Here is a 288,358-nt window from a genome sequence, read left to right on the forward strand (position 1 = left end):
GTAGTGCTCTAGGTGATAGATATCAGAGGTATCCTAGGTGATAGATACAAGTGGTATCACCCTAAGTGACAGATATCATTGGTTCCCAGTAGCTTGTGCTGATAGGCACAATGGAGGCTTGGGTGTGGAAGAACCTTGCCAAGAATCAGTATTTCTCCAGGAGCAGGTGGGAGCCTAGAATTAGAATGACAGTGAACTCACCTATGCTGCCAGCAAGCACAGACGGCAAGTCTGGGAACATCTGCACTTAAGACAAACTACAAGGGAGCACAGGGAGTAGCCACTAGGAGGCAAGACAAGGGAGGTTGGCCTAGAGGAGGGGGGTAGTTAGCACCATTGTAAAAGGGCAAGGGTGAGCAGTGGTGTGTGATTGGTGAGAGGTAATCCCCAGTAGGCAGCTGGAGAGAGTGGAGCTTGAAGCTGAGACCAGAGGAGGTAAAGGTGAAAATATGGCTGATGACTAAGGTCAAGGCAAAGCAGATGATGGCTACATCAACCACCAAACCCCTACTATGTGCTGATTGGCACCGTGAGAGGTACTTTCTTTAGTCTACTTATGATGCAGGCCTTATCTCCATCTTAGGCCTTTCTTACCCAGTTGTCAACAACTGTATACACAGAGACAACTGTGAAGAGGATGAAGATGCAGTCCTTTTCCTGGAGGGTCTCAGAATACTGTGGGAGGAAGTCCCCAGGCAAGTCATTTATTCCAGATAGAAGCTTAGACAAGAGGACACAGAAACACAAGGTACCATGAGACCACAACGAGGTTCCCCAAAGACACAGAATCAATAAGCGTTGGGGCCAGGATTCAAATGTGGCCAGGAGGCTCAGTCACAGTCATAGTTCTGGGGAAGGGCAGTGGCCCTAGCTGCTGGCAGGTGCTGTTTAAGAAAAAGGAAAGAACACTGTGACTTGGGATATAGTATGGCAACTTAGTACCACAAAGCTAGAGAAGATGAATGCTGGTATTCTCAAGCTCAATGGGCCATGAAGACCCAGCCCTGGAACAGAACTGATCCTATAGCCCAGAGGTGCCAGCAAGTGGTTTGAGCTACGGCATGTGTGGAAAAACCACTGGAGGTAGGAAAAACCAAGTTGCTCTTTAGGGATGGAAACAGAAACTCAAATATCACATTGGGACTGAGAGAGGAGAGGTCATGTTGAAAATGGCAGTGGTATGTCATAATGAAATCACATGACGGGCTGGAGAGATGACTCAGCAGGTTAAGAGCACTGATTGCCCTTCCAGAGGTCCTGAGTTCAATTCCCAGCAACCACAGGGTGGCTCACAACCATCTGTAATGGGATCTGATGCCCTCTTTTACTCACATAAAATAAATAAAATATATTAAAAAAGAAATCACATGATCCTTTGTGCTGATATCAGAACTTTCCTACTTTCTAGTCTATCATCCTGAGTGTGTATGTCTGTGATTATGTGTTTGGGCAGATATATGTTTGTGGATATGAAGGCGAGGAGTCAGCACTGGGTGTCTTCCTCAACTGCATCTCCACAATATTTGTTTGAGACAGGGACTCTCACTGAACCTCAGCATTTGACTGGATTTGCTGACCAGAAAACCCCAGGAATAATCCAGCCTTTTTGGCTCTAGGATTACAGTATACTGCCAACCTCAACTATTTAAGTGGGTGCTAGCAATTGGGACATAAGTCCTCATGTTTACACGGAGAACATTTTATTGATGGAGCCATCTCTCCAGCTCTGTCATCTTCTTTTTATTTCAGTTTAGTCTAGTAGATATTGGCAGGGCAGGGTTTCTTTTAGAAAGTGTCCCTTTTGCTTCAAACTTTGCCCCTTTTTTCCCTCCCACAGAGTGCCAGATCTGAAAGGTATTTGGGACCCTAATCTCTTTTGGGGGTTTTCTGCTTCTGATTAGCTCAGGCATAGGATAGGTGGGAAAGGGCTGTGTTCATCATGATTTTTCCTAGGTCAGTGGAGAGAAAGGGGAAATCAGAGGAGTCACAAAGAGGAGGCTAGGGCAAAGAGAACATTGAGAATGGGGCAGCTCAGAGAACAGCCTGCCTGGGCTAGTGGCTCCATTCGCTTTCCCATTTAAAGGGGGAGGCTTAGATAGGCAAGAAGAAAAAGGCTAATAAGAAAAATATTAAACTGCAGTGTGTGTATCCCCAGGGACTTCCTGTTGCCATGACTGACCTCCTGGAGAGCGCCATTCGTCCCCAAGCATGGCAGCTTTATAGGCACTTGTAGGCCTGCAAAGAACACCAATTTGCTGCTACAGTTTGTTTTGATAACGGAAACTTTCAATAAATCTATATTAAAATCAAAGAGAAAATTAACTGGGCCCCGGTGAGGGGTCCAGAGATAAGGGAGCACATTACCACCCTGGCCTCCACTGCCTCACATCCATCTCTTAGTTCAGATTCGGGTCACCAGGGAGATGAATGGTGCAGGCTTATGGTGAACAAGCATGGGGAGAGCAGGGAGAAGACAGAATGGCCAGGTTCAGGCCCCGCTGATGATCCTGTAGAAGACAGCCCGTGGGAAAGAGGAAGAGGTAGGGGGTTGTAGTCATAGTGGGAAGAGGAGTTGGAGAATGTGGTGGAGGAGACAAGAAAAGTAACAACAGCCTCCATTTACTGAACTCTTCAATACCACGTATCAGGCATCTTGGATTTAATTCTAAAAGCATGCATTCGTGCTAGGTCCACCCTGAGATGCAAATACATAAACCTGGAGAGTTGTTTGATTCGTCTAAGGTCATGGTCATAGCCATAGCCGGGGCTCAAACCCCGGCTTTCAAGGAACCCACGGTCCTTATAACTGTACCATGCCATCCTGCGCAGATTACAGGGACTAGATGGTGGCAGCAGTTATTCCAGCCTCTGGATAAAGGAATTTCAGATCTACCCTTGGTTCTCCAAGCTATGAAGACTCAGGAGCTGCTATGTACCACCATTAGGGTCAGCACTCTCTGCCCTTTTAATGCTTGGCTAAAGTCACTTTTCCTGGAGAGTCTATTTCTGTTCACCCTAGATACAGAGGGTAATGACACACCAAAAAAAAAAAAAAAAAAAAAAAAAAAAAAGGAAAGAAAAATTTCCATCCAAGGCTTGCTTGATGCACCAGTGAGCTCATTGGGTTATTATACACAAGAGCATGAATGAGGAGTTAACTTGGAATAATATGGAAGGCTTAGGCAGCTGCCTCACCCACCACCCCATCCCAGCTTGGGTAACTACTTAGGAAAGCTGAGTCACTCTAGTACCCTTTGGACAACTTAGGGAGTGTTATATAACCAGACAGGACTCAATTCAGCAATTGCTTACCCCTCTCCCATATCCCTAGGGAGGAGCAGGCCCTGGAGAGCCCTCCTTCATCTCTCCAAATGGGAATGCTTCTAACGAGCCCAATCTCATGAGTGCCTTGGGTAGGTCATGCCAGAAACTCTGACTCAAAAAGAGACTAATCATAGCCCCCTAGAGGCTGCCACACAAGGTCCCAGCATTGATGGTCACTTTGCTGTCTTTTCCTTGGTGACTGCCTTGTTCTTTCTTGGGATCTTGCTTTCATTGGTCTTAGTCTATTAGCCCAGAAGCCAGGAGACTGTTCAGGACATACCTGATTCAGTTCATCTGCCATCCCATCTAAACCTCAACCCAGGGCCACTAGTTAGTCAACAGTCCACATGCCATTTTTATCCCCCTATCTGGCTATTCTGTCTTCCTTTGGGAGTGAGGGTTAGGTTTCAATTGTGCTCTCTGTGTTGGGGTTTCATTGAGCCCAAGTTATCAAACCAGAACCTTTAACACAGTTTTTAGTCTCAGATGGGCTGCTGCTCTCCATGGTGTGCGATCTGGTACCCCATTAGCACTGGAATAATGAGGACTACCTTTTTTCTTTTCCCTCTGTCTGTCTGTTCATCCATCTTCTCTATCTATCTATCTATCTATCTATCTATCTATCTATCTATCTATCTATCTATCTACCTACCTACCTACCTACCTACCTACCTATCTATCTATCTATCTATCATCTATCTATCTATCTATCTATCTATCTATCTATCTATCTATCTATCTATCTATCTCTCCTTCCTCCTCCTCTTCTTCCTTAGCCTCCTCTTCTTCTTTTTGTTTTTTTGAGACAGGGTTTCTCTGTGTAGTGCTGGCTGTCATGGAACTTGCCATATAGACCAGGCTGGCCTGGAATTTAGAGATTGTTCTGTCTCTGCCTCCCAGGTGCTGGGATTAAAGACATTCACCACCACACTCAGCCTTTTCTCTCTGTTTCTAATATGATCATTCTATATCTCCTATCCGGAATAGGCTATGCTAAGAGAAACTGTTTTCTTTGCTACCCTAGCCAACTTAGTAACACATTGCCTTGTATATAGACTCCTTCCTTTCCAGCCTCACTTCTTTCTTCCCTGGGCTTAGGCTTCCCAGTCAAGTCTAAGTATATAAGCTTAGTCACTGGACCTGCTCTATTTTCTAGGGCTCAGTTGCCACCTCCTCCTTCTCTTCCTCCTCTTCTTCCTCTCCTTGTTCTAAATGTAGGTGGGTGTTTTGTCTGCATGAATGTCTGTGCACTACTTGTATGCAGTGCCTGAGGAAGACTAAAGAGTGAATTAAATCTCCTAAAACCAGTTATAGATGATTATGAGCTGCCATGTGGGTGCTGGGAATTAAACCCAGGTCCTCTAGGGATAGTCCTAGAATCCAGATTCTTAAACTGTGAGTTATGAGTCCAAATGGGGGTAATATAATAGATCTCTGTGAATGGGGGATACACACACAAAATGCCACAGTAAAAAAGTTGGTACTAAACTGCAGCCTTGGCCTTAAACATACAATGTACAACTTTGCACTGTGCTTGTTGACATGGCCTCCTCTTCAGTTCCTGCCTCCAGGTTCCTGCCTTGAGTCTGTGCCCTGAGTTCTCTTCATGATAGACTACGGTTGAGATGTGTAAACCAAATAAATCCTTTCCTCCCTAAGCTCTTTTTGGTATTGGTCTTTTATCACAGAAATAGAAAGCTAACTAGAACAACATATGTTTGCTACCACCGAACACCAACAAATGCTGTATGAAACACCTCAGCTCACATTCAAGACTACTGTGTGCTATGAGCTGTAGTGTTCTTATCACATATATAAAGTATGATGCTTTAATTATGGGAAACAATCAGAGAGGCAGTGGTGGCACACACTTTTAATCTCGGCACTGGGGAGGCAGAGGCAGGAGGATCTCTGTGAGTTTGAGGCCAGCCTGGTCTACAGAGTGAGTTTCAGTACAGCCAGGGCCACACAGGAAAACGTTGTCTCAAAAAACTTTTTCTGGTACTATTTTCCTACCATTCTCCCCTAGCATGTAAATGTCAAAACAGTGTATCTTTGAATTGTATTGTGTTAGATTGTTTGATTTAAAAAATGGTTACTTGAGTGGCTGACTTGAGTTTTATATGTATATTTAAAAACAGAATTACTAAATAAGTTTTCAGTGATCTCTGAAATGGTGCTAGACCTATGTCCTGGTTGTTTTTTCTGTCCATCTGAAACAAACCAGCATCATCCTCAGTTTAGGAACAGCACGGGAGAAGCTTCCTGCATGAGGTGGCCTGTGGGAAAATCTCCTGGCGGTTTCTTAGTTGAAGATTGGCATGAGCAGTGCCGCCCTGGGCAGGTGGTCCTAGGGTAAGAAGGTGGTGAGCAGGCCACCGGAAGCAGGTCATTAAGCAGCACTCCCTTCATGGTCTCTGTTTTAGTTCCTGCCTCCAGGGCTTTGAGTGTCTGCCTTCACTGCCTTCAGTGAGGGACTGTGATAATTAGTAGAAGCTAAATAAACTGTTTCCAAGTTGCTGTTCAGTTATGTTGTTTTATCATAGCAATTGAAATGTGAAAGGCACCATCTTATGGCTTCTCGGTTGCCTCACTTCTTACACTATTTTTTCATTGTCCATCCCTCCTATCTCCTTTCCAATAGAAAAGCTCTGCGAGGATGCAGGTTTTATATGTCTTACCATGTAACCATCAGCAACAGACAGTGCCCAGTTCTGAATTATAAACACATATTGACGAATGGGCCAACCTAGGTTAATGTTTATGTCATGATCAGAGGAAGAAGCCCCAGTTTTATTCCTAAGAATTGGGAGTAGGCAATCACACCTCTCCTTTTCTCAGCTAGGGATGAGGGACAGCTTTCTCAGCTGCGGTCTATTCCTTCATTTGTCAGAAACACTTTATTGAAGAGATGCTCTATGCCTGACACCATACTGGGTATAAGCCATGCAGCAGGGACAATGTGGAAATAATGCCTATCTTAAACGAGTTTCAGTTCCTGGGAGAGAGAAGGCAAGGAGACAGGGCAATCGCAAAGCACTATGATCAGTTTCGTAGGTTTACAGTAGAACCATCTAACCCATTATGTGCATGAGATTAAAGAAGGTATTTTCTGATACGGGGATTACAGGCATTTCCAGCTCAGGCAAGAACCATTATATTAAGATCTCAGAGGTGGCAGGGGCCAGAACTGATATTAGCTGTCTTAAGGGAAAATAGCAGGTGTTAGACAGAGGAGCTTGGTAACTGAAGATGGCTCCTAAGATGGATCTGACTGAGAGGCTGTCAAAATCACCAGTGGCTTAAGACTGATGCGTCCCATTTCATAATGTGGTATCCATGGATTCCCAGAGAAGCACAGCTAAGATGGAGACACTCACCCATTGTTTTAGGTGAAGTTCTCCTCAGCTGCCTGGAGAGACTGTGAAAAGCCCCACTACAGCTGTGGCCAGAAACCTTGTTAACCCTGACAGTTCCTCTGAGGGCCTCAACAAGCCAGAAGCTTCTTCCTTAGAGAGGCCTTTCAGAAATCTAAGCATTTTTAGCCGAATTCGCCTTTCTTCTTCCCAGATTTCCCTCAGGCCCGCATCAGAAAGTAGATAACGATTACTTGTTGACAATGAATCACAGAAAGTGTCGCCTAAAGACACTTTACTCACCGAGTGCCTACAGTAAAGGTGGGGAAAATAAGTAGAGCATCTGGGTCATTCTAGGCCTGGCAAAGATTTCGGATTATTTTATTATTATCATTTATTTATTTATTTTTAAGAAAACCCCTTTCACTGTTTAGTAGTGACCCTCCCCTTCTCTTTTGAATACGTGGCTCCTCCAAACTACAAGTCCCACAAGGCCCAGAGCCAACGGTCACCATCTTGACACACCTTAACGCGCATGTCGGCGGGAGAGAGAGCGTTTGGAGACAAGAAGCCCCGCCTTATTTCAGCTCATTGGCCAAAGGCGCTAGTAGCTGGCTCAGCGGTTGGCTACTACGCCCGCCCGTCCACCGCGTCGGTCGGGGTCAGAGTGCGCGGAGGTGAGTCGGTGTGTTGTGGACTCGTGGTGCTGGCTGCCGCTGTTGAGGCGGCCTGGAACGGGCTGTGGGGAGCGGGCGGAACTGGCCCTGCTTCTGTCTGGCCAGCGCCGCAGGCGGCGCGGGCCGTGCCCGTTGCCGTCAACTTCCCGGAGCGCCTGCTGAGGCCGAGGGAGACGCCGGGGCCTGCACCTGGAGAGAGCCTGCCGTGCTGGCCCAGAGGAGGGGGCGTTGCCATGGCGACAGCCTCTCCGGCAGCTGACGGGGGGCGGGGGCGGCCCTGGGAAGGAGGGCTGGTCTCCTGGCCCCCTGCCCCTCCCCTTACGCTCCCCTGGACCTGGATGGGCCCGAGCTGGGGGCAACACCCTGGGGTGGGTGAGATTGAGAGGGCCCCCAGCTTGGGCCTTGGTTAATGCATGCGGGGTGTGGGTCGTGGCGCGCACACTTAAGCAGCCTGGGATACTGGCCTGGTGCTCACCCAGGATGCACGTTATAACTCTTGGCGAAGGGGTAGTAGGGTAGTAGAGGGTGGTGGGGGAGCTCCGCTTTGCAAGAGAGATTGGGTGAGTTGATGTAAGGGCCTGGCTTGAGATTACTGGAGAAGAGAGGTTTGGCCAGATAAAGTAGAAGCAGATTAAGGAATTATCTATAGACTGCCCCCTCTGCATCCTGGCACAGGCACACGTTAGCACTTTATTTCCTTGTAAGTCACAAGTTCTGGATAATAATGGTGGACAGAGTGAAGAAAGCCTTTATTGCAAAAGGCCCAGCAACAGGTGTTTTCTTAAAACAAAGAAGGCATGACTTGGGTTGAGTTCTTGCAAAATGTCAGCTGTTTGATGTTGACCTGGAAGATGCTGGGTATGGGGCCCCTCATCTGGAGATACTGAATTTTTCCCCCAGGCTGGATTTTGTAGTGACTGGGGCCAGCAATCGTCTCTGACGATTTCGGTGGCATTCATTTGCTAGTGTATTTCATCGATTTCCCAACATAAGGGCAGCAAAACGTGAACCCCATTGGCCAAAGACTAATCTCTTTAACTGTAGTAGGTCATGATTGGCAGAATGATTTTTGACTGTAGAGTTTGTACCAGAAAACTGGCTTCATCAAATTCAGCTTTATTCTGACTTTATCATACACAGTATACCTTGTTTTAGTGGGCTCGGTCTTGGACCTTAAGTATATTATACTTGAATCCCCCACCATTTAAAAGCCAATTTATAAACAGTGACTTGGAGTGTGACTACACTAATGTGTGCCTGTGATCTTGGTCAGAAACCCACTTGGCTGCCTGTCGGTGGGTGCTGAGTGGGGGAAGGGAGCTGCCGAGAAGTGATTGATAAGGTTTCCTTTATGGATTCTGTGGTGCTTCACTGGAGCTCAGAGCACTTTGGCAACTTAAGCACTCCAAATTAAAAGCTCATTAACAATTCCTGTCCAAAGATCCTGTAAATAATCAGCTAGTTAGGTCCCAGAGCTTAGCTATAGCTCTCCCTTCAACTTGAGATTTCCAAATAAAGGTGTTTCTATTCTATTTCATTTTGAAAGTGTACTCCATGGTGGGATGGGATAAACTGGGGAGTTCCCTGTTCCCAGGGGATCAGGATAGAGTCTTAAGTGTGTGGAATGGTAGACAGGATTATATTGGTTCCATTTGTAGATGCTTGTGCAGAGGGTTTCACTAGCTTACAAGATCATGTCTATGATTCCTTATCCTTTAGGATATCTGAATTAGGTGATGAATATGATAGCCGTTTGATGCTTTAAAATTTTTTTTTTTTTAAAATTTTTAGATGGCCTTGGTGTGTAACCCTGGCTGGCCTCTCCTGCATGCGCTGCCTGTGATTGGCTCCCATGATGCCTTGATTTGGGGTTTGATTAGCTTGACTTTTTTAGAATTTGAGGCATACTTGGAAGCATTCTGAAAGTGCTTCCCCATGTGTATTTCCATTCTAGTCACTGCCTATAGGTTTCCAGCAATAAACCCTTCTCTTCAGTCCTGGCTCAGCCCCAGTTCCTGAGTTCTGAATATTGCAAGCCTTGTGCCCTTTTCTGATAGGATTCTGAAATTATCCAGTGAACCTCATGACCATCATTCTTAGTTGAGGCTCACATGTTATGAATATTCGGTATTTCTAGAAGATAAATTTCCTTAAGGAGAACACTATACTAGAGAACATGAAATCCAAAAATTCATATGCAGGCTTGTGCACATACACACACATATGCACAAATGCATGTCTGTAATATTAGTTAATAGCATCTAAAATGTCTGTGGGACCATTGTCTTTCCACAGAAATAGCTAAATCCCAAAGTTTGAATTTATGAGTTTAAGAATGACCACTAATGAGGATTTAAACCTTTGAGTTGAAATATCCCTGTTGCAGAGATATGTGTTTGTCCACAGCATTGGGGCTTTCCAGCTCTCACAGACCCATCAGCATCTCCAGCTGCCAGTCTTGGCATCTTCGAAGTAAGGAGAGGTGAGAATCCTGTTGCATGATCACGTTTGGTGTCTGACTGATTGGGTTTGGTGGGTATGGGATAGGGGCTGGTGCAGAGTGTATTTTTCTGTAGCTTCTGGTATGGTAGGTAGCATATGTTCAAACTTAGTGAAATGAGTTTACAAGAATCTTTAGAGTTGGAGAGGATGAGTGATCTAGACTCTCCAGTTCTGTCATGATTTGCTTTTTTCCCCCTCCTCAGCACTGGGGAACTTGAACCTAGGACCTTGTAACACATTAGGCAAGTATGCCAGCACTGAACAATATTCTTGTCTTTTTTTTTTTTTTTTTTTTCTTCTCACTTCTGTTTGATCTTAACTAAATTGACCAGACTGGCCTAAGACTTGCAGCCCTTCTGCTTCAAGTTCTACCTAGTGACTGGGATGATAAGCATGGACTACCATGCCTAGCCGTGATTTTTTTAATGGACACCTCATGAGTGAGTACCTTGCCTTTAGGGTTATTGAGTAGGGCTGGGATAGCCCTATATTCTAAGAAATACTCATCTTAATTCAACAGTAACACCACCTCTCATGTGACTCCTGTGATATATTTGGCCAAAACCTTTCTGATTTGGTTTGAGTTATGTGTTACACTTGAGTGAATGATTGGTTCCTACCTACTCCCACCTGGACTGACTAAAAAGCTGGGCTTTTGATGATTGATATCCAGGGATTTGGAAGTTGTTTGTTCAGTAACTGAGGCCCAGACCCTTTGCTAGTTGCTGGGATTATAGTGGAAAAGCAGACTGCCTGTGCTACCCACAGCTTTATGATGCAGGGGAGAGACATGCAGTGCAGCAATGATGGTGCACCTACTAGTGCTGTAGCAAGGGACCAAGTTCTCTGGCATGGCACAAGTGTCCTTACTGCAAACTTGTGGACTCTGAGGTGGTTTCTCAGAGGAATTCACCCCTTTACCCAGAAGTTAATAAACAAGGGGAATGAAGTATCAGCTTTGTTAAGTGTGAGGAAGTTCGGTGTGATCAAAAGGCAGATGGGAAATGAAGCAGGAAAGGTGAGCAGAGACTAGGGCCTTAGAAACTAGTCAGATGGTGGGGTGAGAACAGGTAGGTGGAGGGGTAAAGACTATAGGCTAGCAAGCGCATCTAGGACAGGCTAGAGTAAATACTTGGGGTTTGTGACTTTTTCTGTCTGTACAGCTTGTAATAAACATTTCAATTTCAGCAACTTTGGATGCTGGGAAAGTGAACATGATTGTGTTCTAGTAAAAAATGTATTTATAAAAGCAGGTGGCATCTGGATTTGGTTCATGGGCCATAGTTTGCCTATCTGGATCAGAACAGTAGGAAGACATTTATCCTAGTCAGGGTTTCTATTCTTGCACAAAACATCATGACCAAGAAGCAAGTTGAGGAGGAAAGGGTTTATTCAGCTTACACTTCCATATCGATGTTCATCACTAAAGGAAGTCAGGCCTGGAACTCAAGCAGGTCAGGAAGCGGGAGCTGATGCAGAGGCCATGGAGAGATGTTACTTACTGGCTTGCTTCCCCTGGCTTGCTCAGCCTGCTTTCTTATAGAATCCAGCGATGTCTACCAGCCCAGGGATGGCACCACCCACAATGGGCTGGACCCCCACCCTTGATCACTAGTTGAGAAAATGCCTTACAGCTGGATCTCATGGAGGCTTTTCCTCAAGAGAGGCTCCTTTCTCTGATAATTCCAGCTTGTGTCAAGTTGACATAAAACCAGCCAGTACAACATTAAAGGACTGTAAGCAGCTTAAGGTGGTGGTATACTTCTGTAATTGCAAAGCTAAAGCAGGAGAGTTGCTAATTCAAGTCCAGCCTGTGCTACATAACAAAGCTGAGATAGAAAGGAAAAATAAAAGATTATAATTAGGAAGTTTGTGTTGTCCAAGCTTGTGATATCAGTGTGAAGAGTGGATTAAAAGGACAGAAAGATACGGGGAGAGACAGTGAACATACAGTGAATTAAAATATTTTGGAAACTATTTTCTGTTGAAGGAAGTATGGACTGAATGGAGCCCTTGAGGGAATCTTCATTTTAAGGTTCTTAGCTTATAGCTAGGAACTGGCTGTTTACATAGCAGCTGGCCCATGTTTCTAAGCCGTCAAGGCAGTGGTCTTCATTCTATTGTAGCATACTGATAATTCATGCCTAATTTTGTAAAAGTCTGCCAGATAGGGGCTAGAGAGATGGCTCAGTGGTTAAGAGCACTGACTGCTCTTCCAGAGGTCCTGAGTTCAATTCCCAGCAACCATATGGTGGCTCACAACCATCTGTAATGGGATCTGATGCCCTCTTCTGGTGTGTCTGACGACAGCTATAGTGTACTTATATATAATAAATAAATAAACCTTCAAAAAAAAAAAAAAAAAAAAAGCCTGCTAGATCAGTGTGATGGTGTGTCTCAAGCAGAGGGTCCAATAAAGTTTCGGTTGAGTGTGAAAAGTTTAGAGCTCAGAATCCCACTCTATCCTTTCCCTCTTTCTCTTATAAACCCTAATGTATTTGCAGTGATGGAGCGAAGCCTACAGATTTCTGATAGTGATGTTTCTGTGATCTCAGACAAGTGTCTTACCTCTCTGAGCTTCCCTTTGCTGTCTAAAATGGAGATAGTGGGATTTAAAAGCATTGTTTGAAGGCTTTTAAAACTTCAACAGTGATAAAGCTCTTAGCAGTGTATTGATAACCATTTTGTTGTTGAGGTGCTGGTGGTGGTTGTTTTAATTTTTAGACAGGCTGTCACTATGGCTGGTCTGGACCATGTGGACCTGGCTAACCTTGAACTCAGAGATCTGCCTTTGTGTTGGTATTAAAGGCAGGCTCTACTACTAATATTCTGCGCAACAGCAGGAAGTGGTTGGGTCATATGTGTTTTGTCTTCATAAACTCTGAGATGAAGTTTTCATTGTGTCCCATATGGTGAAAGCTTAGCTGACTTCCAGAACACAATTATAATTTAAACAAGACACATTTAAAAAAAAATTTTTTTAAAAGATTTTATTTTATACATGGATGCTCTATTTGCCTGTACATCTGTGTGCCAGAAGAGGGCATCAGATCCCAGTATAGATGGTTGTGAGCCACCATGTGGTTGCTGGAAATTAAACTCAGGACCTCTGGAAATCAGGCCTTGCTCTTAACCTCCGAGCCATCTTTCCAGCCCTAAGACACATCTTTTACTGTGGAAAATGTGCACATAGTGTGTAGGCCCCACACCATCAGAAGTGTGAGTTGAGTAAGTAGCTTCCCAATACACATGCACCCTTTCTGCTAGCCTGACTCCCAGGGGTCATTTATCAGTGTTGTCACATAACTGCCCTACATTCCTGTAAAGCTCCTCTACTCGTGGGGAAGTGGGACTGCTACCAAGTGAGGAAAACTGGGGCCACAGAAGGTTGAGTTGAGTTGCCCAGGGTCACAGTATCAGTAAAGTTCTGTTAAAGCTAGTGCAGACCTGCCTGCAGATGGAATTGTGCTAGTTGATTGTTGTGATTCTCTTAAACCTTTGAGTGAGAGATACATGCCCCATCCATGTCTGCTTGGTTGAATCCTGCTTTATCTATTTGGTTCTGTTGGGTTTTATTAGATGACTTTGAGGACCAAACCTTTTGGGAAGCAGATTCCCTTTGGGTTGTTGTTTTTAGTCTCTTCCTCCTTTGGGGGACATTCCTTGGGGAAGCTTGGGTTAGGAGGGATTGCTTTGATATGTTTAAAATTGTGCCTTGTGCCCCACAGCTACAGGTAAAATCAAAAGGCAGATAATTTATGGGAGTGTCAAAGCTGGCCGCTGGCACCTCAGGAGGCCATTAGTATGCCTGTTCAGACCCTCTGTGTCCTTGCGATTGATTCCTTTCTGCATGAGCCTGATTTGGGAAGCTGTAGATCTGTGTGCAGTGATTGGATGTGACAGTCCAAACACTGGTCCCTAAATTAATCCTTTTAATAGTATTCCCGAACCAAAGCAATATTCATTCTTCCTCTTTCCCTCCTGCCCCTCCCTCTCCCTCTCTCCCCTCCCTCTCCCTCCACTGTCTCTATCTCTCTTCTCCCCCTCCTTCTTCTCCTTCCCCTCCCCTCCCCCTCTTCTGAGAAGGATAGAAAGGGAAAGAAGGGATGAAAGGAAGCTAGCTAGCTTTGTGTGCTTTGGTTTCTCTGTTCTAGCACATTCTACTTCTAGAGTAGTTGGCATCATGGCTTTGTGCATATTCATTTGTTTAGCAAGTCTTTACTTTCTATGCTGGTTCTATGCTGGGAATAAAGAAATGAACAAAATAGAGTTGTTGGTTTTAAGAAATCAACTGTGTTTCTCAGATTTTCAAAATTTATGTGCCATTTAGGTTAAAACTCTATGCTCTTCTTTCAAGCAGTGTGAAGTTTTAAAATGCAAAAAAACATTTTGACAAGAAAATAGTTTGAAAATTTGCTTCTTATGCACACATGGATGCCTTCTTTTGGTGCACAGGTACACCTCTGTGGCTGCTCTCCATCCTTTCTCTTTGAAAATTGTTAGTAGCAAAGGAGACAGATAGTTAATGTGTCACTGAATAGTGGAATAGTGAGAAGATAAGTCATGAAGTTAGAATAAATTGTGCTACTGGGTCACATGAATGCCATTAACCTTATTATGGAATATCAGAAATTTACGAAAAGGTGGGATTTAACTGGGTTTTAAAGAAAGTGTTAATTTGCTGGTGAAAAATGGCAGTGCTTTTCAACATAGAGGGAGCAGCATTTGCCAAGGCCCAGCTTTATAGAAGGAAATACCACATCTAGGGACCTGAGCAATAGCTGCCTGTTTCTCCCTATTTAGAGCTTTTTACTCTGTAAGAGGAAAGAGTCATGTCTCTGCCAGTGTATATGGGAAGAAGCTTTGAGATCTGTGTATTACACTGCAGTGACTCAAATCCATGGTGCTCACCATTGCTGCTTTGTGCTCAAGTTCAAAGTGTATTTTTTAAAAATAGGATAAGTCTATCTGTCTGTCTGTCTATCTATCTATCTATCTATCTACATATATAGTTATATAATTTATATATCTATATACAGAAATCTGGATGGTTTAGAGTTCATTATTGCTTAAGTTTATTTTTGCTTAAAAATTATACCTTACCTCGAAGAATTGAAGTTAATATGAATTATTAGTCCTGGAAAATAGTGAAATCAGTCAAGTAGAGAAATAAGACCTATTGGACACAGATGAGGAAAGTAGAGTCTACAAAATATTGAATGGCATGAGCCTCAGTTTTTCATGTGTAAGACAGAAATATGGTTACTGTTTTGCTTGATTGTTAGAGGATTAAATGAGGTAAAATATGTAACTTATCAGCATAGTGCCTGGCCTGTAATAGGTTTTCAGAAAGACATTTTCCTTTCCTCTTTTTCATGTGTTGACAATAGTAACTCCCTTTGATTGAGCATGTACTAGTATGCAAAACACTATATACACTGGGTGGTTGACATGAGCAAGAAAAGATACAGGTATTATTAACAAGAATGTGTAGTAGAGTTAGGGCTCAAATGTAGGTTTGTCTAATACCAGGATTTTAGTAATTATATTGCCTTGACCCTGTTTCAGCTAGTTTACTATCTAGAATGAAAGGATTTGAACAGCTTTTGATACCACTGTTGCGTATCTGCATCTGCAAAGGGGGTGGGGGGAGGAGTATTTACAGGTTAGCTGTGTTTTCTTATCTCTAGCTTTGTCTATGTTGATTAGGAAGGAAGGTTTGTCATGGAGAGGTATCTGGTCTACAGGACTTTGTGAAGAACTCAGCTTTGGCTTCTAGAAGGAGTTTGTAAGTGGGAATGGCTGGTGGTTTAGCAAATAGCAAGCAGATCCTCAAGAACTGCCTTTTGGGTTGCCTTGAGCTGCTGAGATGGCCTGGTTGATGTATGTCATCAGAATTTGTGTTCCTGATAGCTTTTGGTGACTTCAGCACTGCTGGTGGTTTGAGAGGTCTTTCTGATGTCAGAGAGCTCTGTTAACCTTGTTGGGAAGCAGTAGGCCAGGGCAGAGGTGGGGTACGGAGAAGGGAGTGTTCTACTGAAATGAGGACCCTGTTAGAGTTCCTGCTGCTTCTTTCCCACTCTGGATCAATCAAAAACTGTTAAAGTTACCAGGAATTTTGGGCTTGTATGTAACATGTAGCCTTTAGCAAACCAGCCAGAGCACTTGGGTTCTTGTCTCTTGTGGTAGTGGAAAGAAGCTTGGAGGTGAGTGAGTGTGAGGCCCGCTTCTTGCATTGGAGTGAACAATACTGTTGGAGCTGGAACCTTGGGTTCTGTTATTTCTCTTCCTCTTTCCTCCCTTTCTCCGTTCTTTTCTTTGAGACAGGGTCTCACCATGTATCTCAGGCTGACCTCCAGCTCACAGATCTGCCTCTCCCTCCTGCAGGCTGAGATGAAGGGTGTGTACCATCATGCCTGCCTATTTTTCTTTCTTGTCTGCTGAGTGTAGGGTACTCTTTCCTCTTCCTGGGCTTCTCCCTGGCCAACTGGTCTGTGTCTGCCTATTAAGTTTTCTTCCTTTTTCACTGTGATTTTCATAAAAGTACTCTGGTAGTAAAGACTATTCATTTGGTTGGATAGTATGGCTTTTGAAGGCATGCAGTTTATGTACATGTTTCCCAGGCTAAGTTTAGCTGCCTAAGTCAAAACCTTGGACCAAATAGGTTCCAGACAGGTATCCTTGTTGTTTCTGTGACTTAGGTAATTGAGTGTAATTGCTAAGATCATCCTAGGACAAGGGTCTTTCCCCAGGACCGGGAAGCTAAAGCATGGTGGTTTAGGTTCTTGAGTCAGTTGACCTCAGTACCTGCCTCTAGTACCTTGGAATTTCTTTGGAATGTAGTTCTGTCTCCCAATCTGGTTTTAGTGGTGTGCATTGGATCTGGAGATGGAATGACCTATATGTTCCCAGAGGTTTCAAGTGTATGTGGCTGGGGAAGTGGAGTGGTAGGAGACCACATGTTTCCTGATGGGCTTCTCAGCTTGTCCTATCTCTGAAGCTACCCCAGCTAGTGTGTGGATGTTGAAGGATGACCTCCTCCCTCCCTCCTTTCCCTTTCCAGTAATGGAGGCTATAAAATGTCTATTTACCCAAGACACCAGAACGACTCCTCTGTGGTTCCACTAATCTGGTGATTTGGTGCTTCTTTGGTCTCTCAGGTAAATACAGATTGAGTCTTTTTATAAAGGCATATTATTTCCCTCATTAAATGTGTGTCTTGGCACATGTGTTATTTACCTGATAGACAGTAATGGCTGCAGAGGAACCATTGGTGTCTATTGTGTAAATACTCTGCACAGAGACCATCCTCCAGGGACTGTGGTGTAGGCCTGTTTCTCCAAATCAGGCTGGCCTCAGGGCAGTCCCTGTTTACCCCTCCCTGTCCCCATTGTGGGAGCTGATCCCTTCATTTTGAGATGAAAGCCATTCTTTTTTTTTTTTTTTTTTTTTTTTTTGTTGTTGTGATAGCCTGCTTACCACTTTTTAATTTGCTATACAGAAAAAAAATGTTTGAGACTAAATATATTAATAAATCTTGGTCTCTGACTAAAACATCAGAGAGTCATAAATTCTTTTGAGTTTTTCCCCTTGACCAAAATCCTAGTTGATGCTGGAGCTATATAGCCTTAGATTCTGCCCACTTGTAACTAAAGTATAAAGACATCAATGGAAAAGAAGTCCTCAAGTTGCTAGCAGACCCAAGAACAGGCTGGATACAGTTGCAGGAGTTAGGGGGTGTTTCTGAGAGTCTGAGTGGGCTGTGGGTTATGCAAGGGCACTGAGCAGTGGCTTTTCCAGTGGGGACTCGGTGGCATTGCAGCTGTGATGTGATGCTGGGAGAGCAGTCTTTTTTTTTTTTTTTGAACATGTCTCATATTCTGTTTTGTTTTTAAAGCTACATTGCACATAGATTTTATTTATTTAATTCACTGTGCTAGGGATTGAACCCAGGGCCTTCTGCATGGTAGGTAAGTACCCCACCACAGAGCTACACGCTTAGCCTTACACCTGGATTTTTAAAAGTATTTTTTTAAGTTGAAAACTACTCAAATTTGCATAAAAATTGGAAGTGCAATACAGTGCTTTCTTTTCTGAGCCATTTGAAGATTAAATTCCTGGGCTAATGTCCCATTATTAAGGATACTTGATGTGAATTTTCTATAAGCTGGACCTTTCTTACCTAACTACAATACAACTATCAAAATCAGACAATTAACATGTATGTGTTAACCTCTATATAGTTCACAAATTCCACTCAAGTTTTGCTAATTGTCCCAGGAATGTTGTTTGTAGCAAAAGGGGATTGTTGATAATTGTGGGTTGCATTTAGTTATCAAATCTGTAGTCTCTTTTAGACTTTCCTTAGTAAATTTTCCTTGACCTTCATGACGTGGGTACTTTTGAAGACTATGAACTGGTCATTGTGTGGATTGCTCCTCTGTTAGGGTCTGTCTGGTACTTACAGTTAGGCTCATGCTATCCCTCCTCAGCAGGAATATCAGAAATGATTCTTTGTTCTTATTGCATCCTGTCAAGTGGCATGAATTTTGATTTTCCCATTATTGACATTTTTTTTGGGGATGGGGGACAAGAGTCTTATGTAGCTCTGATTGGCCTGGAGCTCACTGTGTAGAGCAGATTGGACTTGTGTTCCTGTCTCAGCCTCCTGAGTGCTGGTATTAAAGGTGTGTGCCACCACATCTAGCAGTAATGCTTATTTTTGACCAGTTGTGTAAGATGATGTCTATTCATCTTTTCCATTTTAAATTTACTTCTTGAAGTAAAGTAAGGGTTCTATGGAGAAATGCATTGAAATAATTTTTTATCCCTCCATAGATTTTAGTTGTATTTATTAAATCTTTATAGACTCATGGTTTCCAAGTTTATTTGTTGCACTATCATTAACCACCATCTTTTTCTGACCAGCAGGAGTCCCCTTAAGGTGGCTTTTGAATTCCTTTGATTTGTTTCTATTATTCTTTGAGAATTCTCTTTCTTTCTTGTAGGATATCTTGGGTTCATCTTGTACTTACAGTTTCCTCAAAGGAGAATGGTTCTTTTGGTGGACAGTGGTATTTGGAAGGCACTAGTGTGTTAGGCGTGCTCATTGCTATGCTCATCCTTAGTAGTGTACATCTGTGCCTATGTGTGTATAATCATATTTCTATTTATATCCACATTGATATCCATATCCACCTTGTCTGTACCAGAGATTATGATTCTAACTGTCTAGTCTAAAACAATACCACAGGTTTTGTGTGTGTGTGTGTGAAAAATCTGGTTTCCATTATTCTTTTTGTATGTTTATCACTTTTGTATGTAACTAGTTCATTGTTATTGGTCCTTTACCCTTCCCTAAGGAGTGCCTTTTTTTGTCTTGCCCATGAATCTTATTAAATTCCTTTTGGCATGTGCTGCTCTAGGCTCTGCCATGGAATATACAGTGCACCCTGCCACCTCTACATGGATGCCCTTCTCACCTGTCTGGGTTCTTTCTCTTCATCCAAGATCCGTCTGCTTCTCCCAACTCCAAATGATGTAGATATTTGTCTTTATTTACTCTAGTTAAAGTTTTAGAATTAAAGTTTTTACAAAGAGAAGAGAAAGCATTACCTACTGTCTTCTGACTTAATGTCAACTTGGCTGTTAGGAGGACAGTATAGAACCCAGTTAGTATTGGTATGTAGAGGCCTGACCTCTTGATGTCTGTTATTCTATATTTTTACATATATGGGTGTTTTGCTTGCCTACATGTATGTCTATGCACCTTGTGCATGCAGTGTCTACAGAGGCCAGATGATATCCAGTCCTCTGGGATTAGAGCTATAGATGGTTGTGAGCTACCATGTGGATGCTGGGAACCAAACTCAGGTCCTTTGGAAGAGCAGCCCGTGCTCCAATGCCGAAACATCTCCAGGTCCTAATTTATATTTTAAAGACTTCTTCCAAGTGGTCCTTCTGGATGTGTGTGAAATAAGATGAGAAAACCAAGCCTGTAATGTAAGCAAGGAGGCCCTCTAGCTATCAGTGTATTATCCAGGGAGGACATAGTAGGATATGTGTATTTTGTCCTTTGGGAAGTCTAGAGAATTAGAGGAATGTAGAAGACAACTTTGTAAGCCTTGTTCACTGAAGGAAGAGCCAGTTTCACAGTTGTAATGATAATAAGCTAGTAATTTTCTGAGTCATTATGCACTAGACACTGCCCTTGATATTTACCTCTGTTTTCATTCCATTCTCCTTTAGAAGGAGATACTATTATTACTATCAGTATATAGGCAGGGAATTGAAGAATAGAGCATGCCCATGGTGCCATGGCTAGTAAGTGCTGAAGTCAGAACACAAACGGGAAGTCCTTGTTAGTCAAGACAATTGCTTGTAGTATATGGCAGGCAGAGTCTAGTTGAGTTATATACTGTGTATACTATAGTCGCATTAAGAGTTTCAAAAGTCTTTCTACCTGGCTCAATTGGCTAGAAGAGATCTAAGGTCCAGGATAACGGAGCCATTATCATCTTGTCACTGAAGTTTTCCTGGTACTGTTGATGAGTGAGTGATAGAATGGGTTTATTTTGGGACTCTGGTTTTCAAAGGGACATTGTTCCTTTTGCCTTTTCGAGAGATTACATGGTGAACTCAAGCTTGCCTTTGTCTCCTTGGACTGTTGAGTTTTGGGGTAGGCTGTAAAGCAGTGGTAAAATCAAATGTTGTGCTTATGTAGGATCCATGAAGAATCCTATGACATTTCATGTTTCAATACAGAACACACAGGAGTCACACTAGTGTGTATCCTAATAGATACTCAGGCAAGTAGTGATCATAGTTTTTCCAGTGAGTCAAGAGAGAGCTTGGAAGAGAAGTCGTCCTTGGCATTATACTCTTTTGTTCAGGTGACAGTGACCTCATTGTACCAGAGTGTGCTCTGTTTTACAGGGTGCTGTCCTCCTACCCTATGTAGGAAGACAGTGTCAGCTAGTATAGCTAGTCAGAGGTAAGCCTTTGGCTCTGTTGGAATGTGACATTAGGAAGCATAAACTGATGACAGTTTGTATGAACTGGTTGATTTCTTTCTTTTTTTAATTTTTCAATTTATCTATTTAATGTATGTGAGTACACTGTCACTGTCTTCAGACACACCAGAAGAGGGCATCAGATCCCATTACAGATGGTTGTGAGCCACTATGTGGCTGCTGGGAATTGAACTCAGGACCTCTGGAAGAACAGTCTGTGCTCTTAACCACTGAGCCATCTCTCCAGCTCAAGATTTCTTGTTTGAGAATTAAAGTTGAGGGAAATTTTCATATTGAGTTTAATGTGGGGAAGGACATGTTCCTACATCTCTGCCTTGTCTCCCTCTTACAGATTGAGTTATTTGTGAGTAAAACATAGGCTTTGATTTTTCTATTTAGTTAGTCCTCAGAGGAGGCCAAATACTGTGTGAACTTAAAGGGAAAATGTAAAGGAAAAATGATTTAAGGTTTTTTTTTTTTTTTTTTTTTTTTTTTTTTTTTTTTTTGTTACATGTTTCCTCAGAAAACTTTACTAGACTTTTAGAAATACTCCCATTACTGCCACATCTGGATTCTCTCTTTCCCCTATTTAAAAGACCTCATAGTCATCCAGGGCCTCTAGGAGAGAGTGAGGCCCAAGGCTGCAAACGAGGATGCCTGAGGCTGTTGCCAGCTGTGCTCCACAGTTCCCTTAGGGAGCTACTTACCAGGGAGGATTGGAAATCATCAGAACACCAGCAACAGTCCCCTGGGATTCATTTCATTGCCTTTCATCCTCTCTTGCTGGGAGAAGGTAGAGGGCATGTAGAGATATCAAGTCACAGGCAGATCAGCTAGGGGCAAATGATGTATAGAGAGCTGGAGAGTTCAGGAAAGTGAGTTTACTTCTAGGACTGATAGTGTAGTTGGTCAACTCAAAACTGCTTTGGAACCCTTTGGGTTAAAGTTAACTATTGCCACCTGAGAAGTGACTGAGGCCGTCCTCTCGGCTCTCTTTTGAACTAGTGCTCCATTTACAGAGGAAGCTAATTTTGTGTGTTGCTTTGAGAAGGATCTGGAGACAGTTGTAGTAATAACACTGCAGGTGTTGGTATTAGGGTCTTAAACTTTGGTAACAAAAACTGTGATTTAGAAAGAGGCCTGGAAATAGTGGGGAGCAGCTTAGGTTGCATGGAAATTGCTGAAGACTGGATGAAACAGGGCAGTAGTGGGAGGGAAGTAACCCAGGCTCTCTGTTTTTGTTTTTTGTTTTGTTTTCTTTTTCTTTTAACTTTCCTTCCCTAAGTTTTAGATGCCTCTGGATGTTCAATGCTAGCGCCATTACAGACTGGAGCAGCTCGGTTTTCTTCATATTTACTTTCAAGAGCAAGAAAAGTGCTGGGCTCCCACTTATTTTCTCCCTGTGGTGTTCCGGAGTTCTGTTCCATATCTACCAGAAAGCTGGCGGCCCACGGCTTTGGCGCGTCAATGGCGGCAATGGTGCCCTTCCCTCCCCAGAGGTATCACTACTTTTTAGTGCTGGACTTTGAGGCCACATGCGACAAGCCACAGATTCATCCTCAGGTAACTGTTGTATCATTGCTTCAGAAAAGATTGGGTGGGCAAGAGGGAGGGAGGAGAGTCTTGCTCCTTGGGACCCAGAGTTTTCTCTTATCTTCTGGCTTTGGTTCCTGTGTGCTAGGGCAAGGCAGAACTGTGAAGTTTCTGTGGAGAACCGAATACATTGTTTTTCTCTAACCTCAGCTTTTGGGACTCAAAATGCTGTACTCCCAGCCTTCCTCTATCCTTTAGATTCTGTTGTCCTTTCTCCTGCCATTGCTGTCTGTCTTTTTAAGGAGTACGGTGGTAGTCAGCTCCTGAGGTGACCTTACCTCCTGGTGTTAACACTTTTACCCTGACTCATAGAGGACCCTATCTCATGGATAGAATGACAGTATATGATGTAGAAGTGACAGTATATGATGAAGGTCACGTGCTAGGTTAGAAGAGACACTAGTGATCCATTTTTTGGGGGAAGTGGAATTAACATTAAAATACAAACAGCTTCAGGACAAAAAAAAAAAAAAGAAGAGACACTAGTTTGCTTTGCTCCTTTGGATCATTTGCTCTGGCAGAGCCAGCTCACACACTGTGAGGACACTCAAACAGTACTGTGGACAGACTCACATGTATAGAAACTGAGGCTGTAATCCAACAGCCAACACTACTTTACAAGTCCTGTTAGTGACTGTGGCAGTGAATTTGAATTTGACAGCCTCAGCCAGGCCTTCTGATGACCATAGCCCTAGTAGATATCTGATTTCAGCCCCAGGAGAGACCCTCAGCCAGCCAAGCACAGGAACTGTGACAGTTGGTTCTTAATGCTTTAAGCCACACATTTGGATATTTGTTTGTTTTTCCTTTATAAAGTATCTCACAGAATTGACCAGGGTATCCTGGAACCCACTCTGTAGCCCAGGCTGGCTTTGAACTTGCCATCCTACCAAGTGGTAGGATTATAGGTGTATGCTCCTATACTTGGTTTAGTGTAATTTTGTTATGTAGTGTTAGAGAATCTGAACAGGTGCCATTGCTAGTCTGTTGGAAAGGAAAATGTTTTTGCTTTTCTTCTTCACATACAAAGACCTTCCTTGTATTCAAAGACCTTTTATCTTTTAAGGTCCATCTTTGGGGAGCTTGGATTAGTAGCAGGTGTCTGTGCTGGGTATGTGAAGGGATGGTTGAATGCCAGTGTGGCAGTTCATTGTAGTGTGGAGACTCAGGTGTGCGTGGCTCTAGGATGGCAGCTCCTGCAATGCTTGGGTTATAGTGTGTGATTTAGGAATATGCAGATCTATTGCTTTGTTAAGAGTAGCTTTCATTAGGAGGCCAGAGGGAAAGACCTCACAATTGGAACTTGGGAGGCAGGGACTACTAGGGACCACAAGAAGATGAAGTCTTCATTTCTTATGTTTAGTTAGCTTTTTCTCCCAGGATTTCTGTAGAATGTAGGTGGCTTTACCTGTCCAGATACTATACCCTCTTTTCTCTTTGTTGTTAAATAGAGGCTTGCCTCTGGGGCATTGGAATCAGGCTTGCTAGACAAGAACAGTGCCCTAAGGGAAGGAATTTTGGATTGAATTAGATTAAAGGGAATGGTGTTTGGGAGCTGTCCAAACTACACTTAACTTTCTGTCTTTTGCTCTTGCCAGTGTGGAGGAGCTGAGGGTTAGATGGGAATTCTGGTTGTAGAACTTTTGAGTTGCAAATCCAGGACCCACATTTTAATGTCCCATATTATTTCCCTTATAAATTAAGTTTCAGTCCTGAGTAAGCCATATGGGACCTGACTATAAATCTAACACACCTCTGTTGTATGTGCTTCATCTTTATCTTCTCTGGATCTCTATAATTGCTTGCTTGGCACTTCATGGCAGTTTCTGCTTCCTGGAACATGCTTTTGTATATGTGCTTCTTAGCTTTCGACTTGGATTGTAAGATCACCAGTTCCATAGCTCTGTGTGCCTGTCCTGTGGAAGGCCTTGCCAGTGTTTTTGAAGGTGGAACCTGATTTATGTCTCTCAGTTTGCTTGGTCAGTGTCATCATTTGTCTCTTTCAAGGGCACATCTGTCTGTGTGTGCATTGTCACACTGAAGACATTACAGTAGGATTTAAATCGTCTGCTACGGACTTGTTTCCCAGACCTAGGCACCAAGGGCTTTCATGGCCCACACTGCGTAAGGAGCTTGATGCTTGTTTATGAGGGTCTGCATCTAAGTAAAGACTACTCCAGCATCAGGAACCCTGAGTATGTTATTCCAAGGGCACTTAAGGTGCATCATTAGCTAAGCACTAGCTGTTGCTTTAGAGAACTTGGAGAGAGATGTTTGCTGTCTTGCTTACCTTGAAGAGGGGAATACGAATGATCTTGGAAATTATAGACCTGTTAGTTTACTGTGATACCAGAGAAGATAGTTGACCTGATCGTCAGGTAATCAATCAGCAAACAGCTAGAAGAATGTGGGGTACTGAGTAATAACTTACATGGGTTTCTGAAGAAGAGCAAATCCTGTCAGATCAATCTAACTTCTTGGTGTGACAAAGTGATGGATTCGAGTGGGTCTAGGGAAAGTGATAAATGCAATGCATCTCAACTTCATTAAGGCTCTGCAAGGCTGCCTTCAGCAGGTAGGCAGGCGAGCTCCAGCCACACATGTATGTTCTCTGGACTATCTCTAGGCCACCCTCAAGAAAGGGATGGGGAGACCAAGATCTGTTATTAATTGCAACTTAAAGCCCCACTCCGAGGGAAGGAGAGTCTTAAAGGTTCCTAGGTCATGATTCTGATAGAATTCAGAGGAAACTTGCAAGATGGGTGAGAGGAGTTTTCAGTCCCAGGTATGATAGTACTTGTAGTGAGGTGGCTTTAGGGCAGGTTCTCATCAGAGCCCCTCCTGCCTAGGTGAATGGTCAGCAAGGGAAGGGAGGAACCTGGAAAAGCTCACAGTAGAGGGACAAAAGTGACTATAGGCAAACAAAACAAAGTATCACTTAATAAGAGAGCAAATAAGTGGAAGATAGTGTATCCACTAAATTCTTGTTCTTAGTAATGCAATAATACCTTGCTCTGTATTTTAACAAAGGCCACAAAAACTCCACCCAGATTTAAATGGTAGGAGAAAAAACTGAGATTGTGGTAGGAAGAAACTTCCAAAAGAAACAGTAAAATCAATCACTAGACTATAATGGGTCTTCATTCAGAGTCTGAGATAACTGTTCTGTGACATGCTTTTTATGGAAAAACCCTGCATGTGTTCTGGGGCTAGAACTCAAACTCTCCTGATTGGCTCTTTTGCTTTCAATACTCCCAAGATCTCTGAACAGCTCACTTCTGGATCTTTTTGACCCTAAAATTTAGAGCGTGACATACTTTCCAGGTATGTGAGGCAGAAACAAGTTTTGGCCTAGGAAAGACCTGTTGTTTAGAGGCTTGGTGTGGAGTTCATTTCTCCTGTTGTTTTTAAAAGTCTTTGAGTCAGCTTATTGAGACTGTCTTGAAGGAATACCTCTATGAGAAACTAATAGTTGTGTGTTCTGTTGTGCTTGGGTGTGTAGCAATATTGGTTATAAATACAGTAAAACATCTGGTATTTTCAATTTGTCATCTTTTTTTTTGCTGGTTATTTTTGTACTTTGTTCAAGTAAGTGAAACTGGACTTGCTTGGTCCACTCTCTTTTGGGGATTGTTTTGCTAGTAATAGGTTTTCATGTTGTGATTTTTGTGCTTATTTTATGTTTTATGTGTTTCTATTTAGATTAACATGGTAAGTATTATTTGATATGAGACTTTTTCATTGGAAAACATTTTTTCTCTCAAATGTTAATTTAGATGATTTAAAGTATTAGAGGCTCTAAATTTCAGAAATGTGGGGTTTTTTTTCTTGTCTTAGGAATTGCTTTTTGATACAGAAGTAAATTTTTATTTGATTTAAGGGAACAGTGGCTCCTTTGTCCTTACTAGCAGGAGTTTGCCTTGCTCATTTGGTGTGGATGTGTATGATGTGATGGTTGTTATGACCCTGGGGCCCGGAGAGCAGCCTGAAAGCTTTGGTGGCTCTTTAATTGTGCATCTTTAACCTCAGGGCAAGTTCTCTCACCACCTCAGTGTTCAGAGGAGACCAAAGCAAATGTAAGTGAGGAAAATGAGGTATAGGCCACAGCTTGTGGGGAAGATGAAGTAACCTCAGCTGCCTGCATGGCTTGGGAGGGAGGGGTGGTTTACAGCTCTCTGTTTGTGGGAAGTTAAGTCCTGGCTGCTGCCTAGCCTACATCAGTCCCTTGGTCTTCTGGGTAGTCTTTCTCTTTGCTTCAAAGCAGCCCTGTCTACTGTTTCCCTTCTCATCTGTACTTAAGTGCCCATAATGTTAGAATGATGACCTTTGGTGTTGAGGTTTTCTAGTATTTGGTCTTTACCCATTGCTCCCGACCCTCACCTCCCTTCAGAAACCTTGGAGAGATATTATCTGCATTTGAGTTAGAATTATGACCAGATGAGTTTCTCTTGTATAGAAAATTGTACAGATTTTGGATTTATTTTGGAGGGTAGGATGGGAGGGACAGGGTTGGTGGTGACCAAGGTCTAGAACTAATACAGAAAAAAAGATTTGAAGTATTTCAGTAGGACCTAGAACTGGCACCATTATAGGTCTTTTGTGAAAGAGACATTGTAGAAAAGTTTACAAGAAATTGCCTAAGATCACTATAAGTCAAACTATGTTGATTCCCTTTCTCCTCCCTTCAAGACTGAAAGACAGCCCCCGCTGCCCAAGAATTGCTCTTTGCTCCATAATTGCCTTCTTGTCTTCTGTTTCTGGTTCTTATAGTCTCTAAGTGGTCAAAAGGAAAGTACCCTATAGGAAAAAAATCCTTCTCTCCTTTCCTGTTAGTTGGCTGTGTTTGCAGCTTCTCCACATGGGAGGACTAGGCCCACTTTTCTAGCAGGGCTCAGAATTTGTTCCCTGTCTTCAGCCTCAGCCAGCCTGCATTTTTTTTCTGTACAAACAGGCGAAAGACGCTGATGCTATTCTAAACTGGGAAATGAAATGCAAAACCGACGTTAATGTAACATTATGGCTGAGATTAAATGCACCAAAATCAGGAAATTCAAAGTTATGCTTCCCCCAGCAACTATAACTCAGCCTCATCTGGCGTGTGTAGTATTTTGTGTTAGTGTGGATGGTGTTAGATGTTAAGACATTAAAGTTAACACCATAAGCAGAGCACAGAATGCTTGAGGGGCTGAGTTATGACGGCTCTGTGAGCTGTAAGTGTTCTTGCACAGGCTCCCGACTCCTTGAATAATATTTTTCTCTGCCCATCAGAACAATTATTGCCTTTCTTTTTAGTTATATTTCTGCTTTAGCACATCTTTTCCAGGATCACTATAAATGAATTTCACTATTGCTGGCCGGTAGTTGTAGGGAGAATGGGGTGGCCCACTAGACCCTTTTGTCCTTTTGTCACTGCTTCCATAAAAGTGGTGCCCCCTGCCTTCCAATCAACTGGTTGTTTCCTTGTGATCCCTATAGGGATGGGCCCCATCCTGACTCCCTGTGGCTCCTCACTAGTGCTCCCTGAATGGGAACAAGTTTCACTGTGTCTTGGCTGTGTTGTAATTCCTTGTGAAAGCCAAGGGGCCCCTTTTTATGTAGAGCAGACATAGCGATGTGGAAGTAAAGTATAATTTCAGGCATGAAGCACTGATGGGTACATGGTGGACTGCCTTGTTGGTTGGCATAGCAGAGATAAGATCCACATGGGTTTATTGTTCTATTCAGATTGCTTTTCTGTCTTCCCCAGGGTTTATACCTTTAAGCTGCCATGATGTATAGTTCGTCTGGGGAAGTTGCCTTGGGGTGGAGCCAGGAATTTTCCTTGGGGAGCATTGGGTCATTGGTAACGAAATCACCACGTAATTTAGTACAAATCAGGAAACATTTCCCCTAGCCTCTTATTATCCTGGTGGTCTCTCCAGGGCTCAGGCAGCTGTTGGATTGCAGATTTGTTAGGCACTGGGCTAAGTTTGTTGGAAGGGAAGAGCTCCAAAGAATAGGAGCATTGATATGTGGCGAATGACATCAGGGACTGCTAAGTAACAGTGACACTGAGCTGCCTTTTAGGTTTTTGTTGGCTGTGACAAAACCAACTCAGTCAGCAAAGGAATGGGAGGAGCTCATTTTAACCACCTTGGAGGCAATGAAAAGCCTCATTTGCTCTTTGGGTAACAACTGCAGGAATAAAAGCTAAATAGGACCTAGTTCCTACCCTCAGGGAGCTGGGTCAAGGAGAGTAGGGCCTGTACCCACCAACAGGCAGTGCACTGTCATTACAGGAAAGCATGTCTAGTGCTGGACAGCCAGTGGCAGCCACCTACAAACTCCAGTTTGCAGGAGGGGCAACAGGCTTCATATGTGAGAAATTTAGGAGACCCAAAAGGCCCCACAACTGTTACAGCAGGGATTACCTTCCTCCACCCAAACAAAAACAAAACAAAACCCCAAAGCAGAGGGTTTTAACAGGAAAATACGTTGAATTGGCTTAGTTCTGGGATCAGGGAAAGTCTGGATTTTAGACTAATTTGTCAAAATGTTGAAAATGAGTAAGAAAAGGTGATGAATGAATCCAAGGCCATGGAATAGTTCACAGTTGAGTTAGTTGGATTGTTTGTATTAGTCACATACTCTTTCTCACATTCAGGTTAGAAGCTTCCATTGGGATGCTTGTAGGTGAGAGTGCTAAGTCCGGAAGAGGCTTATTGAATCAGGAAAGCCTGGATGTAAAGGGTGAGGGTCAAAGTGAAAAAAATTTAAGAGTTTTTGTTGGATGTGACAAAATCAACTAAGTCAACAAAGGAATGGTGCTTCTGGGGGTGGATGGAGCTCAAGAACTGAGGCGCTGAGGAATTCTTAGGGAGGCCATGCTGGATGTCAGCTGTCATTGAAGGTAGCAGTTGGGTGGAATACTAGATCTTGAGGGAAAGGCAATTTCTGGAGAATGATAGGACATCTTCTCACATAAAGTACCGGGAATTTGCAGTTGGATTTGCTAGAACACAGCTTAAACAGACCTGGGAGGTTTAGACCTCTCAAATAGAAAAATGCTGTGTGGTTAACATTGAGAAGGAGTGTTAAAAAAGGTTAACAAAGAGGAGCCGAGGTAACTGGAACTTTGAGAAGCCAAGGAGAAAAGGTAGAGTGGGGAGTGTCAGCCAGGGGTGTTTGACTCCTGCTATTAATTGCATTTCTTCTACAGACTCATCTCAGTTGTTTGACATGAGGAAACTGCTATTAGGAGATGCTTTCTCCACTGTGTCTTGTTGGGAAAAAGGATTCTGCATCATTTTGATTAAGATGCTATTGGGATGATTATTTTTTATCCTCTTATCCTTGATGTTCCTGATGCTAAAAAGCTCCTACAGTGTTACATTTATGTGATGAGTTCTGAGCTCTAACTGTAAAAATTTAGCCATAGCCTAAAAAACGTGTTTCTATATTGACATTAATGCTTCTCTTCCCCCAAGGCTAGCAGCCTACAGCAAAATGGCAAGCAGGCAATGAGAGAATCAGAAAGGAGTCTCTGGAGAGGACTTCACTCCTTGGTAGTAAAGTAGAGGTACCTTGGAATAGTCTGCTGTTTGGGTCCTGGTCCCAGATGATTTAGTTAGTTGGTCAGTGGGAGGTATGCTGATTTTGGGTTAGTACAACAGTGCTGTTATATGGTTGGCTCTGCTTTTCTTCTGGAGGCTGTGCTCAGTGTTTAGTTTTGGGGAGCCATTCCAGCCAAGAGCTCATCCAAGGGCTACATTGTGGCAGGAACTCTTATTTGGAAATCCCCATATAGCTACAGGTAAAGAGTCCATAGTGAAAGCTGAGCATAGTGTCACTCACCTCTAATCCCAGCACTTGGGAGGGAGACAGAGGCAGGCAGAGCTCTGTGAGTTTGAGGCCAGCCTGGTCTACTTAGTGATCCAGGACAGCTAGAGCCACACTGAGAGGTTACCTCAGAAAAAGAATCAAACCAAAACAAAAAGAGTGTGCATCGGGGAGGTTAAAAGCAGTGTTAGTAAACCAGAGATGGAATTTTCAGTGTGCTGAGTGAAAGGAGAAAACAGAACCAGCACCTACAGTTTCTGGGAATGAAAGAAAGGTGTTCCAAGGATGTAAAAGTGGACATGGAAAAAAACCCTGTTAAGCACAGTATTTAAGAGATATGTTAGTTAGTAGGCTGGGTTATGGTGGTGGTGGTAGAAATGGAGGGAGGTTATGTGTTAAAGCCCTTAATTATGCTGGGTAAGAACAAGCTTGAGAGCAGTGCTCATCATAGTTCTAAACTCCATTGGAGTCTGGCTCCCTGGGGGTCGTGGTGCTGAGTGATTGGTAAGAAACAGTATACAATCTATGGGTGTCATCATAGGTACTCTGAGTTAAAGAGTCACATCAAGGGCATACAGGGACAACAGCTACAGGTAAGCTCCTTTGAGGTAAGGTAGTTGGCTGTCCCTTTGAGATATCTTTGAGGTACTTTTTGGCATTGACCTAGAAGGGGTAGCTACTAATGATAACTAGTAAGAAAGTTGGTAATCCTACTCTCCCTAATTGTTACAAGGCTTAAGGCTCTGACCTGATCTCATCCCTTCTTAGTTCAGGACCAAATTTCATTTGTTCCCATGTACTTCTTCAGACACCAACAGCATTGAGAAGCCAACTGGTCAGCTGAAAGGGATTGATAAGCTAGAGCAGGGAAGGGTCTCTCGGTCACACATGCCATTTGGGCAAGGTCTTTTTCTGGGAAAGTTGCCTGACACTAGTGATCTAAGAACTAACCCTCAGTGTCTACACTATCTGCCAGCTTGTTATAAATGGAGTGTCAGGCCACACAGAGCTAAATGGGTTTGGTTTGACAATACCTTCAGACAGTTCAGAGGTTCTCAAAGTGTAGTGACTATCAGAATCAGCTGGGTGACTGCTTAAAGCCAGGATCACTGGCCTCAACACCAGGGCTTTAGGCTCACAGAATTTGTGGTAAAAGCTAGAAATTTACTTTGTTCCTATAAATCAGCAGTTCTCAACTTGTGGGTCATGACCCTTTTAGGGGTTGAAAGACTCTTTTAAAGGGTTGCAGTATTAGGAAGGTTGAGAACCACTGATCTAAATGAATTTGTTTCCCTTGAAGAAATAATAGGGAAAACCCCCCACAATTCTAACAAAGCAAGATGGGGAAAAGCATTCCATTAATGGGAAGGACACTGATTCTTTACAAGGTACAGTTATGTGCTCTTTTGGTGATTTTGTTTGTTTTTATTGCTGGGGTTTGAATGCAGGGCCTCAGGTACATGAGTACTTCACTACTGAGCTGCATTGCTAGTGCAGGAACGTACATTTTAAACAAATTCTCATTGGGATGCTGTCTGTGTTACTAGCTATTTCATCCATGAGATAGGGAGTGATTGTTGCCAGTTTAGGGAGATATAACATCACCTCAGCCATGCAGGGAGGACTGGTGGGCCTAGTTGTCCACTCTCCTGCTAGCACAGCTGTCAGCTGTCATGGACAGAGAATAGGGAACCCATGAGCTGCTTCTTTGGGATGAGGCTTCTAGGCATACATAAGTGGTATCTGGGGCTGTGATGGGATTACTGAGCGCAGTCTCCTGAGGCCTAGCCCAGCCAGCCTCTCTGGGCTCCTACCCAATTACCTGAGTGGGCCTGCGTCTGCCTCATTTCTTCACCCTGCTATCCTTCATTCCTTACCCCAGCTAGTATGTCTTCAGGGCAGTCCATAATTGATTGGAAAAAATGAGTCTTTGTGTAACCAAACTCTGATATATCTTGTAATTCTGAGTAAATTATATGACTTTTCTCCAGTTTAGCACAAGACTAACTGAACAGGATTTGGCTGCATGTGTCCAAGCCCCAAAGTGAGGACTCTGGGTCCCCAGAGTAAAGAGAGCTGAGACAGAGACCATTTTGTCCAGGACAAGATAGCACAGTGCCTAAGAGCATAGGCTTCAGACCTGGGCTGTTTAGAGCTGCGTTTTGTTCCTACTAAGTATGAACAGTGTGACTCTGGCTAAAGTAGTTTACACCCCTGTACTTCAATCATCATATTGGCAAAATGCAGTTAGTAATGGTTCTGACTCTATAGGAGGATACAGTGAACTAAAAATACATATTTGTGCTTTGGACAGTGCCTAGCATGTAGCTGTATAGGTCAGCACTTAGTAGAATTAGCACCTCTGACCCATGGTTGTATAGGAGACTGTTGGGAGTATAGCAGCCGACTGGGAGGCCAGCCTTACTTCTGGTTTTGTGCAGACTTTTCAGATAGATGTAGGGTGCTACATAGATTTGTTAGCCCCACTTGCACTCCTGGCGGTACTGGGATAGATGGTAAGTCAAGATTTCTACCGTTTTATTACCATGACAATCTCAAAACTAACACCAAGGAGCTCCTCCTCTGCATAACCAGAGATTTGTTTTTATTAATTACATGAGTACAATATAGACTTATGTGTGTAAATTTATAACTACAAAGAAGCGATTGAGTTGTTTGCTGCCTTAAAGGTTAGCTTCGAAAAGCCCTGATAGTTGACATTATGCAGAACATGTAAAAATATTCAAATTGAGTCATGTGTACTTGTAGAGAGACAGGTGTATGTATGCCAGGGTAAGAATACACTTTTGATCTTCACTTACTGATACATAGGCTCTTTTTTTTTTAAATTTCAGATTTTAATAAAGGTAAATTATAACTCAGACTGTACTCCCACTTCTTAAAGAATAGCACTTTCTTCCTTCAGCCTTGTTTTTACATTTTAATGGCTTTGTGGGGGTATGAAGATGGGTGAAGGGGAGCATATAGGTGAAAAATCAGCCTCTTAACGCTCTGGCTCCCCCCCCCCCCCCTTGCTTGTCCCGAAACTTTGAGCATCAGCTTTCATCTGTCAAAGTGTAAATCAGCAATTAAAACCCAAACAGCCAAATGCCAAAGATGACCTGAAGCACAAAGCAACTGACAAACAAGTCCGGACAAATCGACGGGTAATTTATAAGCTTTGCCCTAAAATCTAATTATTTGGCAATTCGAATTTGCAGCCAGCCAGGGCTCGGCAATAAATTTAACCCGCCATAAATTATTTAGGAGCAAGCTGTGGTGTAAATCAAAACCACGAGTGTTTGTTTAAGAAATAAGCTCCTTGTGCATAAAATGCCCTCCCACCCCAAGAAACTGTTAGGCAAATCATGCCCAGTGCATCCTCACTCTTCCCGAAGATCAAGAGGCTCCCTCACTCACCCCAGAAAGGTTATTACCTCTATATCAGACTATGTGCAGATCTAATAGGCATTGGGTTACTACATGTTTACTGTTTGTGGTCAGGTTGCGTCTAGATTTTTACCAAATCCTATAGTACAGGGGTAGAAGGAAGGGATAGATTACTTGTTACTATCTCTAAATTGAAGAAATGTCTGTTTGCTCCTCTTAGATTCATTTGGGCAAGGTATGAAAAAGTTCTTCTCAGTCCCATGTTTCAGATGGGATCGCAGAAACATCAGCTCAGCTTGAGAAGAATTTGTGCTTTGGAAAAATGGAATAGACTACTGTTGTAGTAACCCTTGCTGCCAGTTCCACTGGTCAGCTGAGCCTTTTCTGCTGACTGACTTTTGTTGTTGTCTTACTGTCTTCGAATATAACCTAATCTCTACAGATAATTTAGTTGAAGGAAGTTTTCATACCCTACAAACAAAATCTACAGATTATTTCCTGTAATCTTCAACAGTTGGGTGTGAACTTTCACTTAAAGTACCATTGCAGTCTTATCCTGTTCACTAAGGGATCCACTGGGGCTCTTAGTTGATCAGTTTTAAATCAAATGGTTTTAAAACCCAAATTCTAGCTCACTTATTTATGAAGGAAAAAGCAAATGAATATTTGCTTGCTGCTTCCTTTATTTCCTCTTCCTTCTGGGAGAACATTTACTAAGTGAGACAGTGAATAAAATGCAGCAGGGTGAGAACCTTGGATACTTGGAAAATTCTACATTTGGAGGTTTTTTTCCCCATAGTTGACAATCATGGTCAGTTCCCAGTCACCATCCCCAGACTCTGCCCTTGGACAACTGAACAGTGTAGGATAACTTGTACCTGTTCCAGCTTTGGCACTGATGGTGGTGTGTTCTAGAGATCTCTGGTCCCAGGCAAACTAGACAGTTTGGCTAAATCTGGGATCATGTGGTTGGTATCAGTTGAAGAAGGAAACTGTGGATGATCAAGAATGGATGATCCCAGTAGACATTGCTGTGTGATGCTCTGAATCTGGCCTTGAACCTGGTGCCACCATTTACCTTGTCGTCTTAGGCAGATCACCTCCCAGATCCTGTGGAAAATTCTAGAAAGCAAGAGTGTTTTCTGGTTGACAGATAATAGCTCTGTCTCCTATTTGTCAGTTCTTTCCTGTTTGCATACAACAAGAGTTGAAAAAGGGAGGACCAAGAGGCAGGTGCCAGAGATGCAGACCAAAGGCTCAGGTTTCTCTCTTCCTGAACTCAGCCTGGTGGCACCTATCAGACTACAGCATGGAGGAGACTCTTAGGAACATTCCTTTAGGACTTCCGCCTAGGTCATCCACACATGCTGGGGTGTTGAGTGTGCTGAGTCCCCTACAGAACTATTAGCCAGTCCTACTTGTCTCTTTTTCCTCCCTTTTTGGAGTCCCAGCCCTGTCCTTGACTAGCAGCATGGTTGATAAGGGACCATAACATCTTTGAGCCTTAATTTATTGTAAAATGTCAACAGTAATGATTTCCACCTAATAAGTTGTTTAGAGGATTAAGGTAATTTCTGTTAGCACTTAGCAGAGTGTCTACCACAGAGGAAGCAAGAAGCAGAGGGAACAGCATGATTCAATTCTCCACCTGCCAGATAGTGTTGGAAACTATCTTCTTTTGTTCCTTTCCCCAAACTCTTGAGCATGTTGAGAGGAGTCGCAGGCCTCACTCCTGTGCCTGTGCTTGGGCTGTCTGCTAAATAGTAGGTGCTAAAATAAAATGAATGGGAAAGAACAAAAGCCTAACACTTGGAATGTCCCTCCACTGTCCATTGTTTGCTCAGTTGACATTTCTACTTACTAATTCAAGCATTTCTCCAATGCAAAAGTTACTCATGTCTTAAGCGCTACTCTGTCTAACATAGTAAGTAGCCCTCTAGTAGTTTAATTGAATGTGAGTGGTATAGGAATATAAAGGAATTATGGGGGTTGCTTTCTTTCTTTTTCTTCTTTTCCCCCATAGGAGTTGAGACAGGTCTTAGTAAGGTGTCACTGAATTTGGTTACTAGCTCTCTGTCCCTATGAGTGAAGGAACCATTAGTAGGAGAATCTGAATGCTGGGCTTCAGTGTGGGAGACCCAAGCCTGAGTTTTCAGAGCCTGCTGAGAAAGCTGATACAGTTCTGGTCAGAGCAAGAGCTGAAGCACGTTCTGTTTTATAATACTAATGAAATTCCAGATTTGTAATAGCATTTCACATATCTAAAACAAACCGTGTGCTTGTAAAAAAGTAGAAAGAGATCAACTTTAAGCCATACATTCTTGGTAATAGAGGTTTTTCCCCCTATTTATGTTTGATAGATATTTTTGTTTCCAGAGGAATGTCAACTCCTAATTTCATAATGTATCACAGGCTTAAGAAAATTGAATTTAATAAAAGCCAAAGATGAATGGCATCCTTAAAGGTCCCAACACTTGTCTTTATTAGCAGGACAAACTGCAGGTCTCCAAACACTGTTTCTTTCCAAATGAAAGTTTAAATGAAAAGTACAGTTGTGTCACAGGTTAAATCTCATTTCTGGCCAAGCTAACATTGTTAGTGAGAAGCTGCTGTATTTGTTTCCTTGGACACCACAGGCTGTGGAGCTCTTCCTGGGGGGGGGGGGGGGGGGATAGGTAGGATTTCTCCTATTTAGTAGGAGAAAAGGGATTTATTACAGATTCAGGGGTTATAGTGTGGGGTCTGATTCTTGAGCCACAGATCTTGGGAATTGTGGATATGTGAATTTTTAGGAACAGTGTGTGTGGTATATGTGTGAATGCTCAACTTGGTTTTCCATAGTAAAACTCCTCTTTGCCTGGCCTGCTTTATAGTACTTTATGGGAACAAAGGCTTTCCAGTTAGAGAATGAGTCCTTCATTCCACTGGGAGAAGAGGTGTCTATCAGCTAGTCTGAGGAGCAGTCTGGGTCTTCTTGTCCTTACCTTGCAGCCATTTTGTCTGTCCTGTGTCTGGTAATAAGTTCTCCTCAGCTTCTTCATCTCTGGGGATCAGCCCAGGGTGACTAGGTAAGCTCCCATCAGCTAATGAGTTTGGTCAAATGACCCTTTCACAGGGGTCACATATCAGTATCTTGCTTATTGGATATTTACATTACAATCCATACAATAGCAAAATTACAGTTACTAAATAGCAACAAAAATAATTTTATAGTTGGGTCACTATACCATGAGGAACTGTATTAAAGGGTCACAACATTAGGAAGGTTGAAAACCACTGGCCTAGGGGTACCAGGCAGCTAAAACCTTTAAACTTCTCTAATATGAAATCTAACTGCATTAATTTGTTTTTCACCCTTACTGTTAATGCTTTGGATTGAAATAAATACTTAAAAAAATAAGTCCATGTTATTAGTTGATGTATTTGCAAGGATGGTGGTTGTCTTCCCTGGGACATAAAGGCAATCACAACTTTGTGTTTTCCTGCACTGATTCCCTGAGTGTGGCTACACATCTCAGCAGTGGTGGTTTCTATATTGCTCTTCCAGGCTGTCTCTGTCTTGGCTTTGATGATTCTAGGAGAATCTTCTCTAGACTTCTGGGGTTTTGGGGTAGGCACGCTTCTGGAGCTGATTGTTGGGACCCTGTGTGGGCAGAACTCCCTTTTGTCTCTGCAGTGTAGGCTTTTTTCACATGCTAATTTTACTTGGAAGATTTTGCTTTTATTTATTTTTTTATTATTTCCTATTTGTCTCTTCCAGATGTTTTCAGGGCAGTTTTTTTTGTGTGTGTGTGTGTGTGTGTGGGGGGGGGGGTGTTGTAAACTAATTCCATTCATGTTTTAAAAATTTATGAAAGCGCTAATAAAAATGTCAGAGTGGTAAAAATGTTAGCTTTTCCTCTGCTTTGATTAAATTTTGCAAACTGTTTTTGAATATTAAAAAGCAATATATTTTTTTATTCTCTCCCCTTGGTTTCCCTCTTCTCTCTGGTGCGCGTGCTCTCTCCTGCCCTCTCCCCCCTCTAGTGTATCTCTCCCTTTCCAGGAACGATGTATGAGGCGTGCTGCACAGCCAGCGTTCTGCAAGCCTGTTTGCACACCAGGACCTTGGTGCTGTGCATCTCTATTAAATAACGGAGACAAATTAATCTTAGAGACACCAAACAAATTGTCACTCCTCCTCCTTCTCTTCCATTACCTTCCAGCGGACTGGGAAGGGCTTGCTAAGCGATTGGGCGGGTGGGGCAGGCGAAGAGGAGTGTGCAGTGCTTGAAGGGAAAGGTGGGAGGAGGCACTGGCCTTCATTAACTTGTGTTCCATGTTCTTCTCTCTGACATCCCCCTTGGCTTAATTTGGGAGTTTGTTTATTTGTTTGTTACTTTTTTTTTCTCCTCACAAACCCACCCCACCATCCCACCCCACCACTAACAGTGTTTTAAGCTTTGTATATGGAAGTCTGTGTGCTGAGTGATGGCTGCTTGCTAACCTGGAGATCCAGACATTTTAGGACAGCAGCCTGGGCAAGAGATGGTAGGCCTTTCTTTGTCTTAGAGGATCATCCAAATGGACCTCTGTAAGGAAAACAGACAGAGTATACCACTGTTTTTCTTCCCTAAAATGATGGGAAGGCTTTAGCAGTATAAGCAATGGGATCATGAATGTTGACATCACCTCTTTTAGCTTTGGGTTTGAGCTGGCAGAAGGAATGAGCCACAAACACTCATTCTTTCTTGGCTTTGCATAGTTATTTGAAATGGTTGATCAAAATAACTTACCTTCTCCTCTTTCTCTTTGGCATTCTAGGAAATCATTGAGTTCCCCATCCTGAAGTTAAATGGCCGGACCATGGAAATTGAGTCTACCTTTCACATGTATGTCCAGCCTGTAGTCCACCCACAGCTTACCCCCTTCTGTACAGAGGTAAGGGCTGCTGGGAGAGGAGCCTTGGGGTTGTTGGTTCATTCAGGCCACTTAGGGAAAGCTAGGTCCAATCAGCAGTTAAGGCAAGAGCCTGGCAATGGCTTTCCACTTGACTTTAGTCTGTGACTGCTTGAGTACCTGTCCCCAGGGACCCAGGGACAGCAGGGATACAGTTTGCCCCAGAATCCTCAACATTTCCCTCTCCTTCTCATTCTCAGTGTGCCTGGTAACTGGACACTTGGAGTCAATCTAGGAGTAGTGTGGGGCTTCTGGGACTCAGGTTCTTTCCAGTTCCATTTTCAATAGGGCCTGTTTTGTAGCAGTGAGGATTTCAGCTGCTTGGAAGGAATTGTTATATTCAGGTTTTCTTAGCTTCCTGAGATGTTAATGATGCTCTGTCCTGCAAGGTAAAGGATGGCTTTTCCACTAAGGACAGAGAAGATAAGTTGCAATGGGTGTTTCAATGGGCCCTGAGGCTAACTAACCCAGATAGGAGGTCTCCAGAGCTGCTCCTGAATTCAGAGCCAATGTTTGCCATCTGACCCAGGTGGGCTGTTGATGGCAGGTCCCATCTGCCCAGATGTGCATTCTCCTAAGCCTTTCTCTCCAGCTCATGATGCTGAAGCTTTCCATCACTTCTCCCTCTCCCTTGGAAACTGCCTCTCCTACCAGAGTGAGTGGCTACTTTGCCCTTTGCCCTCTTTTGAAAAGTCACTTGTCATACTTGCCACCAGTTAAGACCCCCATCAGCCTGGAACCTGCCATGTCCTCTTTTCATCTAGGAACTATCCAGACCACCCTGGTTACCTTAGCTTTGATCTGGGGACATTTAGACTGGTGTGGTTCTGTGAGGCCACACTGCTTGGTGTGAACCAGAGACCCAGAGTAGTTGCTGCCTATTCAGGAATGGGAAGTGCTGCTGGGGCTGGCCTTAGACAAGAGTTGGTGCTCTGGAATGGGGAACATCCTCTAGAGTGGACGCCTAGAAAGCGTCCTTTTTTTCTTGACAGTTGTACTCGAGAACATCCATAATTGGAGGGCAGTAGGGGTGGGGTCCGATGTTGGGATCCTGGCTGCACAACTGTTCTGAGACAAATATCTGCTTGTGAGGCATTGAGTTGAGATCTCCAAGCTCCTGCTCTGTCCCCATGTACTGCAGTGTGCTCTATGCTTTCTTGTGTTCCAGGCCTGCTTAGATTTGCAGCCTTCCTTGGTACATGGCCTGGATCATGCTTACCCCAAGTCACATTGATCCAATAGCTTATACTCTGATTATTTATCTGTTTTGCTACTCTACAATGAGTGTTTGGAGTGCTTAACTAGACTTGATCTGTTTTTGCCTCTACTTCTTTGAGGGTCTAGTTCCATGTGTACTCTATAAGCAGGAACTATTGCCAAGGAGGCAAGCTACTATACTGTTTACTTGGCCTTTTGTTTTTTAGGAAAAAACAAACAAGCAAACAAACAAACAAAACCACAAAAAAACCCACACAAAAATAAAAACCAAAAACAAGCAAAAAAATTTCTCTGTGTCTGGGAGGTAACGCACATGTCTGCAGTGCATGTTGGACAGAGGCAGCTTATGAGATTTGGTTCTCCTTTTGCTGTACCTTTCATGGTTTGAATTCAGGTTCTCAGGCTTGATGGTAAGTGTCTTATTGGATGAGCCATCTTGGTGGCTCTGACTTGTCGTTTTGAGTGAGTCAATCTCTTTGGTAAACCTTATATTCCTCAGTGTTGCCCTGACTCCATACTAGCTGTAACTGCTAGGTCTCGGAAAGAATACAGATATAGGGGAGGCCTCACCTGCCCTGGCAGTAGCCAGTTTTAAGATAGCAGTGGGGTTAACCTACCCAGAAATTTATTAATTGCTCATTAACAAATGTGTGAGCAGTGGTCTCAAACCTCTAGCTTGGATCTAAATGACTTCCTCTAGCAGAGTCTGTTTCTTAAGTGCACAAAGATTCTTAAGAATCCTAGTATGGTTAGGTGCAGTGCATGTGCCTATAATCTCTACCAAACAGGAGGGTAAAGGAGTTCAGTGTCAACCTGGACTACATGAGGCTGTCTCAGCTCAGACAAACAAATAGCTCAGCATGATGACCCTTGCCTGTAATCTGTACCTAAGAGGCTGAGACAGGAGGCTGGGAGTTGGAGGCCATCCTAGATTAACCCGGTGTGTTCAAGGCTGTAATACCAAGGCCTGGGGTTATATAATAACTCTGTCTCAAAAAGACAAATAAATCAAAACTAAAAACCAAAACCCCATACAAAACCTCTAATGTATAGATGTGCATATATATGGGAGTATGTTTGTGTAGTGCTGGAACACAGAGAGGCGGCTTTGGCCTAAATAAGTCTGTAGTCCTACACAAATGCTCATGCTGCTTTATGAGAAGGGTCTCAGCCTAAGGCATTGCTTTAATTCATTGACACTCATCCTGAGCAAAGTTCTAGTAGAGACAGGGGCATGGAAGTTCCTGCCCTGTGACTTCTAGAGTCTGCCCAGCCTGTGAGCTTGTACTTCAACAGCTAGCTTGCTGCGGTCCTTAGCCATGTATAGTCTTTTGTTGTTGTCGTGGGGGTGGGGGGACAGGGAAGTACCCATTTTGCTAAATGCCAGTAAAGGGCTTTGTCTTGCACCTGTACTTATAAAGGGTGAGATTTATTGGCCTCTTTGTATGAGGAGAAAGAGTGGGCCTGATTATCAGATTGCACAGCAGAGACAAGTGCTTATGTAATCAACAAACTGTCTTGGTGTCAGAATACGATTGTGTTGGAGATAAACTGTGAAAAGAGACCGCCTGCCTGGTCGCTGACATGCTGTTGGCACGGAGTTTCCTGGCTGCTCTCTGGAGTTGCTACTGTGTCCAATGAAGCTAGCTCATCCCTGGACAAAGCATAGTGGTGGCATTGGGAGCCAGCAGTGTCATCAGTCAGGTCAAAAATCCCTTCCTGTGGTTTCTGATTCTGGAAAAGTGGGAGTTAATCTGTAATTCCTCAGTGAAAGGAATCAGAGAACACACATTAATTCTTTCCCCCACCTCTCCTACCTTAAGTGGTTAAGGCTTCTGAGCTATGTTGAGCCTGTGAACCCTGGTTCTCAGCTTAACAAATACTTGGCTTTGCTCTAGTACCTTTCATTGTGAGGGCATGAAAGCCTTTTGCAAACATATATTAATCTAAGTGGGATGGGCTTAAAACTGTACCATGGAGGATTTAAGTTAGGGCTAAAATAGGACTTCCCAGTTAATTTTATACAGTAGTCTCTCCCTCACCATTTATAGCTTGGCTGCGTATCAAGTACAGGGACTAACTTTCTCAGTTTTAGCCCCCTTCAGCCAGTGCACACGAGCAGAGCTGGTAAGAGGTGGCTCATTCTTTAGTCTATTCCCTCAAGAACTCCCTCAGTCCTTTAAGGGCTAGAAGGCTTCCCTGAGAAGGTCATGGTTTAGTTGAACTACTATTTAAGCCTTTGTCTCTGAGGCTGACTTCACTTCTCCTGGAACTCAGTGATGAGCCACACTGGCTGGCCATGCTGGAAATGCTTGCCATCTAGGAAGCATGGAGAGCACAGTTGACCTCTCTGCCAGCTAGGCCTGTGATACCTGGTTGCTGAGCTGGAACCCCAGTCTTAGCCCTAGTGGGGGAGAGGTGGGCCTGACCCACAGTGAGGAGTACTACAGCTTTCCAGCAGGATATTTGGGGTGGCCCTTGGTTTTCTTTTAGGTGATGTGATTTTTAAAAGTCAATTATTTTTGTGGTGCTAAAGTTTGGAGGGCCTTGATTGTACTAAGCAAGTGCTATGCTACTAAACTAGGTGTAATGTGTTTCTTACCCACTTCTGATTTTTCCCAGGACCTAAGGGTACATGGGTGCTGACTTGAGTCCTGGTTTGAGGAGGGAAAGTTCTTGCCCTGTGCCTTTTTCTACACATGCAAAACTTTCAGAAGCTCCTCAGTGTAGGCTTTACTCAGTTACCCCGGGTGGGAGCCAGAGAAGTAGACCTAGGCCTTGCCCTAGGACTAATGCTAGATGCAGATTGATGCTTGGACCCTGGAGCTTTTCAAGAAGTGAGAGTGACTGTGGGCCTTTCCCATGGCAGCCCTGATTCTTATCATTCCTCCATCCTGGAAGACTTCAGCAGGAAGGAATGAGACTGGAATGTCAGCTGTAGTCTGGCTCTCAGTCTGTCAGTCTAACTTCTGGAAGGTGGACCTGGAGTTGAGAAGGAGAGTCTATGTCTCATTAATGGTCCCTATGCTCCTGACAGAAAATCTAGGGCACCTGCCTGACTGCTCTGGGTGTTGCTCTGGGTGCTAGTCAGGCTAGGCATAGAGCACTGTGGTGAGGAGGGCAGTTCCACAAGCAGGGCTTTAATGTGCCTGTACAGGCTCCTGCTTTTTTGGCACATAGTAGGTACTAGGAATGAGTATGTGGAGTGCTCTGTTCTCAAATTAAAACCTCCCTCCGATGCAGGGCGCCTCATCCTCCCTCTACATTGTGTGGAGCGAAGACCAGTCTTTTCTTCTCTTTGACTCAGGTCCTCCCTCTGCTGGGCAGTTCTTTGGTCTCCCAAGCAAGGAAAGGGTGTGGAAGTGCCAGCCGGGTGGGCATGCTGTGGGTTAAAGCCTTGCGAAAGAACAGTGTAGTTAATCTTTCTAATTTATTTTCCTTTTAGACCATGGGAAGTCTGTAGGCAGCAGCTGTTACCCAATTAAAATACAGATTAATATAAAAACAGTTTCTGGAATATAAAATAGAGTGGCTGTGTCCTTACACTTCCTTAAAATACCACCTAATAATGACTTGATGAACTACAGAAACCCACCTAGAGGAACTCAGCATTCTTAAAATGAAAATTTCTTCCCTAAAAGGTGTGTATTACCATTCCATGTAAGTCACTATGAGAAAATAACCTTCCTTTTTAGAGCTGGAACTTTCTGTGAGTTAGGTATTTGGTATTCATTAAATGTAATTATAGTTTAATTGGAGTTTTAAACCCCTTCCCCCACTTGAACAAAAAGTTGTTTCCAGGCTAGCTGGTATACTCTTAGTGAGAAGAACAGGGCACGGTAGCACTGGGATTGCATCTAACCAGTGTTGGAGATTTGACAAGCATTGTGGTTTCTGGCTAGTGTCCAGGACAGGGCCTCAAAATCCAGACTGATAGGAACTCTGTGCCTACTCTGTGCTTGAGGGATACGTTTACTTCAGAACCTGGTCAGAACCTATGTCCTCCAGGCCAGTGTCTGTACATTAGGCCTTTCCTCCCCACTGCTCACAGGTGGCCTTCTAGCTCTGCTGTGCAGTGAGGAGGGCAGGTATCCAGATTTCTGAGTCTTGTCTTCTGTTACCCAGTTAATATAAAAACAGTTTCTGGAATATAAAATAAGTGGCTGTGTCCTTACACCTTCTTCAAAGTGTAAAGTGGGACATCCTGGACGGGCAGAGGCTCAGAGAAAGGGAAGGACTCAGAACCAAGTATGCCTAGCTGGAGCACGTACTCACCAGGCTCCATGGAAGTGTCTGTGATTCTGGAGTCTAATGTGCCTAAGAATAATTTGTGGGGTCTTATTGGACCTGTTGAATACAAAGGCATGTAAAATAAAAGGAAAAAATCTCCCAAGTAAAAGTTTAAACTTGCACTCAGCCTGCCTTTTTAGCATGTGTGTGGGCCTATTTTAGAGTAGGCTGCTGCTGGGGATATTCTCACAGCATTCTAGGACATGATTCCCAAGCTCCTGGGCAGCCTCTGGCCTTGAAGCATTGAGGCCCCAGCCCTCACATTGGAGGAGAAATTGAGGGGACAGAATGGACCATCCTTCTCTTGTGCTTTGGTTTTCTACCCAAAGGCTGTTTTTTCTTTTTCTTACAGCTTACCGGGATCATTCAAGCCATGGTGGATGGCCAGCCAAGCCTGCAGCAAGTGCTGGAGGTAGGTCGAATGACCTTTAATTCCTGACCTCTGACCTCTTCCTGCTGCCTTTCTTTCCCTCTCCTCCTGAGAACGTTGCCGTATAATTTGACTATGATTATGGCTTGATTAGAATAACATTTGCTGTCACATCAGTGACATGCTGTTGAGAGTATTGAACCATTGATCTGTCATCTCCAGCTGTTCCTGTCAGGGTTACAGACAAGACGTCCAAGTGCTGCCAGGAGTCAGGCAGAGCCCCTTCACCCCTCCTCACCTGGCCTGTGGCCTTGTGTTGGCCGCAGCTGAGGCCTGTGCCGGGTGGGTTAGGCCAGAGGAGCTGCTTTGCAGCCTTACAGGATTAGCCCCTGGGACTAGAGGTGTTTTTGTTTAGCTTTGGTGTTGGCTTCTTGTGGCATGTGAGCACTTCATTAACTCACCCAGAACTCCCCATCGATGGCTTTTGTTTGCTGTCAGCTCCTCCAGGAGCTGCAGTCAACGCTTGCCCCACTGCTGCTTGCCGCTGGATGTGATGTGCCTGTCGGGTGCAGAGGCTGCACTGGGTAACGATTCCTAATCAGAATAATTACAACAATTGCCTATGTGAAGGAAATCAAATTAAAGACTTTAGAACTCTTGGCAGAGACCACACTTCTTGGATATTCTCCTCAGGGAACTGGGAAAGGTTAAGGCGCTGCTTTCTGTGCTCCAGCTAGAGGGAATAAGGAAGAGGCTCTGCTTGGTCTCAGCCTCAGCCTGCACCCCCCCCCCCGCCCCTAGCCTCAGGGCTTTCTAAGAAGGGTTCTTTGACAGCACTGCTTTGTGGAAGACAAGAACAAGCCTGTGGATTTCATTAGGTGCTTTATTTCTTTTTAAGCCTTATAAATCCAAAACTTTGACCATATCAGTGTTCAAGAGGAATATTAAGGGCACAATTGCATGGCAAGTAGTCAGCAAAGATGTGGAGGTGTGGCATCAAAAGGGAGACACCTCCTCTTAGCTATGAATCCTGTCCCCAGGGAGAGAGTCATGGCCTGAACATTCTGAACCCATCTCCATGGAGAAGGTCTGAGAGGCAGGCTTAGCTACCTTGGTGACAGTGGATACTCTCAGTCTCTGGAGTGTAGAGTTCTAGGCATGTCAGCTCAGTTTTGGACATGGTGAGGGTGCTTAACAGTAGATGGCAGAAGGTAAGGTAAATAAGGTAGCTTCTATTTGCTTCCCTGACCTACTGCCATTTGAGAGGTAGTCCATTGCTAGGACTCAGGGACTTCTTCAGTATGGTTGCTCCTTGCCAGCAGCAGCCCCAAACAGCCTTGCTTTAGAGGAGGATAGAGGACTGACAACATTTCTCAGGAATGTCTGTTGCTAGGTCCTGGCAGCTCCAAACCAGGGACATTAAAATAATGGTCAGAGTTGAGGGGAGATGTGGCACAAGACAACCTTTCTGACAAGCCCAGGCCAGCCCTAGAGTGGGGTGCTTCGAATGTTGAATGTTACCCACTTCTGTAGGTGAAGGGAAGATTTCCAGTATCAATCTTTGTAGTTTATGGAGGACAAGCACACCACACCCATCCTGTTAGTCTGATACACAACTAAAATCCTGTCCCAACCAAGGCAGCTAGCAAGATGCTTGCCTGATTTATTTATTCTGAGTAGAGCTCAGGCTGTTATTGATGGGAAGGACTACAGATAGATTGGAGTTACCTTGTGGTTCCTATTGACCTTTTTCATTTAAGTAGAACCGGGGAGGTCAGGCCTATGTGTCCGGGCAGGCTCACGGTGAAAGATGCTCACTTAGTTTCTGCCACATGGTGGAGGGTTAGGTACCTGTTGGAGCAAAGCCATCGTCATGCTGGTTGAGTCATTCTGACAGTCCTGTTCTGTTCTGCTCTCTTTTCCCACTGTGAGTTGGGGTGTTGGGCTGCTACCGTGTGGGACACTTACTTGAGTATATAGAGCCAGCCAGGTTTTATGGATTTAGGAAGCTTTGGGTTGATCTTATCTTTTCTCATCAATGAAGTCTAACTTTTCTTTTAGGTGACCTTGAGTTAAAGATGTAATAGTGTGTGACTGTACATGTGTGCACATGTGCATAAGGGATTAAGCTAGAGAGCTCAGAGAGGCAGATCATTCAGCAGTGGAATACCCAGCCTCCCTGCTTAGGAGGTTCCTTGGCTGGGGATGATTCTTAGGCATAGATACAGACTGTGAAAGAAGGCTCAGAGACTGTACGGCCTACCAGTGTGTGCCACGGAGCAGCACTTACATTCTGGTTACTGGCCTGCCATGGAATTAGAGGGGGTTCTTGGTCTTATTTCTGGATGCCTCCTATCTCAGAAGTGCCAGGGAGCTAGCTATACCTGCTAGATGGGCATTCTTCCTTAGGCCCTACATGTGCTCCCCATTACTACACAGCCCCTCTGCAGTCTGGTCTAACTAAAACTCCATTGCAGGTTTCTGCCACGTAGGCTTTGCTCTCACTAAACTTGAATCTGTTAATGTTTTCAGTCATCAAATATTGTTTTGAATAAGGATCTGCTATATAGCTTAGGCTAGTCTTGAACTGTCTATGTAGTTCAGACTGGCCTCAAACTTGTGATCCTCAATTTCCCAGCTTCCTGACTGCTAGAATTGCAGGTGTGTGCCAGCATGCCTGGTAACATGTTTGTTCTGAATAAAACATGGAACAGGACAGTGAATGAAGCAGAACTCCTGCTCTCTTACAGTCTGCTAGGGAGGACAGATTTTAACTGTCACTTTAACACAGTGTCACTTTAACACAGTTGCCACCATATCGTTGCTGCCATCAGGGGTATTGTTTCCTCTTCCTACCTGCAGTCCAGGCACTTCCTCACCACCCTTTCTCTCCTCTCAGCTTCTGTCTATTTTTAGGGGAGGCATTTGATACATTATCACATTTAATTCTCATAACAACTCAGTAAGGATTGTCACCTACCCAGTTGTATAGATGAAAGAAACTGAGGTTCAGTGATGTTTAATGACTTTTAAATGACTTCCAGTCTACAACGTAGCCAGGATAAGGAAGAGCCAAGGATTGGAACTGAATGTGTCTTACTTTTAATTCCTTGTTTCTAACTACTGTATGATAGAGACTTAAAAAATAATCCTCCTATGCAAGTGGAAGCCATGGTCTGATTGGCTGCCCTCCTTCCCTGTGCCTGGGATCTTCTGAAAAATAGGCAGTGCTTCATGAATTCTTTATGATAATTCTCTTGTTATATACCAATGTCCGTGTTTGTACTCCACTGTAAGTGCAAACATAAAACCCATCTGGAGGCAAGGAGAGAAGGACTTAGGTATTTAGGAATGGCTTCTTTCCCTGTGTAGCACTTGAGCTCAGTCCTCAGAATGCTCTGCTGAATTTGAATCCTTGAGCTGGTTTGTAGCTGGTTTGTAAAGCTTTGAGCAACTAGATCAAGCAGGGATGCCTCTCTGCTAGGAGGGTCTCTAGCCCATCTGTGCGAGCTCCTTTGAAGGGAAATGAGTTTAGTCTTTACTTGATGAAGAACTAGGTTCATAAACACAGTAAGCAAACACTTCCTGTAAGTGTGAAGAGGCACAGGTGTGAACAAGGCAGCAGGTAAGCTTCTGTTCTCAGCTTCCTTCTGCCCTGTTCTTAGGGCTCAGGACCGCCTGTGTCTGCCTTGGGCTCTGCCCTTGTGTGACAGCCAAAGAAAGAGACAGTTAGGTCACAGAAGGGTGTTGGGATTGCCGGTTTGGATCACGGTCAGGGCTGTCACACAGAGACAGGTAGAGGAGCTTTTTCTCTCATCACACACAGACTATGGTATCTCTCCAGAGAGATCATCCCCAAAGGGATCATTCTTCAAGAACCTCTGTAGTCCCCAGCCAAGGCTGAGAGTACAGTGCGAAGCAGAGCATGCCTGGGAGAGATTACCATTCCTCATGCTCTGCTTACAAGCTGCCTAGCTGTGTGTCACCGTTGTGCTGTTCTTGGGCTCAGGGAAAAGGACGATCTCACTTGTTCTTGTGTACTTTCCAGAGGGTCGATGAGTGGATGGCGAAGGAAGGCCTCTTAGATCCAAACGTCAAGTCAATCTTTGTTACCTGTGGAGACTGGGACTTGAAAGTCATGTGAGTATGCAGAGGGATTCTTTGCTTCAGGGCTTGGCATCTAAGGGACCAGGCATTGCCTTTTAGGGCTTAAGCATTCACGACTGTTGGGCAGCAGGGGTCCTTGGGTCTTTGAGACCACCAGAGGTAGAGGAAAGCTGGGAGCTGTGGCTTCTAGGCATCTCTGGAACAGGGCGGGGACAAGTTAGGGGCCCTGCTAGGACTGCTGTTGTTAACCCTTCCTGCCTTTGACAAGTCTTGCTGCTCACAGCAGCTCTTCATATTGCTGGCTGGCATGTTACTGACCCAGGAGGAAGCCATTAGAAGAAAGTCTTAAAGGAAAAAAAAAACTCTTTTAAACGGAGTACATAGTGTATATTCAGAGTTCTCTAAGAATTTCACTAATCCTGTGAAGTAAGTACTGTTCTTATTTCTATTTTATAACTAATGAAATTAAGGCACAGAGAAGTTAAATAAATTTCCCAGGGCCACACAGCCAGGATTCAGACTCAGCAGTTGGCTCCAGGGTCCTTTCTCTTAGTTGTTACTATGTTGCCCTATTATCTGGCATGTGAGACCCTGGTTATCAGCTGAGAGCCTGGTGGCTGATGACAGAGGGCTGCTTCTGGGAAGTTGCCCAAGTCACCCTCCTCCTCTCTTACCCTTTGTCCCCATTGCTTCTTCTCCTTTGTCTACTGGTCCTGTTTGGTTGTGGAAGGCGGAACAGGTTTCTTTGCTGGGTTGACACTTGTGCTTCTTGTCTGTCCTCATGGATACCTGGCTTCAGACAGCCCCCAGGGACTAAAGGAGGTGGGGGCACTGTTTGCTGAGGAGTGATGGAATCAATACCACTGTGTTCTTTGTGACTGAAGCAGTAGCAAGCATCCCCCCCCCCTGCGGTGTGTGTGTGCACACGAGCTTGCACAGAAGGTGAGTGTTGGTGAGGACGAGGTATATACTATGGTGACTGTTGCTCTCAAGTCAGGTGTTATCTTCTCACCAGGTTCCCTTGTCCCTTGTATGTTTTTAGACCCTGGTCATCGAGGTGAGCTTAGACTTCCATTTGGGTGTCAGGCCAGTGTTGGACTTCAGCTCTGTGGGAGATTCAGGAAGAATGATCTGTAGAACACATGAGCACACAGCATTCACATGCCCCATATACTGTGCACACAGACTAGCTGCATATCAATAAGCTTGCTCCAGAGGGGTCTCTGTGCTCCCACCTGACAGGGCAGCTCTATGGGTTGGGTCTGGAAGTTTGGAAGCAGGTGCGAATTAGAAGTATCAATGGTGAAGGTGAGAGGGCAAGGGTATTCCTTTCTGTGAGACAGGGCCTGAGATATTACTAACCCAGGCTGGCCTTGAACTCACTATGTATGATGACTTCTGATCTTCTTCCTGCCTCTACTTTTCAATCGCTGGGATTGTAGGAGTGTTCCACCACACCTGGTATATGTGGTGCTGGTGATTGAATCCAGGACTTTGTGCATGGTACTCAAGCACTTTACCAACTGAGCTACATCTCTAATCTAGGAAGGCTGTTCTCATTGTGTTTCCTAAGTAAGCTTTGAAGCCTAGAGAGCCTTATATGGGGGCTTTTCAGCCCAGGAGAAACTGTTCCCAAATAGAAGATGCTTTGACCTGGTCCAGGTCCCAGCTCCTCCAGGTAGCCTTTCCCAGACTCCTGCCCTTCCAGTGCGTTTCTCACTGGTGTCTTGGTTCTCCCAGTGCTGATGCTTCTGAGCCTTCGGCTGTCACTTGTGAATTGTGTGTACATGCATGTATCAGAGAACTTGATGTGCATGGGACTAGCCACTGTGCTGCTGGGCTTCCTTTATTTGGAGCTGTCTATGAGATGGAAGGGCAGTTTTAAGGAGCACTGTACTCTGTTCAAGCGTCTTCTGGCCTGTGCTGCACTGCCATTCTGTGTCTTCATGAGAAACAGTGTTTAGATTGGGTTGCAGAATTCAAGTGTGTACTAACCACTGTCTCTGGTAGGAGGCGATGTCTCTCTTTTCTAAACACCAAACAAAACAAAGGAGACTACTTTGGGACTCACAGAGATAAAGATTCAACTAAACAGAAAGGAATTCTAACACTGCGATGATTTGAGTTTGGTGAAGAAGTAAGGGCTCTGGAGAAAGGTGTACCAGAGGCAGCTGCTGCTAGGTAACAGGGTGGGGGAGGAGGGCCTTTCACTGCCTTTAGGAAGCATACTGCACATAACTGCTGGGAAAGCTCTTAATTAAATGTGTAACAAAATAAAAGCAGCCAGAGAGAGGAGGGAAGTAGTGTGGCGTGACCGTGCACTGCTTACTGGTGTTCTGGAACCTTGGTAGCGGCTGTCAGTGGCTCTCAGCTGTACTGTGCGCCTGGCAAAAGCTGCTGCTGTGGCTGACAAGGGTGTGTTAAATTGACACTCATAACTTGTTAGTATGTGGCTGACTTTGTATTCTGACATGCATTTCCAGAGTTAACTAAGTCTAAGGAATTCAGCAAATGCTCTCATTTCGGGAGTCCCGCTCCTTCTCCTTGCTGTTCTTCCTCCAGCCCCCAAGCTGTTCACATCACGGTTGTTGGAAAAACCCTGATTAGTGCAGCACTGAGAAATGGGAACTGAAGTGGCAGGAGAAACCCCACTGCAGCAAAGAAATATGCTCTTGTCATGACAAAATTGTTTTGTGTCCATCTTTCTTCAGAGGTGGATGAGTTGATACTCCAGATTTGTAGGGCTTGCTTGAGGCTGTAGTCTCAGGTACTATTAATGTTAGTTTTAGTTTAGTGGCCATTTAATTTTCTTCTCTTCCTCTTCCTTCTGTTGTTGTTGTTTTGAGACACAGTTTCTCTGTGTTGCCTTGGCTGTCCTGGAACTCACTCTGTAGACCAGGCTGGCTTCAAACTAAGAGATCCGCCTGCTTCTGCTTCTGCTTCCCGAGTTCTGGAATTAAAGGTGTATGCCACCACCACCACTACCACCACTCGGCTTTAATATTCTTCTATACTTTTTATAGAAAAGATACTTAATAGGGTTTAGCTCCCTGTTTCTCCTTGATTGTCCTTTCCTCATCTTTACCTGTTGTTCCTTGACATTCCCTAAGGGAATTCTTGTTCCTCTGCTTGGCCAGTTGGGGTGTGTGCATCCTTGGGGTGGAGGGCAGGTAGATGGTGAGACCTGAGGCCTGTACAGGTGGCCATTTGAAGAACTTGAGTTCTAGCCTGTGATCTGTAGCTCCAAGCTTTCCCACTGAACAGCGTGTGCCTGAGAGGTACACTAGATGCTTTCCAGGTGGGCTTTTGCTCTAGAAGATGGGACAAAGGACAGAAGCAAGACTGGGGCGGGGGCAAGGCTAACTGGAGGGAGGCATAGGCCCTCAGTACAATTTGCAAAAAGGCCCTTTTTGGATAATTGAGCACTCACTGTCTTGAGTAAAAGAGAGGCTATGGCCTGCTCAGTTGGTTCAGGGGACCCTCATGCTACAGGTGAGGGCAGGGCTGGCACTGGTCTTTAGTTGGCTACATGATTTCTGGGGTGTGCATGCCATACCCTTTGCTTGCATGCTGCAGGCTGGGCCTAGAACTGGAAGGTTAAGAAAGTCTGAAGATTGGAATGGCTTTGCTCACTGTGCTCTTGCTCAGTGCTGGGTATGGAGTGTGCACTGGGCTGAAGTCAGGTTGAAGAGTAAGGCTGTTAGCTTTGAGGTGAAGCGATGCGAGGCCTGCATGAGAGCACTGAGCTAGAGGTGCTGGCTGTGGCTCAGCCTGGGTCTTCCATGCTCATTCAGTAAAGCCAATCAAGTCAAACTGTCTTCTGATTCTTTGACTCCTCCCCCTTAGTCACTTTTGCAGCTCATTCTTTCCTTAGTTTTTCCTAAGTCTTGGTGATTTAAAAAAAACAAAAACAAAAAACCCACCAATTTTATACATCAACAGTTTCATTTTATCAGTGAGCCACTCCCAGATTTAAATCCCTAAGCAGGTGGCTCAGAAGCTGCAATAGACCAAAAATAAACAAAAAACAAGTAAAATACTCATGATTAAGATCAAATACAATGATCTAGGTCACAAGGAAAAAAGCTAGCAATGTTAGAGTTAATCTTAGGGAAAATGGTTGTTCTGGCGGTATATCTAAGTCTGTAATCATGCCTTGGGAAAAGGAGGCAAGAAGTCAGTGTCATACTGTGCTCCATACTGAGTTGATAGCTAGCCTGAAGTATACCATCTTTGAGGGGAGGCTGTTAGAAGAACTGGAACCACAGGCTTCAGCCAGAGATGAACCTCTGTGGGGTGTGGCCCTGCGGGTTCTAGTGGAGGCCCAGTTGGAGACTCAGCATCTGTTATACTGTTTCTGTCCAATGCCATCTGTTCTGGCACCCGGGTATTCAAATATGGATCCTGAGGTTTCTTGCATGCATCCACCAATTTGGTGAGTTTGGTACAGTCAGGAGTCTGAAAGGGAAGGGAGTTGGGGGAAGCAGTTTGTGTGCTACATGTTGGAGTGGCTTCATGGGGAAGAAGGATCAGCAACTGTGCTTACAGTTGGTTGAGGACTCAGGGGGATTGGTGGGAATGAGCCTGCACTTCCAGCTTGGTGTCTGGCAGCAGAGGGCTTTGTGGGAAGAAGAGGTATCATCCTGGGCAGTCTGCTGCAGCCTGGCCAAGAGAGGGTGCATCTCCTGCTCCAGGAATCGCTGAATGAACCAAGTCTCAACTTGTTACTCCTTTAGTTTGAGTCTGGTGGCCATGACCTTTTGAGCCTTGAAGTCCGGGTATGGTTCCATCTTGAAGTGTTGTTCCAGCTCCCAAAGCTGATCCCAATCGTACCTCTGGTCAAGGGGACCCAGGGTGTAGGAGGTCAGAGAACAATGGAAATGCCTCCATTTTGTCTGTAGCTCACTTCAGGTGTGATTCTGATATTTGTTTTTGATACAGTTGTATATGTGTAAGTATATATATATATATATATATATATATGTACATGCATGTATATATACATGTGTATGTGTATATGAATATGTATCTGGCTATTCTAGAGCTTGCTACGCAGACTAAGCTAATCTTGAACTCAAAGAGATCTCTGCCTCTGGAGTGCTGGGATTTGAAGAATGCTCCATAGTGCTTGTGTTTCTAAAATATTGGTGTTGCTTTTATCCCTGTCCTATCTTTCATTTTCCTTCATCCTAGTCTTTTTTTCCCAAGAGAGATCACAGCTAACATGATCCTCCAGAGACAAGTTCTCCATCACCTGCTCAAAAGCCAAGCTTTGTACCCAGGTGCTTCCTGTATCTCCTCTGCCCTTGTCTTCATTTCCACACACCCTCCTGTAATGCCTGGTACCATCACTCAGCTACCTTGTCAGAAATCTGAGAACCACTCTTTGTCACAACCAGTTAATCTCCAAATCCTGTTGACCACTCTGACCAGAGGTTTCCCCAGGTGATCTGTTCTCCTAGGCGCTGACTCTAGCCAAGTCAACTCCTGCCTCATCCTGTCAAGGCAGCCTTGTTCTCAAGGTCTAGTCTATACTTTTGGGCCATGGAGGCTCTTGTGTCCTTCCCTCAGTACTGCACACCCTCCCATTCCATGTTCCTGGGGCCTGCTTACTCATTCCTTCATGGGAATTTATTGCAGCTTGTCTGTGATAAAAGAAACTCGAAGCTCATCTGTTCCTTTTCTATAGATTGTGAACACTATTGTAATCCTCAGACAAAGCTTGATGTGTAGTAGTTGCTTAGTAAATTTTAGAATTTTTGGGATGGTGATAGTGCTGGGGACCGTTCTAAGACCTCATGTTTGCTAAATACATTGTTGGTCACTAAACTATGCCAACAGGCCACATAGGCCAGTAGTTTGTTAAACAAAGGGCAGCTGGGTGGCCATGGAAAATTTCTGCCCTGAAAGATGGAGTGTTGAGTCAGTCTGGATCTGGAACAAGGAGCTTGTTCCTAGGCACATGAGAAGTACTGTATCTGAGAGGTTTGCTCCTCTGGGACTGGAGGCTTGGCCTCCTGAAAGGCTTAAAAGCAGAGAGTAAACAGCCATTGCTTATAGAGCACTCCCCAGCAAGCTTTTGTGCTGCTTACACAGAGTCATTTAGGTCTCAGGATAGTCCGATCAGTTATTTTTAAAAGTTATTATTTATATTAAGTTATTTTTAAAAAGTATGTTTATGTTCTGCCATGGAACAAGAAAGTCAGAGGACGACACTGGGAATTGAACTCAGTAAGGAATTGAAACAAGAGCCTTTACTTGCTCAGCCATCTTACTATCCTGAAATCTTTTTTTTTTTTTTTTTTTGTAACACTTTTTCAAAAGTTTTAAAAATGAGTTGAGAAACTAAGGCTCAAAGAGATAAGTAATCTGTCAAGGACATACAACCTGTTTGTTGACAGAGCAGGGATTTGAAGGTAGGCCTCTGGTCCTAGAACCATACATTGGATGATAGCTGTTGACCATCTGTTTTAGCCCTTGTTTTATGATCAGTAGGAACACCCATCTTCCTTGTCTATTGTTTGCCTGAGGGTCAGAGCCTGAGCTATTATTATCTTGTCTGGTCTTAGAGCTGTAGACTTTCATGTCCATTTTGGAATGAAGGTATGGTTGTCCAGGATGTGGAGGACATGATTTGGCACTGCTGGAGAGCTTTCTTGCAAGGCCACAAATAAGTGAATCCTCTGTGATTTTCATGAATGATCGGTGTTTTGTTGTGTTGCTTTTAGTTTAAGATAGAGTCTCAGTGTTGTAGCTGAAGCTGGTCTTGTGATCCCGGAATTCCAGGTGTGCCACTCTACCTGGCTCCTCGGATCAGTTATAAGGAGCCTATAGCCAGTACCACTTTGGACACCTGAGTCTCATGTTTATGTTTGGAAGCACAAAGGGCATCTCATCATGCCCCTGAGCTTATGAGCCTTACCCGTTGGCCAAGAGAGTGCCAGCTAATGCCCAGCTCTGAGCTGCATCTCCTTTGATTAGCAGCCTGCTGGGGGAACAGGCCTGAGTAAGAGCTCCCTGCCAGTCCTGACTTGTCTCATTCCCTGTTACTTTTATCTGTCACTGCAAGCACTTGGGTTCCCCTCCTGAACTAATTAAGTTTGCATGTATTTAGACACATTGCCAAATAGTGCTTAGCAAAGCGGAACTGTTACATCTCTTTCTGAGTAGGGAAGCAAGGGTATATGAATACTCACTTCGTGGACCAGAGAGAAACATGGCTGATAGGCACTGAGTATGTGTACAGATGATGGATACCTGTCCTGGCTCTCCTAGGGTTACAGCAGGCCTGCAAAGCAGCCTTTGGATTCGCTCACAAGTTCATGTGAAGGTCCTCCTTCCAGCACACCTAGTGAATTGGCATTCTAAGGGCATATAGTGGAAAGGACATGAGTTTTGAAGTATGTTGTTTTTCTGTGTACAAGTAGAACTGAAAGTCGAGTTTACTGGGATTTTTGTAAGCAGCGGACAGGACTGTGTGTTGTGCAGCTGCCGTCACCTAGATTCTAGATCCTACCAGGTACAAGCAAGCAGAGTACAGTTAAAAGTGTAACAGTTCTGTGAACAGAAACAGCTCAAAGCCCAAATGCTTCCCTTTTGCCTAGAGGGCACAGTTCTCCCACTCAGTCTTCTGTGACCCTGTAAGATGGTACAAGATGGGAGAAGTGGAAGGAAGGAAAGAATAGAGTTGCTGGACCAGTAAGCTGACTCAGCACGCAAAGATAGATGCTTGCTAAGAACAGAGTTGTCCAAAATCTTTCCACACTGGAAATGGGACTCAGCCCAGTAGATCACCATAGTGAAGTGACAACTGTCCACATATTTTGTGACAAATTCATGCCTGCTTTTTTCTAGTGACAGCTTGTCTGATGTCTGAGATGCACTGTTGTACAATATCCCTGGGTCCACTTCAGACAATAGTTAAGAGGCAAGCCATGTTACAGCCTCTTTTTCTTGATGTAAGGATCTTTGCTTACTATAAAAGTCAGAAGAGTCAACTGAAATCAGTAGGGTAGAGCCTCCATCCTTTTCATAGGGTGCTAGTGCTTCCCAGTCATGACAGAGCTTTTGATGGGAAAGATTGTTTCCAGTCAGTGTGGGCTCCCAAGAACATGCAATGTGTGGGGGCAGGGGAGAGGGTGTCCCAGAGGTTGCATAGGAATTCTGGACCTTCAAGTTAGAGTCTAAGTTCAGAGAGTGTCAGAGAGAATGGCAGCCAGACCTCCTGCCCTCCCTTCAGTTTCCCAAGAGCACTCTTGTCTTCAGAGGGTACATTGGGTTAGCCCCAAGAAGGCAGCTTGAGTTGATGGGGTCATGTTTCAGCTGCAGCTAATCCAAGTCACTCGATATAAATCTCCCTGCTGCCTCTTTCTCCCTCCCATCGCCAACCACAGACAGGGAAATGAATCCTGGCCCTCACCCTGAATACATCATGGCAGGCCTGCCTCTAATGAGAGAGGGCCATTCATTGTGGGGTGAAGCTCCCTGCAGTGCCTGGGATGCCATTAATTAAAGAAGAGCCACCTGAAGCCAGTCGTGCGGTGCAGCCTGCCACGCTCAGATGGAGTGGTGGTGAGGTAGCCTCGTTAGCCTGACAGCTTCTTGGGCTGAGAGTTCTTGGGCTTGGAGGAGTAAGAGGTACTCCCCCCCCCCGACTCCTGTGAGCACAGACACCCCTGAAGCTGGCCTACTAAGAAACATCTGAAGGCTGAAGGCCCCTCCTGTGGGTTCTTGGGCCTAGAACCAGCATTAAAGGGATTATCTGAAATGCAGCCAGCACAGCTCCTGGTTCCCAGTCTTTGCTCCTTTTGCATTCTTCATGAGGTTCTAGAGCTGCAGGTTAATAGGCCTCTTACAATGCCACCTTCCCTTGGAACCTTTCACTGGGGCAGTAGTCTGCCTTGGAAAGACTTCATGGGTGGAGGGACCCTGGAAGACAAGCTCTGTTGTCTGTCAGCTTTTCCTGCTCCTTTCTGGGTACTTTGGCTTGGGTGACAGTGAAACTCCATTGACAATCTCATTGTCTCACCCCTGGGAAGGTGCGGAGGGTTTACCTCACTGTATTGATTACAGAACCCTTGTATGGAAGTTTTGCCCAGCTAAAATGGATTAAAGATAAAGATATTGAAAGTAGTAGTCGCCTCATTGACCTGATGCAGAATTGGTGATTGGATGGTTCTTTACTTTTTAAAAAATGGTCTAGAAGCAAATGTTGCTGCCTAGATTCTGCCCCTAGGGCTTGATATGTAGAGCTCTCCTAGGACCATCTGTGAGCATCCTTAGTACTTCCTCTTGGGGGCAGCAGACCTGGAACCTCTGAGACCTTCCTTTTAGCCCAGACTTGGGATAGTCCAGCTAGTCTCTGTGTCTGGATTGTCAGAAAGGCAGTTGGGTCCTTTGTCTGTGGCTCTAGAGCAGATTCTGGAAATCTGGCTTATTTTTATGGTAGAGTGTGACAGACAGGGTGCTTTAGAGGGCCTAAGAACTATCTGGGGCATGGCTGGGCCATTTGGTCTGTCTGTCCTCTTTGAGTTCACCTGACATGGATTGCAACCTCTCTTTCAGCTACCACCCCTAGGGTGAGGTATGGGCCCACTCCTCTGTGTGTGGAACATTTTAAATCTTGAGTCTTAATATATTTGAAAGTCTGTATGTTCTCTGTTAGAGTGAAGACTGGAGGAGCCTGTCTCTTGAGTAAAAGGAACTACCAGTGCGCTTGGAAAATATTAATACTTTCTTTCGTGTGTGGTATTTTAAAGCCTTGCCTATTATTTTTGTGACTCTTGAATACCAATTTTTGGGTTTGTTTTTGATCCCAAACAAACAAACAAACAAACAAACAAACATGATAGGACCCCACAGACTTTGTAGCCCAGGCCTAAAGTCCCATCAGATTAGGAGGTTAAAGTCAGAAAGTTGCAAGGTCAAGGCTTACCTGGGTGGGCTACAGAACAGTTCAAGACCAACCCCGGCAACCTCATGTTAAAACTTCATGTCACTTGAAACCTCATGTTGAAGAGTAAATAGAGGACTGGGTATGTAGTTCACTTGCTTAGCATGCCGGAAAACCTAGGTTCAATCCCTGGTATCCCCTCACCGCATATCAAGGCATATAGGTATAATGAAGTATGTAAATATGAATACCATTTTAACATGATACATTTGTATACAAGTATACACCTGTGTCACCATCATCCCAAATAAAATTTCTGTTGTCTCAGAATGTCCCTCTGTGCCTCTTCCCCAGTTAGTAATACCTACCCCTACCAGTTAACCATTGTTTTGACTTAGATTATTTAGGATATTATTCTCGACCCTCATAGAAATTAAGTCATGAAAAATGTACTCTTCTGGTTTGTTTGTTGTTTGCTTTTTTGTTTTTCCAAAACAGGGTTTCTCTGTGTAGCTCTGATTATCTTGGAACTTGCTTGTAGAGTGGGTTGGCCTTGAACTCTGAGATCCACCTTGCCTCTGGTTCCTGAGTGTTGGGATAAAGGGTGGGTGCCGCCACTACCACTTGGCGAAGTCAAAATATACTCTTCTATGTTTGATTTATTTTGCATACTATAAGAACAGATAATTCATGTAGTTATAGATGAGTTTGGCCTTTCTGTTTTCACTGTTTTGCTGTAGTACACTGTTATTTTTTCCTCTTTAGAGCATCTGCCTCCTTTAGGTATTTAGCATGTGTTTGCTGAATGAGTATATGAGTGTTTATTTTGATATAGAAATACCCCTATGCCTATCGACTTCTTTCAATCCTGTCATTCTTTAAAACCCATTTTCAGTGTGTCAGCCTTGCAGCCTTACATCTCTGTTCTGGTGTCCACACTGGTCTTCCTTCTTTCTAGGGACACAACTGACCCTGGGCCCATGGAAGAAGCCCTTGAGGCATTCTGGTTCACTTGTTTCTTCTTTCAGTAGATAGTTAAGTACCCACTCTTTGCCCTGTACTGTTTTAGGAATTGAGGACATAGTAGTAAAGAGAAAACCAAGGCCTTCTCAAACAACCTACCTTCATTGAGTATGTATTCTGTGGTATGTAACTGGCCTTCTGTCTGCAATTTAAACTCTCATGCCAAACAAATCTTGGTCCTGTCCTGGTTCTTCTGTCTAGTGAGGGTCTGCAGGAGCTGGGTGGCAGTGGCTTTTTGACAGGGCTTCTGACGATCTTAGAGCCCTTTTCCTTTTCTGTTCATGATGCCACCTCTGCTACTACTATGTGGCATTGAATTTCTCAGTATTGGTGTTTCCCTTCCACTATCCTGAAGCCTGATTCCTTCTGTGAGGAGGGAAATCTTCAGATTTCTGTGCTTGCAAAGGTGTGTGACCTCTGTTTTGTCAGTGCTTTCCAATCTGTTCCTCTAATTCCCAGTCATGGTCATGGTAACATTATTTTGTACTAAAAGCAAACCACCAGTTCTCCCTGGAAGATGCTGAACAGATCCAGGCCCTAGGAAAGAAAAGCAGGTCAACTTGCAGTCTTTTCTCTCAGAGGCTCTGGCTTCTGGGGGCTAGAAGGGCGTGGCTCCTGAGCAGCCTTGCTTTTGAATGCAATTGCTGGATTTGTAAAGGGAAGATTCTCAGTAATCCTGTTCTTCCATACCCTACCCTACCCATGCTGAAAGGTGGCTGCATCAGTTGGTCTAAATGAGGTTTCTTTTGTCAGGCTTCTAACAGTACCTGCAAAGGGCAGGGCAGACTCAGCTGTGAGGCAGGGAGAGTCAAGGAGCATGGAGTTTGGAAGTTGAAGGCCAGGAAGCTTTGTGTTTCATTTGGCATGGTGGCCTGTGCCTGAATGATTTGTGGACTGTGGAGCTTAGCTTTGTAGAGGTTCGGGAAGGGCGGCTGTGAGTGGGTAGGATCAATTCTCAGTGTCCCTGGCTAAAGGGTGACACACAGCTCAGACTTCATAGTTCTGTAAAACTGATTCTTCCAAAGCCTTCGAGAATGTTGGTTTGGGGAAGAAAGCCAGCCAACCCAGAGAATCCCAGGAGTCTGACAGGCCTTTTTCTCTGCGATTCTTTCTTGCAGGCAGCCCGAGGCAGCCTGTCTCTTTGTTAACAGAGTGACAGCAATGTGACACCATGGAAATAATTACTAACAAATCACGGTGGTGACTGCAAACAGCTCTCTGTCTTCAGAGGCATGTCAGGGTGCATTAGAGCAGGACTGGAGGAGCAGCAGAGGGGGCCGAGCCGCAGCCTGCATTCTGGCTCTCCTGGCCTCCCCCACCCCCTGGCCTCTGCTTTCTGTATCTTACTTACTGCCTGTTGTTGGCCTTTGCCTGTCAGGTCAGCTAAGGGCCAGCTGGGTTTGCTGGTGGCTTGTGGCTGGTCTAGATTCCTTTGGGCAGATGGCCAGAGCTCTGTCTTTGCCAAGGTCACCTGGGTAATGATGAGAGGTGAAAGGGTGCCCCATTTCTCTAACTCATTCTGCTACTCCAGACCTGCTCACCTGCCGTGCTTCAGGTTTAAGGGTGGTAATACCTGCTCTAGCAGGGCCCAGAGGATGAGGGAAGCCTTGTGTCTTGTGTTAGCTCAGCTCCCCCTGCCCCCCACCAGCCCTGGTTTTTTCTTCAATTGCCATAGTCAATTTTTGGTAAGTCGACTTTGTCCATTCCCTCTTGGTTAGCAGAGTGATTGCTCTGACTGTCAGGGCTGTAAATAATGTTCCTGTTGCGTGTGGCTGGAGGCAGCACATCGGGTGGGAAAGGAGGGGATAGAGGAGCTGCAACGACTCAGCTCCGTTGCTCGCCCCCTCCCCTCTCATACAATATTTATCCAGGGATGGGAGTCAGATGCAGCGACCTCAGGGGTCACCCAGTTAAATAGCTTCTGAACCTCCCTGCATTCTAATTGCTGCAGTTGTCCTTTGCTCTGGAGACTTCTCCTCCCCATTGTCTGCTGAGGTACACACTAATGGCTGTCCTCCCTGGCCCTGCTGGGAGGCATAGGAGGGGGCAGTGCTCATTGCTACCTTCCTTTCCCTAGAGATAAAGGAATCCAGGGCCTGTTAACAAGTGGCTTTAGCCAGAAGGACACCATCCCTGGCTTCCTTCTCTACCCCTTGCAAACTGGCTGAAGGAGTTTCAGGCAGTGTGCTTGGTGGTTGGTGCCAAGAACCTTCACCCATTTTCAGTATCTGTAGCCAGAACTGTCGACTCTGACTGTAACCAGACTCATGACTCCCTCTGATGCTGCCTAGACAGGGGCAGACCTTTGACAGGGGTATTATTTTGTGTCCTCAACATTCCTACATACAAGAATTGGAAACATCTAGGGAGTGGTGTTTCCTGTAGTAATATGCTACATTTGGCTCAAAGATTGGTCAAAAGCAATTTGTCTGGTTCTTTGGGTGTCGGTTTTAGATAGATGGATCATAGTTGCAAGTGTGCCCCGGGTATATCCACATCCACCAGGACTTTGCTGTAAATGTCAGTTCCTTCCACTGTAGTGCTTCTCCCCTAAGCAGTACTGGAGGAAGCTGCCATGGAAGGTGTTAAGGAAGACATAGGCAGTCAGAAGTGGGCCAAGTAAGTTGTGTGCAGGGGACTGTGGGAGCACCAAGTGATCAGAGCTAATTACAGGACAAGGTAGACTGAAAATACAAGACAAAACAAAGAAGCACTGTATGGGGGCATAATTGGCTGTAATTTTTAGTGGTGAACTCTTTTTACAGTAAGAGAATATTAGGCTGAGCTGTACTGGCTACAGCTGGGGCACAGCCCTATTCTTTCCTAGGTCTGAAACTTCCTAGAATACACTTTGAAACCCCCTAAGCTTGTTCTAGAGCTATTGTGCCAGGAGCAGGACTCTAGCCTATGTGCTTGCATGTCTTGGAATAATCAGGAGAGCTGGAATCAGGGCAGAGAGGACCAGCCAGAGGTTAAAGTTCTTGTGCACTTATATGGGAGCAGAGACCGGACTACAGGGGGAATTGTAGGCCTACAAACATAGTTCAGACATAAGATTGGTATGGCTACAGGCCAGGTGGAAACCATGCTAGGATGTGTTGGGCATCTTAGAGGCAGCTTAAGCTGCTAGCTCCAGGTTTCCCTATCCAAAAATAAAATAGCCAATCACTGCCAGAGTACCCTAGAAGCTTCCTTCCTATCTGGTGCTCAGCCTCCTTTCTCTACCCTCCTACCTGATAGTCTGTGTGTTAAGGGGCTCTGTCCAGGTCTCGGTAGCAGCTCCAGTGCTTCCTACACAAGTGAACACTGTGCCACGGGATGGACACTGAGAGGTACTTATCTTAATGTTTGCCGACAGGCACTGGAAGGCATAGTGATAGGATTTTCAGGACATTTGTAGCCCCAGAGAGGTTCATGCTACACTTTCCCACAGGGTGTTTCTAACATTTATGTGCTTCCTGTGGGCTCTGAGGGGGAGGAATTGCAGGAGAGGTAGTCAGTAGGTGGGCTGTAAAAGCTAGGAGCTGAAAGAGCTGAAACAGTTGAGAACACTACTACTCTTCCATTGGTTTTGATTCCTAGTATACACATGATGGCTCATAGTCTTCTATAACTCCAGTCGTAGGGTATCTGACATACATGCAACATACATGCAACATAAATGCAAGCAAAACACTCATACCCATAACAATATAAGTTAGTTGACCTGGAAAGATGTCTCATTAGTTAAGAACACTGGCTGTTTTTCTAGAGGACCTGGGTTCAGTTCCTAGCACCCACATGGAGGGTCACAACCATCTGTAACTCCAGTCCCAGAGCATCTGATACTTCCTTCTGTTCTCCTCAAGCACTGCATGCATCTGGGGTATGTATGTGTGTGTTTATATATATGTATACACACACACACACACACACACACACACACACACACACACAGCAAACACTAATACACATAAAATAATAAATTTGTCTTATAAAAAAAGCCAGAAATAGGAAATATTCTACATATAGCTCCTTTAGAGCTTTTAAACAATGGTTTGGCCCTAGGGATTTAAGGCTGACTTTCCTTGGGAAAACTAGCAGCATAGTCTAAGGGGCATCCCAGTGCACCCGCCTGCATTCTGGTTCTGTTTGGGAACTCTCCCTAACAGCATGTCTGGGAACAGTTCCAGCTGTGCTGCCAGACTCAGACGCAGGTGACGGCCTTTCGTCTGTACTGTAGGGAAACCAAGAGGAAATTAAATGTCATCTGCCCCCTGCACAGCAGGTCGCTGCCAGATCAGACACTGTTGATCAGAGTTGTGCAAAGGGCACCCAAGGGAAGGCTTCCACTGCATCCATGCCCTCTGAGCTGTGGCAACTCCCAGGTGATGGCCTGGCTCAGTCCCACAGCTTTCTCTTCCTGGCTGGGTTCACCCTGGCCTATAGCCCAGCCTAATACTATATGGCAGCTGTGGACTGTGCCATGCCAGAGAAGCATGTATACCAGTGGGAAAGAGTGAGAAGGGCAGGGTCTGGCAGTAGAGGAGACACAGGAGACAGCGAATAGACCTGAATTCAGGTTGTGGATCTGTTGCTGAGGATCTTTGGAAAGTCTCAGAAGCACTCACAACTTCTTTGGGACTTGGTAACCGTCACCTGTGTCCCCTGGCATCTGTGGAAAGTACTTTGTGCAGAACTGTTGTGGTGCTTTTCTCACCCCATCTTCCCCAGGTCTGTAACATGTTGACTTAGGGCCTCCTTGCAGATGCTATGAAGTAGGGCAGCAATAAGATGGCCAGGAAGACTCAGCTTGTCCTCCCAATTGAATAGCCCAAGGCTTCTGAGATAAGTCTGGATGTGAGACCTGCCAGAAGTCACTCGTCTAATGGGAGCTTAGATGGCTCTCTCCAGCCCCAAACTTGTATGTCCCTTCCTGTTTTAGAGGACATTAGGATTTGCTCCACCCCACCCCCAAGTCCCCTCCCCCTTTAAGTTCTAGGTGTTCTAGGTGGGCCATAGTTCTCAGTTCCTCAATAACATATTTTACCAAGGCTTTGGGAAAAGATGTTTTAGTATTGACAGAGTTCTCCCAAGAAAACCCCCCACCCTTCATGTCACCCCCACACCCCAGCTGCAGCATGGCTGCTGGTGGTGAAATTCATTAGTGCTCACTGACAGCAGTGGCGACAGAGGCGTTCACTGTCTGCTTCCCGCTCCCTCACCCTCTCGTGCTGCTGCTTCGCGCACACTGATATTTAAATCTGATGGCTGCTTATAGACTTCTTGTACCATGACAAGTTTGGGGAGGGGGTTGGGAAGGAGGAGACAGACAAGGAGCCAGCTGTCATGCTGGTATTTCAAACAGTACTCTCTCCTGACCCTTTGCAGGCTCCAGCAAGTGTATCATCTTTCTGAAGCCTGTGGTTGGAGTTATAACCTGCAGATACCCCAGAGGATGGGAGCAAGTGTAGGGGCAAACTGGGCTGATAAATCAGGAGTTCATTCTCCCAGGGCTGTGGGTTGTCGGAGAACAGTGGAGGGACAGTGCAATTCCCTTGTTGAACAGGGAATTGGAACTGAGTCTCTCCAAGTGCCACAGGGTGTTGCCCCCTCTCCATTACCAGGAACAAGGAGGCTCTTCTTCAGCAGTTGCTTTTAGATTCTTATGTTTATGCTGTGGTTATATTTCAGGCAAACCTGGGGACCTCTGAATATAGGAACCAGGTTTGTGTAGCTTCTAATTTGATCATGATTTGGGTTTCAACAGTGCTCATAAACTGTATCGTGGTCAGCTAAGGATCCTACTCTGTGTCTAGAGGGGGCAGGGGACTCTTGGCTTTTGTACCTGGTACTTGTGTGTTTTGTCTTTAAACTTGAACGAGGAATCCCTAGGTTCCTTCTGTATCTGTAACTCCTCCCCTCAATCCATTTTTGAAGCTACTGAGTGATTCTTGGATTTCTCCTTTTGCCATTTACCTGTAGCTCACTTTTCTGGTATTTTTCCTTACCTAGCCTCATCTGGCCTAGAGGCATCTTCACAAACCTTTGCAGGATCAATGTATGCTGATCTAGCCAAATATCTCCTCTGAACCCATTTTCAAAGTTTGTTTTCCTTTAAGTCTTGTAGAGTAGGTAATGGAGGTGGTGTTGCTTGCTCAAGGATGAGGAGCACTTGATAAGTTCTACATTAGTGCAGTAGAGCCATAAAGCAGGACTGGGGTGGATGGGGGTGTGATGCACTGCCTACCCATTGAGGGCCTTTCCAGCACCAGGTCCCACCATGCTGGAGGTCACCGAGGAACAGTGTTTCCTCACCGAGTCTTGTCATTGGCAAAAGTGCAGCTATTCAAGACGTGATGGGCTGGTCTGTGAGAGGGGTTACTCATAAAATATACTGTATAACTTTCAATGGAGTTGAAATGGACCAAGAGGGTGTGGTTTTTTTTTGTTTTGTTTTGTTTTGTTTTGTTTTTTTTGTGGTGATGGTAGGAGGTTTATAGACATGTGTTGTTTGATTTTTGTCTGTCTTTCAAGACAGGGCAGCCCTGTGTAGTGCCTGGCTGTCCTGCTGTATCTCACTCTGACTTGAATTCAGAGGTCCAACTGCCTCCGTCTCCTGAATACTGAGATTTAAAGGTGTGTGCCATCATTTCTGGATCATAAGTGTGTTCTTGAGCTGTCAAGCGCCACTTTTAATGTTATCAGCACCTGTAATCCTGTAGTTCCCGCTGGTTCCTACATCTAGCACTCTCTTCACCCTGTCTTATAGGCTTCTAGCCCTCAGTTTCTGGCTAGGGTGACTTTTCTTTGTTCCCTGTTCTTGCTGATTCCTATTCCTGAGTGCTAGGCCTGGTTGGGGCAGGCCCGTGTTGTCTTCTTACATGGCATATCACAAGGGGAAAGGAAGATAACTAGCTTTGGTAAGTATTTAGAGGCTTGAGCGTTAATTTTTTATACATCAGCAGTGGCTAATTGAATGAATTCAATTATGAATCTGCTTTTTCTCCACCCTCCTTTCTATGATGTGGTGGTTCAGAGTTGAGACAAGGAACCTGTTGAAATGAGAAACCCCTATTTCCTAGTTGACCCCCTTACTAATTCGGGTTAAATTGCTGTGCTATTGCACTGGTGACACATTGTGTCTGCCTCTGTTTGTATAAGAGGATGTAGTGGGGGAGGAAGGACCAATTTGTGCAGAGATAAAAGGTGTCACAGGCAGATAACTAACGTTCCAGCCTCATGCCTGCTCTCATTGTTGCTCAATTTGCTCCGTGTATAAGCCCAGCCTTCCCCTCTTTCTTCCTTCCCTCCCCTTGGTCATATTTTACCTCTGTGCCACAGTGTAATGATGCCCTGCGTAGTGGGGGAGGAGATGGGCACCTCTGGCTGACAGCCCTTCCTGATAACCAAATTCCAGCCCATCCATCACTAGCCACTATCCTCAACTCGAGGAAAAGTGATCGTGAAAGGCGGGCTGGGCTGTTCATCACTCGAGCTCTGTTTATCTCCTCTGGGTGGGGAATGGAAGCAGGAGAGACAAAGAGCCACGTCCCCAGCTAAGTGCTGCCTGGATTGGTTTGACTGGCTTATGCTGGGTACAGACTTATGCCACGTAGACTGTGGCACTCTGACTAGGTGATACACAAGACTGGGCTCAAGGGGTGTGAGACTTTCAGACTCAGCAGTTCTGAAACAGAGGACAGGTGGTGACAACATGCTGCATGGAAACAAGCTGTGTGTACCTCAGAGGTGTCTTTTTGCAGGGTCTTTGCTGTGGCTCTCCTGACCCAATTCGTTTGATGGCTGGGCCTCTCTGCCTTCATGGTCCACTGATGATTTGAGGCCTTTCTTGCCTACATGTCCGAGGAACACAGTGGTTTCTACACATGACCAATGAGTATACATTTCAGTGCTGTTGGCCACCGGGACTGACAGTTCAGGTCGCTCTGAGATCCAGGTACCATGGCCTCTCCTGTGAGGCAGACAGGAGTAGATGATGACTTTAGCCTGCTAGTCCCCTCCTCTTTTAAGTTTCACCTGCTAGGTGGGTTTATTAGTTAAAATTTGAAGAGTGAAAAGCATTTAAGGAATAATGTCTACAACCATTATCAGCACGGGTGTCTGCTCTCTTGTTTGACCTGCCTTTTAGACTCTGTCAAACGTCCATCGCCTCCTTGACTCAAACCTAGCAGCAGGCCCCATCCTCTGTTCACTTATCTTCAAAGTTGAGCTCCTACTTACAGTGGTTCCACTTTGGCCATACCCATTAGCAAGGGGTGGGTTTAGGAGCTCCCTTAATGAGCTACTCCCCTGCTTTGGCTGACGCCAAGCTTGCCACACCTGCTTGCTATCAAGGCTGTCTGGGCCAAACCAGAGCATTTCAGTTGCAGGTGGTAGGCCTGAATGTGGACTGGCGTGGGGAAGGTGGGGAAGGTGGGGAAGGTGGGGCTCCCCTTGCTTTGTTGTCTGTCTGTGGGGAAAGACATTTTCTAACTGCCCTGTCCTCCCAGATTGTTCTCCTCTTTCCAAATAGAAGCTCTCTTTTTGTTATTTGAAAGATCAGCTGGAAACTTAAGAAGTACCTCATCTTCTCTAACTTCTGCCAATGAGAAGCAGGGATCCTGGGAAACATCCAATAATAGGTTTAAGGTTCCATTCAGATGACTTGAAGGACCAATGTGATAAGAGCAAGACCATGGTAAATAACAAAGTAGGGCACATGCCTTCTGCCTCTAGGCTCATACCATTTGAAGAGTGATCTTGTACCTTGCTTTAGAGCCTATAGGCAGGACTGCTATGCATGTGTGGGGGTGAGGGGTGTCCTTAAAAGGAGCCCCTTGTATTCATGAAACTGAAGGAAGTTTTGATTTGGTAGGGGAAAAAAGTCCCATTCCTTTTTATTGCCTGGACATAATTGGGTTTTTTCTATTGGCCATCAGTGATGTCATTCCGACCCCTCATAAAGAAGGGGAAATCACACCTGTGGACTTGGTGCATAAAATTTCATTGGGCAACAGTAATAAGCATGACCAGATGATGTTTGGGCAGTTGGGGAGTTTTGTGCCCAGTGAATCCAGCTGCATGGAGACCTGGGCACCATAAACTTGCCTGCACGTTTATGCCCGCAGGCTAGTTCAGGGCCCACTGCCAGTGGCTCTTTTCCTTAGGATCAATATCTGGTAGAAATTCAGCATTTTTACCCTTTGTGTCAGGAACCTTTGCCCTTTTCTTTGCCCAGTAGTGGAACCATGTATCTACTGGTACCTGCCGACCTTAGCCTTAGATGCCTAAGAATATTGAGTAAAAGAAAGCAAAAAAAACAACCTTGAGCAGTAAACTCCATCCTACCTACCTCTGCCAGCTTCCCAGCTTTGCCTTCCCTGGGATGAGTCAAGGTCTCCAGTTGAATATGTGCAATTGGTACATGCTGTTCAGAAGCCCCAGAGTATTTCTAGTTCTATTCTTGGCTTGTTGCCTGATTGAGCAAATCCTTTTTCTTTACTGAAACTGTTTTCTCATTTGTATAAGCGATGATGACCACTCTAACCCTCCTTGTGTGTTCTATTCTGAGGTAGGATTATGTGATAGAGATGTATAGCTATCTTCCTGTGAGACACCTGGATGTTCAAGTTCTAGCTCTGGCTCTGCCTCCCATGAAGATGAGTTTGGGCTCTGCTGTATATGCTGGAGACAAAGGGCTGGAACATTCAGAGGAGCACTCAGCAACCCTATTCTTCTTGAATCTGCAAATTTTCATGCATCAAGCTCCTGAATAAGATTGGTATCTTCCCCTTCATACTTCAGTCAGATATAGACCATAAGAGAGGCACTCAGGATTCCTGCTGGGAATGTTCAGATTTGAATGACTGTTTAGATGATCTTCCTTTCTTGTTGTTCTCACTGTAACTTCTGTGGTAGAGAGAAGCAGGCAGGATCCCACTAAGGGAGACCCTTTCTAACCAGGGGTAATGTCTATAGTTGTCATGTATCACTGGAATCCAACAGAAAAGGAAATCCCTTTTTCTCAACAGCTAGCCAGAACCAATAGGACTCCTGACCTAATGCCAAGTAAAGTCATCAGGAGGTGACTGAAGTTGGCTACAGGAAAATAAGACAGGGGCTGCCTGCCCTTTTCTAACCAGCCTCCTGTGTTCCTCTTACTTCTGGTGGCCTCTTTACACCCAGAACTCAGTGTGATTTTTCTGAAATACTGAACTTAGCAGTAAGTTTCTAAGACACAGGATAAGGAACATCAAAGAGAGAGAAGGAAATTAATATGATTCAGAAAGTTCAGTTATCTTTTTTTCCCCCCTTAGGTGACTTAATTTAAGAAGCCTTGTTTTACCCAAGGTTTCAGATCCTTGGTTCTTGGCCCTATGTGGGCTTACTATCTCTGGAAGCTCCTTCATACTTTTGGCATCAGCCAGAAATTCCCTTTCACAACACTGGCAAGTTATAGGTAGTGTTCCTAAGCCACCTACTTGTAAGAAGCCTGCCTTTCAAGAAAGATGTCATAGCTGGGTGTGATGGTGCATGCTTTAGTTTCAGCACTCAGAAGGCAGAGGCAAGTGGATCTCTGTAGGTTCAAGGCCAGCCTAGTCTACAGAGTGAGTTCCAGGATAGAAAAGCTGTGTAGAGAGACCAGTCTCAAAAGAAAAAGAAAGACATGTATCTTGTAAAGTGAATCCTTAGTTTACTTCCTGAAACCCGGAGGTCAGTTTCCGGTTATTATCTGTCAGGTATTTGAAGGGTGGTAAAGGGAAGGGTGGATTTCCCTTCAACTTTGTGAGGTGAACTTGTCATTTCAGTTTCATTCTCACAGCCCAAGTTCCTAAGGAGTCTATACTGTGTTCTCCATGCCCTTGTCTCTCAGTGGCTCTTCCTTCTGTTCTTCCTTATCTGATCTGCTGACAGTCACACTCCTCTTACCAAGGTCACTCGGGTCCTTCATTGGGTCCTCTCACCTCTCACCTTGTTTAGCCACTCGGTGACATTTTACATTGAAAGCTGACTACAAGGAATAGGTAGAGGAATCAAAAGGGGCACATGTGATCCCAGGTGCTTGCTATCATGAAAAGGGCTGCTGAGGTGAGAGAGTCTTGACCCATGAAGTGGTCAAGTGCCTTCTTAGAAGGAACCATGCAAGGATTCAAGGGCCTGGCTAGCAGGTGGAAAGCTTTCTGAGCTCTTGGATCTTAGCAAGGTTCTACAAGGAAGAAGTGAGATCTTATCTGTAACTTCTGTTCTTTGTTGGTCTATTTGTTTGTTTGAGGCAGGATCTCTTTGTTATGTAGCCCTGGCTGTCCTGGTACTTGATTTGTAGATCAGGCTGGCTCAAACTCAGAGATTCACCTGTCCCTCAAGTGCTGGGGATAAAGGCATGAACTACCATGTTTCATTTAATGTTTTCTGTAATTTCTGAAGACACACTCTTCATTCTTATTAGTCATTAGTCAGTTTTCTGTTACTGACACATACCTCAGACTCTGTATTTGCTGCTCTTCTGGAGGACTGGGAATGATATCATTGGTAGAGTGCTTACCTAGAATGACTGATACTCTGGGTCTGACCCCCCCCCCCCCCAACACTGCCTAAAACAAAATGTATAGCACAAGTTTCTAATTCCAATTTTTGGAGGTAGAGTCAAGAGGGCTACATTGGACCCTGTCTCAAAAACAAAACAAAGCAAATAACCAAAGGAGCTGGTTGTTGAGGCATGCATCTTTTATCCCTGCATTGAGCAGAAGCAGATAGATCTCTGAGTTTGAGGCCAGCGTGGTGTATATATGGCGAGTTTCAGGCCAGTCAGGACTATTTAGTAAGATCCTATCTCAAATAAGCAAGCAAACAAAAAGGGGTTAGAGGGATATTTCAGTGGTTAAGAGCACTTGTTGATCTTGCAGAGGACACAGCATCCATATGGCAGCTCACAATCATCTGTAACTCTAGTTCTAGGGGATCTGATTCTCTCCACACATGTGGTATAAAGACATATATAGAAGTACAACACTCATACATATTTTTTAAAAAGTCTAAAATGCCAGTGAGGGACTCAGGGAGACCACAATAGACAACAGTACCTACCTCACAGGATCAGTTTTAGGACAGTTACACAATTTAATTTGCAAATTAGGAAATAGTAACAGCTGATGTTATTCTATGTAATATTTCTTGAAACTCACGGCTCTAAGTCCAGTATCCCTAGTGCTGGAGGTGGGATATCTTTCTTAGGTGGGCCCCCTGCTGATTTGTTGGTCTTTGTGGTCTCTGTTCTGTAGACTTTTTTTTTTTCCCTTTGTAGTTTAAAACTCTACATTTGGGACATGTGTGTTTCTAACTTGTTCTCTCTTCTCTTTCTTGTAGGCTTCCAGGCCAATGCCATTATTTAGGCTTGCCAGTGGCGGATTACTTCAAGCAGTGGATTAATCTAAAAAAGGTACCATCTGAGCTCTGCCTAGGGCCTTTGGTTCTCCTGTCCTTTGCACACTTCTCCTCTTCTAACTCTTGTGTCTTTTTGTTTCTTTTCTCAGTATCCCTCTTTCTCTTCCCTGGACAATATGCACTGAACCATTGATATTTCCGGGGAGTAGGGAGTTGCCTGGGGGTCAGGCTGCTGCTGGGTGGAGTACTATTGGTGTCTTCCAAACATACATAGGGATTTTTTTTTTCTTTTGAATCTCTGGGCTGAGCTTCGTTGTCAGTAGGAGTAGTATAGTCCTAGTTGAGCCTTTCAGAAGGCAGTCTGTTGCGTGTAGTTCTTGCTGCCTTGCTTTAAGCACACACACTAGCTTATTTTTCAACCTACCTTATTGGCTCAATTGCTGGGCTCTTCTAAGCCTTCCTTGGATATCTCCCGATCATCTTTTCACTCCCAGATCAGCACCCTAAATCTACCCTTAACTCTAGTTAGTTGTTCAGTTACCTTCTGATCAGCAACCCAAAATTACCCTCCACTTGGTTGAGTTTCTGATCTCCCGCCTGGAGAAGCAGCCTATGGCCACTCCGTGTAAGATCTCTCATTGCTGGTGACCTTTTCTCCCTTTGAAGCATGGCGAAATCTCCCTTTCTTCTTTCTGCTTCCCTTGGCCTCCTGCAGGGACCCAGAAGTCCTGACTCTTTCCTTCTACCCAGCAATTGGCTCCTGGCATCTTTATTGATTGATCAAGAACCAATTGGGGAACAGGTCCTTAGCATTAGAAGCACCTGCTACAGCAGTTTATATATGTACTCATGAATGTGGTTCTGTGCCTCTAGTTAGGAAAAGAGGTTGCCTAAGATGATTTTGGTTTCTCCTGACCCTAGCAGAGCCTTGTTTATGTAGGGGAGGACATGTGGAAGCTAGAACCCTTGGAGCATGAAGGAGGATCTTGGCACTAATACAGCATTGTAGACCTAGAGAGTTAGCCTGGGATTGTGGGCCTCCGAAGGACCTTTCATAGCTAGGGTAGTTCACTGATAGATTGAGTCACTCAGAAAACCATCCTTTCCTGGCATTATTCTGTGGTTCCTAGATAAACAGAAGAGATAATATAGGAATGACTTCTTACTGCCTTGCTTTAGGGGAGTTATACTCCAGGAGGCCCAGGTTATTAGAAGAAAGATAGAGAAAAATAACCCTGGAGTAACCTCTGGGTCTACTTGACACTACCAGTCAGCTTAGTGATCCTAGGAATCTAGAAGAAGGGAGACCACAGCTATAGTCTTTGAAAGGGGAGGCTACGGAGGGGTCACAATAGGTACTGTGAAGATAGTGGTGTCACACTGGGTATTTAAAGAAGTAGGTATGCAGGGAGGACACTGGCTTGGAGGCAGAAAGAGCAGACTGTTTTTGGTATATTTAGATGAAGCTAACATGAAAGAATAGTGGGGCAACTAATTTTATAAGTATCTGCTCCATACTGAGATGACCTTGGACTTGTTTTCCATGTTTTGTCTTGCTTTTCCCTGGTATGTATTCTTTGCACTCTTGACATTACTTCTCATCTTTGATGGAAGAAGCTTGGCTCTGTCCTGCCTTTGAGCCTTGATCTGGCTGACTCCCTATGTGGAGTGCCCCCTTGTCGTCATCATTATCAGGCATATGTATGTCTGCCCCTTGAAGAGGCAGTTCAGATATCACTTCTGCTTAGCTTCTCTTGCTGTGAGGCTCCCTGCACTTGGGATATCAGTTAACTCCGTTGGAAATAGGTCCATCTGGAGTAGAGAGACAGAGCCTTGTTCTTGCCTATGTCCTCAGTAGCTGGACTGAGCTCAGCTAGACTCAGAGTATGTATATTTGCTGGCCACCTTCTCATTGAGACCTAGCTTCATAAAGACCCTCCTGAATGGAACTAGGCATGCCTGTGTAGATAGACATGCTGTCCAGGAAAAGAGTATGCCAGCTGTCAGAGCTTATCTGAGTCTGCTTGCTGGTCTCAACAAATGCAATGTGAATGCCCGGCCAGGCGAGGCAGGCACTGACCATGAACAATTACTCTGAAGTTCACTAGACTTTTTGGTATGTGGTAGCTCTCTGCCTTTAGGTTCCTAGGCAGAAGAGCAGCTGACCCATATGGTAACACTAGGGTCACTTTGGTGCTTCAGGCCATCTTGAGACTCTTCAATCATTTCTCCACTGTAATGCCAAGATATGGAAGGAAGAAATGGGTGTAAAGGGAAACTGAGGACTCTATTCCCAGTTGACCCCATGTTTTCTTCTGTAGTCCATACAGGCCTGAGAAAAACAAGGTTTTCTCTCTAGTTCCCAGCTACATTGTGTTCCAGGTGTGTGACTATGTTACTAAGGCCTCTAATCTGAGAAGAACTGAAATACTGCCTTTTCAGCTCTGCTCTCCTCTCTTTAGAAACTGTGGGCTGCCTCAAAAAGAGTAACTTTTTAACAGCCATGTTTGACATCTCTACCTCTACCTACTTCACCTTAGCAGTGGCAAAAGACACTGTTGGCTGACATTTGGGATGTTGTTGAATGAGCTTAGATTTTTATTGAACTGTCAATCTAAGGAAAACTTGAAGTCCTGCGCCCAGCTCTTTCCAGGAAAATATAGATATCACTAGGGAATAAGGGGAACACACATGTGTACATGTATATTCACATAACCAATCATCTGCAGAAATGCTTGAAAATATGTATAGACATAAATGTATTTATATACATATATCCACAAAGCACAAAGATATAATATATAATCTCATCCATAAGCACACATTCTGGAGTACCGTCTGTGTGCCAGGTACTCTGTTAGGTTCTAGGAATAGAACAGAGATGAGTTCTGTTCAATAACATGTTCAGAACAATTCAAAGTTGTAGATCATACAAGAAAGAATTGAATTTATTGAGGTAGAGTCTGAGGAAGGTTATCTAAATTATAGATTGAAGGAAGAAATGGCCAAGCTTAGGAAGCAGCATATGGTGAGGCTCTGAGGTAAAGCGAAGCCTGCTGTTTTTATAGAAGCTAGTAAGACAGAATTTCTGCCTCTTGTTCATTGTTCTATTCCTGTCACATTGGATGGCTCACAGTACAGTGCCATTTACTGAGTGAGTGACTTCCAAAGCCTAGGGATGTGAGAAGAGTAAAGCCACATAAGGTAAAGTAGGTGAGGCTGGAGCTTGTACACCATGTTTGGATTCTGGTTCTTAATTTTAGGATAAACAGGAGCCACTAAAAGGGTATTAGGGAAAATTGTGTCTCGTTTCCATTTTTGTTTTGTTTTGAGACAGAGTCTCATGCTGTAGCCCAGCTATATGAGGCCACATAGGCTTGTAATCCCAGCACTTGGAAGGGTGAGACAGGAGAATTGTCTTTTCTTTAAGGCCAGCCTGAGCTGAGAGTTAAAGACCTATCTGGGTTATAAAGAAAGACCTCGTCTCAAAATCCAAACCAAACAACAAAATCTCTTACACTAAGGAAAGTCATGCAGCAGAAGTGACCTAGGGAGTGTAGCAAACAGAAACTCGACAGTAACATAGCAAAGAAAGATAGATATCTGCCAGGTGAGGCAGAGGCAGGTGAATCTCTTTAGTTCAAGACCAGCCTGTTGTACAGAGTGAATTCCAGGACAGCCAGGACTACACAGAGAAACTTGTCTTGAAAAACCAAAAAGAAAAAAAAAAATACTATAGTCTCATAGTTAAATGATTAAGAAATTCATAATAGTATGATAAATATAGCACTTTACTTTGGATTAAAAAAAGTCGAGTTTGTAGAAATGGATTTAAGAAGGGCTAGAGTTGGTGAGTTATAGTGAAGTGGTGAGATAAAAAATTGAAATCATCTAAGAAATTGTAACCAGAAGAATGTAGCTATAATATGTATGATGGTCTTCGAGGCTATTAGATGTTATAGATGTGCATGCATACATTTTAAATGATTTCACAGAGTTCTAGAGTTCTCTGTTTGGTCAAGTATAGCTTACCTTATGTCCTCTATCTTTGTGAGTCAGAATCCCACTGTGTAGCCCAGGGTGATTTAGCACTTGAAGTTCTCCTGCCTTCACCTCTCAAGTGCTGGGATTGGAGATGTACATACACTATCACATCTGACATATCTAGTGTATCATTTGGAAAACAAATGCAAAATGGGCATTATACTTAATTATTTGTTAATGCAGCAATTACATTGGGACAAATTTGTTCTTTGAATGTGAGTGTTATGGTAGTACTGACTGTGTAACAGACAGGAAATAATGACTGGTTGATAGAGTTAAGAATGAAAAAGTAGCCTGTATAGCCCTAGAGTTTATGATTGAGCATGTAGGTAAATTTGAATGAATTTTCTGTGTGAGGAGGAGAAGCTTAATAAGCTTAAGATAAAGAGAAAGACTTGATTTGGGACTGTTAAAATTAGATGTCTGAGCCATTCTTATGGCTCTGTTGAAGAGGTAGTTAACCATCTAGGGCTAAAGGATAAGGTCTGGTAAGAGGTACTACTGAGTCAGACAAATTCTTGACGTATGAATAACTAGTGAAAACACGGAGATACATGGTATTGCCAGAGGAGTGTATGTAGGCTGAAAATGAAAGCAAAGCAGAACCCTGAGATATCCCATAGCCAGGTGGAGAAGGAAAAGTCAGGAGGAAGCTGTCTAATAGAAATAGGTGCTGGTTACTGACTATACACTATGTTCTATACCATTGTCTGCGCCATTCTCTGAGGCTGTGACAGAGCACTACAATGAAGGTTTATTTGGCTTATAGTTGTGGTGTAGGCTGGGACAATTGAGCTCCAGAGGAAGGCTTCACATGACAGGACAGTACAGAGACAGAGAGGACAAGAGCTCCATTCTTAAGCCAGTGCCCCCTTCAGACAGTAGCACTGTTCAGTTCACATGGAAGTTCTCATGCCTGTGGTCTCTTAAAGGCCCCGTCTCTCAGTGCTGTTACAGTAGAAGTTAAATCTTAGCATGGTATTAGCCATCAGGGAAATGCAAATCAAAACAACCCTGAGATTCCACCTCACACCAGTCAGAATGGCTAAGATCAAAAATTCAGATGATAGCAGGTGCTGGCGAGGATGTGGAGAAAGAGGAACACTTCTCCACTGTTGGTGGGGTTGTAAACTGGTACAACCACTCTGGAAATCAGTCTGCCGATTCCTCAGAAAATTGGACATAGTCCTACCTGAAGACCCAGTTATTCCACTTCTGGGCATATACCCCAGAGAAGCTCCAACATACAACAAAGATGCATGCACCACAATGTTCATAGCAGCCCTATTTATAATAGCCAGAAGCTGGAAAGAACCCAGATGTCCTTCAGTAGATGAATGGATACAAAAATTGTGGTATGTTTACACAATGGAGTACTACTCAGATATCAGAAACAATGACTTTATGAAATTCTTAAGAAAATGGATGCATCTAGAGAATATCATCCTGAGTGAGATAACCCAGTCACAAAAGAACAGACATAATATGTAGTCACTGATAATTGGGTACTAACCCCAGAAAGCTCTGAACACCCCAGAAACAACTCACAGACTGTGAAGTTCAAAAAAAAAAAAAAAAGAAAGAAAGAAAGAAAGAAAATGAAAAATCATTATGCTTAATCTTTACACACCAAGAAAACTTTGACTAATTCTAGGTTACACCTTGTTTTACATGCACTTTATGCTCATTGTAACTAGTAAGATTTTAATGCGCACTATCAAACCTTTAAAAAAAAATCAAGTACTGGCAAAAATGTATTCGTATACTTCATGCAAAAATGCTTAAAATCTGTACATTTATCTTTGTTTTTTAAAATAAAGTTGTTCAATTAAAAAATAATGAAATCAATAATAATATATAATGAGACTGGAATAAGTACTAAATTATGAAAAAAAAATCTTAGCATGGAGTTTGGGAAGGATTGCAATTCAGACATTAGCATCTGAGCTGCCCATTAGAGTTTCCACTGGCATGTGGCAGTAGATCACTTGGAATATATCTGGTATGATTGAGAGATGCGTCTTTATTTCTATTAAGTTTTAATCAATTTAAATTAAATTTTACCTGAGAAAATTTGAATATTTTAAAGGCACTTGAGTTAGAGATGCTACATTTTAAATGGTTAATTTTTCAAAATCTAAAAATTTCTGATAAAGATTTTGCTTCCTAGCTGAGATAGGAAATTAAGTATTAATAGGCTTAACTTGAAAAAAGACTTTAGTCTGAAAAATTACTAAATATCTCCTTATGTTTGTTTATGCTATTGTCATGTTTAAAATGATATTTGGCTATATTAATTGATTAAACAATGTCATTTTATATTTAAAGTAAAACTTTAAGTCTTTATCATTTTTTTTATGTGTATGGGTGTTTGGTTTCATGAATGTTTGTGTACTGTATGTGTGCAGGTCCCACGGAGGCCAAAAGAGGGCCTCATCCCTTGGAACTGGAGTTACAGATGGTTGTGAGCCCCTTGGGGCTGCTGAGAGACAAATCTTGTTCCTTCAGAAGATCAGCCAGTGGCCATAACCAATGAGCCATGTCTCCAGTACCAATGTATTTTGTCTTTTAATGTTTCATAATGGCCATTATAAAACTTCAACTCTTGTTTATACTTGCATTGTGTTGGTATTGAACAGCCCTGTGCCAGATACTTGGCTTCAGTGTTACATTGTCTAATCCTCACAGCCTGAGCACATTCCTGAGCATAGAGCGATGATGCTTTAATACCAGTACACGGCAAAACCCAAGACTTTATGGTACAGACACAGAGGGGGCCTTGAGGGTAGCATCCCAGAGGCTGAGATAGGTGTTTACAAGAGGAGCCTTGAGGGTAGCATCCCAGAGGCTGAGAGAGGTGTTTACAGGAAAGAGGAGAGGAGAGGGAGGGAGGGAGGGAGGGAGGGAGGGAGGGAGGGAGGGAGGGAGGGAGAGAGGGAGAGAGGTGGGGGAGCAAGCTCAGAGAGGTAGCATGAAGGCAATCATATATGGATAATGAGACTTGGACCCTACTGATGCTCACCAAAGCTTGTGAATACAGAATAAGGATGGGGATAAAGCAAGCGATTGGAGCATTGATAAGGGAACAAGAAGATAAGAGCTTTAATGTGTTCAGAGCTGTAACTCTGAAGAAGAGAGAACAGGCAAGAGGTGTGATGTGCCCTTACATGGCTGAGGTGGGATTTGACATGCAAGGCTTTATTTGGAGAAGGACAGCCAGGCCGAAGGTACAGAGAGGAGAGGGAATCATTAAAGATGCCTCTACTTTATCCTGACAGGAGAAAAAGCAAAGATGGGTACAGATCCGTCAGCAGGGTTTCTGATTTGTGATAGCAAGCTGAGGTAATTTCATCCGGCTCAGTTTGCTTTCTATTGCTGTGATAAAGGTGATGACTCTGGTGATTAGAATAAGAATGACTGGCTCATATGTTGAATGCTTAGTCATTAGGAAATGGCACTACTTGAGAAGGTTTAGGAGGTGTGACCTTACTGGAGGAAGTATGTTTTAAGGTTTTAAAAGCCCAAGCCAGGCTAGCTGTCAATCTCTCCCTGTCAGTCTACAGACCAGGATGTAGCTTTTAGCTACTTCTCCAGCACTACACTTGGCTGCCACCATGCTCCCTGCCATGATGGGATGCACTGAACCCTTGGAATTGTGAACGAGCCCCCAATTAAAAATTTGTTTTAGAAGAGTTGCCTTGGTCCTGGTGTCTCTTTACAGCAATTGAACAGTGGCTAAGATAGTAATCAAAAGCAGCTTGGGGCCAGGCAGTGGTGGCACACATCTTCAAACCCAGTTCTCAGAAGGCACAGGCATGGGGATCAGAGGGAGCTCTATGAGTTTGAGGCCATCCTGGTATACAGAGCTAGTTCCAAGACAGCCATGGCTACACAAAGAAACCCTGTCTTGAAAAATAAAAAATAAAACAAAACAAAATCCAAACAATCAAAAAACCAAAAGTAACTTGGGGAGGGAAATGTTTATTTGGCTCACATATCCTGAGTCACAGTCTGCTGAATCAATGCAGGAAACTACAGGCGGGAACTGAAGCAGCCGGTTTGGAGGAACACTGTTTACTGACTCGTTCCATCAGCTTGTTTCATCGCTTTCTTAAACATTCCAGGGCCACCTGCCCAGGGATGGTACTGCCCTACTGGGCTGGACCCTCCCATATTAATTTTTAATCAAGAAAATGTTCCATAGACTTGCCTATAGGCCAGTCTTATAGAGGCATTTTCTCAGTTCAGATGTCAAGCTAATCAACACAATTGTCCCCTTGTCAGCTCGATACACAAACATATTACTAAACTATAATCTTTCCTTTCTTGTTTATCCCCAAGATCTCATATCAGTATTATAAAGCACATTCCAACTTTCAAAAGTCCCAGTCTTTAAAAATTCAAACACTTTAAAAGTTCAGTCCCACCCTCCATTACTCCTTCCTTTTTTCCTCAGAGAAGGGGAAGCAACCCCCCCCCTTGGGTACCACCCTACCCTGGGGCTTCTAGTCACAGCAGGCCTAAGTTCATCCTTTCCCACTGAGGTCCAACTAGCTAGTCTTGTTAGGGATCCAGTGGCAGGCAGATAGCCCCTGCTCCACTTGTTAGGGGACCTACTCTAAGACCTAGCTGCACATCTGCTCCAAATGTGTAGGATGCCTACGTCCAGCCCCTGCATGCTCTTTGGTTGGTATCTCACTCTCTGTGAGCTCCCATGGACCCAGGTTATTTGACCCTGTAGGTCTTCTTGTGGTGCCCTGGACCCCCCCAGCTCACTCAGTTCTATCCCCAACTTCCACAAGACTCCCCAAGCTCCACCTGGTGTTTGGCTACGGATCTCCGCATCTGCTTCCATACATTGCTGGATGATGCATGCCTCTCAGGAGATAGTTGTGCTAGGTTCCTGTCTACAAGCATAACAGAGTATCATTAATAGTGTCAAGGATATCTTACATGGAATGTGTTTCAAATTGGGCCCGTCATTGGTTGGCCATTCACTCAATCTTTGCTCCCTTTTCATCCCTGAGCATCTTGTAGGCAGGACAAATTTTGGGCTGAAGGTTTTGTGGGTGGGTTGGTGTACCCTTCTATTCACTGGAAGTCCTGTCTGGCTACAGGAGGTGTCCACTTCAGTTTCTAACCCCTGCTGGTGGGAGTCTCAGCTACAATCTTCATCACAGACTCCCAGAACTTCCCATCTCAGAGATGTCCATCCATTCTCTCTCCACACCTTTTCTCCCTATACCTGATCCTCAATCCCCATTCCCCTCCTCATCCCCTCCCTCTATCCACCTCTGATGACTATTTTGTTACCCCTTCTGGGTAAGATTTAGGCATCCTCCCTTGGGCTCTCCTTATCACTTAGCTTCTTTGGGTCTGTGGATTGTAGCATGTTTTCCTGAACTTTATGGCTAATATACACTTAGATGTGAGTACACGCCATGTGTCTCTTTCTGGGTTTGGGTTACCTTGCTCAAGGTGATATTTCCTAGTTCTGTCACGTTGCCTGTAAATTTCTTGATATCTTTGTTTTTAAAAGCTAAATAGCATTCCATTGTATAGGTGTACCACATTTTTATCCATTCTTCAGTTGAGGGACATCTGGGTTGTTTTTAGTTTCTGGCTATTAGGAATAAAGCTATGAACATAGTTGAGCAAGTGTCCTTGTGGTGTAGTGGCACATCTTTTGGGTATGTGCCCAGGAATGGTGTCAGTGGTTAGGGTTTCCATTGCTGTAAAGAGACACCATTACTAAGGCAGCTCTTTTACGGACAACAGTGAATTGTGGCTGGCTTACAAGTTCTGGGATTCAGTCCATTATCATCATGGCAGGAAGCATGGCAGCATACAGGCAGGCATGGTGCTGGAGGAACTGAGAGTTTTACATCTTGTTCCAATGGCAAACAGGAGAAAATTAACTTTTCTGTACTGGGCAGAGATTCAACCTCCCCCCACCCCCAACACACACACTTCCTTCAACAAGGCCACACATCCTAACAGTCCATGTGGGCCAAGCATATTCAAACCACCACAAGTAGTATAGCTAGGTCTTGGGGTAAAACTATTCCCAGTTTTCTGTGAAACCACCAAATTAATTTCCAAAGTGGTTGTACCAATTTGCATTCCCACCAACAATGGAGGAGTGTTCTCTTTGCTTTACATCCTGGCCAGCATGTGTTGTTGCTTGAGCTTCTGATCTTAGTCATTTTGACAGGTATAAGATGAAATCTTAGAGTCTTTTTGATTTTCATTTTCCTGATGACTAAGCATGTGGAACATTTTTCTTTTTAAGTGCTTTTTGGCATTTAGAGATTACTCTATGGAGAATGCTCTGTTAAGCTCTGTATCCCAGTTTTTAATTGGGTTATTTTGTTTGTTGGTATCTACTTTCTTGAGTTCTTTATGTATTTTGGGTTATTAGCTCTCTGTCAGATGTAGGGTTGGTGAGGATCTTTTCCTATTCTCTGGGCAGCTCCCCCAGCTCCCTCCCCCCCATTGATGATGTCCTTAGCCTTGCAAAAGCTTTTCAGTTTCATAAAGTCCGATTTATTAATTGTTGATTTTGGTTCCTGAACTGTTGGTGTTTTGTTCAGGAATTTGTCTCCTATATCAGTGAGTTCAAGGCAGTTTCCTACTTTCTCTGGTTTTATGTTGAGGTCTTTGATGCATGTGGACTTGAGCTTTGTGTAGGGTGATAGATATGGGTCTGTTTGTATTCTTCTACATGCAAACATCCAGTTAGACCAGCACTTACAATGTGGGCTCCTATAAAATACAAAGTAAGTTATATATTTTTTTACTCCAAGAGGGAAAAACCAGGGCACAGTCACAATAAAGGCAAAACTCCAATAGTGTAAATAATTCTGTATCCCTTTATTTGTATCCAGGGCTCGTGATCTTCTGGACTCTAGGGGCGCCTTGGCAGCGCCATGTCTCAGTCTCTGCCATTCATAGTACAAACAGCTTATCTGGTAACCTTAGGCCAGCTCCACTGCAGGCTTGTATTTGCTGTTCATCCCACAACTCTGGCATCTCAGTAAGCTGAGCTCTATTGCAGGTGACGCTATGCATTCACCGGTGACCTCTCTTCAGTGACTCCAACCCTGACACACAGTGCCAAGCCTTAACTTTTCTTCATGACCCTTTTAATTCTTCAGCTTCCATGCTCCCAAAGCCAGAAACAAGTAATGTTTATGAAACTCTTAAACATTACCAAGTTTGCCTGCCAGGAAAGCATTGCCCTGAGGAAATACTCTGAGAAAACGTCTCAATGATGTTTATCTCATCTTAACCACAGCTGACTCTTAAGTCCCTTACGACATTTACTCAATTCAAAACATTACCCTAACAAGGCTGGTGAGATGGTCTAGTGGTCTAAGGTGCCTCTGGCCAAGTCTGAATTTGATCCCCAGGACCTGCATTGTGAAAAGAGCTGCTGTGCATTGTCCTCTAGCTGCACTCCCCATGTGCACAAACACAAACACACGAGTAAATATCACTTAATAAAATAACTGTAGGATCACATAAACAGTTCCATTAATGCTCCTGAAGAAGTCCCTCCTTCTCTCTGAAACAAGCTAGTCCTCCTTATCTGCAGTGTTCTCAGCTTCCTCTTTTGGGCTCTCACAGAGCAGGTTAGTGAGCTTCAACACTCAGTGGCTTTTTCAACCCAAACTTCCAAGATCTCTCTACAATTCTCCCACAGACAATGTAGCCCAGTCTATCACAACCGTTCCCTATGATCCTAGTGTCAGTTTCTATCCTAGTTTGAGTTCTATGGTTCTGAGGATGACCATACTCAAAAGCAACTTGGAGGAAGAAGAAGGTGCTTATTTGGCTAACATATCCCAAGTCACAGTTGATTGAGAGATGCCAAGGCAGGGACTGAAGCAGAGGTTGTACAAGGGTAGTGCTTACTGATTTGTTAGATGTCTCGCTCAGTTTGCTTTCTTCTTCTATACTCAGAACCACCTGCCTGGGTATAGTAGCACTACCCAGCGGGCTGGACCCTCCAGTGTTCCACAGATACGCCTACAGGCCAAACTTATGAAGGCATTTTCTCAATTCAAATTCCCTCTTCTCCATGATGTCAAACTGTCAAGGTTTGTGTCAAGCTGACACATGCACACATGCACACATGCATACACGCACGCATGCACGCATGCAAAAAACAACCAGCACACCATCTGATAGCTTGGAGACTTGTTTTTCCCTGTGAGACAAGTAGGTAAATTATTTGCTGGCAACTAATTGGGAGGTCTATGAGGGCTCACGGGAAGTAGGAGAGGATTGCCATCCCTTTGGTAAATAACTGTGGGTGCTAACGAGGACAGAGGGTTGTGGGTCCAGTCAGGTCAGTGACATTAGTTTGTAGCAGAACCACTCTGTGCAGGGGTCTGATCCTTCTCAGCAGAGCTCAGCAGATTGGAGGTCGGTGTGGAGAAAGGAGGACTTAGGTTTGTCTGGGGTGGAGATTTTTTTGTAAGGAGTTGTGATAAAAAGAACAGGGAGTTAAAAGATAACTGCCAAGGCAGCAGTTGACAAGACAGACTGGGGGAATCTAAGATGGATATTGAAAAGAGGAAGGCTCAGCTGGGTATGGACAAAGCAGGTGGGCCCTGCCGAAATGAGCAGGTGCAGTAGGCTCAGCTGAGAGTGCCAGATGGCAGGGTGAGATGGCAGGTTGAACAGTGGGATGTAGTGGCTGTATATGGAATCCCAACACCCAGCAGACCGAGGCAGGAGGTTTGCTGCAAGTTCCAGGCTATCCTGGGCTATAGAGTGAGACTCTCAGAGAAACAAAAAAGGACTCGGGAGATGGCTTATTTGGTAAAGCGCTTGCCACAGCAGCATGAAGATCCCTAGCACCGATGCAAAAAGCCAAGTATGTCACTGGCAACTATAATGTCAATGCTGGGAAGAGAAAGGCCAAGAGATTTTAAGTAGAATGTTTGAATTAATGATAAAAAAAATGGGATATTGGCAATTTCTAAAGTATAGCCACAGAAGTAATAGTTAAGGCTGAGTAGAAAATATGTTCAAAATAAGGAATTATGTAACAAAAAAGGTTGGTTGACCCAGTGCATATGCACGACACATAGGTACAAATGAATGTATAAGTGCATGCTTACACATATATGAACAGTTCACGTATATGCAGAGCAAGCTGTGCAGCTGTGTGTACACATACTCATAACTGTCAGGAATTCCTTCTCATGCCACAACCTGTCTGGGTGGCCTTTGTGTGGCAAAGTAAGAAGGCAGCCAGAGTTGGAGTCTGAGTTAGGCAAGCAGGCTGCTTATCCAGTCCTGTCTGGCAGTGGTGGTGATGGTGGGGATAGGGCTGTCTGGAATTCGTCAGATAAAAGCAGTGTATAGACTGTATCTCTATTTTCCCATTGCTACCTGTACCCTATGTCCTGCTGTGCTTCCTGTGTGCTCTGAATGGGTAAGCTTAGGGCCAGAAATCTGAGGGAGAATGGAGAAGAAGAGAGAGCTTTGTGTCTTCGACAGTCTCTGGGAGAGGATAGCAGGAGAAACTGCTGAAGGGAGCAGTGGAGTCTACGATTGAGTGTGACTTTTTCTGACCTTGGAGCATCCAGAGTCCCAGTCAGTACAGTAATAAATTAAGGGCTTTTGGAGGAATAAGTTCTTGGCCTTAATGAAGTTCTTTGCTGGGGGCCGTCAGCGGGTCAGCAGGTCGGTGCTGTAGATCCGATGATGCTTCTGTGAGTATCTGAGCCAGCAGGGAAGCCAGCAGTCAGGAGTGATCCAGAGTGTGCTCCTCAGGTTGCTGTTTGGACCCTTGGTAGAAGGAGGCTGAGTGGTACAAGCATAGAGCTCCTCTGCTAGTACTGTTGAGAAGCTTATTTGACAAAACGAGCAAACCTCAAGTGAAAACAAAATAAGACGTGAGGACAAAAGCCCTGCAAAACTCTGAGAGGGAAGTTTGCACTAATGGCAGACTCTTGAGTCCTGTAGGCAGAACCAGGTAGGGGTTGTGGCCCAGGTCTTTGGGACCATCCAAAAGCAGTTTTACTGTTCATGGATAGTGTATAGGCTGGATTGGACACCCAAGACTTCTGACCATCTTTGAAGTTAAGTAAGCAGGCTAAGCACAGGGTGCAGGACACATAGCCCCAGGTGGGAATGAGGGCATGGTAGAGCACACAGGTATGTATGTGGTCAGCAGCTGGCTTGCGTAGAGGGTGCCTGGGCTGCTTTCAGCAGTGGTTGCTAACCCGTGAGTGGGACCTAGAACCCAGGCCTCGGGACTCCAGTTTCTGAGTTTTCCTCTCAGCCCACTCACAGCACTATGTATGCCTGGGGCTAAGCTCTTGAAGTCTAGTCCAGAAGTAGAAGGGAAAACAAGGTGTTTAGTATCAGCTGCCAGAGCCACAGGGAATGTCTCCTTTCTTCTCGCTTCCCTGCCCCCATGGTGTAGTGCCCAGCCTGGGCTTTTCCTTTAAATATGTCTTACAGCTGTCTGAACTCTGAAATTCCTTTCACTCCTTCCCTTGCCTTGTTAACATGTGTTGCCTTTGGGGTAATCAGGGAAAAAATATTATGTCCTTTTACAATTACCGGGTTTTGGAATATTAAAATGTCTCGCTGCATCGGCACTGTTATTTTGATTGGTATTCTAACCTTTGACTAGCCCATAAAGCGCGCCGCTCCTGAAGCCAATATTGCAGGACTGAAATTTAATTCCGAAATGATTCCAGATAATAGGGAGACAGATAATATATGCATGAAGGATATTATGTTTGGACTAACTGCAGCAGGGCCAGGGCCGGGGAGCTGAATAATAGCCCAGAGTGAGTTATAATCTGTGGGGCAGAAATGCCTTACTGTCAGGGCCAGGAGAGGAACTCTTAAATCAAAGGCACAGGAAACGGTGGGCACAGGGTGCTCATTCTGACAGGAAGAGCACTGGAGCCAAGAGGGTAGCCATTGAGGCTTTGCCCGTTCTCTCTCTTGTGCTATGTAGTAAGGTCCTGGACAGTATAGCTCATTGCTATTTTGATATCTATAATTCTTTGCTTCTCAAAACACAGCAAACTTCTTGCTGCTTTTCAGATCTACATAGTTGTTCAACTCTGTTTCTTACATTGATCCCATACGTTTTATTTTCTCTTTTTAGTGTATTTGGAAAACTCCTGTTTATCCTTCAGAACCCTATTTTGTGAGCCCTTCTCACCCCCCCCTTCTAGTAAAAAGGAATCTGTCACCTCTTTTCCTATGGCTTAGAGCTTTGTACAAGGTGTATCATACAATTGCACATTTGTGTTTCCTACTAGCCTGGGAGGGCCTTGTGGTCCCTGTTTTCAGTTCCCAGCCCTGGACCCTAACAGTAGGCATTGAAGAGTATTAACTGAATCCACATTGAATCAAGCTGCTGTAGACATATATCTGTCAGATTTTGCCAAGCAAATGGGCTTAGAGAAATTAAACATATCCTTATAGGCAAACAGCCAGGAAGAGGTAAATCCTGAGTCAAGTATATGGGTTTTAGATAGGTGAGCAGGGAGGAGTTAGTGGTAAAGTGCATAGACACCCTCACTTTTCTTGGTCCCCATATTGTAGTCCTTTGCTTTCTGGTCCTGAGTATTTGTGGGACTTGGGGCATGGAGAGAATGTGACCTTCTGTTGTTGCAGTTGACCTTTGGACAGTTGCTCCACTCAAAAGACACTTCTCTATTATGAGATTGTAGCCAAGAATCAGGACAGTGGCTTGGAAAAGACCTCAGTATGCTGTGGAGAGCTGTGAGGCAGGCAGATTACATGGGGTCTCAGGGATGTCTGAAAGCATCTGACGTTGGTTTCCCTACTGGCCTTGGGCACAGACTTACTGAATGTGGTGGTAGAGAAATGCACTGTGCACACCAAACTGAGAGGACTTGGATTGGTTTGAAAGTTGTGCACTCTGTCTGTGAGACTTGCCCTTCCTTTAGTGAGTATACTGGATCTTAGGGATATGGCTCACAAGTCAGAGACCATCATGCTAGAAAGAGCTTTAGAGCCTGGTGGGTCAGACTGGACTCTAATCATCTTCTGAGCTGGAGCCAGTCCCTCCCTGAACCAGTAGAAAACTTCTGGCTTAGAATCCTGACTCTATACTTGGTAGTTGTGGGGGTTTAGGAAAATCACTTAACTTGATCATGCCTGAGTATCCTCTCTAAAATAAGAAGTGTAGTATCCTTGTCTTAGAGTTGACCTGAGAGTGAGTCATGAGCATACTTGAGTTGCCTAGGTACTTGATAAACCCAGCAGAGATAAAGGAGACATCAAGGAGACAAGAATCCAGGTGTGCAGTGGGAGTCTGCCCACAGGCACCATGGAGAAGAGCTCCCCAGCAGGTTCATCCTGGACAAGATGGGTTCAGCATCACCCTTGCACTGTGTCACCCTCAGTATACATGGAGCAGCAGTCAGCCTGCTGTCTCAGGCTGGATGTTCAGGGGAAATAGAGTTATATCAGCTTAGATACTTGCTGTCACCTTTATAAGGATAAGATGCTTATTTAACCTTTCCTGAACACTGGTTTCTGTATTTGTAAAGAGGAGATAATAATTAACAAAACCAGATGTGGCTCGAAATACTGAGTATCAACTCCTTGAGTCCCCAGATGCCCTCTATGGAAAGGAGGAAATGGAAGCACTGAGTGCTCATACCCTTCCACAGCCAGCAGCAGTGGGTGATGGAGCAGGCACTGGAATGAAGGCTCGGAGCTATTTTTTATTGGGGGTTGGGTAGTGAGATGGTAAGTCAAGAAAGTTTTAGCGAGGAGGATCCTGGGGTGAAGTCGGAAGATGAGTAAGTTTTCAGGGGGCAGTGGGAGGGACATTAGGCAGGGGACATAGGGTGTGAGACTGCTGGCCAGTATAGCAGTGATTTTCATGGGTTAGCTACCAGTGTGGAGTTGTCGTGTGTGCAAAGGGGAGAAGAACTGTGGATATACCAGTCTCGGTAAGCAGCCGAGACTGCTGGGGATGTGGGATAAAGTTGGGGGAATCCATTTGAACACGTCTGTAAAGCTCTTAGAAGGGTGTCACACTCTTCTGCGTGGGATGGGCAGATTGTCATACCAGTAGCTGGGTGCCCACCTTGTTCTACATCTTTGGTGGGAGGATAGGAGAGGGAGCCAGCTTAAGGTGGCAAGAGTCTATCTTCTGCCAAGGTCCTAGCATCCTCTGCAGTGGACCTCACCCCAGAATTCTTTCAGTGTCGTCTGTGGGAGGTTACACTGGGCCCACCTCTGGGCTTGTCTGTTCTGTCTGGCTGTAGCTCTGTCTGTCTCCTGTCTCAGTCTAGATTCCAAGTGAACCTTTTCCTTGTGTCCTTCAGTCCATTCTGAGTTTGTTCTGGAGCACAGAGTGGGGAGTTCTGCTTCATCATTTGAGGGCCTTTCTAACAGACTTTCTATTCTAACCTTCAGGGCTAGCTACCAGCATCCAGCATAGCTCCGAATCCATGTGTCCTGCTCATTTCACGTGGCCTAGTCCATCACTGTGAGAGACCCTGAGCCTCCTAAAGAAGGGAAAAGTCTGAATCTGATCTGCTTTCACAGACCTAGAGGCAGTAGGGAATCTCAGGAGCCACTCTGGGTGTCCATACTGTGGGAGAGTGATGAGTCCTTGGGAGAGGTGGGGCACGGTTGTGGAGAGTGCCAGCAGGGTTCAGTGCTTCTTCGCTGGCTTAAGGGATGGTCACTCTGCCTTTCTCTTGAGCTTGGTTTTTGTTTTCCCTTCCTTTACTTTGTTGCCACTCTGGACCCCAAAACTGGAAGGAGTTGTAGAAAAGTCAAGGCTGGAATTTCAGGAGGCACAATCCTGCCTCCTATGAGCCTGTCACACTGTCCTGCAGGTCACCCTGCTAAGGTAGACGTGTGCATGGCCGTCAATGTTAGTAATAATGGAGCACTAGTGCACTGGGCCCCAAGCTGGTGCCAGCCTTGGTGCTGGATGTTCAACACACAGCACACAGGAGCCTCACAGCTACTCAGCAAGGAGTGGTGGGCCTTGGGGTCTTATGGTGCTGAAGTAGAAACTTAGGTTAGGAGGCCCGCCTGAGGCCAGGTCATCAGAAAGATATAAAGCAGGCTCTTTCCTTCCATAGTTTCCCTCTTGTCACTTGCCCAGTAGCAAATACTGCCTGAAGACAGCTCTGCTGTCTGTCCTGCTTTAAGCTGGATACAAATGCACAGCAGCCACCACAAAGTTAGACAGCCAGTGAAAGTGAGGACTTTGGGAAGGATATGGATCAGCCTCACATTCCAGTCCCTGCAGAGAGAAACCTGTTTTATGGGGGATTTTGAATGTAAGAAGGTGTGCCATTGTATACATGTTTCTGTACACATGTGTTTAGAAAAGTATGTCTCCACATGTCTACATATATGTATATTCTGATATGTGCACATACCCACACAAGGATGTGTATGTAGGGTTTAGTCTATCTCCAGGTACTGGCAATGGGCAGCTGAGGCCCTTGACTCTAGAGGGCAGCATGGTGCAGTACAAAGAGACCTGGGCAAAACCTAAAGTAGAAACTTAAAGTAGACCCTCTCTGGTGTTAGGTCACTTGCTCTGGAGGCATTGGTTTCTTTAGCAAATGAATAAAGAAGTTAGATGGAGCAGTTTCTATTCATAGTGCCTCTGCTATTGCCAGTGTGAGTATGTTCTTGGCATTTTACGTACCTTCTCCTGCTACATCAGAGAGATAGGGGAGTGACTCAGGATTACTATTAATGGGATGAAACACCATGACTAAAAGCAAATTGGGGGGGGAAATGCTTATTTTGCTTATACTTAGGTATATATCACTGTTCATCATCAAAGGGAGTCTGGGCAGGAACTCAAACAGGGCAGGAACCTAGAGGCAGAAGCTGATGCAGAAGCTATGAAGAACACTGTTTGCTCAGCCTGCTTTCTTATAGAACCCACAACCACCAACCTAGGGGTGGCACCACCCACAGTGAGCTGGGCTCTCCCCTGTCAGTCACTAATTAGGAAAAGGCTTTACAGGCTTGCCTACAGCATGATCTTATTAAGAAAAAAATTCTCAGTTGAGGATCCCTCCTCTGCAGTGACTCTAGCCTATGCTGTGTTGACATAAGACTAGCCAGCGCACAGCGGAAGAGAGAAGGAAGGTCTTTTATTTCTCATCTCTTGCTTTACTCTGTAACATTGGAACTACTTCAGGAGAGACCAGGTATCTGTCAAGAGCTGGGCCAAAGGTGGTGTGGAAGTTTGGCAGATGATGGTACCTGTCAGAGTCTGAGGTGGCTGTCAGTGGAGCAGAGAGCCATTAGTGTGGCCTTTACTAGGAATGTATAGGCTAGAAGCTTGTTGTCAGCTGGATTCTTTGAGGGATGAAAGGGGCAGGGACAGGGCTCTCAGTACTATATACGCAGAGAGAGCAGGCCTTCCTCTGACCTTTGATCCCTTCTGTTTATTGTCTCATTAGTTTTTAGCTTAGCTGATCCAGATGACTCCTGAAGATGGAGCTTGGCTTTTTCCATCTTCAAGTGAGATTTTAACAGGGTTCTGACCCATTAGCTAGCCTTCAGTTCCCTCTCAGTTCTGGACTGACTAGCTGGGACCCTAGAGAAGGATCAGACAGTATGTGCATGGACTGGGTACCTTGGTGCTCTTAGCTCTGTGAGGACTTCTGACTTGGTTGGACCTAAGCCCTGGGTAGCAGGTGGCCTATGTGCTGCTTGTTCAAGGTCATCTGTATTTGCTGTCATCTACTAGCCACCAAGGACGCCAAAGCCAAGTGTGTTAGGGCATTTGGACTCAGAGGTGAATCAGACCTGATCTTTACCTGTACAGAGCTTCTGGTCCAAAAGGAAAGATGAGTGGGGCCATAGGCAGATGAGGGTGGCCGGGAGGTAACAGAAGTGGTGAGTGCAGTGGTAGAAGGTATGTTTACATGCCTGTGCTCTTAACATCTAGTTCATGTTTAATAAAGTTCTTCACCGAGTCAAAGTTTACAAGAGGCAGAGAGGCTTACATGGTCCGTGCCTGTTCACACTACCCTAGGTTGTCCCATTTGGGGGAGTGACACTCCTGGGAATGAGCAGGCATGTGCATGTACAGAGGCATGTGCCCTGGTGTGCATTTAGGGAGCTGTCAGTGGACTGTCACTAGCACCATAACTATTCTTTTAGCCCTGGTCTTGGCACCTACTTGCTTATAAGCAGGCGGGTAGGCTGCAGGCAGATCCCAGAGCAGGCCAAGCCTCCCCAGTGGTGTGTTTGCTGTGCCTAATTACCCGGCAGTTGTTTAACTATGCAAGCTGCATGCCTGCCTTTATTGCACTGTGATTGCCGAGCTGCCTATGGGGAGTGTCATAAAAAGATATAAAATGCCCATTATCTGTCTGACGCCCTCCTCCTGGACTGTGGGTGTTTGTGTTTTATTTTATTTTTATGGCTCCAGGGAAGCTCTGCAGGAAGAGAAGGGAGGGATGAAGAAAGGGAGGGGGAGGCCTTGTAGGAATTGGGGGTTGGGAGACTCAGGAGCCCCTACATCTCATGCTCTGAAGGACTCTACTGACCATAGCAGAGATGATAGAAGTGGCAGGACTTATATGGGGAGAGGGTGCTCAGGAAATAAGACCGGATCTTCCCCTTCCCATCTACGTGCCAGTCTTGCTGTTTAGTTTCTACCTCACCTCTGTGGACTCTTCCCTGAGTACAGGCCTGCTGTCTTTGGTGCAGGGCATTCCACAGAGGATGAGAAGGGGCTGTGTATGGTCTCTCATCCTCTAGCTTTATGGCTTAGATTGTGTGTTTGCCTCTGAGGGCGCCAGGGCTTGCTTTAATAAAAGGCAAAAATCTAGGGCACTACCACCTGCCTCTCTTACTCTACTGAATCCTTTCCTCCCTACAGCTTCAGGTGCCCTCCTGCTAGCCAAAGTGGTGCTTTCTGGTTTGAGACTTAAGGAAACCCTGTAGAGCAGGAAAAGGGAGTAACCAGATAGATCATCAGTCCTGTGCCAAGCAGAAGGTCAGAAGCCAGGGATCAGAACTCAGAGATCCAACCTTGAGGAGCTCACACTGTATAACTAGAGTGCCAGGTTTCATGAAATGTGTCTAGAATGTCTATCAAATTAGATTGTGCTCAGTGAGATCATTCATCTATCCCTCCCTCCCTCCCTTAATCTTTCCCTCCCTCTCTCCCCCTTCCCTCCCTCCCATTGAACTGGTTAGGCACTCCACCAAGCACTGAGAAAATAATGAGCAGGATAGACAGAATCCTAGCCCTCAGTAGTTATGATGAATATATAGAGGGGACTGGTTCACTGGTTAAAGCATCTGCACAAGCATGGAGACTGGAGTTTGGGTCCCTAAAATCCATGTAAATGCTATGTGGGCCTGGTGGTTCACCAATAATACCTGGCCCTTGGAGGATAGAGACAGGGAATTCCCAGAGTGAGCTGGCTAGAGATACTCTTCATATGACAAAGGGACTCTGCCTCAATAAGATATCCCAAACTCAACCTTGGGCTGCTTCTACATGCATGCAAACATATGACATGAATCCACACACATGTTTCCATATACACATGCATATATATACATAAGCATACCATATATACAAAGAAAGGGGAAATGTGTTTATTTTAAGAAAGATAAACCTAAATATTTAAACCCTGGATATTGTGACTCCTAAACCATGCTCTTCCAACTATGACATGTGTCTCATGCATGAGCCATCTAAACCCCAGAATATTCTATACTACCTTTTTTAAACTTCAAATATCTTAATGTCTACTGAGTGAAATATAGAGTCTCTAATCTGATTACTACCCTGATTATTAAGACTCTCCAGTATACCTCTCAGTTATACCATGATTGCCTGTGTGGTGTATGTTCAAACCTTAAATTTACATTTGTTCCAGTTGTCTAGAAAGGCCTTTGCTGCACACCAGCCACTAAATTTCTATATCCTCAAACCCTGGGACCTCTAGAAGAGCAGCCAATGCTTCTAACCACTGAGCCATCAATTTAGCCCCCCAATACACATTTTTAAAAGTAGTTTTGTTGAAATAGAGTGCATGCGCTATACAGTTCACTCATTTAAGATATATAATTTGTATTTTACTGTCTTTGTAAGGTTCTACAGCCAGTTGTTACACCTATATTGAAAATATTTTTGTCCTTGAAAGAAACTCCAGTAGTAATCATTCTCTGCTTCTCCCTCCTTCTGCTTGCACAGACACTTCATCCATGAGCAAACCTAAGTGACTTTTCATCTTCTGTGGGTTTGACTATTCTACAGGGTTCATACACATGGCCTTATATGATAAGTTTTCTTCACTTAGCACAATTTCCAAGGTTCATCCATGTTTTACAGTGCACCAATCAGTCTTCTACATGTTATTACTGCAAATAATATATTTTGTTATATAGATTTGCTGTATTTTACTTCTTTCTCTCCTTTCTTCTTTATTACCTTCTTTCCTTTTTTTTTTTTTGCTTTATGTATATGTGTGTTTGCTTCTCTGTATGTGCACCATGTATATGCAGTAACCTCAGAGGCCAAAAGAGGGTGTCAGATCCTCTGGAACTAGAATTACCAGTGGTTGTAAGATACCTGGTTTGGGTGCTGGGACCCAAACTTGGGTCTTCTACAAGAGTAGCAAGTGCTCCTAACTGCTGAGCCATCTCTCCAGCCCTTATTTATATATTCTAAGGCTGGAAAGAGAATATTATATTCTCTCTATCTATAGCTAGCCTGGGCACTATGCAAACCAAAATTGTAGTTATCCTCCTGACTTACACCTTTCTGAGTGCTTGGATTACTGGCTCATGCCATTGTAGTCAACCTGCAGCTTCTTCATTAATTATTGGGCATTTGGGTCTTTCCCACCTTTTGGCTACTATAAATAATTTTTTCATGAATATCATATATAAGTTGACTTTGTTCATTTCTCTATTCCATCCCTCCCCCCCCGTGTGTGTGTGTGTGTATGTGTGTGTGTGTGTGTGTGTGTGTGTGTGTGTGTGTATTGTGAGGTCCCTGAGAGTTGAAATTCCTACTGTATCCTCTTCACTTATCTCATGGGTAGCACTTAGTAAATGTCAATGAATAAAAACACACATACCAGAGCATGGTGGCATATTTCTGTATTCACTTGGAAAAGGGGGGGGGGAATCCTTTTTAATTCTCTTCTCCTTTCAGGGCACAATAGCAAATTGTATATTGGCACATGGGTCCAAGCTGGAGTTTGGTTAAACACTCATCCATGTCTTAGACCAAGTAATTTTCATTGTACTGTTGGCCTCTTGCTTAACAATGGGTGATGTGAAAATATCTCTGAGCTGTCCCTAGTGTGGCAGATATGGCATGTGTTACTCCACTGTTCCCTCTCCTACCCTCTTCCTAGGGGCTCTGGATTATTTGTACATAGAGGGTTGGATCTGTGGGAGAACTTGAGCTGGGTTCGGTTGCCTTCTGGCTCAAGGCTAGATGTACTTTATGATGGTTCAAAAGCCAGGTTTTCAGGGAGGAGAAGAAGCTGCCCTGGCCATCCCAAACAGTAAGTAGCCAGTGTGGACCAGATCCACGAAGCATCTGAGAGATTAGTAAAGCCAATATTTCTCTTTTCTCTGTACTTACTCACCCTCATGGTTTGAGCCTTTAATTAGAACGGGGCTTTATTAGGCTAATGAGGAGGTAAGAATGATGGCAGGAGGGCATGTGAAGATGCGTCAGGGTGGTGGGCAGTAAATCTAGAGTTTTAATAGGCTTATTTCATAATCAGATGGCTTAGAAAGCTGAGTGGCTGGGCTGGGCCCCTCCCTTCCCTTCTACTCCCACCACTCCTTGAAGTGGCCTTCACACTTTGCCGTCCTTGTCCTCGATGCTGGCACTGATACTGGGATATGGGGGCTCAAGAAGGAGGGAGGAGACCCCACCCGGAGCTTCATTGCCTATGCGCGCACCGTCCAGCCTGGCGGCATGATTACCTTGCTGAGAAATCCGTCCAGGCGCAGGGCTGCTGATAGCAATCATTGATTAAGAGGGTAATTGTCCTGAAAATTCAGATTGATCAGAAGGCAGAAATGATAACTTGTGTAACTGTGTTTAAAGCCACGTCCTGTCAATAGGAGAGACTGAGATGTATCGCGCCAAGGGGGGGGGGGGCAGAACAGATGGGTGTATGCAGCAGGCGGGTGCTGCCATCCTTCTCTCGGGGCTGAGCAGGATGCTTCTTGTCAGTAACCTGGACTATTGGAGATTCAATCACTTTTATCTCCCCCTCTCTCTCAATCCAAATGCCTTTTCATATTAGGAAATTAGAATTGGCCCTGCTCATGCAAGATTTATTAGCTGTGCCCAACAGTCACACCAAAGAGTAAATGATTTTGATTTGCTGGAGCTTTTCACACATTAGGACCCAACTTCTTCTCTGCTCTGTGTCACTGGCTACCTGGAGGAGTCAGCTCTAGGAGACACTAGGGAGCAAGGAGAAAATAATAGTTGGCTTGATTTCACATCTCCCAGAGGCCCCTCTGTGTCACACTGACAGCCTTCTGTGATTCCCAGCAGATCCTTTCCTGGGGTCCAGGCCTGTTTCTCTGTGGAAGAGCAAAGCCCCTTAGGAGATAAGGCTGATCCTTTAGACTTAGATGACTTACCTTGGAAGGAGGGCTCAAAGAAGCCTAGAGGACTTGGAGATAGCAGGGTGAGGGCAAGACTAAGTTAGACAAAGATTGACAGTAGAGGCAGAGGATAAGGGGACTGAAATGATTTTTCTTTCTTAGAGCCTTGGTTTGTCAGAGATGGGGCTTCACAGGATGGAGCTCCTTTCCAGACTTGGAGAAGCCATTCAGTTACTTAGTGAGTGAGAGCTTTAAACACAGGCAGGTGAAGGGTTCAGTCACTCAGGAAGGAGGAAGGGCCTGTGGTCATGTTTCTGGAGCTGTGCATGACCTTGGTTGGACTTGAAGGAAGTCTGGGCCTGTATGGCTGGCTGGTCCTACTGCCTTGAAGACTAAGGTACCAGTAGGTCCAATGGGCTGTAGGGAGGACTCATCCTCATCGCCAGGACTATATAGTCTTTTCTCTTTGCTGCTTGCTGCTCCTCAGACCCTTCTTCCCAGCTCCTTGGGCACTTGATCCCATGGAGGAGCATTAGTCTCTGTCATCGGGACAGACTTGCTGTTACAGATGTCTGAGCCTGGCGGAAGAGAAGTGTGGGGAGTGAGTCCTTTGAGGCTTTGGGGTTTTGTGGATCTACCATCTGCCCGTTTTAGCATTACTCCCTTAGGGTTTTTTTCTGGGCCCTGCAAAACTAGGGGTTTTGTTTGCTTATTTGTTTTGTTGATTTGTTTCTTCTGAGCTGTCAAGTTATTTCAAGTGAAGGTGCAACCGGAAAACTGAAGAATTGGGGCTAGAAGTGATGGGGCTCTCAGGAATGAGTGTGCATGGACAGTATGTATTTGGGCCCCAAAGGAGAGTTGTGTTTGAGTGACAGGATTAGGGAGAAGAAGAGGGAGCTTTCTGGAGGAAGGTTTGCAAAAGGTTCCCTATATAGTACTATGGGCCACTGTTCTCTTAAGTATACCAACCAACAGCTTTTTACTCTCCGTCTGCTATCTGTCCTCTGCCCTCTGAGAAGCCTTGAGTGTAGGTTGGGTTGGGCAGAATAGGGGCTGGCATCCATTATAGTACATTAACCTTCCCTCCCACCCCTGTGCTTGTTGTGAGTGTGTTGAGAGCTGCGGTGCTCTAAGGAGCTAGCTGCAGCCCTCCACCAACGTGGAGGCAATGGATGCATAGTGCCCCTGGAGCTTCCTGTGGGCTGCGGTGTGATTCTGGTCCTGCCTCTGAGCCAGCCCAGCCAGTAGCCTAGGAATGCTATATATAGTCCAGAGCACACATTAAGCCATATGATTGTAGGGCTGGTTAGGCTAAGCAAGGAAAGAATGGAGGTGCTTAGAACAACTTAAACCTGGAAATAGAGGAGTTGTAACAATTCCCCTACCCTACTCTGAGTGAGGGAAACATAGTCACTGCAGAGTGCTGAAGTGTTGGCCTCCAGAGCCCATAAGAGGGAGTAACTAGATTACTCTTGAAGAACTTGAGTGGCATCTGGGAGAGGACGGGTCAGTGCAGAGCAAAGGAAGTATGCTATAGAGACATGTGTGGCTAAGTTTCCAGCTAGAGAAGAAAGGACACAGAGAGATTGTGTTATAGGACTGGGGCCCAATGAATTAATTGTCCCCAACACACTTCCCTGCCATCATTTGAAGGTGAGGCCATACTTGTACTTTCACAAGCCTGAGGGCCATCTACATGTGACATCTGGTTAGTCTGACTGCTGGAGGCTAGGTGCCCTGCATTTGAGCAACTTGGAGCCTTAGGGTGGCAAAATGTGCCTTACAGATTGGATCCCAGGCCTCCCCTGCTCTTGACCCCTTTTCATTATTCCAAGATAGCAGGGAAAGGCTCGGATTTGGACTAAAGAAACAACAGCCTTGGTGAAACTTTGGGCAAGCTTGCTTTCCCCTTACCAAAGCCATTCCAGGCCCACCATGCACCCAGGCTCAGCCTTCTGGAAGGGCCAGACCGGTTCTCTAGGCTTCATCAGGGAGACCAGGAAGCCAGGAGACTCATTTTCACTAGAATTTGACCTAAAGCAGGATTGGAAGGGAAGGAAAAAATTTGAACAAAAGTGCAGGCAGGAAGGAGCTGTTAACAAGCCTTTCTTTCTCTTTGGGGATAGAGCAGAGCATAGCGGGGTGCAGCCGCCAGCTCTCCTCAGAGCGGCTCTCTGAGGTAGCTGCAGTCTCTAGCCGCTGCCCGCTCACGCTCTCTTTCCTTTTTTCCCTCTCCTCTTTCTCGGCTCTCTCTATTATGGGGACTTGCTCCAGCTCTTTCTCTCTCTTCTGTCTCTCCTTTTGTTCTCTCTTTGTCTATTTATCACACTGTGAAGGTTGAAAGAGATGTTATTAATCTGGGAGAATGAAGGCAGGATTAGTGGTATGAATCGGATTTTGAGAGGTGTAATGATAGAAAGACTCGCTCGGCTGGCGGCCTGCGTGAGCTTGATAAATGGGGAGCACTCCAGACTGACTCGCGCCTTCCTCCGCGCTGTGCGCCCTGCCCGCTGGGGCGTGCCATGCTCTCAGATCTGCCAGCCAGCCCACCCCGCTCCTACCTGAACCGGAGCAAAAAGCCAAGGGTAAAGCAGACACAAATATCTCCCATCGCACTTGGAGACATCATTGCCTTTAGCACCCTTTTCAAGTGGAGGCCTGTGGAGTTCTCAGACTGTGGACAGAAGGAAGGGGACCTAGACTTGAGGCTGGGATAGTTGCTGCCTGCTTCTGGGGCCTATAGACAGAGGTTCTGTCCTGCCTCTGAAATAGTAGTCAGAGACCAAGGAATGACAAAGCAGTCTAGACCGACCAAGTCAGATACCAAACTGTATGTGGTATGTGATAAGGAAAAGTGTTGTTGGGGGGATTGGGGTGGGCAGTTTAGAAGGGTCTGGGAGGGGTGGACAAAAAAGATTAGGAAGTGAGATAATTGGGGTAGTTACTTAGTTCCATAAGGGAACTAAGATCCCAAGACTGGAGTGGCCTTTTCTGAAGTGAATTTTCTATATCTAGTAGGGGTTTGTTTTGTTTCTTAAAGCGATGCTAAGGATGAAACCCAGGACTTTGTGCATGCCAGGCAAGTGCTGAGCTACCTCCACGGACCACTCTATGCCCTCTTGCTTGTTCTTTGTCATTTTTGAGCCAGTCTTGCTACCTTTCCTAGACTGGCCTCAGACTCTTAATCCTCTCTTCTGTCACTTTGTTCACATACTTTCAGTCTTTATCTTTAGAGAAATTGTTATTTATTTATTTATTTATTTGTTGTAGGGGTGGGCACATATCATGGCACACCTGCAGAGATAGAGGACCGTTTTGGGGAATCTACTCTCTTTTCCCACCTTACGGGTCTTGGGCATCAAATTTATGTCATCAGGTTTGGCAGCAAGCACTCTTCCCTATGACTCATCTCTATGCATATCCTTTACCTTTACACAAGGTCTCGAGTAGTGTGTGGCAAAGGATGCTCTGGAACTTGTGATCCTCCTGAGCACTGAGATGCATGTGTTGCACACCATGCCCGGTTTAGGCAGTGCTGGAGTTTGAACCCTTATATATGCTCTGCTTGCACTCAGCCAGCTCAGTCACATGCCCAGCTCAGTCTTTTTAGCTTTGTAGTCATAAAAGCCCAACTTAGATTTTCAGCTACTTGGTCTCTGGACTCTTCCCAGGATCTTTGGCTCAGGATTCCCTTACACATTGTACTATTCCATCTATAGCCTATATGGGGCATCCTGATCCTGCCCTCATCCATCGTAACAGCTTACATTTCTTCTTGGAGCTCTTTCTATAGCTATGAATTAAGGATCACTTGTGTTGCTTTATAGCTCATACCTTGTCCAGTAGACTTGAATCTCTAAGGTCAGAACTATCACTGCTATACGTAGGCTCTCAATAGATGTTGACAGTGTGGCTCTGAAGCCTAGATCCTTCGTTTCTATTACACCTGAGTAGAGGCAGTCTGATTGACAAAGGGAGAGATGGTGACTAGAATGGTAGGTATGTTTCAGATAGGATGTTGTTTGGGTCCCAACTCTGGAAACCTCATCTGACTCCACAGGCTTCCTTCCATTCTTCCTGAGCAGTCTTCCCCAGTCCCAGCCTCTTCTGTGCTTAGCCACTTTTTTGGACTTTCTTGTCTCATGTTAGAGCAAATTAGTTCTTTCCCTATATGCCATCTGCCTAGTACCACTGAAGGGCATCTGGGCCTTCCTTGTGATGTCTTTCTAGGCTTCATTTCTTCACCAAAGTTCTTGGAGGATGTTGCTCATCACTGTTGTTTTGCAAGTGTGTTTACGTGTCTTTCCTTTTGTCTCAATGCTTGTTGAGGGCACTGGCCTGGTCCTCTAGACTTGGATATCTTCAGTATAGGGCTGAGCACAGAGTATCGGCTAAAACCAAACAAAAATATGAGCAATACAGACAAGAGGGAGGAGGGCCTGGGATGAATGTTTTGCAGCCCTTTCTGTTTTCCTAGGTGTGCGCTGTGTGTGAAGGGTGGGCAGATGGTGGTGGCACACACTCAATAAAGGATTATATTTTAATTTGGAAAGCACTTTAGAAACTTAAAGTGCTTTGCCTAAGTGCTGACTGCTATTAGTGTCTCCTTTTTATTAGGAAAAAGGACATGATTTTTCTCTTTTATCTTCAGGCTTGTCCAACTTCTGAGAGTCAATCTTAGCAAAATGTCTGCCCCTTACTGAGGACTAGTTACATGCCAGGTTCAAAGCTTTGGACTTGAAACACAGAATTCCGCTTTGCAGACTGGTTCTGACACCCCTGAGGGGATTGGCCCCAACAGCTCGGTATCAGGAGAGGAGGTGGGAAAGACAGGTCAGCCATTTGACATAGTTCAAGTTCTGTCCACAGCTCTCCCTGTCTCCATCTAGGCTTGGGTGGGGAAATATAAGAACTTATTACACTGTTTAGGGGATATGAGAACAACCCGGTGGTTATCAAAAACCCACTTGTCATGTAATACTACGAAGAGCCATTTTTCAAAGGAAGAGCTCAGAGGGAATGGCCCCAGGAAGTGTTGGGTTTGCTCTGTTGTCATCAGTGCTGATGAGACCTGGAGACAAAGACTCACAGTTGCTGGACCCAGTGATATTAGAGCTGTCAGAGGCCAGGTCAGAGGGAAGTATGTCCAACAGTAGCAGGAGTCCTAGTGTGGGAGATAGAGATTTGCCTTGGGCCTTGCTGGTTTGAAGGAAAGATACCACCCCTCCACCCCTCTCCATAGTGACGATTTGATGCTGAAGGTTCAGGCAGGAGGTCTGGAAGATTCAGATGAGCTATGTGACCTATTTCCTGAGCAGCTACAAGGTCAATATCTTTATCTCAGTCTAGATTATCACTGTCAGCCCTGGATGCTGAAGGTTCCATCAATGGCTGAGGCACTAGGAGATGAAGACTGGCTCAGCATGTTATTGCCCTGCAGTCCGCATCTCCTAATCTGGCCCTAATCTGGAGGTAACTAAGATGGGGGTGGGGGGAAACTACATTGAGCCTACTGCCTTAACTGGATTTCCATACCTCCTGTTGTTAATTATAGAGATGTAATAATGTGATTAGTGCACGATTAAAAAAAATCCCTGATATGATTACCATGGATTTAATATCACATGATATATCATTATATCGTTATACAGTGACAGATGTAATTGAAATACACTTATTGGAGCCGGGGGTGGTGTTTCATTCAATCCTCAGCACCCTAGGGAGGAAAGGGCTGGCTAAAAAGAATCAGTGAGAAAGGAAATTGTAATGAAAACAAAGGAAACTCACAATGTAGCTCTCATTCTAGGCAGGTGGATCCTACGGACCTAGTTGCCACTGGCAATGACAGTGCACAGGCAGCTCTGGGCAGGCCAGCTTCATCTGCAGGGACCTAGGCAGCATAACTCAGGAGCGTCTTTATCTTGTTTCCTTTCCATAAACCTTGGTGTCACCAAATCTCCACTGACTCAGCAAGTTACTCCACATGAAAGCACTCAGGACCCTAATGTTACCAAAGTGCATTGGCAGCTGTCTTCTCATCCTGGACCCCATCACCAACTGCCATGCAATGGAGACCTCGATACAGCCTTGCCTTTGCGTGGGGTGGCCTAGCACACAAGAGGCAGGTATTGTGGTATAGGCAGTGCACAGTTAAGTAGGTGAAGAAGCTAAGTACTCTACTTAAGTTCTGTTGATTGGCAGAGGTGGGGGCAGCTGTAAGGCCCCTGAAGTATGTTGTTGGAGCCAGAGAGCACAGTGCACCATCAGAAATTCCAGCTGGGCTTGGGGACATTGAGGTCCTATTGCCTAACATAAGAGTCAGTTCATCCTATTGCTGCTGTAGGCATTTTGGTCAAGCTTCTTCTGGGCCCAGTGAATGGATGGGACTCCCTATAGCTGAAGAGCTCAGGAAGGGAGAAGGAAAGCAGGAGTTTTTACACAGTTAGTTCCAAGAATGGCTGAAGGATTGCCATTCTACTGGGTGAGGAGAGAGGGTTCTTAAAGGACACTGGGTAGGGGAGAGTTGCAGCCTCTGCACAGCCAGAGACTATACCCTTCCCCTTCTCCTCTCCTCCCTCCTCTTCCCTTGGTAGAGCATCAGGAGATAACAGTATAGCCATTGTTCTTAGGTGTCTCCTGTGGGTTAGTAGACTGGTAAAGAACTCTAACGTCAAAGGTGCCATTCAGACTGTAGGTGGATTTAGAGTCAGGAAAGACTGAAGGAAGGTACTTTTGAGTAGAGTGTTGAAATAGAAACAAAACATAGGCAAAGGCAGAGGGCATCCTAGGCTGCTGAGTAAGCATGGGTCATAAAATGATAAGCATAGGGCTTGGTGGTAGTCAAGAAGATAATGGGATTCAGACTGACTCATCCATTTCTGGCTTAACCTACCAGTTTGGTGATAGTAGTGGCTTACACTGGGTTAGGAGAAGGTGCAGCTATGTTCTTAACATACTGAGAATCAAGCACATGTGTCAAGTCCATATGGAAAGGCTATGTGAGCAATATGTGTGTTTGGTATTTAGGGAGCAATAAGGAATATACATGTGGAGGGTGGGGAGGTTGAAACCGAGTAGACGAGGGGGCAGCAAGCTGAGCATTGTTGGCCCCAGTGGGAGCGAAGCGGCATGACAGCAATGGGGAGCACTTTCGGGAGCTGGGGCGTGATGGCAGGTGAGCGGAAGTGAGGGAAACAGTTTTCAGGAGCTTCAGTGTTAACATGTAGGCTAAGGATGTGAAATGCATTGTAGGTTTAAGAAAAAGGATAGGCTCTAGAGAGGTGGCTCAGAGGTTAAGAGCACTGACTGCTCTTCCAAAGGATCCAGGTTCAAATCCTAGCACCCACGTGGCAGTTTACCACTGTCTGTAATTCCATTTCCAGGGGATACAACATCCTAACACAAACATACATGGAGGCAAAACACCGATGTAAATAAAATTTTAAAAAAAATTAAGTATGTTTTTGGGTTTTTGTTTTTTGTTTTTTAGGAGTCAGGTATCCTTTAAACACCTTATATGCTAATTCACTTGATACTCACAGCAACTCGGTGAAATTGGAGCTGTTACTATCCTTCAAAGAGAATTGGGACTAAGAAGTTCTGTGAATATGGTAGAGATTTAAGCAAATGCTTCAACAAATCAGAAAGTAGGGGAGAAGGGCAGGTGGGCAAGAGCAGCCTCTTTGTAAATACAGAGCATATACTTGAAAGAATTTTGCCAGTGGCTTTTATTATTTCTGTGAAACTAAGAAAGAGTAGGGTGTGGGGTGATGTGGATGTGTGCTAAGATAGTGATCACAGATCCAGAGTGACCACTTCCTACATAGAAGTGTGACTTTTTGTAAATACTTAGCTCAAGAGCAGTGTGGCTAAACACCGTTGTTGTCATTTTCAGGAAAGGTATATAAGACAAGTAGTTAGGGAAGTTGAAGACTGGGAAATGGGTAGTTGAAATAATAAGGATCCAGGCCTGCTAGAAAAGGACTGGGGTCAGAAGGAATGAATAGACTATGAGTGGGGTAGAGTTAGAGACAGAGAGAGATTACAAAAGTTACATGTATCAGAGGTCAGTGTAGTTAGTCAAGATGAGAGTTCAGAAAGGAAGCAGTCTGGTGGTGATGAGGCCCAGGTTATGGCCCTGGGGATATGGAAGGAGGCAGATACGGCTCATTATAGAAGGCCATTAGTGAGAACCAGGAGCCAATAAATCGAGGGGTACATTTTCTATACTGTTATTCTGTACGTACTGAAGTTGCCTACAGTTGCCATTCCACATTTAGAATGAAGTCCCACAGGGAGAGAAATAGTCTGGAAGCTACAGGAGAGAGGAATTTGAAGATACCTGCAGGATATATGCAGACAAGAGGAGGTACTGGACTTGCAAGTATCACCCACTTCTGATCATTCCCAAATTTAACGATTCCAACAGATTCTGGAAAGTTCAGTTATATATAAAAGCCCTGGCTCTCATGTGGATATGATCTGGTAGGATCTGGCACACTGTGTGGCTGTAGCAGTGAGGGTTGGCTGGCTAGCTCTGCCCTTCTTATCTAATATCATAGGTTCTCTCTGTGACCTCTCTAAGGGTTATGTAGAACAGTCTCACTATTTTATATGGCTGTCCTGGGATGGTCTCATTACTTGATAGCAGTTCAGGGCCTGGACAAGTATTCCAGCAACTGGGGTGAAATCTGACTAAGTATTTTTGCAGTAACCTTGCAGTAACAGTATTTCTGCACTACTATGGAAATAGACATAAAAACCCACCCTGTTTCCAAGGGAGGGGACATAAACTTTTGATGATGGGATGGGAGATACTGTGGCCATCACTGAAAAGCACAGTGGGTGTTAGACTGAACCTGTAATAGGAGAGAGTAGTGTTGTTAAAGGCAGTACACGCCTTGGGTGATGACACCACAGAGCAAGTTTCCTCCTCCTCCTCCTTCTCCTCCTCCTCCTCCTCCTCCTCCTCCTCCTCCTCTTCTCCTTCTCTCCCTCCTCTTCTTCCTCCGCCTCCATTTTCTCCTCCTCCTCCCTTCTCCTCCTCCTTTCTCTTCCTCCTTTTTTCTCCTCCTCCCTCCCTCCTTCCTTCTTCCTTTTCCCCCTTCTTCTTTCTCCTCCTCCTCCTTTTTCCTTTGTAGTATGGATAACTGTGGAAAAAAAACATAGTGACTCACTCAATTATATAGTACTAACTTGCAGACCTGAGTCGAGTGCAGATTTGTCTTGACACCTGAACTCCAAGTGCACTGCCTTTTTGTGAGGCATGGTCTGCTGGATATGCCCTAAGTACACATGGCATTCCCAATCTGCATTTACTTGTGGCTCACGTACTCAGCTCACTGGCTGAGTGCTGGTAAGGCCAACACTGTATCATAGTGGTAGAATACCCTATTAGCATGCATACGGCTCTGGTTCCAATCTCTGATGCTTTAAATAAAGAAGACATGATGATCATTTAGGTAGTGTTTGTGGTTGTCAGACTCCTATCTTGAAGAACTTACCTTCTCCTTCCTCTCTGGCAGTTGTTAGGACAACGACAGACTGGATTTGGTTGCTAGTCTTGAGAAATGGCTTACCAGTCTTGGGCATGTATGTAGGGTGGCAAGTCATCAAGAGGCGTTGAAGGCCAGCTCCCCCCTTGTAGGTGGGGGACTGGATATGTTGGTACACTTTGTTCTGGAAGTTACTAAGTAGTCTACTTTTGTCCGAAGTACGAGCTAGGTTCTAGCCTTTTTACCCATCCTCCTTCCTGCCCTGTGCACTGTCTATCAGGAAGTGTATGGGTAGGCAGGGACACCAGAGCAGCTGCTGATGCCTCTTCTTTCCTCTCTGAAGGATCTGATGCTGCTGTCGTTGAGGGCTACTTCATCTATTAAACCCAATACACTTGTCGCAGCTGCTAAGCCCCCGTAAGCCGCCGGGCGCCGTGTTTGTGATGGGACTGACAGTGCATGGAGGAGGCTGATTATACACGATTCCATTTCGCGGGCCCAGCAATGTAATTTCACAGGGCGATCAGCGTTTGCATGTAATAGCAGGCTGTGCTGAGGTGTCAGAATATTAAAGGCGCTAATGGCAAAGCTCCCTGTTACACAGGGGGCCACCCGCCGCGCCTACAGCAGGGCTGTGCAGCAGGCCCGTCGCAGATGGCTGGCCACTAAGCTAATGGGGCAGCAGCCAAGGCAGGCAGAGCCACAAGAGGGGAAAGCCAGCCGGGAGCAGCTCGGCACCTGCTTCCCTGCGCATGGAAATTACAGCAGCCCAGGGGAAGAGAAGTGTGCGTGCCTGCCTGACAGGGTAGGGTGGGTTGGTTCAGTAGATACAACATCTTTCAATGCAACTCCACCTGTCCTCCTGGCTCAGCATTAGAGTACCTGTTACCGACAGAACTTAAAAGCTATTGTTCTTAGAGGTCATCTTCCTCTTTAGTAGTCATCCTTCCACCTGCTCTACCCTCTCCTCTGGCCGGGAACCCCGGGGGTTAGGTGCTAACTGTACAGCTGTGCAGACAGACCATAATGGCTGAGACGTGCCATGGGGGCTGCAGCCAGTTTGAAATAGCTCAGGCACAGGGCTTGGAGAGAGCTCTCAGAGCAGATTCCTGCCCCACACTGATCACGATGTAAAAGCTTCTTGTCCCTTACTCTTTACAAGTTGAAAGGAAGGGAACGAGAAGGAGAAGCCTCTCCCTACTCCTTCCATTCTCCTTTGTCCTGGCTGCACCTTTTGCCTGTACTGAAGTGCTTCCTGTTGGCTATACTCAGGTTTTCCAGTGTGTTCCTACAGGAGGCTTTCCTACCTCCTCTAGCCCCACACAGGTTCAGCCCCTGCTCTGATTGATTGCCAGCTGTCAGCCTTGTCTTCCCAACCAGAGTCCTTGCAACATAACTTGTATACTTTGCCCTGGGCAGGACTCCTGAAGACTTTGCTAAGGCTGTTTACAGATGCAGTCTCTTCAGGAGGATGGTAGGATGGCAGTTGCTGGAGGGAGTGGCTAAGGCATGTGTGTGGGTAAGCATGTACATAGTGGGGCTACTTCCTCATGTGTACTGCTGAACATGGTAGGGCTTCCAAATGGGTCCAGAGTACATAGTGACAGAGACATAAAGTTGCCTAGCTGTAAAAACCTCAGTGTCTCTGCATTGTCTGTGACTGTGACTGCTAGCTGTGCTTGATAAGTTTCCAAATGGCAGGGTTTTTCTTGGTGGTGGGTATTTGAGGTACTGTACCTAGGCTGCTTCTGTGAGTCTGGTGGTTGTGTCAGAGGGTAAGCTCTGGGGGAGATATGCCAGTGTTCTCAGCAGGAGCAGCAGGAGGATCCCAGGCTGAAGAAGAGCAGTTTTAATTAACCGTCTTTAATATCATTTTGGACTTTGGCTGGTATGTGAAGGCCCCGCTGGAAGCAGCATTTGTAAAAATTAAATCCCTCTTATTAGGAGCTTGGCAGACCCATGTGCACATGCCACCCCCTCCTCCTGGCCCATACCCCCTGAGGAAGTAAGTGCTGGATGAGGCCGTGTCTCAGCAGCAATTGGTTATCATGCCTTATCTAGGAATATGAAACTGTGCAGCATAACACCACAGCCTCAGTGGAGACACCAATTCATCTCAGCCTTGCTCTGACAAGCTACACTGCCTGCCCTTCCTGAAAGGCGTCTGTAAGGTGGGACCAGGCAGCACCTTGCCAGCTACTTCTCTCCCACCCGGGGCACTAGCTTGCCCTAGTCCAGCCTGGCCTCCTGCTCTTTGCTGCCCGTCATCTCCCTTCTTCACATCCTAGCCTGTGAAGATCTTGGGGATCCATAATTACAGTAATAACCTAGTCATGGTGACGTACAGAGCAAGCATCTAATGTTATCTGAAGTGGTCTTCCCGCTTAACTGTGATAAGGCTCAGGATGACGTGCAGATAACGTTGAGATGCCCTGTCCCCGAGTCACAAGCAGAGCGGAGGGGCCGCCACAGCCCTGCCGATCTCTCGTCGCTTTAAGCCGGGAAGCGGCAGCACCTGCTAATGCAAGTGTTTAATATTTGATGGGCTGGGATAAAGCAGGATCACCTTCGAATTGAATTGAGTGTCAGCCGAGAATCTATTACTGAAATTCGGGTGTGATTTGACAGCAAAGTAGACGATGTTATTCTTCACTAGTTACTGCAATCTTCTCCCCGACATCACTTAAATATTTTTTTCTTTGCTTGAGTAAACACACATTATCCTTCTTTTTTTCCCCCTTCCTTCCCTTTTTCCTTTTTCAAGGGGGAAAAACCCATCCAGCTTGCCTTCTCCAGGCTGATAGAGTAGATTGTTATTTCTTTATTTGTCCTATTAAATGGAATTTCTGATCGTTTAATCCGGCCTTTGTAAGTGATTTTAAAGTACTTGAAAGGCAGCTCTGGCCCACTGCGCTCCAGCATGAGCTGGCCATGCTTAGCAGTTTCCCAGCTGTGCCCACCTACTGGCTATGTCCCGTCTGCCTGCGTCCTCTTACTGTCCACATCCCAGCTCCGCCAGCGTGCTCTCTCCCAACCCCATCCTTGAGTCCACACTCAGCCTCTGATTTGTGGCTATAGCTGGGACCTGGGAGAAGGTAGAGGAGGGTTGGTTGGAGTTGAGCTGTGGCTGGTCCCTCTGTGATCAAGGAAAATGACTTTGGAAAGTACTGAGTTTTAAATTGCATTGGCTCCTAGTCTTCTAGTGCCTGTGGCCTTGGTTCCTGAAGCTGAAAGAAAAGAAAGTAGCCTTTTGCCCCTAGGCCCTGCACACCCCATGGTGTCCTCCCCCCACTCCCCCCATCTTGTTTCTGGCTCTATTCTGGGTCATTTCTTCTGTGTGGGAGTGCTAGGCCAGAAGTAGGTGGGTGTATCTAAGCATGGCTGGCAGGAATTTTGTTCTATCAATGGTCTCAACTTACCCAAGTTTTATTCCCATTACTACTGTGCCACATGCTATTTAGAAGAGGGTCTGCTTGGTGTTTTAACTTTCGAAGTGAAGAAATAGGTAAATGTTTAATCTGAGTTCAAGCCCACTGCCAGAAGTCCTTGGTGGTTTTTTTGTTTGTTTGTTTGGTTGGTTGGTTGTTTTTTTTGTTTGTTTGGCAAGCTAAGAAGAAACCCACCTCAGCCACATTGTAGAGGTCTAGCCCACATTGGTCAAAGGCACTTTCTAATGTGCCTCAGTTTCTTCATCTCTGACGTTAGGCCTATCATGTCAATGAGGGTAGAAGCTGCTGGTCCTGTCCCCAGTGAGGGAAGACAAGTCCTGTCCTGCCACATGTTCCCCACAGAGGGAGGGAGCAATGGAGCAGATGGGGGCCTGAGCAGATCGATGCCCCTAGCACTTCCTTCCCCAACCCCAGGAAAACAATTAAGTACAGATCAATGGATGGCCGCTTTGAATATGCATAAGTGAGCACTTGACCTTCAACAGAAAACACACACACACACACACACACACTGTTCTTCACCCCCACAACACACCCTGTACTTCCCTCACTGATGCTTGAGTTGACCTGGTGACCTTATTCCCTTTTCATTGAGCTCTTACACAGCACTTACAGCCTATGCAGAATCAAAAGCAATGTGACTATAGGCGTGTTGTTGTCCAGCTTCTGTTTCATTTTTTTCTGTCTGTGGAGTGAAATTTGGAGACACTAAACTCCTAGGTCCTGGCTGAGACCAGTCTTTGTGACCAGTCATACTGAGGGAAGGAGCCCAGCTCTAGGACAGGAGTCTGTAGAGGGGTGCTTGGTGAAGGGGATGTTTTCATGAAGGGAGGACTCAAGAAGACCCTAGCAAGCCAGAATTGTAGAGAAGAGCCCTACAAGAGGTACCCCATAAGGGTGGCAGCTGCTGAAGGGGAAGGCCCAGGACAAAGAATACTTGAGAGAAGGCAGGGTCTTGCTGATGGAGAAGAACTTTGGTGAGAAGAATGTATGAACAGACTCTAATGAGGTGGTATTACAGGTCTCTGAGCCAAAGAAGTGGGGCCTTTAAGGGATACTGGGTGGGTGGTGTTTGCTCAGTGGTCAGGGCCTCTGTTAACCAGTCTTACCTCCTGTCTTCCAGGCTTACAGCTTCGCCATGGGCTGCTGGCCCAAGAATGGACTACTAGACATGAACAAGGGCCTCAGCCTGCAACACATAGGCCGGCCCCACAGCGGCATTGGTCAGTCCCTTCACAAATCCCCCTGGCAGCTCTGTCAGTCCCCTGCCTGCATGCCTCAGTCCTCTGGCAAACAGGATTTCCCTGTCTCATTCGGCAGCCCAATCCTGTGGAAGGTTCTCATTGTTGGCTGGAGGGAGGAGGGTAGGGAGGGCAGAGTGAGGATATTATGGATTGGGGCAAATAGAACCCCTCAAAACATTTCAGAGGAGACTGAAATATAGGTTTGGGGTGACTTACAGGTGGCCTTAGATTCAAAGTGCTGTCCCCATCCCTCCTGCACAGTGTCTTCAGGGATGTGGGCACATGTCAGCTTACCCACCCCCCTGGAGCTGGAGGAGGCTGTTTAATATTGTTTCAAGTCTGTGGCCACTAAACTGGACGATCAATGGGAGTTAAGGAGATGAATTATTTAAACCTCACCAGCTTTTAATTAGTCTAGGTCTTTCTGACCGATGACTTCGTCCACAGGGTATTGACTCCCCCGCAGGATCAGCAGCCTCCACTGAGCAGTGCCTGGGTTGGGAGGAGCCACTTGGGGTAACAGGTGGGGTAACACTTGGAACTTCTGTTTGGGAGAAACTGGAATGGCTGCAATTCCACAGAGTTGGCAGCTCTATAAGCTTCTGATACACCAGTGTGAATATGTGTCTGTGTGAGTATCATGTCTGTCTGTGTGTGACAGCTTGCCTATACATCTGTGTGTCTGAATATAAGGTATCCATCTTTGTGCATGCCTGTTAGAAGAGTCTATGCCTAACAGTATGTCCATGTTGATTTGAGGGCCTGTGTCTGATTATGGAAACAACCACCAGCCTGTGGGTAACTGTCAGAAGAAAGTCTCTTTCTATGTCTCTTACTTTGTGTGTATGTGTGCAGATGTTTCCAAGGAACAACAATGACCAGCTGTGGGTATTCTTCCAGGGGATGGAGCCAGAGTGATTGTGGATGGTGTTATGACCTTATTAGAACTTGATTACTTTTGACGAGGTATCATCATTAGTAGGGGCTGGAGAGAGACACCAGAAGGGTAGAAGGTCCCAGCACTTGGTACAAATTAGTCCCTTTATCCATAACACACCTGTCAATTCCTGGTAGGTACTAAATGTGCTAAGGAGAGACAGAGCCTGGAATGGGTACTTGCCAACCAGGTGCTAGGAAAGCTTCCCTGTTCTCAGTTGCCAGGGTAGCTACTACCTTATCTATATCACAGTGATTTCTGGGATGCCCTCTATCCTTCCTAGGGACCAGAGGAACAGGAAGCCTGGGGCTCTCAAGGTGCCTTACTATAATTATAATGTTTGATCTGTAGAAGTTTTTCCATGTGACCTAAAGGAGACAACAAACGCAACTAGGAAATAAATCTTGAGGGTTGAGCAGGAAATTTACTACAAAAACTCCACTGAGTTGAGATTTTTGAATGATTAATAAGTTTTCTAGGTAGAAAAGCAAAGCAGAGAAAATGTGTGTACAAAGAAAGCCTGAAGACTTGAAAGAGTCCAGCATATTGAGAAGTTTAGACATCAGTGAGTAGTTTCCTAAGAGTGGAATAGAAAATGTAGTTTAGTAAACAGCTAGAAGCAGAGCCCTGGATGCTAGTTAAAAGGCAATTCTTTCTGGTGTGTTCACAGGGCGTTAGAAGGTGAAAGAGTGACATAGTCAGAGCCCTGCTTCAGATCAGTGCAGCAGTCTGTGCTCTTACTAGTTGTTCGATAGAATCTTGTAGATAGATGGGTGGAAGACAGGTGAGCAAATGACTCCATGGGTGGGTGATGGAAAGGGAGAGGCTCAGGTGAGTAGGACCACCGAGAAGACTTGCATCAGTTCAAGGAAGGAGTGCAGCAGCAATGGAGTCTTGTGGTAGCCTGTGGTAAGACAGTTTCCACAGCCTTGAGCAAAGTCCTGCTTCTGTATGTCTGCACTAGAGTGTGTCTGTGGGGAGGACAGCGTTCACCACTCTTTATTTGTTGCCCCTTGAGCTCCTCCCTCCCCTGTCTGTTCTCCTGAAGTGGCCTGTTCTTTAAAGAAGAACATTTTCCCTCTGGCTCATGGCTCTGAGTAACAGTGAAGCTAGAACTATTTCTAGCTTCATTGTGCAGAACCCTGAGCCCTCAGCTGAGGGGGCAGTGCTGCCAGCTTCCTGGGACAGTGGGAGGGGCCAGCAAGTTGCCCAGGGAAAGGCTTGTATGAGGCCCATCCCAAGGTAGGTGCTCAGAGAGTACCCCTCTATGGCTTTGCCAGTGGCAGAGGCTACCAGGGTACTGGCCCCTCTTGGCACTTGGTCTCTGCAGTCTGAATGAAGAGGACAGCCCTGCCAGCTCCTGGCTAGCTCTGAGGTGTGGGTGAGGGTGCTTGGAAAGGAGGGAGCATGGAGGGCAGTAATTGGGCTGGGAGAGGCAGGGAGGGGAGGCGTGGGTTTTGAGCAGTGAGGTTAATGGCCCTCGCACCAAAGAGACAGCTTTAATGAGCTTCAGCTGGCGGTGCCCCGAGTTACTGTGCGTGCTAAAAGGGTCGCGCTGTAAGAGTTTGATGTGGACTGCTTCCCGGCCCTGGGGTCAGGGGTCAGCTCCTGTCACTGGCCACTCAGGCTGGTCCTCAGTGACATGGTGCTAATTAACTGTGTGAGGAGCTGCCAGGCTGGAGTAGGGAACGGTATGTATATTGTTGGGTGGGGGGTGAGGCAGCATTGGGTGATGCTGGACAAGAACTGTGCAGATCCCACCACTTAAGCCATCTCTAGGTTCTGATTGGCTCTTCCACCATGCCATGGGGATATGACATTAATGCTCTCTAGGTGCTCAGTGTAAGGAGGCAGGCTTGCTGGTGGAGTGGGGTGATAGGAGGAGGACAGGGAGAGAGCTGTGCGGTAGCAAAGGTGGCTGGAAGGCCAGTCAAGTTAGGTATCTTGAGGTGTTTGTGGGGCAGATCTGATTTGAACTTTGAGAATGGTCTGCTGGTTTGTTTGGGGGAGGGCTGAGTTTGCAGGGCAGGGAGGCTAAAAGAAAGGCACAAGAAGGTAACTGAGAGCCAGGGCAGCACTGAGGGCTTGGGGCAGGCTAGGGTGGGGGGTCGATGTGTCAAGGATCCAGGTTAAACTTTCCTCCAGCCATTAACTGCTTACCTTGCATCTACTGTTTTGTGTCGAGAATGATGACAGGGCTAAACGTGAATTGGTACAGATGACATGATGCCTGGTGCCCACAGAAATTTCAGGTAGAATTCTGAGCTTGGTACTGGAGACTGAAGGAGACAACAGTTCAGGGATGGCAGGAAGGCTTTGGAGGCTTGTGAGCAAGACATTTTAGCAGGGATGGCAGGAATGGGTTGGGTTTAGCCCTGGGAGCCTGAAGTACTAGGTAGGGCCACAGTGGAAGAGCTGCTGTACTTCCAAAGCTGATCTGCCAACTCCAAAGCCTCAGTTAGCTTGTCTCCGAGGCAGAATAGCTTCCCAGCAATTGCTGAGTAGTCTGCCTTTCTTTCATTTCATCAGAGTGTCAGCAAAGTGTTCCTCTTGTTTTACATAAACTCATTTTCCTAATAGTCATGTAAATGTAGGCCTAGCCTTTCCCTTCTTAAGAAGCTGGCATGACTTACTTGGTCAAGGTCCCACAGGCAGTTGACTAAGGAGCCAGGCTTAAGTAAGTAATACCAAGTGCACAGCCCAATGTCTCAACTCTCCTGCCCTGCTGATGCTGCGCCTTTTTAGTATTGAACTTTGTGATTGTTTTGACATAAAAATAAAACAGAACAACAAAAATCCAATCCAGGTGTAATGATGCAGGACAGGTGGATGGATCTCTGAATTTGAGGCCAACCTGGTCTACAAAGCAAGTCCGGGAGGACAGCCAGGACTCTGTTACACAAAGAAACCCTGTCTCAAAAAAACAAAACAAAACAAAACAAAAAAGTGGGTTCTGGGATTCAGATTTGAATGCTTGAGAGAAAGCACCTTACCCACTGAGCAATCTCCTTGGCCTACTCTTCATGCTGCTCTCCTTGTTTTCCTTACGATCATGTGAACCTTATAGGCCTGTACAAAGCTTGGGCAACAGCTGAAGAAAGAGGTCGACCCTGCCATCCATCATTCCTGTTGAGAACACTTTGCCCTGAAGCCAGGGCACTGCATCTGCTGACCTCTAGCCTCTACTGGTCCTGAAAGTTCTTGCTCTGATTAGTCTGCTCTCTACCTCTTAGCCCAGAGAATCCTGGTCATCTTTAGGCCCTCACAGTAGGGACACACAGAAGAATATCTTGATATCATTTGTTGTGGGAAATCAATAACTCAGTGGTAGAGTACTTGCCAGCAAGAACAAGACCTAAGTTCAGTCTCTAGTACCACAAAAGGACAAACCAAGATGGAATATTCCAAGCTAGGCTCTGCAGCAGAGCCTGGGTTCCTTCCCTTCTTTCCTTTCTGAAATCTGCACAGCAAAGATCAGTCAAATCTGCTATTGTGACAGAGCCCACAGACTGCAGGTTTCAGCCAGCTAGGAGAATAACTGAACAGTTCCCATACCCAGCTGGGTGGGCTTGGCCCTGTGGTCTTAGCCCCTCTGCTCTGAGACTGAGGAGGGTCCTGCTGAGGCTCATGGCACAGGTGGCATGGCCAGAAACCAAATGGACTCTCAAGAGCTTGCTGCCCAGCACAGTTTGGCAAGAGCTAAGCTGGCAGGTGGTGGCTGGGGGGAGGGTGCCCCCTCTGTGGGAGGAAGTACTAGCCTGTGGTCTCCCCCACATGAGTAGGGTGTCTATCAGAGTCCAGTCAGAATGCATTAGCTCTGTGGCATGGATCTCATTAGTGCCCGTGAGAGGTGTCACTGCAGGAGAATCGTAGGCTCAGGGAGACGCTTGTACCAAAAGGAAGAAAGGACAGTGACAGCCTTTTCTCTGCCGCCAGCTCACTGGGCCTCCCACCCTCCTCCTCGTGGGGAGGGGGGTGCTGGCTAATGAGCTCAGCTGCAGTACAGCTTTGGCTTCCCCTCCTTGAAGTTTCCCAGGTCTCTCTGAAGACCTCGGGCCGGATTAGCACACATGGACACCAGCCCCTCCTTTTGCCCAGCAGGGAGTTCCTTCTGATCACCCAGCTCCTCCACAGTAGGGGGGGAGGGGCTAACATGGGGGAGGGGTGTTGCACCCCTGGAAATGCTCAAATCCCTCTACATCTCAGTGACCACAATCCCCTGTCTGCAGAGGACTCTTGCTTTCAAGAGCTTCAGTCTTTGCCTCTCTTTCAGCCATCTGGCCTGGCAGTGTTGTTTTCCCTAAACCCCTTCCAAGACAGAGGAAATGGAAGGACTCTAGCTGAGGAGTCTGCAGGTAGTGTGTGCATATTCAGAAGCCCTGTGTCTAGTCCAGATGACTCTATAGATGTGGACATCCCTCTTCTAGTTTCCTCAACCGTGTCACTATGACCACTATTACTATTTTGGGCTTGGCCACGTCACTGCATGGATATAAGCCCGCTATAGTGTCTTTCCCCATACTTATCCTGCCCATCTCCTTTCTGATGTAGCCTTGAGAAAGTGGGTGGCATAAGGGGTAATTACCCAGGTGCCAACTGGGTCTCCACTTCATATCTGGATGGTCCCTGGGAGTGAGGGACATTTTGCTTCTTGAACAAGGGGCCCCTAAGGAGGATGTATGTGTGTTAGAATTGGTTTAGGTGAGTTGAAGGTTCTGGGGTGTGTGTGTGTGTCTTGCCCGCCATGTGGGTGATGCAGTGAAAGTGCGATCTTTGTTCCCTTCCTTCTTAGCCCCAGGGTGGCTCGGCCTCCCCTTGTCTCTCTCTGTATCTCCTGTCAGACCATCGCAGACGTAAATGACAAAGAAATCAGAAAGACAGATCAATGCTGGCCAAATTAGCACTTGCAGATAGACTGTGCGGGGATGTCAGCGCCCTGACCCCTGGTGATCTTGCAGCCTTCACCGCTGATATTATGCAAATTGCATCCATCTGGCAGGACCTGTGCGTGCTTGCTGCTCCTACTCAGAAGAGTAATGGGCTGGGGGTGGGCGGGGATGTTGGAGCAAGAGTCACTGGAGAGCCTGTGTTTGTGAGAGCATGTGTGTGAGTGCGGTGCCCACCAAGCACTGGGCGGTGATTGAGTGATTGACAGGGCAGATAAGGGGCTGCATTGGATTCCTTTGGGCTAGGGGATTAGGAACAGCTACAGATGGGAGATAACTGGACTTCATTGCAGTTTATTTCCTCCTTATCCCCTCTCCCCACCTTCACTCCCTGAAAAACACAATTGCTGTAGTTTGCGTTTTTCATCAATATTTGCAAGTCATTACACTGGTTTAAGGTGAGAGACAATGTCAGGGTCTAGAGCCAATCAGCCCCTCTCTGAATCCTGAATGGGTCCTGCACCCTGAGAATTAATCTCCAGAGCATCTAACCCAACCTACCTTCAGGGGCATTTGCGGTTGTCTCCTCCAGCCCTTAGTACACAGGTGACAAACCCTTTCCTCAAGACTTCCCTCATCTGACCCAGGACCATAAGGCTTTCCTTTAGCTGAGGCTCTGCTCCTTAACTTGGAGCAGCTGTGTGACATCCCTGCCTTTATGTTTAGGCTGCAACCTAGGTGCTTCTGGCCTTGGCATTAACTAGGTACCCTGAGATAGCTTCCAACCTGCTGCAGGGACATTTGTGAGGAAACTGAATCTCAGGAAGGTTGTTGTTCACCTCAGGCTGCCGAACAAGAAAACGAGAGCTAGAATTTAAACCCAGATCTCTCCTATAGAAGTTGAGCACCACCTCTGCCCAACATTACATATGTCACCACTGCTAGATCCACTGAATGAACCATCATGTGCAGTGGGCAGATGAGTTCCTTCAGATCCCAGTCTGTGCACACAAACCCAGACCTAATCTCTGATCCCCTGCCAAGCTGATCTCACCATTCCAGGCCACAGGGATAAAAGCTGTACAGTTCCTGTCCGTGGGAACTATGTAGGTGAGGTAGTGGGACTACTACAGGGACACACAGAGGATAGAATGTACCCAACAACTAAGACAGCCCAGGAGCCTGTCATAACCTGTGGCGCTAGACCCTGTATCCCAAGGACAGGGGCTGATGCAGCTTGGGCCAGTTAGGATACAGTTGTCACAGAGGCCCCTCCAAAATTGGGTCCCTGCTGTACCCTCCCACCAGGCAGAGTTGGGAGCTGGGAGTGCTGGGGACATGTCCGAGGACATATGTGCAAGGGGAACTTGTCCTAATGAGGAGAACATGGCTGCTAGTTAGGCAAGGGGCGGGCAGGAGCTGCAGAGCTGATTGAAGGCAGGGGCAGGGGTCAGACAATTAGGCCCAGATCCGGCTGTTTGATGTGAGTTCTGAGGCCTCAAAGCCTCCCTTCAGCCGGCTCCCTCTACTCCCTCCTCTCCCTCCTCTTTCCTTTCTTCTTCTGCCCAAAGGCAGGAAGGATGGAAACGCTTATACTCGATGTTACTATATTAAACCCTGTGTCAGGTCAGCAGGACCCCAGGACTCCTGCCCACAGGGGGCACTCTAAGCCCCCAGGAGGCTCCTTGGACCTTAGAAGGAGCATGTGGCCAGAGGCCAAGCCTAGCCCCATGGAGCTCTAGAGTAGAGAAGGCTCACCTCTCTCCCACTTCAGAGACTGAATGGTGTTGTCCAGTAGGAAGTGGGCTCTTGGCTGTTGGGGCACGTCCTGGGTCAGCTTTAGCCCATCACCACCTACAGCCACGTAGTTATTACCCCGGGGCTGGGGGTAAAAACATGGTTCACATATGCACATATGTGGTCACACACAACTAAGCAATCACCCCCAAATCCTCATGTGCCAGATACAGATTCATAGTCCAATAGTACCATCATCCTGGCAATCCAAAGCAGAAACTCCTCCATCTCAGATGTTGTAGTCACACATGCCATCACAAGGCTCCTAGCATGCTTTAGTCATTCACAGGGTCTGTCTTGCATAGAGCCCTAGGAGCCAAGTCCCACCCCCAGGATAATTGGGAACAACAGTTGGATTTGAGGAGAAGAAGTAACTTGGATTTTCCAATTCCTCGCTCCTAGGAAATAAACAGAGCTGGTACTGACCTAAGAGATGAAGCCATATTGTGGGGGCCAGTGGAGAAAGGGAGGGTGGGAGCAGAGATAAATGTTAGCTCATTTCTTCCGTAATTAGTTACTCCCTCATCCCCGAGTTGTAATTGTGAACAAGCTGTAATGTTTAATTAGTCTGTAAATGAAACCCCAATTTCATAATGGCCTTGCTGACAGGGCTAAGTGAGCAGGGGAGTAAGTGGAGGGGAGCCAACAGAGGACCTAGAGTTGGGGGGTGGGTGCAGTGGGATCACCTCTTTTCAGCTATAGCCTTTCCTGTGTGAGGAGGCTGTATGAGTGAGGCCCGCCCTGTGCACACACATGCCTGCAGTCTCCCTGTACTTCTTACCAGGGAATGGACAGAGAGAGGCTTCCTCATAACCTCTGCCTCCCTTCAGTTCTCTAGTGGGTCTCAACCTGTAGGTTACAGGTCTTTGGGGGAGTGGGGAGGGTGCAGTCAAACGATCCTTCTATAGGGTTGAATAATAGATGTTTACGTCAGTGTTCATATGGTAGCAAAGTTGCAGTTATAAAGTAGCAGTGAAAAAGATGGTTGGGATCGCCACAGTATGAAGCACTGGATTAAGAAGTTGCAGCATTAGGAAGGCTGAGACCACTGTTCTAGTGAGTTGCACAGTCCCAGTTGGAGAAGCTGACTAAGGTTAACCCTAGCAAGGATCATGCTCACCACTAGATTTGACATTCTTGTTTTCCCTAATCCTACTAAAGAACCAATGCTTAGCACCTGGAACTTCTGGATCTGTTCCTGCTTGACAGAGAAAGCTACTATTGGCTTAGGCCCCTCCCCTCCTGGTGCACTGCCAAGTGGAACCCAGCATCCATACTATGCTGACACCTCTGGCCTGACCTGCCTTGAAGGTGTCATCACTGCAGCCTGTGGTAAGCTGGAGCTGCCGCAGGGAGGAGTCCTAGGCCCCACTGCTGCCTCATTGGTCTCTCCCCATCTCCTCCACAACATCCTTACCGCAGCACATAACCTCCCCCTCTACCCCCGCCTGCCACAGTCATAAATCTCAATTTACGAGGGCAGCTCTGGTGGGGGAGGGAGGCAGCTCTGCTAATGATGGTTCCTCAGCCGGATTTTTCATGTTGCACAGTCATAAATTTTTAAGAACAGCATGGGCAGCACCTTAGCAAGTTATCGAAGCTGCCTCCAAGCTGGCTGCCTAGCTCCGAGAGAGCAGAGACAGGTAAAGCAAAGCAAAGGAAGCATCAGTAGCTGGAGTGAGGGCAGCCACAGCTTGAGTCTGAGGGTGGCAAAGGAGGCTGGCCAAGCCACCAGTTATAACCCCTCAGACAAGTCAGGCTAAGCCAGAGCAGTAAGATCCAAGGAGGGATCAGGAGTGTGGTGCACAGACCATGCATGGCGTTTGGGAGCTGCTGATGGATGCCTCTGCATCAGGACTTGACACCATGATGTACGGGGAGCCTGAAGACATATAGATTTTCCAAGTGGCCACTTTGAATAGAATTACAAACCCTGAGCATGTGCACAGTGAGGCCCATGCTTTCACAGAACGGTGCTTGCTTCATAAACCAGGGCTTTTAGCTTTGTTCTCAGGAGCTAGGGCCCTTGGTCATCAAGAGAGATCCCTAGGGAAATGCCCACATAGACAGTATGTTTTGTATGTTGACAACTCTAAGCCCAGTCTGGATGAGGCTTTTTTCCAGGTTGTGTGGTCCTGGGCAAGTCATTCTTGCCATCAGAACTTCTGTTTCTTCCTCCTTGGGGTTGACAATGACTTGTCAGGCTTACTTGAAGGCTTACTGAAAGTACTGAGAGTCCCTAAAGTATGCTAATCCCTTAGTTAGATTTCTGTGACGCTTCTGAGGGGAGTGTTTGGGGGAAAGATCCTTATAGGTGATGGCTGGGCTTCACTTTGTTCAATTCATTTAGAAAACATTTGCCAGAGTCTTCTGGGTCCACACCAAACCAAAAGCAGTTCTTCTAGGAGGTGAGGCAAGCACTTTTGGCTGCATCTCCAATGTTCTCATCTTTGCCTGGGACTTTCGTAGGACTAATGGACCACATTCAGCACTTCAAAGGAACTGACAGGTAGAATAAGCTACTACATAAGGACAAGTGATCAGGACAAGTGCTCACCTGTATTCCCTGATTTAGTGATCCTGACTGCTGCTTCCAGGGTACACAAGCAGTAGCCAGCAGAGCATCAAAGCCTTTGGAGGAGTGGGTCTCATACCACACAGAGGAGGCTTACGTACAAAGTCTGGAATCAAACCTTTGAAATCAGCCCAGGTGTTGTGAATATGTGTTAGTATCAGGGTGGTCTTAGTGACAATCAGTAGGACACAGGCTGATCCTGTGCATGGAACGGCCTCCACACTGAGCTCTTTGCTGGCTGAAGAAGCTATCTTAGACTCTTACCATGCACACCTGCTCACCTTTCTTTGGTTTTAAAGATTTATTTATTTAATGTATATGAGTGCACTGCTGCTGTCTTCAGATACAGCAGAAGAGGGCATCAGATCTCATTACAGATGGTTGTGAGCCACCCTGTGGTTGCTGAGAATTGAACTCAGGATCTCTGGAAGAGCAGCCTGTGCTCTCAACTGCTGACCGTCTCTCCAGCCCCTGCTGACCTTTCTTACCTCCATACTCCATACTCTCCCTACACCTGTCTACTTCACTTCAGTAATTTTTTTTTCTAACGTGTTTTCTTTCACTCAGCTCTACACCCTACCCCTTTGGCCTAAGTGACTTTGGGCTACCCTTCAGGACTCAGTGCAAGTTTCCTTCTTCAACTCCTAGACTTGCAGGATTTTCTCCCACATGCACTTTCCCACAGCACCCTGAGCTCCCTCTTTACGCATTTAATCACCATTTTAATTAAGAGTCACTGGCTCAGAAGTTGTTTGGCACCTCTCTCCCCACTAGACCTTAAGTTCCCAGAGGGCAAGAATTTGAGGTTTTTTTTTTTTTTTTTTTTTTGTTTCATCTTGTATCCCCAAAGCATAGCACATTGCCTGACAAGGTAGGTAGATAATAAATAAATTGTGCTGTTTTGAATTGAGTTAAATGGAGTTGAGATGGCCCTGGCCCACCCCTGGGTGCTAACACAAGCCAAAGTAACTAGGGAAGTGCCTGTAGCTGAGGTGATTCCCATTAGTCCTCATGATTAATTCACAGCCACACTGTGATGGAGTGGGCTTGTCCCCAGTCAGTGCCTCCACTGGGGCCCACCTGTTAGCAACAAACAAACAAAGGGGATAAATAATGCATTGGGAGCCAAGCCAGGCAAGGCAGCATATTGAAATTAGTAAGGATTAGCTGAGCAGCTTGAGGATAAAATATTTACCAGGTGGGACTGGGCTTAGAAAGGCCAGCGCCCCTGCCCCATCCCCAGCATCCCTAAGCACAGCTAAGCTGTTCTCTAGAGCATCACTGCCTAGGACTGGAGACCACCAACACTACTAATCCCACTCTGCTGATGAGGTCCTTCCATGGAAGTCTGCTGGCATGGTCTTGGGAAAACCAAGATGCTTGGAGGGACTACAGGCAAGGAAGAATAGACATCTATCTCTTTAGAATCCGGACCCAAGGACCATGACTAATACTCAGAACCTTGGCATGTAAAGTATTTGGCATGGCAAATGTCAGGCTGGAGAAGGTGTAATCTTGGGCTCTTGGTTCCCCCCTTCCTTCTACTTTATGCATGGGCTCTCTCTCTCTCTCTCTCTCTCTCTCTCTCTCTCTCTCTCTCTCTCTCTCTCTCTCTCTCTGTGTGTGTGTGTGTGTGTGTGTGTGTGTGTGTGTGTGTAAATAACCCCTCAAGTAGTATATTGTCTAGCAGGATGTGTCAGAAGCAGTCATGGTAAGTGGGCCCATCCTTACACAGACATGGGGCTAAGGTATGCTAATCCTTAGGGAGATGAGCAGGCCTTAGGTCTCAGGAAATAAGAATGCCAGATGAGAAGTTGATTTCTAGACAAAGAAGAACATGTGAAAGGGCTGTACTACCTCAGACACAAGGCCAGATGCCTAAAATATTGTACAAGTTTAGATGTTTTCCTATGAATAGCAAGGTAGGCAATGACCACCTGAGAAAGTGGTAGTTGCTTTCAATGTTTCATATACCCCATTCCTTGAATTTATGACTTCCTTCCACTTCCACTGAGCTACATCCCCAGACTCCTTGCAGGCAAGTTTCTATTTTTCACTTAACCTAGCTTAACTCCTGTTGACATCTTTAACCATAGTTCAGTTGTCAGCACTGGCAAGCTTAGTGTTGGCCCTGTGCTGTTAATATTAACTAAAGGCCCTACTTCAGTTTGGCCATTGGTATCTGTTTCTCTTTTCTAGTCTAGCATCACTGAGGGGGTTTAAGATGGAGTGAAATGTCTAGAATCATGGTAGAAACCATTGTAGAAAGAATGGCAGTAGTGCTGCTTTTGCCTAGAAGAGTGGTGCTGGACACTCAAGCTCCAAGGATGGACAGGGTAGATAATTCTGCTTAAGAAGAGAAAAGAAAGTTTCAGTGCCAGCTCTGAGCAGCATCCGAGGAATGTGCAGAAGAACAAGTGCTCATAGGAGCCAGTATGGCAAGGAAAGAACATGGTCATTTCACTAAAGCCATAAACGGGTTGCTCATTCAGAAGCAGGTTAGATCCCTAGAACCCATATGATTGATGTTGCACACAAACTATAACTCCAGGTCCAGCACCCTCTGTGGCTTCGGGGAGCACCAAGAACCTAAATGGTGTATAGACATATAGGCAAAACCATACAGTCAACCAATCAGTAAATAAATAAATTCATTCAAACTTAAGAAGCCCCACCTCCAAGAGGTGACCCTTAGATCATTAGAGAAGGCAGCTTTGGTAAAGCAGGTTGTAAGGTGGGAGACAAGGAAAGGAGACCTTAAGCCTCAGGCATTAACCAGCTGGGAGAGCCATTAAATAGACACTGGCTCCCAAATGGGAGGTTGGATAAGAGTCCAAGCTGGAGACCCACTAGGGCTGTATCCTAGAGTAAGGGCAGTCACTCCAGGCCTTGGGAAAGTGGGTATGCTGGCTTAGATTCCAGCATGAGGTGAAGTGGACAAATCAGCATTGGAAGGAGTAGCAGGATTGGTCCCCTATGGTGACATATGCAAATAGATCAAATATCTGTCCTTTTGGGAATGGGAGGTAGAGTACTTGACTGGTAGATTGAGATCTGTGGGGAGGGCAGGAGCTTGTTCACCTGAGGGCTAAAGGTAAGTGTTTACCCTTGACAGGAGTCTTGGAGTTGCCTGGGCAGTTTATGTACCACAGGGAATGGTGAGATCTCATGGCAGTGACACTAGTCTATAAGGTTGTGAGTCTCTCCACACAAAACCAAGATGTGGGCCTAGAGAAGGAGCTTGGGTTCTTTCAGGCCAGGATTTCAAAAGAAAAAGGGGACAAAGTTGAGAATGTTGACAAAACGTCTGATAAGGTGGGCCCTGAAATCCACGTTCTAAGGTAGGTGTCCATTATGTTCTAAGGATAGAAAAAGTACCTAGGACACATGCAGTATCAATCCCCTCTTCATCCTCAGACCAGTTAGAAACTTCTGAAATTAGGGCATCAGTGTGTACTTGGTTTGGCTATCTTTCAACTCTAGGTCTGTCTGAGATGGGAATCTCATTTTGTAGACTCAATCTCCCAAGAACTGAGCCACCATGCCTGGCTGAAGTCTGCTTATTTTAGTTTCTGATTTAGTTAGGCATGGTCCCGGCCCTGAGCTCTGCAAGTGAAATAAAAGCAAATATGGGAACTCTAGGAATGATACTTAAAGTGAAACCATCAGGGAAGTGTGTTCTTGTCTTTTCTCTGTGTCCCTCCTCCTCCTGTCTGGAACACTCAGTGGAAACATGAGTCTCAGCAGACCGTGTTTGTTAAATCTGTTGAGCTGTTCTGGACAGCCAACTCTATCCTTCAGACCTCAGGCTTGACCATGGGTTACCCAGATCTACTTTGTCACTTCTAGCTGTAGCAGTCCCTGGCGGCCCAGCCCTTCCAAGCAGGGCTGGGAATGGGCTGGGGGAGGCGGGCATCTGTGGTAATGGCCAGAGCATCGCCCTGTTACTACAGCGTATTTCACTTTTAATTCTGACATATAATGTAATGATCTTTTTTAAGGCCCGATGATATTATCTGCCTGACTAGATTATTGAGTCTTCATCATCTCCAGATAAATTTACGGCCAGGACGAGGCTCAGGATTTATCATCAGTCAATAGAGCTCAATACTCTAACAAGGCGTGTAATAAGATATACATATTTAATGATCCAAGGGGAGGAGCACTAATGGGAGCCCAGACTGAGTGGTCCAGGGGGCTGGGCTGGGGCTTTGCCATAGGGCTGCCATGGATATAGGGACACTGATGCATTTTTGGCCCTGTGGTTCCAAACCTAAGTCTTTCTTAGGACTACACATCTCCCTCCTGAGACCTTAAGGGCAGGCAGAGACAGGGACAGCACCTGAGCACCTGGTACTCCCTAACCTCCATTCCCACCCCTAGGGAATTATCTCCTGTTATACACCCTAGAAGGGCTAGGTTGTTCTCTGACTTGCCTGTTCAGGTCCCTGAACATCAGAAAGGGCCCACAAGGGAGGGAGTGTTGGGGCTCCATGCCCAGGCCATGCTGATGGTGACGGATGGTTTTTCATTATAGCCTCTCAGGTCCTGCCCGCGCCCTGTGTGGAAATTCTATTTATTCCCTAATTTGTAAAAATTCCCTCTTTATCTGATCCCAATCAGGGCGGGGTAATTGGCTCTCTGGGGCAGCGGCTGGGGTCCTTGATGAAGAGCTATGTGGATGTACCCAGCCTGGCCCCCTCCCGTCCCGCCACCAGGGCCCACAATTAATAATGATTTGCAAATGGCAGACAAGCAATAACACAGAAAGATGTGGCATCCGTGCTGCCTCTTCATTTCCTCCCCTCACAGATATAAATGGCCACAGAGTAAAACCCAGTACTATAAATTCTGAAATTAGTTATTCACTGGGACAAATGGGATCTGAAGGCCTACAGTCCCACTCCCTACCACCCCTGCCCTTGCTTTCCCTGATCCAGGCTGTTTTCAGGTCTTCTTCCTTAAATATAAACTCAGTTCCTCACCTTCCCTCCACAGCTCCAGTGACCCTCTTCTTGGAAGCGAGCACTTGGTCTAGGCTTGCCACTTCCTTAGTAGAGACCACAGCCAGCAAGTGGGATCTAGCTCCACCTCCTCTCAAGGGCCTCTCTGGCTGGTTGACCTGGCTTCTGTCCCTATTCTGCATTGGGTATGAATGGAGTTGATGTGGCCTGCCAGGCCTGGGAGTCTGGATCAGTGTTGGTCAGATCAGAGTTGTCTTCTTTGGCATTTGGGATCAATCCAGTCATTGGCTTGGCCAAGTCTGAGTTGGGCTCATAACAGCCAAATGCAGCGTAAGTGACTGAAGGGCTGAAGCTGCGCTTACTGGTCAGGCATCTCCGGGAGGTTGGCAAAGGCATTTCCGGGCACCATGCCCTCTCGGCCAGGCACATCCTCCCCCCACCCCCCAAGTGGCTGTGAGCTGGCGGGTAATGGGCGTGTAATGGCCTCATTTCCATGCCCGGCCTCCAGGAGCGGCGGTAAGTGTTTGATTGCCTTAATTTCCAAACACATCATTATCCTAGCTTTACCAGCGCTTAATAAACACTTTATGAGGATTTTTTAAAAAACATCTTCGGTCCGCATACTTCTCTGAAGTGATAAACTCTAATTAAGTCTAATATTTAAAAATATGGTAATGGTGAGTTGTTTGAATAAGTGGACTGCATTTCTGTAATTTCATTATTACGTAAAACACGCTAATTATTTGGAGCACGCTTATTACAGAGAGAGAAATCGCCTGCTAATCAAGATGAAATTGCCTTTTCCCCTTATTGTAGAACCACCATCATCCTTCACCATCAGCCCTGTGGCACCTCAGGCACCTCAGTGGGGTGGAGGATGATACAGGGAGGGGCAGGAAGATGGGTCACTTTAGAGTCAAGGCCATAAGACCCTGCTTGGGGAGGGTTAGAAGCTAGAAGAGTGCTGAGTGGGAGGAGAGGAGGGCGTGTTTTCTTTCTGGAAAGAGTATCATTCCAGCCAAGGTGGCCATGAATGGGTGAGGGACATAGGAGACTGTGTGGGCCCAGGCTGATCCAGGGGACACAGAGTGAGTGTCAGGACACTAAATTTAGGATAACAATATTATAGGATATTAGAGTAACTGGTAATTAACATAGACACTATTTTAAATACTTCACAGACTTCACATTTCATCTTTTAAATTATCCTTTAAAAGAAGTAGTTGCTGTAATTTTTCTTTCCATTTTAGAGAAAACGCCAAAAAACACAGAAAAGTTAAAGTTCAGGAACTTGATTAGGCTCAGTAATTAAGTATCTGAGTGTGGACTAAACTCAGAATCCGAGGTTCTCTGCTGTTTAAATTCTAAATTCACTGGCTTGGGTTCCTTTGATTTACCTTAAGCTGAACATTGTGCTGGCCCCTGGCCCACCATAGAGTTGCCAAACTTAACGAATAAAAACATAGAGCATCCAGGCAATGGTGGCACATGCCTTTATAATCCCAGTACTCAGCAGGCAGAGGCAGGTGGGTTCTCTGTGAGTTTGAGTCCAGCCTGCTCTGCAGAGTGAGTTCCAGAACAGCTAGACCTTGTCTTAAAATACAGAGAAATAGATTTGAATGTGAAATAACAATTAGTTTTCAGTGTGTGTCCCATTTGATCTGGGATAACATTTAGTCTGGTCGGTCCTTTCAGATTGGCCTAGAAAACCACAGCACTCTTGCTCAGAACATTATTGCTGCTGGATAGCCAGATAGATGTGGGACAAGGTCAGTGAGATCGTAGAATATCAGTGCTCAGAGTTCTTATGATCTCCTCGTTCTCATGCACGGGTCCTGCTCCTTGCAGGTTCTTTCCCCTGCCCATCGCTGCACCCTAGCTTTGCTGGCCTCTGCTCCATGGGCTCAGGTTCCATCCCTTACCAGTTCCTGGACAGATTGCCAAACTGGGTAAAGGCAGGAGACTTGGGGCTACAGTGGTAGGCCTTGACATCTGTCTGCACGCTCCTCTAACCATATCACCTCTTAACCTCATTAACAGCAGTTTTCCACCCCTGATCTTCCAAATTGATATACCCCTTTAGTCATTTTTGTTTTCTTCTTTTGTCATTTCTTATTTCTTCTCTTCTTCCTCCTCCTCCATTTCCTCTTCGAGACAGGGTCTCACTATGTAGCTCTGGCTTTCCTGGAACTAACTACATCCCCTTTAGCCATTTTATATTTGTTCTTTTTACTGGTTCCAACAGTTCTGCACATATGATAGAACTGTCATTTCAGAAGGGCACAGAAAGAGAGGACAGTTTGGTCCATGACAAGTCAATGGGTTCTGCATCAGAAAAATAATAAAGTTAGAGCTATTTCTTACACAAAAGTAATGCCAGACAGATTAAATAGGAAATATAGCTAGAACAGGAGTGTAGCACACCTTTAATCTCAGCACTCAGAAGGTACAGGCAGACAGAGCTCTATGAATAAAGGTCAGCCTGGTCCACATAGTGAGACCCTGTAAAAAAAAAAAAAAAAAATCCAAATATTTGTCTGGGAGGATTGCTCAGCTGTTAAAGGCCCCAGCTGTTTTTCAGGAGACCTGGGTTCAATTCCCAGCACATACAACTGTCTGTAATTTCAGTTCCAGGGGACCCAGCATCCTCTCTGGCCTCCACAAGCACTGTATACATGTGGTACACAGACACACATGAAAACAAAATGCTCACATACTTAAAAATAAAAAGTTTAACATAATAATAAAATATATCTGAAATATGAGAAAATTTGTGTTGTGGGCTTCTGTGGGGGAGGTATACACATGGGTGCTTTCAGTTATTCACGTTATTGAGACAGGGTCTCTCACTAAACCCCTAAACTCTCCCAACTCAGCTAGATTGGCTAAGGACCCTCCCATCTCTGCCTCTCTACTGCTGGAGTTGCAGGTTTATACTAGCATGCCTGGCTGTTATGTGGATACCCTGCATTAAACTCCACCAATATTTATGTATTTAGGTGTTGTTGCTGTTTTTAACAATGGGATAGAGCAGTCCTTCTTAAACTAGACACTAAACCTTGAAATCCCAATGAAATGCCTTATAATTTTAGATGACTCAAAGAATCCTACTTAATTCATCCAAAGCTAAATTCACCACTACCTCCAAATTCCAACTCCTCTGGGAATCACTTACCTGCATGGCACTAACATCCTATAATCACTTCTCTGCCAGTCCTCTTATGAAAGCTTACCTCTTTTCAAAGAAAATTTTGTATGGGCATACATTTGTACACACAAAGATGGAAGTGAGAGGACAGCTTGTGGAAGTCAGTTGTCCCCTTCCACCATGAGCTCAAGGGCTTAAACTCAGGTAGTCAGGCATGCACAGCAAGTAGTTACCCACTGGCCCAAATTTTTTTTTTTTTTTTTAATTTCGTGGGTTTATTTGGTGTTTCAAGACTGGGTTTTTCTCTGTGTAGCCCTGCCTGTCCTAGAACTTGCCCTGTAGACCAGGCTGGCCTCAAAAGTACTGGAATTAAAGTTGTACGCCACCTCTGCCCAGCTTTAAAAACAAAAACAAAACCTCTTGCCTCAGTTTCTTCTTCACACTGTCAACATGCCTGATCGCCACAAGCCTTTCGGGTGTGTGCTGTGGCTTAATCTGCTCACAGACGGTTGTACTTTTAGTTCACATCTTAGGATGACAATTCTGAAATCCAGATCTGGTCATGTCACTTTCCTCCTTAAATGCATTAATGTCTCCATAGTGCTACTAGAATCAAATTCTTGAACTCGTTAGATTGGCATTTGGGTTTCTTGAGTTTCCTCTAGTCAGTCACTGCTGATGTGACCACCCATTCACATCTTGTCACGGCCTTAGTATGTCACCAGGTGAAGTTAATGTTGACACTCTAAAGATTGCTTCCAGTGGTGTCTGCATTGCCTCTTCACCTTAGCCCTAACTTTCTAGGCCAGCTCTCTCCGACCTTTGCATGGCTACATTCTTCTGGGAATCCATTTCCCAGCTTCTGAAAGAAGCAGTTCCATGCCTCCATTTTTCATAGCACTACACCTCTTATGGGACCATCTTTGGACTCTCTCTCCAAGTACAGGGAGCTAGTCTTGGGTATCCAGACTCAGTCTGGCCCAAACACACCCAGCACACAGAATAGATCGGCGTACTATCCAAGGGTTTCCTGGACCCTTTTTTTCATGAAGGTCTTCCCTGGCCAGCGTCCTAGGGCTTCCTTCCTATGCTCTACTCTTCAGTTTCTAGTCACCAACAGGCATTCAGTGCCACCTCAGGTGGGTTCCTTTATAAGCGATCTCAGCCACCATTCCAGTAGCAGTTTTGCCATGCAACTCTGACCACTCTAAGTACCTAACAGACTTAGCCTTGATAGGTGCTCCCCTTTGTGGGTTTCCATAGCTGTTATCCTTACATTCTGGTCTTGTCCCTATAAAAATATTTATTTTTTTAAAAGATGTGACTCATTTATTTTATGTATATGAGTACCCTGTAGCTGTCTTCAGACACACCATTAGAAGGCATCAGATCCCATTACAGATGGTTATGAGCCACCATGTTGTTGCTGGGAATTGAACTCAGGACCTCTGGAAGAGCCATCTCTCCATCCCTAAAAATATTTCTAGCACTAAGGATATTAATATCTTTCAAAAGAAAAAGTTCCCAAGCTGATGTGGCTAGCCTTCTAGAACTTGAAGGTAAAGACCTATTTAGCAACCTATTATCCTGTGTCACGGTACCCTTAAGATGGCCTAATTAGCTCTGCAAAGATACCAACTAACCCAAATGGTCTCAGAGCTTCAGTCTGTCTTACCCTTCCCTACTCTAAGGAAACCACGTGGTGGAAGGAGAGAAATGACCACCATAAGTTATCCTCTGAGTACACACCTGTAACCATAGTTCTCAAAAGGTAGAAGCAGGACCAGGAGTTGAAGGTCAAGGTTATCCTCATCTATAGTAAGTCTGAACCCTGCCCAGGGTCCCGGGGGCTAAGGATACAGCCCAGTGCTAGAGTGCTTATTTCACATGTTCACAGCCCTAGATTTAAGTCCCAGAACCATGCAAAAGAAAGGAGGAAAGCGCAGGATGAGCAAGATGGCACCGTGTCTTCTGATCTACTTAGAAGGAGAGAACCAACTCCCATATATTGTCCTATGACATGTACATACACAGTTAAAACAGAGGTATGTGTAGACCTTTTACACACATTCTGGTGTACACCTTTAATCCCAAGTACTAAAAGAAAAACAGGCTACCCAGGGCTACATAGTGAGACCATATCTTTAAAAAGAAAAAAATGCAGGACTTTAAACAGAAGGCAGGAAGAACCACTAAAGGAATTTAAAGTGGGAAGGACGTGATAAGATTTGTGTAAAAAAGATCATATTGGCTACAAGAGGGTGGATCTGAGGGACAAGCCAGACTGTTTCAATCTAAGAATTACAGGGTGTGTACCTACAAGTGACTAGCTACTGGAAAAAGGAAGCATTTGATTAGCAGTGGTTCTCAACCTTCCTAATGCTATGACCTAGTACAGTTCATGTTGTAACCCCAACCACAAAATTATCTTTGTTGCTACTTTGTATCTGTAATTTTTCTAAGCAGTGCTGCAATTTGTAAGACCACCAGAAATACATGTTTTCTGATGGTCAAGACCCACAGGTTAAGAACCAACCACTGGATTAAAGAACAAGGAAACCAGATCCGCAGAGGTTTCAGACCTGGTTAGATCTGGCCAGTGTGCATGAGGTGTTGACTTTGTTGGAGTTTCGGCTGATTTACTGTATAGTGCCATGTGCCGATGTCGAGAATGCATGAGAAGGAAGAGAGAACCTGGGCAGAATATTCAGTACTGGGGTGTTTTGATTCTGTTTAGCTGGAAAGAACTGTTTGAAGATTTGAGTTTGTGGTGGGACTGAAGAGAGCGATCCTGGATGGGGAGGATAGCCATCAGGAACAGCCAGAGCTCATGATTTAAGTGAAGTTGGCCATGTTGGCATGGGGAAAAGTCAAGATCGACTGAGGTGAGCAGGCACCTCTTGGCACAGGTAAATCGGCACTTGCTCATTGGTGGCCTAGGGGTCTAGACTAAGACATTTACTTGGTCCAAGGGAGGCAGATTGAGTGATTTGTCCAGCATTGAGGGAGGAGCCAGATGAAGTCAATAGAAAACTAATTTTCTTTTCTGCTAAAAGAAATGAGGTGTGTGGCCGCTGGGTAATTGCAGATAACGAGGGGACTTATTCTTAATATGCACAGCGGCCATGGTCTCCAGAGTGCTGAAGACAGGGAGGATTTGAGGTGCCCTGACAGGGCTAGGTTTATTTGGGAAAAACATCCCTCTCTCTGTCCTAGGATCCCTCTTGTCTCAACAATGCCATCACAGCATCTGGCCCCACAACTCCTGTCCTATTCCTTTCAACTGCTTAGCTCCTCCTGTCATACCCCTCCCTCTACCCCCACAGCACTGGAGCACTCACTAAAGGAGACAAATGACAGGGCCTCAGCTGAGCAGGGTGCGTGTCCGGCCCATAAACCACGGGGATGGGTCATGTCTGGAGTTGCCATGGCCGCCACTACCCACCCATCTGTCTTCTCCCCATTCTGCCTCAAAGCAGACCAGTCCTGACTTGTTTCCCGAGTCCCTAGAGAAACACGTATCAACTCCCCACATCTCTGTCCACCATAGGGTACATACATATTGAACCCTTCTAAGACAGAATCTCATACGATGGGCCTGCCCTCAATCCTCGGCTAATGAGACATTTTCTTTGCAGGGTGGTGGGGGAGGGGGCAGGAGTCCCCCTTCTTAGACCACAGTCTTAGGGCAAGCATAGGAGCTCAATGGAAGGAAAAGATCCAGAGGCCTCCTGACCTCCTTACCACTCTTTACTTGGATTATGCCATCAATGTACAGTACTTCTACATCACAGCATCCATGAAATGAGGCTATGGCCCAAGGAAGCTGAACCTAGGTAGATGGGCAGTTCCTATGCTATGCTTCCTCTAGCACAGTGGTTCTCAACCTTCCTGACACTGCAACCCATTAATATAGTTCCTCAGCTTCTGGTGACACCTCCCACCCCAAGTTATTTTCATTGCTACTTCATAACTGTAATTTTGCTACCATTATGAATTGTAAATATCTGATACTGCAGGATATATGTGACACCTGTGAAAGGGTCATTTGACCCTAAATGGGTCTTGACCTGCAGGCTGAGAACCACTGCCCTAGTAGGACAAACTCCAAGTTGCTCCCCTTCTTGCATCTAACAGTGAAGCAAGTCCTGTCCTGGCAAAGTGCCCAGAGTCCCTGCAGCCTCCAGGCTACTTTGATAGCTCACAGCATGGAGTTTTTTAGAGGCCAATACCAGAGAGACTAATAGGGTCTAACACATATAGACTATTTAACCTGATATCTGAGCAAAGACAAGGTCCCAAAAGGTAACCAGCTGCCAAGCCTACTCAAAGGCAGGCTGCAGGTTGACTGCTGCGTATATCTGATAGGCTTATAGCGTATAAACCATGGCCTTCCCTAGCCTGTCTGGAGCTACACAAGGGCAGGTGTTCCCAGGGCATTGGCACAGCCGTGCCAAGTGTTGTGCCTTGTCACCAGTTGAGTGTGGCCTGGGCCACAGTCCCCCCCCCCACAAGTGCCGACAAAGTCACCCTGGCTGTGGGTGTGATGAATGGCCGCACAGTAATGAAATGGAGACATCAAGGCGGGTGGCGGGAAGACGGAGTGTGGCGGACAGGCCGTCCCCATGTGGCGGCAACAAGAAGGATCGCCCAGCGGCCAGGGGCCGTCAAGGGAGAAATTACACATTTACTCTGCCTTTTTCTTACTGCGACGGCGCCCATACATCACCACTGGGGCCGGGATGGGACACAGCGGCCAATTTCCAGCATGAATTATGGGACTGAGAAGCATTGAGTCCAGGCTTCCTGCAGGCCCAGTATCACCCAGCCCAACCCAAGGCTAGAAATGTTGCCATCAGAGCCAGAGATGTCCTTCTCAGGCTTGTGGCTCCTGCATCTGGCCCCTGTCTGAATGTCTTCTCTTCTTTCTAGATGATTGCAAGAACATTGCCAACATCATGAAGACATTGGCATACCGAGGCTTCATCTTCAAGCAGACATCAAAGCCCTTCTGATTGGCAGAGGACGGGATGGGGCAGGACAGGGTAGCTGCTTGGCCCAAACCAGAATCCTCCTCTCCCTCAACAGAGGGAAAAGGGAGAGTGGCACAGCTCTGCGCCCAGAGTGTCCCCCAGCTGCCCTATGGGCTTGTGCCCTGTGTGAGGGCTTGGCCATTTGGCTCTTCTGGAGCAGACACTTTGTGCCCCAACCTACTCCCATTCCCCAGTCTCAGCCCAGTATTAGCCCCTGCCATTATGGGCCTGGGCTAGGGGGAACCCAGGTACTCACTGCCTTCTCCCTGGTACACAGGCTTATGCTGGGACCACCAAGCCCTCCCTGTGCCCCTCCCATCCATAGTGCATGGTGTGTGGTGCCCCCAGGGCTCCAGGACAGATCAGGCCCCACCTTGTGTCCGCCTCCCTCCCATCCCTGCTGTGAACGTGCCACTTGAATAAAGTCGGGGAAACAAGGTCCTAGTGTGTATAGAGTCATCCTTATGTGTAAGGCTGTTGTTATGCTGATGCTCAGGCTTTTCCATACAACCACATCAGCATGTGAGCAGCTGGCACTATAGCACCTTTGCTGCCTTCACTAAAGTTATACAAACTGGGGGTAGGGGGTGGGAGATGGGAAATATCTGGATCACAAGGACCTACCAAAACTGCTGAGATCCTGGCCATATGCAAGACCATCTTAAATATAAAACCATGGGTGCTCAAGTTGCAGGGTCTAGTCAACAAAAGGTGGCTAAGCACCCAAATGTGGACATTGCAAGCCTTTAGGGACTTGCTATAGTGACCCACTGATACATCAGACTCATTCCAGCCAAGGATATGAGGAGGTAAGGAAATAGAATCAGCCCAGTCCAACTTAACAGCTCTATTTACACCATACCACCAACTCTGATGGCCCCTTATGGTTTCTTGGCTTTCTTCACAGAAGATGAGCTGGAGGCTGATTCCCGCCGTTTCCGCTAAAGAGACAGAAAGTGTTGAGGTTAGTGGCCTTTGAGGTCGGACTCAAGGCTTAGTGTCTGTCATTTTTCAGAGAAGAGACCCAATAGTCAACCCACTCCTGTCCTCAGCTTCACCCCTCACAATGGTGACCATTCCCTTGAAGGCACTGAAGAGAGTGGGGTCTATAAACAATGTGTTCTCTTGCAGAGCCAGGGTATACCCCACCCACGCCAGTCCAGGCTCTTACCGAATTGGGTGTTAGGGGTGCACCCACAACATCAATGATGGTGTCCTTGGTAGGGTCAAGGCCAAGTCCAGATTCAGACACTGTTGGCTCAGCAGAGGCCGGGGTTGGTCCCACTGCTGGTGTGGCTGGGCCCCCTAGCACTCCTGCCCGAGCCAGGGCCTCGTGCCGGTGCCGTAGCATCTGTAGCTCATATTCACAGTTGGCACAGGCCTGCTTGAGCTCGTAGAGTAACACCAGGTCACTCCGCAACTCATTGAACATATGCACCAGCTCCTCTGTGGGGGTAGGGCTCAGCTCTGCAAGGAAGACAAAGCCAGACTATGACTGAATGCCTGAAACATGAGTTACCCTCCCTTTCATAGCCCCTGAGAGAAGGGGACATCCATGGAGCTCAGCCTCACTCACCCACACCAAGTTCCAGTAGCATCTGTTCCAGCGCCTTGATCTTCTTCTGACCCACAGAGCTAGGCAGCTTCATCTGCAATGATTAAGGTAGCTAAGTCTTCCACCTCTTGGGATGAGACACGTAGGAAACCCATGGATGTAGCTGTGACTAAAATGGAACTAGCTGAGAAGTGAAGAATGGTAAAGGCAGACTAGGCTTGGCCATGCCATGAGATCCTGACAAGGCCACCTCTCTCCTTAGCCCCCTCACCCATTGCTCTGAACTTAGCATCTGAACCTTAGCAAGGGCCCAAACACTGCATGAGGTGACTCACCCGCTGGCTCCGTAGTGTGACACCTGCGGACTTAAAATCTGGAAACTTGATGCCTGCAGTCTCGGGAACAGCCTGGAGGAAGAGTTAAAGAGCCTTAGGTGTCACAGGGAGTGGCCCAGGGACCAACTCAGGGTATTCTCAGAATGCCCTCTGAAGCTGGGGACCCTGTGTCATTTGACCCCTCCACCCTGAGCTTGCTGGGTCAGCCTCCACACCGGCTTTTCAGCCTCCTTCTTCTGGGGTAGCTTTTTCTTGGGAGCCTTGCGCTCTGTGCGCCGCTGCTCTGCAGTGGTGTCTGCTGCTGTGATCAGCTTCTGCAGGTCTTGGCTGCGCTTCTCCCTCTCTTTTTTCCGGGCCTCGATCTTACGAAGCTCCTGTAGCAAGTACTCCTCCTCTGCCACCTGCCAAAGCCAGAAATGCTTCAGCATGTATGAGGGCTGTGTGGAAGCAGGGTGGCCAGGGAGCTGAAGGGATACTAGGTTATCTATGAGGGGTCCAGTGTAAAGAGACTACAGAGAAGGGGAGAACAGGGACCATGGAAATGGGCTGGAGGTGGATGGGCCTGGGGGTGAGAGCTGAGCTGTGGAGAGGAGAGCAACAGGTTTCAGGTGTGGAGAAGAGGTTATGACCTGCTCTGGGGTTCGGTTGTAAAGCCGCTCCAGCTGTTCTTTCCGCCGTCTCTCATGCCCAGCATCAAATACTGGTATTTTCAGATCTGTACCTGGCACAGCTCTCACACTGGCAAGCTTGGCACAAATGTGGTAGTACCTTTCTTTCAGGTCCTCCACAGAACGTTTCTGAGGATCAAGACACATGGAGAGGAACACTAAGGAGCACGTGGAAGAAATGGCAGGATCGGGTGCTCACGCAAATGCATACCAGCTCACCTTGAACTGCTGGTGGTCATACCGATCATGAATAACTACGAAGCGGAGGTCAAATCGGCGGCTGAGGTCAAAGAGGTGGTCAGTCTCTGCCTTGGTCCATGCATCATCGTGAAGGTAGAGTTGGTACTCCTGCTCTGAGTACACAGGCACCTGCACTGTCTACCAGCACAAAGACATGGGAACTGCATTCCTTTGTATATAGCCAAGGCTGGCCATATTACCAAAACCATTCCTGTTTATTACCAACCCCTGTACCCCTGTAGGGGCAGCCTGTAGGAAGGACCCAGTGGGATTAGCCAGAGGCCCCTCCCTAAGGCTCTGGGTCAATGTCCTTCCTCTCTTGGAATGAGCCACATGCTCCTATCTGATTTGTAAGCACTTCTAGGCACCCAACGGTCAATTCTAAAGTCGCTCACCTACCAGACAGAGAAAAAAGGCCCAGAGTTTTTTCTGAAGCACTACTGCCACCCAGTGGTGATAGTGGGACTTGTCTGGCCCATCTCAGAGTATTTCAAAGTTGGGCATCTCCAGGGAATCTTACTGCCTATGCCCCCTTTCCCTCCTGGCCCACATTCCTCCCGCCCCAGGTGCCCTTTCAGAGTTACCAGCCTCACCACAATTGGGTCACAGATCAGAAACATAAGAAGGAGTGCTGGGCTAGAATAGGAAGTTTCTCATGAATTCAAAAGTACAGCAGGCTCTTTCCAACTGCCTCTTGGACACTTCCTACCAGATGTCACACATCCCTAGCCTTAACATGTTCAATACTGTGTTCATCCCTCTTCTTCAAACGTCCCCAAACCACACCTCAACCACCGTCACCAAAGCCAGCAAGCACAGAAGCCTGTTTCTAATGGCAGTCTATGCTTCTGTTTTGTTGTTGACACAGCCTTGGTAAGTGGCCTTGGCTGGTCAGCACTCTGTGAAGAACAGACTGGCTCTAACTCATAGCAGTCCTCCTGTCTCAGTTTTCTAAGCACTGAGATTACAAGCACACCACCATACCTGGCATTGGGTAGCATCTTTTAATTCCTACTTTTTACTTAATCTGGGCTTTACCTCCAGAATCCCCATCCGTCTCAATGGCCACAACACATTCAGAGCAGCACAACACTGTTGCTGGCCTACTCAGGACACCTTTCAGTCCTCTTCCAATCAATTCTCTATCTGCAAACAAGACTGACACCATGCTACTTACAAGGCAGACCAGTGCAGTCTGTCAAAACTGGCCTACAGTAAGGATGGAAACAAAGAAGTACTTTTCTATATCACAACTGTGTGCCTATCCATGTAATATAAACATGAACTTGTATTCTCTTAAAATCCTGTATCTTTCTCAGTCTCTTCTGGACTACAAACAGAAAAAGATCACACTCATCTGTTCCTAGGAAAGGTACTGTTCCAGATCAACCTCTAAGATAAAGTGCCTTCTACATAATTCATACATTCAAGACCAAGACTTGGCCAGTTCTTTTCCTCAACTTTATTCTTAATTCCACATTCATTTTACCAACATGACATTCTCATCCTTTTGACCTCTCAGGCATCATCTCTGGAAAATCTCTCGAGTTTCCCAGACTTGGCTGCATGTACTTCTTAGTAATTTAATGTGTGTGTGTGTGTGTGTGTGTGTGTGTGTGTGTGTGTGTGTGTGTGTGTGTGTGTGTGTGTGTTGAGAGGGATGTGACTATGGAGATCAGAAGAAGGCATTGGATGTCCAGAAGAATCTGGAGTTTGAGGTAGCTGTGAGCTACACACCCCCACCTTCCAAATACCAGGATCACAAGTGTGCACCACTGTGCCTGGCTAACTAAACCTTAAGGCTAAATAGAAGTGAACTAGTGAGGGAGAACGGGGACGACACAGGGACATGAGATGAAATACCTAATGTGTGCACCTGGCTTCGGGAAGCAGGCTGGGAAACAGTGAGCTGAGAAGGAGTCTGCTGCAGCAGTAGAACCAGCTGCTGCAGGGAGAGCTCGACTTCACCTAGGTGTTACAAGATCCAACGAGGCTGGTTTTAAAGAGATTAAAGGACTTGTTTCTAGATTTGGGTTCTACCCCCAGCACCCACATGGCCGCTCACAACCATTTATAATTCCAGTTCCAGTGGATCAAACTTCCTCTTCAGCCTACGTGGGCACTGCACCCATGTGGTATACAAACACATACAGGCAAACACCCATACATGTGTACATAAAATAATTTTTAAAGTCCTGTTTCTTGTATCTAAGACCATCTGGCAGCAGAGAAGGTGTTGGGGTGAAAGAAGAATAGGAAACTAAGGAGCCACCTTCAGCAGTGGTGGCAGTGAGAAGCCATAAGCCCAGACTAAAGCAGCAGAGAAGGCACAGGCCTAGAAGCTGGAGTAACAGGAAATTCCAGAATTGGGCATGAAGGGCCAAGGAGGATGCCACCATCGATGACTACTGGACTCCTGACCTGAGCAGCAGCAGAGGGAGAGTCACAGAGAGAAAGACACAGAGGAAGAACATGAATTCACTAAATCTGATTTCGTTCACTACCTTGTAGTCACCCAGACTTTGCCAGAACTCATCCAGTCCTGATATGACTCTACTTTAAAATCTATGGGTGGCTCCAAGTTCTTAAGCTTGGTTGCCAAGGGCCACTTGGCATGGTCACTGTTGATCAACAGAGCCACACACTCCCATCACCCTACATGGAGCTTTAGGGTTTACTGGTATGGGAATGCCCAGAGCATTCAACTCTTTACACTCTAAATTGCAGCTTTGTTTTAGGTGTGTAGGAATGAGTTTATCCTGAGGTCAGAGTCAGTTTTCTCCTTCCACCATGTAGGTCCCAGGGGTCAATCTTGGCCATAGGCCTGTCTGCAGGAGCCTCTGGGCCTTACTATATATATATTATATATATATTTTTTTCACCATGTTCCATGTACATGAAGAGGGGGAAAATCGCTGTACCTGGTACCATCAGTGAGGAAACTCCCATAACTCTCCAGCCTTCCAAATAGTTTATCTCCTACCAGACTGCAACTGTCCCCATATTCCTCTGTTGCTTAATCACATGTCATTTTTAAGGACAGATACTTTGACTTATTTTTGTTCTCAATGTTTAGGCTTTAACATGCTGGAGTAGTAAGTACTAAACACAAATTAAGTATTCTCTTAAAGATAAAAGATCATAACATGTTTGTCTCCCTCAAACACTTCACCGTTTCACTGAGCTCTATCACATCAATTGGCCCTGAGCGTCCTAAGAATGATAGTGGGATGGAGGAAACTTAGCTTTGAAATGGGTGTGATAGAACCACACTAGGCTGTGCTCAGTCTGAGAAAGCCTATAAGTCATCCAAGAGGCACAAGATACATCATCAGACTGAGAAAAATCTGAGTTTGACCCTCTGGTGTTTTAAACTCTAATTCTAGATTGTTCTGAGCCACACTGTATAGTACCTTCGCCACAGGCTATCCAATCATAGCCTACTCTAGTTCATTCTCTCAATGGCTGGATGAGACTGGAAAAGGCACTGCTTTAGATAAGGCTCTATAATCTACACCCAAAAAAAAAAAAAAAAAAAAAAAAAAACAACCCACTGATCTTGGTTTAGGGTGCTTAGCCATAAAGGATGAAGAGCACAGGCAGAGATTTGATTAGGAATAGAATTAGCAGAACAGATCTCAAGGTCTAGTTCCCAGAGAGGTTCTCCCTGACCACTCTTAGGGTTGACAAGGTGGCTCAGAAGGCCAAACAACCTAAGTTTGATCCCTGCAGCCCATCTCGAAGTTGTCCTCTGGTCTGCTGGCATGTGCTATACAAGTGCTGGTACATACAAAAGAAATGAATAAAACGTAGGCCTCTCCTACACCACCAGTAAATGCACTGTTTTCTCATTTCCTGTCATTAAAATTCTAGTTCCAGTGTATTGGCAGCACTTCTCTGCCAGAATTCAATTTATTTCTTTGCATGCCATCCCCTCCTTGTCCTTTTGTTCACAGCTGAGAGAAATGGCCAAGTCAAAGATGAGTCCCAAGTGTATAATACAGGCACCAGTGTAGAAATGCTCACTGAGTAGGAACAGAGGAAGGGTTACGAGTTCTCATGTGAGCCACCCATGCGACACTCAGAAAGGGATATTAGTAAATCAGATCTTCTGGAGTGAGGTCATTAGCTGCTGAAGAGTAACTGAAGTTCCAGGGCTAAATGAGAACAAGAAAGAAGCACCTGTGCAGCTCTGAGGAACAGCAGCACTTGCAGGCCAAGAGAAGACACTACAGCCCACAGGAGATCCAGGGATGGACAGGATGCAACAGGTAGAAGAAACCCACTAACTGAGTGGGTAAATGTGGCTGGGATTGAGCACATCTGAAGCCAAGCTGGGAGATTGGAAAATTCATGCAGGTGGCTCAGATTTGGTCTGTCAGCAGCTCACCTTATTGAATCTAGCAAAAGGGTAGTCTTTGCCCTCCTCTGCTGCTCGTCGCCAGTGGAAAAACATAGCACCATCCTTTCGAGCTGGGTTGGTAAATGGCATCCACTTCCAAGGTCGAACCTTCTTGGACCCCAATTTAGCCTTCACTGTTCGATACCCCTGACCAGTGTCACTGGGAAGTAGTGGGGGTGCATCCCTGACAGTGGAGGTGAAAGGTTAGAAGCAGGTGTGTGAAGAACCACTAAAGCCAAGAAGCTCAGTCTACCCCAGAATAAGGAAATCATGTCCTGGAGCAAGACACTGAGGAGCCCTGACTGGAGAAAGTAAAAGAAAACAGGGAGGTGGGGCTATGCCAGGTGAGCTAGGGTTAACACGGGGACTTGGGATTCCAATACTTGCTTTTTGTCTGAGTAAAGCAAAGCATAGACCTCTCGATGCATGCCCTCAGGCCTCTTGAAGGTCAGTGTCTCTGAGGACTTTTTGGACTTTTTCTGGAAAGAAAACCACAGGGAGAAAAAATTTCAGCTTAGACCCATCCTTACCTGAAGTTTTTACCCAGCACAGTCTGAACAAATGAATGCTGAACTAAAGTCACAGGAGCCCACTCGTGGGAGCGCCTCTACCAAGTGTGCACTGGTCTTTCCTCTCCCCACTCTCATGTGAGTTGTTAGGGAAGAAAGTCCTCCCCTCACCTCAAGACTGTCATCAGGTCTTGTTCTCTCTTCCCAACAACTTACAAGTGTCACGTTCCCTCGGTCTTCTTGTCCCTTGGAGGTTTCCTACTCTCTTGGTCCCCACCACCTCCCACTGTCCTCTCCATCACTTTAAGGGTGGCATACTTTTTGTTCCGACGTAACTCTCCTTTTATTATCACTTCCGCCATCTCTTTTCTGGTAACACCCCTTCCCATTCCTTCGCCAACACCTTCACTCCCACTTCAACACCCTTGCTACCTTGTCCGGGTTGATAATATCCTTTTTGCTGATGGTCCCAGAAGCGGCATCTCCCTCTGGACCTCCGAGTTCTAGAATGTCTCGTACATCTGCGCCCGTAGCCATCACGCCTGAGGGATGAGGTAGCACCCCGAGGTCAAGGGTCAGTACCTGCAGAAAGATTGTGCTACTGTCAAGGGGGCGGTGCCCCTGCCACTCCAGCTCCAAGTGGGGGCAGGGTTAAGAGGCCAGCCACCAGGAGAATGGTCCAGACCACGCTTGGGTTCTGCCTTACTCTCCGCTCCCCGGGTCGGTGTCCCTTACGGTCATACCGTCTTCCCTGCCTCACCCATGCCCCGTACACACCTGAGTACTCCAGCTGTAGCCCACTCCTCAGATTATCTCTCTGTGTGTGTGTCTCTGAAGAATCACAGGTAGAAACTTCCGGCTGTGCGTCGTAGAAACGCAACCCTCAGAAACACTTCCGGTTGGTGCTTAGGCAAATAGGAGCCGGCTGGCAACCCATTGTGCAAGCTACTGGGTAGGTTGAGTGCTGTGCTCCCACGTATCCGCGCGAGGCGCTGCGAGGCTTGCTTTTGACATTTACGTTCTATTTCGCTCCGTTGTGTCCTGGGCAACGAAAAGGAAGCCCAAAGAAAGCTCTGTGATATTGGAAAATCACATAATTTCTCAAAACCGATTTCTAGACACCTTCATTTACAAAATGAAAATTATACACCTGCTTGAGTGAAATACCAACAACCCATGTACAAAAATAGCACATTGTCTGGGACATATTTTTCTTAATTAACTGGATTAATAATAGTAATTGCCTCTGCTCATTAAGTGCCTCTATATACCAGGCATTGCCATTGAGCTAAACTTTCAGAGCAGAGCTAAAGTAGCCTCCAAGAGAGTAAGAACGACTCTGTCTCTGTCTCTCTCCATCTATCTATCTACCCCTCCCTGTCTACCTCCCCCTTCCTATCCCTTTTCTTTTCCCACAACTCAGAGTGGCCTCTTAACTCATAGTAATCCCCCTGCCTCTCAAGTACTGGGATTTACAGGAACGTGTCATCAGATCAGACTTCTAACGTTTTTATTTAATTTAGGACTCTCCTAAAATTAATTGTGAATCTTTACTCCTATTTCTGGCCAGTGTGATGTACAACACACACACACACACACACACACACACATACTGTACTTTCAACACACAAACTAGAGCTATCTGACTGAAAGAAGGGAACCTTAAATGAGAAAATGCCTTTAAGATCCAGCTTGAAGGCGTTTTCTCAATAAGTGATCAGTGGTGATTGTGGGTGATGTCATCCCTTGGCTGGTGGTCCTGGGTAAGAAACAGGCTGAGCAAGCCAGCAAAAGCACACCTGTAACTGCACCTCTCCATAGCTTCTGCAGCAGCTCCTGCTTCCAGGATTGTTTCCTGAATGAGTTCCTGTCCTGACTTCCTTTGGTGATAAACAGCTATATGGACGTGTAAGCCAAATAAATCCTTCCCTCTCAAACTTGCTTTTTGGTGTTTTATGGAAACAATAATAACCCTAACACACACACACACACACACACCATCACCACCACCCACATCGATATACTTAGGCTGCCAATATTTAGGAATGATCTGAGGCCCTTATCTTGTTTTCACAAGGAAGTATAAGAGTCATTTCAACTGCCTTAACATCAGACTTTTTACTCTTGACTCTAGTATTTGTAATTGCTACCTCCTGTCCCCCTCCAAGTATGGCCTAAAAGTAAAACGACAGACAATATATTAAATGTTGGTGAGGGTGTGAGCAGCAGAAATCTAACATAGTGCTGGTGGGAGTTAAATAATTATAATCACCTAGAAACACTTTTTTATTCTGTCTACTAAAATTAAACATACACAGACTTCCTGTCATAAAAACTCTACTCCTGAGTATATTCCATATACTAGTGACTATATTCTGGTGAAGATAATTGTTTATCTTATCAAAAGATATAAATAATAAACAAGGGCTTGAGAGAAGACTTAGTGTTTAAGAGAATTTTTTTGCTCTTCTGAGAACCTGAGTTCTGTTCCCAGGACCCATATGGTGGCTTTCACTATCTATAATTTGGGCTGGGCACGGTGGAGCACACACCTTTAATCCCAGCACCTGGGAGGTCAAGGCAGGGGGATCTCTGTGACTTCAAGGCAAAGCCTGGTGCAGTAGCTCACAGATGTAATCCTAGCACTCAGGAGGCTGAGCTTCAGGCATACTTGAACAACGTAGTAACACATGCATACATGCGCACACTCACACACACATGCACATAAATCAAATAAAATAACTTTTAAATTAAAAGATATGTATCAGCCCCTGTGTGTATATCTCAATGGTAGTTTTCTAGGATGTGCATTACCTTGGATTCAATACACACACACAAAAGACAGGTGTCAACCTAATTAATTGCATAAAATATGACTGTCCTGGTAAATTCAACTCCGAGTGATGACGTAGTAGAAAAGAAATCTCCCAACAAACTAAAAAAAGGAATAGCTGTCAAGAGAAGTAAGACAGCGAGAAGCCAACGAGTGTTGGTCAAACAGCATGAGCACCCCGGCTAGAGTTAGAACCCAGGCAGAGCTGGAGCCAATCATCCTATGCTTCAAAATGACACCAGGTGCTCTGATAATTCCTTCAAAGGGGACGGCTAAGAGGCGCACATCACAGAAGAGGGAAGCTGCCATCTCTCAGCTGATGCTTTTCCTAGTATAGAAAAGCCTAAGAAAAATCAATCGACAAACTATTACCACTAATAAGAGAATTCAACAAGGTGACTACATACAAGATCAATGTGCAAAAATCAATAGCTTTCCTATATACCAGCAATAGCCAATTAGAAAATGTAATGGGAAATAAGATTCTGTCCACAACAGCAACAAAAACTATTAAGTGCCTAAGAACAAACCTAAAAAGAGAATTTATGTCAGATCCTTAAGGATGGTTCACTACTAGGAAACCCATCAATCTAATTAATCACACTGATAAAATAAAATTGAGAGCTACATAATCATATTATGTAGCAGCAAAGGAAACACAAAAACCCATTTCTGGTAGGAAACAAAACCCTGAGTGAAATGGGCTGGGGAGAGTTTTGTTTCCTGTTTTTTTTTTTTTTTTTTTTTTTTTTTCTTTCTTTCTTTCTTTCTTTCAGAAGTTAAAAGGAGGCATCATGTTGAATGGCTAAACATTAAAGCCACAGCTACTAAGTATCTTTAGACAAGGCAGGAACAGTTACCATCTACGTAAAAATATGATGGAGAATTTGGCAGTGGAACATCCTCTAGAAGGCTCTATTCTGGGACCCACCAGAGTTAGAACCCATTTCCCTCTCAAATAAGACTGCTTGGCTTCATAGACTGCCCCGTTTCATACCACAAAACAGGATGGGAATTAAAATCTCATCAAAGACCAAGATGGACCACAAGGGTCCTGTATGGCTGAAGCTGGCCTCCTGCTTACTCTGTGCTGAAGGTATGACCTTGAAGGTATGACCTTGAAGTGTTATGCAGGGCTCATGTTAGGACCCAGGGTTTCATGAACTCTAGATGAGCACTCTACCAACTGAACTACAACTCCCCATCTTCTTTCTATATCTAATTTGCTTCCTTGTTAAAACCATCACCAAGAACTAGCCAGACACTGCTCCCTCTGCACCTGTGCCCAGACTCAAGGAAAGCTTGATTGTTTGTTAAGTATTTTGTTTGGTTTGGTTAATTGTGTTTTGTTTGTTCTGCTTTTTAAGACAGGGTTTCTCTGTGTAGCCCTGGCTGTCCTGGAATGCACTCTGTAGACCAGGCTGGCCTTGAATTCAGGGATCCACCTGCCTTTGCCTCCCCAAGTGCTGGGATCACTGTCTGACTTAGGGAAAAAGGCTCTTGGCCAGGCCACCTAGAGACAAGTTGCAGTTGCCCCTCCCTCCCTGGGACTTTCCAAGACACCCAAAAATATTGTGAGGCTCTTAGCCAGGTTAAATTGCCCCTGCTCTGACATTTTTTTTCAAAACACCCAATTCTGAGAAACAAAATAAGAACAGAATTTACTGGCTGACAACCACAAGGTCTTACAGAAAATTCCCAAAAAATGCATCATCATCAGCCTAAACACCCTCATCTAATGAATCCAAAGGTCACTGTAACCCACCAATGAGATGCCACCACCCCATGCTGTTGCTGAAATCTGCCCTCAGAACTGTATAAAAATTGTGTACTTTGAAACCTCAGGGTCATCTCTGTCCCGCTTGCAGAATGACCCCAGTGCACTGGACTTATCAATTAAACCTCTTGTCTATTGCATTGGTCTCAGTCTCTGTGTCTCTGTGGGAGTGGACACCCCAGTTGTTGGGCCACGAGTGTCCAACAGGGGTTGGGGGTAAATGTTTTCCACTATTAAGAAATTACCAACAGCTTTTCCTGAGAGGTCACCACAATATTCAGTTCTGAGGAATCTCAGGCTGCACTGGGATGGAGAATCCCTCCCTGCAACCATGTCTCCCTGATTGCCTGCACCTACTCACCACCTTGTCCTAAGCAGTAATTGGGTAATTGGGTGACCCTCACAGAGGGTAGGGCCAGTGCCTCCATTAAAGCAGCCGGTGCCTTTCTGCAAAGCCCTACCCAACCAGTGTCAATTTGGAAGCCTCATGGCAACTCAGGCACTGGTGGACCTGTGCCAGCGACTAGAGTCACCAAACTGGATGGTCATGCCCCATGCCCACCGCTGTCCAGCTGAGAAACAGAAGAGACAAGAAGAATCTAAGCAATCCCATGATTTTTGGTCTTTAGTTTTGGTCTTCTTGACTAAATTTATGTGATTAACATGTTCAATAGAAAGATGAACTCATTGGTCTGAAGAGGAAATATGTGAAGAAGAATGTGTCTAAGATCATTTAAACATTATATAAAATACACAGGCACAAAACATCACATGCTCCATAGAGAGGTCCGAGTTTTCCCGGTGGGGTGGCGCACACCTTTAATTCCAGTATGGAGGCAAGTAGATCTCTATGAATTCAGGACCAGTCTGGTTTACAGAACAAGCTCCAGGATAGCTGGGGCTGTAGCAGGAGACCCTGTCTCAAAAACAAAACAAAAGCCTCCAGCAAAAAGTGTCAACAGTTGTGGTGGGGAAACAGAATATAATTTAGAAGGAGAGAAAGCTGATGGTTGTTGAAGCCATGATAGGGTCAGGAGACTTATGATACCATTCCCCCCAGGTTCGACATGTTTGCAATTTTCCATAATAAAACCGTATGACTTCCCTTATATATCTTCCCATTTGAAGCCATTGAACTTTAAAGATCAAGTGTCAGATCAGATAAAAGTTTATATAAATTACTTTCCTGGGGTTGCTTTCTTTGGTCTTGGAAGACTTTTAACAGATAAAAGTTAAAATATTGTGGGAAAATAAAAGCCCATTGTCACAGTCTGTTAATTCCATACGCTTCCCATGAGAAGGGTAAACTGTTACTCGGCAGCTTTATAGGGTCAGAGTCCCAACACAGGACAGTTCTCAACGGGTTCCCGGAACTGCTATGGCTCACAACGCCTCAGACACTCATGTGGAGACCACTGGACACCCTGAAACTCAGTTCTCATATAAACTCCTGGGGTTAGCTAGGACTGAAGTGAAGTGCTCAGTCCCACCAGACAGTGCCCACTTCAAGCCACTGTACTTGCACTTGATCAAGTCTAATCAAGGGTCCCCAAGGTCCCCTCCTTCGGTTTAATAACTTGTTTAAATAGCTCATAAAACTCGGGGAAACACTTTACATCTGCTTATAGGCTGGTTAGAGATGATGCAAAGGGCAGGAGAAGCAGGTCTGTCATCCCAGGACTCAGGAGGGAGAGGCAGGAGGACTGGGTGTTTAAGGGTAGCTTCAGTATCATCGTGAGTTCAAGGCCAGCTTGGACTATAGGGGAGGAAGAGAAGAAGGAAAGAAGGGAGAGATGGAGGGAGGAGAAAGAAAAGAGAAGAGAAGAGAAGGGAAGAGAGAAACAGCTTAATGGCTTATTTTTTGTTGGTGGTTTGGTTTGTTCGGTTTGTTTTGCTTTGAGTTTTGGATTTTTGAGACAGTTTTTCTTTGTAGCCCTGCCTGTCCTGGAACTCACTCTATTGACTAGGCTGGCCTCAAACTCAGAGATCCACCTGCCTTGTGCCCCAGGAGACTAAAAGAGGGTGTGAGATCCCCTGAAACTGGAGTTACAGACAGGTATGAGCTGCCATGTGGTCTGGGCCCTCTACAGAAGCACGGAAACTGCTGGCCACCTCTCCAGCCCCTCTGCTACCCCTTGTTAAAGTTATTGTTGTTGTTTTAAGTGCACATGCGGCATGAGTTTACGTGCTCTGTATGTGTGCAGGATTTCCCAGAGGCTGCAGATGACAAGCACTCACTGGCAGCTGGTTTCAGGTGGTTCTGAGCTGTCATGCCAGTGCTGGGAACTGACCGGGTCCTTTGCAAGAGCTGTAAGCACTCCACTGCTCAGCCATCTCTCCGGCTTCCTGTTATTCTTAAAAAAAAAAAAAAAAAAAAAAAAAAAAAAAAAAAAAAAAACAAGGAGGGCAGATGAGAGAAAAAATAGAGACATAAAGCAATACCTCTTTCCTTTTTCATTACTAGAGACTGTACCCAGGACTTCATTCATCCCAGGCATGTACTCTACTACCGAGTTACACCCACTAATCTATCTATCTATCTATCTATCTATCTATCTATCTATCTATCTATCTATCTACCTTCCTTTCTTTATTCCTTCCTCCCTTCCTTTCTTTTTTCCTTCTTTCCTTCCTTCCTTCCTTTCTTTTTTCCTTCCTTCCTTCCTTTCTTTTTTCCTCCCTTCCTTTATTTTTTCCTTCCTTTCTTTCTTCCTTTCTTCCTTCCTTCCTTTCTTTCTTTTTGAAATTGTTGTTGTTTGAGACAAGGTCTCACTACACACCCTTGGTGTCCTTGAACTCACTCTGCAGACCAGGCTGACCCCAAACTCACGTAGATCCACCTGCCTTTGCCTCCCACATGCTGAGATTAAAAATCTGCAGTACTACACCTGGCTGATGCCCATCCAATAATCTCCCTCTCTCCTTCTATTTTTTTATTTTTTGAGGCAGGGTTTGTTTGTGTAGCCTTGACTGTCCTAGAACTAGCTTTATACACCAGGCTGATCTTGAACTCAATAGATACTCTGCCTTTGCCTCCAGAGTGATGGGATTAAAGGTGTATCTATCAAGGCCAGGCGACACCCAGTAATTTATTTGACTAGTTAAGGAAAATTGCTTAGGGAGGCTTTAGGGCATTCGTTCTGGGATGTTCTGGTTTGATATTAACACAAAGGCATTACAGCTGTGGCTACAAGAAGAGTCATTTGAAATTTCCAGGCAGGACTCCCTCTACCCTGTCTATCAAGAGAGCGTCCTTGGGAGCTCTATACTCTTTCCTGTGCTTTAGGAAGTAGTACCTGAACTTCATGGGAGCACAAAAAACACATATCCAGGACTGGAGAGATGCTCAGAGGTTAAGACCACTTTCTGCTCTTCCACACATAAGGGAGCACACAACCACCTTATTCTGATTTCTGAGGTCACCTGCACTCAAACATATCTATGAAATAGCCAGATAATATGCAACCCAAGTGGATCCCAGACTGGAAAACAGAGAACATTCTACAGAGCTTGGGAATAGAAATAGGAGGGTTAAAGGAGTTCAAGGCCATGCTTTATTACAAATTGAGTTCCAGGCCAGCCTGGGTTTTGTGAAATCCTGAGGGGAAGAAAGAACATAACTTTTGTACATTAAAAAATAATAATTTAAAGAAGAAAGAAAATCTAAGTTAGGAATTAGAAACAAATAGCTGAGTCCTAGCCAAGCATAGCAGCAAGCTTCGGCCAATCACAGCCAGGCAAATTACTGTGCCAAGCGCGTTCGGATCAGGTGGATGCCACTCTGGGACAAGCCCAGCACTCTCTGCACCTCAGGTGCCTTTGATATCCAGCACTTCCCTTTGTGCGTCTGCAGCAAATGTTTTCCAGATATCATTACCGGCAAGAGCGGTTCTGTGTCTGCCTTGATTCCTCCGACCAACCCCTTGTTCTTTCCGCATCCAGTTCAGTGGAACTCATCTACATCCTTTCTTTGCAGGCTGGTACCCGACTTGGGATCCCACAGTAGAATAGCAGCTGTTTCTAGAACATCTCTGGTCTTCCTACCCCACAGCCAAGCAAGACACTCACTGGAGACTTTTCCCTCCGGTCACTCTCTTGAAATAACTAGAGCAATAAATGAGCTTGGCTCTTCGATCCCAAGCCCACTGATTTGCGTTCTGAGCTCTTGGGTTTATTTGAACTATGTTTTTAGACTGGGCTGGGTTCCAGAGTGGACTGAATCTAATACTGGATCTAATTGTATAGATGCTACGGATATGAACTGAGAGACCTTCACTACCAAGCCTAGAAGGCGCAGGACTTTGTGTGTTAGCTCACTTTCCATTGCTTTGATAAAACAAGGACCAAAAGCAACTCGGGGAGGAAAGAGTTTATTTGGCTCATACATCCCAGTCAGAGTTGATCGCTGTGAGAAGTGGGGGCAAGAACTCAAGCAGGAACCTAGAAGCATGTACTGAATAAAGCAGGGCCACTCGGAATGCTGCTGGCTGGCTTGCTCAGCCCACTTCCTTATAAAATCTAGAACTACCTACCTAGACATGGCACTGCCCACAATGGCCCAGGCCCTTCCACATTAACCAAGAAAAGCCTCCACAGACCAACCCACAGGTCTGTTTCATGAAAGCGATTCCTCAATTGACATTTCCCCTCTTCAGATGTGTCAAATTGACAAAGAAACGGTCAACCAATCAAACAAACAAAGACCCATCACACGTGAAAAAAGAAAATGAATACCTAAAAGAGGTCTACTTACAGCAAGTCCAAATGGGCTCCAGGTTCTTCCACCACTTCACGTAGAACATACCAGATGATGAAATTTTGAAAGATATTAGCAGGATGACTGCTCTAAACTTGTTAAAACTGTTAACGTGTAATCCTGGAAAGACATACGATCTTCCAGTAGGAGCTTAGGGGGATTAAAAGCATTTGCCACTAAGCTTGAAAGCCAAGGAATAATTTATTTGGGCTTATGGTATCGTAGGGATAAAAGTTCATCATGTTAGGGCAATCCGGCAGCGACCACGTTATCAACAAGAAGTATGAGGTGCAGAGCATTAACTGTAAGAGCACAAGGAGAAACTCTCTCAAAGCCCCAATGACACACTTCCTCCAGCAAGGCTGCACCTCCCCAAACAACACCACTGACTGGGGACCAAGTGGTCAAACACCTGAGTGAGAAATTCATTCAAACCATAACTCCTCATAGTAGAATATTCTCTGCTCCCCTGAAACCTAATGACTTGATACAATAAAATTTGATGCCTGTGGCTAAAATTTATTTTCTTCATGTAAAGAAAGTTTTTGTTCTCCTTTTGACAAGTAGCCTAAACTGACTCTGAACATCATTTCTGAGGGTGACCTTGAACTTGTAATCCTCCTCCCTCCAGCTCCCATGAGCTGGAATTGGGATGACTGTCTATGGCCCGTTTATGTAGTGCTGGGACTAAAACACAGGCCTCTTGCATGCTTGTTAAGAACTTTCCTAACTGAGCTGCCTTCCAAGACCTTTTGGGATCTGCTAACGGAGGGCAATCAACCATTTCATGGTCTACGGCTCCAAGACTGGAAACGACATCCTTTGACACTATTGAAAGGTTCTGAGTCCAGCCCACAAACACTGCAGCAAAACTTAAAGGTCTGGAGCCCTGAACCTATGTCTCACAACATCTGACAATTCAAACTGCCCATCTAAGTTTCTGGAACTACTGGAGACTTTCAGATAAATTTGACCAGAAAAACAGTTTTCTACAGCCCAGGCATCCTTGATAGGGACGTTTTCCATAATAGCAGAAGACATGGACTGAGACTTCTGCTATTGTAAAAGTCACCTTCTTTCTAAAAATCATCTCCTGCTATCTCAATCTTCATACAGAAAAATCCATGGGTTCAGAACCAGTGAGGTGGTTTTAGGTAAAGCTTGTGCCTTAGCCTGAATCTAGGGGAAAGGTTGGTTTTCCAACTAATACCAAGCAATCGGAAAGCAATTCTGGTTCCGCCAGTGCTTCAGTGACAGAGGGAAGAAGAAAAGTGGCCTTTGGCAGTCTGGACATCAGAGTAACTTATTTATCTATATCAATGATTAAAAGATACCCACGACTCACAGTTAGTCATAAAACCACTACCAAATAGAGAAAAAATCTACTGATATCTGTAACCTGTATATTGCATTTCCAGGCATTGTACATTCAAGACCTGATGCCTTCATGTATGAAAGTAATTGCTAACATTATGACATTATATCAAACATATCCATCTCCTTCGCTTAATACGGCCTCCTGATACACGTCAGAAGAACCCACAAAAAGATTTTCCACTTTTTGTTGAAGCTAGGCTAAAATTTTCAGGCTGAGAAATTGCTTGTATTCCCGATTACTACCACGAGGTGGCAACCGTACCTAGCTCCCGCTCCCAGGAACTATGTGTCTGGATTATTGGCTCACTTTCTTCTGATTGTACTTACCTTTTGAATGGCTTCCCCAGGAATTCAGATAAGGTCTACTCTAACAAAGTGCGGGTGGTGGTGGGGTGGTGGTAGTGATATTCATGTTCAACAGAAACACACAATAGAACCGCAAGTCACATCAGAATTTCCCGCTCAAGTTGAGCACTTGGATTTGGTACTGAACTAATTTCTCCCCAATAATCCACAGAAAACTGAAGTAAAGGGACTGACATTACCATTTTCCAGTTACTGCCACCAAACACATTAAGAAAAGGTCTCAAGAGAATGTTCCTGGTTTGCAAGGGTTCTTATCCTTCCCAGAATTCTTCTGGTTTGCAAGGCTAATAATGATCCTCAGCAGTCACCCCAGGATTGGCAAGGCTGGATAATATTTGTTTATTTATCTATTTTTTTATTTCTTTTCTTGAGACAGGGTCTGTGAAGTCCTGGCTATCATGGAATTTCTATGTAGGCCAGAGTAGATTTGAATTCATGAAGATACATTTGCCTTTACTCCCTGGTACTGAGACCAGGGTGGTATGAACAATAAGATGGATCTCTCTCCCTCTCTCTCTCTCTCTCTCTCTCTCTCTCTCTCTCTTTCGTTCTTTCTTTCTCTTTCATTCATTCATTCTTTTTTTTTTAAATTGAGACAGGACTTCATGTAGCCTAGCCTAACCTCTAACTTCTTTTGTAGCAAAGGATGACTTTCTGATCTTTCTGCCCCTCCCTGCTTAGTGCTGGGATCTTAAGCACCACAAAACCCTGCTCTGTACTGAGGATTGAACCCACGAATATCTGAGTGGTGAGCAGGCAGTCTGTCCTCTGAACTACATCTCAGTTTGTATTTTAGTCTTTTGATGTACATCATCATGATCCCTTGTAGAACATAGCTGTTAGGTCATTAACGAGCCAGGCAGCAAGCCAGGCGTCCCGTTGACTAGATTAACATTTATTCAACTGACCAGCCACCATGATCTGTGAATTCTACACTGGGAGAAATATTTGTGAATCACAGATTGAAACAAACACACAGAACTTCCATTCTAGGGGATCACAAGAGGAATGTTGATACCCAAAGGTGTGGTCAGTCTCTAAAGATGAAAAGGCAGAGCAGAGGTCATAAAGAGTCAACTATAACGACCTTTGGCCTGACAAGGCCTCTGTTCTTGCTTGTACTGCAGTGTGTATACCGGAGTCTTGACAAAGAGACACAAGGATCATTTTAGCCCTGCATTTAGAGAAGACCCTGGAAATCAGTGTAGCAACAGCTAAGTTGAATGAGTTTTAAAAAACCCTGCCTCGTGCTCATAATCACCAAAATTAAACTCACTGGGTTAGAAATGTGGGAGGGGCTATTCAGAGGAAGCAACCTTCCAGGGGGAGGGAGAACGTGTACTTGGGTTGGTGTGGACACGCCCAAAACACAGCGTATAGACTTGTGTGAAATTGCCACAGATTTTTTTTTTTTTTTGAAGTTCCTGTAAACTTAACTAGGAATTTGTCCTTGTAACATTCAGCTGTGTCCCAGGAAACTACAGGTGGCCAGGAACTGAAGTTGGCTGGTTTCTGAGAAGCAGTTCTGCACCTGGTGGGTGTGACCCCTGAGAAACCGATGATCCCAAAGGTCAGGTTCTCAGAGATCGAAACTCAGAAACCCTGCATGTCAGAATTTACACTGCAATTAATAATATTACAAAATTATACTCATGAAGTAGCAAGAGAGATGATTTTACAGCTGGGGGTTGGTTTGCAACCAAGTGAGGCAGCAAGCTAAGGTTGCAGCCTTGGGAAGTAAGACAACCCAGTGCCCCAGGCAGGCTCAGCTTTTCTTCCTGTCCTGTCACTTTGGCTATGTGTAAATGAATTTACCACACAATGCAGGTGGCCCTTATCCTGTTCTTATTCTGTCAAGTGCCCTCTGGCTGATCTGTCCTGCTCAAACATTCCTTAGCCTCTTCCTTCTAAGTGCAGGCATCTCGGGCAGACCCACCCTCCACACCCAGCTCAGCTTAACCTTCCAGCTATCTGCAGTGGTTCTCCTAACACAAGATAAGCTCTTCTGCAGATATCAGTCTTCTTCTGGATTCCTCCCCTTGTCTGCTCACTGCATCCATGGAGTGGGCACCTAGATGTGGACTCTACCTGCTGCCTGTGCTCTGGCCTAGTTGGTAGCAAAGGTACAGATGAGTCCAGCTGTGACAAATGCCTACAGGCAAGGAATCACTTGAATGGCAAAGCTGCTGATGTGGCACCTGTGGTGATTTACATGTGTCAAAACACCCTCCCTCTCAGAGACAGAGATATGGAGGATGCATTACAAAAAGACACTGAGTCTTTAACTCCACTTCCACGCCTCCCTCTTATAGTATATGGACAATCTTTTGATTGTTTATTTGTTTTTAAGTTTTTGGAATTGGGTTTTTTGAAATAGGATTTCTCTGTGGAGCCCTGAGTTTTCTGGTTCACATTGTAGTTCAGGCTGTCTTCAACCTCACAGAGTTCTGCCTGCCTCTGACTCCTGAGTGCTGGGATAAAGGTGTGTGCCACCAGGGCTGACTTAAACTGATGATGGTGGAAATGGAAATACAATTAATGAGAATATAAAAAGACCAACCTATTACACAATTAAAGAAGAAATTACGAGGAAGGAAGTATTTCTGCAGGGATGTGCTAAAACTTGATAAAGCAGGCCAATCAGGGCAAGAGGAAGTCTGAGATCCAAAGTTGCCACTTGGAAAATTCAATAAGAGCAGTCAGAAATGAACAAAGGGGAACTTTACCTTCTCCAAATGAATAAATACTATCAACCAAAACCATTCTTTCTAAGATCTGCTGGTGTAATGCAGTGGTAGAGAACTTGCTTAGGAATAGAACACTGTGGTTGATCCTCAAAGTTTGAGAAGAGAAGGAGAGTGGAATGATAACAAGCTAGAATTTAGAAGTTTGATCTGTAACCAAGAGCTATGAATTAGTCCCGTAATCCAATGACAATGGAAAACCCATGATTATGGACACACTATGCATAAAAATGAAATTCAGTACCATGTAAACTAAAAGGTGATGGGGAAGAGGCACGAGAGAGGGTGATTCTCTGCTAGTGAAGTGAAGGTACCATGAGTTCAGAGGAGGAGTTACAACACTAGGAAGTCGAGTGTAATTATCCAAAGAACACATTTATAGACCACGCAAGGAGAGGATAGTGTGTGTGTATGTGTGTGTGTTTCATTGTGTGTTCTTCTCTGTATTTCAGGTATACATATATGAGATTAAAATCTTTCATTACAAACAAGGAAGCTAAGCACAAAAGAAAATTGGAATGTGGAAAGAGAAACCACAGGCATACAGAAAATGTACCCAATGATAGTATTGTGTTTCTTCTTTTCAGTAAATACTTTAAGATGTAAATAAATTAAACTCAAATTCAAAATCAGAAATCAACTCAACGAGTTTGATTTTTTTATAGTTTTGTAGTTGATCTTTCTGGGTGTATTGCAATTATGTCTGTACAAGAGAGGGCAGACAGAGTGTATTGGATTCCTGAGGAATAAAGTTACAAAAGGATGAACCACCACGTGGGTGCTAAGAATCCAACCTGGGTCTTCATCAAAAGCAGACAGCATATTTAAGCATATGACCCACATCCCTCGGAGTCCCTAGATTATATGAAATGTTCTCCACACAAGCTAAAACAGTCTAAACATCTGTGCATTTAACATATAATAAATTCATGATAAATCTTTGAAGAAAACCTGGCAGAATTGAAGAGAAAAACACACGTCTTTAAGCAGCAGTTGGGCACTCGATTCCGGCTAGAACAAACCATTCAAGCAAGGAAAGGGGGGTTTGAACTACACAAAACTCAGTAGAACAGAAGTATAGGAGATTTTATCAATGAGCGTTGCAGGGTTAGAGAGAGCAGAGGCAAGGGGATCTCTTGAGTTCAACACCAGCCTGTTCTACAGAGGGAATTCCAGGTCAGCCAGAGACAAAGAAACCCTGTCTAGAAAAAACAGCCACTCAGCCAACCAAAGACACAATAAAAACAAAAGCAAATCAATTAACAAACAAACTACACCCTGTGCTATTACTCAGGGGACCTAAAGGGATTCTCAGTCTTTCTGACTAGAAATTGTTTTGATTACAATTCCAACTATCCATGTGACAGAACCTTCCTATTTAAGCGGCAGAAGGAAAGCTGGAAATTTGGGACACGTGCTCACTGAAACTCATGAGAACAGGTTACTTGGGTTCAAAACTAGAATCTATAGCTTCTTTATGTTGGCTTTTTGTTTTTTTGAGCCAGGGTTTTTCTATGTATTTGTGACTGTCATGGACTCACCTTGCAGATCAGGCTGGCTTTGGAATCAACTGCGATCCCCCTGCCTCTCTGCTTCTGGGGTGCTAAAATTAAAAGCCGACCCCACCCTGCATGGCTCTATAGGTTGTTCTATAGGAACTGGATTCTCCACTTTGACATCACAAGATGACCACATTCAAACCCACAAGGTAGGGAGGGAAAAGGCCAATGCACTTCACCATATCCAGTGAAATCCTGGGAAGAGACCCCAAGACCGTCCTCAGCCTTCCCAATGCTTCAACACTTTAATATAGTTCGTCAGTGCAGACCACCAACCCTAGATTATTTTTGATGCTATTTCACAAGTATAATTTTTGCTACTGTGATGAATTGTAATCCTGATCGGCAGGATACCTGATATACGACTCTTGAGAAAAGGCAGTTCAATCCTGGAAGAGACTCAGGACACACACGTTGAAAAAACTGCCCCAAGACTTCTTGCTAGAAAATTCAAAAATTCAACGGTCCCATTTGGTTGGTAGGTAGACAGTCACTTCACTAGGCTCCTCCCCCAAAGGGTGTGGTCAACGCAAAACCTCATATAAGTCAAAGCCATACTTCGATTCTTCTAAACCGGTTCCTGCCATCCATCTAGATCACACCAGCTCGTGGTTACCATTGGAGTCCACCACATTCTGGATCTGCTTCGGTAAGCCTCAAATCTCATTGGGAAAGGCTACCAGCCTGGGCTGTAAGTTCCAAAGATGGGGAGGTCGCAAATGCTAATAGTAAGGCAGAGAGAAGTATCCTAGGGTTTAGGGGCACATGTGGTGGGAGCCAGGGTGTGATTTCCACCAGACAAATGCAGCCTGTGCCAGAGCCCTTGTTGTAGATTTGTAATCAAAGCAATTGGAATCATCACAACTGTCTTTCCAAGTGCAGTCCCAGCTCAGCCCTTGAGCAGGCCTCAAAGGTGTCCAGAAAGCCAGGACTCATGAAGCAGAGACCAGGATTAGAGTACATTTAGTGACGCCAGCTCAAGTCCAAGCTGTTGATAAAGAAGCAGAAATATATCTGATTTTATATTTTAAAAAAAATTGTATATTTTATATATGGGAGTAGCTGTCTTCAGACACACCAGAAGAGGGCATCAGATCCCATTGCAGGTGGTTGTGAGCCACCATGTGGTTGCTGGGAATTGAACTCAGGACCTCTGGCAGAGCAGTCAGTGTTCTTAACCACTGAGCCATCTCTACAGCTCTAAGCTCTCTCATTTTACGGCCAGCCTGACCTATCATATGGATTGTGAAGCCAGCCATGGCCTGTCTCAAATTAATAATTTTTTTAAATAATAGAATGAAGCCAGGCATAATGGTACATGCCCTTAACCCCTGTATTAGCAAGAGAGGAATCAGAGGCAATGTGGGTTGGATCAATACCAGCCTGATCCACCTAGGAAATTTCAGGGCAGCCAGGGCTGAAAAAAACACTCTCTCAAAAAAATGAATAAAAATTACATAATTGCTTTTTATTTTTTGGTGACAGGGTCTATTTTTTTTTTGGGAACTCACAATGTAGACTAGTCTGGGCTCAAACTCACACAGATACATCTGCCTCTGCCTCTCACATGCTGAGATTAAGATGAGTGCCACCAGGCCTATACAAGTACTGTTTCAATGGTCCAATACAGGAATTCAGAACCATTTCCATTCTGACGGCCTGAAGGTTACAGACCACAGCCAGTCCTATTGTGTGCATGGGAATTCCCCCTCTGCTTCACTGTTTTCTCAGGTACTCATCCGAACCTGACAGGTCCACTTTGGATAAATTAGAGTTATACTTTAGGGTGGCTTCCAACTTGGCTGTCTGTGAATGTGAGTGTGGAGTCATGGGAAAGAAAGTTTAAGATGCTCTTCTGGGTCAGTCTTTTAAGTATTTAACTTTGTTTTTAATATATATTTATATTTTATATGTATTATATTTTATGTGTTATATAATTATAACACCCCGTTTTCTGGCATGTGAAAAATGAGTGTACGTGGCTCTGAAGGCCAAAGGACTGGGAGCTTAGTTCCTTATAACTAGAGTCTTTTATGAGCCACATGTACACAAACACAAAATGGCTCTTAACCTCTGACTCCTCTCCCTTTCTCCCTGGAGGTATCTAGGTTTGGAGTATTGATACCGTGCTTTTTGGTTGGCTAGTTTGTTTGCTTGTTTTTTTGTTTTTGGTTTTTTTTGTTTGTTTGTTTGTTTTGTATTTTTGGCTGTCCTGGAACTCACTAGGTAGACCAGATGCCTCAAACTCAGAGATCCACCTTTCTCTACCTCCTGAGCACTGTATTAAAGGTGTGAGCCACTATAGCTCTGTTTGGGTTAATCCCCACATGTGAACACCCCTCCCTCAGAACTTCTTAAAAAATTTATCATGTTCATACAATTTCCCAGCAGTAGGGAAACAGGCAAAGCAGATACCTGAGTTTGAGACCATCATGGTCAACAGACCTAGTTCCAGATTAGCCAGGGCTACAGAAAACCTCTGTCTTCAAAAACAAAACCAACAAAATAATTAATAAGAAAAATTTAATTTAAAAATGCTAAAAAATGTACAAAGATTGTTTAATAAATAAATAGCCAAATGGTAGTGGTTGAGTCTTAGACTCAACTCAGCAATCAGGAGGCAGAGACTCACAGATCTATGAGTTCGAGGCTGGGATGGACTACAAAGTGAGTTTCAGGACAGGCAAGGCTGTACAGAGAAACCCAGTCTCAAGACATAATCTAATAATAATTAACAATAATAATAAGTGCTAACAATCTGAAATGACAATTTGTTTGTGTGGAGATGGGATTGATCTATTCAGTCCTCACTATTCTGGAATTCCTGCTCAGCACTGACCATCATGACCTTGAACTCAGAAACGTTTTTGCCTCTGCCTCCCAGTCCTGAGTTTCCAAGGCTCGTGCCTCCACTCTCAGCCTGCTGTTGGGTTTAGAGATAAGATCTCCCTATGTAGCTCTGCTTGGCCTAGGCTATGGAGTAACTCTTCATCCTTCCCCTCCCCCACCATGCCTCAGGCAAGAACTGTGGAGGACAGGTGTCAGGACTGGCTCAACTGCTGACTTTCACTGATGTCTAGCATGCCTGAGTGTTTCTCTTCTCTGTTGATCCTGAATTTTAATTACCCAATCATCTGATGATAGACAGACTCCCAAATACATTCCATGGTTTTTTTTTTTTTTTTTTTAGCCATGATATATATGTACAAATGTCAGATATCTTTTGAAATTTCTTGGGGTACAAACCCAGAAATGGATGCTGGGGTCGTACAGTAATTGAAGTCCCTTGGTGTCATCACCTGTGACATTTTACATGTCTTCTTCTTTTTTTTTTTTTTTTTTTTTTTTTTGGATTTTCAAGACAGTGTCTCTAGAGCCTGGCTCTCCTGGAACACTGCAGCCTAGGCTGGCCTAGAACTCAGATCTCCTGCCTCTGCCTCCAGAGTGCTGGGATTAAAAGCATAAACTACAATACATCAGCGACAGTCACTTTACAGTTCTAGCACTATGAAAGAATTCCAATCAGTGGAATTGTTTTTAAGTAATACCCTTCCAAATCATTGTCTGACATCTTTTCTTTCCTTTTCCTATACTGATACTGGGAGTCTTTTCACTGGCTTTTTAAAATTCCTGTATCTTCAGTGATATGTTTTGTGTCCTTGGCCTTTGGTGTGTGTGGTGCTGGAGATTGAATCTAAGGAATCTTCTCACAAGCTGTGATTCCTTCCCTAGCCTCCCACTCTATTTGAGGTGCTAGGGGTTGAACACAGTGCTTCTTGTATAAAGTAGACAATGTTGCTCTGCCACTGAGCTACATTCTCCAACCTTTGTATTTACTCATTATTACTGCTTTTATTATTTTAATATTCCAGAGGGGTTCTCTGTGTAGACCTGTCTATACTGGAACTGGAACATACTTTGCAGACCTGGCTGTCTTCTCTTTTCCCTGCATCTCCTTTTTCTTTCTTTTTTCTTTTCTTTTCTTTTTTTTTCTTTTTTTTTTTTTTTTTTTTTTTTTTTTTTTTTGAGCGTTGGGACCATGGGACATGTGGCAGCACCACACAGCTATTTAGTTTTTAAACACAGTGGTTTAAATGTTCTTACTATTTTTATATGTACTTGTTTGCTTGTTTGTTTTTGAGACAGGGTTTCTTTCTGGCCCTGTGTGTCCTGGAGGTAGCTCTAGAGATCAGACTGGTCTCAAACTCTGGGATCACCTTTGCTGGCTTCTGGGTTCTGAAATGAATGGGGTGTGCCAGCAATACCTGCCTATTCATTCTACTGGGAAATAAAAGGTTTCTTTTTACATCTGGACAAAGCATATTGGAACTAACCTTTGAGTGAAACTGCACTGCTGAAGACATTCACTCTGAATATGTGCTACACAAACCTCCCATTTTTAAAAAACGATCGCTGCTTTTTGGGTGAGACTATAAGGGAAGCCTCGGAATCATGTTTCAATGACCTAGAAATGAAGAGGTTGAGCTCCTTACAGACATAAACTGGCAATGTGAGGAAGTTCTATTGGAAGACACTTAAAACATAGTAAGTGGGTTGGGGATTATGCTCAGTGGTGGAGCACAAAGCACAAGGCATGAAGTTCAGTCCACAGCTAAGAAGGAAAATAGATAAAATAACAAAAAACTTAAACAATGAAATTACAAACTACTCCCTTATCTTCTGTCTTTTAGGTCACCTTAAGCTTTTCCTGGACTTCTCAGTGAACATAAAACATCAGAGACCAAGTTCAGAAGTTGATGACTGATTGTTTCTCTAGTAACAGGTGCAAATCTTATTTTACAAAGTTTCACCTATTTTATATACATGAGTACACTGTGGCTGTCTTCAGACACCAGAAGAGGGCATCAGATACCATTACAGATTGTTGTGACCCACCATGTGGTTGCTGGGATTTGAACTCAGGACCTCTGGAAGAGCAGTCAGTGCTCTTAAACACTGAGCCAGCTCTACCATCCTGACTTTTCTCTATTAGGTCTGCTCCAATCTTATTTTATTCCTCAGCTTCTAGTCTTAATTTTTATATATCTTAAGGTGTATTTGTATTATGTATGTGAGTACACTGTGCTTTATTTCACACAAACAGAAGAAGGCATTGGATCCAATTACAGATGATTATGAGCCACCATATGGTTGCTAGGATTTGAACTCAGGACCTCTGTAAAAGCAGTCAGTGCTCTAACCACTGAGCCATATCTCCAACCCTATGTTTCCACTCTTTTCATGCATTTGTAGCTGTACAGTGTGCTCTACAAGGAGCTGTTTTCTCCTTAAACCCGCAATAGTCATGACTCCTGTATCCTGGAGTCATTGGTAGAAAGGGTCTAGAAATCTCCCAAAATGGAATTACATATTTAATCAGTTCTCTACTAAAATGTCCAAAGAGTCTCCCATCAGTACGGAAAGATGGTGGGGGTGGAGAGGATGGGGAGATGGCTGGGTGGTTATGAGCACTGTCTGCTCTTTCAGAGGTCCTGTGTTCAAATCCCAGCAAATCATGGTGGCTCACAATCATATGTAATAAGATCTGATGCCCTCTTCTGCTGTGTCTGATGTCAGCTAAAGTATTTACATAAATAAATGAATCTTTTTTAAAAAAAGTTAATTCTTTAAAAAATATAAAGAAAGATGATGAGATGGGTTAGGTTTACCTCAGTGAGAAGGCATTGTAAGGACCAGGACTGAAAATGGTGTTGATTGACCTTCTGGGATTTCTTCCTAGGTTCTTACGATTGAAGATCTAGTTCCACGAAAAGCTCAGCTCCATCCTGCAACCCTCTGAGCACTTGGGTTTCTCCAAATCTTCCTGCCCTGGAAGGACAGATAGAAGCTGCACCTTAGCTTCAGGACTTGCCTCTCAGAGCCCCTGTAAAGTATAGGAGTGTAAGCCAGCACAGAGTCTTAACTTCCTGCACTTCCACAGTGATGACCTCTGAATATTTCACTGTCCCCATGCCAGGCTCAACAACCGACCCTGCAAGAGCCCTTAATACACCCCCTGCAGTGGCAGCACAGTCTGTTCCTATAAACCAAGAAGCTGTGCCTGTTGACCAGATGATGATAGCCACAGAAGGCTCACAGCTGACCAATGTTAAGGACAGCTCCGAGCCCTTACTCCCTGGATACCAGAGGTTAGCAGCCCCAGGAAATGAGGTTGCAGATACTATGGATAATATGATAAATACCCTACACAATATTCAGCTAGAAACTCTTGGAGAGGGCCCTGTGGTGAGCTTTGGTGCTAACCAACCCTCATTTGAAGAATATCCAGGCATATCTGAGAATGGCCAAGCATCCTCTTGGGGACAGATGATGACTTCCAATGCTTATCAGACTTACTATGGGCATCAGAGTATGACCTTCACTAGTGACCAGAATGTCAATAGAAGTCAGGTGACAACTGCCAGTGATAACCAGGCAATATATAGGGATCAGATGGCAACCTACAGTGACCTGAATGTCTACAGAGATGAGATGAATATTCTTAGTGGTGATCAGACCTGCTATACTGACCAAATGACAGTTCCCTATGGAAACCAGACTCACCACGGGGGTCAGACAATGGCTTTTGATACTAACCAGACTCTCTATAGTAGCCAGATGACATTCACGACCAATGACTTTTCCTATGGGACTCAGATGACACCCCTTCATGGTAACCAAGCTTTGTATGGGAATCAGACCACCATTCCCAGTGTTCACCAGAGTGTCTATGGGGGTACGAAAATGCCACTCTATGGAACCCAGAGTATTCATAGCAGTCAGGGGAGCACTCCCAGTGATGTGCATATGTTCTATGGAAACCACATGACACACTCTGATGGTAACCAAGTTCTCTATGGGGGTCAATCAACAACCTACAGTGGAGACCAGACCTTGTATGAGGGTCAGACAATGATTCCCAGCAGTAATGCATCTTACTATGGGGCTCAGGTGTCTGGTATCCAGACTCTGTATGGAAGTGAGATGACAATCTCCAATGGTGACCATATGACATTTATGGATGGTAACCTTACCTTCTACGGGGGCCAGACAACAACCACCAGTGGTGACCAGGCCTTCAATGATACGCAGAGGACAACCCCCAACTTTGACTTGGACTTTACTGGAATGCAGATGACAAGTCCCAGTGGTGACCAGACCTGTAATACGGGATGGGATATGTCCTTTGTTAGGAGCCAGATGCCCCATAATGACGGAAACTTATACTCTGCAAACTCCAACATGGCCCCAGGACAGCCCTCAGCATGTTCTTCAAGCTTTCCTGTGGTATCACAAAATCTCCCACGTAGGAAGAAGCAACTCAGCACCCAGAGGAAAAAGAAAGAGAAGGTCCACAAATGTCCTAAGGAAGACTGTGGAAAGTCTTTTTTAAAGTCTTCCCACCTCAGAGGACATATTCGCACACACACTGGTGAGTAGGGTCTGTCTGCATGTCAGGTTGGGACATAGGTGACCACAGATCTGCCTTCAAAAATGTTGCCTATTATTTGAGATTATTGGCTCTTCCTGGAGCTCAACCACCCCAGGTGTTCTTTGGGTAGGTTGGCAAGTTGGAAGGTGGATAATGGTGTTATATTGAAAGCACAGGGTAGTAGATACTGTGATACATTCTTCTGTGGTGTCCCTTGTACTGCATGAGGGATGAGTGGGTATTAGTTTGGTTCCTTGTGGAGGTTCCTGGTCTCCCCTTTCCAGAGATGAGTTCTCACCATGTTGTCCACACTGGTCTTGAACACCCAGGATCTAGAAATCCTACCACCTGAGACACCAGGACTATTGACTCCCGTCCATTTCAGACTGCTCACTCTTGCTGTGTGGGGACTGTCCTCTTTACCTTCTGCATTCTCACACACTCCCTCATTGGCTTTCCTGTTTATCCCTTCCTGACCTCCTCTTATCCTGTTTCTTTTCTCTTCCTGTCTTTCCACATTCTCCTCAGCTCTCCAATTCATCTTCCTGTGCACCTGCTCCTTTCCACACCTCAGCACCTCTCTGAGCATCCTGTTTGGCCTTGTGCTCCATTACTGTCAGGATCCCGTCCCATCTTCTTCAGAGTGTAAGGAGCCTATTTTTCTTTCTGATCCAGGGGAGAAGCCCTTCCAATGCTCTGAGTGTCCTTGGACATTCTGTCGTTCAGATGAGCTCTCACGCCACAAGAAAAAGCATACTGGCGTTCGAGACTTCATTTGTGAAATCTGCCAGATGGACTTTTCACGATTGGATCACCTGAAGCTGCATATGAAGAAAAAGCACTTCTTCCAGCCAGCACCGGAAGCCGACAGTCAGTAAGGACATATGGACAGTGGTACAACATCTTCCACTAACTTAAAGATTGTACAGACTCTCTGTCTAGCCTTATATTCACATATCTCTGAAATCCTGTTTAAAGCACTGTGCCCTGTATTGATTCATATAAATTCCTACTGGGATACATTGTGATCTCCTGTTTTGTCCAGGTGTGGTAGTGTTTTTCATCACTTAGGAGACAGAGGATCTCAGTTTGAGGCCTGGGGACTCTTCCCAGTATTTCCACCATGTGGGTCAAGGGTAGGACTTGGGTAGCTCTCCACTCACTGAGCTATATTGCCAACCCATCTCTTGAACCTTTTTCTTATTTTGTATTTCTTGGGGGAGGGGGTGTAGGGCAGCATTTCTCTGTGTATCCCTGGGGTCTTGAATCTTACTCTGTCGAACAGGCTGACCTGTGGGTAAAAACACCTGCTTCTTCCTAAGTGCTGGGTTTTAAAGGAATGTGCCACTGCTGCCCAGCCCCACCCCCTTTAATAAATATTTAAAAGAGTTATCAATATATTTTGTTTGTATGTGAGTATGCTGTCGCTGTCTTCAGATACAACAGCAGAGGGCATTGCATACCATTACAAATATTTGTGAGCTACCATGTGGTTGCTGGGTATTGAACTTAGGACCTCTGGAAGACCAGTCTATTCTCAAACACTGAGCTATCTTTTTAGTCCCCGTGAGCTTTCTTTACGACAACTTGTATAAATTTCTTTCTCTTTAAAAAAGAAAGAAAGAAAGGAAGGAAGGAAGGAAGGAAGGAAAAAAAACCTTTGTATTCTGGGCAGTGATGAAAGATAGTTCAGCGGTTAGAAGTATTGAGTTCAAATCCCAGCAACCACATGAGGGCTCCCAGCCATCTGTAATGGGATCTCGTACCCTCTTCTGGTGTGTCTGAAGACAGCTACTATGTACTAAGAAGATAAATAAACAAACTTAAAAAAAAAAAAAAAAGAATGATTGTCCTGGAAGTAGAACTTGAGTTCAGACACTATCAGCCAAGTAAAGGGCTGGCCATGGTCTTGTGTCTTCCGATCACTCTAGCCCTGTGGGGATACCTCAAAAAGGAGGAGGGCTTGTTGCCAACCTAGCTAGAGAATAAGAGTTAAAACTGGAGGATTCAGGTTCTACACCTTAGACACACTGTTATCTAACCACTGAGCACTAGTATTGGTTACTATTCATTTATTCTTCACCTCAGTATAAGGAAGAGACACTGATTCTTTGGGCCTTTCTTAATCGTATTAGCACGTGTCCATGACTCTGTGATGCAGTTACAAGGATGGTGATCAGAGAACCACTCTTGTGTATTATTTCCTTTGCCTCCTTTGTTGCCTGGCTAGTGTGCCCTCCTCTCTGCCTGTGGTTACATCTTTCCCACTGCTTTGATAGTCAGTTATTACATGGGCCTGGTTTGATTATTTTTTCTGAGGGAATTTTCCATCATCCCTGCCTCAGTTCTTCAAGCATTTCAGGTTTGTAGGGAGTGGTTCTGATGTTAAAGTCCTGTTTCCCTTTTGATTCTTGATCTGTCAGCAAAGAAAGCCAAGGGCCAGTTGCTGGACAGATGGTACAGCACATTCAGGTCCCAGGAAAGACAGGTGTGGAGAAATTCTGAGACAGGGGATTTGGAGAAGAGATTTTGACCACGTGTACTAGCTGGTTTTGTGTCAACTTGACACAGCTGGAGGCATCACAGAGAAAGGAGCCTCAATTGAGAAAATGCCTCCATGAGATCTAGCTGTTAGGCATTTTCTCAACTAGTGATCAAGGGGGAGAGGGCCCAGCCCATTGAGGGTGTTGCTATCCTTGGGCTGGTAGACATCCCTGGGTTCTATATGAAAGCAGGCTGAGTAAGGTTGGAAGCAAGCCAGCAAGCAACATCTCTCCATTGCCTCTGCATCAGCTCCTGCTTCCTAATCAGCTTGAGTTCCGGTCCTGACCTCCCTTGGCTTGCTTCCCTTGGCTTGCTTTCCATGGCTTGCTCATTTTGTGTTTTTCTAGAATCCAGGACCAGCAGTCCAGGGATGGAACCACCTACAAAGGCCTCTCCACCTTTGATCATGAATTGGGAAGATGCCTTATGGCTGGATCTCATGGAGCCAGTGCACTGAAAAAGGCTGGGTGCTACACTCTGAGCACCCAGTGTAGTTGCAGGCTGGCTGATAAAGACTTTATTGGCTGAAATCTTTGCAGTTGTCTTCCTTGCTGGATATGCCACAATATTTCTGGAGGTTCTATCAAGTAACCCAGAAACCAAACCTGGAGGCACCAGGGTTCTGAGCCCTTGGAGTGAGAAAGAGTGAGGTAGTAAGAGATTCCTTGAAAGTGCACAACCTTGAGGTGATCCAGGTTCCCAGGGTTTCCTTTGTTCAGTCAGTACTATGGAGGAGTCTGACACCTGCACACCAAAAGGAAATGAGTTCTGCAGTTGCATAGCCCCTCACCTCTACACTCAAGGCTGGTTAAGCTGCCTTCTGTTTGGACACATAGAACAGGTCAGACTGCTGACTCAGTGTTTTGAATCTGTGAGATGTTGCCATATAACCAGTTGTTTAAATGTATAAATGTATGTTGGCTACCCCTGGATGTCTAGTCTCTCTCAATCTCTGTCTCTGTCTTTGTTCTCTCTCTCTCTCTCTCTCTCTCTCTCTCTCTCTCTCTCTCTCTCTCTCTCTCTCTCTCTCTCATTTTTGCTTACCTATATTGATCACTGGCTTTCTCTGGTGTGGTACCCACCCATAACCTCACTGACCTAAGACTCAAGCGCTCGCTCTCTCTCTCTCTCTCTCTCTCTTTTTTTTTTTTTTTTTTTTTTTGATCCAAATACTTTAAGGTCATACAGAGAAACCAAAACTCAAAAACAAGCAAACAAAACCAAACTCCTATACTCCTGGAATGATCACGTGGTTTGTTGCTTGACTCTACCATTCATAGTGCTTGGTTGAGCCTGGTTAACCCAGACCCAAAAGGACATGTATGATATGTCCTCACTGCTAAGTGGAGATTAGCCATAAAGTACAGGATATCTATGATACACCCCATAGACCCAGAGAAGCTAAGTGAAAAGGAAGATCCAACTTCAGACACTTGAATCTCAGTTAGATGGGGGAAGAAAACATGGGAGGCAGGGGAAAGAGGGAACTTAGTGGGGATGGGGAGTGGAACAGGAGGGTCAGGTATGGGCAGAGACAGGAGAGAGGGCTCTGAAAAAAAGCCAAAATAACTGGCCCTGGGCTGGGCAGGAGGGGGAATTTATGCCAGACAATACAACCTAGATAGAAGAGATTTTACCCTTCTTTCCAACACTGAAAATGACACTTTTAACTCCTTTATAGAAATATTAAAGCCAGTTATTGAAAAGATTTACTTTACCATCCCATCGGCCCTAGAAATTAGGAAACAGTTATGGAAATTAAAAAAAAAGTTTAAAGAAAAATTCGCAGGATTCCAAACACCTTGCAAGTGGAATTGCACACTTCCAACTATATATAGTATCAATAAAATTCTTTGGTGTTACACAAATCCACTGATAATTAGCATGGCATCTAAACCTAGTTTGCAATTTTAACCCCCGTATTTCTTCCTCGAGGCATCTGATTTCTGTTGCACTCTATCATCCATAGCCTCCTGAGTCCGCGGTGCCATGGAAACATTTCTGGACAGAACATATATACAGAATGAGCTGTTTGAACACTTTGGGCTCAGGCAACAGCAGCTGTAGTAGCACCAGCTATTAAAGTAATCAAAGCTACAACACCTGGTACAATTAAAACCATCATGCCTGGCCAGTTCTTGTTAACTCTCCAATTACCCATAAACCCTTGTCATCAAACCAATCTTCAGTAATATTTACCGGAACCATCACAAATGCAGGCTGTTGTAAAATCATTACAGAATTCTTACAATAGGCTTTTAAAAACACAGTCAAATTACAAGACGCATCAAACGCATTATTTTCAGATGTAGAATAATGCTAATATTTCCTACTTATCGGACATAAGGCTTTTGAACACATGCTGCAATAGGCCCTTTCATCCAAGCTGGACTTGATCTTTCAAGGCAGAGCAGTCACATCTTCTCAGACAGCACCCAGCGTCCATAGTATCTTTGCTGATAGTCTGTGTGAGTCCACCAGAGGCCAGCAGACAGGGCTGATGAGGGATAGGTGGAGACTGAGAGCCAGTACACAGTCATATGAGCCACTCCCCTATATCCTGACCAGTCCAAACCCTTGAGGTCAGTCCCATGGGGTCGATAAAGCACAGGGTTATTCTCCACACACCTTTTTAGGGAACTGTGATATTTGTGCATTCCCTCATCCCACAATGTGGAAAATGCTGCAGCGCCTGGTATCCCTAAGTCTCTTCTAGGCCAGTGGGTGAACTTGCTTGAATGCCATTTAAACCATCTTTGTGTGAGTCAGTATCTTTTCCTTGCAGTGTAGCAGGAGATGCTCTCAGACATCCAGGAGTGTTCTGCTTTGAAAACCATATGGAGATACCAGTTCCCAATCCTTGGCGATTAATTTCTCTACTAATAGTGAAATTTCTTCCAGCTGGAATATCCATCACTTTAGTGTTGTAAATAATTTTGTGGTGTATGGGGATATAATTTCCCCTTTTCATTTTATGAAAATATTGTTTTAAAGTTCCTTGGGACTGATTCACAATACCTTGTCTTTGAGGATAATAAGAAATCCCAGTAATACGGGTGATATTAAATTGTTAGAAAAACATCTAATGCTTGACTGCAGTAGCAATTTCATTATGAGTCTTAATTTGAATTGGAACACCCACTATAGAAACACCAATGTAGACAGTGACTAATTTTATTTTTAGGTGCCTCTCCTGTTAAGGCAGTTGCAACTACAAAGCCTAAGAGGGTGTCAACAGTCCCATAATACATATTTTAATTTTCAAAATCAGAAATATGAGCAGCATCAATTTGTCATAACTGATTAGTTATGAGTCCTTGAGGATTAACCCCAGTCTGTGGTACAGGAAGAAATTGTGGACACAGAAGACAAGTTTATAATTTGAAGTGTGCATCCTCTAGAAATACCAAATTATTCTTTTAAGCTATTATTTTGATGATGCACAGAATGAGATTGTTAGCTAATTGTTCCTGTGCGAGGCCTATAATCTGCCTCGTATACGAAGCTGCTGTGACCTCCCTCACTAAGGGGTCTGGGAAATCCAGTATGAGCTCTTAAATGTCCTATAAAGAAAAGTATATTCTTTTAAATTAAGTTGTATTTGCATAAATAATTGCAAAATTTGAGAACTAGTACCTAAACAGGAACAAAAACAAGCAATTGTAAACTATGAGCTATGTATTGGCTATCTGTATACAAATTAAAAGCTTGATTTTTCAACATTTTAAAAACAGTGGCTACAGCACCTGATTCAATTATTCGTGCTGAAGCAGGGGAAACTCAAGAGAGTAAACATATGATCCAATTATATATGCTGCCTTCCCATTAGATGATCTGTCAGTAAATACAGTAAGTCGGCTGCATGGGCAAATTTACAGGAAATGCCAAACCGTGCATAGAGGCAAACCCTAACAACTTGTCTTTTAGATAATGATTATCAAATTTGCCTAAAAAGTTTGTACATCCAATAAGCCAAATATCAGTATTCTATAATAATCAATTGAATTGCTGTTTGGAATAAGGAATAAATATTTTATCAGGTTCTTTCCCAAAATACTTTCATGATTCTGCCCCACAATTCTGTATTAACACAGCAACTGCTTCATAATAACGTGTTCAATCTTTACTTGGAGATGAAGAAAGATTAATTTATATTAATGGTCCCTTCTGCCAAAGAACCACTGAGGACCAGCCAACAATTGGTCATAGTCCATATAATGTGTCTGGTCTTGGCCAATAGCTTTTTCTACTTTCTGCAAAGCTACTTGTCCCTCATTAGTTAATTGTCTTGGGGAATTAAAATTTGCACCTCCCCTTGAGAATATCCAGGAGAGGCTTAAATCCTCCTGTGATGAGCTTAAGATGAGCTCTTAGCCAAATAATATCTCCTAACAGCATTTTAAAATCATTTAAAGTAAGTAAACTATCTTTCCTTATTTGAATTTTCTGTGCCACAATATGTTTAAGACATAACTGGTGTCCCACATATTGAAAAGGATATTACCTTTGAATCTTTTTGGAGCAACAACTAATCCCCAAGATTTTGAAACTTGCTGTATAAGAGCAAAAGCTTGCAGGAAAACTCCTTAAGAGAAATCAGCTAATGAAATACCTATATAATGACTAATATACAGCGAAGCATTCAAAGTCCTAACCTCTTGTCTTGAAGCAGAAACAAATTTTTGACATAATGTAGGGCTATTCCTTAAGGCAAATCTCCCCAATGATATTGCTTTATGGGTTCTTTAAAAATTTCAAGCAGACACGTTAAATGCAAACCTTTTATAATTATGAAGATGCAAGGGAATAGTATAAAAACAATTTTTTAGGTCTATGATAATTTTATACGTACTTTTGGGAATGGCAGCTGCAGTAGGTAAGCCAGGCTGTAATTTTCCCATAAGTTCCTAGATTTCATTCACCCTTCACAAATCTTGCAATAATCTCCACTTGCCTCCTTTTTCCTAATCACAAATATGGGTGAGTTAAAATTTCGAGCTTGTGATCGAGTTGTAAACTGCAGCTAAGGGAACACTGGCAGTTTAACTATGTTTTTACAGTGTCTTTTGGCAATTTTAGAGCATAACCATCATTTTGGAAAGCAACACCCAATTTTCAACACTATAAACGACCCATTCTCACTAAACTCAATACCAAGTGAATTACTTTCATGTTACCAAATTTGGCTGCCAGTTTTTGTGCATGAGTGCATAACAGTGTAACTTTTAATACCTCATTAAAGAAACATTGTTTTAAATCCTATGTTTTATAATTCTGGCTTATAGAATAGGGATTACATAAAATATTATCCCAATTTAGAGATATCTTTAGACCTGTTTTCCTGGGTTGGCTCATGCCACGAGTTGTGGTTTAGAATGACTCCAACCCTGAGTTAACCAGTTGAAAGCTAACTATCTGTTACCAATATTACAAATTTGTAGTCATATCCAATAAATGATAAGCCAGTATTCTATAACCAAGACATGCAGAACATATTTGTACCAGTCATAAACAAACAGGAAGTGTCTATTATATTTCCTTCTTTAAAGCAGACAAAATTTTCTTACTTTTATCTAGCTGTAATTTCAAGAGAGAAGCACCGCATCGCCCCCTGAACCCCCTGAACCCAATAAACACAATCATAGAGAATTTTCTAGGATAAAGAGGCATCAGCTCTCTTACCATAGAAACTGAGAAGCTGCTGGCCCCCTAAGAGGCTTGTGCAGACCATCAGAGCCCAGCAGGGCTTCTCCAGCTTTGGTTGACTTACTGGGTGCAGGGCAACTCACCTGTTTTTGTTGTGCAAATTAAGACTGCTTCCCCCCCCCCCCAAACATGTTAAAACTAACTCAATGGGTGGACAGCCAGCAGATAAAGTTTTAGCTAGTTTTCTCTTCAACATGAGACACAGAGCAACAATCAAGCAACGAAATGAAAACACAGACATGAACCGACAGACATGAACGGATTGGCAATGCCAAGGACAGACAAAAGCCAGAGCGGGACCTGACAATAATCACCCCTGCCAGGCCTGGACTTCAGCAAGAAAAATTGCTGCAAGAACCTTGAAGGGAGCATTGAGAGGTGTTCCCAGGAAGGTCTTCCCAATGGTCAATTTCTGGTTTGGATTTCTGGTTGTAGAGGAATAACCCTCCTTGCCCAAAAAGGCTGGCCAAACTTTATTTGGGAAGCCAGGGTGTTCTTTGCCAACTGGTGGCAGGGGCTATTGTCATGAAAAGAAAAAAACAATTTTGTAGCTGTACATTTGAAACCCACATTTGAAATCTAGAGGAATCACACCCCTGAGAATATGTAGTGAAATTTAGGCAGATGTACTTATGTGGGTGGAGTCTTATTTGGTTCATGAGATCTGAGTGGGTTTCTTGAAACTTATAAGTTTATAAAAGAGATAACATGAGGGCTACATTCGGAGGTGGTACTCCACGGAGGTGGTGCTCCAGAACAAGAGAGTGTCTTATCCAGGATGGCCTGGCATCAGCAAAAGGAGGGAGAGCAATTTTGCCCAAGGGCAAAAGTCCTAGTGTTGGAATTCTGTAAACCCACCCCTCAATTACCTGTCAGTAGCTCGGTATGATCTGCCCCAGTGATCTGACACTATAAAAGGGGCTGCTTGCCCCCCCTCTTGGCCTCTCTTGCCTCCTGGCTCTCTTGCACTCCCACCCCTATCCCTCCTCTTCTCCTTCCCTTCCCCCCTCTCCCACATGCTCATGGCCTCCTTCCCCCCACCCCCTCCCTCCCTCCCTCTTTCTCTCTGCCTCTACTACACTCTTAACTCTCCCATGATCTGAATAAACTCTATTCTGTACTATACCATCATGTGACTGGTCCCTCAGGGGGAACGAATTCCCAATATGGACCCCCCCCCCAGAGGCATCTCCTTGCCCCCAGGCCTTGCCGCACCTCCATGGGCCATATGTCCCCCCACTCTCTTCATCCTTCCCCTAACACCTAGAATGAGGGTCAGTAAAAATCTGTCCTCAGGGGTAGCTCTAAGCTCAGGAACTTTTCTCTGGGACCAAATGGATGCTTACTCTGACCAGTGTGGGGAGGGAGCTTACAAGTTCTCCAAAGGTTACACTGGTGAGTAATGGTATACAACCTGCATTTCTCAATCCAAGTCACAGCACCAATGAAAGGAAAATGAGATAACCGGTTGTGAGGAAATCTAACCTCCTCACATGGGGCACCATGTTGTTAAAAGACAACACTGTTTTCAACATGAATGTTAGGAAAAGGATGAAGAGAGTGGGGGGGGGGGGATATGGCCATGGAGGAGCAGCAAGGCCTGGGGACAAGGGAGATGCCTCTGGGTGGGCCATGTTGGGAATCCTTTCCCCGAGAGGGACCAGCCATAATGGTATAGTATAGAATAGAGTTTAACCAGGTCATGTGGGGAGTTAAAAGGGTAGTCAGGCAGAGAGAGAGAAGAAAGGAATAGAGAAGTAGAGGACTAGAGGCCGGCCAAGAGCACATGGGGAGAGGGAAAGGGAAGGTAGAGAGGAAGGTTAAGGATGGGAGGGCAAGAGAAAGCAAGAGGGAGGAAGAGAGCAAGAGAGCAAAAGAGAGAGGAGGGGGCAAGCAGCCCCTTTTATCGTGTCAAGGGCAGAGCATACCTGGCAGTTACAAGGTAACTGAAGGGTGGAGTTTAAGAATCCCAATAGCAATCATGTATTAATTGTGCCACCATTGAGAGTTGAAGCCTTTGACATTTGAGCCTTCGGTGACTTATTATTAGACACCGAGGGAAAGAAGGGTACCAGGGGGCAGGTCCACTACCTCAAAAACTTGAGCCCTGCAGTAAGCATGCATTCTGATTTACATCCCCCTCTTTGTTTATCCAGTCCAAGCCTCTCCAAGCTCCACTGTCCAAGGCCATATAAGAGCTTTTCACAATTATACTTAAGAATAGAGTTCACTTAAATGCAAACAATGTTTTAGAAATATAGAATCCTATTAGTTATAGGTTAATGTTATAATCAGACTTAAAAGAAAGGAGAAATGTCCAATTGTGTCCAGTAAACAACACACATGTGAAAGTGCACTAAGTCTTTAGTCTTTGCTGCTTGGGCAGCAGAAGGGCCGTTCCCTGCAGAGCGGTGCTCTAGGTAAAGGATCCAGGCTTCTGTAAGTAGAAGTGTTTCCCTCAGAAAAGCAGCACAACTCCTGTGTGATCCTAGGGACAAACAGTTGTGTTGTGTGTAGGGTGTCTCCTGCAGGAAGGAGCAACAGCTCTCAGCTGTGTGGGATTAGATGCACTAGCCTGCAAACACACTCTTCAAACCATTTTCAACACATATGGTCGAATGTAGAAGAAACGTATAAAAATCATTCCTCTACCTGACAACCTTTGTTCTAAAGAGCTGAACCACCGCTGATTGGGAAGAGATTTTTCTCTCCTGAAGCTTCTTGCATCCCTGGCCGGAGGCTCTCCTGGGTCTGTTCAGTTTGGCCTGGTGCACCTTGGAAGGCACAAAAATAGGCGTCTCACGAAGCCCAGCAGCAGAAGCAGGAAAGCCAGTTTCCAAGACCCAGCAGTGAAGTTGTGGCCAAGCTTGGTGTCCTCCACATCTGTCTGGGCTCCTCTGTGCCAGCCAGACCCAGTGGCTGAGGTGGAAGAGCAGCCACTATATATAGCCAGAGAACTATGTGAAACTTTATTCACCAAGTCCCACAAAGGGAAATATAGGGGCTATGCTCTTGGAATGGAACATGGAAACCAGGTACAATGAATCACATAGAGATAATTGTCAGAAGAGATGTAGTTGCAACGTAGAGGTCAAATCACACACCCTCAGTTCCACATAAGGTATGAATAGCATATAATATTTCTATTTTTAAAATTACTTCATATCTCAGTAACAGCTTCCCCTTCTCCCTCCTTGCAGTTCCTTCCTTTCCACACCCGCCACCCACCTCTCCTCCCTTTCTCCTCAGAAAAGAGGAAGCCTCCTAAGAACATCGATCCCCCTAGGCAAATCAACCTGAAGTTGAACATCTATTGAGGCTGGACAAGGCAGCCCAGATAGAGAAAAGAGATCTAAAGGCAGGCAATAGAGCCAGAGAAGTCCCTTTTCTCTTTTCCTTTCTTTTTTTTTTTAATTAATATTTTCAACGTTGAAAAATAAGCCAAAGACTACCCAGTTCCTCCCTCTAAACCTCCCCAAAAGAGGAGAACCATCATCCACGGCAAGAAGCAGCTGCACAGAAGCAGCACCTAGATTTGGCTTCGTGCTCAGGATGCAAAACTACATCTCGTCCTCATGGCCCTGTTCTTTCTATGGAGTGTGTCTGTCCATCGCTTCTGCTCACACCTGCAGCCCATCTTCTTACCTCAAGACCCTCAGCAGGACCAGGGAAAATCCACGACTTCTGCACTTACACCAAAGCTGGACTTCTGCCTTCTCTTCCCTCACTGCTTCTGGGAGCCCTTCCTTAACCAAATGCAGACTAACTGACTCTTGCTTGGGTCACTTTGTATAAAAGCTGTGGTAGGGCTACAGCAAAGCTCAGTGCTTAGGTCAACTTGCTGTGCGGGCAGAGGACCTGAGCCCAGTTCTGCACACCCACAAGGAGCAGCTTACAACCACCTGAACTCCAGCTCCAGAGGATCCAATGCCCTCTTCTCACCCAAGGGCACATTCATGTCCACAGTGTATGCACACACATACACATATAAACAAATGAAAAGTCTTAAGAGCTATGTGAAGCTGGAAGCTGAGGCATTAATTTCAAGGGCAGCATAGGCTGCACATGATATACTGTCAGACAAAACAAATCTTGGACAGGGTGGCACTCGAGTAAGTCGGGAAAAGAGAGTTACTTAGGTTCAAATCTAGAATCTATACATTTTGTCTGTTTTTGGTTTTTTGAGCCAGGGTTTTTCTTTGTATCTGTGACTGTCTTGGAATCGCCTTGCAGATCAGGTTGGTCTTGTACAGGGGCCCATGTGGGCCTCCATTTTGGCACAAACAGCTATTCCGAACCGGGCAAAGCCCTAATGGTTTGAAAGAAAGGCACAAGCCCATTATTCATGTTACCAAAAAGTTTACTCCATCTTGAACTGCAGTCTCTCAGGACTGCCTGAATTCACCCAGAGTTACTCCAGTAATTACAGGGGAGGTATGCAAATTACCTAGCTGCTGGGTGTAAGAGTTACCCCTAAGCTGAGGCAGCTGGAGACAGGAAGGCCAGGTGTGGAAATAGGCTTGTGATTGGGCCAATTAGCATAGCAAAAGGGGGTGTGTACATGTCCATGATGTGGGCACAACAAGTGGTCAGTGTAGCTAACCCGAAGTGGATGGGGGGTTGACGACATATTCCCAAAAATTATTTTTTAAAATTAGGGACTTGGTTTAGGCACACACGAATGTCAGCACTTGCTCTTACCTGTCTTGGAAATATCCACCCCCCCCCCCCGTGGATTTTCTGTCTTAGGTTGAGCAGCACCCCCTGTGGATTTTCCTGTCTTTGGTCACCTAATTTATACATGCTCCACCAAGCTCGAGCTATAGGGTTGCTTACTGCTAGTCTGACACCTGCCAGCTTGGCTCCGGGCTTGTCTTGCCTGAGGGACATTAGTGAGGATACACATCCAAACTGGTCTAAGGGCTATATGCCCAAAGCTTTAAGGGCTATCTCAGTTTTAATAGCCTCTTGAACCACACCGAGCTGTTCTGTAACAGTGTGCAGTTAATTCAAATTTAACATTCCTAATTGAATGCACATCCAACTGAATGAAAGGTTTTAGAATAACTTAAGTGGAGAGGGCCTCAGCCTCCTTTCCTGACAATTCTATGGAGCAGCTGTAGCAATAAGGTGGGGAGGAGCAATCTCAAAAGATCACAGCTACAAAGTTAGCTGCTGAAACAACACTAATACAGCAGCAGCCAAAATCCTTGTGATGCAGGCAGGAATCAGTTGATTCTCTCCGGTATGCTCAACAGACACAGGCACGGGTGCAGATTCTGGGATCCTTTTCACCGCTGCAAGGTTTCCACTACCCCAGCGGCTTCTCAAACAGCTTCTACCGGCTTCTCACAGGTGTAAGTTTTCTACTCCCCCAGCGGCTTCTCAAACAGCTTCTACCGGCTTCTCACAGGTGTAAGTTTTCTACTCCCCCAGCGGCTTCTCAAACAGCTTCTACCGGCTTCTCACAGGTGTAAGTTTTCTACTCCCCCAGCGGCTTCTCAAACAGCTTCTACCGGCTTCTCACAGGTGTAAGTTTTCTACTCCCCCAGCGGCTTCTCAAATAGCTTCTCACCGGCTTCTCACCACTTCAAGGTTTCCAGTCCCCCAGCGGCTTCTCACCGGCTTCTCACCACTTCAAGGTTTTCACTCCCCCAGCGGCTTCTCAAACAGCTTCTCACTGGCTTCTTACCGCTGTAAGGTTTTTATCTCCAGTCCACCCCACTCTCCTTACTTATTTAGCCGGCTAGTTCCGTGGGGCGAACCATTCAGGTCGTTTATTCCTTCCCGGATCTCGGCAAGACCTTCATCTGCGGGGAGCGACGTGGGCCTCCATTTGTGGTGCCTGCACCACGAACAGCTACTCCGAACCAGGCGAAGGCCCAAGGGGTTGAAAGAAAGACAAAAGTTCATTATTCATGTAACCAGAAAGTTTACTCCATCTTGAACTGCATTCTCTCAGGACTGCCTGCATTCACCCAGACTGACTCCAGTCTCAGTAACATACACTCAGGTAATTACTGGGGAGGTATGCAAATTACCTAGCTGCTGGGTGTAAGAGTCACCCCCTAGGGTAGAAGTCTCTAAGCTGAGGCAGCTAGAGACAGAAAGTCCAGGTGTGGAAATAGGCTTGTGATTGGGCCAATTAGCATAGCAAAGGGGGGCATGTACCTCTCCAGGGTCTGTGCACTGCAAGCAGACATTGTAGCTAACCTGAAGGAGGGTTGGAAACAGTCTTGGACTCATGAGATCCCCTGCCTCTCTGCTTCTGTGGTGCTGCAATTAAAAGCCGACCCCAACATACACGGCTTAGAGGTTGTTCTATAGGAACTCCATACTCCACTTTCACACCACAAGATGAAGACAGTAAAGCCCACACGGTAGGGAAGGAAAGGGCCAATACACTTCACCTTATCCAGTGAAATCCTGGGAAGAGACCCCAAGACCGTTCTCAGCCTTCCCAATGCTTCAACACTTTAATATAGTTCGTCAGTGCAGACCACCAACCCTAGATTATTTTTATTGCTACGTCATATTATAATTTTTGCTACTGTTATGAATTGTAATGTATTTGATCGGCAGGATACCTGATTTGTGACCCTTGAGAAAGGGTGCTTCAATTCTCCAAAAGAGTCTGATCACACAAGTTGAAAACAACTGTGACAAGGCTTCAAGATAGCAAATTTAAAAATCCCATGGTCACACCTGGCTGGTAGTTAGACACTCACTTCACTAGGCTCTTCCCCCAGATACGTCAAAGCCAATACTTTTGTTCTTCTAAACCTGTTTCCCTGCATCCACCTAGATCACACCAGCTCGTGGTTACCATTGGAGTCCACCACATTCTGGATCTGCTTTGGTAAGTCTCAAATCTCATTGGAAAAGGCTACCAGCCTGGGCTGTAAGTTCCAAAGATGGGGAGGTCGTAAATGCTAATAGTAAGGCAGAGAGAAGTATCCTAGGGTTGAGGGGCACATGTGGTGGGAGCCAAGCTGTGATTTCCACCACACAAATGCAGCCTGTGCAGGAGCCCTTGGTGTAGATTTGTAATCAAAGCAATTGGAATCATCACAACTGTCTTTCCAAGTGCAGTCCCAGCTCAGCCCTTGAGCAGGCCTCAAAGGTGTCCAGAAAGCCAGGACTCATGAAGCAGAGACCAGTATTAGAGTACATTTTGTGACGCCAGCTCAAGTCCAAGCCCTTGATAAAGAAGCCATAATATCAATGGTTTTTAAAGAGGTTACAGACCAGAGGCAGCCCTACTGTGTGCACAGGAATTCCTCCTCTGTGCCCCTGTTTTCTCAGATACTCATCTGGATATGACAGGTCTACATTGAATAAATTAGACTTACTGCCTAGGGTAGCTCAAACCTGAGTGTCTGTGAATGAGAGCGTGGGTCATGGGAACGGAAGCTGAAGATGCTCTTCTGTGACTATGTTTTAAATATTTAACTTTTGTTTTTAACATATATTTAAATTTTACTTGTGTTATATGTTCTATATATCATATAATTATGACACATCATTTCTTGGTATGTAAAAGTTAGTGTTCATGTCTCTGAAGGCCGAAGGAGTTAGTTAGGTCCCCTTGAAATGGAGTCTTTTATGAGCAACACAGATACAAACACACCAAAGGCACATAAGTACTGAGTCACTTCCCTTGCCCCCGAGGACTATAGATTTGGAATATTTGTGGTGTGGGTTTTTTGGTTGGGTACTTTAAAGTTTTCTTTCTTTTTTGTTTTTTGTTTTTGGTTTTTTAATTTTGTTAGATCTGTGTTTTTTGTTTGTGTTTGTGTGTGTGTGTGTGTGTGTCTGTCTGTCTGTCTGTCTGTCTGTACCCTGGCTGTCCTGGAACTCACTCTGTAGCAGCCACTCTGCCTCAAACTCAGAGATCCTCCAGCCTCTGCCTCCTGAGCACGGGATTAAAGGTGTGAGCCACTACAGCTCTGTTTGGGTTAATCCCCACGTGCAAACTGTCAGACCCAGGCAATCCCACGCCCCTCCCCCAGAGCCTCTCAACAAAAATTTTATCAAGGTCACACAAGTTTCCTTGACAGTGGTGAAGTTTACCTTGATCCCAGCACTAGGGAAACAGAGGCTAGCAAAACAGATCCCTGATTTGAGATCAGCATGGTCAACAGAGCTAGTTCCAGAAAATCTAGGGATAAAAAGGACACCTGTTTTGAAAAACAAAACAAACAAAATCAATAATAAGAAGAAATTAATTTTGAAATAGTAAAGAACTACAAAGGTCGTTTAATAAATAAATTGACAAGTGGTGGTGATTCATTCACTTGGCAGTCAGGAGGCAGAGGCTGACAGATCTATGAGTTGGAGACCAGGCTGGACCACAGAGTGAGTTTCAGGACAGCCAAGGCTGTACAGAAAAAGTTTCAAAAAATAATCAATAATAGTTAATAATAAAAAAAATAAGAATCTGAAATGACAATTGTATTTTATTTCCTTGTACCTAAGGTATTTTGTTTTTTGGTTTGTTTGTTTATTTGTTGGATGTTTGTGTGGAGATGGGATTTCTCTAATTAGTTCTGCCTGTTTTCAACTCCTACTGAGGATATACCAGAATGACCTTGAACTCGGAAACATTTTTGCCTCTACCTCCCAGTCCTGAGTTTCCAAGGCATGTGCCTCAACTCTCAGCCTGCTGTTGGGTTTAGAGATAAGATCTCCTTATGTAGCTCTGCTTGGCCTAGGCTATGGAATAACTCTTCATCCTTCCCCTCCCCCACAATTCCTCAGGCAAGAATAGCCTCCTGTGTGACTGTGGAGGAGAGATTTCAGGACTGGCTCAACTGCTGACTTTCACTGATGTCTAGCATGCCTGAGTGTTTCTCTTCTCTGTTGATCCTGAATTTTAATTAACCAGTCATCTGATGACAGACTCCCAAATACATTCCATAGTTTGGTTACCAAAATATGGACAAATATAAATGTATGTGTACAAATGTCAAATATCTTTAGAATTTTTTGGGCAAGGACCCAGAAATGGATGCTGGGTTGAACAGTAAATCAAACCAATGGGTGTCATTGCCATTTTCTACAGCACTTAAGATGTATGTATTTATGTATGTGAGTACACTGGACTTTTTCAGACACTCCGGAAGAGGGCTTTGGATCCCATTATAAATGCTATGGCCCACAATGTGGTTGCTGGGACTTGAACTCAATACCTCTGGAAAAGTATTCAGTGCTCCTAAGAATTGAGCCATCTCTCCAAACCCATATTTCTAGTTTTTTCATGCATTTGGCAGTACATTAGAGTTTTCTCCTTAAAAAGTAGCCATGACTCTTTACTGCTGAGGTCCTTTGTAAAAGATTCTAGAATTGTCCCAAAATATATTTATTTGTTTAACCACTTCATTACAAGAATGTCTGCAGATGCCCTTTTGAGGAAGAAAAGACAGTGGAATGGGTTAGATTGGCCTCAGTGAGAAGGCATTGTAAGGACCAGGAATAAAGGGGGTGTTGATTGACCTTCTGATATTTCTTCCTAGGTTCTGACTTCTGAAAATCTAGTTGCACGAACAGCTCAACTCCATCCTGAAACTGTCTGAGGCACTTGGGTTTCTCCAAGTCTTCCTGCTTCAGAAGGACACATAGGAGCTCCAACTTAGCTTCAGGATTTGCCTCTCAGAGCCCCTGTAAAGTATAGGAGTGTAAGTCAGCCCAGAGTCTTGACTTCCTATACAATCAGCTAGAAACTATTAAAGAGGGCCCTGTGGTGAGCTTCAGTGCTAAGCAACCCTCATTTGGAAAATATCCAGCATGTCTGAGCGTGGCCAAGCATCCTCTTGGAGTCCAATTATGACTTCCAATGCTGATCAGACTTACCATGGGCATCAGAGAATAATCTTCACTAGTGACCAGAATGTCAATAGAAATAAGGTAACAACTGCCAGTGGTGACCAGACCTTTAATTCAGACAGCAATATGTCCCTTGTAAGGACCCAGATGCCCAATGATGACAGAGATTTATACTGTGAAAATTCCAACATGGCCCAAGGACAACCCTCAGCATATTCTTCAAGCTCTCCTGTGGTATCACAATATCTCCCAGATAGAAAGAAGCACCTCAGCACCCAGAAACAAAGAAAACAGAAGAACTACATCTGTTCTTATGAGAACTGTGGAAAGTCTTTTTCACAATCTTCCCACCTCAAGTGTCATATTCGCATACACACTGGTGAGTGAGGGTCTGTCTGTGTATGGAGGTTGGGGGATAGGTGGCAATGGATCTGTGTTCATAAATGTTGATTATTATTTGAAATTACTGCCACTTCCTGGGGCTCAACCACCCCAGGTGAATGTGGGCAAGGTTGGCAAGTTTGAAGTTGGATAATGGTGTTATATTAAAATCCCAGGGTAGTAAATACTGTGCTACATTCTTCTGTGGTGTCCCTTGTACTGCATGAGGGATGAGTGGGTATTAGTTCGGTCCCTTGTGGAGGTTCCTGGTCTCCCCTTTCCAGAGATGAGTTCTCACCATGTTGTCCACACTGGTCTTGAACACCCAGGATCTAGAAATCCTACCACCTGAGACACCAGGACTATTGACTCCCGTCCATTTTAGACTGCTCACTCTTGCTGTGTGGGGACTGTCCTCTTTACCTTCTGCATTCTCACACACTCCCTCTTTGGCTTTCCTGCTTATCCCTTCCTGACCTCCTCTTATCCTGTTTCTTCTCTCTTCCTGTCTTTCCACATTCTCCTCAGCTCTCCAATTCTTCTTCCTGTGCACCTGCTCCTTTCCACACCTCAGCACCTCTCTGAGCATCCTGTTTGGCCTTGTGCTCCATTACTGTCAGGATCCCGCCCTATCTTCCCCTGAGTGTAACGAGCCTGTCTTTCTCTGTGTTCCAGGGGAGAGGCCCTACAAATGCTCTGAGTGTCCTTGGACATTCCCTCGCATAGATGAGCTCTCACGCCACATGAAAAAGCACACTGGCAAACTGGACTTTATTTGTGAAATCTGCCATATGGCCTATTCCCGATCTGATTACCTAAAGCGACATATGAAGAAAGAGCACTTCCAGCCAGCACCGGAAGCCGACCGTCAGTAAGGACATATGGACAGTGGTACAACATCTCCCACTAACTTAAAGATTGTACAGACTCTCTGTCTAACCTAATAGTCACACGTCTCTGACATCCTGTTTCAAGCACTGTGCCAGGGTTTATAGATCCGTATAAATTCCTACTGGGATACATTGTGATCTCCTGTTTCATCCAGATGTGGTAGTGTTTATCAGCACTTAGGAGACAGAGGATCTCTCAGTTTGAGGCCTGGGGACCCTTACCAGTATTTCCACCATGTGGGTCAAGGGTAGGACTTGGGTGGCTCTCCACTCACTGAGCAATACCGCCAACCCATCTCTGGAACATTTCCTTTACTTTCTTACTTTTTGTCTTTCTTGGGGGGGGGGGGTTGGGCAGCATTTCTCTGTGTAGCCCTGGGTCCTATATCTTACTCTGTAGAGCACACTGGCCTTACATTTATAGATATCCACCTGCCTTTGCTTCCTAAGTGCTTGTGATTAAATATTTTAACCACCTCTGCCTGAGTCTTGAGTTTTCTTTAAAACAGCGTGTATAAATTTCATTTTGACTAAAAAGAATTACCTTAAAAGCTCAGTCATGGTGATAGAAGTCTTGACGGTTAAGGTTCCGTGATTTGCATGTAGAAGCTGAGTTCAGACACTACCCACCAAGTAAGGAGCCGACCTTAGACTTGTGTCTTCCAATAACTCCAGACCTTTGGGAATACCTCATAAAACATGAAGAGCTGCTTCCCAGCCTATCTAGAGAATAAGAGTTAAAACCCGAGGATTCAGGTTTTACACCTTATACACACTGCTAGCTAATCATTGAGCACTAGTATTGGTTACTGTTCATTTATTCTTCACTCAGTATAAGGAAGAGACATTGATTCTTTGGGCCTTTCTTAATCGCATTAGCATGTGCCCATGCCTCTGTGTTGTAGTTACAAGGATGGTGATCAGAGAACAACTGTTGGGTAATGTTTCCTTTGCCTCCTTTGTTGCCTGGCTCGTATGCTGTCCTCTCTACCCTCGATGCTATCTTTCCCACTGTGTTGTCTGTCATGCATTTTTACAAGGATCTTGTTTGATGATTTTTCCAGAGGGGATTTTCTATCCTCCCTGCCTCAGTACTTCAAGCATTTCAGGTTTATAGTGAGTGGTTTGATATTAAAGTCCTATTTCCCCTTTGATTCTTGATCTGTCAGCAAAGAAAGCCAAGGGCCACTTGCTGGGCAGAAGGTACAACAGATGCAGGTCACAGGAGGAAAAGAGGATGCGATGAAGGAATGGAGTTTCACCATTTGGTGGAGAGAAGAGAACCAGGCAACCATGTGAGGTCTCAGGGTAGTGGTTGGCTGTGTCTAGTCCTATAGGTGGGTTTTCAGAGATATTTCACAGAGACTAGAATCAACTGCCCAACTATGTTAGGGTAGGAGGGAGGTACGGAACTCAGAGTCATTAATGATAAAGGAGACTTTTCCATGTTAGAGATACTACTGCCCAGCATTAAAATCAAGGCAAACTGAAAATGAACAAGTGTGTGTGTGTGTGTGTGTGTGTGTGTGTGTGTGTGTGTGTGTGTGTGTGTATTATCCCAGGAATCAAGGGAAGCCAGAGGCAGGGGCATTAGTGCACTCACTCTTAAGAAAAGCACACAAAACTTAAAGTAAAAACACACACAACACAGCTTCACCTCTCTGTGAGCTGGCTTTACATTCATTCAGCCCTGAAGGATTTCCAAAAGAAAAATTCAGGGCTAATCTGAGCTCTGTGTTTTCTGCTGATGCTGCAGGCCATGTGGGTGTCTCTGGTCCATGATGTATATAATTAAAAGAGGTAAAGATGGAATTAAACAACCTAAGAGCCAACATGGACTGGACCTTCTCCACCCCCAGCACCAATGTAACAGATGTGTAGCTTGGTTTTCATAGGGTCCCCAACAAATGGAGTAAGGGTTCTCCTTATATAATGTGACCCAAAAGATTGGGTTAGGGAAAGTCTCAGTTTGATTTAATTGCTTGGCCACACCGAGTTTGAGGGTCTCTATCAACACACACTCAAAAGAGAACCACTAGAATTAGACCCACGAGACTTTTAAAGTGCTGGCTGTCCTGTTCCTCACTCTGTAAACCAGGATGGATTTGAACATGGTGGTCTGTATGCTTCTGTGTTCCAATATCCAACCACAATGGCACCATTTTACTGTTCTCTTCAAAGCATGGCATAATATTGTATGTTGTGAATATTTTTGATAAAATGAATACTATAGAATCCCCATTGCCCAGGATCGTACAGTCAGGGTTGGAGATGGCCACCCAGGACCACAGCCTTAGATTGTCTCCACACAGTGAAAACAGCAGGAAAACACAGTGCTGGGAGCCGTCAAAATTAATAAATAACTTTAGCCTGAGTAACACAATTTTACACAGATTTAGGCCAAGATTTTTGTTTTCCATAGTGGATGCATTGTCCAAAATTTATGTGATTTTACTTTGGTCACCTAGTTATCTGAGTAGAATGGTCACTCAGGAAACACATCCTGCTTAAGGAACATTCTGTTGTATCTGGGTATTCCCATTTCCCATGTAATTCTCCCTTTCTTTAAAAGAATTTTTTTGGTACATATAAAAGAGAGCTTGATCAGTACTTTAGGCTTCCTACTCTTTTTGTCTCTTATCCTACATTTGTCAGTCTTCTCCTGGGTCTATGTTGAAAACCCTGGAGTAGATTGTCCTGAAGCTTTTGTATTTTATTATTAATTCTACTTCCCCAAGAAGGGCTGCCTAACAATGGAATACTACTCAGCCACCAGAAACAATGACTTAACCAAATTCTTAAGAAAATGGCTGCATCTAGAGAATATCATCCTGAGTGAGATAACCCAGTCACAAAAGAACAGACATAATATGCAGTCACTGATAGTGGGATGCTAACCCCAGAGGCTTGCACTCCCCCAGAAACAACTCACAGACTGAAGTCCAAGAAATAAAACAAAAAAATATACATATATTTACAAAACAAAAAGACTTTGACTATTTCCATGTTGTGTTTTGTTTTGCATGTACTTTAAGCTTATTGTAACTATTAGGTTTTCAACGCATACTGTCAAGCCCTTGAAAAAAATCAAGTACTGACTAAAAAAATATATTCACATGGTTTTATGTAAAAATTATTTCAATGTCTGAAAAAACAGTACTGACAAAAATGTATAATTTTAAGCAAAAAATGTTTAAAATCTGTACATTTATCTTTGTTTTGTAAAATAAAGTCGTTTAAAAAAAAAAAAAAAAAAAAGAAGGGCTGCCTAGTTACATGACTCCAACGGAACCTTTCCATTTCCATTAGTAAAATAAAGGAAAGCCAGTGACTAGGTGGTGTGAAGGAGGTGGAGAAGGCAGAGAGGTCTGAGGAGGTCAGGATAGAGGATGAAGGTCATGGCAACATAAAGGTTCCCAAGGACCAGCTAGACCCAGGTGATATTAACTGGCATTAAATAGCTGTGAACCTTAAGAATTTTGCAGGTCTAGTATGTTATATAGAAGGGCGGTTTGTATCTTTGTCTATTTGATTCAATCTTGTAGTGTGGAGAGTTTGTAGATTGAGAGTTGAACATATAAACCTGTATGAAAAGCTATCAGACTGTAGAATTGTATTTTTGTGGGACTTGGGGTAGAGAAACACCCCAGGACATAGGCAGAGAACAAGTGGTAGAAAACTGCCAGGGAAGGGGGGTGCACAGACAGAGTTTGGCCATAGGGGTGGCTCACACAGGGGGCCAGAGTTGCATATAGTCAGAACTAAAAGTGGGCCTGAGGAGTGAGACCTCAAGGCCAAAAATAAATAAACCTTTTTTAAAAAACATTTACTGCAACACCCTGGTTCAGGATATACAGGGTTTCCCCCACCCCCAAAGAAGCAAAATGAGGCAGAGAGGAGCAAGCCTCTCATTACCCCTGAAAGAAAACAGGTAAAGAGCAGCAGACAGGAGTGGAGAAGATTGAGGCAGATCAGGATGTGGGGAAGAGATCATGACCATGCAGGGTGATGAGACAGGTTGGCAAAAACACCCACTGGGAACACCGTCTGTGGAAAAAAAAAAAACTAGATGACTACTTCAGGACACTTCTCTGAGGGGTTGGACAGATCATGATCATTTACCTTTCTCAGGATCATAAGTAGAACATCCTCACTGCAGCATCTGGATACAGGCTATGGGTGAAAAAGATCCAGGGTTGTTTTTGTGACAGGGCCTCAGACCTTAGAACAACTGACATCAGGACATTTGCCATTCCTGCCATGAAACTTAGCACATCCAAAGCACTACCTGCCAAAGAAACACAAGGGCCCAATCCCCAAATTCATAATGTGGAGGACATTTCTAAATGTACTAACCTTGCCTTTGGGAATCTGAAGTTCCTATGTAACCCGTCTTGTTTTCTGAAGTGTATCAACCCAGAATATGGGTTTGTTGTTAAAATTTCATCCTGACAAAGGGTGGGTCCTTCCCACTGACACACCCTTTGGTTGCAGGCTGGCAATTAAATACATTATATTGGCCGAAATCCGTGTCCATATGGTAGAATTGGGCTCTCCTGCTAACATCTACAACACTGGCTGTTCAGTCCTGTGTGGCCCAGTATCAGGTCCCATTCATGCTTCACCCATGACACCGGTTTGACAACCTCTTGGTCATCAATTGGTCTCCCCTCTTGCCTGATGACAGCCCTCAGGTGCTCATCCTTAATTCTCACAAGATAAAAGATGAAACTATGATGTGGAAGTTATGATTTGGCTTCAAGACAAATACTTCAGCAAGGAGGACTGTATATTGATCAGTCTGACCTGATTCTCAGATGAGGAAAGTCCTCCACCCTAAACAGGGACAGTTGTGTATATACTACCTCCCGGATTGAAGTATCATCTATAGAAAGAGAGGGCTTCTTAATTACTGGGGAAAGTGACATGAGAAAGAAAGAAAGAAAGAAAGAAAGAAAGAAAGAAAGAAAGAAAGAAAGAAAAAAAGAAAGAAAGAAAAGAAAGAACAAAAGAAAGAAAAAGAAAGAAAGAAAGGTCCCGTAACCTATATCCCAGATTGAAGAATACTGAAATTAAGGTTTGACTGTGCCCCAGGCACCCCTATTACTTTCTACCCCTACACCTCCTCCCAAGCCCTATACTTTGTCCTGTGGGTTTTAGTATAGGGCTGTGGTCTTGTCCCCACCATCCTTAGGCCTGGACTTGGAAACTGAAGAAGGGATTAACCTCAGTGAGAACAAACCCCAACCCATATTCATCTTGAGTTTTAATCCCTGAGTCCAGTTTACTTGTCCAGTTGTATTAGAGAAGTACAGAAATGTATCTTTTGTGATATAAATACATAATTTACAATTCAATACCTGCCCAGTGTTCGGTCCCCCTGTTGCCAGGCACAAGGGGGTTGGTTCCCTTTGTCAAAATTAGGGTTGGGAGCCTGAAGCTTTTTGGAAAAGCCCTTAAGATAGTTTCTAGCTTTTGGAAAATAGGAAAACCTGGGGAGTAAGAGTCTAAGACACATGAAAGATAGAGCTATTCATTTCAGACAGAAGTTAGGCAGCATTGTTGATTTTGTTTGGACACCTGGCCTCCATAGTACATTGGTGTAGGAAGCAGCCCAACTTATACCCCATTGACCAAGACAATCTCATGTGTGTGCTATTGGCTCACTCTCTTCTGTTTGAATCTTTCTTTTTGAAGAGCTTCTCCAGGAATTCAGACAGGAAGGATCTTACTCTCAGAAGTGCGGGTGGTGGTCATAGTGATGTTCGTGTTCAACAGAAACACTCAATAGGACATTGGAATTTACTAATCAAGATGAGCACTTGGGATTCGTACTGAACTTATTTCTCCTCAATAATCCACATAAAGCTGTATTAAAGAAATTCATATTGCCACTTTCCAGGCACTGCCACAAAACACGTTAAGTCAAGGTCTCAAGAGTATGTTTCTGATTTGCAAGGTTTCTAACTGTTCGAAAGGATATTGGCTTGCACAGTTAATATCAATCCTCAGCAATCACCCCAGAATTGGCAAGACTGGATTTCTTTTGTTTATTTATCTATTTATTTATTTATTTCTTTTCTTGAGACAAGGTCTGTGTAGCCCTGGCTCTCCTGCAATTTCTATGTAGGCCAGGGTGGTCTCCAACTCACAGGGATGCACCCGTTTTTGCATCTGCAGTTCTGAGCTCATGGTGGTATGGACAGATATCGAGATTCTTTCTTTCATTCTTTCTTTCTATCTATCTTACTTTCTTTTATTCTATGTTCTTCTTTCCCTATAATATATATAAATATATGTACTCCCTCCCTCCCTCCCTCTGCCCCCCTCTCTTTTAAGAAAGTATTACATATAGCCAAGATCAACCTCTAAATTCTTTTGTAGAAAAGGATGACTTTCTTATCTCTCTGTCCCCACATGGTATTTAAATGCGATTGAAAGCAACACACACTCTCAGCTCTGCACTGAGGATCAAACCCATGGATCTCTGAGTGGTGAGCAGGCAGTCTGTCCTCTGAACCATATCTCAGTTTGTATTTTAGTCTTTTGATGTATATCATCATCACCCCTTGTGGGACATGGCTCTAGGGTCATTAAAAAGTCAGGTATCTGGACTGATTGCCCCCCCCCATTGACCAGATGAACAATTATTCAGCTGACCGGCCACCATGATCCATGAATTCTACACTGGGAGAAATATTTGTGAATCACAGATTGAAACAAACACACAGAACTTCCATTCTAAGGGATCACAAGAGGAATGTTGATACCCAAAGGTGTGGTCAGTCTCTAAGGATGATAAGGCAGAGCAGAGGTCATAAAGGGTCAACTATAATGACCTTTGGCCTGACAAGACCTCTGTACTTGCTTGTACTGCCGTGTGTATACTAGAGTCTTGACAAAGAGACACAAGGATCATTTTAGCCCTGCATTTAGAGAAGACCCTGGAAATCAGTATAGCAACTGCTAATTTATTTCCTTTGCCCCCTCCATTTGCCTGAACCCAAGCTTGCCAACAGCCTCTCTGCTCCTTCTAGCCAGTCAACCTTCTAACACAAACATGTTTCCTTTACCACCTTCTCAGGTAGACACTCGAGTCTGTTGCTAAACATCATTCTTCTGTTGTCATCCTAGACACTACCAGGACCCCTTTAAGGTGATTCTCGAGACGCCTACAGCTCTTTTTCCACATACAAGATCCATGAGATCCCAGGTGGGAGACAGAAGTAGTTAGTAAGCTCTACTGTAAAAACCAACCAGGGTCCCCAGTAAATACTATCAACATTCAGCTGCCCTGACTCTGACGTTGCCATGACTCCACACCTTTCCTCTATATCTCTTCATGTCATGGCAAACTGTTCTATTACATCGGGACACATTCTCTAGTAATTTGTTCCAAATCTTATCAATCCTCTGTCTACTTCAATGATAGACACAGAAACTTTTTAACCAAACTATTAATTAGTTTCAGTTACAGGACTACCAGCCACTGTCCATAAAGGACCTGATGTAAATGATTGCAAAATGGACCCCATGGTGAGAGCCTGCTGCACCACTAATGTTGCCCCAAGACAGCAGGAAGTAGCCAATGAGACTCTTCTGTCCCTATTTCCCATTCACCATCAGCCTCCCCATTCCCTTTTCTCCTTTTTACAATAAGAAAAAAGGAGGAATGGGAGCACTAGGACTGCTCCTGAAAACTAATTCTTCCAAACCAAATGTACTTAATTTCTACCTATAATATATAAATATGTGTGTTCCAGCATCCTGTCAACTCAGGCGCTCCTTACATCTAGAACAGCTCCAGAGAAGCAACCTACAGATGCTTCAGCCTTCTTTTGTAGACACAGATGCTTCTACTACACCTCTTCCTTCTGACCTATCCCCAGATGGTTCCACAGACCCTGGACAACAAGGAAACAGCTAACTCTAAAACTGGACAAACATTCCTACCCCCACTTTCCTGGACTCTCTAGAAACAACGTCCCAAACAAGCATGAAGCAGTCAAGAGATCACAACGACCCTATTCTTGGTCCACCATCACCTCTAATATTTATTTTTTAATTAAACAAAAATGGGGAATGTTGGGATTCTGTAAACCCCACCACTCAGTTACCTAGCAACAGCCAGGTATGCTCCTCCCCCAGTGACCTGTCACTATAAAAGGAGCTGCTTGACCCCTCCTCTCTATGTTGCTCTAGGGGCTCTTGCAGCCCTGCTCTCCCACCCCTACCCCTCCTCTTCCCCTTCCCTTTCCCCCTCTCCCTCCACATGCTCCTGGCAGGCCTCTACTTGTTTATTCCTCCCCCCACCATGACTACACTCTTAACTCTCCCAAGACCTGAACAAACTCTATTCTGTATTATACAGTCATGTGGCTGGTCCCTCAGGTGAAAAGGATTCCCAAAATTGACCGACCACCCAGGCATCTACCTTGCCTCCAGACCTCGCCGCACCTCCATGGGCCATATGCCCTCCACTCTCTTCATCCTTACCCCTAACACTGGTGCCGAAACACAGGACGTCACCTTTTCACAACATTGGTGCTCCTTGACTTTTCCTTTCATTGGTACCCTGTCATCTTTTCCTTACAGGGACCAGCCACCTAAAAGTATAGTACAGAATAGAGTTTATTCAGGTCACAGGGGGAGTTAAGAGGGTAGTAGGGGCAGAGAGAGATAAGAGAGGAATAGAATATTGGAAGAGAAGAGGCTGGCCATCACCACATGGAGAGAGAGGGGAAGGTAAGGAGAGGGAAAGGGTGAGGGTGGGAGAGCAAGAGGGGAAAGGGAGCAAGAGAGCAAGTAAGAAATGAGTGGGTAAGCAGCCCTTACAAGGTCAGGAGTGGAGCATACCTAACTATTGCAAGTTAACTGAGGGTGGGTTGACAGAATCCCAACACCGATCATCTACATCTTGTGGCACCATTGAGAGATCAAGCTTTTGACTTTTAAGCCTTTGGAGCCTTATTTATTAGACACTGAGCAAAGGAAGGGTGCCAAGGGGCAGGTCCACTACCTCAGAAACTTTACTCACTGTTCCACAGTAAGCATGCATCTCATTAAATCCCCCCTCTGTTCATCCAGTCCAAACATCTCCAAGTTCCACTGCCACTGCCCAAGGCAGGCTAAGAGCTTTTCAGTTATACTCAACCATGATGTTCACTAAAATGCAAGAAATGTTTTACAAATATGGGATCCTATCAGTTATAGGTTTATTTTATTATTGCACATAAAAGAAAGGAGAAATGTCCAATTGTGTCCAGTAAACAACACACATGTGAAATGTGCAGTAAGTCTTTAGTCTTTGCTGCTTGGGCAACAGGAGGGCCGTTCCCTGCAAAGCGGTGCTCTAGGTAAAGGATCCAGGCTTCTTTAAGTAGAAGTTTCTCCCTCAGAAAAGCAGCACACCTCCTGTGTGATCCTAGGGACAAACAGTTGTGTTGTGTGTAGGGTGTCTCCTGCAGGAAGGAGCAACAGCTCTCAGCTGTGTGGGATTAGATGCACTAGCCTGCAAACACACTATTTAAAACAATTTAACACATAGGGAAAGCTGAGGGGTCTTCCTCAGGGCAGGCCCACCCCAGGTCTCTATGAAATGTTAGATTTAGGCAGTGTGTCAGAGACTGTGGGGACAGGATTAGGGGCCATGCGGCTTTACTGACACATGTTGAATTTGAAATGAAAGTTGTTTGTTTGTTTTTTCAGAGGGGGCACTCAGAAATGCCAGCAATGGGAGGCATGGGCAATGGAGTTGAGACAGGATGCAAACAGAGTTGAAGGCCACGAGAGACACAGACAAACCTGTCTCCAAACAACAAACAAAAACACAACAACAACAACAACAAACCCAGGGAAAGAAAGAGTCAGAAGCCATTTTAGAAGTGAGACACTTATACAAAACAAACCATTATGAAAAACCAAAAGGGATAGGGAGATGGCTCAGTGGTTAAGAGCACTGACTGATCTTCCAAAGGTTCTAATTCAATTCCAGCAACAGCATGGTGGCTCAAACCGTCTGTCATGGAAACTCATGTGCACTTCTCATGCGTATGAAGATAGCTACAGGGTAGTCACACTCACAAAATAAATACATAAAGAAGAATGTCCGAAGAACTTGACTCTGCCACCCCCAAGGACAGGTGGTATGCAATCACGAGTTGGATGAGGGTTTTAGCCTTGGAAGGTTGAGATCCCAGTGCCCCAGGCTCATCTTTTCTACCTGTGCCATCACTTCTACTATGTATAAATGCTATTTTACCTCACAGTGCAGATTAAGATCTGGGAAGTGCCCTCTGGCTGGTCTGTCTTGCTCTAACATCCCCAACTTCTGCCTCTAGGCTCTGAAAATACCCCATGATGGCCCACCCTCCACACCCTGCCCAGCTTAACCTTCCAGCTATCTGCAGTGGTTCTCCTAACACAAGATAAGCTCTTGGCAGATGTCAGTCTTCTTCTGGAGTCCTCCCCTTGTCTGCTCAGGGGATCAACAAGGTGGTCACCAAGATGTGGATTCTACCTATTCTCTGTGCCCTGGACTGGTTGGTAGCCAAGGTACAGATGAGTCCAGCTGTGACAAATGCCTACAGGCAAGAAATCATTTAAAAGGCAAAGCTGCTGATGTGACTCCTGTGCTGATTTAAATGTGTCAAAAATTAGGGGTTTTTACGTAGTATTTTTCTGTTTTGGCCTGGCTGTCCTGGATCAGCTTTGTAGTCCAGGCTGTCTTCCATAGTCACAGAGTTCTGCCTGACTCTGCCTCCTGAACGCTGGGATAAAGATGCGTACAACCAAGCTGGGCTTAAACTATAGACTGTAAAGATCGAAATACAGTTAAGGAGATTATGAAAAGACTTATTACATAATTAAAGAAGAAATTATGAAGCAGGACGTATTTCTGCAGGGATGTGCTAAGACTTCCTAAAGCAGGCATCTAGGGCAAGAGGAAATCTGAGATCTAAAGTAGCCACTTGGAAAATTCAATAAGAGCAATCAGAAATGAATAAAGGGGGCTTTGCTTTGTCCAAATGAATAAATACTGTCAACCAAAACTATTCTTTCTTAGATCTGCGAGTGTAGTGCAGTGGTAGAGAACTTGCTTAGGAATAGAACACTGTGGTTGATCCTCAAAGTTCGAGAAGAGAAGGAGAGTGGAATGATAACAAGCTAGAATTTAGACATTTGATCTGTAACCAAGAGCTATGAATTACTCCGGTAATACAATGACAATGGAAAACTCAAGGTTATGGACACACTATGCATAAAAATGAAATTCAGTACCATGTAAACTAAAAGGTGATGGGGAAGAGGCACGAGAGAAGGTGATTCTCTGCTAGTGAAGTGAAGGTGTCATGAATTCAGAGGAAGAGATACAACACTAGGATGTTGAGTGTAATTATCCAAATAACATGTTTATACATGACACAAGGAAAGGATAGTGTGTGTGTCTGTGTGTGTCTGTGTGTGTCTGTGTGTTCTTCTCTCTATGCCAGAGATTCATATATAAAGTTAAAAATCAGTTTTTATAAAGATTTGTTTTATGTACTACATTTAAATACACTGTAGATATCTTTAGAAATCGCAGCGGAGGGCATCAGATTTATTACAGATAGTTGTGAGCCACCACGTGGCTGCTAAGATTTGAACTCAGACCTCCTGGAAGAGGAGTAAGTGCTCTTAACCACCTCTCCAGCCCTGGGATTAAAATCTTTACCCCAAAAAGAATGCTAAGCACAAAAGACAATGGGAACTTGGAAAACAAGCCTTAGGCACACAGAAAATGTGGCCAATGATAGTATCGTGTTTGTTCTTTTCAATAAAAACTTGAAGATGTAAATAAATTAAACTCTCAAATTCAAAATCGGAAATCAGTTCAATGTGTTTTATTTTATATGAATGTTTTAGTTCCTCCTTCTGGGTGTCTAGCAACTATGTCTGTACATGCAAGAGGACAGACACACTGTGTTGGATACTGGGGACATGGAGTTCCAAAAGGATGAACCATCACGTGGGTGCTGGGAATCTAACCTGGGTCCTCACTAAAATCAGACAGTGAATTTAAGCATATGAGCCAAGATCCCAGACTCCCAAGATTACATGAAATGTTCTCCACTGACACTAAATCGGTTCAAACTTCTCTTCATATAGCATATGATAAAATTTATTATAAATACTTGAAAATAACCTGGCAAAACAAAAGAAAAAGCACAAAAATCTGTACATAGCATTTGGAGACTGATATTTGCCTCTATTCTGGGTAGAAAAAACCAAGAAGGAAAGGAAAGGAAAGGAAGGGACTGAACAACATAAGAATCAGAACAAGTGGCACATCCGGGATTTTATGACAGGGCAGTGCTGGGGCGAGGGGGGGTGGCATGGGAAGAGCAAGGCAAGGGGATCTCTTGAGTCCAAAACCAGCTGTTCTACAGATGGAAATTCCAGGCAAGCCATGATCAGAAAACCCTGTCTAGGAAAAACAGCCACTCAGCCAACCAATTAAACAAATAAAAACAAAAGGAAATCAATTAACAAACAAACTAGACCCTGTGCTATTACTCGGGGAACCTGACGGGATTCTCTGCCTTTCTGACTAGAAATTGTTTTGATTACAATTCCAACTATCCATCTGACAGAACCTTGTTATTTAAGGGGCAGACAGAGATCTGGAAAGTCAGTTCTCATGTACACTTAAACACTCAACCCATGAGAACTTGGGTTCAAATCAAGAATCTAAACGTTTGTTTGTTTGTTTGTTTGTTTTGGGTTTTTTGAGCCGGAATTTTTCTCAGTATCCATGGCTGTCTTGGAATTGCCTTGTAGGTCAGGCTGGCCTTGGACTCACTGAGATTCCCCGTGCCTCTCTGCTTCTGTGGTGCTGAAATTAAAAGCCAACCACACCCTGCACAGTTTAGAAGTTGTTCTATAGGAACTGGATTCTCCACTTTGACATCACAAGATGACCACATTAAAACCCACAAGGTAGGGAGGGAAAAGGCCGATGCACTTCACCTTATCCAGTGAAATCCTGGGAAGAGACCCCAAGGCCGTTCTCAGCCTTCCCAATGCTTCAACACTTTAATACCGTTCATCAGTGCAGACCACCAACCCTAGATTATTTTTGATGCTATGTCATACTATACTTTTTGCTACTGCTGTGAATCATAATGTATCTGATTGTGACCCTTGAGAAAGGGCAGTTCAATTCTCCAAATGATTCTGAACATACATGTTAAAAAACATTGCCCTAAGGCTTCTTGATAGCAAATTCAAAAAACCCATGATCACAACTGGTTGGTAGTTAGACACTCACTTCTCTAGGCTCCTCCCCCAAAAGGTGTGGTCAACACAAGACTCCAGATAAGTCAAAGCCAGTACTTTTGTTCTTCTGAATCTGTTTCCCCTCATCCACCTAGATCACTCCAGCTTGTGGTTACCATTGGAGTCCACCACATTCTGGATCTGCTTAGGTAAGTCTCAAATTCCAATGGGAAACTCTACCAGCCTGGGCTGTATGTTCTAAAGATGGGGAGGTCGTAAATGCTAATAGTAAGGCAGAGAGAAGTATCCTAGGGTTTAGGGGCACATGTGGTGGGAGCCAGGCTGTGATTTCCACCACACAAATGCAGCCTGTGCCAGAGCCCTTGGTGTAGAATTGTAATCAAAGCAACTGGAAACATCACAACTGTCTTTCCAAGTGCATTCCCAGCTCAGCCTTTGAGCAGGCCTCAGAGGTGTCCAGAAAGCCAGGACTCATGAAGCAGAGACCAGGATTAGAGTACATTTTTTGACCCCAGCTCAAGCCCAAGCCCTTGATAAAGAAGCAGCAATATCAATGGTTTTTAAGGGGTTAAAGACCAGAGGCAGTCCTACTGTGTGCACGGGAATTTCTTCCCTGTGCCCCTGTTTTCTCAGATACTCATCCGGATTTGACAGGTCCACATTGGATTTATATTTCCTTGAACTTAAGGTATTTTATTTGATTTTTGGTTTGTTGGCTTATTTGTTGGTTGTTTGTGTGGAGATGGCATTGATCTATTCAGTCCTCACTATTCTGGAATTCCTGCTCAGCACTGACCATCATGACCTTGAACTCAGAAACATTTTTGCCTCTGCCTCCCAGTCCTGAGTTTCCAAGGCATATACCTACACTCTCAGCCTGTTGTTGGGTTTAGAGATAAGATCTCCCTATGTAGCTCTGCTTGGCCTATGCTATGGAGTAACTCTTCATCCTTCCCCTCCCCCACCATGCCTCAGGCACCAATAGTCTTCTGTATGACTTGGAGGACAGATTTTAGGACTGACTCAACTGCTGACTTAAGTGATGTCTCTCACGCCTGAGTGTTTCTCTTCTCTGTCGATCCTGAATTTTAATTGACCAGTCATCTGATGATAGACAGACTCCCAAATACATTTTATGGTTTGGTTACCAAAATATGTACAAATATGAACATATGTGTACAAATGTCAAATATCTTTAGAAATTATTGGGGCAAGGATCCAGAAATGGATGCTGGGTTGAACAGTAAATCAAGCCCATGGGTGTCACTGCCGTTTTCTCCAAGACTTGTGACATTTTACATGTCTTCTTTTCTTTTGGTTTTCAAGACAGTGTCTCTAGAGCCTGGCTCTCCTGGAACTCTGTCTCTAGAGCCTGGCTCTCCTGGAACTCTGTCTCTAGAGCCTGGCTCTCCTGGAACTCTGCAGTCTAGGCTGGCCTAGAATGCAGATCTCTTGCCTCTGCCTCCAGAGTGATGGGTTTCAAGGCATAAACCACAATACATCAGCGACAGTCACTTTACAGTTCTAGCATTAATGCAATAATTCCAAGTCAGTGGAGTTGCTTTTAAGTAATACCCATTCTAATAATTGACTGACATCTTTGTTTTCCTTTTCCTATACTGATACTGGGAGTATTTTCGCTGGCTTTTTGTAAATTCCTGTATCTTCAGTGATATGTTTTTTGTCCTTGACCTTTGGTGTATGTGGTGCTGGAGATTGAATCTAAGGAATCTTTCCACAAGCTGTGATTCCCTCCCTAGCCTCCAACCCTATTTGAGGTGCTAGGGGTTGAACACAGTGCTTCTTGTATAAAGTAGACAATGTTGCTCTGCCACTGAGCTACATTCTCCAACCTTTGTATTTACTCATTATTACTGCTTTTATTATTTTAATATTCCAGAGGGGTTCTTTGTGTAGACCTGACTATACTGGAACACACTTTGCAGACCTGGCTGTCCTCTCTCTTCCCTGCATCTCCCTTTTGAGTGTTGGGTCCAGACTTTTGAAAGTTTTTAATGTTTCTGCTTTAATTGTGTGTTTGTTATGAGACAGGGTTTCTCTCTGGCTCTGTCTGTCCTAGAAGTAGCTCTAGAGATCAGACTGGTCTCAAACTCAGGAATCCCCTTTACTAGCCTCTGAGCTCTTAAATTAGTGAGTACTACCTGGCTATTTATTCTACTGGGAAATAAAAGCTTTATTTTTACATTTGCACAAAGTACGTTTGAACTAACCATTGAGTGATAATGCCACGATAAAGCCATTTGTACTCTTAATATGTGCTAACACAATCCTTACTCTTAAAAAAAAAAGATTCCTTCCAGGACTTTTAACATGAAGGGGTGTTGGATTTTGTCGAATGCTTTCTCAGCGTCTAGTGAGATGACCATGTGATTTTGGTCTTTGAGTTTGTTTATATGGTGGATTATGTTGATGGATTTCCTTATGTTAAACCATCCCTGCATCCCAGGGATGAAGCCTACTTGGTCATGATGAATGATCGTTTTGATGTGTTCTTGGATTCGGTTTGCAAGGATTTTGTTGAGTAATTTTGCATCAATGTTCATAAGTGAGATTGGTCTGAAGTTCTCTTTCCTTGTAGGGTCTTTGTGTGGTTTAGGTACGAGGGTTATTGTAGCCTCAAAAAATGAGTTGGGTAATATTCTATCTGACTCTATCTTTTGGAATAGTTTGGCGAGTATTGGTGTTATATCCCCAATAAATGTCTGATAAAATTCTGCACTGAACCCGTCTGGACCTGGGCTTTTTTTGGTTGGGAGGCTTTTGATGACTTCTTCTATTTCTTTAGGTGTTATAGGGTTATTTAGATGGTTTACTTGGTCCTGGTTTAACTTTAGGACCTTGTATCTGTCTAGGAATTCGTCCATTTCCTCCAGATTTTCCAATTTTGTGGAGTATAAGTTTTTGTAGTAGGATCTGATGATTTCTTGAATTTCCTCAGTTTCAGTTGTTATGTCACCACTTTCCTTTCTGATTTTGTTAATTTGGATACTCTCTCTTTGCCCTCTAGTTAGTCTGGCTAGGGGTTTATCAATCTTGTTGATTTTCTCAAAGAACCAACTCTTTGTTTTGTTGATTTTTCCAATGGTTCTTTTTGTTTCTATTTGGTCTATTTCTGCCCTAACTTTGATTATTTCTTGCCGTCTACTCTTTTTGGGTATATCTGCTTCCTTTTGTTCTAGGGCTTTTAGCTGTGTTATCAGGTTGCTGATGTGAGCTCTCTCCAGTTTCTTTTTGGAAGCACTTAGGGCTATGAGTTTTCCTCTCAATACTGCTTTCATTGCATCCCATAGGTTTGGGTATGTTGTGTTTTCGTTTTCGTTGAATTCTAGAAAATCCTTAATTTCTTTCTTTATATCTTCTTTGACCCTGCTATCCTTTAACAGAGCGTTGTTTAGTTTCCATGTGTATGACATGATAGTGTACTTGAGTGACCCCAAAAATTCCACCAGAGAACTCCTACAGCTGATAAACAAGTTCAGCAAAGTGGCTGGATACAAAATTAACTCAAACAAATCAGTAGCCTTCCTATACTCAAAGGACAAACATGTGGAGAAAGAAATTAGGGAAAAGGTACCCTTCACAATCGTCACAAAAACTATGAAATACCTTGGTGTGACTCTAACTAAGCAAGTGAAGGACCTGTATGACAAGAACTTCAAACCTCTAAAGAAAGAAATTGAGGATGATCTCAGAAAATGGAAAGATCTCCCATGCTCATGGATTGGAAAAATCAACATCTTAAAAATGGCCATCCTACCAAAAGCAATCTACAGATTCAATGCAATCCCCATCAAAATTCCAACCCAGTTCTTCATGGAATTGGAAAGATCAATGTGCAATTTCATATGGAATAACAAAAGACCTAGAATAGTGAAATCCATCCTCAACAACAAAAAAACATCTGCGGGAATCACTATCCCTGACCTCAAGCTATACTACAAGGCAATTGTGCTGAAAACTGCATGGTACTGGTACAGAAATAGGCATGTGGATCAATGGAATAGTATAGAAGATCCAGAAATGAGCCCTCATGTATATGGTCACCTGATTTTTGACAAAGGAGCAGTAAACATTCAATGGAAAAAGGACAGCCTATTCAACAAATGGTGCTGGTCCAACTGGCACTCAGCATGCAAAAGAATGAAAACAGACCCTTTCTTATCTCCTTGTACAAAGCTCAAGTGTAAGTGGATCAAAGATCTCCACATTAAACCAGATACACTGAAACTATTAGATGAGAAAGTAGGGAAAACCTTAGAACACATAGGCACAGGAGAAAATTTCCTGAACAAAACACCAATGGCTCAAGCTCTAAGGTCAAAGATTAACAAATGGGACTTAATGAGATTGCAAAGTTTCTGTAAGGCTAAGGACATCGTCAAGAAAACAAAACGGCAACCAACAGAATGGGAAAAGATCTTTACCAACACCACATCAGATAGAGGCCTAATATCCAAGGTATACAAGGAACTCAAAAAGCTAGACACCAGAGAATCAAATAACCCTATTAAAAAATGGGGTACAGAGCTAAACAAAACATTTTCAGTTGAGGAACACCGAATGGCCGAGAAACATCTGAGGAAGTGCTCGACATCCTTAGCCATCACGGAAATGCAAATCAAAACAACCCTGAGATTCCACCTCACACCAGTCAGATTGGCCAAGATCCAAAACTCAGATGACAGCAGATGCTGGCGAGGCTGCGGAGAAAGAGGAACACTTCTCCACTGTTGGTGGGGTTGTAAGCTAGTACAACCACTCTGGAAATCAGTCTGATGGTTCCTCAGAAAATTGGACAGAGTACTACCTGAAGACCCAGTTATTCCACTTCTGGGCATATACCCCAGAGAAGCTCCAACATACAACAAGACACATGCACCACAATGTTCATAGCAGCCCTATTTATAATAGCCAGAAGCTGCAAAGAACCCAGATGTCCTTCAGAAGATGAATGGATACAAAAATTGTGGTACATATACACAATGGAATACTACTCAGCCACCAGAAACAATGACTTAACCAAATTCTTAAGAAAATGGCTGCATCTAGAGAATATCATCCTGAGTGAGATAACCCAGTCACAAAAGAACAGACATAATATGCAGTCACTGATAGTGGGATGCTAACCCCAGAGGCTTGCACTCCCCCAGAAACAACTCACAGACTGTATGAAGGCCAAGAAATAAAGAAAACAAAACAAAACAAAAAAATATTTACAAAACAAGAAAACTTTAACTATTTCCATGTTACATTTTGTTTTACTTTAGCTCATTGTAACTATTAAGTTTTCAAGGCATACAATCAAACCTTGAAAAAAATCAAGTACTGACTAAAAAATATATTCATATAGTTTTATGTAAAAATTATGTTAAAATCTTGAAAAAAGTACTGACAAAAATGCATAATTTTAAGCAAAAAATATTTAAAATCTGTACATTTATCTTTGTTCTGTAAAATAAAGTTGTTTAAATAAAAAAAAAAAGAAAATTCCATACAACCAGATCTTATGGAGGCATTTTTCAATTCAGTTTTCCTTCTCTCAGATGCCTCTAGCTTGTGTCAAGTTTAAAAAACCTAGCCAAGACAGGGAGTAAGGGTAATCAGAACAGATTTTAACCATGTATAAAATTGTCAAAATTTAAATTTAATTATTAAAAACTTTAAAAATGGAGAAAAAAAAAGATTCCGCTTTCTGGGTGAGACTAACTATCAGGGAAGCCTGAGAATGATGCTTCAATGACCTCAAAGAGGTTGAGCTCATTACAGACATAAACTGGCAATGTGAGGAAGTTCTTTTGGAAGACACTTAAAACATAGTAACTGGGTTGCAGGTTAAGCTCAGTGGTGGAGCACAAAGCACAGGGCTCTAGGTTTGTCCAACAGGTGCACAGAAAAAAGATATAGAAAAAAAAAACACTTGAACAACAAAATTATGAATTGCTCCCTTACCTCTTATCCTTTAGGTCACCTTAGGATTTTCCTGGACTTCTCAATGAACATAAAAGTCAAAAACCAAGCTCAGAAGTAGATGACATATTCTTTTTCTTCTACCATTTGCAAATCTTTTTTTTAGAGCTTTATTTACTTTATTTATGTAGGTACAATGTAGCTGTTTTCAGACAGAGGAAAAGTGGGCATGAGATCTCAATAGATATGGTTATGACCCAGAATGTGGTTTCTGGGAATAGGAATCAGGACCTAATATAAGAATAGTCAGTGCTCTTAAACCCTGAGCCATTTCTCCTTCCTTGACTTACCTATATTAGGTCAACTATCACCTTATTTCATTCCTAAGTTTGTAGGTTTAATTTTAAAATATATTTTAAGATATATTTATTTTATGTCTGTGAGTACACTGTACCTATCTAAAGAAAATCCAGAAGTGGATATTGGATCCAATTACAGATGATTGTGAGCCAATATATGGTTGCTAGGATTTGAACTCAGGACCTCTGTAAAAGCAGTCAGTGCTCTAACCACTGAGCCATATCTCCAACCCTATGTTTCCACTCTTTTCATGCATTTGTAGCTGTACAGTGTGCTCTACAAGGAGCTGTTTTCTCCTTAAACCCGCAATAGTCATGACTCCTGTATCCTGGAGTCATTGGTAGAAAGGGTCTAGAATTCTCCCAAAATGGAATTACATATTTAATCAGTTCTCTACTAAAATGTCCAAAGAGTCTCCCTTCAGTACGAAAAGATGGTGGGGGTGGAGAGGATGGGGAGATGGCTGGGTGGTTATGAGCACTGTCTGCTCTTTCAGAGGTCCTATGTTCAAATCCCAGCAAATCATGGTGGCTCACAATCATATGTAATAAGATCTGATGCCCTCTTCTGCTGTGTCTGATGTCAGCTAAAGTATTTACATAAATAAATGAATCTTTTTTTAAAAAAGTTAATTCTTTAAAAAATATAAAGAAAGATGATGAGATGGGTTAGGTTTGCATCAGTGAGAAGGCATTGTAAGGACCAGGACTGAAAATGGTGTTGATTGACCTTCTGGGATTTCTTCCTAGGTTCTTACGATTGAAGATCTAGTTCCACGAAAAGCTCAGCTCCATCCTGCAAACCTCTGAGCACTTGGGTTTCTACAAATCTTCCTGCCCTGGAAGGACAGATAGAAGCTGCACCTTAGCTTCAGGACTTGCCTCTCAGAGCCCCTGTAAAGTATAGGAGTGTAAGCCAGCACAGAGTCTTAACTTCCTGCACTTCCACAGTGATGACTTCTGAATATTTCACTGTCCCCATGCCAGGCTCAACAACCGACCCTGCAAGAGCCCTTAATACACCCCCTGCAGTGGCAGCTCAGTCTGTTCCTATAAACCAAGAAGCTGTGCCTGTTGACCAGATGATGATAGCCACAGAAGGCTCACAGCTGACCAATGTTAAGGACAGCTCCAAGCCCTTACTCCCTGGATACCAGAGGTTAGCAGCCCCAGGAAATGAGGTTACAGATACTATGGATAATATGATAAATACCCTATACAATATTCAGCTAGAAACTCTTGGAGAGGTCCCTGTGGTGAGCTTTGGTGCTAACCAACCCTCATTTGAAGAATATCCAGGCATGTCTGAGGGTGGCCAAGCATCCTCTTGGGGACAGATGATGACTTCCAATGCTTATCAGACTTACTATGGGCATCAGAGTATGACCTTCACTAGTGACCAGAATGTCAATAGAAGTCAGGTGACAACTGCCAGTGATAACCAGGCAATATATAGGGATCAGATGGCAACCTACAGTGACCGGAATGTCTACAGAGATGAGATGAATATTCTCAGTGGTGATCAGACCTGCTATACTGACCAAATGACAGTTCCCTATGGAAACCAGACTCACCACAGGGGTCAGACAATGGCTTTTGATACTAACCAGACTCTCTATAGTAGCCAGATGACATTCACGACCAATCACTTTTCCTATGGGACTCAGATGACACCACTTAATGGTAACCAAGCATTCTATAGCAATCAGACTACCATTCCCAGTGTTCACCAGAGTGTCTATGGGGGTACGAAAATGCCACTCTATGGAACCCAGAGTATTCATAGCAGTCAGGGGAGCACTCCCAGTGATGTGCATACGTTCTATGGAAACCACATGACACACTCTGATGGTAACCAAGTTCTCTATGGGGGTCAATCAACAACCTACAGTGGAGACCAGACCTTGTATGAGGGTCAGACAATGATTCCCAGCAGTAATGCATCTTACTATGGGGCTCAGGTGTCTGGTATCCAGACTCTGTATGGAAGTGAGACGACAATCTCCAATGGTGACCATGTGACATTTATGGATGGTAACCTTACCTTCTACGGGGGCCAGACAACAACCACCAGTGGTGACCAGGCCTTCAATGATATGCAGAGGACAACCCCCAACTTTGACTTGGACTTTACTGGAATGCAGATGACAAGTCCCAGTGGTGACCAGACCTGTAATACGGGATGGGATATGTCCTTTGTTAGGAGCCAAATGCCCCATAATGACGGAAACTTATACTCTGCAAACTCCAACATGGCCCCAGGACAGCCCTCAGCATGTTCTTCAAGCTTTCCTGTGGTATCACAAAATCTCCCACATAGGAAGAAGCAACTCAGCACCCAGAGGAAAAAGAAAGAGAAGGTCCACAAATGTCCTAAGGTAGACTGTGGAAAGTCTTTTTTAACGTCTTCCCACCTCAAAATTCATATTCGGAAACACACTGGTGAGTGAGGGTCTGTCTGCATGTCAGGTTGGGACATAGGTGACCACAGATCTGCCTTCAAAAATGTTGCCTATTATTTGAGATTATTGGCTCTTCCTGGAGCTCAACCACCCCAGGTGTTCTTTGGGTAGGTTGGCAAGTTGGAAGGTGGATAATGGTGTTATATTAAAATCCCAGGGTAGTAAATACTGTGCTACATTCTTCTGTGGTGTCCCTTGTATTGCATGAGGGATGAGTGGGTATTAGTTTGGTCCCTTGTGGAGGTTCCTGGTCTCCCCTTTCCAGAGATGAGTTCTCACCATGTTGTCCACACTGGTCTTGAACACCCAGGATCTAGAAATCCTACCACTTGAGACACCAGGACTATTGACTCCCGTCCATTTTAGACTGCTCACTCTTGCTGTGTGGGGACTGTCCTCTTTACCTTCTGCATTCTCACACACTCCCTCTTTGGCTTTCCTGTTTATCCCTTCCTGACCTCCTCTTATGCTGTTTCTTCTCTCTTCCTGTCTTCCCACATTCTCCTCAGCTCTCCAATTCTTCTTCCTGTGCACCTGCTCCTTTCCACACCTCAGCACCTCTCTGAGCATCCTGTTTGGCCTTGTGCTCCATTACTGTGAGGATCCCGCCCTATCTTCCCCTGAGTATAACGAGCCTGTCTTTCTCTGTGTTCCAGGGGAGAGGCCCTACAAATGCTCTGAGTGTCCTTGGACATTCCCTCGCATAGATGAGCTCTCACGCCACATGAAAAAGCACACTGGCAAACTGGACTTTATTTGTGAAATCTGCCATATGGCCTATTCCCGATCTGATTACCTAAAGCGACATATGAAGAAAGAGCACTTCCAGCCAGCACCGGAAGCCAACAGTCAGTAAGGACATACGGACAGTGGTACAACATCTCCCACTAAGCTAATATTACACAGACTCTCTGTCTAGCCTTATATTCATACGTCTCTGAAATCCTGTTTCAAGCAATTTGCCCTATCATAGATTCATATAAATTCCTACTGTAATACATTGTGATCTCCTGTTTTGTACAGGTGTGGTAGTGTTTTTCAGCACTTAGGAGACAGAGGATCTCAGTTTGAGGCCTGGGGACTCTTCCCAGTATTTCCACCATGTGGGTCAAGGGTAGGACTTGGGTGGCTCTCCACTCACTGAGCCGTCTCTTGAACCTTTCTTTTCTCTTTCTTACTTTGTCTTTTTTGGGAGGAGGGGTGTTGGGCAGCATCTCTCTGTGTATCCCTGGGGTCCTGAATCATACTCTGTAGAGCAGGCTGGTTTTGGATTTATACATATCTTCCTGCCTATGCTTTCTAATAGCTTGTGAATAAACGTCTTTACCACTACTGCCTGACTCTTGAATTTTCTTTTAGATACAGTGTATAAATTTTTTTGTCTTAAAAAAGATGTCCTTACAACCTGGATTATTGTGAGAGATGTCTGAGTGGTTAAGGTTGCTTGATTTGCAAATAGAACCTGAGTTCACACACTAGCCACCAAGTAAGGAGCCAACATTAGAATTGAGTCTTCCCACTACGTAAGCACTGTGGAGATGCCTTGAAAAAATGGGGAGAGCTGTCTGCCAGCCTAGCTACAGAATAAGACTTAAACCCGAGGATTCAGGTTTTACACCTTAGACACACTGTTATCTAATCATTGAGCACTAGTATTGGTTACTATTCATTTATTCTTCACTCAGTATAAGGAAGAGACACTGATTCTTTCGTCCCTTCTTAATCTTATTAGCACGTGTCCATGTCTCTGTGTTGCAGTTACAAGGTTGGTGATCAGAGAACTACTGTTGGGTAATGTTTCCTTTGCCCCCTTTTTTGCCTGACTCCTATGCCATCTTTCTCCATGATGCCATCTTTCTCACTGCCTTGCCTGTCATTTCTTCTTACATGGGTCTGCTTTGATGATTTTTTTTTTCCTGAGGGATTTTCCATTTCCCTGCCTTAGTTCTTCCAGCATTTCAGGTTTGTAGGGAGTGGTTCTGATGTTAAAGTCCTGTTTCCCTTTTGATTCTTGATCTTCCAGCAAAGAATTTCATGGGCAGAAACTACAGCTCATACAGGTCCCAGGAGGAAAAAGGAATGTGAGGAAGTAAAGGAGTTTCACCATTTGGTGGAGAGAAGAGAACCAGGCAACCATGTGAGGTCTCAGGGGCAGGGTTTGGCTGTGTCTACTCCTATAGGTGGGTTTTCAGAGATATTTCACAGGGACTAGATTCAACTACCCAACTATGTTAGGGTAGGAGAGAGGTACAGAGCTCAGAGTCCAATTTTAAAGGAGAGTTTTCTAGGAGGAAGATACAAGTGCACAGCACTAGAATTAAGAAGACAATTGAAAATGAACACAATTGTGTGTGTGTGTGTGTGTGTGTGAATCAAGGATTCATGGGAAGCAGGAAGCAGGGGCTGTTAGTGTATTCACTCTTAACAGCAAAGGTGGGTAAAGCAAAATCACACAAAACACAGCTCCATGTCTGTGGGAGCTGGCTTTCACATTCATTCAGACCTGAAGGAATTCCTAAAGAAATAGAGCCATGCTGTGGTTTATGTTCCCTGCTGATACTGCAGGCCACAGGGATGTCACTGGTCCATGTTGTGTCTGACTGGAAAAGGTAAAGATGGAAGTAAACAACCAAAGAGCCAACATGGGCTGGACCTGCTCCACCCCCAGCACAGATGTGACAGATTTGTAGCTTGGTGTTCATAAGGGTCCCCAACAAATGGAGTGAGGGTTGCCCTTAAAGAATGTTACAAGAGTGCTTGGGTTGTGGAAAGTCTCAGTTTAATTTCTCAGCAATCGAGAGTTTGAGGGTCTCTATCAACACACACTCAAAAGAGAACCACCAGAATTAGACCCACGAGACTTTTAAAGTGCTGGCTGTCCTGTTCCTCACTCTGTAAACCAGGATGGACTTAAACGTGGTGATCTGCCTGCTTCTGTGTTCCAACATCCAACTACAATGGCATCATTTTATTGTTCTCTTCAAAGCATGGCATAATATTGTATGTTGTGAATATACTTCATAAAATCAACCTCTATACAACCACATTGCCCAGGATCATGCAGTCAGGATTAGAGATGGCCACCCAGGACCACAGCCTTAGATTCTCTCCACACAGTGAAGGCAGCAGGAAAACACAGTAGAATCTCCAGGTGCTGGGAGCCGAAGGAATTAAGAAATTCCCTCAGCCTCAGTAACACAATTTTACATAGATCAAGGCATTGGCTTCTGTTTCCCACAATAGAGGCTTTTTCCAAAATTCATGTGATTTTTACTGTGGTCATGTAGGTAACCTAGTGCAATGGTCACCCAGGCAGCAGATCCTGCTTCACAGAACATTCTGTTGTACCTGTTCAGGGGTAGGACTTGGGTGGCTCTCCACTCACTGAGCTATATTGCAAATGCATCTCTTGAACCTTTTCTTTTCTCTTTCTTACTTTTTGTCCTTCTGGGGATGAGGGGTGTTGGGCAGCATTTCTCTGTGTAGCCCTAGGTTCCTGAATCTTACTCTGTAGAGCAGGCTGGCCCTGGATTCATAGATGTCTTTCTGTCTATGCTTCCTAAGGGCTTGTGATTAACTGTCTTAACCATCTCTGCCTGACTCTTGAATTTTCCTTAAGACAGCGTGTATAAATTTCTTTTTGTCTTAAAAAACTGACTTTACAAGCTGAGTCATGATGAAAGATGGTTCAATGGTTAAGGTTTTTGATTTGCAAGTAGAACCTGAGTTCATCACTGTCAAAAGAGTGTTCAAAGGGGGTACTGGAACCAACTTAGCAAGGACCCTGCAGTGGTTCTCCACTCTGGAGGTGGTGAATGGAGCTGGCCTTACATCATGGATCCCCCACACCCAGGACTGAAAGTGCAATTGCACAGAAGCTGCTGCCAGGTAGCCTATTTCCCAGATTACAGAATACTGAAATTAAGGTTTCACTGTGCTCTGGGAACCCCTTCTACTCCCTGTCTGTATAGCTCCTCCTGAGTCCTGTGCTCTGTCCTGTAGGTTTGAGTATAGGGCTGTGGTCTAGCTCCCACCATCCTTAGGACTTGACTTGGAAACTAAGGAAGGGATTAACCTGTGTGACAACAGACCCCAACCCATATTTATCTTGAATTTTACTCTCCTAAGTCCATTTTAAGCATCTGTTTGTATTAGAGAAGTACAGAAATTTGTCTTTTGAGATATAAATACATAATTTACAATTGTATACCTGCCTACTGGCTGGGTCCCCTTGTTTCAAGGAATGAGGTGGGGGAGCATTGTTTCCTTTGTAAAAATTAGTATTGGGAGACCTAGGCTTCCTGGAAAATTTCTTAAGAAAGTTTCTGGCTTTTGGAAAACAGGAAAACATGGACATCAGACTCTCTGACACGTGAAGGTCCCTGGAGATAGAGTTAGTCATTCCTGACAGAAATCAGGCAGCATTGTTGATTATGTTTAGACACTTGGCCTCCTTAGCACATTGTGATTAGAAGTAACCCGACGTCAGCCCATTGGTGACAAAATTCCCTGTGACTTGGGGCATCCCACATTAAGGGTAGAGGAGTTATAAGCAAGTAAAATTTGTTTAATATCCAAATTGTTGACTTAGACACCTCTCCTTCTTCTGTTGCCAGCTACTATGTCTTTAAACTTATCAGGACAATAGAGGTGTCACTGGCCCCCGAGACTATTAAATATGCTTCTCTTGATGCTTTCAAAACTAAGAAGACAGGTGAATCAGGACCTAGAAATATTTAAATGTTTCATTTCTGAGTAAAACAACAGAATTCCTTAACTGAAATGGTCCTACAAAATCATAGAGGCATAGACTTACTTCTGTGAGACAACGGTACATTGGCTTTGAGGGAACAAAACCTGCTGATTTTATGTTAATTGGTCAGGAGTAATTTTAAAAAATCTTATTATGGTTTTGGAAAACCTCAGAGAAAGAGGCAAAACTCCAAATAGACAGCTGGTATCATGTCTGATATTTTGGCTTCTCTGACTAACTACTTCCCTTTTAGCACTGGCTGGACCTTTAATTCTTAATAGGATGGGATTAATGGTGGGGCCCTGCATCTTAAACTACATGGCCAATTATGTATCAATTCAGTAGAATTAATGGTCCTTTGGACGCACTACACATCATTAAAGTAGGATGTGCCCATAATTTGACTCATTCACTAAGCCCATTGGGAAATGTAATAGCTGTCACCCCTCCCCCAATCTGGGCAACCTTCTCTTACAGCTATCCCACCACAGTTTCTATGCCTCTGCTAGTCTAGCAAACAGCATAAGTTCACCGTACAAACCCCAGAGCAGGGCTCTGCAGTTAACACATCGTGCTCTGGAAGATCCAAATTGGATACTCAGCGCTGACACTGGGAAACTCATAACTCCCTGTAATTCCAGCTCCAGAGGACCAAGTTCAACACTCTATTGTGGACTCCAGTCTCCACACATACACAAGCCCAAGAGACATTCATATACTCACAATTAAAAGTAAATAGCTGGGCCAGGTGTTGGTGGCACATGCCTTTAATCCCAACATTTCAGGAGGCAGAGACAGGTAAATCTTTGAGTTTGAGGCCAGCCTGGTCTACAGAGAGAATTTCAGGACAGCCAGGGCTATACAGAGAAACCCTGTCTCTAAAAAAAAATTAGATAGATAGATAGACAGATGGATGATAGATAGATAGATAGAGAGAGAGATAGATAGATGATAGATAGATAGATAGATAGATAGATAGATAGATAGATAGATAGATGATAGATGGATGGATGGATGGATGGATGGATGGATGGATGGATAATAGATAGATAGGCAGGCAGGCAGGCAGGCAGACAGACAGACAGATACTAAAAGGATACTAAAAATAATAAACCCCATAATGCCCTCACTTCCAAGAGGTATGAGCTGCAGTGCAGGTGAGAGACATTCGGTTGAGACCGAGCCCACTCCAGTTTTCCTGATCTTGGGGAACCAACTCAATAGCTCTCAGACATCTGCTGCGCCTTGCTGACTGTCTAGAGTAAACTTGTTTCACAATGCTTAAGTAAAACCCAGATACACACTAGTAAGTAGTGTGTAGTGAGCACACTAGAGTGCTCAACTAGCATGCTCAAAGCCCTGAGTTTGAGGCACAGCACAGCATTAAGTGCATACAGCGATCCACATACAGACCACCATAATTCCAGTACTTGGGAGGTGGAGGCGGGGAAGAGCAGACCCTGAAGATCACTGTGTGGCCCTGCCTGAATTAACCTATGATATTAGTTCCTTTGCTTCACAGATTAAGTATGAGTTTGCATTATCCCTTGATTCCAGCAAGTTAGGAATCTTGACTCCAGTTCTCATCAGAAGATAGATGCCCTGTCTACAAGTGGAGCTTATGGCAGATGCTTTAAGCCCTTGAGGTTTACCTACTAACATCTTTGGCTGTTCTTGAAGCAAAGTGATCTTGTCTGTCACTGAATTCTTCCATTCCACCCACTGTTCTCTAGAGCCTAGGCCATAACGTTCTCATACAAGCTAGATTCTGGGCCCGTGACCCAGTCTGACTAATCAGCCTGAGGCAACAGCTTATCAAAAGCACATCAAAGCCATTAATGGAATGATGTCTCCTTCCTGGAGGAGAAAATATGCTAAGCCAGAAAAACATGTGCTTAGATCACTGCTGTCTGTTCTAGAAAGGGGGAACATGAGTCTAAGCCTCCAGTGAACGTCTGTTTGCCAGTTCCATTGATCTAGTGGTTTTGGAGACTGCACAGATATCCCCTTCTGGCCAAGGGTGAGTCAGTGGGGAACAAGGACAGATAGTACACAATCATCTAGTTGGATGACCTCAACCCAATAGCCACCAGTTTGTTAAAGTCAGAGTGTTATGAGATAAACATCTTTAATCCCAGCACTCAGGAGGCAGGCAGATCTCTGTGAGGTCAACCTGGTCTACAGAGGGAATTCCAGCATAGCCAGGGCTACACGGAGTAAGCCTGTCTTGAAAAGCACCACCAACAAACGACAACAACACACGAAGAACTTGAGGATATAGGAGGGAAAGCCACCATCATAGGCCAAAGGTCCCCCACATTAAACCCTATGCCCCCTGTTGAGGCAGTCAGTGCAGACCATATCCTGTCTCTGACCTGGCTCTTACCCCACCCTCCTCCAAGAAGCAGGTAGACATCAAACAATACAATGGGTTAGCCATTAAGTCCTGTCCCCCTGCATAGCTGTAATGTGCCTGCCACTCACTGACACAGAAAAGTCATTTGACTCAGAGCAGGATCATGCTAACCACATACCCTGTTATGTTCTATATATTGTGAGGATTTCCAATCTTAAGAACTTCCACAATCATAAACTTCACTTAGGACCCACTCAATTAAAGGCCAATATGAATTATCATGTCTAACATAGCTTGGGTCAGGGCTGACCACAGAGCAATGCTTCTAGCACCTGCCTAGGTACTCATTTTTGTTTTGTTTTGTTTGTTTGCTTGCCCCCCCCCCCTTTATAAGGTATATCTGATCAATGTTCAGAGTCATACCTTCAGGGACTGAAATCTGAGTTATATCTCTAACGGATCAATTTTAGGGTGTGAGTTCAATAAACTAGCCCTGTCTGACTGAGATCTGTGTTCCTACAGTTTGTGGGGCGATTCCTGTACCCGACATTGACAACCTAAAATGGAAAACAACTTAAAGTGTTGGACCCACATGGCCCAACAATTGGGGTGTCCACTCCCACAGAGACACAGATAGACTGAGACCAGTGCAATAGGCAAGAGATTTAATTGATAAGTCCAGTACACTGGGGTTGTTCTGTAAGCGGGACAGAGCTGACCCTGAGGTTTCAAAGTACACAATTTTTATACAGTTCTGAGGGCAGATTTCAGCATAGGGTGGTGATGTCACATTGACATTGGTGGGTTACAGTGACCTTTGGATTCATTGGATGAAGGGGTTTAGGCTGATGATGATCTATATTTGGGTCTTTTCCATGAGACTTTGTGGCTATTAGCCAGCAAATCTGGGGGTTTTCATCCTTGTTTTGTTTCTCAGAATTGAGTGATTAGAGCATGAGCTAATTATGACTTGTGTCAGGACATTATCTAGGGCTTTCTAGAGGGCCAGGTGGCTATATCTCACAGCCTTGGGATGACTAGAAAGTCCCTGAGTCTGACTTCAGCCATTTCTGTGTCTTTAGGGCCCCACAAAAGTAGACTGCCATGTGGGCTTTAAACAGAACAGGTATAAACTGGAGGGAGAGGCAGGAGACTAGCTTCAAGCCCTTACAGCTCTGACAAGTGTAGAGCATAAAAGCATTTCTTTGGGGGCTTTGGGGTGCCAACAAAGCAGCTCCTTCACAGTAAATCTGCAGGTCACCCATGGGAATGGCTGGTCTCAGGAACTGGAAGCAGCTGGGGAAGTGAGTCCCACGTGCAGCCGAAGTGCAGAGCCTCCACGGCTGTTGTAGGAATAAGTGTCCGTGATTCTGCAGGCGCTGGTGGAGTTCAAGAGAATGACTCAAGCGGGCTTGTTGTGCAGGGTAGAAACCTCGGGCTCGGGAAGTCTCTTGGCGAGTCTGTCCCTGGCAAGTGCTGAAGGTGGTGGTCTTCCTTCCTGATGGGTGAGCTTGCTGGGAGCCTGACCCTGACCTCTTAATTCAGGCTTCTTTCAAAGCCAGCAGGAGTGCCTGGGGCTAGAGTTCTAGCCTGAGCCGGAAGCTGTGCTCCGAAGTCTAATTTCTCTTCCTTGATCAGTTGGGTCCTAAAGCAATTTGTCTACAGTCATACTGGGAAGTCTAACTTTACAGGATGCCTGCCAGAACGGAATTGTATGGTGTGAGGTGAAAACTGAGACCAATTTGGGAAGAGCTGTCAAATTTAGTGGATGAGGAAGGTCCTGAGCCCACCAAATTTACTGGAAGATCATAGATGGGGCCACAGGAGTGGCTCTGCAGGGTTATAGAAACGTGTTTACAGAAGTACAATTTCTGTCTGTTCTGCTGCCTCTGGGCCTTTGCAGGTCCCTGGGGAATCTCTCTGAGCTGGTGTTTGTTTGTTTGTTTGTTTGTTTTGTTTTGATTCTTTATCTATACTGACAGCCTTGGCAGCACGGGCCTCTGCCTAGAGGCTATCTGCAATCGCTCTTCAAGGAAGAGGCCCATACCCTCCCACCCTTTCTGATATTCTGATTTCTTATCTCTAACCAAATCACTAGGATCTCCGAAGCACACCAGGATCTCGGAAGTCCTCTGATCTTTAGGGGCAGGTCAAATAACAGAGTGCCAATATTTTAGGTTTACATGACTGACTGCCTTTGGCATGATAGTACATGCCTATAATACCAGAATTCAGAAACTGAAACCAGGAGGATCTCAAGTCCAGATAAGCCTAGAGAGACCCTGTGTCAAAAACAAAACCAACCCAAGAACAACCCTGAATAAATATTATTGTTAATATTCATTATGTTTATATTTATAAATATATACGTGTATAGGATATATAACATATACATATTGTTTATATTTTATATAATTATATTAGCATTATTACTAATTTTTTGTGCATTGGAAACACCAGCAAAGTCATGTAAGTACACATGCCTTTCCAGAACTTGTTGGATTCCAAAGCCTAGAATCATCTCTGGTCAGTGTCCTGCCATCAGCTCAGGTTGGAGGACTGAGAGGTTGGATTCACAGATGTTAGGGGAAGTGGCCCATTGGAAAGTTCTGGGCCTTGCATGGATAAACCCCATGTTTCTCTGGTTGACCTCATATGGTTTATCTGACAGAACCAGTGGGCCTCTAGCACTGATCAATCAATGGGCCAAACAAAGTCAAATGCTTGGAAAATTATCTCTAGAACAACACACCATGCTGCCCCTCCCTGGGATCCTATTCGGAGCGTCACTGAGTACTTGTGGCTTTTTTTTTTTGTGTGTTAATTGCACAAGCATGTTTTATGTCATCAGCCTAGCTCTCGTTTGTTGTTTGTTTGTTTTTAAAGATTTATTTATTTAATGTATGTGAGTACACTGTAGCTGTTTTCGGACACACCAGAAGAAAGCATCAGATCCCATTACAGATGTCTGTGAGGCACCATGTGGTTCCTGGGATTTGAACTCAGGACCTCTGGAAGAGCAGTCAGTGCTCTTAACCACGGAGCCATCTCTCTATACCTTAAGCTTTCTTTTTATGTGAATGGGCATTTTCCCCACATGTATGTCTGCATGGAGCATGCATGCACATGCCAGAAGGGGTTGAATACCTGAGAACTAGAGTTACAGACGGTTCTGGGCCACTATATGGGTGCTGGAGATAAACCTTGGGTTCTCATAAAGACCACTGAGCCATCTCTCTATCCCCCTATCTCCTGGTTTTAATTTATTTCTGAAAGCCAAGAGGTTCGGGTAAAATTGGCTGGACCCTAATTCATCTTCAGACTCACCGGGAGGTCAGTTGCCCAGTCTTTATTGGGTAGTGTCATTTTCTGGACCAAAACAGGATACTGTTGAGATCTGCAGCCACCATTGTCAGTGCCAACCTCACCTTGACTTTCTGGGGCTGGAGAAATGGCTCAGAGTTCTGAGCACTGGCTGCTCTTGAAAAGGACCTGGGTTTCCAGTATCCACGTGACAGCTCACAACTGTCTGTAACTCAACTTGCAAGGGATTAGACTCCTTACTCAGGGACACCAGGCATACCTGTGGGGCACGTACATGCAGGCAAAAGCGCGTGCAGGAAATAATTTTTTCAAAAAATTCTTAAGAACAAATGAGGAAGGCTATGTGGTGTCCCTTGCCACTCCAGGGAAGAGACATGAGTCATGGTACAACTTCATCTGTTGCTGTCTCCAAGGGGAACCAGCCTTGAGGGGCTACAATAGCCAGTGGACAACTTCCTTCTTAGGCCATTCATTCTGTCCTGACGGGAGCATGCTGGGTGAAGAAAAAAGACCCTTTCTAGCAGGCCTCAGCAGTTGCAGAAGACAGGGATCTCAGGTAGGACAAAAACCCCCAGTCCTGCAGATCCAGCCTCCTGCTCCACCAGCAAGTGGAGAGAAAGATTCTCGACAGACAAGTCCATGGCTTGGTTTGATATGTCAAAAGGTCCTGATGAAGTTGCAGGGCCAGAAGTGGGAGTGTTTGGGGGAAAGGCGGTGGTGGGAATGGAAAGTGATAGTTTTACTGAGGCCACTGGACGTCAAAAGCTCAGGATTGTTTTGGGGGATTCGTTTTTCTCTCCCCCATAATTTTTTATTGGAAATTCTCTGCATTTACATTTCAGATGCTATCCCTTTTCCACAATCCCATGCCCCGTCCCCCTCCCATTGCCTCCATGAAGGTGCTCCCTCTCCCAACTACCCTCTCCCACCTCAGCACCTCGGCGTTCCCCTACACTGGGAAAACAAGCCTTGGCTGGACCAAAGGCCTCTCTTCCCATTGATGTCAGAAAATACCATTCTCTGCTGCATATACACCTGGGGCCATGGGTCTCTCCATGCAAATTCATTGATTGGTGTTTTAGTCCCTGGGATCTGTGGTGGGTTTGGATAGTTGATAATTTTGTTCTTCCAATGGGGTTATAGATTTTTTCAGCTCCTTCAGTTCTTTCTCTAGCTCCTTCATTGGGGTCCTTGTGTTCAGTCTGATGGTTAGCTTCAAGCATCCTCCTCTGTATCAGTTTGGCTCTGGCAGAGCCTCTGAGGAGGCATCCATATCAAGTTCTTGCCAGTAAGCACTATTTGGCCTCAGCAATAGTGCTTGAGTTTATTGGGCGCATACGGGGTGTATCCCAGGTGAGGCAGTCTCTGGATGATCTTTTCTCTAATCCCTGCTCCTCTATTTGTCCCTTTATTTCCTCCCATGAACGTTTTTTTCTTCCTTCTAAGAAAGACTGAGGTATCCACTTTCTGGCCTTCCTTCTCTTGAGCTTCATAATTTCTGTGAATTGTTTTTTTGGGTATGCCAAACTTTTGGGGGCTAGTATCTACTTATAAGTGAGTATATACTATGAGTGTTCTTTTGTGACTGGGTTACCTCACTCAGGATGATAGCTTCAAGTTCCATCTATTTGCCTAGGAATTTCATGAAGTCATTGTTTTTGATAGCTGAGTAGTACTGCATTGTGTATATGTACCACAATTTCTGTATCCATTCTTCTGTTGAAAGACATCTGGATTCTTTCCAGCTTCTGACTATTATAAATAGGCTGCTATAAACATGGTTGCACATGTGTCCTTGTTAGATGTTGGAGTTTCTTTTGGGTATATGGCCAAGAGTGTGTAGCTGGGTCCTCAGGTAGTACTATGTCCAACTTTCGGAGGAACTGCCAGACTGAGTTTCAGAGTGGTTGCACCAGTTTACAGTCCCACCAGCAGTGGAGGAGTGCTCCTCTTTCTCCACATCCTTGCTACCAAATGCTGTCACCTGAGTTTATTTTATTTTATCCATTCTGACTGGTGTGAGGTGGAATCTCAGGGTTGTTTTAATTTGCATTTCCCTGATAGCTAGGGATGTTGAGCATTTCTTTAGGTGCTTCTCAGCCATTTGATATTTCTCAGTTGAGAATTCTTTGTTTAGCTTTGTACCCCAGTTTTTAATAGGATCATTTGATTATCTGGAGTCTAACTTTTTTAGTTATTTGTATATATTGGATACTGTCCCTCTATCAGATGTAGGATTGGGAAAGATCTTTTCCCAGTCTGTTGGTTGCAATTTTGTCCTTTTAACAGTGTCCTTTGCCTTACAGATGCTTTGCAATTTCATGAGGTCCCATTTGTCAATTTTTAATCTTTGAGCATAAGCCATTAGTGTTCTGTTCGGGAAAATTTCCCCTGTGCCTATGTGTTCTAAGCTCTTCCCCTCTTTCTCTTCTATTAGTTTCAGTGTACCTGGTTTTATGTGGAGGTCTTTGATTCACTTGAACTTAACCTTTGTACAAGGAGATAAGAAAGAATCGATTTGCATTCTTCTGCATGCTGACTGCCAGTTGAACCAGCACTATTTGTTGAAGAGGATGTCCTTTTTCTATTGAAAGTTTTTAGCTCCTTTGTCAAAGATCAAGTGACCTTAGGTGTGAGGGTTCATTTTTGGATCTTCGATTCTATTCCATTGATCTACCTGCCTGTCTCTGTATCAATACCGTACAGTTTTTATCACTATTGATCTGTAATACAGCTTTAAGTCAGAGATAATGATTCCCCCAGAACCTTTTTTATTGTTGAAAATGGTTTTTGCTATCCTGGATTTTTTTATTATTCCAAATGAATTTGTAAATTGCTCTTTCTAACTCTATGAAGAACTGAGTTGGAATTTTGATGGGGATTGCATTGAATCTGTAGATTGTCTTAGGCAAGATAGCCATTTTTACTATGTTGATCCTTCTAACCAATGAGCATGGGAGATCTTTCCATCTTCTGAGATCTTTAAGTTCCTTCTTCAGAGGTTTGAAGTTCTTATCATACAGATCCTTCACTTGCTTGGTTAGGGTCACCCCAAGGTATTTTATATTCTTTGTGACTATTGTGAAGGGTGTTGATTCTCTAATTTCTTTCTCAGCCTGTTTGTCCTTCAAGTAGAGGAAGGCTACTGATTTTTTTGAACTAATCTTATATCCAGCCACTTTGCTGAAGTTGTTTATCAGCTGTAAAAGTTCTCTGGTGGAATTTTTGAGGTCACTTAAGTATACTATCATATCATCTGCAAATAGTGATATTTTGACTTTTTCCTTTCCAATTTGTATTTCTTTGACTTCTTTTTGCTGTCTGGTTGCTCTAGCTAGTACTTTCAGTACTATATTGAATAGGTAAGGAGAGAGTGGGCAACATTGTCTAGTCCCTGATTTTAGCAGGAATGTTTCAAGCTTCTCACCATTTAGTTTGACATTCACTAGTGGTTTGTTGCATATTGCTTTTACTATGTTTAAGTATGTGTTTTGAATACCTGAACTTTTCAAGACTTTTAACATGAAGTGGTATTGAATCTTGTCAAATGCTTTCTCGGCATCTAAAAATATGATTATGTGGCTTTTTTTTCTTTGAGTTTGTTTATATAGTGGATAACATTGATGGACTTTTGTATATTGAACCATCCTTGCATCCCTGGGATGAAATGGGATGAAGCCTACTCAATCATGGTGAATGATCGTTTTGATGTGTTCTTGGATTCAGTTTGCAAGCATTTTATTGAGTATTTTTGCATCAATGTTCATGAGGGAAATTGATCTTTCTTTGTAGGGTCTTTGTGTGGTTTGGGAATGAGTTTAATTGTGGCTTTGAAGAATGAGTTGGGTAGTATTCCCTCTGTTTCTATTTTGTGGAATAGTTTGGAGAGTATTGATATTAGGTCTTCTATGAAGGTCTGATAGAATTCTGCACTAAACCTATCTGGTCCAAGTTGGGTTTTTTTTGTTTGTTTGTTTGTTTTGTTTTGTTTTTTTGTTGGAAGGCTTTTGACGACTGCTTCTATTTCTTTAGGGGTTATAGGGATGTTTAGATGGTTTATCTGGTCCTGATTTAACTTTGTTATCTGGTATCTGTCTAGAAAAGTGTCCATTTTCTCTAAATCTTCCAGTTTTGTTGAGTATAGTCTTTTGTAGAAGGATCTGATGAGTTCTTGAATTTCCTCAGTTTCTGCTGTTATGTCTCCCCTTTTATTTTGATTTTGTTAATTTAGATACTATCTCTGCACCCTCTAGTTAGTCTAGCTAAGGGTTTATTAATCTTGATTTTCTCAGAGAACCAGCTCTTGGTTTTTGTTGATTCTTTGTATAGTTATTTTTGTTTCTATTTGGTTGATTTCATCTCTGAGTTTGATTATTTCCTGCCATCTACTCCTCTTGGATGTATCTGCTTCTTCTTGTTCTAGAGCTTCAGGTGTGCTGTCAAGCTGTTAGTGTATACTCTCTCCATTTTTTTTGTTTGTTTTTTTTGTTTTGTTTTGTTTTGCAGCACTCGTAGCTATGAGTTTTCCTCTTAGCACTGCTTTCATTGTATTCCATAAATTTGGGTATGTTGTCCTTTCATTTTTGTTAAATTCTAGAAAGTCTTTGATTTCTTTATTTCTTCCATGACCAAGATTTATTTCTTTCTCTATCACTGAGTAGAGCATTGTTAAGCTTTCATGTGTGTGTAAGTCTTAGTCCATGATGATCTGATGGGATGTATGGGATTATTTCCATGTTCTTGTATCTGTTGAGGCCTTTTTTGTGACCAACTATATGGTCAATTTTGGAGAAGGTGACATGAGGTGATGAGAAGTTATATTGTTTTAGGATGAAATATTCTATAAATTTCTGTTAAATCCATTTGGTTCACAACTTCTATTAGTTTCACTGTATCTCTGTTCAATTTTGTTTCCATGATCTGTCCATTGATTAGAGTGGGGGGGTGAAGTCTCCCACTATTATTGTGTGTGGTAAATATGTGCTTTGAGCTTTAGTAGAGTTTCTTTTATGAATGTGGGTGCCCTTGTATTTGGAGCATAGATGTTCAGGATTGAGAGTTCATCTTGATAGATTTTTCCTGTGATGAGTAAAAAGGGTCCTTCCTTGTCTTTTTTGATGACTTTTGGTTGAAAATGTATTTTATTCGATATTAGGATAGCTACTCCAACTTGCTTCTTGAGACCATTTGCTTGGAAAGTTTTTTCTCAACCTTTTACTCTGAAGTAGTGCCTGTCTTTGTTGCTGAGATGAGTTTCCTTTATGCAACAAAATGCTGGATGCTGTTTACATATACAGTCTAATAGTCTATGTCTTTTTATTGAGGAATTGAGTTCATTGATGTTAAGAGATATTAAGGAATAGTGATTGTTGTTTCCTGTTATTTTTGGTGTTAGGGGTAGAATTATGTTTGTGTGTTTTTCTTCTCTGGTGTTTGTTGCAAGAAGATTAATTTCTTAATCTTCCTAAGGTGAAGTTTCCTTCTTTGTGGTGGAGTTTTCCATCTATTATACTTTTCAGGGCTGGATTTGTGAACAGATATTGTGTAAATTTGCTTTTGTCCTGGAATATTTTGGCTTCTCCATCTATGGTAATTGAGAGCTTTGTTGGATATAGTAATCTGGGCTGGCATTTGTGTTCTTTTAGGGTCTGTATGATGCCAGTCCAGTATCTTTTAGCTTTCATAGTCTCTATTAAAAAGTCTGGTGTCATTCTGATTGGTCTGCCTTTATATGTTTCCTGTCCTTTTTCCCTCACTTTTTTTAGTATTCTTTGTTTTGAACATTTGTTGTTTTGACTATTATGTGTCAAGAAGAATTTTCTGGTTCAATCTATTTGGAGTTTGGTAGGCTTCTTGTATGTTCGTGGTCATCTCTTTCTTTAGGCTAGGGAAGTTTTCTTCTATAATTTTGTTGAAGATATTTACTGGGCCTTTTATTTGGGAGTCTTTGCTCTCTTCTACACCTATTATCCAGAGGTTTGGTCTAGATTTCCTGGATGTTTTGGGTTAGAGTCTTTTTTATTTTTGCATTTTCTCTGACTGTTGTGTCAATGATTTCTATGGTATCTTCTGCTCCTAAGATTCTCTCTTCCATCTCTTATATTCTGTTGGTGATGCTTGCATCTATGACTCCTGATATCTTTCTTAGGTTTTCCAACTTCAGGGTTGTTTCCTTTTGTGATTTCTTCATTGTTTCTCTTTCTGTTTTCAGTTCCTTCACCTGTTTGTGCTTTTCTTTATCTCTTTAAGTGATTTTTGTGTTTCCTCTTTAAGGGTTTCAACTTGTTTGTGTATGTTCTCTTGGCTTTCCTGTACTTCTTTAAGTGTGTTACTTATGCACTTCTCTAGGATCTCCATTATCATCATGAAGTATGATTTTGAGTTTAAATCTTGTTTTTCTGGTGAATTGGGATATCCACTATTTGCCGTGTTGGAAGAACTAGGTTCTGATGTTGCCAGGTTGTCTTGGTTTCCATTTCTTAGATTCTTGTGCTTGCCTCTTGCCACCTTGTGATGTTGTTTCTTACTGGAGTTTTTCTATCCTGTGGGTCTGTGGGCCCATGGTCTCCAGAGGGAGGTTGTTCCTGGGTGTTTGGCTCTCTGGGTAGGCTGTGAGTTCCAAAGGCAGTGCCCAGTTCTGATGCACCTGGGTGGGCTCTGACCTTGGGCCGGAAGGTGCATTTCTGTTTCCAGGCTGCACCACCCCTTACACCCTGAGAGTTCTGGGTGGCCTCTCTCAGGATAGACAGTGGGGGAGGGAATGTGGACTCATCCCTGAACTCAGGAGTGTGGGCCCTTTTGTGGCTCTTCTAGGTGTCCAGCAAACTATGGGCAGGCCTGATCTCTGTTCAACTCTCTATGGACAAGCTGTTAGTTCTAATGGCAATGGGCCAGCTCTAGTTCTGGGTGCAGATGGAGGCCTGTGGACTCCATAGGGAGAGCGTCATCCCTGGGCGCTCAGTTCTCTGCGGGCAGGCCACAGAGAAGATAGCCACAGTGTACTCATATAAATACTCATATAAATAAAACAAATATTTAAAAAAAAAAAAAACATTCTGATGGCTAGAGAGATGGCTTAGTGGTTAAGATAGCTACTGTGTGTGTGTGTGTGTGTGTGTGTGTGTGTGTGTGTGTGTATACATATACTGTAGAGGGTATCAGATCTCATTACAGATGGTTGTGAGCCACCATGTGGATGTTGGGATTTGAACTCAGGGCCTCTGGAAGAGCAGTCAGTGTTCTTAACCACTGAGCAATCTCCCTAGACCTGCTTAGTTCTTATTAAAAAGAATATATATGGGAGAAAAATATTCTCAGGAGAAAATATGGAGGCAAAGTTTGGAGCAGAGACTGAAGGAAAGGCCATCCAGAGACTGCCCCACCTGGGAATCTATCCAATATACAGTCACCTAATGCAGACAATATTGCTGATGCCAAGAAGTGCATGCTGACAGGAGCCTGATATAGCTGTCTTCTGAGAGGCTCTGCCAGATTATGACAAATACAGAGGCAGATGCTCACAGCCAACCATTGAACAGAAAACAGAGTCCTTAATGGAGGAGTTAGAGAAAGAATTGAAAGAGTTAATGGGGTTTACATCTCCATAAGAACAACAATACCAACCAACCAGAGCTCCCAGGGACTAAACCACTATCCAAAGAGTAAACATGGACAGACCCATGGCTCCGGCTGCACATGTAGCAGAGGATGGCATTGTTGGGCATCAATGGGAGGAGAAGCCTTTGGTCCTGCCAAGGCTTGATGCTTCAGTGTAGGGGAATGTCAGGGTGGGGAGGGGGTGGGGGAGTGAACACCCTCATAGAAGCTGGAGGTGAGGGGTATGGGATAGGGTGTATAAGAGGAAACTGGGAAAGGGGATGACATTTGAAATGTAAATAAAATATATCCAGAAAACAGAGAGAGATAGACCATATCTACATTTAGAAAAAAAGCATATATGTGCATATGCTTTGATTCTGCATGGACTTCGGAAAAACCTTGACAGTGTTCAATCTGTACTGATCTCTCACTCTTCGACTAAGGAGAATTTGGAACTTACCAATACACAGAGAGATCAAAACAGCATGCTAAGGGTAAAGATTAGGGGCCAGAGAGATGGCCCAGTGGTTAAGAGCCCTGGCTCCTCTTCCAGAGGACCCAGGTTCAGTTCCCAGAACGCACATGTGCAGCTTACAGCTGCATCAGATTCCAGTGTCAGGAGACCTGGCACCCTCCTGAGCCCTGCACACACATGATGCACAGACATACATACAGGCAAAACACTCATGCACATTAAATAGAAAAAGAAAAACGTTTTTAAGAAGAGCATGATCAGGGGCTGGAGAGATGGCTCAGTGGTTAAGACCACTGACTACTCTTCCAGAGGTCCTGAGTTCAGTTCCTAGCAACCACATGGTAGCTCACAACCATCCGTAATGGGATCCCATCTTTTCTGGTGTGTCTGAAGACAGCAACAGTGTACTCACATACATAAAATAAACAAATCTTTTTTGAAAAGATCAGTGTGCCACACTGCATTAGAATTTAACAGATCAGTTCGTGTTAATCTTAGATAGACAATGCCTTGTTTCTTTGTGAATTTGTTGAGGGGCAAAAAGTCGACCAAACCCCAGAGCAGGAAGCACGGCAAACACAAGGCAGACATCCTGGTTCCTACGATTGTGTGAGTCAGTCACTGGGGCAGAATTTACCAGAGACCCTTTCTCTTAGAAGGTTGCTCATAGAACTTACCCTGCTTTTCAAAAGTAAAGAAGGGAAGAGGAATTGTGGGATGGGGTGACCAGAGGGGGACAGTGAGCAGGATGTAAAGCGAATAAGTAAAAAATATTTTTTATAATTAAAAAAAAAAAAAAAGTAAGCTACCTTGTGACATTGAACCACTCCCGCTCCCAGACTGGATAGTGACATTTTATCTCAAGTTATGTTTTGAGGTGTTTTATTTGTTTGTTTTGTTTTGTTTTAAAAGACAAGCTCTCTCTAACAGCACTTGCTATCTTGGAACTCCCTATGTAGACCAGGCTAGCCTCAAATTAAAGACCATTTGCCTGCCTCTGTCTCCCTAATGCTAGGATCAAGATGTGTACCATCATTTCAGGCTTTATTAGCACTTTTGTATCTATCTATACACTACCCCCATTCAACTTTCTATCATCCAGAATTAATGACCACTCAGGACTTCACATACATAAATTGCCTTAGTTTTTCTTTCTTAGGTTTATCACAAATGTATTTAAAAATAACTTGGGACTGGGGATGTGGCTTCATGGGAGAGCACTCGATCAGCATGTGCAAGGCCCTGGGTTCCATTCCCAGCTTGACAAAAGTAATTTTGAAAATAAAAATATTTTCCAACTTGAGCCTCACAAGCATTACTCTCTGCTATATATGAGTTTCTGGAAACTTCTTGTTCCATTTGCTGTTCTCTCTCCGGCATTCATCCGTGGTATTGATAAGACCACAGTGTTTGCTTTGTTCACTGTAACAAAACTCCTAGGTAACTTATGAAATATGTAGTATGTTGGGTCACAGTGTGGTGGTGTCAGCCCATGTTGAATTAGACCCATTGTGTTTGAACTTGAGGCTCTCAGCCGAGACAGCATTCATGAGGGGAAAGCCAGGATGGAGAAGAGAGGAGGCACTGGGGTGTGGCCTCCAAGGTTCAACTGCCTTCTACTGGGCCCCAATGGTTCCATCACCCCCACTGTCACCTCAGCTTGGGGACTAAGTGTTCAACACATGGGCCGTTAGAGGACATTCAAGATCCAAAACAAAGTAGAAACACAAAAGAACCCATAATGAGATTGTGTGAGGTAGGGATTAGAGACCAGGGGAATGTTGTGCTTTGGTTTTACAGTAATTGCTACAACTATTACAAAAAAGATAATAATTACCCCTCGTTATCCACAGTTAATATGCTGGTTCATGAATTTTTGGATGAAAGGAGACTATATCCCATTAACTTAAATGGTAACATATTTCCAACCCATCCTAAAATCCCAATCACTTTCCTCACATTTCACTAAAACTCATAGCAATCTACGAAGTATTTCACATTAAAGTGTTAAAGCCCCAGTTACATTTTATTTAAAACTTAATGGACTCATTAATAGGCATGGCAGCGTGCACAGTGCAGGCCTAGATGATAACGAGAATACACGGTTGCAGAAGTTTGCTGGTTTTTAGCCACTGGGAAAGTGAGGCTGGACAAACAGGAAACAAATCTCCAGGTGTGAAAGATGGCAGGTGTGTGTGGAACAAATCTCCAGGTGTGAGAGATGGCAGGTGTGTGTGGAACAAATCTCCAGGTGTGAGAGATGGCAGGTGTGTGTGGAACAAATCTCCAGGTATGAGAGATGGCAGGTATGTGTGGAACAAATCTCCAGGAGTGAGAGATGACAGGTGTGTGTGGAACAAATCTCCAGGTGTGAGAGATAGCAGCTGTATGTGGAACAAATTTCCAGGTTTGAGAGATGGCAGCTGTATGTGGAACAAATCTCCAGGTGTGAGAGATGGCAGGTGTGTGTGGAACAAATCTCCAGGTATGAGAGATGGCAGGTATGTGTGGAACAAATCTCCAGGTGTGAGAGATGGCAGCTGTATGTGGAACAAATCTCCAGGTGTGAGAGATGGCAGGTGTGTGTGGACACCTCGGGTCACTGTCTCGAGGTTTCTACACAAGGACAGAGTGCTAAGAGTCAAGGGAGACAAACTCTGGGAATCAGCAGAGGGTCTGTAGAGGCTGCTGTGGGTGAGGCTGGTAGAGAGGGCAGCAGAAATGTGGTCACCAGGCTACACTGTAGTTTCAAAATCAATGAGTAAGCTGGGACTGGTGGATTACAGACAAGCAGAAGCTTGGAGTAAGATAGTAGGCAGCTAAGAGTGGAAATTAAATAGTAATAATAATAATAGTAATAGTAATAATAATCTTAACAATAATAATGATAAAACCCAACATTCTGGAGGCAGAGGCAGAGACATCTCTGTGTTCCAGGCCAACATGATCTACACAGTAAAACCTTGACTGGAAGAAAAACAGAGGTGGGGGCTGAAGAGATGGGTCCGCTGTTAAGACCACTGTCGCTCTTGCAAAAGACTTAGTTCAGTTCCCAACACCCACAGGGCAGCAGGAAAAGATCACTCAGCAGGAAATTGAGGGTCTGGACTAAGCTAGCAAGCAGAAAAACAGTTCTCACAGAGCAGCCTCCAATGCCTGTTACAATGGAGCTTATAAAGGCAAAGAACACAGAAAAAACAACATCCTGGTTGGCAATTGTAGGGGGATGTAAAGTGTGCGGAGAAGCGGGGTTGGTACTTTCCCAGAGAACTTTTTTGGGGGAGGGTTGTAGGGGGAATAAAAAAAGAGAGGAGTCAGATTTAGGTTAAAGCAAAATGGCTCCAGATGACAGAAGACTAGGAACCTTTGCCCTCTCTCTCTCTCCCTCCCCCTGCCCCCCTCGCTCTCCCTCCCTCCCTCCCTCCCTCTCTCTCTCTCTCTCTCTCTCTCTCTCTCTCTCTCTCAGACACACACACACACACACACACACACACACACACGTCTGGAGGGAGAAGCTATGGGCTTGCAGGAGGGCATGCCAGTTTCTAATGAGGCAGAAAAAGAAATAGCAGGGAGATGAGAAAACAGCTGGAGAGGTGGTTCAGTTGTTAGGGCACAGGCTGCTCCTCCAAAGCATCTGAGTTCAATTCCCAGCACTCACATGATGGCACACTGTGTGTAACTCCAGGCCCAGAAGATCCAAATCTTATTCTGGCCTCCCTGGGCACCAAGTGCTCACAAGTATACAGACATACTTTACATGCAAGCAAAAAACTCAAAGATAATAAAAATAACTGAAACTAAAAGGTTAGGTTGTATATGAGCTTTTTTATCTTAAAAATATTTTAAGTTTTTGAAACTAGCTTACAAAGTGTCATAGTTGGAATATGCTTGGCCCAGAGACTGTCATTATTTGGAGGTGTGGCCTTGTTGGAATACATGTGTTGTTGTGGACATGGGGTTTAAGACCCTCATCCTAGCTGCCTGAAAGTCAATCTTCCACTAGCAGCCTTCAGATGAAGATGTAGAACTCTCAGTTCTGTCTGTACCATGTCTGCCTGGATGCTGCCATGCTCCCACCTTAATGATACTGGACTGAACCTCTGAACCTGTAAGCCAGCCCCAATTAGACACTGTTTTTTATAAGACTTGCTGGGCTAGAGAAATGGCTCAGTGGTCAAGACTGCTCTTCCAGAGGTCCTGAGTTAAAATCTCAGCGACCACATGATGGCTCACAACTATCTGTAATGAGATCTGATGCCCACTTCTGGTGTGTCTGAAGAATTTATAAAATAAATAAATCTTTTTCTTAATTGAACATCTTTATTTTAAAAAACAAAGATAAATGTATAAATTTTAAGAATTTTTAATTGAAGAACTTTATTTTTAAAAAACAAAGATAAATGTACAAATTTTAAACATTTTTGCATAAAAGTATACTAATACATTTTTGTCACTGCTTGGCTTTTTTTAAATAAGGTTTGTGCATTAAGATCTTAAATTACAATGAGTATAAAGTACATGTAAAACAAGATATAACCTGGAATTAGTCAAAGTTTTCTTGGTGCGTAAAGATTAAGCATAATGGTTTTTCATTTTCTTTCTTTCTTTTTTTTTTTCTTGAACTTCATATATTCTGTGAGTTGTTTCTGGGGTGTTCTGAGCTTTCTGGGATTAGTATCCAATTATCAGTGACTGCATATTATGTTTGTTCTTTTGTGACTGGGTTATCTCACTCAGGATGATATTCTCTAGATGCATCCATTTTCTTAAGAATTTTGTTAAGTCATTGTTTTTGATAGCTGAGTAGTACTTCATTGTGTAAATATACCACAATTTTTGTATCCATTCATCTACTGAAGGACATCTGGGTTCTCTGCAGCTTCTGGCTATTATAAATAGAGCTGCAATGAACATTGTGGTGCATGTGTCTTGTTGTATGTTGGAGCTTCTCTGGGGTATATGCCCAGAAGTGGAATAACTGGGTCTTCAGGTAGTACTCTGTCCAATTTTCTGAGGAACCATCAGACTGATTTCCAGAGTGGTTGTACTAGCTTACAACCCCACCAACAGTGGAGAAGTGTTCCTCTTTCTCTGCATCCTCACCAGCATCTGCTGTCATCTGAATTTTTGATCTTAGCCATTCTGACTGGTGTGAGGTGGATTCTCAAGGTTATTTTGATTTGCATTTCCCTGATGGCTAATGATGTTGAGCACTTCCTTAGATGCTTCTCAGCCATTCGATATTCCTCAATTGAGAACTTTTTGTTTAGCTCTGTACCCTATTTTTAATAGGGTTGTTTGATTCTCTGGTATCTAGCTTCTTGAGTTCTTTGTATACCTTGGATATTAGGCCTGTATCTGATGTGGGGTTGGTAAAGATCTTTTCCAAATCTGTTGCCTGCCGTTTTGTTTTCTTGACAGTGTCCTTAGCCTTACAGAAACTTTGCAATCTCATTAAGTCCCATTTGTTAATCTTTGACCTTAGAGCAGGAGCCATTAATGTTCTGTTCAGGAAATTTTCTCCTGTACCTATGTGTTCTAAGGTTTTCCCTACTTTCTCTTCTAATAAATTCAGTGTACCTGGTTTAGTGTGGAGGTCTTTGATCCACTTGCACTTGAGCTTTGTACAAGGAGATAAGAAAGGGTCTATTTTCATTCTTCTGCATGCTGAGTGCCAGTTGGACCAACACCATTTGTTGAAGAGACTGTCCTTTTTCCATTGAATGTTTACAGCTCCTTTGTCAAAAATCAAGTGACCAGATATGTGAGGGCTCATTTCTGGATCTTCTATTTTATTCCATTGATCCACGTGCCAGTACCATGCAGTTTTTAGCACAATTGCCTTTTAATATAGCTTGAGGTCAGGGATAGTGATTCCCACAGATGTTTGCTTGTTGAGGATGGATTTCGCTATTCTAGGTCTTTTGTTATTCCAGATGAAATTGCACATTGCTCTTTCCAACTCTATGAAGAATTGGGTTGGAATTTTGATGGGTATTGCATTGAATCTGTAGATTACTTTTGGTAAGATGGCCATTTTTACAATGTTGATCCTTCCAATCCATGAGCATGGGAGGTCTTTCCATTTTCGATATTCCTCGATTTCCTTCTTTAGAGATTTGAAGTTCTTGTCATACAGGTCCTTCACTTGCTTAGTTAGAGTCACACCAAGGTATTTCATATTGTTTATGACTATTGTGATGGGCATCTTTTCCCTAATTTTTTCCTCCGCATGTTTTTTCTTTGAGTAAAGGAAGGCTACTGATTTGTTTGAGTTAATTTTATATCCAGCCACTTTGCTGAACTTGTTTATCAGCTGTAGAAGTTCTCTGGTGGAATTTTTGGGGTCACTTCAGTACACTATCATATCATCTGCAAATAGTGATGTTTTTACTTCTTCCTTTCCATTTTGTATCCCTTTGATTTCCTTTTGCTGTTTAATTGCTCCTGCCAGGACTTCCAGTACTATGTTGAATAGGTAGGGGGAGAGTGGGCAGCTTTGTCGAGTCCCTGATTTTAGTAGGATTGCTTCATGTTTCCCACCATTAAGTTTGATGTTGACTGTTGGTTTACTGTATATTGCTTTTATTATGTTTAGACATGGGCAAGACTTTTAACATGAAGGGGTGTTGAATTTTGTCAAATGCTTTCTCAGCGTCTAGTGAGATGACCATGTGGTTTTTTTCTTTGAGTTTGTTTATATTGTGGATTAAGTTGATAGATTTTCATATATTAAACCATCCCTGCATCCCAGGGATGAAGCCTACTTGATCATGGTGAATGATCGTTTTGATGTGTTCTTGAATTCGGTTTGCAAGGATTTTGTTGAGTATTTTTGCATCAATGTTCATAAGTGAGATTGGTCTGAAGTTCTCTTTCCTTGTAGGGTCTTTGTGTGGTTTAGGAACGAGGGTTATTGTGGCCTCAAAAAATGAGTTAGGTAGTGTTCCATTTGATTCTATTTTGTGGAATAGTTTGGAGAGTATTGGTATTAGGTCGTCAATTAATGTCTGATAAAATTCTGCACTGAACCCATCTGGACCTGGGCTTTATTTGGTTGGGAGGCTTTTGATGACTGCTTATATTTCTTTAGATGTTATAGGATTATTTAGATGGTTTACCTGGTCCTGGTTTAACTTTAGTATCTGGTATCTGTCTAGGAATTCATCCATTTCCTCCAGATTTTCCAGCTTTGTTGAGTATAGGCTTTTGTAGTAGGATCTGATGATTTCTTGAATTTCCTCAGTTTCAGTTATTATGTCTACACTTTCATTTCTGACTTTGTTAATTTGGATACTCTCTCTTTGCCCTCTAGTTAGTCTGGCTAAGGGTTTATCAATCTTGTTAATTTTCTCAAAGAGCCAGCTCTTGGTTTTGTTGATTCTTTGAATGGCTCTTTTTGTTTCTATTTGGTCAATTTCTGCTCTGAGTTTGATTATTTCTTGCTGTCTTCTCCTCTTGGGTGTATTTGCTTCCTTTTGTTCTAGAGCTTTCAACTGTGCTGTCAAGTTGCTAGTGTATGCTCTCTCCAGTTTCTTTTTGGAAGCACTCAGAGCTATGAGTTTTCCTCTCAGTGCTGCTTTCATTGCATCCCATAGGTTTGGGTATGTTGTGTTTTAGTTTTCATTAAATTCTAGAAAATCCTTAATTTCTTTCTTTATTTCTTCTTTGACCATGCTATTGTTTAATAGAGCATTGTTTAGTTTCCATGTATATATGGGCTTTTTGTAGTCTTTGTTGTTATTAAAGACCAACCTTAGACCATGGTGATCTGATAGGATGCATGGGAGTATTTCAATCTTCTTTTATCTATTGAGGCTTGTTCTCTGACCAATTATATGGTCAATTTTGGAGAAGGTGCTGTGAGGTGCTGAGAAGAAGGTGTATTCTTTTGTTTTAGGATGATATGTTCTGTAGATATCTATTAATTCCAATTGGTTCATAACCTCTGCTAGTTTCACTGTGTCCTTGTTCAGTTTCTGTTTCCGTGATCTGTCCATTGTTGAGAGTGGGGTATTAAAGTCTCCCACTATTATTGTGTAGGGTGCAATGTATTTTTTGAACTTTAGTAGGGTTTCTTTTATGAATATGTGTGCTCTTGTATTTGGAGCATATATGTTAAGGATTGAGAGTTCCTCCTGACAAATTTTCCCTGTAATGAGTAAAAAGTGTCCTTCCTTATCTTTTTTGATAACTTTTGGTTGAAAATCTACTTTATTCGATATTAGAATGGCCACTCCAGCTTGCTTCTTGGGGCCGTTTGCTTGGAAGGTTTTTTTCCCACCCTTTTACTCTGAGATAGTGTCTGTCTTTGTCTCTGAGGTAAGTTTCCTGCATGCAGCAAAATGCTGGGTTTTGCTTATGTATCCAGTCTAATAGCCTATATCTTTTTATTGAGGAATTGAGTCCATTTATGTTAACAGATATTAAGGAATAGTGGTTTTAAAAGTGATTTGAATTGTGCAGACCTGGTTCAAGAGGTTTCAGTGAAGAACCTTGGTATGTGACCTAGAGATTGTTTTTGTGATATTTTGGTGAAGAATGTGGCTGCTTTTTGCCCTTGTCTGAAGTCTACCTGAGTCCAAGGTAAAGAGATTTATATTAATTGCATTGATGACAAAGGAAGTCTCCAATAAAAGCCTAGGCTCTGCACCTGGCTGGCCGAGCCTGGCCACGGCTGGCCCTGCGCTTCAAGGCTGCGCTCTGCACCCTCAGGGTCCTCCCTGGGTGTGCGAAGCCCTGCCATGCTCCGGCCCCATGTCTCCAGGCTGTCTCCTCCATCAGTGTCAGTTTTGGGTCACTTAACGGCTGCTGTGGCGCATGCCCTGAAGACATTTTCCCACCGATCTTCCGAACTCTGGGGAACACAACTCTCAGCCCCACAGCATCCCAGACCCTCGCGCTAAGGCGACTTGCCCCTGCTGCGACTGTTGGATGTGGCCCAGACTGGCGGCAAGGCTGCAGGCTCCACTGCTGCGAGGCTCCTCGTGCGCGGAAGAGACCTGGACATCCTCCGGACCAATGGCAGGCCACAGAAGAGGCAGCAATCCTTCCGAGTCTGGCATGAACTGAGCCCAGCTGTCATCTAGGGCATGTGTTGTGGACTGTTTGGTGCCTCTTACTGTTAGGCAATAATTCACAGAACATCACCATCCTCCAGAGAAATGTCTATGGCATGGGTTTAAGCTGAGCTGTGATATTAAAATTTCATTAAGTTGGAAAGAGCAATTTGCAGATTCATCTGGAATAACAAAAAGCCTAGAATAGTGAAATCTATCTTCAACAACAAGAAAACTTCTGTGGGAATCACCATCCCTGATCTCAAGCTATATTACAAAGCAATTGTGTTTAAAAAAACAAAAAAACGAAAACAAAAACAAAAAACATGGTATTGGTACAGAGACAGGCAGGTAGATCAGTGGAACAGAATTGAAGACCCAGAAATGAACTCTCACACATATGGCTACTTGATCTTTGACAAAGGAGCTAAAAACATTCATTGGAAAAAGGACATCCTCTTCAACAAATGGTGTTGGCTCAACTGGCAGTCAGCATGCAGAAGAATGAAAATAGATCCTTTCTTATCTCCTTGTACAAAGCTCAGTGCAAGTGGATCAAAGATCTCCACATAAAACCAGGTACACTGAAACTATTAGAAGAGAAAGTGGGGAAGAGCTTAGAACACATAGGCACAGGGGAAATTTTCCTGAACAGAACACCAATGGTTTATGCTCTAAGATCAAGAATCAATAAATGGGACTTCATGAGATTGCAAAGTTTCTGTACTGTGGACACTATCAAAAAAACAAAATGGCAGCCAACAGACTGGGAAAGGATCTTTACCATCTGATAGAGGTCTAATATCCAATATATACAAAGAACTCAAGAAGTCAGACTTCAAAGAATCAAACAATCCTATTAAAAAATGGGGTACAGAGATAAACAAAGAATTCTCAACTGAGGAATATCAAATGACTGAGAAGCACCTAAGGAAATGCTCAACATCCCTAGTCATCAGGGAAATGCAAATCAAAATAACCCTGAGATTCCACCTCACACCAGTCAGAATGGCTAAGATCAAAAATTCAGATGACAACAGATGCTGGCGAGGATGGGAAGAAAGAGGAACACTTCCCCACTGTTGGTGGAGTTGTAAGCTAGTACAACCACTCTGGAAATCAGTCTGGTGGTTCCTCAGAAAACTGGACATAGTATTTATTACCTGAAGACCCACTCCTGGACATATACCCCAAAGATGCTCCAACACATAACTAGGACACATGCTCCACCATGTTTATAGCAGTCTTATTTATAATAGCCAGAAGCTGGAAAGAACCCAGATGTCCTTCAGTAGATGAATGGATACAGAAATTGTGGTACATTTACACAATGCAGTACTACTCAGCTATTAGAAATAATGACTTTATGAAATTCCTAGGCAAATGGATGAAACTAGAGAATATCATCCTGAGTGAGATAACCCAGTCACAAAAGAACAGACATAATATGCAGTCACTGATAATTGGATACTAACCCCAGAAAGCTCTGAATACCCAAGAAACAACTTACAGACCATATGAAGCTCAAAAAGAAGGAAGGCCAAAATTTGGAAGCCTTAGTCCTTCTTAGAAAAAAAAAAGTGTATAGCATCCTCTCAGAGTGGAGTACACCTAGACCTTAAATCATTAATAATTCAAGAGCTAAAAATACAGCCTTGGGGCAATACTTGGTATTTAAAAACCATTATGTTTAATCTTTACACACCAAGAAAACTTTGACTATTTCCATGTTACATTCTGTTTTATATGTACTTTATGCTTATGGTAACTAGTAAGATTTCAATGCATACTATCAAACCTTTTTAAAAAATCAAGTACTGACTAAAAATATATTTATATAGTTTTATGTAAAAATTCTTTTAAAATCTGGACATTTATCTTTGTTTTTTAAAACAAATTTGTTTAATTAAAAATAAAAATAAATTCATTAAAAGAAAAAAAAAGCCTAGCAGAGACTTTGTTCTCTGGTTAACTCTCATGAAGAGTGTTTTGAACAAACATAGCAAGCTTAGAAAGGAAATCTATCAAATATATGGTTCAAGTATTAAAGGGGCACCAGGAAGTGAAATGGCATCTTATGGTCTCGGAGATAATAGATTAAGGGATTCGGGGACATGATACTTCCCACCTAAATTTAGATCCAGGCATGGTGGTACACACCTTTAATCCCAGGAGATAAAGGCAAAAGGATCTCTGAATTCAGGGCCAATCAGGGGCAAAGCAGGTTCCAGGTGAAGAAAAGCTTAAATCCAGGCATGATGGTGCACACCTTTAATCCCAGCATTACCCATTACCGGAGACAGAGCCAGGCAGATCTCTGAGTTCAGGGTCAATCTAACGAGCAAGTTCCAGGAAAGTCAAGTTTAGGCAGAGAGGGGGTTTGAAAACAAAAAGCTGGTAATAGAATAGGGGGCTAGGAGGGGGGGATATTCCAGCCCCAGCAAGCAGCAGAACACGGCAGCTTCTGCCATGTGGCTCTGGTATAGAATGAAAAATGGGGTCTCCTGGGACAATTGATGCTGGTCAGCTGGAGCTAAAAAATTAGTGGTGATTAAGAAGAGACCAACATCACTGAGGTGAAATCTTCTGGGAAGTGTTTTCTGAGACCACAAAAATGCTGTAATCTAGAGATAGCCAAGGCTATACCTCATGCTGCAGCTGTACCTGGGAATCTTTAAAACCATGTAGGTTGTATATGAGTTTATTTTTTTAATCTTAAAAATATTTTACGTTTTAAAATCTAGCTTACAAAGTGTCATATGCTTGGCCCAGAGAGTGGCACAATTTGAAGATGTGCTCTTGTTGGAATAGGTGTGTTACCATGGCCATGGGGTTTAAGACCCTCATCCTAGCTGTCTGGAAGTCAGTCTTCCACTAGCAGCCTTCAGATGAAGATGTAGAACTCTCAACTCTATCTGTACTATGCTGGATGCTGCCCTGCTCCCACCTTCAGGATAATGGACTGAATTTCTGAACCTGTAGGCCAGCCCCAGTTAGATGTTATCCTGTATAAGAGTTGCCTTGGTCATGGCGTTTGTTCTCAGCAGTTAAACCCTAACTAAGACACAAAGTAACTGGTTTCTGTATGGGATTTTCACACAGGTTCTATTTTAGTGAATTATCCCTAGTGTTCTTTCTTCTGTCTTCTATTGTGTCCCTCACAAACTTCCTTTATGATTTTCACACACATACACACACACACACACAATTGTCAATTGCTCTGAAACTGGAGTTGGGGATAATTTCGAGCTGTCACATGGGTGCTGGGATCCAAACCCAGCTCCTCTGCAAAAATAAGACGAGCTCTTGCCTGCTGAGCCATCTCTGCAGTCCCTGGAAGAGGTGTTTATGGCTAGTTGTGGTAACCAGTAAATCCCAGTCCCTAGGAGGCAGAAGGATCAGGAATTGAGGGACATCCTCAGCTACACGGCAAGCTTAAGGTCAGGCACAGTGACAGAACCCAGTCTGAAAACACTATCGAGAAGCAGAAAATTTGCTTTTCTTGCTGTATGTGAAGGACTGGAATAGATCTGTCTGTTCTGGAAGAACTACTTACACAGATCTCTGCCTTGTCACACCCTTTCCTACACCCACACAGGCATCAGTTCCACAAATGACATCCATCTCCTCAGCCTCTCCAGTCTGTGGAAGATGGCTGTACTCTACATCCGCCCCGACAGAGGATCTCCAGAGCCCAGGGGGAGCAGGGAACCCACCAGTGCAGCAGCAGGGCAGTGAGGACAATTTTGTCACTCAGGCTGCCCACCCAGAACAACACTGCCCACAATCTGAATGGCCTCTCCCCAGAGTCTCCCATCCATCCTTCTCTAAACAAAGCAGCCCAAGTGGAGCTATACTACTCTCTCAAGCTTAGGCCCTCCTGCTGCATTAACCCAGGAACTGAAATTCACTATTGTGGTTCTAACCCCAAGACCCCTGAGCACCCAGGACACACCCAGGAAGCTTTTGAGAAATGAATAAGAATGATGAAAATTGGGAGCGCTAACTGTGCAGGGTCAGGGCCTGCTCTGCTCTCTACAGCTCCTGCCTCCCAATCTGAGAATTTCCTATACCCACAGTAACTTCCAAGCTCCCTGATGACTCCCTCAGTATCTGCCTCTGATCTCTCACAAATCTTGAAGAAAAATAAACCTAAAATGTCCCACCTGGGGATCCATCCCATATACAGTCACCAAACCCAGACACTATTGTGGATGCCAAAAAGTGCATGCTGACAGGAGCCTAATATAGCTGTCACCTGAGAGGCTCTGCCAGAGCCTGACTAATACAGAGGCAAATGCTCACAGACAACCATTGGACTGAGCACAGGGTTCCCAATGGAGGAGTTAGAGAAAGGACTGAAGGAGCTGAAGGGGTTTGCAACCCCATAGAAAGAACAACAATATCAACTAACCAGACCCCCCCCCCCTTAGCTCCCAGAGACTACACCAACAACCAAAGAGTACACATGGAGAGACCCATGGCTCCAGCCACAAATGTAGCAGAGATGGCCTTATAGGGCATCAATAGGAGGAGAAGCCCTTGGTCCTGTGAAGGCTCAATGCCCCAGTGTAGGGGAATGCCAGGGCAGGGAGGCAGGAGGAAGTGGGTGGGTAGGTGGTGGATCATCCTCATAGAAGCAGGGGAGGGGGAAATAGAATAGGGGGACTCCAGAGGCAAAACCAGGAATAACATTTGGAATGTAAATAAATAAAATGTCCAATTTAAAAAAGAAAGAGAAAGAAAGAAAAACTAAACTAGAAAACCACCATGATTCTCCAGTAGCCACTTCTGCAAAGCAGGGCAACTGCGTTGGGTACCAACTCCCACCTGCTGCTCACGTCCTCACCCAGATCCCCATCAGTTAGATTGTTTCCTAGGAAGATGTGTTGTCATGTACTCTTGAGGATGGGGGTCAAGACAAGGTTCTCTGTGTAGCCCTGGCTGTCCTGGAACACACTCTGTAGACCAGGCTGGCCTTGAACTCAGAGATCCTCCAAAGTGTGCCAGCACGGCTGCCTAGCTATGTGCTTAAACAAACAAACAAAACCCAAGGTCTTACTGTAGCCCTTACTGTCCTGGGGCAAGCTGGTCTCAAACTTTGCCTTTGCTGGGATTAAAGATAAGCATACCTGACTTCTTGTGGGAGCTAAGGAACTTAAACTGGGTGTGATGGAATACACACACCTTTAATCTTAACGCTCTGGATGCTGAGGTAGGCAAATCCCAGAGTTGGCTGCTAGCCAACTGCTAACCCCACAGTATTCCAACCCACTGACAGCTCTCCTGACCTTCAGCCCCTCTAGACTTCACACAGGGACCCCTCTAGATTCCATGGTCAGCAGTTTCTCCTGCCCACCCAAATGCCTTGTCTCTTGTTCCTGCTCATAATTTACCTGACAAACTCCATCGGAGCTGACTCCAGCCAGCTCCCTTTGCCATACCCACCCAGTGACTGATACCATAGGAAAACCTGCTACAGGGTAGGCCAGCCCCCTACAAACCTACCAAAGTCAGCCTCACCAAGCCTTCTTTGTTCAGCACCAACTCACAACCTATTAACAAATCAAGGAGCTCAATGGTAACCATAGAACAGGGTCCTTAATGGAGGAGATAGAGAAAGAATTGAAGGATGAAGGGGTTTGCAACAATACTAACCAACCAGAGCTCCCAGGGACTAAACCACAATCCAAAGAGTTAGTCTATCCACATGGACAGACCCATGACTCCAGCTGCACATGTCGCAGAGGATGGCCTTGTTGGGCATCAATGGGATGAGAAGCCTTTGGTCCTGCCAAGGCTCAAAGTCCCAGTGTAGGACATCGAGTAATGTCAGGGTGGGAGGGGGTGGGTGGGTGAACACCCTCATAGAAGCAGAGGGAGGGAGTATGGGGTAGGGGATATGGAGGGAAAACTGGAAAAGGGATAATATTTGAAATGTAAATAAAATATATCCAATAAAAAAATCAAATAGCCACGTCTGAAAAGTGGCTCATGGAGACTTAATATGCATGCGGTTGTAGGTTGAGGTAAAGCTATTCAGCATTCCAGGTAGCTCAGCTCAGAGGAAAATAACTGGGGCTAGAGAGATGGCTCAGTGATTAAAAGCACTAACTGCCCTTCCAGAGGTCCTCAGTTCAAATCCCAGCAACCACATGGTAGCTCACAGCCATTTGTAATTAGATCTGATGCCCTCTTCTGGTGTGTCTGAAGACAGCTACAGTGTAATCATACATAAAATAAATAAATCTTTAAGAGGAAAAACAATTGTGACCTATTAGAATTGACCTACTGGACCTGGTAGAGCATGCCTACATCCCAATGCTTAAGATGCTGAGGCAGGAGGACTCTGAATTTGAGGCCAGTCGAGGTTATAAAGTGAAACCCTGTCCCAAAACATAATGTAACATTCGGAGTTGGCAGAGTACTTGGCACACACAAATCCTCAGCGCTGAAGCCACACAATACATGCTTACAGTGCTAGTAGCTAAGTGTTAGGGGCAGGAGGATCAGAAGTTCAAGGCCATCCTTTTATTACATAGTAAGTTAAGAGTTCAACCTGGGCTACACGAGACTTTGTGTCAAAAACATTTTTAAGTAGAATAATTAACTCCTACTCATACAGGGCTGGGAATAGTTTTGCTCCCCTTTTCTAGAAATCAAACATAATATACAAAGCATTAGGCAGCATGCTTAGGATAATGCCTTAGCTCTCTGAAGGCTGGGGGGGGAGGGAGGGCAAGAGAGAGAGAGAGAGCTGAGTTGAGAGTTGGCAGCCAGCCAGGGCTACTACACAAGTATTCCCTGATACAAAAAATAAACGAACAAAAACAAAAAAAAGCTTAAAGTAATTGGGGCCTGGTGGTGCCCTTGGAAGACTGAGGCAGGATCACAAATAAAACAATGCAGGGTGTTGAGTCGATTCATTCCCCGAATAGCCAGCCTGAGCAACGTAAGAGGACCTGTTTCAGAATTTAAACCGTAAAAAGCTGAGGATATGACTCAACAAGACAGTACTTGCTATACCAGTACTGAGATATACCCTCTTCCTCCTCCTCAAGACAGGTGTCACATAGCCCAGGTGTGTTTCAAGCTATGTGACCAGAGATGACCTCTGATCAATGGCTGGGATCACAGGTATGTGCCACCATGCTCTGTTCCATGATGTCACCTTACTTTTCCATTGCTGCAGTAAAACATCATGACCAAGACAATGAATACAAGAAAACATTTAATTTGAGGCTCATGGGTCCAGAGGGTCCGTGTCTACAGAAGGCAGAGGAGAGAAATCACATTGGGAATAGTGTGGACATTTGACACCTCAAAGCCTATCTGAGTGGTACGCCTTCGACAAAAGTTATGAGGGGACTCTGGCCAGCTGGAGGATGGCAAACACGGCTCTGGAAGGTTTTGCCCTTCTCCCCCATTCCCTCAGCCTTGCTGAAACCCTTTAGATGGAATCCCTAATGTCAGACACCAAGGTCTGTTCCCTTATTTGGCTACTTCCTCCTCCCAAGGCTGACTATCAAGATCCAGGTATCAAAGCATTGAATTCCAGCAACCAAAATGCCCCCTTTGGCTCACCTAGTTAACATGCCCAATCAGAATTAAGCACATCGTGCTAACAGAGTTTCCCCTTTTACCTTTATAAACTGTGGGCCACATTTGTCTTCTATCCAGAGGCAGCCCTTTGCCTCACTCTGCCTGTCCCCTCCACAAACACCCCTTCCCTTAGCTCTTTTCTCCCTCCCCCCTTCATCTATCTCTAGTTCTTCATTTTTGTCCTCTGGGGCATCTTGAGCAAACCAAAGATCCCTACAAGTCACACCTCTCAATCCTTCCTGACGCTCATGCCAACTGGGGACGTGAGAGCCTGTGGGTGCCATTCTCATTCAGGAGTAAAATGACAAAACAGTGACCAAAAATAACTCCAAACTTAAGACAAAAACATTTATTAAAATTTATTGGAGCTCAGACAGAGTAAAACAGTAAAGTCACATAAAATGACCGTTGGTGTTGTTTAGATATGGATTCATAGATGACAGTAACAGTACCAGTTAGTAAAATCCTAGAGTGGTGTTTATCTCTGGGGCTTCAAAAAGACTCAAATGACTTAAAGGGACAAATGTGCTGCCATCACATCTATGGCTTGCCACACCAAGCTAGTTCATAGCATTTCCCAACAGCTCTTTCAGTAGCTCTGACATCTACAGGCAGGGGTCAGTTCTGGCCACCAGCGCTCTCCAGCTCATCCTTGGCAAGTGTTATCAGGAAGAGCTCTCGTCTTGCATCTTAACAATCCTGTCTGTCGGTCTCATGCATGGTCATGGGGAAGATGAGGACCCATTCTGGCTGGTAATCACTTAGGATCAAGAGACTTCTGGTATCCCTAGCCTCAGTTGCCTGGAGCTTAACATAGAAGAGCCCTTCTTAATTTTTAACATGTCGGAGTGGATGCCCACACTTGCTTTCACTAGTGACCCAGTCAATGACCATGACAAACAGAACCAGCACAGCCAAGGCTGTTGGGGGCTTGCCCAGAGCCTCAGGGTATATTTGGGTTTACACTGAGCATCTAGTGCCTGACTACATTGAACATATTCACAAAGCTTTGCATGGTCTTTTCTGCTTAATAGTCAGGGTAGTCAGGGTAACTTTGCCTCTAAATCCTCAGTGCCCAGTGCAGCGCTCAACCAAGAGCACAAGGACATGTCTAGAGAATGAGGCATGGCTAAGTCCTTTAGGTCTGACTATGACACATCTTTGAGGTCTTCTGTTCCTGGCACTTTCTTTGAGCTATCCCTCAAGTCCTGTGTTGTGGAGGCTTATGGGCTAACTCTTGAGAACTTGACAGGGGGCACTGCACCTAGTTAGGCTGAACATGGTCCCTTAAGTCTAAGATGGCATCACCTTTCTATAATCAATACTTGGCACAGGACTGGACTTAAGTCTGTATCTATATAAAAGGTGCCAGTGGGAAGAGACCCACTTTGCAGAGCAGACATGCTACCTGAGATCTAACTCCGGCTTGGCATGACCAAGTTCCTTTTTTTTTCTTTCTTTCTTTCTTTTTTCTTCCCTTCTTTTCAATCTAATATTTGAGCCCCCACAGGGTACATAAACCAAGGTCAAGCTCCTTTAGCTTAATGCTCAATAAAATGGCCAATTTAATACAGAAGTTCTAGATGAACAGGATGAGTTACCAGGACACTTAACTGTCCCTCAAAACAAGAAAGCCAGACAGGAGAGGCAACCTGAAGCCAGCGGGATGATTTTTACCTTGGCTACATAGTACAACCCATTTCAAAAGCAAAACAAAGGCAGAACAAGATGGTTCATGAGGGAAAGGTGCTTGCTGCCAAGGCTGACAGCCTGAGTTCAGTCCTAGGGACCCACACACTGGATCATGGACTCTGAAAAGTTGTCTCTGACCTCCACACCTGTACATATAATGACAATCTTCCACCTGGAGTTACCATGGGGTTTGTCCTCGGCCCTGTTTCCCAGGCCATCTCTAAACAGCCTACATGCTTTTATTTGGGACATCCAAAGCCAAAGCCAAGGATAGGAAGGAGAACATTAAGTGGAGGGGAAAGAATGGTTAGTAATCCAAGACAACAGTTCCAAGATGGGCAACCTTGAAGATGCAGGCATGTCTGCTGGCTGTTCCACAGGTCTCCCCACAGGCTGTGCTGTCGTAGAGATACGATGCCTTGCAACAGTTCAAGGAGTGTGGGGGAGAGATTTGCTGCCTGCCTTTCTCCTATCTCCCATTCATATTAGTCTCCCCACAAGGCTTGGTTTTGGTGGCCCCATGAAATGCCAGATGCCATGTCTTAAAATGGGCATTCGTCCAAGAGTGGAGGGAAGAGACAAACTCTGGGAATGTAGACAGTGGAGGCCAGAGAGAATCTGATACGGTACATGTTACATGTCCAGCATATTCCAGCTCTAAGATGTAGAAAACTTAGTATTCAAAGGCCTTCCCCATGGTCTGGCCCTGGAACCTGTGGAAGACCCAGGGAGAGAACATGGGTTTTCACGGAACAGGCATGAGAGAGTTGCGTGCTTGGGGTTGACAGGAAGTAAGCTTTCTAGTAAAGTCCTGTCTCTGGCTCTGTCTTCTCATCTGGCAGAAGTCAGTAATCTCTGAGAAGGGAGGGTACCAAATTTTGAGGAATCCATGAGTGTCCAGAGCTTCATGTGGGCTTCCCCACCATTTCCTAATCTTCCTGTCTCCATCTGAACCTTCACCTACCCCAGAGATGATCTGGTCTTGGGCAACAGAATCTTGGGTTAGAGACTACAGAAAAGAGAGCTGAAGCTCCTGACCAGGAGCAAGAGGACCATCTGTTCCATCTGTCTGTCTGCTGTTGGCTTGAGGTTGCAGAAAGTCTTACTTGGGAAGGTGAGTTCTTTTGTGCTGCCTGAGATGGTCAGATCTCATGAACTCCCGGTTACACTCATCACATTTATGTGGTCGATATTTGGTGTGGATCCGTTTGTGACGTCCAAGCTCATCAGAACGGAAGAACTTCCACGTACAGCCTTTCCAGTCACATACGTAGGGCTTCTCACCTAGGGAGAGAGTGTGGAAGAGTTAAATTTGGTGGAAAAAGCCATGAGGGTTTGGCTCCAAGCTTAGAAGAGAAAAGAGTAATCCTAAGCATTCGCAATAAATCCATAAATCCAAAGGATGAACTTGACAACTGGTTCAGGAGTTAAGGGCTGTGGGTTTGGTCTAATACTGCTTGTTCTATGTTAATTTGAGACCCCAAAATCACACGAGAATCTGCACATCTGCAGTGAGACACTGAGGAAACCCTGCTCCCAGGTGGGTTCGGTTGGTAAATAAAGTTGCTGGCGGCTAATGGCAGGCAGAGAGACAGAGGTGGGACTTTTAGGACTTTTTAGGCAAGGGACCAAAGGAGAAAGAGAGATCAGCCATGCCAGGAGAAGGAAAAGAGGAGACACCATACCTGAGAGGTGCGGGAGAGAGGGCATAGCTGCCATGTAGGAGCTGGGGGAGGGGTGGGTGTACCCGAAAAGGCTGCACATCTGGGTCCAGAAGCCAAGATGGAATATAGGTTCTAGTAAAGAATAACTTGGGAATATCAGAAGGAGGTAGAATGGCCAAATGAAAGTTTAGGGAGCGGCCCAGCCATTGAGCTGTTTGAGGCATATAAAAATATAAAGGCTGTGTGTGCACCTTTCATTTGGGAACCCAGGACATTGGGGTGGGTATCGAGGCACACCACCACCAACAGGATCAACTGAGTAGCATTAAATTGGGTACTGCTACAGTTAAAGGACTTTTGCAGGACCCATGTTAAACTCCCATCACCTACATATGGTGGCTCACAACCATCTGTAATTCCAGTTCCATCCAGGACATTCAAGCCTTCTTCTGGTCTCTGTGGGCACCAGGCATGCACATGGTACAAAGATATTCATAAAAGCAAAACATTCATTCCCATAATAAAAACAGTTTAGGAAGAACAAAGATTCCTATATCTCTTTCTCCACCCAGCATTCCATTCACCTGTATGTTTGCGTTGGTGACTCACGAGGTGAGAACGCTTGGTGTAAGCTTTTCCACAGTTGTCATATAAGCATGCGTAAGGTCTTGAAACTGGAAGCTGTCTCCTGGTCGCCCCTCTTGAAGTACTAGGGCTCTCTCTCTCCTGTGGAGCAGGGCTGGGCTTCTCACGCATGAAAGGTTCTTCCTGGACATCTGACTGGGTCACAAGTGAGTCTTGGGGGTCTAAAGACAGCAACTGCTGGAACCCAGCTGACATCATCTCGGGGTTGCAGGGATTTACGGAATGCAACATCTGACCCATAAAGGGGGACACAGCATGGGTCACAGTGGAAGGCATGCCCGGGACCAACAATATTCCATGTTTTAAAGAGCCCGTGGTGGCAGGTATTGTTGGGGGTACAGAATAAGGCATTGTTGGGGCGCTGCTCTGAGCTATCATTGAGACTCCACAGGAAACTGGGTTTGGCAGGCCACTGTGAGCCATCAGATTCTCACTGAAGGAAATGGCCACTCCCAGAGTACCTGGACTTCCGACTGGCACCACATGGGATCCCCTCCCAACCGATCTCTGACAATAATTCTGGGAAGGTGTAGGAGTAAGCTGGGAGGGGCACCCCGCACCATCCTCAGGTAGAGACCCAATGAACTCCCATTTTCCCTCATTGCATCTGAATTCCTCAGCTGATGCCACGTAGGGCCCCATCGTCTCTGTTAGGAATTGAGTGGCTGGCGACTGATGAAATCCGCTGTTTCCAGAAGACATAGGCATATACGACGCTGGCATCAACATCTCATTATCCTACAAGAAAAGTCATGTGAGAACAAATTCCCTTTTGCTACACTTCTAAGCTCCACAGGTTTCTTACCCCAACCCCCAGGACAGGCCAATGGTTAACTGAGCAGGGTTTGCCACCAGGAGCTCAACAGGCTGAGAAGAGACTACTCTGGTATTTTCAACCTCAGGCTGGCTGAGATTCACTGTGTAGCCTAGGATGTTGCTACTTACAGTAATCCTCCTGCCTCATCCTGCTACTAAGTGCTAAGGTTTACAGGCACAAGTTACCACACCTGACTGACAGATGGTTCACTCACCAAGGGACCTCGTTGGCTAGGCTCATGTAGCCATTGTGGTATGTGGATCTTTGAGGGTGGCATTCCATCTGGAACAGCCCATTTTGTCTGACTATGGAGTTTACTGTACTGCTAATAGCAGGGATGTCAAACTGTCCTCTTACAGCTCTCTTCCTGAACACCAGAATGGGTGGACTGAGAAGACCAGAGCTAGGGAAAGTACTTCAGTGGATAAAGCATTTACCACACAAACTGATTCCAATCTATGTAAAGCTGGGCTCAATAACAAATGCATCTTAGCCCAGTGCCCTATACACTGGTAAACAAACAGGCGGAAGACAAGGAATAGCATGCAGTATTGTCCTTTGACCACCCCCCCCCACGCATGCTCACACTCACATAAAGGCACACACATGATAACCATAGAAATAAAACCTCTTGGCTGGGTGTGTTGGGACATGCCTCTAATTCCAGCACTCGAGGCAGGCAGGTGTCAGAAAGGGTTACAGAAAGAAACCTTGTCTCAAAAAACAAAACATATACACACACACCAAAAAAAAAAAAAAAAAAAAAAAAAAAAAAAAAAAAAAAAAAAAAAGGAAAGAAAGAGGAAAACCTCTCTTCCTGCAAGTGGGTCACGGGGATTGAACTCAGGTCACTAGGCTTGACAGCAAGCGCCTATACCTGCTAAGCCATCCTACCAGACCTCGTTTGTATTTGAATAAATACAGGCCATATCTAATCGTTAAACACCATTTCATTAATGGTGCATGGGGTGAGTCCTTTTTATGCACGTAAAGTTTTGTTTTTTACAATTCTAAATACTAATGACTCGATACATTTAAATTAAACTCCAAGTTATTAGATAAGGGACTCCAGGAGACCTGAGAGAATATTAATGTGGTCACTAGTCACTGGCGTTACAGTAAAGTTTTTAAGAGAGTTCCATTGTTAGCACACTCCTAATCTAACAGAATTCTAGTAAGTTGTACTTTTGAACTTAAGCAGTGTACACCAATATCCATGAAAACCATGAAAAAACTAGTTACAGAACTTATACAAAAGAAATTGTTATTAACTTCAACAGAATTAATAGTATTTTGGCAGACGAGGTATGGCGACACACAGCAGGCAGATCTCTGAATTAAGGGTCAGCCTGGTTTTTGTAGTAAATTCCAGACCAGTAGGGGCTATAGAGATTCTAAAAAACATGTTTTGGCTATGGTGGCACATTTTTAAACTTTAAAGGGGAACAGGGACATGAAACTACACCCTTAGTTAAGGACTTGGTAGTTTGTAAGGCTGCTGAATGAAGGGGAGTCATTTACTGGACTGGTAAATTATTCATGATTTAGTAAATAACCCCCAAACCCACAGGCATGTATGAAACTCAGTGCCTTCCTAGAAATATAAGGAATAAGACATGGCCATTTAATCTCAGTGTGCTATCTTAAAAAGGTACGAGTAGGAATCAGGGGGGATACGGGATGGATGTGCAATATACATCATATATGTGTAACATAAGACATTTTATGGGTAGCAGTAAACACAAGTCAGACTTGTGACAGCGAGGCAGTGGGTCTTCGAGGTAGAGGCTAGCCTGTTCTACATAATGAATTCCAGAATAGCCAGACTATGTAGAGACTGTCTCAGAATAAAGCTGTGGAGAATTACTTACAGGGTGCCTCTACATAGTCTGGCTATTCTGGAATTCATTATATTCTACATAATGAATTCCAGAATAGCCAGACTATGTAGAGACTGTCTCAGAATAAAGCTGTGGAGAATTACTTACAGGGTGCCTCTATTTCGCAAATATTTTCCACCAGTTCTGGATCCAAAATAACTTCCCATGTTCAGACTCTTCTGTACTTGAAGGCTCACTATTTAAATCCTCACCTGGATTATCACACTCGCTTCCTCATTGCCTTCCAGTGAGCCTCCGAGTTAGAGGCTTTACTATTGTTGTTATTAAAGACAGGCGGTAGCACACACCCTTAATCCCAGCACTTGGAAGGCAGAGGCAAGCCAGTCTCTGAGCCTGCGGCTAGTCTGGCCTACACAGCCCAGAAGAGGAGCAGACTCGGGCTAAAGACCCTGTGCTCAAAATAAATAAAATTACTAAATAATTAAAAAGGGGGGGCACGATGACTCACACCTTTTAATCCCAGCACCCTGGAACAGAGGCAGGGAGACTTGAGTCTGAGGCCAGCCTGGTCTACAGAACAAGTTCCAAGACAGCCAGGGCTCCACGGGGGGGGGGGGGGGGGGGCGGGGGGGGCATCTTTCAACCCTCCACACTACCTTATCCTTCTCACTCCCTTAAAAAAAAAAAAAAAACACCAGGAGTCTGGCAAAGGATTCAAATAAATAAATTTCCTCCTCAACGTTCCCACAGTACACAAATCCCTCCCTACAATCTCAAATCCCTGGTCTACCGAGAGTTCCAGGACAGCCAGGACTACACAAAGACACCATCTTTAAACTCCCCTCCTCCTCCCTCCTCCCTCAAAAAAAAAAAAAGTAAGCCTCGCTATCAATGGAGTTTGGCAAAGGGCTCCAGTTAATAAGTTTATTTCCTCCCTGCTCCTCTCGTGGTACTCAAATTCCTCTCAGTAAGGTTCAGCTGAACCCCTCCACCTTCACCACCTGACACAGGTTCTAACGCTTACTTTAAAAACATTCTTGGCGAACTAAAGTCTCCCTTGGGCTTGTGCCCTTGCCCCCTCCACCTTCATTCAATCCATGGTCCAACAACACCCACACCACCCTAGCGTGGATCCCAGACTCACCTCAGGAGTCTGGTCCATAGCCTGCTGATTGTCCTGTTCCATGTCTGCTGAGACCCTAGTTCACAACAGGAGGCTGGCCCAGCCCTTACACCGTCATAGGCATGAATCCCAACACCTCTACGCCATAATCCCACAATGGCTGCGTAGAGCTTTTATTTGCCTCTGAACGACTGGGCGGAGTCAAGGCCACACCCGCCCAAAGCCTTCCAACTCAACATCTATCCAATCCCACGCCTCTTTGTAGGCCTTATGCCTGCAGGGTCCTGACAGGGAAATCACCGAATTTACCACTTTTAAAAGACATTGTGTCTGCCCTTCTCTACCTAGACCCTCTAACCTACAGTTTTGAGCAACTGTTTGGCCCAAAGGGTTGTTGGGGAAACCTCGATCTGAGACTTCTTCAAGTCAGCTTTTTTATCTCAGTGGAGAAACAGGAGAAAGGCTTGAGGACAGGCAGGGCAGGCACGCAACCCCTGTAGACAGAAGAGGCGCCATGATCCCTCCAGACCAGCGCAGTAGGTTTTCACAGGGCAGGATCGGTGGTTCCTGCTAAGGACGAGCACCTCAGTCCTTTCTCCAGGCAAAGTGAAGCCCAGACGCCCACGCCGTACATGCTGTGTGTGGGCACTGATCCTCTGTAACTCCCGTTCTAGGAGACTGGACACCCTCTTCTGATTGCCTTGGTACCAGGCATGAACACGGTGACTTTACATTTATGCAGGCAAAGCACCCGAACCATTAAAAAAAAAAGTTTAGAGATTTCTTTTTAGAGACAAAAAAGTCAAGCAGACAGACCTCTGAGTTCAAGACCGTCCTGATGTATACACTGAGTTCCTGAATGTCCAGACTCCATCGCAACATAAAAATTAAGTTAGTCATATACTTTTCAATCTGGGCATAGTGGCCAGCTTTTTGTGGTCAAGACCATGTTTTTAGTCTGTCGAGTAACTAGGAAGTGAACAAGGAAGCTGCGGCCTTTGAGGAAATAAGCCTTATACCTTATTGTGGACACCTGGTGCATTCTCTGCCTTCCCCGAGTACTAAAAGTAAGGACCTTTGTCTTCATTGCCTTATGGAGACTAATGAGAATTTACATAAATCTAATTTTACCTCCCAAAAAACAAAGAAGCTAAACTTCTAGTACTTTAAGTGGGATTAAAAAAAACAACAACAACAAAATTATGTCTTGTAGAAAATGCCAGCAGAAGGTGTGGTGATACACGCCTTTAATCCCATCACTTGAAGTCAGAAGCAGGCAGATCTCTGAGTCTGGGGCCAGCCTGGTCTACAGAGTAAGTTCTGGGACAGCCAAGGCTACATGGTGAGAGCCTATCTAAAAAATCAAAACAAACAAACAAAACTTTTTTTCCTTAGGTTTTAATCCTTAGGCATTTTGTCTCTGCCTCCCGAATGCTGGGATTAAAGGCATATCCCACCATAGCCCCGCCGATTTCTTTGTCTTTGCTTCCTATGTTTCCTAAAAACTGAAGGGTTTTCTGTCAAGATGACATTTTTTAAAAACTGAAAAAAAAAGAAAGAAAACCATGAAGTAGGGCTGGAGAGAAGGCTGGACAGTTACAAAAAAGCACTGACCAATCTTGCAGGAGGATCATTAGGCCATCTGTCCCAGCTCTTGTTTTTAAACTGTGTGTGTCTGTACAGGTTTCCTCAGGACAGAAGAAGGAGTCAGGTCCCTTGGAGCTGGACTTCCAGGTGTCTATGAACCACTCTATGTGGTGCTGCAATCTGAACTCAGGTCCTCTGAAAAAGGATTGCTCCTAAGCACTGAGCCATCTCCAGAACCCCCACTTTTATTTTCAGGATGAAATTAGCATTGGGAATTATTTCATAACTATTTACACAGATTCTTTCAGTCCCACCCTCTCATTTCTCATGAATCCAAACATTTTTCCTTTTACTATTTTATAGTTGCTAACAATGATGTAGTGAATAACTTCGTACATTCTGTGTCTTTGTTGGACCCCAATGGCCCAACGACTGGGGTGTCTACTCCCACAGAGACACAGAGAGACTGAGACCAGTGCAATAGGCAAGAGATTTAATTGACAAGTCCAGTGCACTGGGGTCATTCTGCAAGCAGGACAGAGATGACCCTGGGGCTTCAAAGTACACAATTTTTATACAGTTCTGAGGGCAGATTTCAGCAACAGCATGGGGTGGTGGCATCTCATTGGTGGGTTACAGTGACCTTTGGATTCCCTGGATGAGGGGTTTAGGCTGATGATTATGTATATTTGGGTCTTTTCCATGAGACCTTGCGGCTGTTAGCCAGCAAATCTGTGGGTTTTCATCCTTGTTTTGTTTCTCAGAATTGGGTGATTAGAGCATGAGCTAATTATGACCTACGTCAGGCTTTCTAGAGGGCCAGGCTATCAGTCAGTATATTCTGCATTTTTTACTCTGGGCCATTGTTTTTATTTGCCAGGCACAGGACGGATCTCACAGCCTTGGGATGACTGGAAAGTTCCTAAGTCTGACTTCAGCCATTTCTGTGTCTTTAGGGCCCCACATCTTCTTGGTCATAGGATAATAATCCTGCACATAGTGTGTCTTCTAGACATGGGATAATAACCTTGAACTTAGGGTGTCTTTAATGCATTGGATATATGTGTGTGTGTGTGTGTGTGTGTGTGTGTGTGTGTGTATCTTTTCCTCCTTTGGTGTGTTCAGTGATCCCTTTGTTTGAAGATGCTTATTTGTGTTTTTAATATTTGAATTTCTATTTCAAGAGGTGTTTTTTTTTTCTGTGTTTCTGTGTGTTGGTTTTATTGTTGTTTGTTTGTAAGTAGAGTCTCTCTACATCTTGGAACTTACTGTGTAGACCGGGCTGACTTCCAACTCAGTTTACCATCAGCCTGGCTCTCTAAGGGTTCTTTTTAAATTTTTTTTCTTTTTAGCTTTATTTATTTTACTTCATGTGTATGGATACTGTTTACATGTCTGTGCACCACGTGTGTGCCCAGTGAGGACAGAGGTGAAAAGAGGGCGTTGGGAGCCACTGTGAATTCTGGGAACCAAACCCAGGTCCTCTGGGAGAGGAATGAGATTCACAGCCCCTAAGTCCTCCCCAGTACCCAGTATTAGTTTTGCAGCAGGGTCTCAGGTAACCCAGGCTGGCTCAAGGCTCTCTGTATAGCTGGAGGTGGCCTTTTCAGCTTGTCTTCCGAGTTCTGGTATCTCAGGGTACCCCGCCACTTCAGCTTCTCTTTTGCACCCCCAGATGTTTGACAACAATCCAGTGTGGTGAGCTGTGCTATCTCTTTTGGCAGTGTACTTGTGGGCTGTGGAAATGTTCTTCACGTTTTGGGCTATTTTGAGTCTCATGTTTTGTTTTCTTGCAGAAATTCAGTTTTAATGTTATCTATTTTCATCGTTTTAAAAACTTTAAAATAGAAATCTCCAAAAATACAACTTTGTTTTGTATTGCTAGGCATGGGACCTGCCCCGATGTGTAGTTTGTATACCCAGTGAGATTGTTGGCTAGAACTTTTTCCTTGGTGAGCAGTTGTCACTTGGAAATAGCTTCTTGGATGCAGATGAGGCTTCTGTCTCAGCTCTGGCCCTAACTGGCTTAGACAAGTGGTTTCACCAGTTTTTAGAACGAGGGTTGTTTCCAAGATTCTTAGTTCAATGGTGCCCCCTTCTGTCCAGATTGTAAAGTACAGCTTGCGAATGCCGCGTGACAGTTTAGGCTACTTTTTTCACAATACAAAAATGCCATTCCCCCTCTTTCTGTTCTCTCCTCCCCTCACCCTTATTGTCTTCTTTCCCTCAGTCCCTTCCTCCTCCTTCTCCCACACCCCTCCTGCTGCCCTCCTCCTTTTGCTCCTCCTCTTCCTCCTCCTCCTCTTCTCCCCCTCCTCTTTGGTTTTGGGTTTTTTGTTTGTTTTTTGAAACAAGGTTTTCTTGGGCTTTTTTTTTTTTTTTAAAGATTTTTTATTCCTTCTGTGTCTGTCTGTCTGTGCAGTGCATACATCATATGTGTATGGTTGCCCATAGAGACCAAAAGAGACCATCAGATCCAATTAGAGGATTGTAGGCCACCTGATGTGGGTTCTGGAACCAACTCTAGTCCTCAGCAAGAACAGGAAATATTCCGTACCTCTGGGCCGTCTCTCCAGACCCTTCAGGGTTTTTTCAATCTCTCCCTGTACTATTCTGATGAACCAGGATTCCTTCTGTTAGAGATGGTTTCCTCTTTCAAACCCAGATAGATAGATAGATAAATAGATAGATAGATAGATAGATAGATAGATAGATAGATAGATAGATAGATAGATAGGCAGGCAGGCAGATAAAAATACAAATATTTTCCCCAGATTTTGAGACAAGATTTCACTGTGTAGCCCTGGCTATCTTGGATGTCACTCTGTAGACCAGGATGGTCTTGAACTCAGAGATCAGCCTGCCTCTGCCTCTAAGTGTTGGCATTAAAGGTGTGTACCACCATGCCCAACTAGGTTTTGTTGGTGGTGGTTTAGTGTGGTGTGGTTTGGTTTTTTTAGTGACAACCTTTCACTATGTGGCCTAGTTTAGTCCTACAAGCATGACTGAAGCAGGAGACTAGTCTGGGCTATATAGTGAGTTTCAGACCAACCTGAGCTACTGTTCCCCAGCCCTCAGAGAGGATTGTGGGCTTGTGGGACTGCAAGCCAGTCAATACCTGTTGTTCTTTTTCTCCTACTGTAATATGGAAGCAGCCTTGGGAACCCTTTGAAGCAAAGTGAACATGTTGGTGATCAAATAAATCTTTCCTGGTAATGTGTGCACATGTGTGTGTGAGGGGGGAGAGGGGGAGGGAGGGAGGGAGGGAGGGAGGGAGAGACTCCTCACTCCAGGCCAACTCTCTACCACTGAGCTACATCTTCAGCCCTCATTACATCTTTAAAACATGTGCGTGGCCCACAGGGCATGAGTTGTTGACCCTTGTTCTTCACTGATATTTGAAATGTTAAATGGTTTGAATTTAGGTGTTCATTGTTATTCTCCGCAACCTAGGAGCTCATATTGATTTCTTTGAAGTTCTTTACATATGCAAAGTAAATATGCATCTCTGTGGCTGATAGAGATGGGTGGCCCAGATCCTCTCCTGGGAGGAAGAACTGTGGCCCCACCGCAGGGGAGGCACCAAGAAGATGGCATGCAGCCTGCTGGTTACTTCCGGCTCATCTACAGAGAGCCAAGAGTGCTCGACCTCCAATAGTCTAGTATCTGGCGCAAGGTGCTCTTGGGAACAGAAGCCAAGCTATTCCACTTAATTTAATACCCTCTCATGTACAGCATTTGTTCCAGAGTTGCTTGCTGGTGACTGAGGTCTCCTGGGGCCTGCCTTTACTTCTCAGTCATCCCAGTGCTGCCCCCCACCCCCATTTCCTTCATAGATGGTTATCCCAACTAAACTTCCATCCAGCATGTGCGGTTCACTCTGCTGTTCCCTATATGTCAGACACCTACCTCCCTCTGTGACTTGGACTTGGTTACAATGCATTTTTTTTCTCAGTAGAAATCTGTCTATTCTTCCCACTTCTGAGACAACGTCTCAGTGTGTCATGGTCTTATGTAGCCAAGGCTGGTCTCAAATTTTCTGTGCAACCGGAGATAACATACTTTTTTTTTTTAGATTTATTTACTCTATCTCTCTCTCTCTCTCTCTCTCTCTCTCTCTCTCTCTCTCTCTCTCTGTGTGTGTGTGTGTGTGTGTGTGTGTGTGTGTCTATCTAACTATCTGGCTATCTAGCTAGCTAGCCATTTTGGTATTTTGAGATAGAGTCTTATGTACCCTGGGCTAGCCTCAAACTTACTTTGTAGCAAAGAATGGCTTTAACATTTCTACTACATTTTAAATTATTTGTGCATGTCTGTATCATGGGCATGTTCATGGCACAACATGCGTGGAGGTCTGAGGACAGTTTGGGGAAGTCAGTTCTCTCCCTCCACCCCGTGTGCCCTGTGGATTGAATTCATGTTGTTAGGTCTGGTGGGAAACACCTTTCCCCGCTGAGTCATCTCGAAAATTTTAAACTTTTAAACCTCCATCTCCTGAATACCATGTTACAGTGAGCAGCACCATGTCCATCTTGGAAACCCAGTTCTGCCGCAGAGGAAGGCCAAAGAAAGCCCTGACTGGGACACTTTAAATTCGTGAGGCTTACCCTGTGCACACCTAACTCCTTAGACTGCATTTTTTCTAGTCCGTTTGCTCTCCTCTTGGAGTTGATTAGCTTACGTCTTCTGTCGATCCTCATCTCTATTCCGTCCTACATTTCTTCTGACAATCATGGTCTTCCTACTAGCAGGCAGCTGGAGAGCACTTCCTCCCTGATGTGTGAAGTCTGCACACAGTCCTCAGCTCTCCAGGTATACGCCTCACCCCTCCCTTGCAGTTTCCCCAGCTCCCTACACAACTGAGACCCATTGTCAGTGGATAAAGATGCTCTCTTGGGCTGAGGTGTGGCTCAGTAACAGACTGCTTACCTGGAATGGGGAAGGTTCTAGGTTTAATCCTCAATACCAAAATACTAGTAAATTATAGTTTTGTGTGTGTGTGTGTGTGTGTGTGTGTGTGTGTGTGTGTGTGTTTTGTGTGTGCTGGTGTGTGTGGAGGTTATTTGGGGAGGGGTATGTGTTTATATGTGGGGGAGGTATGTGGGGAAGGGTTGTTTGTGTGTGCTGGTGTGGGGGGGTTATGTGGGAAGGGGTTGCATGTGTTTATATGTGTGTAGGTTTGTGTGGGGATTGTGTGTGTGTGTGTGTGTGTGTGTGTGTGTGTGTGTGTGTGTGTATGTATGCTGGTGTGTGGGGGCGTATGTGGGGAGGGAGTACTCTCCAGCACATGGGTAAAGATGCCCACAGAGGTAAAGGGGGAAGTATCCTACCCCCTAGAGCCGGAGTTTCAGGTTTTGAGATGCCCAGGATGGGTGTTAGGAGCTGAACTAGAGCCCTTTGCAAAAGCAGCTGCTGCTTTTTCACTTCCAAGTCATCTCTCCAGTTCCTACCTTGAATTCTGGATGCCCCGGCCTCCCCATCCCGAGAGCAGGCAGAGCAAGCATGCCCCCCCCATCCAGCTCAGATGTTTAAAGGCAGCAAGTGGGTGAGTCCCTCTGCGTGCTGAGTAAAGCTTGGTCCTTCTTCCACTGGTAGGGCCGTTCCTTCTGCATATACCAGCCAGTCTGGCTGGAGGTCTCATTTCTAAGGTGTTGGAAACATGGCACTCCAAACTGAAAAGGCTCATCCTCTCCAGAGAGAAAGTGCTAGCGAAAAGATTTCAGAGAGATCCAAAATGACTGAGGGGCCTTTGTCTGATGAGCTCTGTGTGACTTTTGTAAATCAGAAAACTCAAGGCTGGAAAGACATAGACAAGAAAAGTTGCATTGTTGCTAGAACAGCTCTCCTGACAGCAGTGGCTGTCTTCGGGGGAAATTTTTAAATCTAGGTCATGAAGAAATTGTTTCTGACTGCTACTGGTATAGGGCCATAACCCTTCTACCGCCCCTCCCCCACCCCTCGCCTCCTTCCCCTCCCACCCACCCCAGAAACATGCTACTGTTCCCAGTGTCATTTCCAATCCCTCCACTTGTTCCACAAATAGCCACCTCCATTAAAGGGCTTTCATGTTTCATTCCAAATGGATTAGTTCCTGTGACCAATAGCCAATGTAATGATTATGAATGTTGTGTTAATCCTTGCGATATTTCCCTGAGTTCAATATATCACTGTATCTCAATCTTTCCCTCTTCGGCTGCTCAATTACCCTATTAGGCTGTTGGTGGTCTTTTATTGGGACTTATTTCATCTGTGGTCCATGAGCTTATGTTGGGCTCCGAGGAATTGGCTTGGCTTGTGTGATGATGAGGATATTATTCTGGTTGTACGCCACGTCCAGTCTCTCCCCTAAGCCACATTACAGAATCCCAGAGAATGGGCGGAATGGGAACGCTTTGGACATTAACTTTCCCCACAGCTGATGCTGCCGGGGCCATTAAGAAAACATATCTAATGTTTTTAGAACAAGGTGATGATGTCACATAGACTAATGTTCTAGAAGATACTGGAAAAGAGACCTCTATCATTAGCAGTGTGGCTCACTAGACATTGCAAACATCCCTCCTGCTTAAAAACACACTGAGGCTAAGTTTAAACACATAAATAGTCATATACTTTATTAAGGCCAATAAGAAACTCAGAAAATGTCTAAGAGCCTAAAACGGAACAGCCAAAAGCTGAGATTGGTGTGTTTCCATGTAAAAGCCAGATAGTCTTGGAGGAAATGCTGGTTAGTACAGGTCCTGGAGTCTGAGAACTGGTCTCCACAAAGTGTGAGACCAAAGAAAGAGGCAGGCAGATCTGAGATCACACAGAGTACAGTTAGTTGGGGGCAGGCATAGGGGTTACCTATCTGCCATCTGAGCCAGGCGGAGCAAACATATTGGTTAGGAGGACCTTACTTAAGTTGCAGGGTACCTGCTTTATCTTAAGCTGATACCAGAGCCCAGCATATTCATAAAGCCAGGGTCTGGGTGCAGCTCTATCTACTACTCTAATGGACTTGTTGAGTTATGATCTGCTGGGAAACCACTCAGTATAAACAACCAGTTACACTGGTATTGTCATGGCAGTTACGACACAAGATGGCTGCAGTCATGTCAAGTTGAATCCATACAGGCCCAAAGAAGGCAGAAGGAGCAGCCAGGGAGATGCCCCAGTCAGTAAAGAGCATGCTGTACAAGCATAAGGACCTTCCCTCAGATCTCCATCAACCACGTGAAAGGCTGGCTGAGGTGGCAGGGGGCAGTGAGGGGAGATGGCATCCTGGGGTGCAGTGACCAACCAGTCTAACCAAATTAATGACTTCCACATTCGGTGAGAGACTCTGCTTCAAAAACCAGGGTGAATGGTGATTAAGCAAGATGCCTGGCGTGTCCTGGCCTCCACATAGGGACGCACACACATCATCATGGGCCAAGGAGCTAAGGAGAAGGCTGACTGGTGACTGTGAAGTACAGTGCAGACAGCATTCTGTGATTCTTCAGTGTATTTATAAAAAATAAACACATTAAAGTGTTTGGTCCAGTGCCAGGAAGATGGGTAAAGGCGCCTGTCACAAAAGCTTGTTGACCCAAGTTCACACACATACACACACACACACACACACACACACACATACACACACACACACACACACACACACACACACTACTGAAAACAGACAGGCAAAGACAGAAAGAAAGGAGGGAGGGGAGAAAGGAAAGAGGAAGAAAATAAGAAGGAAGTCTGTCACACCAGGAAATAAACAGAGACACCACCAGCAGAGCTCTTTACAGCAAAAGAAAGTTCTAATACTAATGTAATTCACCATATACAGAAGAAAGCCTGTGGCCACTACAGTAAAAGCAGCTAAAAGCTTTGAGGAAAGTCCAACACACTTGGGCTGTAGCTCAGTGGCAGAGTTGTTACCTGTATGAGACCGCACTCAGGTTCAATCCTCAGCACCACAGAATTTAACACAAGGGAAAAAAATTCCAGTACACATTTTGTTTTGGTTTTGTTTCATTTTGCTTTTTCTCTTCTTTCTCCCCCATCAGATTATGTCTCACTATGTAGCCCAAGCTAGCCTAGAACTCAAGGACCACCACACTTTGCTGCCAACATAGTTTGAAAAAGTAAAGACACTGAATAAATAGCAAGCATCAAGCTTTGTTATAAAATAAGACAACTCAGACACAGAGGCATGGGCTGGAGAGTTAGATCATTGGTTAAGAGCACTGGCTGCTCTTTAAGCAGAACCTGGGTTCAATTCCCAGCACCCACACCACAGCACACAGCTCTCTATGGCTCCAGTCCCAGAGGATCCAGTGACCTCATCCAGCCTCTGCAGGTACCAAGCACTCATGTGGTGCACAGACAGACAGGCGGGCAAGATACTCACTCACATAAAATAAAAGTAAATAAACCTCAGAAAGCTATTTTAAAAATACACGGGGGCCTTGGAATAGTTTAAGATGAGCAGAAAAGTGGGACACCACATCCGGACAGCCTTGAAGCAAAGCCCAGCCTGTGTTCTCCTGATGGGTCAGAAGGTTGTCCCTGTAGAGCAATGAGGTTAAAGATCTTTCCTATAAATGCTTCTGAGACAAGTGGTTGTCTATGGATTCCTGCTTCACACCCGGTAGAAAATCCTTTCCAGCTGATTTGTTAGTCTCTAGTGAGGAAAGTGAAAGCATACCCAAGAATCTGAGTATGAACATTTTAAAGTAATAAATGACAATCAGGCCTGATGACACGGCCCCTAATCCCAGCCATGTGGGTGGCTGAATAAGGACTGTGAATTTAAGTTCTGTATCCTGAGTTCAAGGCTAGCCTGGAGAACTTAGTCATAGACCGTCTTTTAAAAGACAGTATGAAGCAGGTGAGAGGTGGAGAGACTCAGGCTGTGGAGTGACTTGCCTAGCATGTGTAAGGCCCTAGGTCCAACCCCCAATGCCATACACAAGAATTACTAACTGCAGGTATTACAGGGCCCCAGACCTTAGTTGGTCCTGAGACCTTATCACAACTGACTCCATGGTGGAAATACCATCTGGCTGTAAAACTCGGCACATGGACAGCACCACCTACCCAAGCTGAAACAAAGGCCTAATCCATCAAAGTGCATAGATATGTGGGAAAAGTCTATAAATTGTACTAACCTTGCTTTTGGCTTCTGTAGTTTCAATTGGAACTGTTCTTGTTAACTGAAGTGTGCCAACCCAGAACATGGTGTTTGTTCTTAGACGCTCACACTGACAAAGGCTCATGGCTACACTAGTATCCTGAACACCAGTGGTGTTACCCTCCCGCTAATAAAGGCTTTGTGTTGACTTAAACCCATGCGAGAGCAGTCTTCTCTGGTGAATACCCACAACACGGTGTCTCTCCAAGTACAGTGTAGATTTTCAAAGCTAATATAGGGCTGGCAAGATAACTCAGATGCTAAAAATATCTGCTGCCAAAGCCGATGAGCTGAGTTCAATGCCAGGATCTGCAAGAAGGAGAGAACTGACTCTCATTAGTTGTTCTTGGACACACACACACACACACACAGAGAGAGAGAGAGAGAGAGAGAGAGAGAGAGAGAGAGAGAGAGAGAGTTTTAAGAGTATGCATGCATTTGTTAAATGCCACCAAGGCACATTTTGCTGAGATTCATAAAACATATTTTTTTAAAGATGTATTTATTTTATGTATACGAGTGCACTGTAGCTGTCTTCAGACACACCAGAAGAGGACATCAGATCCCATTACAGATGGTTGTGAGCCACCATGTGGTTGCTGGGATTTGAACTCAGGACCTCTGGAAAAACAGTCAGTGCTCTTAACCACTGAGCCATCTCTCCAGCCCTATAAAACATATTCTAGAAAATGTCAGGAAGCTGTGTTTTGTATCTGAAATACGTTGTACAGATCTTGGCACTGCCAGCAGCCTTGGGACTAGGGGCTCCAAGCCTAGGATATTAAGATAGTCTCTGGTGAAGTAGGATGATTTCCCAGAGTGTAGCCTTCAGTGGCACTCTGACAGCTTGTGTAGTCTGGGCTATTCTAGACACCCAGGAGCAGTGCAAAAAGCCATGTGCAGAGGTGCTCGCTTGTGATCCCAGTGCTGGGAAGGCAAAGGCAGGAGGGTCCCTGGCTCCCTCTTGTTGACAATCCGGTCTAGCCAACCAAGGAGCTCCAAGTTCAGTGAGAGACTTTGTCTTAGAAAATAAGTTGGAGGGGTAGCAAGACGTCTCAGTAGGTAAAGATTCTTACCTGACAACCTGAGTTTGATTCTGGGAACTCACATGGTAGAAGGAGAGCGCCAACTCCTGAAAGGGCCACCAGGCCCAGGGACGGCACCATCCACAGTAATCTGAGTCCTCTAGCCTGAATTATCATCAAGAAAAAGAACCACAGGCTAGTCTGGTGTGAGCATTTTCTTTACTGAGGTTCCCTCTTCCCAAAAGACCTTGTATCAAACTGACAAAAATAGTCAGCACAAACCTTAAGAGCAAGCAAGATGGTTCTGTGGGTAAAGGTGTTTTTCATACAAAAGTGGAAACTTGAGTTGGATCCACACAAAGATTCAAGGAGAAAACTGACTCTATAAAGTTGTCTTCTGACACATACACAACACTTATCTACTGTAGCTTGCAATTCCTCTAACACACACTTATTATTATTATTATTATTATTATTATTGTTTTTTCCAAGACAGGGTTTCTCTTTGTATAGCCCTGGTGGTCCTGGAACTGAACTCTGTAGACAAGGCTGGCCTTGAATTCACAGAACTCCAACAGACTCTGCCTTTGATTGCCTGGATTAAAGTCATACACCACCACCCAGCAATAATAATAGTATTTTAAAGTGGAGAGCAATTGAAGGATGCACCCAAATATTGACTTCAGGTTTCTTCACTCATGCTTACACGTATTCACAAATAGACATATATGTGCACACACACACACACCTCTTGTGACACTAACTTTCTCTTTCACCCATTCACTGCACTGTTCGCTCGTAAAACTCCTTGAGGAGAAACTACCTAGCTAATTCCAGTGCGTCCCTGCTCGGTGTCCAGAAATGTGACATCCAACCATCTGTTCTTCCCCCATCACCTTCTCATTGAGCTAGTCATTCTGGTCTTGCCAACTCATTCCTTAGGTGTCCTGGTGGTACATGCCTTTAATCCTAACATTCAGGAGTCAGAGGCAGGGCAATCTCTGTGAGTCTGAGGCTAGCCTGGTCTACATAGTAAGTTTAAGGGCAACCAGGGCTACCTCATAATCCCTATCTTTTCTTTTTAAAGTTATTTCCCAAGCATTGAACTCTCTGTGGAGAAGGCATTGTGAACCAAAACCTTGTCCCTGGGAACAGTGTTAGAAATATTAAGTATGTTTCTGCTATGGGCTGATTGTTCAAGAATGCATTGTGTAGCTGTACCATAGGAGGGAATATGGTGGAAACCCCATAAACGTGAAGGACCAGTGACTATCCCAGTATGCTCTACCAAGATATAAATGCTGCTTACGACCTCTTCAAAAACGAATCAATCACTTATCAAGTAGATATCTAGACCTCCATTCACTTGACCTTTGGTACGGTGGTTCACTTCCTCCTCCTCCAAACACACATTTTCTCAACTCCCTTGAATACAGTCTCCCTCTGTTGCCCAGGCTGGAGTGCAGGCCCCACCTCAAGCCACCCTCTCACCTTAGCCTCCTGAGTGCATGGCTGTGACTCCAGGGGCATTAGCCAGTCTGACCCCAGGGTGTTACATTATCCCAGTCTCCTCCTGCAAGGTCATCTCTCCCTTCTCCCGCTCCTCCGAGAGGCACCTCCTTTGGTCTCCTTTGCTCTGTTTGTCTCTTTATCTTCTTGGTGCTGGCATCCAACCCTGTGGTCTCCACCTCCCCCCCAACACACACACACATACACATACCTAATTTCTCCTTTTCTTTCTCTCTCTCTTTGTCTAGACGTAAGGTCTGGCTATGTTCAAGCACATCCCCCTGCCTCTCCCTCCATGTGCTGGGATTTCAGCTATACACCACCACACTTGGCTCTAGCTGGCTCTCTTTGGTTTGTTTGGTTAATTTGGTTGGTTTTGTTCCCCAAGACTAGATCTCAGGTGTCCTGGGCTGACTTTGGGGTAATTCTGTAGGTGAGGGTGATTTTGAACATCTGGTCCTCCTAACTCAGCCTCCACTTGCCCAGCCAGACATGATTGATATGGTAATGGGGGGGAATCTAACCCAAGGCTTCACAATTGCTGAGCAAGTGCTCTGCCAGCTGAGCTCCACTCTCAACCCTTTCTAATTAGATTTCTAGACAGCATCTCTGTGAGCACATTCTAGACTGGCTCCTTAACCTCCCACACAAGCCTGCTCTTGCCAAGAGAGAAAGAGAAAAGCACTAACTTTTTACCTTATCATTTCTTTAATTTATTTTATTTATGAGTACAGTGTGGCTGTCTTCAGACACACCAGAAGAGGGCATCAGATCCCATTACAGATGGCTGTAAGCAACCATGTGGTTGCTGGGAATTGAACTTAGAACCTCAGTGCTCTTAACTACTGAGCCATCTCTCCACCCTCCCCCCCCTTTAAAAAAAGGGGGGGGGTCTCTGGAACTGTCAGTGTAGACCAGACTGGCCTTGATCTCATAGAAATCTGCCTGCCTCTGCCTCCAGAATGCTAGGATTAATAATGTGCACCCCAACACCTGGCAAGTTTTAGTTTGGTTTTGTTTGTTGGTGTTTCGTTTTGTTTTGTTTCTAATGGTGGAGGCTTTAATACAGTGATAGGCCACAGAGAGGGATTGATATTGAGAGGTTCTAGAAAGAAGGACAGATCAGGGATCAGAGCCCAAGAAGCTGTGGAGCACAGCTGTTGCCTCACTTACTGCCTAAGCCAGAGAGCATCCATTGACCACAGCAGCCAACGGGAAAAGCACAAGGGCATGCTGGGATATGAAGTCTGGATAAAGCAACAGAGACTGGCAGGAACAAGAGCAAAGGCTAGACAGGTAGCTGGTACCTTTGAAGTTGGAATGTGGTTGACCCAGATCCACCCAAGCAGCTAGGAGGAAAAATGGCCTCTTTCCAATGGCATCCCCTAAGGTGAGGAGCAAGAAGAGACGCCACTGAGCCTCCTCTCTCCAGGGTCACCTCCAGGGCGAGTTCTTGACCTCCCTATGTCCCTTCACTCTCACCTAACCAAATGTTCCCTACTTACTGCTGGTGGGATGTGAGATCTAATGAGTTTTGACCTGAAGTGTCTCCTACCCAGGTCTGCTTCAGCCTATGAGTTTGACACACAAGTCGACTGGCTTTGACCTGAGAAAGGAGTGATCACTGAACTATAAAGTTCACGAAGAAGTGGACTCTGGCTCCTGACAGATGATATGTGCCTAGGGAGCGGGAAATGGCTGAAGAAAACACAAGCTAGGACAGAGGAGGCCGCTGCCAATGGTTCTGCCCATTGGAATGGGTCCAGGCTCTTACCACATTAGTTAGCACAGAAGTAGGCTCCTACTGAAGGATTTTCTCAGTCATCTCCATCTCTGACGTGCCTGGACTCCCTCACCATGTGATATCTCAGTGTGACCCAGACAGAAGATCTCACCAAAGACTGCCCCTCCATCTTCCCCTTCAGAGCCCCCCATAATAGTGAGCCTAATATGTTTCCATTCGTTGGAAATAACCAGGTTTTGGTATTTGGCTTTAGACAGAGGGCACTGAGGCTTCTTTCTCAGCCTCATTTTTAAGGTTAGGAACCCACTCAGTTCGTGGGAGGTGACCTCAGAAGACCTCTGTAGAAGAGTTTGGGTGGCAACTGTGTTGGGTGAGGGAGCACACCATTACTCAGATTGTATCTTTTCATTTGTGCATGCACGTGTGCACATGCACGTGTGTCTGCACAGGCATGTCTGTGTCCGTGTGTTGCATATGTTTGCCATGGTCCACACAAAGAGGTCAGAGAACAGCTTGCAGGAATCAGTTCTCTCCTTCCGTCAGGTGATTCCCAGGGATAGGACTTAGGTCCTCAGGCATGGTGGCAGGCCCCCTCACCCACTGAGCCATTCTGATGGTTTATTTTTCCTCAAAGGCTTGACTGGCAACTGCAAGTCTGTGACCTCGCTTTGGTGCCACTCTGAAGTAAACATCTGTCAAAGCCGGGATCCTGACCTTGGAGAACTTTGCCGGCAGAGAACAGATTAAAACTTCCTGGTGTGTCCTGTGAGGACGGAATGTTCCGCTCCAGAGAGAGACTATTTAAGAAAATCCACCCATCACCCAGTGAAACATACCCTCAGCACTTGAGATCAGGGCCCGAGAGGAGGGGAGGAAGGTGGAAGCTGCCGAGAGAGAAGCCTTAGTTCCTTCTGCGAAGTAACGGGGGCGGGGGGGGGGGGAGCTGGTCAGTAGGCTGGTGTGCACAGTAAGATGAAGGCTCTGCCAAGGAGCTCCTCCCTTCAAGCCACATCTTGCCAAAGCAAGCCAGTCTGTAGGGAGATAAGGGACCTCCAGAAGACACAGCCGGACCACGGAGCATGTGTGTAATCTCTACACGGAAGAACAGTAGTTCAAGGCCAGCCTCATGGCAAATTTTGAGGACCCTATCTCAAGACAAAATTAAATAAGCCATAAGCCTGTTGTGGTAGTTCAGTATCCCCAGCACTTAGGAGACAGGGGGATGGGGAAGGGATGCCACTAAGGACATCAGCCAGGCTCACATAATGAGTGCTAAGTGAGCAGGTGGGGTGCTCACCTGTGGCCAAGATGGCAGAATCAACCTAGATTTCCACTAACATTGGAAAATGATGTGTGTTTCAGGGAAGGGGACAATTCAGCCTTTAAAAGATGAATTTCTATGATGTATGACAACACAGAAGACATTGCTAAGTGAAATAAGCCAAGCACAGGAAGATCAGTAACTTATGGATTTTACTTACAAGTAGGAACTCAAGAACTTGAAGTCTTGAAAATACAGAGAATGATGGTTGCCAAAGGCCAGGGCTGGAGGGGAATCGTTGGTCAAAGGGGAGACAATTGCAGGTAGACAGAAGACATGAATTTTGAGATCTGATGCACAGTGGGGTGACCACTGTGTATTTCATGTCTTACTACAAAAGTTAAAAGCATAGAGAGATGTTCCATCAGTTAAAAGCACATATGCTCCTGCACACACACACACACACACACACACACACACACACAATTAAGAATAAAATAATAATAAGCTGGGTGGGGGCTGGAGAGATGGCTCAGTAGTTAGATCACTAGCTGCTCTTCCAGAGAATCCAGGCTCAGTTCTCAGCACCCACATGACAGCTCACAACTGTCTGTTAATCCAGTTCTAGGGGATCTGACACCCTCACACAAACAGAAATGCAGACAAAATGTCAATTCGATAAAGAAAGAAAGAAAGAAAGAAAGAAAGAAAGAAAGAAAGAAAGAAAGAAAGAAAGAAGAAAGAAAGGGAGTTCCAGGAATACACATGCCCTGTCTGGAAAATCCAAAAGTGGGAGAGGTTAAAATAATAAATCATTTTTAAAATAATAAACATGCCAGGTGTTGTATAGATATATGCTGTACTGCGACTTGTTTGTTTGTTTGCTTGCTTCAGATGACAATGACCAAGTCTAACACCTCTTGTGGCTTAGTGGCATGAGGGAATTATAGCATGTCTCAGTATCTATGGTCTGTGCTGATGCCGGGGGGGGGGGGGGGGAGAAGCCTACTATGCTACCTGTCACATGACAGGTTACTGCAGTCCTGGGATACGGCTCAGTGGTACAACATTTGCCAAGCAAGCTGGCGATCCCAGCTTTGCACGAAAAGAAAACATATACATACATACGTGCACACATGCATACATACATACACCATATACAATTATGTTCCATACCTAAAACCTGGTTATGATTAGTAATGGTTGTGTCTGGTCCATGTGTTTAATATATCACATGTTCTTTGATGCACTATAGTTTTATAACATACTTTTCTGGTGACAAAGTATCTATTTACTAATAAGTGATGATGTTTTAGTTCTAGTATACATGTTATGCTATATACTATTGTTTTAGCTGGGGATATCTCAATTGGTAAAGTGGGCTGGGGTTATCTCAGTTGGTAAAGTAGGCTGGGGATATCTCAGTTGGTAAAGTGGGCTGGGGTTATCTCAGTTGGTAAAGTGGGCTGGGGTTATCTCAGTTGGTAAAGTGGGCTGGGGTTATCTCAGTTGGTAAAGTCTTTGTCTTGCAAGAATGAGAGCTTGAGTTTGATCCCCAGAACCCATGTGAAGACCCAGGCATGGTGAGGCAATTGTGACCCCAGCACTGAAAGACGGGATGGTCCCTGGGCCTTGCTCAGTTGGTACACTCCAGGCCAGTGAGAGACACATGGCTCAAAAGAAAGTCAATGACACCTGAACACACACATACAATATACACAGAACAAACACACACACAACATACACACACTGAAAACACACAGAGATAAACACACACAGACTCACACCACACAAATGCACACACACACACATTAAAAATAAAATTACTTTATGTATATAAGTACACTGTCACTTTCTTCAGACACACCAGAAGAGGGCATCAGATCCCGTTACAAATGGTTGTGAGCCACCATGTGGTTGCTGGGAATTGAACTCAGGACCTCTGAAAGAGCAGTCAGCGCTCTTAACGGCTGAGCCATCTCTCCAGCCCAAACATAAATCTTTAGAAGAAGTAGAGAATATTTTTGAGAAGTCCCATTTTAAGGAAAGGCCATATGTCTGAGGTGACAGATGTGTGAGCCACCCCAGTCCAATCATGTCACACAGGATATACACACTGAATTGTCACACTGTACCCCACAAATAAGTCCAATTATTGTGTGTTAATTTAAAACATTTAAAAACATAAGCCAGCAGTGGTGGCCCAGGCCTTTAATTCCAGCCCTTGGAGGCAGATGCAGGCAGATCTCTGAGTCTGAGGCCAGCCTGGTCTATAAAAGCTCCAGGACAGCCAGGGCCGCACAGAGAAACCCTGTTTGGAAAAACAGAAGAACAGGCTGAAGAGCTGGCTCAGTGGTCAAGAAGTTCTGATTCTGTTTCCAGCACCCACATCAAGCAGCTCACAACTGACATTGTCTTCTGGCTTCCATGGGTAACCGCCAGGAGGATCAGAAGTTCAAGATCATCCTTGGCTATGTAGCAAATTTAAGGATAGCCTGGGCTACATGAGACCCTGTTTTAAGTGTATTCTTATTTAATTATTAAGTGAAACACTGCACCCAGCCATGTGTAGGCACACCTTACGATGTCACACAGCAATGGAACCTCCAGTCACGTCCTTCTCAGAATACATTCAATCATTAAGTAATCCAGGATCCTATATGTTAATCACTCCATGTCATTATAATACATATACCAAGACACCATATAGCACCTCATTAACGTATACAATTATGATCTATCATTCAAACTAATGTTAATTTAAACTTTTCAAAAGCTTTATTGTTTGTGAATTATTATTGTATTCGAGACAGTGTTAGGGCACACAAAACTTTTTAAAGTTTAATTGTTTATTTATTTATCATCATGTGTGGGAGAGAGTGTGCATGTGTGTGTGTGAAAGTCGGTGGGCAACGTTCAGGAGTTGGGGTTCCAGGGATCAACCTTGGGTCATCAGGGGTCAAACCTGGGTCATCAGGGTCCAAGCCTGGGTCATCAGGGGTCAAACCTGGGTTATCAGGGGTCAATCCCGGGTCACCAGGCTTACATTGCAAAGTGCTTTTACCCACTGAGCCATCTCCCAGGCTCCTGCTTTTGTTTTGTTTTTGATTCAGCATCTATATGTACCTGTCTGTCCTGGACTAAGATTTACCCACATTGAACCTGAGTGTGGTGGTGTTTAAGTATAACCTCAGGAGACAGGGGCAGGAGGATCATGAGTTTGACAGCAGCCTAGGCTGTGAGATAGTGAGACCCTATCACCAAAACAAATGACTTCTCCATGTTGTGGATTGGAAAGAATATCATTCATTTTTAAATACAGTGCAGTGTTCTGTTCTATACACTACACATTCTGTGTGGGTCCTGACATTCAAATTCTTTCTTCTCTCTGCGTGTCTTGGTCTGTCTCTGTTTCCTCCCTCCTATACCCCCTTACACACACACACACACACACACACACACACACACTGCTACTATCAGTATTCCCTTCACACCTTCAGACGTACACATGCTACAGTTGGGTACCATTAATTATAACCTGAATGTGATATATTCCTTCAAAAGGCTCAAATGTGGAAGGTTTGGCCCCCCAGCCGCCAGTGTTAATCATTGGCCATTAATCAGGTCATGCGGCTCTGAACTAAGCCTCAGATTAATCTATCCTATGGATGGATTCCTGTTGTGATGTCCTCATTGGGCAGTGGTGGGAGCTCGGAGGTGCAGAGAGTTGCAGTAAGTAGGTCACCGGGGAGGGTGCTTTCCCGTCTGGTTGCCTCTGTTTCCTGCCCTCCGTGAAGGGAGCACCTACTGAGATGTTCTCCCCCACCAGGCCCTAGAAACCATGTAGCCAAGTGACTGTGTCCATGAGCCAAAACACATCTTTCCTATTAGGATGCTTTGTCAGAATGGCAGAGAAGCTAGCTCCCATTAGTATACACTTGGTGTCATTTCTGGATATGCTGTCCTAATTACACAGGATAAAGGCTAACTTGATTTCCACAGTAATGGTTCAATTTATATGTCCACCATTAATGTATAAGAGATGTCACTGGAGTATTGCCTTCGGAACACATATCTGCTGGGTGGGTTGGCACATGCCTTTAATGCCAGCATTCAGGAGGCAGAGACAGTCATATCTTTGAGTTGGAGGCTAACCTGGCCTACATAGTGAGTTCCTGGACAGCCAGGGCTACAGAGAGACCCTGTCCCAAAATAGAATAAAATAATAAAAATAAAGCCAGATGGATGTGGTGGTGTGCATCTGGAGCCCAGCACTCACTGTGAAAGGGAAGATGAGGCAGAAGAATTGTCTGGAAACTCATGGCTGGGCTAGCCTGGAGTATGTGCCTCAGCAGAAATTTTCAGAGATTCAAAAGGAAAGTGGGGCCAGTTAGGTGGCTCAGCTGGCAAGGTGCTTGACAAAGCACCCATAAACATAAATTAAAAAAAAAAAAAGATACTGATTTGCTGAAATCTGTACAGCTTTGGGACTAACCTGCCTGTGCATCAGGAAATGAAGAAACAGAAAAGCTGAGACTCTGAGAGGCCCTTTGTTATATACAGCTGAAATGGGTGGTGGGCTAGCTAATCTCAGTAGGGGATCTCCGTGGGGGCTGCTGTCATCAGAAAGGAGATGTTGTGGCTGATACTTTCTGTATATACTGTTTTTAGCTAAAAACCAACCATTCATCAGCATCCCTTCTCCCGCCCAGCCTTGCCATTCCCATGAGTCTGAGGCATTGACATCCTTGACCTTTGACGTGGTGGTGCTCATTCATGCAGCGGTCCATTTGCTCCTCAGACTGATTATAACCACCAATACAGAAAACAACATTTTTTTAATTGCCCCAGGAACAGGAGAAATGAGTCCGCGGTTAAGAGCACAGCAGCTCCTCCAGAGGACCCAGGTTGTAGTTTCGGCACCCACGCGGCGACTCGCTGCTGGCTCTGACTCACATTCCAGGGGATCGGACGCCCTCTTCTGGCCCCCAAAGGCACTACATAAACATGGTCCACAGACAGACATTCAGTAAATGCTAACACACATAAAAATAAGTAAAACTAGTCGGGGAGTGATAGCGCACATCTTTAATCCCAGCATTTAAAAGGCAGAAGCAGATGGAGCTCTATAAATTCGAGGCCAGCCTAGCCTACAGATAGAGTTCAAGGATAGCCAGGACTTCATCGGAACCCTGTCTCAAAAAAAACAAAACAAAAAACAAAAACCCCAAAAATAAATAAAAATAAATAAATAAACCTAAAAAAATTATAAAATTCCCCAAGTGTCACTCCCTTGAAGCAATCATTATCAGCTAGAAATTGTATTATCATTCTGGGTATGTTTTGTACACATTTATTTTTGATTTAAGGATATTCCAAAGCGCTTTCTAATGTACCATGGGGAGTGGTTTATTATAATCTGTATTTCAGTTGACTAGCAGACTTGGTATTTGGTTCACATCTGCTCTTCCATCTGTGACTTTGGCCTTGGTCCTTAGTTCAGTAGCCAAATGTCTTCAGACTCATTTCTGACATCTTAGTCAACTGAAGACGACATGTAAGACTTCGGAGTAAAATGTTATCACAGTGGTTATTTAAAACCTGCTAAGCGTATGCACAAAAGCAACGAGGAAGGATTTTCAAATATGGGTTTAATCTTATTTTATTTTTTCGAGATAGTTGTCATGTATCCTAGGTTGTTTTTTTAACTCAATATGTAGCCAAGGATAACTCTGAATATGTAGCCAAGGATGTCACCATCCTTCTTCCTCAAACTCCCAAGGGCTGGGATTAGAGACTTGTGCCACCATGCCCAGCCTTCAAATACCTAAATATGAAAACAGATTATGGGCTGGAAAGGTGGCTCAGCGGTTAGGAGCACTGACTGCTCTTCCAGAGGTCCTGAGTTCAATGCTCACAACCATCTGTAATGGGATTCAATATCCTCTTCTGGATCTGAGGACAGCAACACAGTATACTCATATAAGTGAATAAATCTTTTTTAAAAAAGAAAACAGATTATAGCTTATCACGTTTTTTATTGTGCTGGAGATTAAATCGGGACCTTGAATATACTTGACAAGCTCTCAATGCCCACAGTTAAAATGATTTACTATTATTGTATGTGCACAACAGAGTGTGCATGGGAGGTCAGCACTCGGTTTTACCTGGAGCTGGTTCTCGTCTTCCAGCTCTGAATAAGTCCTGTGCATTGAACTCAAGTTGCAAGAGGCAGTGTGTTAACTAAGCATCTGTGAGGACTGAGCTGAGGGTGTGGCTCCACAGCAGAGTGCCTGCCTGGCGTGTACTGTAACTCTGGGCTGCAGTCCCTGGGTTCAGTTCCCAGCACTGCCAAACGAAAAAAACAAATCAGCGGGGGCCGGAGAGAAGACTCGCAGCTTCAGAGCACTGGGTGCTCCACAGAACACTGTCCATTCCCAGCACCCGTAAGGTGACTCACGACCATCTGTAACACCAGTTCCAGGGGCTCCAACAGGCACATGCATGCATTCAGGCAAAATATCCATATACGTAAAGTAAAATAAGCAAATCTAAAAAAATTTTAAGCCATCAAAACAAAACTTATATATTGTTTTAAAGCCAAGAACTTATTTTCAAGAACTTGTATGATGCAAATTATTTATTTTATGGGAGTACACTGTTGCTCTCCTCAGACTCACCAGAAGAGGGCATCAGATCCCATTACAGATGGTTGTGAGCCACCATGTGGTCGCTGGAAATTGAACTCAGGACCCCTGGAAGAGCATCCAGTGCTCTTAACCGCTGAGCCATCTCTCCAGCCCCCTGTATCGTACAAATTAAAACACTAGCATTATTATATATCATAATTCTAATAGCCAAATAACTGTTTGAATAATAGTATTCATGAAAGTAATAAAATAATCTCAATGGTTATATTGGTTCTGTTTATTACACCTACAAAAAATAAAAATATAAGCTACACACAAAGGAGGAATATTTCCAATGTAATCAGTAAGGCATAAATAACCAGTGTATACAAATGATACCCAGGAAACAGTAAGAACAGGGGAACTGATTCAGTAGGAAGTTCTCAGAAAAGAAAAATAAGTTTGATGAATTGATAAAATGTTCAATTTTATCAATATCAGAGGAATGCAAATGTAGACTAGTCTAAAATACCACACACACACACACCCCATTAGCCAAAATACCACATGCATGCACCCCATTAGCCAAAATACCACATACACACACTCCATTAGCCAATAATAACTCTGACACTGTGTTCTCTCTCTCCCTCTCTCTCTCTCTCTCACTGTCCCGGAACTGTGTAGATCAGGCTGACCTTGCACTCACAGAGATCCTTCTGTCTGTGTTGGGATTAAAGACTGGCTTTATCTTATTTTATTTTTACGTTGGTTCTGGGGATAGAACTGAGGTTATTGGCCTTGTGTAGCAAGTGCCCTCACCACTGAGCCATCTTTGGCATGCCTTTTAATTAAATTTACTTAAGACTCCGCGCTGCTTTATGTAATTGCTTATTTAACATTTCACTGGGTTTGCCGGGCTTTGCTGTCTAGCCTACTATGTCTCCCTGAGTTTTCAGCTGACTTTCAGCAGTCTTTTTTTTTCTTTCTTTTTGTGTTTTGAGACAAGGCTTCTCTGGGTGGTCCTGCCACTCCCTCTGTAGACTAGGCTGGTCTTGAACTTAGAGATCCCCCTGCCTCTGCCACCTAATTGCTGGGATCTGAGACATGCACCACCATGCCTGATTCATTCTTTGTTTGTCTGTCTGTCTGTCTGTCTGAGACAAGGTCTTACTCTGCAACCCTGGCTAGCCTGGAACCCTCTATGTAGATTAAGCTGGCCTTGATCTCACATGAATTCACCTGCCTCTGCCTCCTGAGTTCTAGAACTGAAGGTATGTGCCCCAAGGCCCAGCCTCTCATTCTTTTCATTGTTGGACTTGTTGGGCGGTTGGGCTGATATTCTTCATCCGTTCATCTTTTCCCATCCTGCTCTGCGCCTCCCAAATATTGCTCCCAACAACCATGCTTTCTAACAGCAGCACATGCGGGATTGGCCTCTGCTTCTCTGTCAGGACCACCCAACAAAATTCCAAACCCAGTCAGAATAACTAAGATGCTAACCCAAGAACCCCTGAGATGTGTGCCCAACCTGCTGCAGCCAGCAGCAAGCCACGTGTATGTAACGCTCATTAGCTATAAGTCTGCCCCTTATGGCCTTTTGCCTTTTTGATCTACCAAGCAAGCTCATTCCTCCTGAATCTGTGACTGTCGAAAGAAAATGTCAAAGCTCAAGGCCAGCCTGATCTACAGATCTGGGACAGCCAGGGCTACACAGAGGAATATTGTCTCAGAAAACTAAAATAGAACAAACAAAAAGGAAGGCATGATCATATCACATGTGAGTCAGGTGGTGCAAATGAGGGCCAATGGGGTGGCTCAGCAGATATAGATGCTTGCTGCCAATCCCAGGCACTTGAATTCGATCCCTGGACCTCACATGAAAGAAGAGAACTGACTCCCATAAAGTGTCTGCTGATCTCGACACACACACAAAGTCAATAGATAAACTGGAGAGATGATTTCAATCCCAGCATTTACGAGGTAGAGGCAGGAAGATCTCTCTGAGTCTGAGGCCAGTCTGGTCTATATAGGATGTTTCAGGACAGCCATGGCTACATAATAAGACCCTGTATATAAATAAGTATGTATAGTATTTTAAATTAAAAAATGAAAGAAAATGAGCCATCAGCAAGATGGCTCAGCGGGTAGAGGCACTTCTGCAAAGCCAGACACCCTGAGTTCAATACAGAACCCACATAGCAGGAGAGGATCAACTCCTACAAGATAACCTGAGCCCACCCCTACACAAAAATTAGTAAATAGAACTTTAATTAAAAAGCATGTAATTGTTTTATCGTTGTATTTGAACTTTGGCTAAACCCTGGCAAGCCAAAAACTCCGACTATGTCACAATGTTTTGTTTTGTTAGTTCAGTGTGCGTGCATGTGTGTGTGTGTGTGTGTGTGTGAACTTGGCACAGCTTAAAGTTGTCTAAGAGGGAACTCTTGGTTGAGGGATTATCTAGATCAGATTGGCTGGTCGGGGTTAAATTGATATTAATTGATGCAATAGAGCCTGGCCCACTGTGGGTGGTACCATTCCTAGGCAGGTGGTCCTAGGCTGTATACAAAAGCTAGCCCATGAGCTTGTAAGAGGCTGAACCTGCAAACAGCATTCCCCCTGGCCTCTGTTTCCTGTTCCCTCTTTAATTTCTGTCCCAACTTCCCCGAATAGTGGACTGTGATCTGGACATATAAGCCAAATAAATGTTTTCCTCTTCTAAGCTGCTTTCAGCCAAAGTGTTCTCATCTCAGCAACAGAGGAAACCAGGACAATGGTGTTTCCATGATGACACTGCAATGTCAAATGAACATCGGAAAAAGACAGGGTTGTCCCTAAAAACATCAGTCAGCATAACTGGCAGCTGTCTCTAACATTACTTTGAATAACTGCCAGCAGTTTAAAAAAAATTTTATTAGGGCAAAATTTAAATACAATTGGACATACAAGACAAGCCTGCCATCACTTGGATCCAGACTGGAACAATTCCAGCATTCTAGCAGGCTCTCTCCTGTCCTCTGCAAGTTAGTGCCACTTTCTAGGTCACTCCGCCCAGTCTACACTTCTGTGGACTAGTGGTACTAAGGCTCAGACTCTACTGGTTTTAATCAATTATGTGCACTTTATTTTTTAGACAAGGTTTCTCCCTGGCTGTCCTGGAACTCACTCTGCAGACAGACTAGCCTTGAACTCAGAGATCTAAGTTCTGGGAGTTCTGAGAACACTGCCTCCCAAGTGCTAGGATTAAAGGTGGGAATCTTTCCATTCAAAGAGAGGTTTACTCAGATTTTACTACTAACATTCCTCTTATCTTTTTGTTTGTAGCTTTTGTGGTTTTGAGATAGGCTATTCTGTGACCCACGCTGCCCTTGAATGTGTGATCCTCCTGCTGTGACCCCTGAGTGCATTTGTGTGCCACCATGCCTGGTTTTATGCAGGGTCAGGGATCAGGCATAGGGCACTGTGCATGGCTAATCCTGTATCTCAATTTGGCACATATGGGAAGAGGGGCCCTCATCTGAGGAATTGCATCTATCAGATTGTCTTGTGGGCAGGTCTGTGGGACATTTTCTTGATTGTTAATTATATAAGAGGGTCCAGCCCACTGTGGGCAGTGCCATCCCTAGACAGGTGGGCCTGGTCAGTGTAAGGGAGGTTGCTTTGCTGGGTATGGTGACAGGTTTAATCCTAGTGCTCGGGTGGCAGAGCCAGTATCTCTGTGGGTTTGAGGCCAGCCTGATTCCAGACCAGCTAGGGGTACAGAGGGACACCTGTTTTAACCTCCACATCCACCTGCCCAGGGATGGGGTTGGGTATCTAAACAACCTAGAGGAAGAAAGCCAGAATGCACGGCCTTCAGGTTTTATTCAGCCTCCTGCCTCCAGGTTCCAGCTTTGAGATCCCTTCTTTCCCTCAAGTAGTTTGTGTGTTTATCACAGCAACAGAAAACCAAACCAGAACACTAGATAAGCACTCTTCCCACAGAGCCACACCCAGTCCCACTTTTTCAGGTCCAAAGCCAAGGCCTCAGAATATACTTGACCCTGGGGACTGACCCCCTGAGCTAGGCTGCTTGCTCACAGGCCTGAGATCCTCCATTCAATCTCTAGTACCACAAATATAATTTAAGTTTTAAGTTTTTAAAGAGGACTAGGGAGACAGCTCGGGGGTTATACACACTAGATGTCCTTCCAGAGGCTCCAGGTTCAATTCCCAGCACTTCCTAGTGGATCACACCATCTGTAGTTCCAGTTCCAAGGACTCTGACTCCCGCTTCTGGTCTCTGAGGGCACCAGGTATGCAAGTGGTGTACAGACATACATGCAGGCAAAATTCCAATACACATAAAAGAATGAATGAATGCATGAATGAATGAATGCAAGGGGCATTGACATGGCTTATCTGGTAAAGGTGCCTGTCTCCAAGCCTGACTTGAGTTTATTCCAAGAGAGTCCAAGGTGTAAAGAAATGATTCCTACAAGTTGCCCTCTGACCTACACACAAAATAAATGAATAAATAAGCAAACAAACATACAATAATTTATTTAAAACCCTGCCCATCCTACTGCTGATTGACACAAGAGTTTTCCAGAATGGTTGGTGTCAAGTGGGGTTGCTCTGAACCTTTTCCCAGCCTTCTGTTGAGAGATACGCCTGGGAAAGCATGTCTGTTATCCATGGTGACATGCTTGGCTTGGGTGACCAGGCAGCAGAGGCCTTGTGTAAATATGTTGCGACCTCACGTGTTGTTTCTTGCTGCTCCAGCTGAGTTCTTCTCCGGTGTCCCCTCTGAGTCTCTCTCATTGTCAGCTCTCATACAAGTCCTCCGGGGAATGGAGCAATTCTGCATTTGTGTCTTGGTCAGGAATTGCCTGATCCAAAGTTCCTTTGTTTTTCCTTATTTCATTTTTTTTCTTTGTGTGACACAATCTCATATCCCCTAAGCTAGCCTCCAATTCACAGTGTAGCCCAAGATGACTCTGAACTCCTGACCCTCTTGCCTCTACCTCCCAAGTACTGGAATTACAGAATTACAGGACCTCACTGCCCCGATCCTGGAACTCTTGAGAGAAATCATGGTAAAAATGGAGTCGGGCTCACACACTAGGATGGCGGACAAAGAAAGAAAACGAGAATTTGTAAGGGGCTGGGAACAGAATGTTCTCATTTTTAAATTTGGAGGTTTGTGTGAATATAGATAGAAACATTCTATAAAATAAGACATGTCTGACTTAAATAGTTAGGCTTGACAAAAAAATTAAGATATTTTCTTCAACTTTTGATTTACATTAGAATTCTAAAAAATATTGAATAAAAATTCCCTTGAAAAACAAAAACAAGAGCTGGAGAGCACTGGTTGCTTTTGCACAGGTCCTGAGTTCAGTTCCCAGCATCCACATGGTGGCTCACAACCATCTGTAATGGGATCTGATGCCCTCTTCTGGCCTTCAGCCAGATATGTAGGCAGTAGGCAGAATGCCTACATATAGTCTTAAACAAAAATAAAAGTCTTAAACAAAAATCCTAAAAACGAAACAAAAGACCTGAAAAATTAGAATTCACACATGACAACATACTCATGCAATAGAATACTATACCACAGTGAAAAACGGACAAGCAACTGCACATAACAAGATTAGGCACGTGAAAACAAGATCCTGTGCTGTCTAACCTTAACTATATGAAGTTCAAAGTCAACTGAAATCCCCCTGGCTACTGGTTACCTGGGGAGAACTGAAAGAGGTGTGGCTATGGGCGTGGCTGGGCGTGGTTAGGGGTGTACACAAAACGCAATTTCCTAGTTAGTCTGCTAGCAGCTGGATGTTTCCTTGGCACCTGCAGAGGCCTCATGTCGGTATCCTTAAGGGCTTTGTGATCTGAAGGAAGCCCTGTGCAAGCTAAGAAGAATGCCCTCACCAGAAGCCAGCCCTTTCAGCGTGTTGCTCCTGAATGTCCCAACCTCCACAGCTGTGAGGAGGACGTACTGTGTTAGTCTCCCCAGCAGACTCAGCCACAGGTTTACACAGGTGTATTCAAGTGGTAATTATGCATAACCTATGATTAATACAGTCTTCTGCATGAATTATTTACTTTAATAAAGTTCATTAAATTAATGTATTCATGTACTATTTGCATATAAAAGAAGAAAACATCATTATCATACTCAACTTTTCAACATGTCTAATTTGTAGACAAATATTACTGTGATTCATAAATTAAACTCATTACACCTTGGCCAAACACACAATTTTTTTTCCCAGAGAAATTTAGGTTAACAAAAAACAGCTATTCATTTATGTACTTAGTAGAAGCCATCCAGATGAAGCCAAAATACACAGTATTAACCAAACAGTTATAAATCTAATCATATGAAAGACAGGCTCAGCCTCCAAACATTTATTTTAAAACAAATAATTCCCCACTGAGGAAGAACCTTAACTTATCTTCTCTGACACCGAGCCCGAGATGAATTATCTCCCCTTTGATGGCTTCTGCCAAGTCCCCAAGTTGATGCCACCTAAATTCTGGGTGCTTCCATGAGAGGGCACTACAATCTTACTTCTAACAGATGTTGACTGCAGAATGGCTTTTGTGAATTCCTTTTTTTCCCCAACCTACCCACAGGGTTCCCGAGAAGTGTGCCTTACCCAAGGAAGAAACCTTTGGCATGATAAGGAAGTTAGACCCAGCTGTCCCCCAGTTCCCATGACCCTGGGACTCCACAGCAGGATCCTCACAGTCTGACCCAGGCATTCTTTAAGATAATATGACCCTTGGCTGACCTATTGTTAGTGACATTGGTTCCACCATGATGGTTCTTTAATAATAACCCAGAGAAAGTCACAGTGTTGAGTTGGGTCTTGGGTCATTGTCCAAACCAGAATGATCTGTGTATCTAGCTTGTGACCCAGCACCTGTCTAAGCTGAGCTGGTTTGATGCCACCATGACTACCACTCTTCCTCCTCTTTCCTCTCTCCTATCATCCTTCTTCCCAGGACCAACCCTTGCTGCCCCCAAGGGAGCTGCCAAGGCTTTTGTCTAAAGTCACCACATATCTCTTATTTGTCCAGTGAGGAAAGCCCCATGGGTGGCTTAATTCTGTGAAGACAACTTATTCTTAGAAAAAAAAATATATGAGCAACTCTCTATGTTGGAAGCATTTCTGTACCTGAACTTTGCTCACTGATAGAACAGTAACAGCAACCTGGCCTAGCTGCCAAGCACTGATGCATTCAGGGAGGTATCCTGGTGCTGAAGGTGCATACTTCTAAACCAGGTTACCTCTGCTCAAGCCCTGGCTCTGTTGATTACTGGCTATGTGGTCTTAGAAAAGCCTGCGAGCTCTTCATATTACTACCTTATGTGTTCAGACGGTGAAGACAACCCTTATTCCAAAAACTAGGGAACCCAGGGAGGGAAGTGCATACCTGTAACCTCAGTTTTTATGAGGCAGGAGGATCACAAGCTTCAGATCAACCTGGGCTAGAAAACAAGATCCTGCCTAAAAAATCAAAAATGAAGAATCAGACCTCCACCACTCCCAGACACACACACACACACACCCACAACTTAGAACTGATCCAGTACTAATAAATACCCAACACAAGTTGATATTATTGTTTTTCATTAAGTCTTGTAGAAAATTCAGACTGACACCTGACACATTTTTTTTTCTTATATTCCAAAGTAAGATTACCCTAAATAGAATAACACGTTATATCCATACGTCAACCCCAGCTAACGTGAGTTACATAAGGAACATCTGGATGGTAAAAATCTGTGCCACATTAGCCGCTGCTGACCTGGGTATAAACAATCAGTCATCTTGGGTGACCCTGTACTGTTGATGACAGTCTGGAAGAAAGGAATGTGGGTCAAAATAGACCCAAGGTTAATTAAACTATAGTTACAACCGTTTGGAATCAAATGCTTGACACATAGAAGAGTGTCGAGCATTATTTTGAATGATACGAGTTTGGAGTAAGACAAGGTCTTGGTAAAACCAAGGAGATTCTTAGCCTCCTTGTTAAGAACACTTCAAAGGGGAGGAGCGCTCAGCAGGAGTGTTTCTGAGGCTGACAGATGACCGTAGTTTGGAAGATGGTGCCCCCGTAACGATGAATCAGATGCTATGTCACCCCAAGTTCTCCACAACCCTCAGGTAAGGACATATCTTCTTTCACAAGCTCAGCTGCTCAGCCCCCTCCTCTAGTCAAGCAGTTCTAAAGGAAATCGTGGTACCCTGAGAAACCACTGATAGATGCAAGCTTCTCTCTTTCCGAGGTGAACAAGTCTTTAATGTGAGGAGCTGTCCTGGATTTTATAGACTAGTGGGCGGCACCCATGGCCACTTCCCGTTAGAAGATAGTCTTCGAAGTCTGACAGGTAACCTACCCCAGGTTCTACAACTAAAAATGTGTCCAATTACAGGCAAACGCCCATGGGGCGGGGCTCAAACTGCCCCAGTTAAAACTTTCTGCTGTTTCCCAAATTCCTTTTGAATGGCTATTACTGCATCATTGGGATAATCTTGTATTAGCTACAGTTCAGAACCACCCAATCTGTGTCAAATACAAATGAGCCAGTGTTCCTCAAACACCGAGTCGGTCACACACAGAGACTGCCATTTAAACTCTATGTTGTCTAATATCCACATCCCCTGAAAGTCTGTTCCCCCATATCCTGTCCCCAATCACAGTCCTGTCCTGGAGACTCGTGTGACTCATTACCCACTGCCTTCCATCATCACCAAGGCAGAGGCCCAGGACTGTCTGCAGACTGTACACAGGAAGAGGCACTGATGCGCATGCTCCGAAGCAGGGCGAGGCAGGAAGCTCACAAAAGCAAAGAGGCTCAAAGAAACAGCCTGTGGACTTCCCGCTGCCACTACTGGTGCGGTGCTAAATCAGTCGCTGGAGACCCACCGAGGCTAAGTCCTGCTTGTGCCTTCAAGTCCCATCCCCCTACTGTGGATTAGATCAGAGGATGGGGAAACTAGATTGGGAGGGTAAGGAGCTTAGACCCAACGTGACAGCTAATCACCCACACGAGGCCTCTGTCTAGGTCAACAAGCCCTGAGCATTCTCCACCCCCACCCATGCCATAAGATACAACTGTGAGCAGAGGAAAGAGTCTAGACCCACCCCCCCAATTCTTCATCCCCAAGAGAGGAAGATAAGAAATGCCCACAGACATTCCGAGTGTCAGCAGGGACCCTGAGGGTGCAGGGACAGAGAGCCTGAGTCCTCTGCTAGACTGTTGGAAGAAAGGTGAGATTACCACTAGAGACATGTTCTTCTCTAACTTGAGAGACACCGTGAGGGCCAACAGTCCCTCCTCTTCTGGAACATTCCAATTTGCTCAGCCCCTAAGTTACTAAGAGAATCAGGCTATGTTTGGAGGAGGGGAGGGGGGGATGCAATAAAAAGACTTTAAAGAGCCCACCCCAAGCTTGCCTGGCATGGTTACCATGACGATGCCCCAGATCCTCCAAAGGCAGCTGCTGGTCTTTGTGGGGATGGCGGAGGCAGTGATTCTTCACACTGAGGCGGGTTGGGGTGAGAGGTCATGGGTGTCTGGGAACATTCCTGCTGAGAAGATGACTGGGGCTGATCCTCTCCCACTTGTTCAAGTCCCTGTCTCTGTCCCCTCCCCCCTCTAACCTCCACTCCCCAGCTGCTCCCTGGAGAGGGGGTCAGAGTCTGGCTCTTGTGAGGGCTATAGTGGCTCAGCTGGGCAGATGTGGGTAGGGAAGCGGATGGCCTCACGGGGAAGGATCAGGAAGTTCCGATGCAGAGAAGGCTGGGAGGGCTCCAAAAAAGTTTTAGATTTTAAAAAACCAGGCAAATATCACCGTTAAGAGCTTCAAGTCTGGGGGCTGGAGAGGTCCTGAGTTCAATTCCCAGCAACTACATGCTGGCTCACAACCGTCTGTAATGAGATCTGACGCCCTCTTCTGGTGTGTTTGAAGGGAGAAATAGAGGGTTCATGTACATTAAATAAATAATGTATTGGTCATAAGCATAACATTTAGCTTCATTGGGGCTGGGGATAAGGACCAGAAAGTAGGGGCTCAGGAGGAAATTCAGCTATTAAATCTCTGGTAAAGGTTAAGTAACGATTTAAAATGTTACTTATTTTTATTTTATGTGTATGGGTGTTTTGCTTGAATGTGTGTGTACCATGTCCATGCAGTGCCCGAGAAGGCCTGAAGAGGGCGTCAGATTCACTACAACCACAGTTATGGACAATTCTTAGCTACCATATGGGGTGCTGGGAACTAAAACAGGGTCCTCAACAAAACAAGTGCTCTTCACCACTGAACCAGCCTCAGATGAATAACTTTTTAATGTATATATTTAGTAGAACCAGAAGTTGTCCTGGTGGTTTACTTTTTCATTAAAGAGAATTTAGCATCTGTCCATCCATTCTTACAGTGGCCGCTCATCTTCCTGAGGTTGGGTTTTACGATTTGTAAAATGAGTAGTAACCCTGTCTAGCTCATACACTCTTTCTTGGGAATAAACAAGATGACGAACATAACGTTCGTAACATGCTTAGTAATTAATGGCCTTTGTTTAAAAGTATGGATTTAAATAGAAGAAACAGAGTTAAGCAAGATCAGTTGGGGCTGGATCCCAGGCACTCGGTAGGCAGAGGCAGATGGATCTCAGAGTTTGAGGCCAGCCTGGTTTATGGAGTGGGTTCTAGGACAGCCAGGAGGTACAGTGAAACCACTCAAAATTGTGTGACTCTTAGCTGGCCAGCCTGCAGCCCTATCCGTCCTGGAGACAGTCGCTATGGAAAACATAATTTTCTTCCTCCTTCAGGAGGAAAACAAGGGACTGGACCACGTGGGGAGAAGGTGACAGCACATACGTTCTGAAGGGGAGAGGGAACTCTGCCAAGCACACTGGGAACAAGCTAAAAATTTGCAGCTCATCTGCCTTGTAATGTAAGCAATAATTCCTGTATTCAGGAGAGTGAGGCTTAAGGATCAGGCCAACCTGGGCTATAGATCAAAACTCTCTCTCTCAGAGACTAGTTAATTAAACTAAAAAGAAATTTAAAAATTATTTTACTTAACTTGTTTTATGTGTGTGGATGTTCTGACTGTGTGGGTGCCATGTGGGTGCCTGCCTGCTTAGGAGGAGTCAAAAGAAGGCATCAGATCCCAAGAGTGAAGTCACAGATGCTAGTGTGCTGTGAGTGCTGGGAATCAAACCAAGCAGCAAGTGCACTTAACAGCTGAGCCATCTCTCCAGTGCTGTCCTCCCTCCCCCGCCCCCACAATTCTTTAATATTGCTCTAATAACAACAAAGGTATTTTTAAGGCCAAAAAGGTAGAATAAAACAGGGCTTTTGTTGTTTGGGGGGGGGGTACTTTCTGGGGGTGGGCATTGAAACCCATGGCCCTGCATGTACCAGACAAGTGACATAGTCCTGAGCCCAAGAGTTCCTGGACCCAGAGTTACATCTGACTGGGAGCTGCCTTATACCAGTGCTCGGGACCAAATTGTCGCTCTCTGAACTGCTCTTAACCACTGAGCCTTCTCTCCAACCCTTGTTTTCCTTTCTTTCCTGTTTTGAGACAGGGTATCATGTAACCCGTGCTGATCTGGAGTTCACTATGTAGCCAAGGATGACCTTGAACTTCTGATCCCCCCACTTCTACCTCCCAACGGCCTGGATTGCAGGCATGGGCTATAATGCCAGGCTCCCGTTTTGTTTTTAAAGTAATTATCTAAGCCCTTCACGGTGGTTCCCACCTGAAATTCTAGAACTTGAAAGGTGGAGGGAGGAAGGTCGTCAGGAGTTTGAGGCCAACGTGTGCTTGGTTAAATATACATTAATCCAGCTGAGAAGTGGTAGCTCAGGAGAAAGAGGCAAGTGGATCTCTGTGAGTTCAAGGCCAGCCTGATGCACGTAGTGATTTCCAAGATAGCCAGGGCTACACAGGGAAGCCCTGTATCAAAAAACAAATTAACTAATTAATTAAAAATAACATCAACCATTTTTAACTGTGTAACTATGTGTGTGTTACATTATGAAGTTAGTAGGGATTGAACACAAAGCTTGGCATGAGTCTTCTATTACATTTATTATCTGTCTGCCTGCCTGTCTATTTTTATGTGCAGCACACAATTGTGTGGGCATTTTTGTACTAGGGAGCACTATCAGTTTTGTCAACTTGACACAAACTGAGTCACCTAAGAAGAGGAACCTTAACAAAGGAACAGCTCTCATCAGCTTGGCATGTAGACCAGTCTGTGAGGCATTTTCTTAATCAATGACTGATGTGGAAGGGCCCAACCCACTGTGGGCGGTTCTACCCCCAGAAAGATGGTCCTAAGTTGTACATGAAGACTTAGGGCCTGTGAAATGACTCAGCAGGTAACCCTGAAAGGACCTGAGTTCAGCTCCTGGGACCCACATGTAGGCTTAGCATTTTCAAAACCTACTTTAATAAGGGCTCTCAAATGCTTCAACCCGCCTTCTAGCCCGCCGTTCAAAGGTAGGGGAGAAAAGATAGATAATAGGACAAGGGGGTGAGGACCTGTTTAAAAGTACTTTGCCGCAGTTCCAACCTCAGTTTGTCAGGATACCAGCGGTCCAGTTCAGTAGAGTCTGGATGCCAATAGTCCAATTCAAGTGTCATCAATCCAGCAGAAACTGCCAGGCTGCCACCTAATCAGCAGAAGTCAGGGAGCGACTAGGACCAGCCAAAATGCCAGGAGCCCTCTGCCCGCCTCTCTCAACGAAGTGAAGATCAGCGAAGGCATGAGACCAAGAAGTGTCACTGACCTTTGAGTGCTATTCATACTCTCTCCAAACATCAGGTCTCTGATGGGTCACGCCTCAGCAAAAGGCCACATGAGTCTGCATCATATGACATAACTAGAAATGTCCACGTCTCCCACATGGTGGAAGGAGAATGCTGACTCTGAAAGGTTGTCTCCAGTCACAGTCCATGGCCACGACCACCGGTGCTGGGAAGCACCTTAATGAGGAAAGCATCCTCATAGAGAAAACAGCAGCAACTCTTTCTCCACTGAGACCTGTGACTTCCCTGGGCACAGGTTTGTGTCTTAAGTTTCCAGTCCCAGAGGTGAATATCGCCCTGTGGAGCGAGCATCCGGTCCGTCGCGCGGAGAGTGTTCTGTCTATAACCAATCATGCCATGTCGCGCTGGCTGGCACGGCATCTTGCCTGGCATATCCTGCACGGCACGAGGCATGCAAGAGCCACCGCTGAGTAGGACTTGGGGCCACAGTTCTCTCCAGAAACCTTACAGCTCCTTCCGGTACTACAAAAGTTAGTCCACAGAGATTTTTGACTCGGCCCTGACATTATTTCTTTAATCCTTGCAACCAAAGTATGAGACATCTTTAACAACAGACTCTTACCATCCAGTTCTGAAAAGCAGCCAACAGCAATGACTGTAGTTTATATCACTCTGGGATCTCAGTCATCACCTCCCGGAATGTAACTCTCCACCAACACTGGGGTGTCTTTGGGAGTTTAAAAAAAAAATTTTAACTCTGTGTATATGTCCATGTTTGGGTATGTATATATGAGTGCAGCCACCTGCAAAAGAGAGGCGTCAGCTCCCTGCTGCTGGAGTTGCAGGCAGGTGTGAGCTGCCTGATGTGGATCCTGGGAGCTGAACTCTGGTCCTCCGGAAGATGCTATGTGCTCTTCCCTGTGGAAATGCTTTCCTTGCACTGAGTTTTTTTGTTGTTGTTGTTGTTGTTTTTTTTTTTTTAAGATTTTTATTTATATATGTATATGAGCACAGTGTCGCTGTCTTCAGACACACCAGAAGAGGGCATCGGATCTCATTACAGATGGTTGTGAGCCACTATATGGTTGCTGGGATTTGAACTCAGGACCTCTAGGAAGAGCAGTCAGTGCTCTAACTGCTGAGCCATCTCTCCCGTCCCTGCACCGGAATTCTGATTGACAACCTTTTGTCTTTTGACACCTGTTTTTGTTTTGTTTTAAATAAAATAAAAAAATTAAATGAGAATCTCAATTTTTATTTAAAGGCCCAAGCTGAAGTAGAATGTAAAAATAAAAATCACCTTGTGGGCATCCCTTGTGCCTTCTCCAACAAGGTCAAGAACTTCACAGATGCCCGCAGCACTCTTATCTTCGAGAACTGATTTTCCATTTCCTTGTGTGCTTGAATGGCTCTCAGATGGGTCTTACAGCTGTAGGACACTTACGGGTGAGCATCTGTCTTCTGTGTGCAATAAGACCTTTGTACACAGGCTGGGCAGGATGACAGTCAAGTCCCAACCCAAACCTCCATCCTGTAACAAGTAGACGAGCTACAGAGACACCTTGGGAGAAGCTCTGGAAGAACAGTCAGTGCTCTTAACCGCTGAGCCATCTCTTCAGTCCCCTGGCCTGGACTTCTGCTGTTGATTTGTGTTTGATGTTTTGGACTGGACTGTGGATATCCTGACAATACAGGTTGGTATCACCACAGAGAACTAATTCTAAACAGGGACACATCCCTGCTAACCTATTCACCATCTTCTTCTGCCCCCTCTGGTCAGTGGGCTAGAAGGGAGGCTGAAGCATTTAAGAACTCTAATTAAAGTAGGTTTTGGAAAATCTAAGCCTACATAAAGGCCTAAATATATACCAGTAGATGTGATAATTGGAAGGGGGAAAGTCCACAAACCCCACACATAGACAAAGAACTACTGGCAACTAAGGCATGCTAGGAGTGAGAGAAACAGTCTTCCCCAGAGATGAGCCCCTTAACTGGGTTATCTAATACCAAGAGGCCTAGAACCACTGTGAAGGCCCACGTCTGTATATTAAAGCTCAGATATTTTTTTCTTCTTTAGTAAAGGTCTGACCTAAGATATTTCTAGTTTAGAGTTTCTATTATTGTGATGAAACACCATGACCAAAGGCAACTTGAGGAGGGCAGGATTTATTTCACTTTATACTTCCGAGTAACAGACCATCACTGAAGGAAGTCTGGGCAGGAACTCAAGCAGGGTAGGAATCCGGAGGAGATGCTGATGCAGAGAAACAGCTTGCTCCTCGTGGCTTGCTCAGCCTTCCTTCTGATAGGACCACCAGGACCACCAGCCGAGGTGTGACGCGGCCCACAGTGAACTGGGCCCACCCACATCCATCATCAACAAGAAAATGTCCCACAGGCCAATCTGGTGAGGGCATTTTCTCAGTTGCTGCTCCCTACTCTAGGTTGCATCAAGCCGACCAGGACAGTATCTTCTGTCTTCTGCCTCTGATTCTTCCTATGGACTCTAGGGTTTTAAATCCCATGAAAAGCTCCTTAGCAGAAATTTAACTTGCACCTTCTTTTCCGAGTATCCTGATAACTGTAAGATCAGCCATCTTCCATGTGGCTGCAAATCTCCACTGAGAGGGCTTCTCCACCTTGCAACTTTTACTACATATAGCAGCGTCCTTGTAACCTCAAGCAACCTGTTGACACTCTTGTCTCTATGTGTGACTCTCAAGGCCTGAAATTTGTTTTAAACCTATAACCTTTTTTAAAAAGTTTTATTTTAATTTAATTTTATTTTTATTTTTAAGAATATCTTGCTTCTTTGTCCTCAGGAAAACACCAAATGGCAGATGAGGCCAGTGGACTGGGAAGTCCTGGAGGACTTGGGGTACCACGATTGGGTGGCAGCTTCCTTGGAGCAGCGGTCTTAGGAGCTGTGGTCGTAGTCATGGTCCAAGGCCACAGTTGTAAAGCTGAAGACACGGAGTAGATCCCCCATCACCTGGTTAAGGACATGAAGATCGAATCCTCGGAGGAGATCTACCTGTTCTCCCTGCCCATTAAGGAGTCTGATTATCGACTTTTCCTGGGTGCATCTCTAAAAGATGCGGTTCTGAAAATCATGCCAGTGCAGAAGCAGACTCAGGCTGGCCAGAGGACCAGGTTCAAGGCTTTCATTGCTATCGGGGACTACAATGGTCACCTTGTTCTTGGTGTTAAGTGCTCCAAGAAGGTTACCACTGCCATCCAAAGGGCCATCATCCTGGCCAAGCTTTCCATTGATCCTATGCAGAGAGGCTACTGAGGGAACAAGATTGGCAAGTCCCACACTGTCCCATGCAAGGTGACAGGCCACTGTGGCTCTGTGCTGGTGCGTCTCATTCCTGCCCCCAGAGGCACTGGCATTGTCTCTGCTCCTGTGCCCAAAAAGCTTCTGATGATGGCCGTATAGATGACTGCTACGCTTCAGCCAGAGGCTGCACTGCCACCCTGGGCAACTTTGCCAAGGCCACCTTTGATGCTCTCCAAGACCTACAGCTACCTAACCCCTGACCTCCAGAAAGAAACTGTGTTCACCAAGTTTCCTTAACAGAAATTCACTGATTGTCTCATGAAAACCCACACCAGAGTCTCTGTTCAGAGGACCCAGGCTCCAACTGGGTTTTTATAAAAAGAAAAATAAATGAACTGAGTCTGTTAATTATGAAAAAAAGGATATCTCTATA

General features: G+C 44.5%; 3 protein-coding genes and 1 pseudogene across 10 annotated transcripts; 1 reads left to right on the forward strand and 3 right to left on the reverse strand.

The window, feature by feature from the left end:
• Positions 1 to 7,351: 7,351 nt before the first annotated feature.
• ERI3 (ERI1 exoribonuclease family member 3) lies at positions 7,352 to 134,496 on the forward strand. 5 transcript variants are annotated; one of them, XM_080921929.1, is made up of 9 exons: positions 7,352 to 7,357; positions 9,764 to 9,839; positions 22,157 to 22,434; positions 38,476 to 38,592; positions 44,471 to 44,530; positions 48,537 to 48,628; positions 71,856 to 71,928; positions 110,597 to 110,696; positions 133,957 to 134,496. In XM_080921929.1, the coding sequence occupies exons 3-9, from the start codon at positions 22,180 to 22,182 to the stop codon at positions 134,037 to 134,039; spliced, it is 780 nt and encodes a 259-aa protein (XP_080778055.1). In that variant the 5' UTR covers positions 7,352 to 7,357; positions 9,764 to 9,839; positions 22,157 to 22,179; the 3' UTR covers positions 134,040 to 134,496. The 5 variants fall into 5 exon arrangements, with proteins under 5 accessions (XP_080778055.1, XP_080778052.1, XP_080778053.1 ...); XM_080921926.1 differs by lacking the exon at positions 7,352 to 7,357 and adding an exon at positions 7,368 to 7,725; XM_080921927.1 differs by lacking the exon at positions 7,352 to 7,357 and adding an exon at positions 7,368 to 7,725 and having other exon boundaries at positions 22,163 to 22,434.
• Positions 53,125 to 64,784, reverse strand: LOC308424908 (homeobox protein Crxos-like; annotated as a pseudogene). The gene is made up of 3 exons: positions 64,715 to 64,784; positions 63,660 to 63,726; positions 53,125 to 53,500 (listed from the first exon to the last, which is right to left on the reverse strand). The product of its transcript is annotated as a homeobox protein Crxos-like (transcript).
• Positions 127,934 to 142,638, reverse strand: DMAP1 (DNA methyltransferase 1 associated protein 1). Of its 3 annotated transcripts, XM_080921923.1 has the most exons (12): positions 142,544 to 142,638; positions 142,199 to 142,348; positions 141,645 to 141,736; positions 141,246 to 141,441; positions 136,835 to 136,993; positions 136,577 to 136,744; positions 136,163 to 136,348; positions 135,948 to 136,019; positions 135,634 to 135,706; positions 135,229 to 135,524; positions 134,920 to 134,998; positions 127,934 to 128,378 (listed from the first exon to the last, which is right to left on the reverse strand). In XM_080921923.1, exons 2-11 carry the CDS (start codon positions 142,301 to 142,303, stop codon positions 134,939 to 134,941), a joined length of 1,407 nt encoding a protein of 468 aa, XP_080778049.1. In that variant the 5' UTR covers positions 142,304 to 142,348; positions 142,544 to 142,638; the 3' UTR covers positions 127,934 to 128,378; positions 134,920 to 134,938. The 3 variants fall into 3 exon arrangements, with proteins under 3 accessions (XP_080778049.1, XP_080778048.1, XP_080778050.1); XM_080921922.1 differs by lacking the exon at positions 127,934 to 128,378 and having other exon boundaries at positions 134,714 to 134,998; XM_080921924.1 differs by lacking the exon at positions 127,934 to 128,378 and having other exon boundaries at positions 134,714 to 134,998; positions 142,199 to 142,308; positions 142,544 to 142,592.
• A 101,310-nt stretch (positions 142,639 to 243,948) lies between these two features.
• KLF17 (KLF transcription factor 17) lies at positions 243,949 to 248,999 on the reverse strand (the record flags this gene model as incomplete). Its single annotated transcript, XM_080921985.1, has 3 exons — positions 243,949 to 244,130; positions 245,095 to 245,893; positions 248,958 to 248,999. The coding sequence occupies 3 exons, from the start codon at positions 248,997 to 248,999 to the stop codon at positions 243,949 to 243,951; spliced, it is 1,023 nt and encodes a 340-aa protein (XP_080778111.1).
• Between the last annotated feature and the right edge of the window lie 39,359 nt (positions 249,000 to 288,358).

The sequence above is a fragment of the Micromys minutus genome (genome assembly GCF_963924665.1).
Source record: "Micromys minutus genome assembly, chromosome: 9".
Taxonomy (NCBI): Eukaryota; Metazoa; Chordata; class Mammalia; order Rodentia; family Muridae; genus Micromys; species Micromys minutus.

Bases quoted from the DNA above. Each gene is read 5' to 3' on its own strand.
- ERI3 (XM_080921926.1), top strand. From the start codon at position 7,591: ATGGCGACAGCCTCTCCGGCAGCTGACGGGGGGCGGGGGCGGCCCTGG. The intron at 22,435-38,475 runs GTAACTGTTGTA...TTGGCATTCTAG, and splicing joins AGCCACAGATTCATCCTCAG to GAAATCATTGAGTTCCCCAT. The intron at 110,697-133,956 runs GTCAGTCCCTTC...TCTTCTTTCTAG, and splicing joins CCGGCCCCACAGCGGCATTG to ATGATTGCAAGAACATTGCC.
- DMAP1 (XM_080921923.1), bottom strand. From the start codon at position 142,303: ATGGCTACGGGCGCAGATGTACGAGACATTCTAGAACTCGGAGGTCCA. The intron at 136,349-136,576 runs GTCATAACCTCT...TGGCTTTGGCAG, and splicing joins ACAACCGAACCCCAGAGCAG to GTGGCAGAGGAGGAGTACTT. The intron at 135,707-135,947 runs GTGAGTCACCTC...TAATCATTGCAG, and splicing joins TCACACTACGGAGCCAGCGG to ATGAAGCTGCCTAGCTCTGT.